Source organism: Embiotoca jacksoni, unplaced genomic scaffold (assembly GCF_022577435.1).
Source record: "Embiotoca jacksoni isolate LCO1_2020_lvr unplaced genomic scaffold, fEmbJac1.0.p SCAF_2, whole genome shotgun sequence".
Taxonomy (NCBI): Eukaryota; Metazoa; Chordata; class Actinopteri; family Embiotocidae; genus Embiotoca; species Embiotoca jacksoni.
Window position 1 is genome coordinate 20085250 of NW_027185340.1, and position 284617 is coordinate 20369866.

The window sequence follows — 284617 nt, forward strand, 5'->3', positions numbered from 1 at the left end:
TACTCCTACTATAGTTTCATTTTTGAAAAATGCTAAGTGATTCTCTGCCATATTTGTAGTTTTGTCAACAAATGGTACTCAAACAGGAGTAAATAGTGCATTTGTTGGAGACTGTTATCAGCAGAGAATTACCACACATACAGTATTGTTCCCCTGTGAGTATTCTGGCAGCAGTAGGTGTGATCAGTGCCTTCTATATACATGATGTTTACTGTAAGGGATTACACAACTCATGCAAATGTGATTTTCACATTAAATTCAAGCCAAAACGTGTTATGATGTGACCTCGCTGAGTGGACTTTTCGAATTAGATTGAGGTGTCTGCAGAGTAAAACAAATACCTGTGTTAATCTGTCGCAGTAGAAATAAGAACGGACGATCTGCCTTGAAAACGGGAGCCCGGGATCGTTTGAGTAGCACCATAGCTGCAAAGGATGAGAAGTTATTTTTTAACAACCTCAAAATGAACTTGTCACTCTGCTCTGTTTGCACCAGACATTTCTCACCAGTAGCAGCAGCTGCCTTGGAGCCGTCCTCTGTGACTTCTATTCTCACTTCATGGAAGGCATCAGACACATACAGACCCTCCTCCACTGCAGGAAGTTAAAAACACAGTCAGCTACCAGCAGAGATGCAGCAATGGTTTGACCTGCAGTTTAAATAAATGTTTTGAATGTATTTTGTAATGAACTGATGAACTGACCTGATATTCCAGTGAAGTCTGCTGCTGTCGGGTTAAAAGCGTCGCTGATGCCCAGAGCAGGCAGCACTGACCTCAGGTTGAACTTGTTCTGCATCCTGAATCTGTAAGTAACAGATATAATTTTGTTTGTTACTGCCTCTCCATCTTTTCTAAACAAAACCTGCAGATGCTTTTTAAAAGTCTTAATCTGTACTCTACATGCATGATCCTCACCTGGGGAGGAAAATGTCCATTTTGGTCCTGCGCAGGCCGGTGTCCCAGGACGCCAGCTGCCGTGCGGTGAGCAGGGACTCGAGGGAGGACAGCGGAGTCTTCCTCTCGCTGGGCAGGACCACCTGCAGGCTCAGGGATCGGCCCAGGAACGGCAGCTCCAGCACGGTGTAGCGCTGGTCCGATGCTGTCCTGAACTGACCTGCGGGGAGATTAATACAGTCAAAGGGAGAAATGAAGTGTTTCTGTTTAACAACTTTCAGCAGTCGCCTATTGCCACCTAATTTTACACACATTTATTTAAGGCTCATTAACCTGTAAACACCACAGAATCCTGGTTAACAGCTTAAACTGAACAAACCCTTTTTTTTTTTTTTTTTTTACAGCTTATTTATGTGCATTAGATTCAAAGTCTAAAGCCTAAACATGAAATGGATGGATTCAGGCATTTCTAAGCAACTTGTGCAACACAAGTTGCTTAGAAATACAGCACAAAAATGACACGTAAACAATTTGGGGCGATGCAGTGAGGGGTTAATCAATTATTTAGAAAGCTGTCAAAATAGAGTATAAAGTGAAAGGAAATCCAGTAATTCCTCACGTGAACACAAAACACGGATGATAATCAAAACTGTCACTCATAAAATTCCATTTTTTTGTGTTACAAAGCTTCAGAATTAGCGTGGTAATTTTTTGTCAACCTCTTGTAGTAGGGAAGCATCTGCTTCACATAAAGTCACATAAAATTACTGTTAAATGCTCTGCTATGTTCTTCAGTTAGTTCCTAATGGTTCGTGGGCTCTGCTGAATGCAGACCTGATACATCCGGAAATGAGCAGTATGAGAGTGCTGAAACATTGAGTGGTAAACTGAAGCTACTGTAAAAACGTCCAGAGCTGAACACAGCTACTGAAGGGGTCCCTTAATGGTAGTTAATGGCAACAATACACATATCCATATGACTTATTAGTTCAAATACAATTATTGATTATAGCAGCTTGAAAAATTATTTTTAATGGCGGGCGGGCAGATGGATTGATGGATTGATGGATTGATGGACTGATGGACTGATGGATTGATGGACTGATGGACTGAAGGACTGATGGATTGATGGATTGATGGACTGATGGACTGAAGGACTGATGGATTGATGGATTGATGGATTGATGGGTTGAAGGACTGATGGATTGATGGATTGATGGATTGATGGGTTGAAGGACTGATGGATTGATGGATTGATGGATTGATGGATTGAAGGACTGATGGATTGATGGATTGATGGATTGATGGATTGAAGGACTGATGGATTGATGGATTGATGGATTGATGGATTGAAGGACTGATGGATTGATGGATTGATGGATTGATGGATTGATGGATTGATGGACTCTTACCAAAGCTGACCTCTGCAGCCTGGTACATCATGGGCACCTTGATAGCGCTGCCGTCAGAGAGGATGAAGGGCAGGTTCTGGGTGTTGGTGAACAGAAACTGTTTCTGCCAGATGCCCCTGAAGGCCACAGTGTTGACCAGGGCCACCTGCAGCCGGTGTCCCCACCATAGGGCCTCTGCCTGGGCCTCGCCTGAGCCCGACAGCTCGCCACTGCTGCTTCCTGACTGAGGGGACCACGAATCATCTATGAGGTAACAAGGGATGGTCAAAGTTTATTATAAAGGGCATGGGTTGTAAATACAATGGATGACAGTAACATATCTTCGAAAACAACTGTAATTGATAGCATAAAATTGTTGTTATAAGTATAGATGATCATAATCTGGAAGTTGCAAATTCATTTATCATCGTCGAAGGGCTCAGAAGAAAAACAATCGTAAACCACTGCTCTGATATTTAGATTTAGGGAAATTAAAGGTGCATAAAGTTTTTTTTTCATCAATAGGGGGCAGAGGAACTCGATAACAAGCTATGTTACCACTCTATTTGTTTTTATGGCTGACATGTTAGGAACCCCCTTACTTAGCTACACATGCAGAAGAAACAGAGCCATCATCATCGTCACACTGGAGTCAAATTTTAGCTCAATCTGTCTAAATATTCATTTATTCTCAGACTTGTTTGCAATTTGATGATGGGTTTATCTGGTGTTTGGTTACACACACAAAAACTGCTGTAGACTAAATTACAGTAAATGTGCATAAAACCAAAACAAGGTGCTTAAAGATGCTGAAAGGCACCACAGAATTGATAACAATGATGATCATTCTCTGTCAATTCACTAAAGGCAGGTTAACTTGATGAATTTCAATATAAGAATAATGATAATTTGAGCTGTAACTGCTTTATGAAGCTGTCTGGATTACCGTGGTCATGTCCTGCTCCCTCTGGTTGGCTGCGAGTGCGGCTGGGTTGGCTGAAGTTGGCTCGGACCACGCTGGTGTTGGCCCAGGCTGCTGCATGCTGTGTGAACTCCGACAGGAGCTGGACACCACTCTGGATGTATAATGTGCAGGTCTGCCGCAGCCACATCCCCTGGCTGGTGTTGCTCATGTTGCCCTGCGAGTGCAACAGGAAGTCTTGTACCGGGGCGTCTGCAGGACAGAACCACACAGAGCGGCAGGTCAGACCGGCTGGTGCGTTACACGGTGTAGGAAAATGATCTGTTCATCTAGTTCACCTTGTTTAACAGGAGTTTCATTATATATCAACAATTAGCTCTGTTTTAACACCTGATCATCGGCTCTCTTACTTAAATACAATTCACATCAAGTTTGAAACTTGCGAAAAAAAAACTTTATTGTGAAATTCCTGCAACATTTGTTATTCCCCTCTAACTTGTTTCAGCAACAATTTACCTAAATTCACACCACGTCTCTGCAGGATCGTACACACAAAATGCTTGTTTGACTCAATCTGAGTTTTGCTTCTCTCAGCCTGGTGAGCGCTGCAGACCACGTGAATCTTCTCATCTGATGAGCTACAAGCATTTGTACAAAACATGATCCAAACACCGATTCTCTCATGGCTGCAACATCTGCAGGAGTCCACATCAGGTAATATGAAAAGAAGCAGTAAATTGAAGGTTGGTCCCCTGCCATACTTGAATTCCAATTTCTATTCTTTGTCTTGCTTTGTTTTGACAAGGGAGTAGATGTTATTTTTTATTATTATTATTTTCTATAACCTTCCTTTTTAATCTTTTTTTTCTTGTATCTTTCTCTATATCTGAGATTCTCGTCTTTCTTTATGCTTAAGATTCAGCAGTAAAATGTTCAGAGGTGCAGCCAAGAACATAGAACTGACTCAAGTTTTAATCTTGTGCTGATAAAATGTTATTAATATTAAAAAGATGCTGATTTTCTTCCAAAATTCTTATGTTTTTGATGTTTTGTTACTCTTCTTTTAAGTATTTCTTCATTTTGTGAGTTACCTACCACCACGAGCCTCTGCATATAGTGTTTTTGTAAATGCACGTCATTTGTCTTATAATAAATGTGAGAAAAGCAGGCACTGTATGAGACAAACGAGGATACCCTATAAGAAGTCGCAGGGGGATTTCTACCGTAGAGTGGCCTCTGTCCTCTGCAGCAGTGTTGAACATAACAAAAACAGACTGACCCTCAGTCCTCAGCCAATTATTTTGATAATTGATTCATCATTTAAGTCATTTATGAAGCAAAAATTACAAATAGTTTCAGTTTTTTGCTGTTTTATATCATCACAGATTGAGTAGCTTTGAGTTTTGGGCTCAGAGAAATGGTGCTTGGCATTAACCAAAACACTTGATAATTTATGAAGTTTTAGTTGCAAACATGTGTGATTTTGATGTTAAAGCTGAGGTTAGTTGAAAATGGAAGTCACACTGAATCATTTTTACTTCACGGTTGAGGTATCCCGTTAAAATAGAGCCTAAAGTAATCAGTTTCCATCCCTGCCTGACAAGTGAGGTCACATCTCGGAGATGAATGGAAACAGCAACTCCAACTCTCATTTGGTTTGTAATTAAACACACTGACCTCCCGACCCTCAAGGCCGAGCTGCAGAAGTGGTTAATGAGATTAGAGCTGGTGTGAAGGCAGGTATTATGGCTCCAGACACCACTGAGCTCTGCTGGGCCAGCAGCAGTAGCAGCACCGCTCCACACCACCTGGTACCAACAGCACTGAGGGCCACCAACAACCTCTCCAGCCTCACTCGCACAGCATAAGGAACTACTAATGCTACCTGAATGCAAACCCCTGCCCCCCTCATTCATCCTGATATTTGTAAAAAAAAACAACGAGATGACTCCTACCATTCACGTTGTATCCCAGTGTTCCCTCCAGCTGAGCCAGCGTGTTGCCCCTGGCACCCAGCTGCAGCAGCGCCAGAGACAGGGACACGCTCACTGGTGACATGATCAGGTTGGAGTTGTTCTCCGTCTCGGTGAGGGTGTGGTAGAGGCTGACGGCAAACCTGGTGTGCAGCTCTCTCATGCTGTCCTGCAGGCTGCCGTTACAGTGGCTCCTCTCCACCAACCAGAAGCACATGAATAGCGAAGCCACTGGCAGACGACGCATGTCCTCAGCGCTGCAGGAGGAGAGGGAAGTGTCCACAGGGTGCGACAGGTGGCCCGAAGAACAAAAACCTGTCAGACCAGAGGAGAAAGCCAATAAGCAACTCAGGTCAATGAGGTCAACCAGCAGGCAACTGACACTTACTCTGGCCATTTGTCTGCACAAATACGTCTTTCTTCTTTGACACTTTGTATTAACAGGCTTAACAAATGAAAGCTTTAAACTTTCCTTGTAGTAGAACATACAATTGAGTTGTTGAATTACTTTCACTTAGGGTGCAGGATGAGAGGATGCAAATTATAGATCTTAAGTGAAAACAATGACACCAGAAGTCTCAGCTGATGAATCAAGTTTGAGTTTAGATAGGCTATATGTAAATATACATGATGTAATGGTCTATTTTCGTTAATTAATCGTAAACTGATGACATAATAAGTCGTGCAGGTGATGAGTCGTACCTGCGTACCAGCTGTTCTCTCTGACTGTCACCAACCATTCAGCCCGAGCAGGGGAGCTGTGTCCTGTCTGTCCCCGTCCGCCACTCGCTTGTCCCGGGCTTCTTGTCACTGAGGTCGGTGCTGTGCGGTGCCCCGGCAGTCAGCCTCTGCTTCCTGTCGTTTCTCTCACTGGAAGCAGCCCGCAGTCATAAGACCGTGTTTAAAGGGGAAACACTCCTCTCCGTGTTTGCGGTCTCCGTCGGCGATGTCCGTACCACTCGTCCGGGATTCCTGCCTCCGCGTGGCTATAAGGAGCCAGGCGGAGGGAGGCATGTCACCGACCAGCAAATCCCAAACCGGGCAGAGAGGAAAAAACACCCACAACCGCGCGCATAGCGCAGCAAGGCAGGCATGCATGCACATTCCCTGGACATTTTATTATATGCTCTTTGCGAACTTTTAATAGCTCTTTTGACACTTTATAACCACATTTTAGCCAGCCTTTTTTAAAATGATGGTAAAGTGCCAGTGAGGTCAAATTGTCCCAACAGCCTACCTGACTTTAAAGGAGCAATATACAAGATTTTTTTTAGTTTAAAACTTATACACAAAATCAGACGGAATAAGTGTTGAAGTTAGGTCAAAGTTGTCTGTGTTGCACAGATGTTTGCTAAAGTTGGCTATCTTAATACCACCCCAGGTGTCAGTTGTCCTGTCCTGTTTGCCTTCAGTCCAACAGAAGAGGAAGAAGTAGCCTCACCTCTCCTTTGATTTATAGACTTTAAATGAAATTGGATTTAGCCAATTATGCAAAAGTTCCATAGAGTGCAATACCACCAAGGGCCGCAAGGGGTTCGCTCCAAAAAGCTTCTGGCGCCAAAGACTCTCCTTGAACTTCTCATGAAATACAAAGTAGGCAACATTTTATTTTTCACTACTCACTACTTCACTACTTACTTCACAATTCACTCTTTCTGATTAGTGTTCTAGTGGGCCATCTGAAAATAATCCCATAGTTGATGAAATAGTAGGCTTCAAAAAGTGGTAGGCCATTTAGGGGTTTGTCCGATTGTTTGATTGACAGGCTTTGGGGGCACTCAGGTTTCTGCTATAGGTCAACCGATGTCTTCAGGTTCCCAGTCAGATCAAGTCAGATCCATCACTTGCTCCTCTCCAGTTTGTCCAAAACACCAAGATAACCTCAGCCAAAATGCCAAACTAGAGGCTTCAAAACATCAGTTCATGCAGTCATGGGTGTCATCGAGGTTGGTTGCCACTTCCCACAAAAGCAGGACCTCCCCTTAATGGGATGCAGAAATCATTAATACACCTGTGCTTTCCCTACAACGACAAGTCAAAATATCTGCTATATAATTGGTCTCTCTTATAACAACAGTGGTGCACTCGCCATCAGGCATACTGGGACAAATCCCAATGGGCTGCCAATGGTAGTCTCCATGCAGTCTAGTTTTCCACTTTGTAATACTTTTGGACTCGAAAGACAGTAAAGTGTTTGACTACCTGCAGCAGTTGAGCAATACAGCAACACCACTTGGACAAATCACAAGCACAAGAACCACAAGCCTGCTGAAATTTCCTCTCGTGACCAGGTTCACTCTGACAAACACATACCATGGCTTAACTATCACCAGTGCAGCTAAAGGTAGGGTGGTGGGGGCTTATTTATGATTTAGGGACAGCTATATTATGAACTGACTAATGCTATTCTGTTTATTCTGCCTTCCTGTTTAATATTTCTTTGTGCACTGTGACTGTGATTGGTATATATACCACCATCCCACGTTGTGCACCAATGGTTTGAGTCCCAGCCTATTTTAAGTAGGCTATCTTTACTAGCCTCTACTTAAATGTTCCAAAACTGCATGTAAAACTAGAACCGGCAGTTTGTTCGTACTTGTAATTAGATTTGTTAATAATTCTTTCGGATGGTTGCCTGTTGTGCCATTGCAAAAAAATATTATATGTAGTTTTCATACCAATATATTTGGGGTAAGTGAGGCATTTTGTGCATATTTCAATATGGGGGATGCACCCTCTCCACCCCCACCCCCAAAATATATTATAATTATGGCCTTGAAACGCAGACACAAACACCAAGACATCCATTCTATTACACAAGTCATTTGTCCTTTTGTTGTGATGATCAAAAGACATTTTCTGCTCTGGGCATCAATGCTGCGTCAGCGTTTCTAATTGGTATCATTCTGTGGAATGTGCACTCACTCCTCATGGACGTGTTGCTGCTCCAACATGGGATGAATAACAGATTCTCAGTCATCGGGAAATATTGTGTCAGTACTGCGTGCAGACATGATCAGTGTCCTTAAATTTAGATACATCGGCACTGAGCTCAAGCATATTTAGAGAGAATTAAAACAACAAAAGATTGTACACTCCTGCATAAACAATAAATAAATCTGTTAATGACCATACATGTTCAAATGTTGAACAAGATCACGATAAAAGGCTTTCCTGAAAGCAATTCAGATTTCTTCATTTTGAAACAAGAATCTTTGCGAGCAGCTCTGTGAAGCTGAAAGCAGGCACAGCAGTGCATTGAGCCCAATGCTAAAAGCAGTACTCAGTAGAGTAGTAGATGATACAAAGTAAAGAACATGGGAAATGTCGAGCAGTTTAGCATGTATTTAACTATAAACCAAAGTATAGGTCAAATTAAATGACCTGATGATGGTTCACCCTAAAGGAAACACACATATCTACCACATTTCACAACAATCTGAACAATACTTCAAGATTTTTCTTTCAAATCTGCAAATGTGAAGTTCATTGTGGTGCCAAAGGGAAAGTCAGAGGATACACTCAGATATGTGTTTTAGAGTGGCTATAAACAGAACAGTTCTTATCATTTGCCAAACCCCAGAAAAAATTAGAATATAATACATAAGTAGGGAAATATAGTTGGAGTGAATGAATTAGGTCTTTAAAGACAAAAGCTTTTACATAGATAAAGCTCGACTGAGTCTGCCACAAAATCTGTCTTAACTGCTCTTTTGATGGAGTGATTTTGCAGTGAGAGGAAGCAGATTAAATCACGGAACTTTCCTCTAATTCACTTTTTACTTTAAAGTAAAAAAATACTTGATTATGAGACATAAACTCTGCAGTAAAGAGACAAATTTACCAAAATATGCTAATGTGGGTGTCCTACTAACATTTAACATGGAATAATTTTAGCACAACATACAACATGTTCATCTCTAAAAATAACAAAACATGAAGAGTTGTCAATAATTGATTATGGCCTTTATTATGGCCTTTATTTCACCTAAAATCAATCTGCTGTGGAGTGATCTGCCCCTCAACTGTTCCTCTTAATTGGGGACATGACAGTCAGCAAAATAAATTGCGGGTATTTTTCCCATGAAGGAGAGAGCATGATTGGTAGCCATCAGGTATTTGGCTGCTTTGTCTAACAGGGGATTCCAGCCATTACTGGACTTGACTAATTAGTGCAGCCGTGGCTTGGCTTCATTAAACGGAGTCGCCACATTCTTTAAAACCCAACGCTCCGACTCTGAAGGCAGGAATTTGGATTTTTTTTTTTTTTTTTCCCTCTGTCGGAGGAGATGAGACGCCACGGTAACTGACCAAAGACAATCATTTGAAAAGATGCCACCATAAACAGCAGTTTTCATCTTGGCGCTCGTGGGGCCATCCGAGGAAGAATGTTAGAGGTTCGCATTTGTGAAGTAGAAATAATGATTTGTGCTCTCTGTGTCTGATCCCTGGACAGACTGCAAAGCAAGCGGCCGCTGCACAGAGTGGTCAGGACGGAGGGCAGCGTGGTGTCACTCAGCAGTGTGGAGTGCCGCTCACTGAAGGGCCTCAGCCTGACAGGACCAACATAATAATCGCTCACTTATCTGTGCAGGTAATTATGTTGTCAATAATTCATTAGGACAGCCTGGCAGCCTGAAGTGGTATCCTCACATGACACAGTTTGTACCAGACTACAGGACAATACTTCTGTTCTACATGTCAAAGCTGTTCTGTCCTTTCATGTCCAGTCTCGAGTCTTTTAAAGCAAATGACAAATCAAGATCTGAGTGTTTCACAGTGCTAACCATTAAAGTAACACATAATTTGAATATTTTCCTGCCCAGCTGAAGCATAGAAGACTTAATAAGTAGCTATACAATACCTGCAAGCCATAAGTGTGGTGGCGATGGAGCGCACCAGAAACCACAGTTCTCTTGATCCAGTTGAAATTTATTTACATTTTTCAAGTGCTGGAAGGCCCAATCATCTCTAAAGCAAATGTCATTAAATAGAACCAATAGAAACAAATTCAGAAATAACAGAACCAGATAGATTAGCATAAGCTTAATGGTTCCCAGACCATGTATTCTAATGAGCTGGGTGATCCACTGACTTTTCACCGTGCACCACCAAATATATTTTTTTCACCAGGACAAAATTTGATTCTTGAATGTAAGTTATGTCTCAGAGCAGTCAAGTCTTTGTTTTGTATATGTCAGAGTTCAGTCTCAGTCTCAGCTCTGTTACATGGTAAGAACAAAAAGAGACTGTGATGCTGTCCACTTGTAGGAGCTCGTTAAACACTGGCACACTCACACGCATTGATGGCATGTGCTATTAAGCAAAGCACATCAGGACCATCTGCTCAAGGACACTTTGAAATGTGGCAGGAAGAACTGGACACCATAACACAAACCGTGCAATAAATTGAAAAATTTTCCACATGTAACCATTATTGGCTCTAATATTACTGTTAGAAAAATTACTCGGAGGCTTGGTTCAAAATCAAACATATCGGACATTTATTCTTGCAAGAAGGAGCAAATACATGTACACTCAAAGAAGGATGTCCAGCATTGCTCAACGTCACTCCTCCGTAGGGCAGCTTTTATAAAGTGTGACAAACAATTGACAGTCACCCCCATTTCCTTTGTATCTGCTTTCGTATGGTAATACTGAGTTGGTTGTAGGTCACAAGATAAGGACACAGAGGAGTTGTAAATTTGATGCCGAAAAGGAAACAAAAGAAACTTTCCGGAGCCACTTGCAAAATAAAATGACACAATCTTATTTTCTTTCCATCAATTACCAGTATTAACAGTTTGAAATTATTTTTGAATGTTCTTTAAACTCAAGATACCACTTATAATTATCACGGGTTTTTTTTAACTCCTCCTCCTCGGCAGTCATTTTTTGTCTGTTTGTAGTTGTTTAATGTCTCTTTGTTTTCTTTGTCTTTTTGTGTTTCTTTTTCTTTTTGTGGTTGTTTTATTTCAACCAGTTTGTATCTCTTTCTGGTCCTTTTGAGTCTTTTCCAAAACATTTTGCAGGTGAAGCAGAATTTCCAGATGATGTTGGTTGAAAAACTGCAGCTGAATTTCCTCCTGTGGTTCACACAGGGGATGAGGAGAGGTTGCCTCTCACGGTGAAACGTCCACTGACACTAACACCCAACATGTTCACGTGCATGTCAGCTTGTGTTTCCAGGAGCTTATCATTTTTCCATGAGAGTTTTTCCGTCCATATCCAAATATGTTAACTGATGAGTGTCTGTGAGACTCTGCAATGCCTCCGCCTTTCTCCACGTAGCAGCAACTTAAGCCCTAACTAGTGGAGACTATCCCCAGGCTCTCCATTTAGACCCCTCACCGCAGTCCCCTCTCCAGCCAATGACCTTTGACCCTGCAGGGAAAATTAAAATGAACTGAGGTCATGGTGCAGAATATCCACAAAACACAAGAGAACAAGAAAAACAATGACAACAAATAATCAACAAACAAGTCATAGAACAGAAGAAGAGGGAAATCAGCGAGTAAGACGTCAAGAAGAACAAAACAACAGCAACAACAACAACCAGAGAATAAGTTAAAATGAACAAAACAAACAGAAGAATAAGTTAAAAGTTAGAATAAGGAAGAAAAAGAAGATTAAAGGAACAAGAAAATACATGCAAGACAGTTGTAAAAGAGATGCAGAGATGCAGTTTGCTGTGACTGACTGACTCAATCTGCTTCACCTCCTGTGCCCTACTTCCCTTCAGGCTCCGGGGCCTTTGGGCAGTTCAGCCGGGGAAGGATTAGAGGGGATGCTGGTGTGCGGGGCCGGGCCAGGCTGCAACAACGCCGGTGTCGCCAGAGCGATCTGCCAGGTACGCCACGGCGGATTAGAGCCACTAGTGCTGGCACTGGGAGAGAGGCGACGTGAGGGGACGTGTCCCACGTAGGCATCACCTCACGGGGACATGAGCATGGCTTTGGAGAACTATGGGAAAAATGTTGGTGCTCTGTTATTTTGCGCACAAGAAGGTGGAGGGGAGTGACGATAACACCAGATAAGATGTAGGAAACTTAAAGTGCAGATACATTTTAAAGAAATGTCTGAAATGTTCTCTGGTGTAACAAAGAAACAAAACTTCCATAATATACTGTGAATATTTTGAATAACTTCATTTGTGGTTTTACTTTGGGAGACTAAAGATTCAGATTAGTAAACTGAGCTTTAGTAGCTGTACTCTTTTCAGACAGTTTCTGTTGCACTATGGCACCATCTGCTGCCATTTGTTACGACTGTATTCTGCCTTTAAGGTACAGTATAGATCTATGAGGACCTACAAGTCATAGGGGCCCACTTTAGAAACCTACAACAGAAAAGAAGGAAAAGCTCTTTTAACAGGAAGACAACCTCCGACAGAGGGAGGGACAAGCTCTCTTTTAACTGTAAAAAGTTCTTCAAGAGCAGAAAGGAAAAAATTCCTTTCTAACAGGAAGAAAACATCTGACAGCAGAAAGGAAAAACTCCATTAATGCAGGAAAAACAAACCTTTGACAGTAGGAAAGAAAAACTCCCTTTTAACAGGAAGAAAACCTTTGAAACCTCCTTTTAACATGAAGAACATTTGTGTGTTTTTCCTCCTAAACACAAACATGTGCATAGATTATCTTTTTTACTGGTGACGTGTCCAGGGTGTGGCCTGCCTTCCCTCAAAGGTCAGCTGGGATAAGCTCCAGCCCCCCGTGGGTGGATAGATGGATGGATTAGCGTCTTTCTTTAAAAAAATTTTTAAATCAGAATATCTACGTTTAAAAGCCAAGATAGCTAACCGCTAAACCTTTTCTTTTACCCTCTGGTAGCTGCAGAAGCACCCCCTGTTGTACAAGTAGCCCTGGAAGTGTAGAGGAGTCCTTGCTGTAAGTCACATCATACCCTGTTAAAAATTTTCTATAAGTACTGTATGATAATGTGGAAAATGTTGCCCTATAAAGGACCTGCTTTACTTAATAGATAAATAAATATATGAATATCAATGAGCATCTCAGATGGATATACATCTGAATGAAGTGATTATGACTGCTGGAGCTTAATTTCATTCTAATAAGCACTGACAAGCCTTAGGCTCATCAATTTGTGTTACTGTAGAAAAATTCAGATCAATACTCAAGATTTTTTGTTTCAAAAACAAGTGTTTTCATTAAATTCTGACTGCTGAACAACAACAAAAAAAGGTTTTCAGGGATGTCAGAGCTTCAACCACCAGAGTGATCTGTTTTCCAGACTTCTCGATGTGAAACCAAAGAACTGTAGAGGCAATATATTATACTGCTCTCGATTGGTGGATGATGACATCTCCTCTGAAAGACTGCAAGGAGACTTTGCCATGACAACCACTATTATTGGGTTTCCCTCTCCAGACTGTATGGAGACCACACAGGCCGACTCACACCTGTTTAAGCGCTTACAGTGTGCAGAGACGCAGGTTTGACTGAGCTGAAACAAGAGGTCGTTAAAACAGAAACACAGAGGAGAGTTACAGACCTCAGTGAAACTGCTCTGACACACACTGATACCGTTTCAGAGCCCTGAAAAACCTATGATGGATTATCTGAAATTATTCACAAGTTTAAAACCAAGATGATAAAATCACTGGATGTGAAAATCCTGTTCAAATGACATCTTTAGCCTCCAAGTTAAGCACAAGAGGGCAGCATTGTGTTGCATTAACAGACTTTACTGTAGCCTGACAGGTTATTCCAAAAACATTTCACATTAGAAACAATCATATCCTATGAAGTGGTCTTGTTGGGTCTTAAGTTAATTTTAAAGTTCATCAAGACCATTTTTCAAAATAAATTAAAGACTCGGCAATTAAAAGAACCTTAAGGCATATATAAAACTAAACACATTTACAGGATCCAGAAATTAGAAAGAAATTAATTATATGGTGTGAAAAATGTTTAAGGAACTCAAGATTAAGGTATTTATTTTAGGCTGTTTAAAGGCATGTTTTTCTTCAGAGCTAATGACATCTTATATAGCTTGTGCTGCTAGATTATTGAATCAGTTCATCTGACTGTATTGTGGTCTGACTTTTAGTATTTTCCGCACATTAAAGGTCAAAGGGTTTGTTCCGATAAGAACATCATCACCAACTTTGCAGGTCTCATCACGATTGCCGTTTTATCTCATACTGTAGCTCTTGTCTTAAAGGGACATTTACTGTTTACTTCACTCTCAGCATCCTCATCGGCCTCGTGTCCAGCAGCAGCAGGTGGCTCCTCACATCTAAACAACACTGATAAACCCACTGTAGTCCACCTGTTTAGCGCCGAACAGCATGCGGACAGAGTTTGCAGCTAAAGCTTATGTGTAAGTCGAACATCTCACAACCAGACATTTTTCTTGTTGGCGAGAACCGAACCTGAGAGAGACTGGAGTACACATTTTAAACATTACATTCATCAGGGAGCCAGAAACACAACTCCAAGCAAATTATATCGTGGCTCTATTTCTACTGGATCTGAGAGCAGGCAAGTGTTTGCTAACATAAGGCTGCACCAAAATGGCCAAAAAAAAAAAGAACAAATAAAGAGGGAATTGCAATGTTTGGTTGTCTTTCTTTTTTTACTGTTAGACTCAATATGGAAGGTTTTTTGTTGTTGTTGTTTTTTGGCAGTTAGTATGTGGACATCTGCACTCCAAGCCACTAGAGGGAAGCAACATAGTTTTGGTGTCATCCCCCACCATTTGCCAACTGTTTAAGTTGGTGTGTTGGGATGGGATCACAACGCACAACAACTCAAACAAGCCCGCAAGATAAATAAAGCCCATGAACTGCAGACACATCAAGGCATCTGATTCAGGTGAGAGATTTCATCAACTCCTTTACTTCCCTTCATTAATATAGTTTTCTTTATAGTATCTGGACGTATTTAGCTACTTTTTCTATCTGTTTACTAAATTAATCCTGTATGATAAGTCTGAAATTTCCTATTCACATTCATATTGCCCATATTGAGAGAGGTGCCATAAACTCCTTGTACTGTGTGAATATGATTACATTTTTAAAGTTAAAACTACTGATTTAATGAAAACTAAGAGTAAATCAAATTGAGACTAAAGCTCAGTACATTCCCTTTATGTGGTGGCATGTCACACACCTGAAAGGGAAATAACTTTATTGAAGAGTGTTTCTGTACACAGTTATGTGACTGGTCCATTAAATGTAAAATATATAACCTGGCATTTACAAAGCTTAAATCTACATGCAAGAAAACAACATTCACAAATACTATAGAAACGTGATCAACTTTGTGCCATCTTCAGTTTGTACTGCAGCTTTTACGATCAGACACCAGGGTGCAGAGTAGCGCTGTGTTCAGTGTCTCAGCACTGAAGTCAGTCATTACTGGCCACAGTGAGTCCTCCCAGCACTTAATCGATAAATTAGATGTAAAATTCTTGGCCTTCTTCTTCTTCTTCTTCTTCTTCTTCTTCTACTTCTTCTACTTCTTCTACTTCTTCTTCTGCCTTGTCTGCCTCATCACCTGCGGCACTAATGATGCTGCAGCTGTCTGAGTGGTTGATGGAAAGGTCGCTCAAAGATGGAGTAGCGCTTGTGTTCACACTGGTGCTTTGAGGTCGAGACCCCAGCAAGGTAGAGGGATTGCTGTTCATGGAGAGGCTATATGGAGTCCGGCCCAGTGTGGCTGACCTGCAAGGGTTCCCTGGGATTAGCAGAGAGAGGGAGGGTCCGATGTCTTCTGGTGGGGCCGATAATGGCCGAGAAGTCTGTGGCAGGCTTGCTTTGATGTACGCGGACACCACAGTGAGGTCCCCACTGCTGCCTGGATTTACTATGTGCCCCGTGTCCACGTCCGTCTCCTCTGCCCCGACCAGAGCATCCACATTGAGGCGGAAGGGAGGAACGAGGGAGGACCTCCGGTGGAGGGAGTGGGTCCTGTGATGAGGGCTGGGAGGAGGCCCGGGAGAGGAGCAGGTGGAGCGGGAGCTGGCTGAGCCCAGGTTGGGAAGAGAGAAGAGTGAGCTGGACCGGTGGCCCCTCCACTGGGACCTCCAGCTGTCAGGGTGGTGCCGGTCAGGCCACTGCTCTGGCTCGTCTGGCTCCTCGCAGGCCTGAGAGAGCGAGCTGTGGGAGGTCTGGTGGACTCTGGGACGGGACGTCACCCGCTGGTGATAACGGCGGTTCCTGTAGGAGGTGGAGGTCCGAGTGAAGGTGGACGGAGCTGAGGCTGATTCAGGGACGCTGGATGATATGTGGCAGAGATCCTGTCTGTGTTTGAAGTGTGTTCCTTGGACCTGAGCAGGAAGGAAAAAAAACCCAGTAAAAATATGTTCTGTTATGTATTTTACTGTTAATATCAGACAGTCTGCACTGCAAAAAAGGCAGATGAAGAAGCAGTGAAAATCTAATTAGTCCAATTTTTTTTGCAAAGGAACCATTTGCAAAACCATCAAATCTATTTCAGTTAAAAAAACTGAATATTAGAATACTTTTAGAGCTGACAGCCTGACAATCAAACTGCATTTCCATTTTGTTTTCCCTTGATGCCTCAATCTGCCTCAGGTCTGTCCCCAAACTCTATTCGGTCTATGTCCCCAAACTCTATTCGGTCTATGTCCCCAAACTTTACTCGGTCTATGTCCCCAATCTCTCTCAGGTCTGTTTAGTTTCAAACTCTTTATCTTGAAAATCTGAAGTTTCCTTTCTGTATCTGGTTTTTTTTTCTGTGCTAGTTTTAAGGTCCAGTCACTGCCAAATCCAGATTTTTGATGATCCTAACGGCAGATTTGTGATACATTTTTGAGGTTCACACAATATTTGCTTTAATCATCATTTTTGACCTCTGAAATGGCAGTTTGAGAGATTTTTCACTTGTTTGTACCAAGAGATTTGTTGGACTCTGTTCTATGTTCAATACATGTGGTGAATTATGTGGTGACAGGGGACACAAAGGAACGAGGTGCATATTCAAAACCATTAACCTCCTTCTGTCGATTCTCATGCAACGAGGTGCTCCTCACACGAAGTGGACGCGACACAGTGAAGGAGGAAGGGATACAACAAGGGAACAACCCCGGGCTTTACCAAAGCCCCCACACGCCCCCTTGTTCTCAGCACTGCCACTTTATGAATCACACCAGCAGCTGGAGAAGTCATCAGCATCCAGAGGAGCCCCGCGGGTATCACACCTCCATTTATGAACCAAAGTATCTCAAAACACAGAGACTGCTGTTCAGAGAATCTGTGTTTTACCACAAATCTACAGTCAATTATCATCCACAAGGTAGCAGGTCTGGAAACGTATGAAGCGATGTTCTTGTGTTTAACATGGAGTACAGCTGCAGCAGTATTCATTTCATTACTCTGTCAGTTCAGCTTCTCGTCTGTGATTTCCTCCTCTCTGCATATTGAAATGCTCCGTCCTCATCTCGCTGCTGATAGTTTCTCCATGTTTCTGTTCCCGTGTTTGCTCCGTCATCTGCCTTTCCAACCAGACAATACAGGCCACAGCAATAACTTTCCCCAAACCAGCTCTCAAGACAATTATTTCTAAGCGCAGAGGGAGGGAGGGCAGTTTGCAGATTTCCATATGTTTAAGTTCAACAACGATAAATATCTTTAAAGCGAATGTTAAACTTTGCTGAGAATGAGAGCAGAGTTGAACCGTGATTTACCACGTCCTCACGACAGGCTGAGGAAACAACTGACTCTGACAACATTAATAAATAATTCTTCTTCATGGCTTGAATCCAACACTTACACAGTGCAGTCATCACATGTATTATCCTGAATGGGGCTGACATGATCAGTTGATTTATCAGCTGACAGAAAACGATTATGGATTCATCATTTAAGGATTTTATTTAACATTTAATGGTTCAATATGAGAGTACCCCTTTTTTTCTGCATGAAAAAAAAATATATTAACCATATTATCATTGTTGATAACAGTTTGATCAAACAAAACAAATTATCTGCAGATGTCACCTTAATCTTGAGGAAATTTTCCTTGAAATTTTCACTTCCAGTAATACGTATTACAAAAGATGGCATTCTCCACAATAATTACTGTACACAGTGTGTATATGACAAATACACCACACTGTACGCTGCATATGCAACATTCTATCATTTACACTCAGTTATATAGTACACCTTGTTTTAATTTATAAAACATATTTAGTTTGACTTTAGGCTTTTTAGTTTAAACCACAGTGCAGGACTTTTCTATGTTAATGAATGTCTGTTATATTCCAGTAGTTGCCAAATTAGTTCACGTAATGATGACTAAACCAATCACTGCCAGATAAATACAGTTTTAAGTCTGGTGTCTGGTGAGACGTTCTGGCTGGATAAATACAAACTGAGCACGCTCTCTATGCAGAGCATGCTAACTGAAGATCTCCACCGGTTGATACAGCAAGCTTCCGGTTGAGCTGTATGCTAACTTGAATGGGGATGCATTCATTTCATCATACGGTTTCTTTCCACTTTCCACATGTTATCATAGCAAATCAATTAAATTCTGATTGTGAAATGAGTTCAGTTTGTGACGCTACAAACAATCTGTCCACCGTTTCATAGTACGGTAGCGAGTGGGCTACAGTGGAGCCTTTGACATAAGCACCTGTGGACAGTTTTTTGTAAGAACTCTCACTGGTGAAAGGAGGAGACAAAACTGATCGGCTGGTTTATGTCAAAAAAACCAAAATTAACCTCTCCCACACAGTAAAGAAGAAGGCCGTACATGCTGCCATCTATGTATTGTATGTTGTGATTCCAAAGATGCTGCAGATCAACTTCAGTTATTTACTGAAACTATTTCTGCGCCTGCTTGGGTGGAAGCATGCGTGCCTCACATCTCCTAATATGACCTGACAGGATGTGTCCAGTTTTCCGTGAGGACATGCTACAATGCTGATTGAGGAGTTGCAGCAGGGGGTGCTGGATAATGAGGTTGTTGACATGGCGATGACCAGACCCTTACTTTTGAAAGCTTTAGTTATCTAAGGATCTGCCGGGTCAGTCGGAGAGCTGACCTTAGCGAGCCAAAAACATGAACATAACTGAACACTAATCCTTGACTACTGCAGCAGCAAGAAAATGTCGTTAAATTTCAGCTAATAAACACAATTCTTCATCTGCTCAGAAGTTAGGTTGTGGCTGTTGGACTTCAACTGTTTTTACAATTAATTAATTGTTGCTGTTTAATTTTTCAACAAAAATGCCCGTCTCCATTCTCCAGTCCCCAGTCAACTCCACTGAGTTTGCTTTTGTAATATGTGGAGCCATATCAGACCTTTTGGAGCCAGAAGTGACCATATTTGGATGAACTTGTGAGGAGCGAGCAGTGGATCTGACTCGATTTGATTGGGAACCTAAGGACACTACGCCTGCCCACCTGTAGCAGAAACCTGACTGGACAGCATATGTCAATAAAACCAGAGTTGCCCCTAAACATACCACTTTTTGAGGCCTAATAAGTAATTCATGATGGAATTATTTTCAGATGAACTGCCAGAACACTAATAAGAAGGACTGTCCTTCGCCAAAGACACCATAATGACTGGTGACAATTTTTTTTATTGATTGTGTATTTCATGAGAGAAGTTGAATGGGAGTCTATGGAGCCAGATGCTTTTTGGAGCCGACCTCGAGTGGCCTTCAGTGGTATTGCACTTTGCGGCAGTTCCACATTGGATTCACTACCACTACCCCTCATAATTGGCTGCAGTTTCATACTGCAATTTCTGTCTGTTTCCAGTCTTTATGCTAAGATAAGCTAATCAGCTGTGGCTTCACATCGAGCCTACCATACAGACGCGAGACGGTTTACTACAGAAGCTGATGAGAAACTATTTTCAAACGGACACGAGACACAAAGTCAAGTGTATCATGCTGTACGTGTTACTTTGTGGAGGATCACATGACTTCAGTCCAGGTGGCAGCTAAGCATCATGCATATGGTCCATTGTCATGAGAGATTAGTTCATTGTTTCTCTCAGCGCTGTTCCAATCCCAGTAATGGACGGCAGCTTAATCGGCTTGAACTTTCAAAGCCACTTATCTCCCTCTGCCTGGACACACATCCCCTCTGAAACTGACACCCTTTTGACAACAAGCTTTTGACAACATCGGTCTTAATGCGTGTGTGTGTTTGTTGACACACAAGCTTTCTTCGCAGCAGTCATTGATGTGTAATCAAAATGAAGCAGTTACAGTATACAAGGCAAACTTCTAGTCAATGCATGAGTGAATCGATGGATGGGTGAATGGATTAATTCAAATTTGGGGCCTCCATTAAAACGACTAAATTCTTCTTTGTCTGCGATCGACATTAAAAACATTGTGGAGAGCATCAAAACAAACAGATTTTCCCATGTGTATAAATATTGTATGTATATTGTACTTGTTCCCCCAGCGGACTTCTTTAGCAAGATTTGTCTTTAAACTTTTTGGGTATTAGTTATAATCTGCTCTAATCTGCATGCAAATAAGTCTTCCACAAAATTAAGGCAAACGCTGTAGAGTTACGAGATAACACCTATTTTATTGACAGAAATATCATACTTTTCATACTGACAGATTTGTTGTGGAAATCCAGGAAAAAGGTCACATGGTACCAAAAGCAAATCACTTTTCCATTTTAATTAGTTTTAATTGAAATCGATTACATAGTTTTTTGGGGTATCCTGATGAGTAACTGCAGATATTAGGTAAATGTACACTAGTTTCTGCGACCAACCCCTCAATGCAATGAGTCACACTATTTTTGCTAGTATTATAGTCAATTATAATGAATGAGCGATTGAGAGAGTAATTTCAGATGCAGAGAAGGATACAAAATTTTGCACACGAGAAAACTAAAACCAAAAAAGTCTTACCTGAAGCAAGATCTTATTTCCATCGTAGTCCTCCGTCTGCCAGCGGACCTCACTGATCGGGCTGCAGGGGTTTGGCAGCAGGGGCACCAGGATTCCAACATCCCGTACCCTGACCTCCATCACCGCAGACTCCAGCACCAATGGACTCTGACCCCGTGGGAGCCTCTTAAATGACAACTGGATCTCCATGTCAGGGTTGGAGTATATCACAAAGAAGCAGAAGTCCTCCTTCTTCTGAGCTATCCTTCGCTGAAGCAGCAGCTTGTACAGTCGCACCATGTCCACATAATTTTCATGGCGACAATAAACTGTAAATCGTACGATTTCCTTCCCGTAGTGGACCTGGCGCACGGCCCAGAGAGGCGTGCCGGTAGACAGAGTGAAGAAGTCCTGACTGCACGGAGTCAGCGGCGACATCCGCCGGCCATTGCTGACTTTTTCGGTGTGGTGGTAGCGCCAGGGCGGCCTCTGCAGGGCGCGGTGCAGCATCAGTATCTGCTCCTCACCGCCGTACGCCTCTTGGAGGAAGAGGATGACCGCCATAGCTGGCTGGCAGGCCGTGGCAGCCCCGCCATTCTGATGGCGCTTCGGCCGGGGCCGCTGGCAGGTGGAGGCCCGCTCAGAGACTCTGAAGAGCTGCAGCTCGGGGTGAACCCACGCCAGCACAGCATCGGCTGCATGCTGCAGGTACTTGCCGTGGCCCGGGTCGGCGATGAGATGGACACTGACGAGGAAGGGATCCTGGAACTCGCCCATTGATAGCTCACCTCCACCAGCAGACATGGAAGAGACGAGAAGAGAGATTTAGGAACAGGTAGAAGGAGAAAGGAAACAAACTGTGAGGAGGAAGAAGTGGGGAAAAGGAGATAAAAGTGCAATCAATGTTTTTGAACATTGACATTGTTACAGGCATGCAAAGCAGAAAGCTAAAAGACCCTGAATGAGACAATACTAAGGTTTGCATTGTTTTGTAAAGCTCAGTTTTCCAGACTTTTTTAAAACCCTGTTGCCTGAAAACAAAACTCCATATTAGGCTCAATTACAGTTTAGTTTTTAGTTTTTTTTAAATGGTTTCTTTCCATATCTACAAGTGACAACACAGTATGGGTCACGGTTGGGTCAAAGAAATTATGGTTTTAAGTAAGAATGGGGTAAAGCAACTAAAACGGTTGAAAGATTGTGATCAAAATCAAACATAAATTGTAGGAGTACGACAGAACCACCTCCGTCTTTTGACTTTATAATTGCTTGGAATACTTGGGGCTGTTTTTCCTCCAACATTTCTCTTTCCTTCTATCAACCTTCCACCTCCACTTTCCTCTGTTTACATCTTTGTCCAAGGTTTCCCATCCTTTCCCTCTTCATCTCTCGCTCCCAACCGTCTCCATTTCACTTCTCCACATCTAGCTCCATTTTACATCTAATTTCGATGTTTACCTTCCCCCCACCCCCCTCAACCCCCCGTCCCTCTTTTATTCCAGACCCATGTGGAGCAGAGCCCCTCTGTGGAGGCTCATTAGTGCCATTAGGAGTCATTATTGAAGCCCGGAGGAATGTTCCGGACCACAGCAGGAGCGGTGCATTCAGGTGGAACCTCTCGGTGCACCCCTGATCCGGAAAAGCACAACGCCGTGACACAGGTGCTGCAAAACCACCACAGACATGTTTCTAAACTCTACAGTCATATTTCAGCAGTTTTTTCATTCTTGCCTGTTGCGTGTTACAACGCTCACACTATCTCCTCTTATCTGCATGTCCGCTCACTCTCTCTTTTAGGAGAACTTTTCCAACAGTCTTTATCTGATTTCTCGGGGGACTTGTCCCATTTCATTTGTGCTTTGGGAAAGGACACACAGACTCCTTGTCCCTGGCACAGCAGACTGTTTGGCTGTTGCCAGAATCCCTCCGTTAAACAGAGAGGCCAAACAGGGACGGCCTCTGTCTCATGAGTCCCACTGGCCTTTTGCAAAAGGACACTTTCTGCTTGACCAGAGGTGACATTTTCAAAATGTTAAGATCAGGTGACAATGACACATTCCTAACAGGTATCTGTTGAAGGTGATAAGTGTGATGACAAGTATAAAATGTGAAAAAATGGTAATCACATTGTTTCTTATAAATTTGTGTAAAATTAAAATTTGAGAATTTTTAGTTGATTTTTAGTTCTAAGTTGATTTCTTTTTATGAGCTCAGTAGAAACTAATCTGAAGAATGAAAACATTACATAACTTAAAAAACTTGCTATGCCAACATATTCAGGCTGCAGTTGAGACCATTGAGAGTTCACAGTGGTTGTGAATTCATGATATTTCATTACTTCCTTTGACTTTTTTGTATGTAAGGGGAAAATATGAAATTATTTTGTTCGTTGTCTTTTTTTGTTGTTGTAGTGGCTATTTTATAAATTGGCAGTTAGGACATTAGAAATGTTTTGACCTTTACCATCTTTTAAAAATTGTATTGTAATGGTATTATTTTGACATGTCACCAAAAAAAGCGCACAACGTTATACTGATGTTGCCGGCTTGGTGGAATTAGCTACGATTCAATCCGCATCAGATGAAATCTTGCCTCAGTCACCCAATTGGTCAGGAAAATATGGCGGGTTGATATAAACTGGAATTATCCTCTGGGGGATTTGAAAGGAGTCAGATTCAATGAGCAGTTTTGATATTAAATTCTGATTTGATGAGATGCAATCAAAGCCAACACATAGTGTCCTTGTGTGACTCAGTTTGTCTGAAGAGATAAAAACCACAGGATCAAGAGAGATCCACTGCAAGTTTAAGCTGGATGCCAGGACACACACACGCACGCACGCACACACACACACACACACACACACACTCACACACACACACACACACACACACACACACACACACACACACACACACACACACACACACACACACACACACACACACAGCACCACCCTCATTTACATCTGCCTGATCCCATTAGAATCATTGTCTGTCTGCCTCACATGCAGCCGGCATCGAGACACCAAACACAGGGATAATAGGGATCTTAAGGGTATTTACTGCACAACACTTTGTCCTGTCACACAGAGTAATAGCAACTCCTGCTGCTGTATACACAACTCTCACTGAATCCTCCAGGAATAGAGATCTTTGTCCTGAATTGTCACATTTCTTCCTTATTAGACAAATACAGGAAGCAGAGAAACAAATAAAGAGGTATTATCAAAAGATCTTTCATCCAAACTCTTCCTAAACATCTTTGTTTCTTGTTTCTTGCTGATACATTTTTTGTAATGTCTAATCATTAATCGAAAGTTCTTCAGAGTCCATAACCGCAATGAAGTAGGGATTAAGGGCGAATCTAAGTTTGTGTTTGAGGCCACGAAATGTCTCCCACACGCACTGAAGGCCACACACCGTTCTTATTTCTGTCTCATCGCATTAGAATCGGTGTCTGTCCCCTTGGCATCTGACTGACACCTAGAAACAAACCACTGTTTGAAACACATGGATGACTGGGACATATCAAATATGAAATTAGTTCATCCCTCTTTCTGTTTAACGTTTAAAGGCACACATGAATTTGTCATGTTGTGTACCAGCTGACTTGTGTCTGTAGCCCTGATTGGTCAAAATCAAAAGGCCCAAATTTTGTCATTGGTTTTGGTTTGATAGTAAAGGCCACAATGCAGCTTTTTCATTGATTTCAGTTATAACACCATATCAGTGCATTCGGGCCGCTGCCACAGAGGACTGCAGACAAAAGTCATACGTCTGTCATCGCATACTTAGAAACTTGATCTTTATGTCCTGTGTTCCTGTTACTTTTGCAACTATAGCTAACATGTGTAATATTAGATTAGTATCACTTCAACATTGTTTTTGTCACTCCTTCTTCCTCTTAAAATATATTTTTGATTTAATTATATCACATTAAATGCATGCAGAAAAAGGAAATATACAGCATATAACAGCAGTTCAGGTAAATTTGAACATTTAAAAATCTCGATTAAAGCTGACGCTTTCCTCTGGCAATATGTGTTAGTGGGGAGCTGTCACAGAGAAGAATAAATTCAAGATTAAGTCATCCCGATCCTGTGAAGAGAACCAGGGGGGGTTTGTGTGGAAAGCTCTGGATGAGTGTGTCGCTAAGCTCTTAATCCACTTGAGTCTTTGAGCTAAAACTGATGTTCTGACTCCACTGACCACATTCACACTCATGCATGTGTCCGACCATCCTCAACACACACACACACACACACACACACACACACACACACACACACAAACAATAAATGTGCTCATTTACAGACAGACCTATCTTTTCTAATTCTCAGAGACTTTCACCTTGGTTATGTGTTCAAGTGTTAACCGGCAACACATGCTCGCAGCCGAACCCACAGATGACGACGTGACATAAAACAACAGGCCTTCCAGTGGCCCCTCCACATATGAGAGTGATTAGCAGCGAAAACTCAACCTCGCCTTTGTGTGTGTGTGTGTGTGTGTGGGTGCGTGCATGTGTGTCTGTGTGTGTGTGTGTGTGTGTGTGTGTGTGCACAAGTACTGCAGTCGGCGCTTTAGCTAGTTTGGCCCTCAGTTTAAGTCAAAACAACTGAAGGGGGAAATTCAAGATGGGGGCCCGTTTGTCGTCTGGTAATACATTTTTTTTTTAAAAAGTTCCAATAATTGTACATCGTTTTGACTGATTGGTGCCAAGAAAATTAAGTCTTCAGTGTAATATGAATTTCTGTACGTTAACTGCACACTTTAAGTTTCGTCAAAGGTCTCTGATTCAGCTTGTAGCACTTTTTCTTTTTCAAAGTTTCCTCTGTAAAACGTCAGGTATTGTTGTATAATTTTCTTATAGCCTAAAAATCCGATTGGAAAAGCCAAAACAATGAACTGATCCTACCAACAATTATTTCATGTGACTCCAAAGCCTGATATGTCACGACGCTGCAGACCAGTTCTGGGCTTTGAGACGTTTGCTAATGAGCTGCAAGGAGATGATATGATTGTACTTGGTGTTAGCGTGTAATACACCTGCCAGTCCACTACAGGTCACCCCGGGTTACCTGGGTGAAAATTCACGGTTTTCTCCAGCAAACCACGCTCAACCTAACTTCTGACAATAGCCTCCGTCCAATGACCTGTTTCATGTGACGTGTATCTACCCATCACGACGAGGTGATGTCAACCTTCACACTAACACATTATCCTCTAGTGGACTGGTGGGTGTATTTAGTGGTATCCCACTTTATGTGGGACTGCACAGTATTTTTATACCTATGGTCACACATATTGAGACCATGTCCAACATTTTGATTGGTTGTAGTTACTGATGAAACTGATTATCTTTTATACATCAAGTAACTGAAAGCACACACAAACACACACACACACACACACACACACACACACACACACACACACACACACACACACACACATTGGTATCTAGAGCTACCATGTGAGGCCCTCGTCTGCTCATCTTTTAAGGTTCAGAATTTCACACAATGAAACTTTGACGTGTTGTGGACAGGAGGAGATGGAGATGGAGCCACAGCCACCCAACTGTCCAAACACGTGCAGGGTGGATTCAATGAGGCCTGTAGGTGTAAATGTGAGCATGGAGGGTTGTATGTCTCCACTTGTCTCAGTGTTTACCATACGGTAATACCATATTGTAAACCACAGTGAAGTGCACAAAATCAGTTGTGTTATTCAAGCGCTGGGAGAAACACTTCTTAAAGAGCCGCCTCTGAAACATTAAGTAGTAGAGTGGTCTTCTGAGGTTCAAGGAAGAGAATGTGATGATGTCACAGAAGAGAATGTGGTGATGTCACAGAAGAACAGTAGAAGTAGGCTTTATCAGTGTCAGGAAACATTTACAACTGGTCTGAACAACATGTCACAACAGCAAGGTTCATGGTCAAGACAGCGTGGAGGAGCAACGCAACCAAACACGCGGCAAACAACTGCATCTAAGAAAAGACACCTGCAGTTTGTGGTCACTGCACAGAAATTCAGCAGCTGGGACTCGATTTGTAACTGGGTGAAGATGGTAGAATGCGAGTCTCCAAGTTTTTTTCCTTTTTTTTGATAGAGTTATGTCTCAAATTCACGTTGTGAAGCGACACAGTACAAGTGAGTCTCACTATGAATGTGTGGTGCAAAAAGAGAAGAATGAAACTGTGGGTACATCGATACCCAAAGATGATTCCCAGAAAGATAAGGAAACAGTAGCTGAAATAACTCATGCTTACCACACTGTGCAGCATCCCAACCATACAGGTCAGCAGATTGTCGTAGTATTTTGGCACCACATAAAACCATTTACTGTGAAACTTCATGTTCCCTTTATTCTTACTGTATTTAGTTTGCGTTAGTTAATTCCAAGTTGGATACACATATCAAAACTTAAGATTACCTCTCAGCATTGGTAACATGTCCCACTCTGTCTCACACAAACATACTCTTTACCCCACATCTGGTTTGTTGAGATTTGGTCACCCTCGGTGTATTACATGCGTTGGTGTGACACTGGGCTGTATGACGAGGGAAAATGAAGCACATCATTAAACTGTAAATGTTGCTTTTAAGCAGCTTTTATGCTTATTACTCTGAAATTGGTGCTGCATTTTTCCATCAATCTCTGTCATGCCCACATCAGCGATATAAAGATTTTTAAGTACATCCTCAATAAGTTTGTGACATTAATGTGAGACCTCTACCTCAGTGTGGCTGAGAACTCTATCTATTTTTGTTTTGTTTTATTATTTTACCATGTAACTACATTTAAAAAATGACCAAACACATGCAAATTTCAGTCTCTCTTTGGGTACATTTTTCACCTCCATCTCCTTTCATCTCCATCTATCAACAGCAGCACTGTTTACTTGTGCTCATGTTTCCTAGAAACTACAGCTTTTTCAGGAAGTCGTTGGAAAATTGTGAATACACATATGTGAGCGGGTTTTTTTTCACGTGACTTATTGTCAGTTACCAGAAAAATATAAACTAACTCCAACCATATCATTTAAGCAGTTCTCACACAAAGATAGCGTTAAAGTGCCAACTAATATATAACTGTCTTCTGAGGCAAGAGCTGAAATTGAAAGCTTCTGTTGCGCTCTCTGCTCGTCAGCTGCATTTCCCAGCTCAGTCCAACATGCATGAGCAAAAGTGCAAGTCTGCATTTCTGCACATAATTAAACTGGAGTGCACAAGTTGACACCATGAGAAGTAACAAGCCTTTTCACTCTGTCGTGTAGAAGACACTAACATGGCTTTTCATTCTTGATATGACTTCTAAAGAGCAACATAAGCAGGACCTGGAAATAAAGGGAATTGCTGACTTCCTTTCCCAGAGTAAAATATACAAAGGGCTCTGTATGTGTAAGCCGCCGGCCCGAACGTTTCACAGAAGATAAAAGCAATCAGACTAAAATGTGGAGCCACTCGTCTTGGCTTAAGACCGCTGTTAGTTTCAAACTTAAGAAGCAGATAGATTAGACTGTTGTGGGGAAAGATTAGAAGAGGAGGCTTAGTGAGCAGACCGAAGCCAGCCAGGGCTCGTCCAAGTTCATGGATGTCACGTGACCTTCAGTGACCGAGCAGATGAGGGACAAGGCAGCTCGGCTGAGGAGAGGGACAAAAGGTCCAAGAGGTGACGAGGCTGTGACACAGTTGCTTGATCTTTGAGATCACGCAACACGTTAGATCAAGGCTGAATGTCATCACCTCAACTTCAGGTCTTCATGGGTTCAACATTTTAGACCTGATCCAGAAGCAGGTCCATGGAAAACCAGCTCAAAAAAGTTGGAAAAGACCTGAGGATAATTAGACCTGATCCAAAACAAGGCCGACCTGAACAGATGCAAAACAGAGAACACTGGCAGCAGCAGCCGCGGCTGAAAAGAGGAGAAACAGGGCATCTTGATGATGATAATGAAAATGATGATGATGATGATGCACCAATTGATCAGAACTAATAGTTCACTTGGAGGTACACAGGAAATAAATTGACACTGACTTTAGATCAGCAGTAATACAATGAAGCGCAGACCTCATTTGGTTGTTCCCACATTAGATCTCAATATCACTCCTAGTTCATAATCATTGTTCCATTTCACTGTGAACTCAATGAGCCCTCACTCACTCACTGATTACCAAGAAGGGCCAAGAACAAGGCTGACAGACGGAGCTGCTTCAATTAAACCATTAACAAACAGCCGACTGCAGCATATTTAACAGCTGCGATCTCAACCTCATGGTTCAAATCTCTTTTTGGAAGATGCACATTTGGTAACACTTAATCGAAGCTGCCTTATAGGCGAGAATGCAGCTCATACGTTCAGCTGGGGGTAAACCACCTTGAGTTGGTGTGTGTGTGTGTGTGTGTGTGTGTGTGTGTGTGTGTGTGTGTGTGCTGAGCTGTTACGGGTGGTCCTTGATCCATCAGGTCCAATTCAAACTGACTGTGCTGAAAGTGCTTTGGCTGACATCACTGCCAGTGGTTTGCCATGTAAAGGGATACTCTGCTGTCCTTTTTTACACAGACCTGTGCGTCATCCTCCTCAGTGTCTGAGCGTGAATGCAAGTCTGTGCAGATGAAAAGCAAAGAAGTAGTGAATGATCTGAACTCCCCTTAACCGTAAAAGGTGGAATATACACCACAATCTCCGTTAAGCACAATTAAAGTGTGACGCAGAGTTTACCTGGGATTTTTAAAGCTGATATTGACATTCAAATTTGAGTGAAAAGATATATACTAAAGCTGAATTTCAGATAGTGTGTTAATGGGTTACACTTCAGAGTCCATGCACGTAGCTGACGTGCACCTCTGTAAATATGTAAATACAAGCTGGGACTACAAACAAAGCAGGTGCAGACCGCAGAAACTGTGATACACTGTTTGTGTTTTCTCCTCCAAGTTTATTGCTCAGGATGAGAATGAACACGTGGAAGCTGAAGACTGTAGTCTTCTCATTTTAAGTAACACAGCTACTGTAAGTCAGTCTTCTCCACAGTCAAACTTTATCTGCTCATCTCATAGCCCATTCTTTAAATATCTACATGACTCCACTGGTGATTTAACTCCAGCTTTATAAGAACTGCCACGATTACACAGACTGGGAATTAAACCAGGACATGTTTAGATTATGTAAGTATGCCATGGTGACACCTGACAGTGAAATCTATAACTCTAAAACTTTACCAAAACACACACACACACACACACACACACTAGACATTGTGTAATTCCAATGCCAATTCCAGAGCAAAAACACAAACAGAAGCACAAGAAAATAATTTAAAATTAAACTTGAGATAATATAATTAAACAGGTCTTTTCAACCGTTTTCTTGTTCTTTTTTTTTTTTTTATCATCGCAACAGTCTCTACACTGTCAGATCAGAGTGCATTGGGGTTCAGGTAATTAGGAAACGTAAAGATTTTTTTTTTAAATCTTAAAAATGTTAAACTTAAAAACCTTAATCACCTTGATGCATTCTAGTTTCTATTTATTAATCTGTCTTCCTGCTCATATGCGACTTTTACACATCTAAATGATGTTCAGAAGCTCTAACTGACACTCAAAACCACATCAGTATCGTGATAATAACTTTTATGATACTGTACTGATTCTCAAAAACGCTGCATTGATTTTTAATTAATAATTTACATGCAAAGATTTGTAGCAATTTTTTCAGACTACAGAAAAAGTAAAGATCTGATGTTGGATATCACTGTGATAAATGCAAAAGTAGATCTCACTGTTTGGACTGCATAAAAAAACAGATTTTACTCAGACTTAATGCATATGGTGGTGTGTTCTTCATACTACGATAGTTTTCCTAAAAGCTCACATTATATTGAAGTGTAACCACTGTGTCGTGAAATGTATCGTATTGTCAGATTCCTGCCAACACACAGCTCTGGTCACATCTTCAGTTATTGTTGGGAAGGGAGTAAAACTTTACAGGCTACGGCACTTTGAGCAGTAAATATTTAATTCAACAGCTGGAATACAGCAGTGAGGGTCATGTAGACATTTTGGAGAGTGGACTTGGAGTAACTTTAATGCACATGTGTTTCTGCTGATCTGCTGCCTGTCTGAGCAGAAATAACACAACTGGTCCTCAGGCATTAGTGGCTACACAGGCCGCCTGGACGAGCCAAGAGTTTAATTTTGTGGAAAAGAGTCATCGTTTTACCGCTTGCGAAAAGAACACAGCACGGTGAGCATGATTGACATGACCTGAGATACAGACACATGACAAACGCTCAGTAGACATACACAGAGGGGCTGCTTATGCTGGGCTTGCTGCCCCAAGTGGTCAGTATACGTGTCATTCAGAAGTCTCTATTTTCTAAATTCACTTATGGATGCTACAAGTCACTACATGGGTCACCAAGACCCGACTATAGATGTTATCTCCTGTAATTTTACATTTTAGTGACATTCCTGAAATTTTCCTTATATATAATTTAAAATATTCAAATTAAATCAGGAAATGAAGCTAATGCAGAAGTTCAATAAGAAAGATCTGTTGCCTCACGTTTGAGTTAAATTCCACTTAAGTACTAATCCTTCTATGCTATCTTGTCGGTCACTTCCACTTTTCCACGCTGTCAAAATCACCTGTTCTCTGTCCTGACATCTTTGTCCAATGATTTTTCCGCCTGCATTTTTCGGGAGACTTAATCGAAGTCTCATCAGCCATTCACCTTCTTCGCTCCACCATCACCACCAGCGTCGAGGCTCCGGACGGTCCGGACCTCTCATCCCTATACTTTACCTGAGTCATCGCCCCTTTGACGCAGCCTCACCGTGGAGTCTAATTTCAAAAATTTCGAATATCAACCCATCATATCAAAAAACTGTTATTCACCTACAAATGATCTCTTATTGAAATATCGTATGATTATTCTGAACAAGCATTTGGTACTGACTTATAGTATCAGAAAGTTTTTGAAATTTCATGCCACCAACTCAAATCGATCGGGACTTTTATACGATTTTATACTCAAGTGGGAATGACATAAAGGATGCATGCATCATGATATACGTTTACTCACTTCATCACAGCAAGCAAACATCTTCTGGTGACAGACTGATCCCCTCCCTCCCCCCCATCATTCTGCGACTCCCAGCCTTTAGTCAGACTACTATCAATCCTGTCTCGCCGTCTGTGCCATAAAAGACTCACTGAACTGTTCAATATGCTGATGCATGATTTCACTTCCACTCACTGTTTTTAAATGTTCTTTTTATTCTTGATTTCTCTCCAAGGCCAGAAATATTCTCACAATCTTGTATTTGCTTCCAATTACCTGCGAAAGTTGGATGTTCTGAATGCATCTCGAGTTTTCGTTTCATCTTTCATCCAAGTTTTTCTCTTTTGGATGTCGAGTGCGGTTTAAATTTTCCGGACTAAACGTCTGCATGTAATAAATAAGTCTGCAGAATATTGTTTGGATCAAGTGTGACAAATCATGCATGTCCCCTCTCTATCTGTTTACATCTCTATTAGTATATTTGTGTCTCTGCTTGGCATCTTTCTGTTGTTATAGTCCCCACATTTGGCCCAAAACCATTCATTACTCTGACAGCCGACCCCCTCAGCATCACATACATGCACACACACACACGCACATGCTGAAAACCATAGGGGGCAGGGTCACAGGTCACTCAGGCTGAATGGACACTCATCTGCTTCGACCAATAGAGAGTGAGGTCATGTGATTAAGTGTTTGGGGTGGGACTCCACACTTTGAAGCCTCTTGAATCAAAACCTTTTTATCTTCAATTGAACACTGGAAGATGCAGCACGCAGCAGCTGCACAACACATAAAAAGACAGAATACAACCGGCCTTTTTTTTTTTTTTTTTCACACATATCACGTTACTGTCGTTGCAACTACAATTTCCACTCCTCAACTTTAACTGTAAGTGATAAAATACTGCACAATCCAAATTCAAGACTCCATAGAGGATTTACATATTTTTTTCCTAATGCAGAAGTGGCAGAATTGCAGTAGTGAAGTTAGAAATCGTATCACTTGATCCATTTTCCAGACTGGCTATACTAAATTTTGAATTTAACTGCTAGCTGCCTTTCTAGGACTTTTTACTTGATGTAATATCTGATAAAACCCCTCCTCAAAGCTACACACAAAAAAAACTACTGCATCTTAAAAAGTAATTATGTTAGAGTCCTGGAGGATGTTTTTATTCATTAACTTGTGGTCTGTTTTGTAGAACAAGATAAATTAGGACAAATGGCACTATAAAATTCTTATTTTAAAAGGCCTATATTTTACATTTTCCTTGTGTTCTTTTTTTATTTTACAGTTTTGATATCCATAGGAGGATATTTTTGTGGTTGAAGTCACGATTACCATCTAAATATAGTTTCACGTCTTGTACTTAAGCTCCAATAAGAACAGGCTGTTTTCTGTCTGTCTTTAAAGAGCATTGATATCAATGACCCTCTCTTCTCTCTTCTGAGTGACACACCGCCAGGCCAACCCCGTGTCTTCTTCTGTCTTGCTAGCTCTGCAACAGAGGGATTGCACAGTGTTTTCTTACAAAAGGTTGGTCAGTGAGGATAACATGAGCGCAAGTTTGTGACATCACAAACTCACGACAGTCTAAACAGCACAGTTGCTGAATACAGGCTCTGTGCATTTGTTTCTGTAGACTGAGAGCTTTGACACTTTCATAGAATTTATGTAGTTCCTAGACCAACTTTATAATAAATAGTCGGTCCCAAATCAACTATGTACTGTGTTCGCATGAGTCCTTTTTTCCATTTTTAAGGACAGTGACACTAAATACTTGCAACATATTTTTTAAGATTTGCATCTTAAGCACATGAGTGTACATCAAGCGGAGAGCCAAAGACGAGAGATAAACACAGTGTTGGTTTGGGTTTTCATTGGTACTTTTCATGTGATTTACTTACAATGAGAAAAGATTAGAAGAACCTTTTTCTTTAAACTCAGATGTTATTTTATGGTAACTTCATTATCATCATTTATTACAGCTTCAACTAACTTTCGCAAGAATATTTGAAATCTTTTTATTTAAGTTGTTAGCGGTATGACTGAGCTTACAAAAGCTTCAAATGAGAGACAAACTATGTTTCAAAGTAACATAGCTTCACGCTCAGCTGCACCAGAGGAGGTGCTCGGTATTTAACAGTAACACCCTCACTGTCCTTGACAACTGGCATTTTAATGATCATCAAATTTAGATTCCAAAATATTTTTAAAAGCTTCCATTTCAAGACTGCGCCAGCTGGATTCCTACAGTTTCCATTACCCAGGACCTCCAGTAGAGAATAGACAGTCAGATTGATGGTTTAACATGATATCAGTGTGTGTCCAGGGGGCTTATGGCTGCTCTGAGCTGAGGTCAAAGTTCAGGGGTTAAGACCACCTGTATAAACATGACAACACTCTATACCCAAACCTAAATATACTTCAGTAGAAACTGATGCTACATGCACCTCTGCAAAATGAACACATTACTGCGCGCAGACATGCATAAGACACACTGAGGACAAAGACGAGCTGCCACACACAGCGCTCAGACAAATGAACATTTTCCCCTTTCGCATCTTTAGAAAGTCTGTCGCCACCGTAGTTTGTGTCCATCTGTCCAGTCCTTTCAGCTGAGACCATCTGTATGAACGTCAGTTTGACTAATGCACCAATGGGGCTCTTTTCACTTTATGTCTGTCTGTTCATAACACATGAACACATCCCACAGAAAGACTGTTTTCATACTGAGACACAGAACTACTATTAGACAAAGAGCTAGTACTACCTGAAGACCTCCAGTGATATTAAACCATTTAAGAGGTGATAACTGTTGAGAACTCCAACATGTCTTTAACACTAACTTGAATGAACTCTGTGAAGAACAGGTATGCAAGACATGTTCTCTGAAAGGCAATCAAGGTTTAAAATATAGTATAAGTCACAACTTGTGTCTCCTCATTGTTTTCGTTTTCTTTTTCACATTAAAATTACAGACGCTGAAGCAGAAGTTGTTTGATTAAAGCTCTGATTGCATTTTAGGCAGATTCAGGTTCATCCAGCTACCAGACCCATCTCAAGAAGGAGCAAAATCCTCCTCCAATCAATCCACCTCGATTGTTTTAGGGCGATAACAAAAATATCAGCGACCGATATATCTTAAAATCTGGAATCTGGAATATTACAATCTCTGTGCCTTTATACCATTGGAGGGGGATGAAAAATAAACAGTATACTTTTTGTAATTAGTGCAAAACAGCCCTTTAAACCATGGTTACAAATAAGGTACAGTTGTTGTCCATTCAGTCAATTTATGGGCAAATTAATTTTACCTGTTGCAGCTAAATGCCAATGTGGCATCACTCTAAAGTGATATTGCTATGGTTACCACCGGTTAAAGGGAAGTGTCCTATTAGACAAAAGTAAACTATCACCTGCCAGCCAATCAGAAATAAATATCTTCCAGGACAAATGGTAGGAATCATATTGCATTTAAAAATGCTTTCAGTCTGTAAATATGAGAAAGTTAAACACAGGCAGGATGTACAGTCACTGTGTACAGTAGTTGTTATCCTGCAGTGTCTTTGTGAACGTGGTCACACTCTCCTGCAGCGTGTATTTAAAGTTCTTGTGTGCTGCTGCACATTTTGTTCCTGCTCTGCCTTCCAGTAGTGACAATAGGGGGCAGGAGCTCATCAGATACAGCGATGACACAGGAAACGTGAGGGGGAAAAAAACACACCAGACACTCACTACTGGATCAACGTGTGTGTGTGTGTGTGTGTGTGTGCGTGTGTGTGTGTGTGTGTGTGTGTATGTGTGTGTGTGTGTGTGTGTGTGTGTGTGTGTGTTGCTATACTTCCTGACTTCTGGGTGGGATAGCACAGTTTCCTGTGGACCAGATTAATGGGCTACCATTAGATATAATCCTGGCATTGTGAAAGGCCTTAGAGACCTGGCAACCAGACTGAAGAGGAGTCGTGACCTCTGCATACACAAATCCTTACAATCACACACATTCACATAAAAGTGCACAAACACACAAGATGAGTAACTCAGCAGCAAGCGATGACTTCATATTTCACCACAACTGCCAGCTATGACCGATTGAGGAAGACACACCATTGGTCGGCTGAATGCTGCAACTTCCTGTATCTGTTTCAAATTAAAAGCTCTCTTGCATTTCGTACATGTTCCAGACATATCCTTAGTTTTGACCCGTCTTGTGTTTTCAGCACACCAAGACATGTTCTTTCATGTGAAATTTACATCCTTTCCAAACCGTACATTTTTTTAAGCATTTTTTTTTCTCTTTTAGTTGCCCGATCAATACAGATGTTGTTTTTTTCCTGTGATATCCAACCATTCACTAAATCCAATGTGCAAAATGTTATGCATGCCAAGAAGAAAATATTATATATATTATTATATAATGAAGCAGCTTTCTATTAACCCAAAGACAGACTCCTCCCTTAAATCTACTGTAGGCCTTACAGACTGCACAAACACAAACACAATCCTGGATTTATTTTGTCGGTATGTATTAGGGAGATATGGTCTGATCTGTGTGTGTGTGTGTCACTGTTGGCATTCCTTCATGTCGCCATTGTTTTTACTTACTGCTCGTTGAGGACAAGGGACTGTAATCAGACCTGCAGAGGACAGGAGAGGAGAGACAAAAAGAGGTGGACAGAGAACGAGAGGACAAGAAACAGAGAGGGGAGAAAGGAGTTTATGTTACAGTGTGAAGTGCAGTCCACATGATTTACAGGATGACACACTCCTATTTCAAATAAAGTGCTGACATCTGGCTAAAGAGTCGGAGAAGTCCAGCTGGAAAGGTCACCAAAAATGCAAACGGACATTTCAGAGTGGTTTCTATCTGAAGGGATCAAACACAGGACATCTACTCAGGTACTACTTACACTATCCTCAAGTTCAGTTTTTAGCTACTTTTACGACTCATTTTACCTAAATACATCTATGTCATGCAACTGTATGTCTATGACATAATTCCACTATATGTCAAAGGGAAAGCTAATCGTTTGTACTTTATAATATTTATTTTGACAGCTGTGTCACTGATTAGTTTGCAGATTACGTAAAACTCCCTTTCTTCTTCCTCTTCTTCAATGGACTCGTCCAAATTTCCACATAAACTCTCACTCAGAGAAGAGACGTGCCTAATCTGATTAAATACAATTTCTGCTAATATAATCTCCAAAGATTAGAGACAAATTCTGTCATTTTAAGTAATTTCCCACACAAGACACGTGTGCTCCCATACAACAGGACAGATTGAGGAGCTAACCTGCCTCCTGCATCTTTATAATCCCTGAACCGTCCATGGAACCTCAGCTCACATGTAAACCACACAACCTGAGAATATTAGTCCCGCAGGAGTCAGCTGACAGCCGGAGAACACGGCTCCTCCACACACACACAGACACACACACTCTCTGTGACTCTATCTCTAAACTAATAAGGCCCCTGCAGCTGCAGGAAACAGAGGAGCAAGTCTTGTTTCCTGCAGCAGGAGGTTATCAATCTAACTAACGGGCATTAGCGGTGTGTAGAAAGCAGTGTGGGAAGAGGCAGAGGTGAGGACAGAAAGATAGAAGATGATGGGGTACAAACGGGGGGAAATGCTGGCACGGGGAGTGAAAGAAAAGACATATATACAATACAGAGCAGATTATTAACTACCGAAAGGTTCCAGGAAAGGAACGGAGAATGAAAGGCACAGACTCATCCTTGCGTGCATAGAGGAAAAGACGTTCTTTTTTAGGTTTATGACTCTTCGTAGAGGAGCTGGAGGTCGTAGTGTGTGCACTTTCTGGTCTGTTATGATGACTCTCTTGGGTGTGAGTATTTGGCAGGACTCCCCCAGCAGTGTCGGTTAGCATCTCGCCTGCCCTTCTCAGTCTGGCCGCGCTGCCTCGCTTCATCTGCGTCCAAAGTCAATAAACACAGGGCGAAGCGAAGACAGGCAGCAGCCCGGTCAGGCACACACGGTCTGACTTCACAGTGACCTGACGGGCTCTAAAATCTTGTTTGATTAGGGTGGAGATGCAGGGAGCGAGCGATGAGAAGAGGAGGGACAGAGGAAGATGACAGAAGGATGAAGATGGACAGAAACTAACCGTAAATCCTCTATGACTGTTCCAAACAATGACGCATGTGAGCATTTTATGATCTACCACCTCTACAGTGAGCCTCTAGTTATGTTCAGGAAGGATCACTGTCATGCTTAAAATGATCCAATGTTGACTGGCTGTAGATGGAAAAAAAATCAACCATGATTTTCTATGTTTAAATCACAGCCTTGAACTTGACCTCTGTTCTCCAGAACACGACTTCCACCAGGACAGTCATTATTTAAACGTCTGCAAGATGTTTACTGGCAGCTAAACTTGCATCGCTGCATCAATAGATTGATTAAATTACTAGCCTATTTTTCTTTTGCCAATCAGTTTTATTGAGCTTCAATGTGATGTCATCAAATGCCTTATATTCAAAACCCAAATTTATTCAGTTTACTTAAATGGAAAAAAATCAAAATGCAGAAAAGCTTCATTCTTCAATCATTTCTCTCAGCCTGTTTAAAAATATGTATCAATTAACTGTAAGTGATAAAAATATAAAGAAAAAAGGCTCTCAAAAATGACATTGTTTTTACAATAGTACACTGTGAAGGCAGTGATGTGTGACTCAGGGACAGCAGAGACAGTGTGAGGTGAATGAGGACTAAATACGGTGGATGTGTGAGCTTAGCAGGAAGTGGAGTGAGGCAGAGGAGGTGGAGGGTGCGATATGGTGAAGAGGCAGCTCTCTGGTTTAGCAGCTGGATGTCCCTGCCTTTCCTTTTTACATCAGCAATTTCCACGGGGGTGCTGTGCTGCTTCTCTCCTCGTGAACAGATGCTCTCTCTCACACACACTTTAAGATGTTTGGTTCCAGTTCACGGCCAGTGAGATCCCACAGTCCCAGGTGGCTCTGACAACAGGGGCCATTGATGGACGGAAGTCAGATTACATTTCCCAGTTTAATAACTTTCAATCTAAAAGTAAAGAGTCTAATTTACCTGATGTGTTCCTGATAATTTGTTGTCTTTTTAAATGTTAGTCTATTCTGTTTTATGAAATTGCTATATAACATTTTACTAAGGTTGTTTGCTTAATCCTGATATGTTCTTGTGTGCTTTTATTGTTGTTTATCTGCCTCTTGAGTCTATTTTGTTTCATTTTTAACTTTTAAAGTGTTAAAAATCCAAGAAAAATTTGCTTGTTGGCTGCAATCTGACACTGATATATTAAACCTGTCACTTAATGAGCAATGTGTCCTTAAGAATAAACAACACTTTATGTAGTATAAGACTTACAGATGCCTTCAAACGCTTCCATTTTAAGCCTGAAAAATGTAGTAAAACCAAAAGTCAATGATGTATTGCACGTTATGATGTTTAGGCTACTATTAAGTACTCTCAATAACACACTTAAGAGAGCAACTTGCGTTATGCCAGTCTGTAAAACAGTAAGTTTGGCAGTCACTGGTGGTCCTATCATTTAAAGAAATTATACTATAAATGTTTGATATGGTTCACTTGATGGATCTGAGTCTTTTAAACTTCTCTTTATTCCACAGTGAGCCTTCAAGGAGTAATGTGGACACAGGTAGGCATCTAAGAAAACAAAAAGAAACACAAACTGGCCTAAATATGGGCCACTGTGAACAACAATCCATACATGAAATGTGGGTAAACAGTCACAGTTCATTTACTTATTGTCTGTCCTTTGGCTAATTACACAAATCACAACACAAGCCTCCAGTTTTGATAATGTCTTTAAAGGATAGGTTCACAATTTGCCGAGTTTGTCTTGATACAGTTTACTCACATGTGCAATGAAAGAGCCTCTCTGTGCTCATTCATCCTGCTGGCTACTAAGAGTTTCATTTCTTAAGTAATTGCAGCGGAAGTGATGATGGACAAGGTGAAATCATTATTTGTGTGCCATCACAAAGTTAAACCAATGTATTTTGAGATGAATTGGATGAATCCAGTTGGTATGGTTCATAGTTAGTTATACACCTGCTACAGTACTGAAACTCTGGAAGAGAACTATGTGATGTATTGCCTGCAAAGTTACACCTGTAGTGTTTTAATATAGACCTCAAAAATGTGAAACTGTCCTTTAATTCATTAGCTCAAACACAAACACACTTCCTTCACTTCAACATTACATCCAACAGTCACATACCACAGGAGAAACCGAGGCACATCTTTGTTTAAAGGCTGAAACAGATGGAACACGATTCATTTACTCTCCTTACTGTCCAAACAATCTTCTATTGGCAGATTATTTCAGGAAATGAGGCGATTAACTTTCCACCAAACGATTAGGATTATCAACCGTATGCCCTCATCAGATATTACATGTTGGCACAAGGAGGAAATCCAAGAAGAGCATAACACTTCAAAATAAAACTTATTTTATGACTTTAGTCTGTCTTGTTCTAGCCCCAGTTTCTATGTAATAAACAAGGGGCACAAATTCAGTTACGTCATGTATCTCTGAGATAAACCAAACTTCATCTAAAATATTGCTAATTTAATGAGGTCTTGCTTAAAGCACAATTTCAAGGCCACTCAATTTGATTTAAAACATCGTTACACACAAATGTTTGTAAGACCAAAAAAAAGACGACTCCTAGGATAAAAAAAAAATGTGTACGATGTGGGATTTTCACAATAAAATAAAATTAGACAACCTATTTATTTTTTGAAATTAGTTTCTTCCTCAGTGAAAAGATGGTATGCACGTCTTAACTTTTAAAAGGTTTAACATTATAAAAAGTATTTAGCTTTGAGGAAAAGCCATTTAAGGGGATTTGTTATTATTTCTGCTTCACTCACCCTGCAGTCTCGGCTCCTGAGTCCACGCAGTCATCTTCTGGGAAGGTTCTTTCCATCTCACAGTGTCGGCTGCGCAGCGCTCAGCTGCATTGTTTTGAACTGCCGGTGAAACGAGTAAAAAAACACGGCGTTCAAAAACAGGAGGATCAGTTAAATGTTAAATGGAGGAGCAGAGTTTCTGAATCCAGCGGTCTCTGACTCCACACACGAGCTGCGGGGTTTTAACTGGTTGAAGCAACAGGCGACCGACTGAAGGTTTCTCTACGTCAGCTGAGCTCTGACGTGATGCGTTCTGTGACTGTCGGAAATCTGACAACTAAAAATGTAGCGCACATGAACGAGACTGAATGTGAGTTTTTACAGTGGACCAAAAAAAAAAATTGTTTGAGACAAAATGCTGTTTACATGTTGATTCATAGGGAATTAACATCAGGTATTTTTTCATTTTAAAGATGTTTATTAATCATCGTTGTTTATGATGAATACATAACACTTTGATTATTAAGTATAAGAATAATTGTGGCCTAAAACTGCACAGCCACTCATTTAAAGCCTGGAAAATGTCACAATAAGAGATGTATTGGGAATGCTGACCAAGTTAATTTCACAAGATTAGAGCATTTAATGATAAATTAATTGTGTGTTATAATATTACTATCACGTATCAGAGCTAAATTCCACGATGGAATTGATTACAATCCTAATCTCAGTCAAAAATGAAAAATTGTAATACGGCCAGTAGACCCTCTGAGCCAAACTTTTGATTTCAAAAGTCACAATTTTGAAAGATTAATTAAAAAATAGGAAGTAATCAAAATTATGAGATGTCAATATTTCGATTCATTTATTTTGTGACTAACTTAGTCAGGACTTTGGAATATTTTGCTACAAACATAACTTTAATAATTCTGAAATTTTACTGTAACTTTGAGTCCAATTTATTAAATTTTGTAATCAAAGTTTTGACTAGATGAGTAATTGTCTTGATCTTTCTGTCTTTAAAGGACTATCTGGTAACTTTCACTGTTAGCCTTTTCGAACTTTTAACAATCCTCAATTTCCCCCCATGGGAGGATCTATGTATTGGAGGTGGTAATTGGGCGACTTTTCGGAGTATGGTGTAACTTTTATCCGAGCAGAACTTAAAGGGAACATTAGCAAATGTACTGCTTTGGCTCCATCAACAGATTTAACGAGGTAATGCAACATGTCTTTCAACAAGAATAAACTCAGGCAGGCCAAAGGAGAGTCATCAAATTTCTGACTTACAAACAAAAGCGTTTCTGTTCATGAATTAAACCACATACCAACTCGACCAGCTGTGGATTCCCGTTGAGAGGTAGCCTACCTGTAGTTTATTTAAAAGAAAAACGATCAACAAATACTAATCTCTGTTAATGAATCAATAAACTAACTAAAGCTATTACAATAAAACAGTCCTTGAAAACAGTCTTTGTTTGTAATTAGTGTAAATTCACTATGATTTGTTTGTTTAATGTTGTACTATAGAAATTCGGTCTCCTTCCTGTTCACCTTATACACAACTGACTTCCAGTACAACTCAGAGTCCTGCCATCTGCAGAAGTTCTCTGATGACTCTGTAGTGGTCGGGTGTATAAGGGATGGACGGGAGGACGAGTACAGGGCAGTAGTGGAGGACTTTGTGGAGTGGACGGGAAGAAATCACCTGCTCCTGAACGTGGCCAAGACCAGAGAGATGGTGGTCGACTTCAGGAGGAAGACGACGGCTCCACAACCGCTGAGAGTTCTGGGAGAGGAGGTGGACATGGTGGAGGAGTACAAGTACCTGGTGTCTCCATCGACAACAGACTGAACTGGAAGACCAACATCAACGCCGTCTACAAGAAGGTGATGAGTCGACTCTTTTTCTTGAGGAAACTTCGATCCTTCAATGTGTGCAGCGAGATGTTGGAGATGTTCTACCATCTGTTGTGGCCAGTGCTTTGTACTTCGCTGTGGTCTGCTGGGGGAGCAGCATTGGAGCCGGAGACACCAACAGACTTAACAAACTGGTTAAGAAGGCCGGCTCCATCATCGGCTACAAACTGGACAGCCTGGAAAAGGTGGTGGAGAGGAGGACGCTGAACAAACTATTGTCCATATTGGATAATCCTGTCCACCCTCTCCACCACCTGCTGCAGGGACAGAGGAGCGCTTTCTCTAAAAGATTCCTCCAGCTCCGCTGTCACAAGGACAGATACAGGAGATCATTCCTGATCCAGGAGATCATTCCTGATATAGGAGATCGTTCCTGCCTGCTGCCATAAGACTGTACAATAACTCACCTCTGGCCAAATCGATCTCACAACTATAACACCATTGCACTGTTGTTTGTTTGTTTAAATCTTTGCACTATAGTTTAGTTAGATTAATTTAATATTATTCTATTTTTATTGTATATATTGTGCATTTTTATATTCAATATTTTTTTTTACTGTTATTTGTATTGCTTTACCTGTAACTATACATGCTGCAGTAGCGAAAACACTTCCCCTTGCGGGATTAATAAAGTATCTATCTATCTATCTATCTGTCTATCTGTCTATCTATCTATCTATCTATCTATCTATCTATCTATCTACGATGACGTCGACAATTATGACCTCATCTCCACGCGCCTGCGGAAGGCGGAGCGGACGGACTCGTGCACATTGCTGTGTTAATGAATTAGCTGCCGACGGCTCTTCATCGATATCCACCGCACAGTTAGACTCAGAGCAGAAATGTCTGTGACCGAGATGTTCAGCTACATCCAGGGCTTCCTGAGCGCTGACCAGGACGTCAGAGAGGTAAGACGGAGAGCAGCCCTCCAGCCCGCTGCTCACATTAGCTCCCACACACCATTTAGCTGCCAGCTAACCGGAGCCGAAGGCTCGTCGTCGTCTCCGTTAACTGGACCTCAAGTTCACGACGGAAGTCCCGCTCATTGTCCGACCTCACCATGTCCTGGTTGATAAGACTCCATTACGGACGTGTCACTTGTCCTCCAATATAAAGTACATTCCTCCAACGCGCGTTAAGTGAAGCTCACTCGTCGTCGAACCAAACTCCGTTTTAAAACGCGCCCGTTTAACGCCGTCTCGCTTTAATCTGGTGAAGTGCAGCTCTTGAATGGTGCCATTGTTAGTTTTTGTGAAAGTACACGACGCTGTCTTTAATTCGGCATATTGCAGGACGAACGCACTTCTTGAAGATTCGCTTCACACGTGTTTTAAGACGGGAAAAAAACAAACATATTCTGAGAGCAAAATAACTCAAACCCCATCGTAATAGTGTTGAACTGCGCGCACACACATCAGTCTGCTTAGTGAAGCTCAAACATCCAAGTGACAACAAGCGAAGGGCGTTTTTGTTTGGAGGGGTGCTTCAACACCTGTACACCATCAGCAGGTCTACTGACTTCATTTTACACTGTTTCCTACAATCCATTACAAAGGTGAGGAAATACTTTGTGCGCTTATTTGCAGGATATCCGTAAGGTGGTCCAGACCTTGGAGCAGACTGCCAGGGAAATACTGACCGTACTTCAAAGTGTCCACCAACCGTCCGGATTTAAAGAAAGTGAGTGTTTGACAGTACGCTCTGTTTTGACTTGTACAAAGTAAATGTTTTGCCATTTCATCTTTGAAACTGCTGTTTCTTCCCTTTTCAGTTCCCGGAAAATGTGCGAGGGCACGGGAGTTGTTCTGCACAGTCAGGACGCAAATCTCAGACCTCAAAACAAAATTTCCTGTGGAGCAGTATTACAGGTAAGGACGTGGCAGTTTGCGGCCATCCTGACCATTCAGTGCTGACGTGATTGGAGAGATTGTCAACGGAGCGTTTGTGGTACATCGCATGCAAGAAAATACAGTCTGCGGAAACACGCCGATAACGCAGAGCAAATGTATCTATAAAGATTTATTAAATCTTAATCCGGTTGTGTCTGCATTCCCGTGACACTCTTCTGCTCATTTTAGCCGATGGCTCATTTTATTCAGACGTCACCTGATCAACAGACTGTTACTTAAGTTTTACTTCAGACAGGGTTGACACCGAGTGGATAATCCTGGTGAAATGAAGGGTTTTACGTCCGTTTCTTTGATCTCATTTTAGGTTCCATGAACACTGGCGGTTCGTCCTGCAGCGTTTGGCTTTCTTAGCAGCGTTTGTTGTCTACCTGGAGAGTGAAGCTCTTGTGACTCGGGAGGTGGTGGCTCAGATACTCGGGAGTAGGTACCAGCTCATACGATTAAAGTGCGACTCTCACTGAGGAAATCCGCCTGACTGTCCCTCCTCTGCTCTCTCCACCCTGCAGTTGAGGTGGTGCGAGAAAAAGGCTTTCACCTGGATGTAGAGGACTACCTGGCCGGTGTGCTGATCATGGCCAGCGAACTGGTGAGTCCACTGTTGATCAATATGCTGTTACATTCACAATATATATCCATCAGGGTTCCCACGTGTCCCGGATTTCTTTTAAGGGCTCTCAAAAAGGTCCAAGACTGCCTCTGTTGTTCGTGAACAGAGTGCAACACCGTGACATGCACGGGACAGGGGGAAGATATTACCATCGTGAGTGAGTTAAATTGCTCGTTTAACATCAGCACCTGAGTGACACACGCATTTGTGACCACTAATACGTGAACATTTGCGATTTCATCGTGGGCCTGAAACTTGAGCAGAGAGTGCGCGTCACGTTTTGCGTCAGCCTCAGGAAATCATCAACGCAGACCTTTGAAATGCTTCAGAAAGCCTGCGACAATGAAGCGATGATCCAGCTGAGGTGTATTGAAAGGCATTTGGGTTTCAAGAGGGGCAGAACGTCACTGTTCAAAACAGAAAAAGGTCAGGAGCGCAACGAGGTGGGTTTTGTTTGACCGCCACAGGGCTGAGCATTGTGAATCCTTCTCCAGGGTCAGACAACACCCAGTTCTACTGTGACGCTCTGAGGGGAAAACTCTAGGTTCAAATTACCTGAACTGTGGCACTCGGGATCAACCAAACCCAATCACAGCTCCCCACCGCCCCGACTCATAGGATTTGCAACTTCTGTCTTTTACCCCAAAATGTTTACATTTTCTGCTCAGGTCCACGGTGAAATCGCAAACGCACACAAAAACGCATGTAACTCAGCTGCTGATGTAGATAAGGTGATGAAACGTGGAATACTTGCTGATAAAGGTTACAGATTCCCCCTGCTCCGTGTGTCACTGTGCCGAGCTCAGTTCATCTGCAACAGGAGCTGTCTCCGAACTCTCAAGAGGGGGAAGATTGGCTTCTTCTCTGTTTTCATCTTTGTAAATTGAATGTCTTTTGAGTTTTAGACTGTTGATCAGAGAATTAAAAACTGATAGATTAAACGGGAATGAAAACACCTGGTGGCATTTGTCAGGTTCTCACCCTCCCACCTAATTTCCAGAAGCTTAAATGCCCTGAAACAAGTCGGTAAGTAGATGCTTGAAAAATGAAATCACAGTTGATTGATGCATTCTAATGTGTTTAAGTCACAAATGTTGCTATTTACATCATTCAAAACCTTTTGAAAAGTAATGAAGCCTTCACATGTATGTTGGGTAACGTTTTGTGTAATTCTCGCTGTCGTTTGTTCGTCCAGTCACGGTTGGCGGTGAACAGCGTCACCTCAGGAGACTACAACCGGCCGATCCGCATCTCCAACTTCATCAACGAGCTGGACTCGGGCTTCCGCCTGCTCAACCTGAAGAACGACCCGCTGAGGAAGCGCTACGACGGCCTCAAGTACGACGTGAAGAAGATCGAGGAGGTGGTGTACGACCTGTCCATCCGCGGCCTGGCCAAGGAGCCCGAGTCCATCGGGGACAAGTAGAGCGGGGAGGACGTGGTCGGCTGTGGGAGAAGGAGGACGTCTCCACCCACGGCTGCTGCAGATCTGAAACCTTACTCCACCTGGAAGGCGAGACCCAGGGATCTGCCTGAAGCCCCAGCAGCCAAGGACAGACTGTGTCTGTGTGCGTCTGTCTGTCTCTGTGTCTGTCTGTCTGTCTCTGTGTGTGTGTGTGTGTCTGTCTGTCTCTGTGTGTCTGGGCAAGTGTGTATTGGAACGAATGCATGCATGACCAGTGCTTTAGATGAATGGCAGTCTGTCAGAAGGGTGGCAGAGACGGTGAAGGATGTTGACACCTCGTTCAGAGGCTGAAGATGGAAAGTTGGGTTTTGAAATGTGTTTTCAGCTTCATCTGATTCCTGTGTTACTGTTTCACTGAGCTGCTCAGCTGTTTAATCTCATTTGCAACAGTCACAACTTCTTATTACGTAATTTCTGTGTATTGATGTTTAATTTGTTAAAGACGGTCAGATAACTGAGTGAAGTGTTACAGTTTTAGTTTTTTCTTGTGGTTGGTTGGTTGTGTTTTTTTGTTTTTGTTTTTTTTTACAGAAAATGAGCAATGTGTTTGTGTTTTTTTTACCAGATGACTTTGTGCCTGGTGGCATCTCTTCAGTCTCTGAATTATTGTTAAAAAAAAAGAAAAAGAAAAAAAAAAAGGATGCATCCAAACAAGAGATCCAGTAGCCTCATTTATGAGGAAAATATTTGATGCAACAGTCAAATGATTAAATGTAAACAACATTTTACAGTTTTGAACCACAGTTTGATCATTTCTTACTTTCATAAAGAAGCCTTGGTTTTGTATTTGAATCATTATCACCTACATTTTTTTAATTTTTTTTTTAAATAAATGAGGCTCAAGGAGAGTTAGAGCCAAAGAAATGACAAAGATGCACTTAACATGATATAAAGCTACTGTGATTAGTTAAGATTCCTGTTTGTCTTTTTTTTCCCCAGCAGTAATGAACAGTGCCAATAAAACTGTCCGGAGCCATTTCAATATTTGGGTGGTCAGGTGATGAAGCTTTGTTTGGTGCAAAAACAAAATAGCCAGAATGTCATGTACTGCATGTTATATGGTTATTGATTTTCTTTTTTTCACCTAAGAAAATGTCTTGAAGGTTGGTTTTAGTTGTGGGCATCGATGCTTCTGTCTGCTTCAACCCTGTTGTGGAGCCGGACTGTTTCTTTAAAAGATAATTCACGTCTACTCTCTTTGTTCTTGTGTTTTTGTTTCCTGGAGTGCATTCCACCCGAACCGTCTGCATTCCTTATGCTTACAATCACTTAAAAATATATTTCTACTTGCATCCGACGTCACACAATCGAGACAGTGTTTAAAATCTTTTAATAGAATTCACAATATATTACATTGGGGAAATAATACAGCAGGTCTTTCAAACGCAAAGGAGGAAAATAAACCAGATGCAACTCGGCAGGCTTTGTTTTTTGTTTTTTTTACAGTTTGAAAATGATTCATCTGGAACAGCGTCCTCCAGCAGCACAGGAGTGTTGCTGTGGAGCTGAGCAGCCCTGCCCTCCAAAACACAGTGATTCCTCTTCTAATGCTACTTCATAACAAACACAACAGCATCGGTCTTGGAAGAAGGGTTTTGGTTTGATGACGGGGTCGAGTGTAGTCGACCAGGTTGCTTCTAATATGTAGTACCAGTAGTCGTACTGGAGACTGTTTTGTTTCTTAATTATGATAAAGTGCAACAAACAAAATAAAGCTTTCATAAATAAAGACACGCCATGAGTAGTAAAAACAAACTAACATAAGAGAGAGGACCAGGTGATCACATGAGCAGTCAGGGACTGTCAGGGATAATTATATTGCCTGTAAGCTGCTCTCAGTCCAGTGCAGACGCAGAGGGGACGAGTCATTATTTCAGAGTTTAATGCTACTGTGACAGATTGCAATTATTTCAGTCAGTTTTAGCTAAACAGTAATAAAGTACCAAGGCACAACAGCTCTTCGCTAGGTCACATAACAGGTGGAACTCGTCACAACACGGTCAGGATGATGTTTTTTTTTTAAGGAAAGTTTGACCAGCGTTTTTCAACCTCTACGGCAAAACTTCAAAATAAAACGCTCTTTTGGGGTCATGGGAAGAGGGCAGGAATATGTCCAAAGAATGACATATTTCAAACCTATATTATTTAGCTCTTTATAATGTGTATGGCACTGATAGTCGGCAGATTAGTTGACCGACACAAAGTCAACAATTTTAAGTGTTTAAGTTGCCTCATTCATTTAAAACTTCCAAACCTTTCCTGCTTCTAATTTGTCAAATGTTGTTACTTTTCCCTTTTTATATATATCTATAGATATATATATCTATAGATATATCTATAGATATATAGATAGATAGATATATATAGATATATATAATACTTTGTAGACCAAAATGATTGGTTGGTAAAATAAACAGCATATTGTTGGGTAATGAAAACAACTGCTTATTGCTATCTTCTTAATAGATCAAACAAATATTTGTGCAATTGTTGGTCTGTGCAACCTAATGAGGTCCAGAACTCAAGGTTGAAAAACTCTGCACTAAACACACAGTGAAGGAGACTGTAGTGTTTGACGGTACCTATTTAGCCCCTTTTCCACTGCCAGGACAGACGTTGCTTGACTACTCACTTTTTGTGGTTTTTCATTGGTCAAAAGTTGTGGATAGTGTCTGCTACCTGGTATTGTTTTTGGTACCACCTCTGCCAAGGAAGCTGAAATTATCCTAAAAGGTGACCTGGAAACACCGCAGAACACCGATTAGTCAGAGAGAATAGCTACTGCATGCGTGACGTGAAACATCGTGTAGAAACCAGCCATGTTTAAATAGCCAGGCTACTATGACAACACTTTAAAAAAAAAAAAAAAGTATTATTATGTTGGACTACTTGATCAATGGCTTTGGGAAAACCACGCCGTGGTCGATGGCGGTGCCTTCTGGTTGCCGACGACAGGACAGTGTCGTCGACGGTGTGCGTGTCACACAGCTTCCCTGTAGTGTCAACACTGCACTGAAATGGTGAAATCTGCAGTGGAAAAGCAGATCCAGAAAAGTACCTGGTACCAAAACGGAGTAGAGCCGAGCTGGTACCGGCTGTGGGGAAGGAGCTGTAGACACGATGTTCACACAAAGCTACCAAATTGCTTTCGTGGCACTAAGCTCTTCTTAATTCTCATGACGGGAACATACACTTCCTTGATGTTGGGATGATGAGGAAGCGTTAATCAGGTTGACAAACATAATCAGGTTTCAGACTTGAATCTGCCACATAAAACTGTGTGACACTGTGCTCACTGGAGTAAGATTAACACCTGAACGCCAACGGAAATCTTGGGAAAATAAATGCATATACAGTAAGCTACTTTTATTTTGAAACTGGCTGAGATTATTGCTGTTACGTGAATTCCCATTTTAAACACAGTGACACTGGAGGTCTGTTGGGCCTGTTGAAGAGGCGCTGCTCAACTGCATCTCTGGCAGTGACAGTTGTAGGTCTACCGCCATCATACAACAGAGGGCGGTACACAGAAGGGATCGGGCAGTGATGACAAACATAAACCACGGAACCAAGCTCGTCTGGACGACGTTTCACCCTTCTCACACCGGAAACAAATGCTCTTAGCCCCCACTGTCTCGTATAAAAGAATGACATTACAATTTTTGTTTTCGCAATCAGTCATGTTCAGCCATGCTTTTCAACAGACACACCTTATTTACTAAAATCACAGCTCTGTTTCTCCAAGAGCAAACAGTCTTTACAATCAAGGCTTGACAAGCACAGCCCAAGTTTTTTGGTCGTCCAAGAATCTGATATTTCTTTTTCGAATGTAACGGCTTAAAATTAAATCTACATAGTTTTATGACAGCATGGCGCACTTACAGCTTTGTAAGAAAAAAAGTGCTTCATCTCTTACCCTCGCGAGGCTTAGAGAAAGGTTCTTCTGCACGGAAGTCGAACAAGTTAGAACAGTGGTGTCACTCAGGAATGCTTTCTGTTGATTTTTGCCGAAGAAGGATTGAGATTATTTACAGTGTAAGAAAGGAGGGTGATGGCTAGTCTCAGGAGCGCGCCTGGTTTGTGTTGATCATGATGTTGGGCAAAGCATTGCGTCTTTTCCTCCAGGTGCCCAGGTCTCGAGCGTATCTCTTAATCTGATGGAACCACTGCTGGGTGCGGGATTTGTCCGAAGCGCGGAAAACGAAAGACTCCCGCCGGATATCGAGCACTTCGAACGTGTCCTCGCATTCCGGATCAGTCGACACCACGCAGTTGCCCAGACGGATGGGCTCTCTGAGCACCGCGAACTTCCCGCTGCTTTTGTCCTTGATTAGAACCAGCACACCATCTCGAATGCTATCCAGACCACCACCTTCTGGCTGATCTCCCCGAGCCCCAACGTCGGTGCCTTGTCCCGGGGTCTCACCTGCCCGCTGCGTCCTCACCATGAGCAGACTCTGGACATTCTGGAACTTGAGGCCCTTGCTGCCCTTCTTCAACCATTGACCGTCCGCCGGCTGGGACAACTGAAGCTGCCCTTCCATGACGAATCGTGTGTTTTCTCTCGCCCAGCCCACCGTCTTCATCGACACCTCCCGCATCTCGATGTTGATCACCTCCCGGTTCTTGCGGCTGTCGCGACGGAACGAGCGCAGAGACCAAGTGACGCCGTTGCCCTCCTGCTTGGTCTTCATGTTGATGTGCTCCAGGTGGGATTCAACCCGACTCTTGGCCTCACGGAGACGAGAATAGTCGGGGTGGCATTCGGGAGTGACCTTAATGATGCGGCTTAGTAGAAGCGGGTATTTCGTCACGCGCTGGAGGGGCGCCATGAGGAAGGAGCGCAAGTTCATACGACGCAGAGCTGTGTTGTCATTCTGGGAAACATCCAGGAAGATTCTGAAACGAGAGGAAATTAAGATGAAAATGAAGAGATTCTCGCTGCTGTGCATGTCTTGGGAAAACTCTTCAGACTTGATTAATGGGAATCATAGGACAGCCTGAATCACGGGGGAGTTGCGGTTCTGTCTAAAAATATGAATTGTAGCAGCTCCGCTCTCAAAATAGAACTTCTTCTGAATAAGTGATAACTCGCTGTCTTTTCCATTATGAATTACACTGAGCAGCCGGGGCAGGAACACAAGAAAGCTGCCTGGGCAACTTTTCCATCACACAGACCAACAGGAAGAAGAGTGTACGTACCTGAGCAGCTCTTTCTCTTTCTCCAGCGTGTTGAGCATGTTGACCGAGGTGGACTGCTGCAGGCAGTAGGTCTGGAAGGCGGGCAGCATGTTGACGAACTCCAGAAAGATCTCTCCGATGTACACTGTCAGCAGATCTTCATCGCCCTAAAATCAAACCACATGAGAAAAACAGTCTTAACAAGCCATCGTCCACAGCTGTGCCTGAAGACCTGCCAGAAGAGTAAAGTTAGTGCAGTGATGATATTTACCGATTATATTTAACCAAGTTCATATTTTTTCAAGTCTGATTTAAACAAATGTCAACCCACCATGACATCACTCACTGGTTTTGTAAACTGCAGTTTCAAGTCTGGCATTTTGGCCGTTAACATCTTGGGTTTTTTGGAGCTGGAGGTGACCATATTTGGACATACTAGGGAGGACTGTGAGCTTGAGGACACTATGACCTGCCCACCTATACTGGAAACCTGACTGCACCCCTGGTGTGCCAATCAAACTGAATACCCCCCCAAAATTACCATCTTTTTCAGGCCTTTTATCTCATTATTATTATAATTTATTTTCAGAACGACCACCAGAAAACCGATCAGAAGGAATTAATTAAGCGAATGACATCATAACGACTTGTGGAAGAAATTGAATTACTTTGTATTTTATGAGAAGTTGACGCTTTTTGAATGAGAGTCTGTTAGAGTCGGAGGTTTTTTTGGAGCCAGCCCTCAGTGGCAGCGTACTTCAAGGCACTTCATTGGCTTCAATTCACAGACCTGAAGACTACGTCAAATATTGTTCTTAAAATAATAGGTGTATAAAACACTTTAACGGGGTTTTCTTTGTGATACCTCTTATTCATACTGGTTATTAAGAGACTTTCCTAATACCCTCCAGTACAGAATCAAATCTTTGTTGACTGCATATATTAACCTAATATGACAGTTTAACCATCCAGGTTACACAAGTTAAGTGGCTTTCTTTATTACAAGTTACAGACTTTTTAGGACAAAACCTTTCCCCAAAAACTCCCAATATTGTGAGTTTTGTCTCCCATTTCTCTCACAGGAAGCACAATGGCGGAGGGTCACAATTTCTCAGATGAACAAGAGGAACGACCACAGCAAGTAAAACCTGCTTTGTTGTTAATATTGTCAAATGACTATTGTTATAAAGATATGGTTGAAAAATTGCAAACCTATCCTTTAATGCTCGGTGGAGCTTATGAAATGCTTCATAATCAACAGTAACAGCAGCAGCATTAAGTAACTGCAGTAGTTACAGCAGACGGGGGCTTTTAGGTGACGAGCAAAGCAGCTGCTGTGGCAAAGTATTGTTGTGCATCATGAAGATGAAAGTGGAGAAACCAGTGAAAAACGACAGAAGACTCTCAGTACAAGACTTTCGTTCCTAACAGACAGTTTCTAATGGAATTGTGTGTATTTTTTCAGAGCAAATAAAATAAATCGTTGTCCATGTAGATCTCAGAAGCTCACTGTCAGCATTGGAGATCATGGTAGTTGGCAAAAATAATCTCACCATAAGGCCTAGTTTGGAGTGAGATTGTTTAGTTAAATACCGTCTACAAGGTGAAAAACCAACTTTAATTCAGTTCAAGCCAGAAGTCGTCTGAGGACACTTAACACAGAACCACGGTCGAGATCTTACAACATTACAGAGGAACCCAACAATTTAACAATTCCTACGAGAGACAGGGGGAGACAAAATCTTCCTTTCAATCACATAAAAAATGTCTCTTGCCATTAAAATGAATATAAACAAGCTAATTTATTAATATAACATCTGACACACATCAGCCATCAAGAGCTTTAAAACAAAATGTGCCCCAAATTTTTGTATCTACTGCAGATGCTGAAATTCTTCTACATGTTTTCTACAACATCCAATAAAGATTATTGAAGCACACTTTTCTCTTCGCTATCCATGACACAGTCTAAAGGTCTTAACTGGGGTCAAACTAAATACCAGGGCAGCTTTCACAACCTTTCCTCAGTGCTCCTATCCTTAAATGCACTGACTCTGCCCTTTGTCTGCAATGTTATTACTCTGCGTCCTTCAGCACGACTGAAAATAATTTATTGTTTTGAAAACCAAAACACTGAGTTTAGAAAAGATGAAAATGCCCCTTGTTGCTGACTGGGTAAAACAATTCACAACAATCGAACCCTTTCACACCACACATACACTGTCATTCATTGTGGATGTAAACATACTGATAAGAGAAGCTTTAACGGTCCCTTCCAGTTTCACTGTGTGGGTACATGACAATTAGTGACCTTAACTGTATCATCGTTGTTCAGCATTTTTACCTCCAACCTACCTACACTGTAGGTGTGTGAGTACGTGAGTGAACTTGTGGGTCTGATGAGTATATTTAATTAATTTGTCTATAAATAATGAGTGCAGAGACACTCTTTGAGAGATGCTGCACAATAAATAAAGTTGACTTTTATGGACCTTGCATTACCATTATGCTTGCAGGCAGCTGCACTCAGAAGAAACCATTTAACGCTTTAATAAATGTGGCCCTGAAGGGGACTTATGTAATACCAGTGCTCAAAGCTGATGGAATAAAAGCAGCAGAAGAGGATCGAGTTGTTTAGGCTCAGATGGTTTGGATGTGTTGGTGAGAGAGAGTGGGTCACCTGATCGAAGGCCTGGTCTATGCTGTCCTGCAGGTGTTCGGTGAAGCGGTCGTTGACGTCTATCAGCTCCTGCACGTTACCGAACACCACAGCGAGCTGCTCGGCTGTCAGCAGCCCGGCGCTCTGCATGGGGCAGTAGAACTCCTCCTTGATGATGCGCAGGTCTTCGCCGTAGCTCGACTCCGTGTTCAGAAACTCCAGGATGGCCTCCTTGCGCTCGGTGCGCAGCTTGGAGCATCGTTCACACATGCGCTCCCCTCGCTCCTTGCAGGCGCCGTCCCTCAGTCCACAGTCCGGACACGGCCTCTGGGCCTCCCAGGCTCTGAGCGAGGCCGACGGTCTCTTCCAGGTGCGGGACAGACCCGGACCGATGCCGCTGTCCACTCGCTCTACCTCGGCACCCCGGTTTCTGCGGTACCGGCGAGGCTCGCTGTCCTCCTCCTCCCGCTCATCACTGAGGCCCACCACTCCGCTGTCCGCACTCAGGCTGCTGATGGTGCTCCAGCGATGCTGCCCGGACCGAGTCACGCCCAGAACCGCCTGCCGCTCCTCACCGGGGGGCTCCGAGCGGCCCCGGATTGCTGCTGGTGCTGAGGAGAGTGTGTGTGTGTGGGGGGGGGGGGGGGTTGGAGACGGTCATTAGTGCTTCTGATGTTTATGGATTTACTCTATATAGTATTTGTTACTCACACTGAGTGGAGACACATTGTTCACCAGCCTCCCTGATGAATGCACATTTAATTTGGACCACTCATTACCGCTCATGTCAAGATGAAGAAACTATTAGAGATATATCATCTTTCTCCAATAATGAGATCTCAAACCTTCCAGGCAAGGAATTAACCTTTGTCCACATGCATGCATTAATGCATGTCAATACTGCTGTGTGTATTCAAACTGAGACTGAATGATTGTGACTGAATAAGGTTATAAATGCTTGATGCAAACATATTCCTCATAACGTAGGTGTTATATGAAAAATATTATGATGTTTAAATCATTGGATAATGATATTTTCAGCAGCTTTCAAGATCCTTTGTGTTTTCTGGAGAGAACAACGAGGTCATCATTAGCATATGACATATTGACTGACAGTCTGCAGGGGGAGCTGTGTGTGTGTGTGTGTGTGTGTGTGTGTGTGTGTGTGTGTGTGTGTGTGTGTGTGTGTGTGTGTGTGTGTGTGTGTGTGCGTGTATGTGTGTGTTTGTGTGTGTGTGTGTGTATGTTTGTGTGTGTGTGTATGTTTGTGAATGTTTGTGTGTGTGTGTGTATGTTTGTGTGTGTTTGTGTGTGTGTGTGTGTGTGTGTGTGTGTGTGTGTGTGGGGGGGGGGGGGGGGGGGGGTTAGGTGAGGTGAGAACTGCACTTGAAGGCCAAAATATTCTGGGACTGAGTTGCGCAAGAGATTTTAAAACAGAACAAATGCAGATCTTAACTTATCTTAACCTAAAACTTAAGAGTTTTAATCTTTACAAAAAAAAAGAGGGACAGATTATAAAAAACAGGTTTAAATTGGAGGTTCATTCACAGTTTAGGGTGATTCAGACTTCCCTGATGAGGTGACAGAGATGTAATGTGGACACAAAAGTCCAGGGATTCGTGAACACAGGAAGGAACCATTAAGTCAAAGCTCTGATCCAAAGATGTTCATCAAGGCCTGTTTCTGGACAAATTTGATGATGTCATCAGGGTTATCTCGGCTTGGGTTTGGAGACTTTATTTTTTATAAAACGCATAGAAGTGTGAAGCTGGCTGTTTGCTTGGTATCCAACAAAAACAAGTGGCATTATGGTCAGTGTGGAAACCAGTGGGTATGACCTCTGCAGTTCTTTCCGTTTTAATTTTGAGCACTGTTCAAGCAAGAGCCCAATTAAAGAAAATACAAAAAAGCTTTAATACGGATTTAGTTTGGTGAAAAGTTAGATGAAAGAATCAAGGACTGATTGATGATAAAACCATTTATAAAACCTTACATTTTTAGTGCTCAGCTTCTATGCTATGAAGTGAAGAAATGAAACAAATATTTCAGCATATCTTAATATTTAATGCACACTCATTTACACATAACTTTGAATCACTCCTCCTGTAAACCAACTATCAGGGGTTTTTGTATTTGGGTATTTATCCACATTCTCTTTGTAAACACACGTAATAAAAACCTACAATGCAATTGCTGCCAAATTTGACACGTTCACATGCTCAGATGGTGTTTCAGTTACAATGACTCTGAAATTTATAAATGCAGCCTGGACATGATTTAAGTACGTTTAGCCATCAGCCAATCAGCATAACTGTATATCACTACATGGAGTTTGATGCAGATTTGAATCCACATGGAAACTAAAATCCTGTGAATATTTTCTATTTCTCCATGTAAATCTTCAGGGACATGTGGCCTTGAATTATGCTCCTGGGAGTATTTTGTCACTGAATGCTTCAGGTTTATCATCATTTGGCCCAAAGTGGCTTAATTGTAGTTAAAAATGCAGAAAACAGCTCCAACCCTGTGACAAGAGCAAAGTGGCACAGTCCTTACACGTGTGCTGCGTACTTACCACTGTCTCTGTCTCTGTCCCTGTCCCTGTCTCGGTCTCGGTCTCGGCGGTGGTTGTGGAGCCGGGCGGCGGCAGCGATCTTCATCTCCAGCTGTTTGCGCTTGGAGGCGTCGGCTGGCATGGGGTCGCTGTAGTGGGGCCGGAGGCGGCACTCGCGCTGCGCTCTCACCGTCTCCGCCAGCTCATAGGCTGCGTCCGAGCTGGAGCGCCTGCAGCCCAGACCGGCGTGCTGCCAGTCGGAGAGACACGCGTGTCAATCAAAACGGTCACGTTGCTATAGCAACAGGTGAAAAAGGGCAGAACTCGCAGAGGAGATGAGGTGAGAAGGATGATCACACAGAAATCCCAGCTTGTGTGTCTGTGAGACTTTCATGACCGTCATGACATAACTAATCTCTCTGATCTCTACTTGGGAGGACTGACGCAAATCTAAATTTCAGATGCAGCACTAAAGGTCCGCCAAATGGAGCAACAGACTGTAAACACAACAAGGCCACAAAAATCTGCTCTTATCACAACTTTAAAATAACCTGGCCTTGAAGATGAGACACATCCTCTAAGTGACAATTCAAAGCATCTCCTGGAGGTGAAGCAGAGAATTCTCCAAAACACTGCAGCTCTGTGCACGGACAAACACTCCTCACGTGGCTTTTAAAATCCTCTTAGGGTCCATCAGGCCCCTGAGAGTTGACCTGAGGTGCAAAGTTCAAAGGTCATCGCTATTACACGTGGCTCCTCACTGACATCCAATGCACGTGAGATGGATGATATCGGCTTTAGGTCAACGATTGCATCCCTGAATGGTGACAGCTCTCTGACAACTACCAGCTACACGCAAGAAGCTTTTCATCGCTTTTTTTTTTTTTTTTAATGCCAGACAACAGCAGGATATGCAGCTTGCAGCAATCAGGTAAAATGAAGGAGAATAATTCATGTTCTGCTGAATTATCCAATTGCAGCCCTGACTTTGGGAATGCAGAGGCAGACTGCATTGTAAATTTGAAGCCAAAAAACACGCAGACAGGCGAGAAGCGAACGCACCTCGACATCTGTTCTCTACTCTACCTACCAGCCTTGCAGCAATGCAAGAAAGATGTCAGTCCAGCATCCTCTCTTCTGCAGATGCAGAGAGGAGGGAATGAAGCGCCGGGTTACCAGCGGCAGCCCGCTGCTGGAGGGGGGCTTAATCCTCTTTTTGCTGCATCCTCAGACGTTGAGCTGTTGCTGGAAGACAGAGCGCTGCATGCTTGTTCTTGTCTCAACAAATACCTCTGCATCAGGATGTGTGAATGATGTGCATGTGTGTATGTGTGTGTGTGTGTGTATATGTGTGTCGCAGTCCCCTTGCTTGTCCCAATCATCCTTGAATACCATTAGATCTACGTGTTTCTGTACCAAAGCAACGATGAAAATCGGCGATCTAAGACGACGCGGACGACACTTTTGCAGTATAAAAAAAACAAAAAAAAACAAGGAGAATTTAAAAGATTTCTTACGCATTCCCCTGCTTCCTCTCTTCCGCCGCCTTCTCCTCCTGCAGGCGCCTCGTCGCCAGCCTCGGCTCCGCAGGCCGTTGCCGACGTTGCCATGGCAACGGAGGGCTGACAGTCGGCTGAGGGGGCGGTGATGTCACAGCCTCCGTCCCGGTCACCTGACAGCCTGACGGGGGCCTCGCCAGAGATCTCTGCACTGCAGCTGGTGGAGAGAGGAGGAGACGGAGGTAGAGAGGAAGAGGGGAGGAGGGGGGGATGCACAAGAGGAGGAAGAGTAGAGGGTGAGGAGAGGGAGAGTGAAAGGATGGGAGGAAGAAAAGGAGGAGGAAGATGACAAGAGGGAAAGTCAGAGGAGGGAGGACCAAGAGGCAGAAAACGTCGAGAACAGAAGGGAGAGAAGGGTTGAAATTATCATTCTGGCAGAGCTCTCCTCTGCTTACAGCATCCCTGTCATTCATTCCTCCTCATTCTTCTCTCTCCAACTCACATGTCTCTCTGCTTCCTGCTGTGTCTTCTTCTTCTATCACCACCACCCACCCACCCTCCTCCTCCCCTCCTTCTCCTCCTCCTCCTCTTCCATCGTCCTCCTACCTCCCCTCCCAAACACCCAAAATCAATGCCTCGCCTCTCTTCCTACCTCCGACCCTCACCTCCTCCTCAGGAGGACAGCAATTAGACACATCAGCGGACATTAACACCTGAACCCCGGGACCGCAGGGACACTGCAGCATGCAGCCACACATGCAAACACACACAGAGGCACTTCTCCTTCCGGTCCTTTGTCTGATAACTGGGGATCCATTTTTTTTGAAGCACACAGCCGACGCTTGAGCTGAGACAGACCAGAATGCTCACAGACAGACACACAGTGCTGCACTCAAGTTCACATATCAGTGAACACAAATACATTCCTGCAGGCGCTCACACATGAATTTGTAGATAGCAGCAGATAACTAAGGAGTTTTTGAAATGCTGGCCATGAACTCCAACATGCCCATCATGCATCTTTGTTGCAATTCATTCCTCCACCTCTCTGTCTACACTCATTTACTTTCATTTGATCATGTTTCTATCTGCAATATAAGTTCAGTATTCTCTCCCTTGCAGATGTGGTTTAGTCTCATCCAGATCTTGAACATGTTTCACTTTCTCCACCAGCTAGATGCTGAGTAGCAGGTAGTGTACAGTCAGTTTATTAGACCTTGCTTGCTGAGCCTAAAAGCTAATACTTCCTTTCACATAATGAGAAACCACTTAAATACAATGTAAATATATAAAATATCAATTTGTAGAGCTTTAAAATAATGCACACATCTTAAAATTTTGCTTATCAGGAACTACCAACTATATACAGTATTGATTTTTGCTTTTCAAACACCGGTGAGCTTCACAGTCCAGCAGCCACGAGTTTGAAAAATAAAATCACTGCAAGAAATAAAACGTTGCTATAGCAATTTTAGAAATTATTATAGTTTTACTCAAATTACAGGTGCTTGTGGTTCTTTATCGGCTCAGCAAGTTTAAACAGGCCCAGAGGTCACAGCCCATAATGGAGTCTCAACCATGTCTGGCTCTCAGACAAGAAGACAGGCTGTAAATTCCTCAAATATTGACCTTCTTTAAAGTGGTGGATGTAACTAGAGCGTGTGCGTGTTCGTGTGTGTTGGTGGGGTAGTTGTGGTTTATATCCAGTAGCAGCTACTGGTGACACACCGGCTCCTGAGCTTTGATGTAACATAATGCTGGCTGTAATGTCCTCTTTTTTCCATCAGCTTTGTGTTGTGTGACGACAATATAACACCAACGTATCATTAGTTATCATTGTTTTTTCTTCCCAGATATGCAACTATTGATTGTTTCATCATTATTTTTTTTTTTTTACTTATTTTACTGGAAAGTCCCATTGAGGTTAGAAATCTCTTTTACCAGGGACTCCTAGCCAAGGTAGCAGCTGTACAAACAAACAAACATATTAAAATGCAGCTTACACAACATTTTATACAGTGACTCTATCTATCAACTACTTTTATAATTAATTAATACATTGTTGAGTCTATGAAATGTTAGAAATTAGCAATAAATACCCATCGTGATGTCTTCAATTTGTGTGTTTTGTCTGAACAACAGTCCATAACTCACAGATAGAAAATTTTACGATGATATAAAACCGAGAAAATCACCAAATACTCACATTTGAGAACCAGAGTGTGTTTGCATATTTACGAGTATATTTCATCATACATTTAGCATTTTGCATATGCACGCTGGCAACCTGCACTTTTCTTTTGCATTACACGTGTAATAAACAAAGCCAACACAGCAGATAAAAGGTGTCCACATGTCTGAATTAAAGTGGTGCCAGTGTGGCAGAAAAGGCAAATGTAATTAATTCAGCTTTGAGGATGCAGCTCTGAAGCGTCCAATCGGTTTCCTCATGGACAAACTGTCATTAAAAAGGCCTTCCTCTGCCAGCATTAGCTGTCACACCCTGGATGATGCATGGGAAGTAATAACCTGTAGCTTAATTTATCAGGAAACCGCCAAGTGTGATAGATCACTGCTCAAAAGGGCAAAATGCGATACTGAAATTAGCCTGGCTGTCATTCTTACTGATGCATGTGTCACTTAAATGAAGTCGATGTATTTTTCTTTGGGCAAGTGCATCTAATAGAGACAAACAAATGGAAAATATATACAAAATATATATAAACACACCATCCTATACATGCTGTAGGTAACTGATGCATCTTTATTGCACAGTGTAATTTACCCAGAGGGGCCGCTTTAATGCTTCACTCGATTTCACGGCTATAAAACCCCTCCCAGGTGTAATAATGTGAATATTACTGTAAGACCGCAGTTTGTGCTGTATTGTGCTCGGTATGCAGAATGCGCCGCATGATGCACTTAAACAAAGAGACTTATTGGTGGAAGTCAAATACCTCAGGGTGCTGAGATCACACAGAATATTGTCATGTTTAATGAATAAATCTTCAAGTATTAAAACATTCAAAAGAGCCTCAGGTCGGATTTAAATCTCGGGGGAGTGGGACGAGTGTTGCATAGTGGGTGCTTTTTGAACATAAAAGATGAATCCACGTGGGGTAAATAATGTTGAATGTGAGCTGCTGGAGATACAGATGGGCTTTTTCTGTATTCGAGGGTTATAATGGCGCTGAAGTTGAAGAGTGTTTTGGGAGGCAATGAAGTGACTCAATAACTACAGGATGGATTGTCATGAAATTATGCACAGACATTGATCAGAGACTTTTCTTGAATTACTATCATGCCATTTATATTTGTGGATTTATTCAAATGTTTCAGTAAAGTTTGGTTGAGTTGCCATGAAATTTGATGTGCACATTCATGTCCCTCTCAAAATGAACTGTAGTTACTTTCCTGATTCCACACCTTTTGAAACGCCAAAGCATGTAATACCCCCATCAGTTCACTAGCGGATACCGTGTCAGTGTCACATTTTGATTTGACTAAGCGTGAAAAGTATGGTGCCTCAGGTTTAGGCACCAAAAACTCCCCGGTCAGGGTTAAAATAAGTAATTTAACATAATTAACTTTACATATATCACGTACATTATTTAAAAGAAAACCACATACCAGATAGTGCCCTCAATGGTAAAATACCAATGTTTATTTTATCTAACTATCCCCAGTCTACTTCCTATGTAGACTTCAGTGGCCAGATCCCAACAAACCAAATTAACTTTAATATGCAGGTGACAGGTTAGACTGTTAGCAGGTATTAACAAATGTATATATATATATATATATATATTCAACAGACCTTTTTGAACTTCCACACTAAGTAAATACAGTAAATATAAAAGGAAGCTTAAGTTACACAGGAAATGGCCTGATGCAGTGCCAGCTTACTACCGCTGATTGGAAGTGCTGCACAGTGTGGTTAATTATTTCAGCCACTTCAGTCTGGCAGTCCTCTTTGGGTTTCAGAGGGAATATCTTGGTTTTAGATGCATCTCCAGATTTTAGAAAAGCATCAGTCCGACAGTTTTACCATTTGTGAACTAGAGCCAATCAAACCGTGGGACATCAATTCAATGTGGGCCTCCGCCACCTCCCTCTTCGACCCTGGTTATACACGTGTGTACTTTTCACGCCTGGGCGAGGCTAAACAGCACACTAGCACGTAATCCTCCCGTGTACTGATGGGTGTATTACACGCTTTGGTGTATTACCGGGCCGCACTTTTCATATCGCATCATCATCAAGTCAATATTACAGTTTGTCCCATTATTCACGAGCAAACACCTGCATATTGTCTTCATCCTAACAAACGCTGTACTTGTGTGCAGCCTCACAGACTTGTTGTAGTGATAATTGGAAAGAACAAGCATTTTGAAGACATCACCTTGTGCATTTTTTCATTGTTTGATAGACCCTACAGATTGATGGTGAAAATAACCTTTAGTTGCAGCTCTGCACTCTCACATATTCTGTATGTACACAATCACACACACAGCAGTTCTTTTTCTGCTGCCTTCGTGCAGTACAGCTTCAGACATCCATCATTCCTTCCAGCAGTGCAGACAAAGGAGCGACAGTCAGTGGAGAGTCCTGACAGGCAGGGAGAGACACCGTCTTTCTCCCATCTATTTATGCCTCCAGCCTGTGTGTGTGTGGAGGGGGTGGAGTTTATATCCTTCAACTGGCCTTATCAAGCAGCTCCTCTGTGGTCAGGCTCTAATATTTACATTGCACGGAGGCCTAAATGGCACTACAGTGGTGTAAAACACACCCCAGTCTTGTTTGCCCTTGATCAAGAATGAGCCACACTGGAGAGAAGCCTGCATTTATTTAGCAAACAGTTGACACCGAGAGAAGAGAGACAGCCAGTCAGTGGGGACAGTGGCAGTCCTCCAGTCTGCCATGGCTCATGCCAGCCTCACGCCCACCGTCTCGTCTGCAGAGCCAACGCTGTTAGCTTCGACAGCTGTTATCACAATAACCGAGATAAATCAATAACACAACACTCAAACAGATGGACTCGCACACACCGGCACGACGCTCTGCCACCGCAAAACACACACGTGGAAGTGTACTTGCATCCACTTCGCTGATAAAGACACACTTCTGCTGCTCTGAGCTGCTAAAGGCCTCCGATAATGTGTGCCATGAGATCCAAAATCACCATCAAGAAGATTAACTGCATTTAAAAACGATATGCTGACTGGTAACACTCAGGTGTCACAGAGAGAAAGTGAAATTATATTATTTCTGTGTTTCTGCCTGGAGCTGGTCAGCCAAAAACTGGCCAGTCAAAAATTGGAGATTTTCACAACTCTGCTTTGATCTTGGCTGTAATAGGAGAAGTATTCAGATGCTTAGAAGCAACGATGCCAATACTAAAATGAAATAATAGTCGATAACAAGTACATAAATCCTGCATTATGCTGAATACTATCTTCATTGGATATTAAAAATGTCTCTGTTGTAGTATAGATATCAGAACTGGCCTCAAACATCCAGTGTTGGCTGGGCTGTAATTAAAGTACATAAGTATTATTGGGAGTATAATTGTATTTAAAGTGCCTATAATCAATATCGTTTTTTTAAATAATCATGTAAAAATAACAAAAAACAGAAATATGAGAAAATATTGGACCTGCAATAACCAGGTAGACACCAACTTAGCTTTAAATGAATGGCAATGTAGCTCCGTAGGTGCTGGATGTGTAAATAAACAATACAGTGAACCCTCGCTATAACGCGGTTCACCTTTCACGGTCTCGCTGCTTCACGGATTTGCATCGTGCATTGTGTTCTGCATTCTGATTGGCTAAACCGCGGGCTTTAGAAGAAAAAAACACTCCAGAGCGGAGTCAGGATGCAGCAGCTCAGTCAGAAGAGCAGTGAAATACACGTGAGTCACTATTTGTCCTATTGTACTTTGTATTTTTTTTCATAATCATATTTCATTTTCTCCCGTTCTAATCCAATGACTCGGGTCGCAGTGGGGCGGTGCTGATCTCAGCAATTTGAAGCCTTCAGTTCGTACTGATGATTAAAATTATTATTTTACAGTACAGTAGTTATTTGTAAAAAAAACATTTATACAGTACTTTTATTTGTTAAACAAATGCTTGGGCCTGTAAAAAGGTTTTGTTCTTTGGTTTCAATGTATTATGGAGTATTTCATTGTATAATAATTGTAAAAAAAATAAAGCTTACTACTTCACGGATTTCGCCTATCACGGTTTCTATTTGGAACGTAACCCCCCCGAAAAATGAGGGTTCACTGTACATACTAATATTTACTAATCATGTTTACTATATGCACTAAAAAGACAATGAGAGTGAGGTTCAATGTTGGTTATTGCAGGCTAGGTATTCAAAATAAAAGTGCTGTTTATGTCAAGAGGTTCCCTTTCCTGTGTGGTCACTCGTTTTATACATATTATATCAGTGGTTATGTTGACGCCAATATGTCTTTTTTATCAATTAATGAAGATGCAGTAGCACATCAGGCCAGGAGGGGGCAACAACATTTACTATCATTGAATATAATGTTAAGTCATTTAAATACATACTCTATATACATAAGTGGTCTTTTACCAATTAAGCACAACAAGACCAGTATCACTGATGGGTTATTGTGTTAACAACATTTACATGTTGTATCTGATGAAGATGGAGGTGATTTTTACTGCTTTATTAACAGTTAGAGGGTGCTGTATCCTCTGAATCGTAGTTTATATGATATACAAAATTAGAGTATGTTCAGCAAACTGTACGTACATAAAAATTTTTTTATTGCAAGACCCTATGTAAATAGAATCTTTTAACACATAGCTGTATTTTGGTTTAACTTAAGTAAATCATCTGAATACTTCTGACAGCAATTAACACACTCATCACTCTCCTCCCGGCACGCCCCCCCAAACTAACCTCTTCTTGATGAGGTCCAGCGCGGAGCCGATGAGTCCATCCTTCATCTTATAGATCTTGGCTCCGTAGCTGGACAGGTCCGTCCCCTCCAGAAGGAGCGCCGGGCAGCAGCTGGAGGGTCGTTCCCAGTTCTCCCTGCCAGGTGGGAAGGGAACCGACCCAGCTGGTTCCAGACTGCTCCTCCGGCGCCTGGCGCACCCGTCCTCTCCTCCCACAACGGCGGCTTTGTCCTGGGCATCGCTGGCCAGGGGCTGCAGGGGTGAACGTGGAGACGGGCCGGTGCGGATGGGAGAGTATGTGCTGGTACCGGATGTGGTGGAAGAAGATGGTTCTGCAGTGTTGTTGATGCTCACAGTGTGAAAAGCAAGTTTCTCTGAGGAGGTCTGCAGGCCTTCATCACTACATCCTCTCCTTTTACTCTTACTCTCGTCTCCCTCCACCTCCTGTGGATCTCCTCTCTGCTCTCCACTAGAACCTAATGGAGGTCCAGTCCGATCAGATGCGAGTATCTTTCTGTCTGGTGCTCCTGCATCCTGTGGCAGGTCAGCTTCAGGTTTTCCAGACACTCCAGAACCCGTTGCGGACTCCAGGCTCTGCTTCCCCTCCCTCTGCCTCATCCTCTTAAACTCCTCAAACGTAGGGATATGTAGGCGTCCCACGGGAGGTCTGCGACGCTCAGGTGCAGAATCTGACCCACTCCTGCACCCTGAAATGTTCTCTGTTGTGTAGGATGTCTTGACTGCTTTCGGGCTGGACGGGGAGCTGTGGAGAGCCAGGTTGGGGCTACTGTTCTGCCGCCGGAGCTGCAAGCGCCTCAATACCTCCTGTTTGATCTCCTCGGGGCTGGTGATGCGCATTGCGCACAGCGGCCTGCACCACGTTGAATTCCCGTGATGCACAGTCTCCCGATCCGTGGGCGCAGCACTTGGGGTCACCTGAGGCCGCAGTGGGAGGGGCTTCAGAGGCTCGACGGCTGACCTCGCACTCTGGAGGCGAAGCTTCTCCCTCAGGCCCTTCCTCGCATCCCATTCGTCAACACCGCCTGGAAACAGCAACTGAGGGAAGAGTGGTAGGTCCTTCCTGGGCAGCCCATGTCGAGGGTAGAACGCCAGGCTCTCTGGGTTGGGTACCAGCCCATGGGCCCCCATCATGGATCCATCAGGAGGCCCATCATACCAGTGGCTAGTGGAGGTGTAGCGTAAAATGAACTCGCTGTCCAGGCTCCTGTAGGGAGCAGCACTGAGTGAGCACAGGCCCGAATCTGCCACAGTGTTCCAGTTCAAGTTCTCCATACTCCTGTAAGGTCTGCTGCCGCTGCTTCCAGTGGGAATGTAGGAGCCCGGTGCCACCCCTTGACCCAGATCCACCCCGAGAGGACCCTGCCGGCTGGAGCAGTACCTCAGCCCCAAATTAGTCAGCAAGGTGCTGCTGTTACACCTGGCCATGAGCGGGAAGGGAGGTCCGTGAAAGCCCGGGTGGTGCGGACAGTGCGGGACGCCGGGTCTGTGCCGGGGGAAGGGGGACAAGGGGTCCGGGGACAGCGGGAGGTTGGCGATGCAGGGCTCCATGTCCATGACCAGGTCGAGATGAGAGGCGCAGCCGGGGGGAGAGCCGGCAGAAGCGGCGGCGGAGGAGGTGGAGGGGTAGTCACATGGTGGGGGGAGCTTCACGTCTGGCATGGCTGCAGGCAGAGTGAGCGGCCCTCGGACACACAGTCAGAAGGTATGCAGGTCTGCAGCCTACAGGGACAAGGACAGACGAGGACAGATGTTTAGAGCCGTCTAAAATGATGCTCCCAAGACAATTGCCGCAAAGTTCACTGCAACAAGCATCAAGTTGAGTATTTTATAAGCAATTTCTTGACTTAGATTCAATCTCAACACCATTATCAAAGAATTTCAAAACCACTTTGACTGCCAGACTCTATTTAAAAGCCTGTGTAAACGCTTTATAACCCAGCTCTGCTCAGTTCAGACTTCCTGCATTGGTTTTGGTCATGTGATAGAGATTTGTTCCTCGGCCACGGAGACGACAAACACTACAGTCCACGCACATACTGGAATATTGGATAACCGCAGCTCTGGACACAGAAACGCTGCCTCTGAAGCGCGGTTCCTCCACCAGAATAATCACATTCATTTCTATATAAATGCCGCGCTCTCTATCTCCTCGGGCTTCTTTTCCTTTTTCTTCCTCTGCAGCAAGAATAATAATAGAGGGATTATTGCCCTGCTTGTCAGGCTATTAAAACATGAGATTGAGAGCGAGATACAGAGAGACAGACAGTGCAGGATAGTATAAAAAAATAAAAGCTGCTAAAAGAGACAGCGAGGAGGCAGAGAAAGAGGAAATGAGTGTGACGTTAAGAGAAAGCAGTAGGCTGAGGGGATGGTAATGAAGATAACTGCTCAGTTGTCCGCTGGCGGGCGGCCAGCTCGGCTCGGCTCTTTCCTTCTGACTAATCAGACAGTAGTTCCAGATTAGCAGAGGAGACGAGAGAGCTGGAAAGACGGTACTGGGTGTACTGTGTCTCTTTCCCTGTCTCTCTGTAATGAGACCGCCCGACCCAAACACCCATCATCCGTGTCTCCGAGTCTGTAGCGCGGGGTTATGGCTGCGATTATGACTACGATTATGAAACGCCGACTCAGAGGGCTCATCCCTGATGCATAATGTGAATAATAAAACCCAAAACATCTTTAGACTCAAACGCTCCCTCATGCCAAAGCACGAACAGCCCGCCATGCTTCTCCTGCAGCTCCGCAGTAATAGATAAATCTCCATTCCTCACATGGCTGGAAGTAAGCGAGGCTGCGATCAGAGTTAACCGGTAACTTCCGACCAAACAAGCCCACGCGGCTTCCCGCAAATCTGATTTGCCGGCTGCTTATTAAATGAAAGATGCTCAAAAAAAAAAAAAAAAAAAAAAAACAAAGACAGGAATATCAATCCTTTTAACAGAGACTGAAAATCATACCTCACTCACAGACACACGAGGTAATATCTGTTTCACAAACAACATTCTTCAAGGAAACAGCAGATGCTATATTTTGTAAAAAAAAAAAAAAAAAAAAAAAAAACATGAAACCAACAGTGAATTGATTGTACTAACAGGTATTGTGTGTGTATCCAAAACAGGATAGACTTTAGTTGTAGTCTTATATCATATGACATATCTGTCACTCATAACTCGTAAACGAGTAATGTATGCAAAGAAGATTTTAAAGAATCCTTACATGTGTTTACATGCTTGCCTAATAAAGCTAATTTACAGCACATACGTTAAATATGGACGTTGCTGCAAAGAAGCTACAAATTTGAAATCGTGGATGCTTCTCACACATTTTCAACCTGACAGCACAAGAGATGTAAACAATCACTACAGTTTCAAGGTGGACACCCAAGATTAGTGTCGCCTATGCAGAATCTGACAAAGTGTGAAATATGGTCACATTATCTGTTCTTCTGTTCCTAATTTATATTTCTGTGCATAACAGACAAGAAAGTGTTTCTGCAGAGCATTTATGATGTTACACTGAAGATGACCTTTGACCTTTGGGATCTAAAACATCATCCTTTCACCATGATATTATATTCGAAATGTTGGCCACAAACATATTTTGCAAGGTCACAGTGACCCTTGACCTTTAAAATCTAATCCGTTCATAATTGAGTGGACCTTTGTGCCACATCTGAAGAGAAGTAATTCCTTCAAGGCGTTCCAGCGACATCACATTCACAAAAGGGGATGGACCTCACGTCGCAGTGACTTTCACCCTTTGACCTCCAACCAGCAAAATCCAATCTGTTCATCTTAAGGATCAAATTTGAGCCACATTTGAAGAAAATTCCCTCAAGGTGTTCTTGCAATTTCTTGTCACCCTCTCTCACCATTATCATATCGGTGATGATAAAAGTCTGGTGAAGTCAAAGCCGGTCATCATTTAACTTCGTACATGGCCAACTAAATAATGGATTTTAAATGTTTTTTTCCCCCTTTTTGCTCTGTTTTATTTCTCCAGTCAGTTTTTCATCTTTAAGAGCATCTTCAGGTTTCCTGTAAAATGTCTTTGACAGGTTTCTCTGTTATTCTGTTGGTAGACTCAAATATGTGTTTGCATTGTCCAGATTTGAGAATTTGGTTGCTGATATGTGGAGTTTGGTTTAATTAGCAGGAGTGTGTGCGTTTGAACAGTAGCAGGCAGCATGCTGCTCAGCATGCTGCTCAGCATGCCTGCATCTCTCTCTTTCTCTCTCTCTCTCTCTCTCTCTCTCTCTCTGCCTCTCTCTCTCTGCCTCTCTGTTTGAATTACTCCCAGAATAAATGCTCTCTGGAGGTCTGCGCTCTCTCTGCCTCCCTCTGTCACCGAGCTAACTGAGGAATAACTCATCCCTACCGGCAGGACAGTAAATCAGCCACCATGTCCCAGCATGCACAGGGGCTGATTTCTGCAGATATGATGGCACGGTGCGTAAAGAGGACAGCATCAAATGGAGGAAATAAATCATTTATTGTCAGAGTGGCTGCATTATTGAGAACACTGACAAAAATCACCATCTTAACAAGTCACTTTGTATATTATTGAGTCCATGAATGTGAAATGATATGACCAAAAGTATGTGGACACTCCTTACATTCAGTGAAGGGAAATATTAATGCTACAACATACGAAAATAGTTCAGACAATAGTGTGCCTGTTTTATTATATTGTGCTTTCTCTGTTTCAACGTGACAGTCTCTCTGTGCACAAAGCCAGGTCAGTAAGCAAATGTTTGTCACAGTCTGGGGTGGAAGAACTTGACTGGTCAAGAAATAAACCTCATCCGGCTGCAGGAGAGGCCTGATCACCCATCATCAGTGTTGGTTTACTGTGCCTGTGACTGAATGGGAGCAAATCTCTGCAGCTTTCTAAATCTGGTGAAAAGCCTCAAAACCAGTAGAGTGGAAGCTGTTTGCAGATTGGAAAGAAGTCTGTGTGTCCACATATCTAGTTCAGGTATCTGCATAGATTTGACAAGTGGCAATTTTTTAGACAAGTGAAACTGATTATATCACTTTTCAATTTCAAGAAGCTCCTAGAATCAAATTTATCCTTTCCTGATTGGAAGATAGTGATGGCACTTCTGCATCTTTCAAAGCTGGTGGTCCATCTGAAAATAATCACGTTATTAATTAGAAAACAAGCCTCAAAAAAGCTGTGTCTTTGGGGGCGTGTCTGTTTGATTGACAGGCGTGTGGTGCAGTCAGGTTAGAGCTAGCGGTGGGCGGAACGTAGTATCGCCGGGTTTCCAGTCAAATCGAGTCAGATCCACTGCTCACTCACAATCAGCTCGTCCAAATATGGTCACTTCTGGCTCCAAACCGCTTTGAACTAGCAAGATGGCGACGGGCAATATCCGAACTCGAGGTTTCATAACAGCTGTTCACAAACCAATGGGTGACATCACTGTTGGTTGCAGTTTGGTCTGTAGCCACGAATGACAACTTTTGTGACACTCCTCCCCAACAACACGGGAACACGAACATGAACGAGGATCAGTTCGGGTCGTATTTGTAGTGTTTCCAGTCTCCCACCGAAGGTTAATGGCACAAACTTGCCATCATGAAAGACAAATTCATTGTAAAGTCTGATCCCGGCATTAGAGTGTTTTTATCTTCTCTGGCTCATCTATTAAGTATAGACTCTAATATCCCATTCTCTCACTTTTTATTAAATGTCATCATATAAATTCCATTTCATTGTGGCATGAAAACATTCAGAAAAGTCCTGACAGGGGGGGAATCTTTTAATAAGCATTAAGTACTGTATATGGCAGCCAAATCTGCCATAAGGCTTAGTTGCAGTATCTGCATCTCTGTGGCTCCTGCAGTGTGTATTTCTGCTTGTGTGCGGACACATCAGTGTGTTAGATGTGAGTCAGAGTCTGTATTTTGCTATCAGCACATCTGCCCTCGTCTCTGACTGCGCAGGGGTTACCTAACAGTCAGCATCATGTTGCAGGGATCAGGTTTGGAGACAAATCCTCCTGTTGCAGCCAGCAGTTCCTGCAGCTGATCTTCTAAACTTACCCCATTTTAATCAAGCCTCTACGCTGCTTCTCTCCTCCTACAGGTCATTGGCTCGGGTCCCAGAATGCCCAGCTTCCTCTCATCAGTACAGAAATCCGTCTGGAGCTTCCACCGAGCCAGACAGACGTGGCCCTGAGCTGCAAGGAGTTAGAAAAAGAAGAAGAAGAAAAAAGAACATCAATCAACAACCTGCCATTTCTAAATATAACAACAAACTATAGCGGTGGAGATGATCGCCCTGCCAAGCGCTGCTGCCTTCAACCAGACAAGGACACACACACAGTGAGCAACAGAGACTCCAGGCTTGAATAGCAGATGTATCCTGATACTGTAAAACAAACCGTGTCCTCCTTTTTCAGATTGAATTAAATGTTGAGTCAATTACATAATTAGTGTTCCTCTGTCAGGAGAGAGCAGCATACTGTATTACAAACATCACATCCAGTATGTGCGAGTGCTGAATCAGCTGGAGGATGTGTAGTAGTTTTAAGCACAAATTCACATAAACAGCTCAGTTTACTATTAAATAAAGTATAATCTTTAAGCGCATCAACAGTTCTGGGAACAAATACCTCATCAATCAAAATTGAGGAAAACTTGGCTTTTAAAGCAAACACTGCAATAACACCAGTTCAATTATTCTTGTTAAAAATAATAATAATAATAATAATAATAATAATAATACAATTCAGTTGAATTAAATATTTGATTGTAAAATACACAATGACCAACAGGATAAAGAAATCTGGAGCAATATATGTATTGAGCTTTGTTCTTTTCAAATAGCCCTTCAAAATAAAACAAATCAAAGAAATCAAAGAAAAGCTTTTTTTTTGCTAAATATAAAATTTTAAAAGGACAAATTAAATTACATTTTTTGCACGGAGAGTACTGAACTTTGTCCCTTCCAATTAAAATAGAATGAAATAGATTAGATAGATACAAAAATCCATACACCTGCTGCAGAAACGTCTCTTCTGAATAATCCAACAAATATAAAGTAGCTGCATTAAAGTTACCACACGTACAGTTACTATAAACTTCAAATATTTTCTTGAAAATATAAATAATAAAAACAGTAAGGATTCACTGACCTCAGCACATTAAAACTCAACACCAAGAGAAAAGAACAACATGAATTCCAGACATAACTACACAGCAGACATGAATGTAATGTAGGACAGCAGGCCTCAAACAAAAGAGACCGAACTGTGCATTACAGAAGCAAAGACAACAACTCGGACTGGGAAACAGACTTCTGCAGGAATGATAAATAATCAGTTCACAAAAAACAACCTCATCTGACCTCGTCTCAAACTCCTCCTCCTCCTCCAAACTCTGCATCCACCACTTCAGCATTTTCAGCCACACGATGAGAAAAGAAACCAAACGTTGTCTCTCTGAGCTGCAGGTCACATGATTTCTAACGTCCCCCCCCACCCCCTTCCCCTTCCACCCACGGGACACTGAGATGGAGAGTGCTGTGGCTGCATCATCCAAAGCTTTGACAAGTGTCTGTCACTTATAAATGAACCCCCAACCTCCCCACTCCCTCCTCCATCCCAGGAGTGCTGCCGTAACTGACAGGAGCCTCTTATTTATTTCCCATGCAGGCTCCTGCTCCTCCCCTGCCAAAAATAACACCTCTTACTTCATTCACATTTTGCTTGACCTCAGATCTGTTGATTTAAAACAAACTTAGAAGACGTAGAATTAGCTCCTTTCTGTATTTTTTAGCTTTGCACGCTGGGAGACGCTCCGTCTCTCAGGCCCTTTTGCTCACTGAATAACCTCGCTCCCACAATCCCACTGAAACTGATCGGCTTTACAGAGAGGGGAATGAGAAATTGTTTGTAGCCACACACTGAAGTGACCCATTTATTTATTTTTTATTTTTACTTTTATCCGGCAAGCGTTTAAATCACTGAGCCAATTCCCTGCCGTTCCAGCCCGTTTCATTCATCCTCTCCTCACAGGCGCGTCTGAACCTCCTAAACTATGCAGAAGTGTTTCTGAGCAGCCTGTCTTATTACTGATCTCTCTCTCTGTGTCTGTGTGTGTGTGTGTGTGTGTGTGTGTGTGTGTGTGTGTGTGTGTGTGTGAGAGGATGTCTTTCAGATCCTTGGTAGGAGAGGTGATAATAATGTGCTCCATGTTAATAATGTGCTCCATGTTTTTTTGACACCTCCACTGTTCCCTACAGACGTGCAGATTCACGTGTTCGTCTGCCTGGTCCAGCTGTGTGTGTGTGTGTGTGTGTGTGTGTGTGTGTGTGTGTGTGTGTGTGTGTGTGTGTTGTGTGAGCCGGTCTGGCAGTCTCTCAGCCTCACACACTCTCACACACTTTAATCCTTGTATTTCCTCTCAATCTCATCACTATTTTCATAAATGTTTTTTAGACTGAGAGTCCACCAAATCAGATATATTAAAACATGTAAAAATAATATTGTTTCTCTCCTGCATTCACAACCGTCCCGATCCAAAAGGGAAATCAATGCTGTTTTGAGCAATGAAAAACATACAATACATCCACTAATATAAACTTAGTTTGGAGTGTTTATGTCATGCAATCCAATATAAAATCACCAAACACGAGACAGCCCTCAGAAATTTTAATCAACACCTGTTTGACACATTGTCAACAAAAACTGAACACTGGAAAGCTAAAGTTGTAGCGCTGCTGTTGCTGTAGATTGTAATGCCTAACCTTGTAGCTCAGGGTCATTCAGCACTTGAACAACTTAAATTTACAACAAGATCCTGGTGCCTACAAAAAAACTGTTAAAAGCGTCAGCATCATATGAGGTACTTGGGTGGATTGGAATAGCAACACCCTGAAAACCACCATGGCATGAATATGTACACCTCCCACCACAGTGTGCTGCGGCTCAGCAGGTGTCTGAGTCTGAAGCTTTGAAGTGAGCTAGTAAAAGACAGCCTAATGTTAGCACAGCTGGACACTAAAGCAGGAGTGCCTGTACAAAATGGTATTACAAGACAAGACTTAATTTCTATATACTGCACCTTTAAGAAGACAACTTTCATAGACAATTTAATCTCTATGTGTTTGTTTTGTTGTCCTACTTTTCTACACAACATTTTACGAGGTGTGGCACTGATTCAGACACTGCATAGCTGTTAAGAGTGCAATCAAAATGAAAAAATAAATAGTTACCGGTGTAGACAACGTGTGTCCTTAAAGGACATTACTGATTAGTGAAGCTTTAAGTTTATTTGAATGTTTTGTAAGTCACGCCAAAGATGTGTCTCACGGTAGCACTACAAATTTAAGAGTGTGCGCATGTGCTTGAGTGCTTGCCACTCAGCAAGTGGCATAAAATGGCAGGCTGTTGTCCACACGCTGTGTGCCGGCATGCAGCCTCGACTCAAACACGATTCCAACACCGGTGGCTGCTATGATGTTTCACTTTGCACGACCACGAGTCCGAGGATGCCGGCCGCCAGCGGACACTGAAATACGGCCGACTTATTCTCTTTTATGAGTCCCTGAAGCCACAATAACAACCACCGCCTGCAATAACAATGATTACACTGTGACTGGGGGAGCAGAGACTGTAAATGTGAGGCAGTCAGGTGAAGGGAGATGGCTCGACAAGTGTTGAAAGCACTCAGAAGTCATGAATGCATGATAACTGAAAAATGCCAAATATAGTTTATCGCTGTGTTTAAATCTCACATTTAAATGTTCCCGCTTGTCATCAGACTAATTAACACATCAAAATGTCCCTCCAGGTTTACAACCCTGTTTCCAAAAAAGTCTGGATGCTACAACAGGGTTGTAAGTGATACTCCACTTCAGCCTGATTTTTGGGTGTCAAACATTTATCCCTGTAGAGCTGGAGAGAAACCTTTTTTTGGCTGCTTCAAAAATCAGTCGGCTTGAATTAAATTGGCAAAAATGCACCACAGACGGTTTTAAACCACTTTTGCAGCTTATTCCACTTTTCAGTACGTTTAATATCCATCTTCCTCACAGTAGGTTTGGCAAAGTAAATACACTGATAGCAGCCGAGCTGCAGAGCTTGCAGACAGCCTCATACAGAAGCAGTTTATTTAGACATTATATCTCTTACAGTGCAGATTAAGATAAAACCAAACACACCTCCTACACATCTCGAGTTTTTGTCATACGTATCCCTCAATTTTGCATAAGCAACCTGCCTGCCTGATGGCTTACCTGTTTCTTTCTCTCTTTCAATCATCTGTTAATCCAACAGTTTTTGCATCTGTATTCCTGAGAAAGTCTCTTCACATAAAGCCCCGCTCCTCCCTGCTCAATCTGGACTCAGTCTATTGATCGAGGGGCTTTCCGCCCGCAGTCTCTTACATAAGAAAGACCTGAGCGTCATTACAGTTGTAGATTAATGCATACGAGCAATTTCTATAATGAGGGAAAATTCTTCTGGGAAGGCACAACTGAACTCCATACAAGGATATTTTTCATTTCGCTGATGCTTTTATCCAAAGCGACTTACAACACACTGATGGTACACCATCGGGAGAAATTTTAGGGTTCAGTGTCTTGCTCAAGGACACTTGGGCATGTGGACAGGAGGAGCAGGGGATTGAACGATCAACCTTCTGATTAGTGTGAAACCCACTCGACCAACTGAGCTACAGCCTCCCTCCCATAATATAATTGAAATAACGCATGACGACTGAAAAGATGTGCAAAGGACCAAGGGCATACAGTGTAGCATAAGTAGTACTTTATATTAAAAGATGTATTAAAGTAAATTTTCCATTACTCAAATGATTTACGCTCGCAGGTCAGGTAGGAAGGCCTCTTAGCAGAATTCTGCACAGGGTCCAGGGAGGTCAGGACGAGCCTGGGAGTACCAGCCTCAAATGTAGTGCAGGAATGAATGGATCTGATCACGCTTAATTTTAGACCGTTTTCAGTTGTTGCATCCTAATGGGCGCAGACCTCGAGTTAATTTTGAAAATATTAGAGAAACCTTTAACAAATCAGTATTGAACACCATATACCCTATGCTGTGTGCTAAAACTCGACCACTGCTGCCAATGTTAGAAGTGCGATTCGAAACAAATGCTTGACTTTAATGTCATCACAGCCAATACTGAAGATTACCACGAGCCAAGCTAGGTAAAGATCGGTTATAGCCATAATGATCGGGACGATGGTTCTTAGGATGGGAGATCAAGTTTGTAGTGTCGAAGGAATGTGATAAGACTCTTTCTTGCATAATCAATACGAAGCAATCCTGGCAAAAAGCATCTTTCCTATCCATTTCAGACACTTTTAAAATCCTCGACACTGCAGGCATATTGTTACACCCTCTTTTATGCTCGATGAAAGAGCACAATTGTGCTGGGGAAAATCCTTCTAGAATGTACGCATAATTAAAGCATAATTATATCTGTCTGTCATATCAGCAGAAACGTTCATTTTGAGCAGATTCAGGTTTTTTTAAATTGTAAAGCCGATATTGGTGCCGTGCCAATATCATTGTGTTTCTCCAGTGAGAAGTCAAATTTGTTACTACATCCCACATCTTCCCAACTGAACTCACACTCAACAATACTGGAAATTAAGTCTTCCCCATTTAAAAGTTCCAGCTTCCACCCATAAATGAATAAAACATTCGAAGTGCATTAACCTGACAATGACGGTAAACTAAAAAGAAATGATTGTAAAAGTGAAAAAAATAAGAGCTTCCAGCTTCTTGCATACGAATGCTGAAGAGTTTCCTCAAAGGCAACATTCCCCTTTTTCCCTCTCAGATACATTCCTACAAGCAGACACACAACCCCCCCTCTCCACCCACCACTCACTGTTTCCCATCAGCCAGTGAAATGTGGGTTAATGAGGCACCACCCAGGGGCACTGTCAGCAACACCTACAGTACTAGTCTCATCAGAGGGACGGGAGGCCAAGGAATGGGCGGGGGGCTGCGAGACACTCAGCACATGTTGGCAACATCAAAGGTGGACGTGTGGAAGAGTGCAGTTAATTAGGCTGAATGACTGTGGTATGTGCTTGGACTACAAGTCTCAAGTGGAAATACATATAGTTGTACAGTAGAGACTGTTTACTACAGCAGCTAAAGTGCTCGGCTCTGCCGGAATCTGAAAATAGTTACTCTGAGCTACAGAGGTAAAAATAAAATGACCTTGTTGTTATACATATAAGCTGGCTGTGTGCTGAGTGGCAGCACAAAGCTGTCTTACAAAACTAATTCAGCACTGGGTGGAAAAATGAATCTTACCCATCCAGAGTCAAAAGCTCCAAAAAAAAAAAAAGGGTGAAACAAGGCTCATTTTTCACATATTGCAACTGCATTGGTAATGCAGTGCAGCCGACCAAATATGTACATTCTTGGTCCATGGAAATTGCTTTCAATGAATTGGTTATCTGGCCAATAATCAGACTGAGAGGATAACATCACTGCTGCTGTGAGAATTTTTCCAAGTTGTAAAATTCTGTTGTCTATAAGCCACTGTACGGCACGTGGTATCCATTAAGTCTTAAACCTCATTAATTAAAACTAGTCTTGGATCATATTTTAGTTTCTCACTGGAAGCTAAAGAAACAGGTTGCTAACAACACAGCCTACAAACGTTTTTGTAATGCAGAACAATGGCATCAGAGATTTGTAGCAGAGAACATATTCTGCTCAAGTTCATCAATCACAGTTCAGGTCATTCTTATGTTCTCCATCTCATTATCATACATAGGATCCTGAAAGAGAAGTTTAGCAGCTTTGTATTTGGTTAAATGGAAGAGGGCTATTAGGTTATGGTTGAACTGGAGAACGTAGGACCTGGAAACATGGGAACATGGGACATTGCCCTTTTGGGACCTTGAGAATTTAGATTCCTGGGCACATTATGGACCTTGGGAACGTAGAACCCTGGGACTGTAGGACCATAGCCTTTTGGGAATTTGGGCACCTTGGAGTATAGGACCTTGTGAACATAGGACCCTGTGAACATAGGACCCTGTGAACATAGGACTCTGGGAACATAGGACCCTGTGAACATATTTCCCTGGGAACATAGGACTCTGGGAACATAGGACTCTGGGAACATAGGACCCTGGGAACATAGGACCCTGGGAACATAGGACTCTGGGAACATAGGGCCCTGGGAACATAGGGCCCTGGGAACATAGGACCCTGGGAACATAGGACTCTGGGAACATAGGACCTTGGGAACATAGGACCCTGGGAACGTATGATTTTGAAGACAAAAGAGTGATATCAATCATCACATCTCACAGTCTGCTAAAAATAACAAAATCAATAAATAAATAAACATTTCCTAAAATGTCAAACTACTTATTGAATGCAAGGCTATAAATCCTTTGTGTGCAAGTGGTTGTGTATTCCAGTTGTTAATAGAGGATATTGTATTCAAAATGTAATGAAATAAAAAGAGTGGTCTTCAAATTTACAGTCCAAATCAATTATTAGAAAAAAATAAATAAATCGACTGTGTCTCAATTAAGTATTCACTTGATTAGAAAAGTTTAGAGAAGTACTAAAGGTTAAAAACAGTAGTTACTCAGCGTGCCATTCAAGAGCACCTACAAATCAACCTGCACTGTTGTGTCCTTCTTCTTCTGTGGTTCCAGGTCATCCCGGGCTCATTCATATTTCATGTGTTGGGAGGTGGAAATGTTGCAAATGAATAATAGAGGAAAGCAGATGACCTCAGGAGCAAACACTTTGCTTCTTTTGCATGAGGTTTTCCATGAGCAGCACAGCAGATGTGCGCACATTCAAAAGAGAACAAAAGAGGGAGTCTTTTCCGCTAAGGAGAGACAGTTCAAAGGAGCCAATTCATGCAAATGATGACCAGAGCTATTAATGGGATACGAGGCCTTGTAATACAGATAAAATGCTTTGGAAAGACTGGCGCTTTGAAGCGATACAAAGAGGATCTGATATCCAGGAGGAAATATGGGTTATTATACTCAATGTGGTTGTCATTTTAAATCAAGTGTTCTTCGGGTTTACTTTATTATTCAATTATTTTATTGAACTTTCTGTCTGTTGTTCGGTCTTTACCTCCTCTTTCCTTCAAGGGGTACTTTGACTTGTTTGCCAGTTGTGCCAGATAAATCGCTTTCATTTCAACTTCCGATACTGGGAAAACAAGATTTCTTTTAGTGCAGTGCCATGCAACCGCTGTGTCTTCATTATATGTATCAAATCGGACACTTTTTGTAACAAGTACTGGTCTTCATTTCAAAACTATTGAGACTAATAAGGCCGATTTGAGCTCTTGAAAATCGCGGGAGTGTTCCACATTTGAGGCTAGTCCGAACAAGTTATCTGCTCAAATGATCCTGTGAGGTGAAAGGTTTACAGACATAATCTTAATGTTATTTACAGGATCAGACTCACTCTGGTTTTGAATCATAACGATGGGATTTTGAGCAGAAACCCAAAATAGCCAATCAGAGCAAGCTGACCGACCACACAAGCCCACAGCTCTGTAATATTGATATGGATCTGCATCTCCATGGCAGTGGAAGATCAGAGAATGTATATTAATGAGGTTCCACTCTCCATTCCACCGGTGTGCAACTGACAACAACATTAGCTTGTAGCAGTAGCTTGCATTTGTCCTGTGTGAAACTAACAATACAACTTTTTTTTGGTGCGAAACAAAGCACACACAAGTGAAACCAGCTGGCGCCGATGACGATGCTGTGAAGTGATCCCGGGTGTTTCTGTGAGTCCCTAGAATCACCACTCTGATCTTATTTAATATTGACAACAACTGTGTGGCCCTGCTTCCTAACTGAATCATCTGGTGTGTGCGTTCTTATGATTTCAGTATTAAAAATAAGCTAAATCTGTCTATATGTCTGTGGCCACCCACATTTTTATTATTATTATTATTTTTTTTTAAATCGGTTAAGATTTTAAAATCTTGCGTGCACCAGGCATTTGTTTTGGCATTTAATCATAACTGTTCTACTTTATTCAGCTTTTCATTTTAGAAATGTTCTCCTGCACATATTTGCACACTCTTTGACATTTGAGGCCCGTTAAAAAGCCAACCCGACCGAAAAGCTTTCTGTAAAGGTCACTTCTTTGTAGAAGAGCTAAAATGATTTGTCTATTTTAAATGATTATTTGTCTGACAGGAAAATAGTCTGCAGCTATTTTGATGAATCATTTAAGTAATGTTGCTGTATCAAAATATCTATGGTCAACATGAGACAGTCAAAGTCTGCATGTCAGAGGCTCATGTTTAATTGATGAAGCAGCAAGCCATGTAATTACCCAGTGATCACAGAGGAAAACAAGCCGTGATAAAAATAAGTGTAATCTCAGTAACTGTGTGTGTGTGTGTGTGTGTGTGTGTGTGTGTGTGTGTGTGAGTGAGTGAGTGAGAGTGACCCAATCAGCAGAATGGTTTTCTGTCCTGCCCAGCCAGCCTCACCTATCAACTGATGGACGGTTACAGATCTCACTCAGTTTGGTGGCTGCACCCATAACGGCTACAAAGAGGTATCGTTTAGCGCAACAGATGCAGGTGACACACACACACACACTGCAGATACCACATCAAACTACAGTGTGTCTCTTTGAAAGCAGCAATATAAACACTGCACGGCAGTGATTACAATCCCATGTGACAGTTTAATTTTCTGATCTTCACACTGGATGCAGGATGAACACTTTTAAGAAGCTCCGACTGTGTGATGCATCTTTCCCTGTGAAGATGGAGGAATGAAGCACTCCCATTATCACTGCTCATCTGTGCTGCGTGATGGATGCATTAATGAATGAATGAATGAGAGTCTCATCCCAGCAGAAAGAGTTAGAGACATAGCGACCAACAGAGACAGAGTGTGATATAATGAGTAATCTTTGTGAGATGCTGGGAGGACAGCTAAAGCACACTGCAGGCATTTAAGTGACACAGAGAAATAACGAGCGGGTGGTTTTAGGATGAGACCGCTCGCCTGAGGCTGAGTGCTCTGATTCACCGTTTCAAATCGGAGAACATCCTCCATATTCTTTGTTTCTTAAAGCCTTTTAAAACACTCTCAGATCTGCAACAGCCCACAAACCGTGAGACACCAGCAGCCGCCATTCATCATCCATTCAACATCTTCTTTAGCAACTCATTTATTTTGAGTGGGACACGCAGAGAGCTAGAGACTATCCCAGCATGCACTGGGTGGAAGCCAAGGATGTACTGCACAGTGCAATGTGGATAGAAATCACCCAATCAAACATCTAATTTTGAGTCATCAACCAGCAGAATAGAATCACACGATGTATAATTTGAATTACAATGTTCATTCAACATAGCTGACGGAAACAAGCTCATATCAGAGCAGGAGCAAATTTAACGGACAATGTCCTTCAAAGTGGGACATATATGGTCCAGTACAACAAAATATTATCCAAACCTGAAAATATCTGAAGCTGAGCTGCTTTAAACTGATGAAGGTTTAATGAGGCTTAAGGTGCAAATCTTTAGTTTCAACTTGCTGTTCGCGCACAGAGAATATTACACTCTGTGATTGGATGTTTAGAGTCTATTTGACTTCTATCCTTTTTTTTACATTTTTTTTTTATTCACACAAGCTTATCCCTTGAACTTTTTTTTTTTTTTTTTTTTTTATCAAAGAACTGGATATTTACAATCACAGTTGTTCATCTTTTTACTGATGATTTAGCGCAGAAAAGTTCATGTCCAACCTAGCCACACAACTATCGGCCATCGAACATTTTACTTCAGAAACTGTTGATGTCAAAATAACTCCTCCCACTTTTATGTAATTTGATTTTGGTGTCTTCTCAGTGCTTCTTTGTCAAACTACAAATATTATTCACAGAATTAAACTTCCAGTTGGAAACTGACTGATATTTCATGTAGAGTACAAACTACAACTACTTATAAATTAGTAACATGTATAAATGTTAGGAATAATTTTGGTTGTGGTTCTGTTTCATATCTTGCCGTGTTTTTGATGTTGACCCAAATATTAAGGACCAACCTATCAAATAATAAAATATATCATATTAAGAAATTCTTTGTTTTCCAAGAAAGGAGAAAAAACTGTCACTCTCATTGTGGTGTGAGATTGTCTGAGTTTTAATTTTCTCCAAAATAATACGACCCGGAACAGCAAAACACACCAGCCCAAACAGATCGAACAGCTGAAACTGTGTATGCTACAGTAAAACTGCTCTCTAATGACAACCCACGGCCAGTAACGGTGCTAAAAGCGCAGTAAAAAGTAGAGAAAACAAACAAAAAACAACAGTTATCGTGGGCAGATATGGTCTCCATAGAGATGCAGTACGACAGTAGTCGGGTTCAACAAAAGGTCTACGCACTCAGGCACTCAGGCACGCACACACACACACACACACGCACGCACGCACGCACGCACGCACGCACGCACGCACGCACACACACACACACACACACACACACACACACACACACACACACACACACACGCCCCCAGGGTGTTTTTTCTGTGTCTGTTGTCATTTCTGCAGGGGATCATAATGACATCAGCAACAGCAACACCTACATAAACAAAATATCAACAGTCTGCTCACATTCATATCCATATGCCACACACACACACACACACACACACACACACACACACACACACACACACACACACACACACACACACACACACACACACACACAGTGTCTGACCTCATTCCTACAATCTGTCTCCTGGGAGAAAAGGGTAGCGTAGACATTGAGGAGAGGAACAAATGATATCAGGTGAAATGAAGGAAAGCAACACTTTCAGAGATGAATTCAGCTAAGGAGGTGAAAAAGAGTGTAAGAGGAATATCTATATGAAGCACCCTGAGAGGAGGTTTAGGTGATCGGAGGGAGAGATAAGCACAGATAGATGGGGGGAGATAGATGTACTGAGGAGTGGTGTTAATAAACAAAATAAGGGCAATAACGCAGGAGAGGATTCGCTGGGCAGCAGATGGCTGCGCGAGTCACTCCCTTCACTGGGAATGAAGTGAGACAGCGCGATAAGAGAAGGGGAAGGTGTGTGGAAGAAAAGACAAATCATGATTGATGATGAAAGTAAAGAGAAAAAAAGAAAAAATATTCTTGTATCCCATCAAAGCACTTTTGTCTCTCCTTAACCAGCCCGTCACTCAAAAAGAGATCAACAGAATCCTCTGTGTTTTATTTACCAACCAGGTCGCCAGCAGATACCTCTGAAAAAAATCCTCCCCGTTAGGAATAAAAGTGAGTAAAAGAGGAAAATGTTTCATTGAACCGCTGCTGCTCTGAGAAACTGGAACAGACTACTCTCAAAGATTGGAAACTTCTGAGCTGGCAAAAAGCAGAGGATTCAATTAAATAGGAGGTTTTGTAAAGGAGATTGCTCAATGCACAACAGATAGATGTCTGGTTCTGGTCCAAACTATTCGATCAATGGATGATTAAAGAAATAAAGTTACAGTCACGTCAGCCCGAATAAGAAGACATGGCTGGTCAAAAAATAATAAATCACAGAGTGTCTGTAAAAGTGATGGTGCAGATTAAGCTTAAGGGTGTAGTGCCATTTGCTATTTGTTATTTGTACTGAGAAAACACTGTGAAACACTCATGCTGTCAGTGTTTCACAGGTTCTATAACCACTATGGTAGCAAGTTCACATATTTAGTCAATTATGTATATTTACATCAATTTATTTAATAGTTAACAATGTTGTTCTGGATCCTATTTCAGTCACAACACATTCCTGCAAATGTTTTAGAATAGAAGCCATTTTTATAAATGAAGGGTTTCTGTATAGTAAAAAGGGCTTTTAATTTGTAACAGATTCAGGAAGCATTGAGTTTGTGTTAAAGCATACTGGATAAATATTTTTAAATGTTTCATATCCATGTATTTTTCCTTTAAAATCATTTAGGGCAAACGATGGAGGATCAAAAACGAGGCTTCGAGTTGACTGTCAAATGTCAACATGACAACGCTGACCATTACATTTCTTCTTATTGGCTCTATTTTGTGACATATGCTTTAAAGATGATTGTATCTTCAGGCTCCTAAAAAAAATATTTTATTTAAACTGGATCAAGAGAGAATTGAACATTTTATTTCCTTACTTGGAGAAAAAAAAAAGTGGCAGAGTCTGACATTAGAAGCCAAATAGTCAAAGAAAACATCTGATGGAAAAATAATGAACTCATTATGTTTGTCTATCTGTTGCTCAACATGTTCCTATTGTCTCAGACAAGATGTACTCATTTATCCGTTGCACAACATGGTTCTATAGTCTCTGTTACGTCTCTGTACCTTTATCTTGTGACCTACAACCTCACTCAGGACTATCTACAAAATCAGATATACAGAGGAAGTGGGGGTGACTGTCAACTGTTTGTCACACTGTATAAAAGCTGAACTACGGAGGAAGGACTTCGAGCAATGCTGGACACCTTTCTTTGAGTGTACATGTATTTGCTCCTTCTTGCAAGAATAAATGTCCGATATGTTTGATTTTGAATCCAGCCTCTGAGTAATTTTTCTAACAACATATAATATACATATGTGGTCAAATTACTGAGAAAAGATTCTATGAGACTATAAAATAAAAGTGACTGCCATAATAAAAACCAACTGTTTTTAAAATTCAGCCATGTGTTCTTGGAGTCACCGCCTTCCTCTGGATCAATGCTGAACCTTGACCCCGCTGAGGGGGTGTGAATGTTTTCCAAAAGCCTTTCTTGTCAGCTCATTGTCGGCTTTAACAAGAGCGCATCAGAGATACATCAGGGCCTGATTATCGACCCACATTGCTCCTACAGGCGCCTATACGGATCTGTATCTTCTGAAGCCCTTCTGGATGTCATTGCATGACTCATGCCTTCTTTACAGAGAGGGAGAGTATGAGGAGGGAGTGAAATAAAAGAGGAGAGAGGAGAGCAGGAAAAGCCCCTCTTCTTTCTCCTCCAGAAACCAAGGACACGCTTGTAATTGGCTTGGAGAGGAGAGGAGAGGAGAGGAGAGGAGAGGAGAGGAGAGGAGAGGAGAGGAGAGGAGAGGAGAGGAAAGGAAAGGAAAGGAAAGGAAAGGAAAGGAAAGGAAAGGAAAGGAAAGGAAAGGAAAGGAAAGGAAAGGAAAGGAAAGGAAAGGAAAGGAGTATCGTGGGAGAGCAGGAGATGGGAGAAGAAGGGATGGGAGTGATGAAAGGGTGAAGAGCTGGAGGGATGTGATGATTAGCAGCATGTATGAAGGGGTGGGGGTTGGGATTGAAAATGAAAATGAAAAGGGATGGAGAGCCATTGATCAGCTGTCACCTCAGTTTACAGGGACCTGACTAACAAGCATCAACCCTCAAAGCTGTATGAACTGTGTATGTGTGTGCATTTACATGCATGCGAGTGAAAGATACTGTGGCTGCATGTTCTTTAGGGCGGGGCATTTTTTTTTCAGGTTTTCATGTGTTTGCTGATATGTAACCAAAGTTTGGTATGACTTTAACCTTTCTATTTTCAAATGTTGGATGTCTTCCTGCATCGGACAAATTATAACCGACGCCAGCATCCCATGCCAGTAGTGTGCCTGTGCTGTATAAATGAAAATGAGAGTGTGGGGTTCATTGTGTAGTTCATACATCACACCAGAGACAAGAGTTGCAATTACAGAACTGTGATTAATGATCACTGATGATTTTAAACTGTTTCCACAATCTTACCTGGAGACAGGTACCAAACTTTGACAATTTAATGGCACTGACGGTAGGAAACCACCTTGGTTACGTCTCCCCCTCTAATCTGCATGAAAACTAAAGATTTATACCTATAATACAGATTTGATCAAATTGGTATCAGAAAAAGTATCGTCCAGGAACTTATATCGATGTCAAGGTATCAGCATTTGCACCAGTATTATTTTTTTTTTTTACCGATACGCAGACCTTATCTTTCACTAAGCATGTTTTACCCACCTAGTTCCCAGATTTGGATAAAACATTTCCACTTAATGTAATTAAGGTTTTAGAGAAACTTCCAGTGTACGTTCTTGTTGTTGTCAACAACAGAAGTCAATCTTACCAAATCTATGCCTCAAATAACGATACATTTTCTTATTTAAATCTGGAACTATGCAATCAAACTATAAGTAAAAAGCTTGACAATAATAATAGTTTCAGTACTTAAAAAGTTTTTGATACTTGGTCAAAACCATCAAAACACACAGTATTTCCAACTGTGACGAGTTTAAAGCCACAAATAGAAACCCGTCTGCCTGCAAAATCTCCAAACTCTCCCAACCACACAGAAAGGAGCACAGGGAAGAAAGATAAACAAAGCACAAAGGAGAGATTAAGAAGAAACACTTTCTCTCATTTCAGAGAGGTGTCACATTATTCACACACTGTCTGTCTGCTCTGAGCCATCAAAACACTCACAGCTCTGCAAACCAAACTTGACATCCCACACTGGACGCCTCTATACTATCACCAAACACACGATACTTCCACCAGATGCTTCAATAACAGCTGCATCTCTTCTTCCGGTGGGATCAAAAGAATTGTTTCCAGAAGAATTCCTCATTTTGACTAAAATATTCCAAAAGACGAACTGAAGTGCCATTTAATTAGCACAAAGGCTGCCGACAGCGGCTGCTGACGAGCCAACCACACCGGACTGTATCTTTTTATCAATGGCAGATGGAAATTGCTAATTATCAACCCCGGAAGCTTTTTGGACGTCCTAACTGGTGGGTACAGAGATTATTAGCCTCGCGTGAACCTCCAAAGCCCCGAGTCCAAACCTCTCGCCTCCCACTCCCCAGCATCAATATCTCTATGCAAACCTGCCTATGTCAACTCAATTTATTTTCCAATTTCCCACAGGGTGAAAGAGTGCCTCTAACTCTCTCTCCCTATCTGCCATCCATCACTCTGCAACTCTCTATTTTCTACTCCTCCTCCTTTTTTCTCTCTGTCCCTCCATTAGTCCCATCATCGTGTCTTTCATTTGTTGCCCCCCCCAACAGTTAAAATTTTAGCTGGTGTGATGTGTGTTCAGCAGCATGTTGTCATCCTCCTACAGGTGGCAGACGACAGCCAGGTGACTGACAGGAAGCACATGAGCAAATTGTGGTCGTTTATGAGTGATGAAACAAGTCATTGAATACAGGACAATAATTTAATAACTGAAGCAGACAAATGTAACTTACTCTCAGCCTTTTTTTTTTAGCCTCTTTTAGCCCATAGTTTTGGTTTTACGATTTCGGTTCAGTCTCGGCTCTCATCTGCCTCATTTTCAGGAGCAGCAGACACCTAATTAACTCAGTGCACTCGACCAGCCCAGCACCACACAGCAGACAAAGTTAGCGACTCGCTGGGGAAGAAAACTAAACATCTGGAGCTAAAGCAGCAGATATCCAGCTCCTGCTGAAGCTATTCATCAGAAGGCCACAGACACAACTCGAAATGATCACGTTGCTCCATATAGATGTGCAAATAGACAACTGTCTTCTAACACATTAGCTGAACTGTATAAGGAGCATATGTGGCCAAATAATTCATTTAAAGATCTTTGAGTAACACAAAATACCAAATATACTTTCTGTGTTTATTAATGTAAGTATACATTTCCATTTTTTTGAGTTTGGGACTGAGTAGAAAAAAAACTATCAATTTCAGGACATCACTAAGGAATTTAAATAACTACAAGCTGCAGGGCTTTTGGTTGAAATGTAAGTGTTACCTGTTGTTTAAAAAATAAAAAAAAATAAAAAAAAAATTAAATTAAGGAGTTCAAGCAAATTATAGTTTAAGTAAGTAAAACATGTTACTTTTTATACAAACAGTTTTGTCTAATGTCATGAATAACAGTAAAATATACTTTATTGCAACATTCAAATTGCAACATTTCTTAGATGTTATCCCTACATTTGCTATATAGTCATAAAATAAGATGAAAATATAGATTTTAATATCGACTTAAATATCACCGCATGCATTCCAACGACATCCCCCATCCATGCACTTCTAGTTTGCATACGAGTCCACAGACAAGGCCGGTTGATATTCATGCTGCTCAAAGCACAAAGCACAAACACAAGGGGCCGGCCGGCTGCAGAGGAATACACTATCGACCGAGCAGGAATTTATCAGCCACAATAATTAATCTTGCGGGAGGCGGGTCGTGTTTCTGTGTCTGTGTGTGTGTGTGTGTGTGTGTGTGTGTGTGTGTGTGTGTGTGTGTGTGTGTCTGATAATCTCTAAGCGTGCTTCGGAGAGCGAAATGGGGCGAGACTACAGAATAATATTGGAGATGCTGACCGCCTCTGCTACGCGCTCGCACACAGGCAGACAGACCACACACACATGCAGACACACAAGATTTCAGAGGATCAGCTAGACATGAGGAGAAGCTCCTCACATTCCCTCTAGGTGTAGATCATGTAACATTTCCAGAGACGGCTGAGCATTTACACCAGCCTCGCTCTGTTTATCCAGCTTTTCCTCAATTTCACCTTTTGAGGTCTTTCGACAGGTCAAGCGAACATTCAAAGAGCAGACTTGAAAATGCAGTAAGACGGTCTGAATACGCAAAGAGCGGGTTGTAAAATTGAGCTATACTATCAAAAGAGCCTAAAACAGCTATCCGTGTCCATGCAAAGCATCACATTACACCTGCTGTCATCCCCTGACTTCCCTCCATATAGGGCTTCATGAATTATTGAGTGATTGCTGCTTTGTCAACTACTACACCTCCGACTGTGCAGAAATATCAAACCCGCCTTCACCATTCATAAAATGACGAGATACCTGGATGCAAAAGATTCTTCCAAAGCTCAACCATGAGGACATTTAAGTATAATGATGCCATGATACAAAACAGTTATCAAAAAAAAAGGAAACTAGATGCAATCCTGTCACTCACAAAGCAGAGCACATGCTTCCTCTTTATCTCCACTGGCAACAACTGTCTCCACAGATCTTCCCTTCACGGAGGCGAAGCTACAGATGCCACAAACTCTTTACCGCAACAAAATAAAAGCCAGGAAATTCAGAGGAAGATTTGCTGGTTTGGGTGCTCACCTTTGTTAAGGACGAGTGCGTGCGTCTGCCGGTCCGTGTGTGTTATGATCTGCGTAGCGCAGCAGGCAGCCTCTCCTCACCGTCTCGCTCCCACTGCGAGCTGGAGTAGAGTGTGTGAGAGTGTGAGCCCTCTCACTGGCTATTGTTACAGGGAAGGGAGCCAAACTGAGCATGCTCCAACATGAACAGTCCTCGCGGTTGGTATGGAAACCGGGAAGCCGCCGTCTTGCTCAAGTTGTGTGGTGCTTTCCCCCCACACACACACACACACACAAACACACAAACACACACACAAAGCAAAGTGCAGGCAGGTGCTGCTGCTGTGTCATCATCCTGGCCACATTTCTACAGTTGATTAATCCTCAATTCTCCATGGTTTCATTCTCTCCAGTCAAAATGAAGTGACAGGTGCTGTCAGACAATGACCTGGATCACATATACAGAAGTTCACATAGTGTCCTGGATAAAACTAATCCACCACAGTCTGGAGTTCTCAGTACAACACATGACTTTTAACCTGGAAAAACCCCAAATGTGACATAAAAGAAGTACAGGAGCTGTCCTGCAAGTCACATGATACATCACAACAAAGCCTTTATGGTCAGTCCGTTAAAGTAACATTATGCATGCTAGGTCTAGGGTATCTTACCCCATAATAACATTTTGATAGTACCATAGGGGGAATGGTGCCTCTTTTATTCCCACTCCATGCTGTGAACATCTGGGTTAACTGGGTACGATCACCCACAACAAGTGCGAACTATGGATCTACAGCTAGCTGTAAGAAGACATCATGGCGGAGGTGACGACAAAGAGAAGGTTGTCAGAGGCAGCGAGAAGGAGACCAAACAAGAGTAGAGAGACTTTTAGTCATTGGCAAAAACTTACTGCGACAATAGATTGTATAAAGTGGACGTAGCTTCCGGGTCTGAAAAATGAGGCCGATGTGGAAGAGCCTTAAACTGCAATACCACCGAGTGCCACTAGAGGTCGGCTCAAAAACATTCCATGTTTTTGGGGGCGTGTCTGTTTGATTGACAGGTCTGTGGTGCATTCAGGTTACGGCTATCGGTAGCATCGACAGGTTTCCAATCAGATTGATTCAGATTGACCGCTCCCCCAGCTCGTCTAAATATGGTCACTTCTGGATCCAAACTGCTCCGAACTAGTGAAATGGCGCCGGCCAAAATCCAAACTTGAGGCTTCATGACGGCTGCTCAGAAATCAAATTTACATGAACCTTGCCAAATCGGCTTTGTACTTAAATCTAACCCGACAGGAAATAAAATAGAATCCTAAAGATAGAGACGTAACACATAAGAAAACAGTGATTTGTGTCGCTCTGGAAAGCATGGACCAATCAATGTATTTTTTTGTTTTGTTGTAATTAGGATTACTCAGTGACTATAACGACAAATCAATATTTGGATAATACTACAATAATTGCAAAAATTACACAAAACACCATATTGCACTACCTGTCCTTATCTATATGAGCGCTATGACCTTTACTCACAGTAAAGGAGAGGATTATACATCATGACTCACAGAGTAGAATGTTATTAGAGGGAAAAGAAAATTATAGACGCCAATCAATATGATTCCTGATAGGTCAAGATCATGAATTATGAAAATTAATAGATTATTAGGCATTTCTAATATCACCATACAACACTTCTCTTCACATAAAACTGGGGTGGTTTCAATAGGAAGTGTGCATCTCGATAAAACCCAATTTTTCTCATTAATATGCACATTTATTTACCCAGCAGGATGCTCAAAACCTAATCAGATCTTCTGCTCGGTCGGAGGAACATGTGTCGTAAGAGTGAACAATTTTAATGCGCATTAAACATCGTGCATAAATGTTGCGTAACTGTTTCACAGAATGAAGCTGAGGCTCTGCTGTCACAGACCCTTAATGCAGTGTGCTGTAATGACAACGTGATGGAGTGTGTCTGTCTTTGCCTTTTTTCCGGGCGTACGGAGAGAGACTCCAGGGGCATCTCCTACAACCCCGACATCATGTGGGTATAACGGTCATGAAAGGCCCCATGCAGGCATCAGCCAAACCCAGCTCTGAGTGTGTTTGTGAGCAGATGGGACTGACAAATAGAGACACAGCTACACACTAAGGAATTCAGCTTTTTTTGAGCGTACTGTAATTACACATACTTGTCACTTTAAGTGTGCTCTTAGTGTCGAATTTTACTCCAACTCCACCATTAACTACAAAAACTAATTCAAGTGACAACAGCCAAAGAGAGGCGAGATAAATCAGGTGTTGGTGAAACCACTATGAGCAGCCCACTCACCACAGGAGGTGTCTTCACTGAACACCTGCTGTTCTGCATTTCAAGGCTGCTTGCCATCAACAGAAACACACTAAAACATTGAAGGCTGTTAAAACTGGTTCTCCGATATTTAGCAGCTCCACCACACGTTAAACAATCAATATGCTGACTGCAGGGAGAATTAATCACAGGATGGACCTGGGCCTGTGTGTTTATGGTGCAGTACATGAATATACAGTATGTAATCGCTGCCAAAATGGCCATGTTGAAATGTACTTTTACATTAATTAATGACTGGTCAGGATAACAGGACAGGCCGTTAACATCAAAATACTGAGCAAGGGTTTCCATGTAGCTGGAGTGGTGTACTGTAAATGTATAGATAATCAACTTTTGTGTGTCAGTCATTTTTCAAACAAAAATGGCAAACATTTGCTGAATTCTTTTGGTTTCGAACAGTTGGTCGGAAAAAATAAGCTTCATAAGCACACTTGGAAATTATCATGGTAATTTTTTCACTATTTTACATAAATAAAGCTAAAATAAAGAATAAATAGAGCATTAATCATTGTATCAAGAAATGAATTGTCAGATTAATTACATTAAAAGGGTTTTGTTACTCGCAGCCCTCGAGCAGAAGTTCAGAAGAGCAGGTCAGTGTTTCCAGTTGAGAGCTTTGACAAATCTTGAATTACCTCAAATTAAACATTGACCATTAAAATGTCCTGAACTCAGCGAGGTTCGTCTGCTGGCATACTGGCAGAGCAGAGGTTGCATTTTAATGTTGCCAAGTCTGGCTTCAAGGAACAGCAGTATTAAAAGGTTAATTCTGTATAACCCTTAGCTGTGTAATATAAACAATACAAAGATCTGTAGGAGTACACATGACTGTTTTCCTATTGTACACTGTAATACAAATATATTTTTAGCTGAATAAACAGTTTGAGAATACCTTCTGGTCTTATTTTCTTTTCTTAGATCAGAAGATTAATACTAGGCTTATGTTTGTGCATTAAATATGAAGATACCCCCAGTGCCTGGTTAGCTTAGTTTAGCATAAAGACTGGGGGAAATTGTTCAAGCCTCGTCTATTGCTGACAGCTTCAGTTTTCTTCTCTGTGATTACAGTCTGGAAAGTTAAAATTTTACATTAGCATTTGCTCAGCCTCTCTAAGTTGATGACGTTGAAGTCAATAATTTTTTTCTAAATGTAGTTTCAGCAGTGGTAGTCTCAATGCACATGATGATCATCACTGATTTGTTAAATCAGGCTGCTCCAATAGTTTCAAAATCAACCTGTTCACACCCAGTAGGATGCAACACCCAGACCCAAATATTCATGCAGTGAATTTGGGACTGGTAACAACAGGCTAAAGTTGCTTTATTGCTGTACAAAATACACCTATTAATAGCTCTAAATCTGACTAATTACCACGTTAAATGTACTTTTTATGCCAAATCAATATAAAAACCAAAGTAGAAAAACAGGTTGCAGTTTGTGGAGTCTTGAAGCTACCAGCTTTCACCAAAGACTCCAGAGAGTCACAAGGCAAAATGCTTTGAATGAGGTTAACGCTGCATTCACTTATTCTTATAGCCACTATTTTAGCCGCATTCTCAATACATTCAGCAAACACAGAGCACCACGATCACAACAATGCTTCAGTTCATTTAATAAATGTAATGTCTCCTTCAAGCTATATTTTGGTCTCGCTGACTCCACTCTTTAGCCGGTAGGTGCCCCACTTTCTTTTACCAACTAGACTCCGACTTTGTCAGTCTGCTGCTTATGGCAGAGCAGCGAGTGTAGAGCGAATTTAATAGCGCTAGTTTTTTTTGAGGAAACTGAACAGAGAGCCAAAACAACGAGCTTAAAGAAGCTCCAAAGCTCCATGATGCCGCACAGATAGACATTTTCTGTGGGTTGATAACTACAACTGTAACACCTCTGAAGGTGTTTTCAGTCGACACATTAGTGGAGTATAACTATTTTATGTTGACTTTTTACAGGTAGTTGTCCTGATGTTATGCTCTTCGAGTTGTGCTCCATTTTGCGGGTTGTCATTTCTAATTTGAAAGCCCAGTCCGACATGTTCTTGTCGAAGCCAATGAGACGACATCTTTACTGCAGATCATACAATGTTGAGTCTGCATCTGTGTGTGTGTGTGTGTATGGGTCCAGGTTTCCCCGTTTTCGGACCCAGGTCTAGGTGCTGCTGACACCGAGGGTCGAGATGAGATGTATCCACTGAACTGCCCCGCTCGCCCGGCGACACGCGTTTAGATAATTTATGAGGGCTTCACCATTGGTTCAATAATTCATAGGGCACCTCTCTGCTGCGGGTGAGTCACAGACAAACCTTTTACCGAGAAAATAGGGAGCAAAACTCAACTTGAGAGAGAGCGAGCGAGGGACACATTTGTGGGGTGAAAACTCAATAAGAACTTGCCACACCATTACTTTTTGAGGTCTGCTAAATTTAGCACGGCTTCCATGACTCAGGGGAGGAGTGGCACGAGGAGGAGAAGGAGAGTGAGCCAGCTTTTAGTGTTGAGTAAGTAACCCTGGAAGCCCGGAAAGCATGCAGCATCCTGAGACAAAAAAAAAGAGGGTTTCCCTGAACCAGCAAACAGAGCACGAAGCAAAGACACAACAGGCTTCAGTCTTGTCGTTTGTCCATGCGCGCGCGTGCGCGCACACACACACACACACACACACACACACACACACACACACACACACACACACACACACACACACATATAGAGAAGAAGACTGATAAGACTTTGGTGTTTACCAAAGCAGTGTTCACATAATGCAGAGTTCTCAATGGCTGTGACTGTTAGCTCTCCCGGAGAGTAATAATGCATTGTTGTTGACCCTGTTGGCTCTATGGAAATGTTTACATTTCGAGAGGGGGGGTTGGGGGGGTCGCGTTAATACAGGATGTTGTAAAAATGTCCTTTGCCAGTTTATCTGGAGCTTGATTGCTTGGCAACCACAATGGCATTGTGTGGCACAGTGCGCTCCTTTGATGCCTGACAATCAACTGAACGATGGGTGACTGGGCCGAGGTTGATCAAGGTCACAATGCACAATGGAACACAGTGACACACATACTGAGAAATAGCCACGGGCTCGACAGACTTTACTTTAGCTACACCATTAACTAGGTCCGTGTTCACGGATATGAAAGTTGACCTGTTAGGTCAGTTAGAATGAGTTAAATGTTCTTCAAAGTTATTTTCTTCTATATATCAGCTGTGGTGTAGAAGTATGAAAACTTATTTAGCCCTAACCCAAACAATAATCAGTGTAACTGATCTTTGCAATCATACAAAGGCTTATTTATGAAATTATAAGCTTTAACATTGTCCACATAATGTTAAAAAGCACCAAATCATCTACAAACCAAGAGGCATCTTCAACATGTTTGCCATTAGAAAAGAGTTTAGGACAATTATCTGTTCAAAATGGGTGGATTTTTGGAGGAATTTGAAAGGTGCAGTGCAAATCGAAGAAAAAAACAATTTGCCTAGTCTGTACTGCTCATTAAGTCTGTAAATTTCATATTGTGATCGGGGCAGTTGTAACAGTTTAGTTTGTTGAATAAGTTTACAACAGGAACAATGAACAAAGTACACAAATCTCAAACAGAGGAAGGATGCTTTGTACCAGATTTAGCTATTATCTCATTTGACTCTGCAGTTCCTGGGCAGGTGAAAGGAAATAATAATACAGTGCAAAAACACACTGCAAAACCAACTATATCTACTGCAAATGGACTAAGTAATAAAGTATAACTTGATCCTCAGTACGTCTCAGTAATATCTGCATTTGTTTGGGCTTCCTATTTTGTGGTTGTCTGAACACTTTGGTTCATTTTAGTATTTCCATCCATTCATTATCTATAACTGCTTAATCCTGATCAGGATCACAGAGGTGCTGAAGCCTATCCCAGCTGACTTGGGGCGAAGCCAGGGTATACCATGTACAGTTTGCCAGAAACAGACATGCATGCTCTCATTCACACCTACGGGAAATTTGGAATCACAACTTCACCTAACATGCATGGTTTTTAGATGGTGGATGGAAACCGGAGTACCTGGCATGGCAAGAGCAAGCAAACTCCACACAGAAAGGCCCCAGCCGAGGTTCGAACTCAGAACCTTTTTGATGTCAAGCGATAGTGGTAACCACTGCACCACCATGATTGTTTTATCCTAATGAGCCTAAAGACCAATATCAAGATTAGCTCTATTAACTGATGTGCAGGTGACTGGAAATCGGTTATTTATTCTCATATGCATACCTGTAGCGATGGCAATGTTGATCCGATGTCCATCACTTCTGTCAAGACTGAATAAAGGAGAAACTATTGGATGCCCTGCCATGATATCATTCATGAGGTTGAAATTAGAGGGAAATATCTCGACAGCTCTTGGACTTATTGCTCTCATGATGAATTATAATAACTTTGCTTATCATCTTACCTAGCACCCTCATGAGTTGTATGAAAGTGCATCTTCATATTGTCACTATGTAAATCCGTTTAGGATGAACAGCTGCTCCAATGCAAAGGCTAACAAGGAACTAATTAAACAAGCAAACAAACCACCTGTTCCAAACTTTAATTTTTCCAATACTCTGGTGTGTGATGGATACATACCTGCTAAACTATTTCCCATCATACTTGGCTATATTTTGTATACTTAACTAGAAGCTAGATGCTAATATAACACTGTATTTAGCACTGCTGTGCTTAAGAACAATATCAAAGACACTTTTGTCAAAGACTGTTTTCTGACTCTACTGGATATAACACACTAACCATTCTTAAAGTGGGATAGTCAGGTGAGCATATTACAACCTGCAGTGCTGAGGAGATGGGAGGCAGCAGGGATGTACATACTTCATACCTCAGCAAAAATTACGGCTTCATTCACTCGTAATGTGTGTGTATGTGTACAACCCCCATCTCTGGGCAAACAGCATGCTACATATCACCTTGAGATGGGTAGGGTTCATTTTTAATTAAGTTATCAATTACTCTACAAATTTGTTTTACAATTAATGGTTTAATTCATAAAATTCCAGATATAGTAAAATCAAATTGCTTTTTGCATTTTCCCAGGTGCCATGTTTTTTTTTTTTTCTCCAAGCAACAATCACAACCCAAAGATATTAAATTTACAGTGATAGAAAACAGAATGCTTAGTGACTTCAATAACTAATTAGTCAATTAACTGGTTCCAACACCACTTATACAAATACCAGTATTCACACCAGGACCACGGCTTCCCACTGTAGGTAAGGTAAAAAAAGGTTTTGGGCTAAAAGATGTCCATGTTGTGTATTTGGGTGATGATCTCTGCTCAGCAACCTCTAATGATGCTGTTAGTGTATGCACGTTTTTATTGATTGGACCGGGCAGCGCACTAGAACAGGTGACCTGCCTGGAAAATGAGAAATAAATAGAAAACATGTAACCATTGTGACCCATTTACCTAATTTATTATTTTTTCCATCGGCTCTCTGCGGCTCTGTTCGGAAACAGAGCCAGAACTCCATTAAACTGACATTTACATGTCAGCTGTTACATAAAGGAAACTCCATGACCTATATTCACGGATGTGTTCGTGAATGAATGTGCGAGCGTGCAATATGTGTGCCGCGTACACATCACTCTCCCCCTTGATTTGTTTAAAGCCCGAAGTGCAGAGGAGAGCGCGCTATCATAATCAGCGCGCCTGCAGCCGCATAGTACACTGAATGAACCCCGCCCTCCCGATGGGAAGCCATGAAATCCAATTTTACTGTCAATCTATCCTTTTCTGTTGTGTACCATACAGGTTCTTGAAGCTGCACCATCTACATGCCTCTTCCATCAGCCTCTCTTCCAGATGATGCCAAAGATCTGGATCATTCACCGCGGGAAATAAAAAAGCCGCGGCGATGCTAAAGTGGTCTGCTTCATCTGATAGGGCCGCATAGCAGAACAGAGTGCAAAGACGAACCAGCATGCGTCTGAATAAATATCATCCAAACAAGAAATTGCTAAACACATGAAGAAACACGACTGAGCTTCGTTCATCTGGGAAATAGACGCCTCTATTAATATTCAACCTAAATTAATCACTCCAGCAGATACAGTAAACACATAGTTGTTGATGCCTCTGTGAAATATATCTGCAGATGGTGCAGTGGGCTGAATTTATTCACTGGAACTGAAAAGAAACCAGAAGCTATGTTGGCTGCTTCACCTTCAGTGAAGAGAAAATTAGCCTCTGAGATAAGTGTTATTCCTCTTTTCCTAAGAAACAACTTCTCGTAAAGAAATGAGCTGCGTGGGAGTCAGGAATAAAACACATTAGCCCTTAAAATTCAGCTGCAGCAGTCTTCATGGTAATAGTAGGAAGATTGGGCGTTCTTCAGAAACATTAGCATTTACACATCAATGGAGGGGGCTGGCTGAAACGTATTATAATGCAGAATATTCAGACAGTGGGCACGGCTTTTTGAATCTCAATGGCACGGTACTTGGGCAGAATGAAGATAAGCAATGGCTGTGAACTGTTCGAAGCAATTATTCTGCATGAAGTCTATGTCTGCATCAAACAGGGTTGTGCTGCGGAGTGTAACATTATTCAATGACAGGGACATGAACGGAGGTCCAAGGAGCAAGCGAGAAACAAACAAGGTTGGTGCACTTTAAAAGGCGGCACAAAGAAAAGCCATTAGAGGAGCCCTTGGGATATCGGCTCACGTGGCATGGCCACCAGTGAAGATGTGGCCATGAAAAGGAGGTCTCTACTGTTAACCATGGACAGAAACAAGTAAAGACACTGAAAACGACACTACAGTAGAACACAGGAAAAAACGACTTGGAGCATAAATATAAACTTTGTCTAACGTTTATAGGCAAAAAGTGCGAGTATGTAAAAATAAAAATAGTCACTGGGTCTGAAAACTTAAGCCAATGCGGAAGTGCCTCATTGTGAAATACTACTGAGGGCCAGTAGGGGCTGGTTCCAAAAAAACTTCTGTCTCCAAGAGACTTTCATTCAAAAAGCCTAAACGTGCCTAAACTAAGCAGGTTACATGACAAAAGCCAGGTAATAAACATCAGGCAACGAGAGGAGGTGCAAAAGCCTCTGAAGTCCATTTCAGGAAGTAGAAGGGGTCACTAGGTAGCACAAGTCACACTTACACCAGTGGGAGCAGGGTTTAAATCTGGGAAGTGCAAACCAAGGTTTGTTTTTCCTAACCATAACCACGTGAGTTTCCACTTGTTTTTTTCCCCCGAAAGAATGTAATACATCTAATGAGGCAAAGATGCATTATTGATAAGCCTCTCTCTAGTGGACAGCCATGTGTAGTACGAAATCAATAATTTTTTTCCACAAGTAATTTTGGTGTTGTTACCTTAATTCACTCCTGAAAATAATTCTCTCATCAAATTCAATATCAGGCCTCAAACAGAGATATCTTGGGCCCGTGCTGTTTTTTATTCACATGCCTGGGATGCAGTCAGGTTGCCTGTACATGTGGGCAGGTATGGTGTCCTCAGGTTCTCAGTCAGATCCACCTCTCACTCCTCCAAATATAGTCAATTCTGACTCCAAAAGAAACAAGATGGCAACGGCCATGAAATACCAGACTAGAGGCTTCAAAATGACAGTTCACAAACCAATGGGTTGATCGCTACATGAGTAAAACCTGAGCCTTGATGCAGCCCATGTATACAGCTGTGAAAATACACAGCAAGCCCTGGCAAAGAAGCCCCGAGTCTATTGTCTGACTCTGGGACACACACAAATCTGACAAGTATCAAAGCCTCCAAGGGGTACATTTGGCATATGTGAAACATATTGGGCATGTTATAATAATAACAATAATGATTTGTATTTATACAGCCCCCATTGTAATAAGTAACTAACTAAACATAAGGAAGTAGCATAAAATGCAGCTCAATTGTTGATGGCAGGGAGCTGGTATCACCTTATCTCCAGTGTGGTTGAGTACACTGAACAATCTCAACACTTGGATCTCACCGTTTCTTCAAAGACAAGGTCAGCACAATTTTTTTTTTTTTTTTTTTAAATCACCTGCTATGAAGAACTGTTGGGCACACGGAGATCATGCCCAACAGCAAGAAAATGCTGACTTGATAGTTTACAAGGTCCAACAGGTCAAGAACCAAGAGGAGCTTTTATAGGCAGGTAAATCTTTTGTTGTCTTATGTGGCTTTTACAATATATGATACTTCCCTTCACCCATCTTCGGACTATTTTATTATGGGTCCACACAAAACATTTAACAGGAAAATTCAGCACTTAACAGACGATCGAGACAGACAGAGGGAATAAAAGAGGAGGCAGCATGTGCAGAGCAGCAGTTTAATCCATATTCTACCAGCTAAATTGCTAAAGGCAAAGCAGATAGACTGAAAGTCAGCGCGGGGTCTTCAGCCTCTTGAACCCGACACTTTCCTCCGAGACCCTGCTGATCAGCTAACCAACCTCTTTGCTGAACACAGGCAATTCAGCTGCTTTCAGGATAATCCTTCATACTGGTGAAAAAAAAAAAAAAAAAAAAAATCCTCTCTGACCTGAATCCTAATAGTCCAGCGGTACGTTTCTGGACATAAACACATGCAGTATAAACACAAGAGCAGAAGCTGTCTTCAAGCTGTCAGGTAGCACACAGGCTTCCAGTCTCATTAACATTCTGCATCTGGCTTCTCATCTCTGTCTCTCTCTCACACACACACACACACACACACACACACACACACACACACACACACACACACACACACACACACACACACACACACACACACACACAACAGGGAGGAATCTCCCAAGACAAATTTATTTTGCTGCTAAAATGCCACTGTCTTCACAGTATGGATGGAGAATCAGAGAGAACAATACCTCACTAAGAAAAATGCTCTCGGGCAAAACTCCACTCAGTCCGGATGCTATTTCTGTCTTTTTTGTTTTGTGGAACAGTCACTAATGGTTCATTACTTCAGGGCTTGCCATTGGGAGGGAGATGATGAATGATTCTTGAATCCATTTAAAAAAAATAAAATGCTGAAGTCTGTTGTGGTTTTAAAGCAGAGATCAGATCAGGTGATAAAACAGACCTCAACTAGAAGTAAGGTTTTGAAGAACTTTCACCGAAGCTGTATTTTATTGTCGTCAAACACCTGCCGGGTAATTTCTCATAGTTTAGTCATGCCTGTTGTGGTTATCTCGTATTTTGTCAGCAGAGAAGTGATCAACTCTGACATACAGTAACGGGGGATTAAAGTGTAAAGACAAAGTATAAATTTTACCTTAAAAGCACTCGCAGTCTGTCAAACTGATGGATCAGTCCTGTTTCAACATGCTGTTGCTCGAATCTTGATTTCTGAAAAAAAAAAAGATACAACAGAAAGAAAGTAATTTTATTAGTCAGGATTACATCGATGTCATGAAGTTTTTCTTTGCTATTCTTTACGTGAAAAAAATTCTGTCAATTTATAACAAGTGCCAAATCATAATAATCATATGACAATATTTTTTATATTTTTACAGTGAAATAATCCCCCTCAATTCAGAAAACCCTCAACAATGTAAGGTTGTAGGTTTTGTTAACCAAAGGTATAAATGTGTAGCAGACACCAAACCCATAACGAGTTGACAGGGAAAAATAGAATCTGTTTTTCACAATTTTTTTCTCCTTTGATAACTCAAGTAGACAGGGTGCGTGATATAAAAATGTATTTTATTTGTAATTTGACATAGTAACTTTTCTGGGAACTTCATTCAGAAGTAGTTTATAGACACATAGATTAACCAATACATTAAAAACTTGCTGCGGCACTTTTCAGCAGCGTCCCGGTAACATCTCAGCGCTCCGCTTCCCTCAAAACATGCAGGTTTATCTTTGACGGAGACCGGACACAAGCCGTGTCGAACTGCATAGAGCACGTCAGCCCAAGCACCATTCTTGATGGAAATAGTAGAATATGTTGAGTTTAACACGGGTGTTAATAGAAAGTCTGATCCCATTGTTAAATTTTTTCTTCAGTTCGGAATAAAAGAAAGAAAAATGTAATGGTAGCTCGGTGAATTAAATTTGGGACAGAGGTAGAACTTGACAGATGCATTAAAGCATGCAGCGAAGAGAAAGAAGACAGAAAAGAGGAGCAGAAAATGAGAGTGGGTTTACCAATGCCTGTCAGCAAAGGAAAAGGAAAAAGGTTGGATGTGGACGGAGAGTGAGCACAGCTGGAGCCTTGTCTGCAGCCTTACTCCTGGTTGCACCAGATGATGGGTGGAGAGGGCACGCACTAAGGGAGCTTTTACCGTGCCACAGGCTGTCAGCGAGGTTATGCTTTTAAATAATGACTGCACTGAAAGGACGCTGCTGCTGCTGCTGCTGCTGCTCGCTGAGGTAACTTTAAAGTAACCAACTCAATCTCTGGTCTGATTTACTGTTGTAGAAACCTTCCTTATAATCACTTAAACCAGGTGATACTACAGACATGAGTGATTTAGGGAGTGGTAAATATGTCAGGTAAAATTAGCAACATCTTTTGTGGCGACATAAAGACGCAATATGAGACACTTAAAATGTAACCTTTATGTTTATTTTGGTCTTCTGATTTGCTCAAATGATGAAACATTTTTATACCGGCCTTTTTATTTATCACTACGTCAGGGATTATGAACCACCAGAGCAGGTTTTGTCCCACTGTATGTTAATACTACCAGCCTAATAAACCTGAATGGATTATGCAGGCTGATCCAGATAATAATATTATGGAATGAAGGCCACATTAGATAAGCTTATACCTCTCAGGGCGCACACAGACATTAGAAATTAATGATGTGAGCAACTAGACCTTCAAAAATTGTGTTTCTCATGTGAAATGGTAAAATATTTGGTTTTAGACAATCAAATGCCGCACAGAAGGCAGCAAACAACCTAAACAGAGACAATCAGTGTGTACAGTGAAAATGTTTTCTTAGCATTTTTATAGCCCATGATCCCCATTTTATGTTTTGGATGGACCACAACCTAGTGGAAACCTCCAGGGCTGAAAAATGAAGACAACACAGAAGTGTCAAAAACGGTAGTTCCTTGAATGACCACTGGCTCCAAATCAGAGTCTATTTGTCTCTAGGGCTCATTTCAAGACAACTCTACGGGGAGAGAGTTTTTATATTAGTCCACCATGTAAACTGTATTAATGCTCAAAGTTAGAAATAATTAAGGACAGGGATGCTTTGAGTGATGGGTAGGTACCATCACAGTTGGCTTGTTGTTATCAGTTTTTTAGCCCTTACTGCCCGCTATAGAGCTATACAGACACAGACTCTCCACATCACCGGTTTTAGCAATAAGGCTTCGTTTGGCCCGCCTCAGCTCCACCCATGCACCACCTCTGCTTTTCTTTTTAGAAAAGCCAGGAGTTAGGTGGAGTCAGGCACTGCGAAGATGGAGTCATCCACACTGAGCTTCAAAACCCCTCTTCAGGAAGCCTATGGGCTATTACCACAACAACTGGGGACGGACCTATAAACGCAAACATCTATCACTGTCTGTCTGTTTCAAATTAAAAGCCCTGTAGCATTTTATTATTATTTAATTATAATCATAATACATTTGCAGAGTAACATTATTACACATTGTAGTATTGGATTCTTACAACCAATACATTTACTGTTGTACAGTAGCTGCTAATCTCACCTGCTTATTGTATCTCAATATTTTGCCTGTAAAAGTATGCAATGGAGTTAAAAGTAAATTATATTCCTCTGAGATGGAGTGGGGTGGAGCTATAAAGAACCAGAAAATGGGAGGACTGCACTATGAATACCATACAGTTGTATTTAGCAACCATACTTGAATAAATACCCCACAAGGCATCTCATGCCCAAGGCTGAGCATCTCATGGTTGGATTCCATATTTGTTACTGGATAAAAAAAAGACTGATAAACTGTCCATGTCCTTCACAGCACTTGTCTTTTTTAACTGCAGCGTGTGCTCCCTGTGTGTTTTGCTGAAGAGATCTGAGCCAACCATCCCAGCCAGCCTTGTCAGACTGACAGCGCATGAACTTGTATTAGCATTTTATCAAGTGACCTTCGTGCTCTCCAGTCTGCTGCTTAAAAACAGTTTTCTTTTTTGCTCTAGCCTTCATTTTTTCCACTCAGTAAATACACAATAAGCAGCTCAACCTGAACCACGTCACTCAAAACTGCTCAAGTGGGACAGATTACTGACTTTGAACGGTGAGCGCTGCGTCTCCGAGATTATGGAGACATATTTTGAGCGTAAACGGGAATAATCAACCATTTCACCTCCAGCAGCGGTTCATTGCTGCATCAACTGCCTGATTGTTAATTACTCCGCTGGTAATTAGTGGTTGTTCACAATTGGGATAAGGACTCCAGACTGTCATCCACCCACAATGCATTTTTCTGAATGTGTGCAGTGGTAAAAGAAGGGAGGATGGGTGACAAACATTAACCAATACCAACACACACAGAGTCGGTCCTGCTGCCTTCATGTGGCTGTGCATGCAGCTGTGACTGATGTTCTAACAGGACACGGGGGGATGTGTTATAGTTCATCCTGCAGGCAGGATACAAGAACAAAGGAGGTCCTCGGGGGACAACAGAGTTCAGTGTGTAAGGGTTTGATGCTGTTTGGCTGCCTCCAACACACTCCCATTATCATTTATATTTAACTTACTTTATTGTTTTGGCCTTGATATCCCAAATAGAAATCGCTAAATGAGCTCCCATCAGCCTTAATATGAGAGTGGCCTTCTGCAGTGCAGCATTCGGGCCAGATATTTTAAATTTTACTGTGTATTTTATGCAGGTGAAATCACTGTGTTCTAGAATTGAGAGCATTCCTCCAACCAAGGCTGAGTGCCTTTTGAATGATATCAACAACAAAGAGGAGGGTTTTTACAGTAAGTACATTCATCTAGACTCTGGTGTGTTTGGTGCTATTTAAAAAAGAAATGTATTTCCCAAAATGTAAAAAAAGTACATCTATACATTTCTGAGAAGTCTGAGGTACAACTTATTCAAACCATGTGAATGTTTGCGCCCTTACAAGACTCAAGTCAATAGAAACTGCTGGTACTGGCTGTACAGTACATGATGGGGCTGGATGATCCGGTTGAAATCCTCCATCCATTATCTACACTCACTTATACAGTGGAGCGTCATGGGCGCTGTGGAGCCTATCACACCTTTCATTGGGTGAGATGTGGGGAATAGCCTGGGCAAATAACCAGTCTATCATACGACTGACAGAAAACCATTCACACTCAGTCACTCCTCTGAATGCTCACACGAGCTTAAACAGTGTAAACTCAAGGTCTACTTGCTTTATCAGAGCTTTAAGCTGACTTTCACAGCCTTTCTCAGTTGATGACCATATATTACTATACAATGCAATAATACAAATGTGAACTAATCAAATTGATGTTTCGTGAAATGATCTAATCTATGATGACCAAAAACTAATTTTGTTAAATACATGTTGCATGAAATCCTTAATTTGGATAATAATAATAATAATCACAGTATGACATTATATTTGCTATATTTATCAACTTAAAGTTTAAGTTAATAAACCTTAAGTTAATAAATTTAGATTTGCATTTTCTTTTTAATCATAAAGAAGGTCTAGGTGTGATATAAATACTGTGAAATTGTCAAAACAATGAGTAAACGGATAAATGGACAGCCTGTAATCAGCAATTGAGCCGTTTGAACATCCGTAAGAGTGTGATGTCACAAACTCACTCCTGTCATATGTTCGCACTCTGCACAGTTCACTGTCCAACCTTTAAGTGCAAGAAAACACCAAGTGGGCAGTCTGTCGTAGAGATACCAAACTTCAGGACTGAAGAAAACCTGTGGTTGGCCTGGTAAAGACACAAACACAAAACAGCCTGTACTTAGTCGAGCTCCGGAGAGAAGGTGAAGAAAGGAGATATAAAACTGTACTGAGATGGTTTTTGGTACTTAAAACTTGAAAAATATCTTCTTATGGATATCGAGACTGCACATAAAACACTGGAAACATTTAAAAAGTGACCTTTAAAGAGACAGTTTGTTAGCTGAAAATGGATGATACAAACAAGACAAAAACTTGTTTGATTTTGAGTGCAGTTCCTGACTCTGTCCACCAACATGGTATCATAGCAGATTATCATTCGTAGTTTTATGCTCCGTTTGTCTGACAACATACTGTTTGCTACTATCTTCATATTTAGCATTTAAAGAAATTCATATCACTGATCTTATGGAAATTAAAACTGTAGTCGTAAAAGATGGTGTCATTTCTGAGTTAGTTGTACAGTAGTACAAGATACACTTCACAACATGGAACCGTAATCCTTTAATGACCCGAGTAATGAACATGATTTAAGACCAATGTAATTCGAAGTCAGTGGACTAAAAGAAGCACCCGATCTCAGCCGATAAGTTAATGGAAGGTAATTATACTCTGTCCAACCGAGCTGATCTTTCTCCATAGCAAAACCAGTATATTACAATGGCTGTCACAAGTGTAAACATTAGCATTTGAGGGCTCCAGGGCCCTGAGTATACCTGCCACGCATTTCTGCTGGCTTAGCCTGACAGACCGACCCGTCTCATTAAATCCAGTGCAATTGACTCCCATTTAACTATGTGTGTATGTGTGTGTGTCTGTGTGTGTGTATGCATGTGTGTGTGCGTGCGTGTGTTTGAAGCCCACAGGAAGCTGTGAGAGTCTGCAGGTTCACTGCTTGACCTTTTATCACATCCCCGCGCTGACTGAGTCCATGTAGAGATCAGATCAGGAGCAACAAAGCCACACTCTGTGCAGGGAAATTTATGAGACTCTACAGTGTGGGTTCTGTCACGGAGCTAAACATTAGACTTTCTGTAACTTCAAAGCTGATTTTAAATTTGCTGAAAAGCTCAAATTTAACTTAAACTTAAAAATGATTTAAAGGCCGCTCTGAAGCCTTCAAGACGTGGAATCTAATTCTACATCTTTCTGGTGAAGAAATATAACTCTGGATTTTAATTTGAATCATTTTTACCTTAAGCAAACACCTACTAACTTCTATACAGAATCACATGACAATAATAACATTAATTTGCAAATACAGGACCCATTTACAGTGAGGTAAATGCAGTTCAATGATGATGTAAACTGGGAAGGTTTTAACTGATAATTCTGAAACTGACGGCCTTCATAATGCTAGTTTATGCAAATATTCTCCTCTCATCCAAAATGAAGAGTACTCACTCTGACATAAATGTCTCCATCTTTGCACGTATAAATATACCAAAGTCAAACCCATATTTACAGTTAAGTTCATTATGACTACCAAACTAACTAATCCATCAAATTCCAGTCTACTGATAAGTTCATTTAAAATAGCTGAGACTCAGGAAAAGGCCTTGGTAAAATTCCTCCAAGCATGATGGACAACAGAAGAGATCGTCACAGTTAGTGTTCACTAGCAAAACTAATCCATTAGTCAATAATGTGATTTCTCTTAATGAGCAAATCGTTTCTGCTTAAAAACATGGCGAACGCTGTGCAAGCTAAGCAGTAAAACGTTTCAAGGTGCAGTAATTCCTCTGCTGCAGGCCTTTGTGAGAGCGCCTGTGACTATTCAGATGGTTTTCCAGTCATGTGACCATCATCTTGGAAAAAAAAAAAGACTCCAACTAAGTCCTTTTTCATTAAAAATGTATGCACAGCAAGCCTGAGGTCCCACTATACAGTATTTTCCATTCCTAGAAGAAAACAAAGAATCTGCTGCTGTCGTGCAAATAGCACTATTTTACCGTATTCATTAACATTATCTGATTGCAGCCTGGATGTCTGCCAGGATTCCCATCAGCCCTAGAGGCATTTCCAGTCATGGCTTGGATGCACCTGCCTGCCTGCAGTATCCCAGCCATCCAGAAAAATGTTGTACTGAAGGAGTCCCAGGTGGATCTGATAGACTCCATGGACTCATAACGGGAAATAAGGACTGACTGCGCTGCTTTTCTTATTCCATTTACTAAATGGTAGCACAAAGAGAGAGCAGAAAATCTAAACAAATGCAGACATTATTCCACTCCTGCACTCTCCCATCTTATTGGACACTGCAGGTAAAATCCTCCTCCATGTGAGGCTGCAGGACTGTTTGAGGACAGTGTCCAGCTGTCGAGACAGTTCCCAAAGGTGAAGGGAGTCCAACCTGCCAGCTGCTGCTCTCCTTTGATTGAAGTAATGACATTTAGTTATTTAGTGTGAGTCCGATCATCATGTGTTGTGTAGCCTGAGTTCTGATTAGTAGTAGTCTATTATTTGATCAGTTAAAGGTCAATTTAACAATGAGATCATTATTTATGGAATTTAATAAAGACTGAAATAAAAACTATTTGAAGGTCATTGTTTCTGAAATGTAAAAATGTCCAGATGCTTTTGTTTTACTGTAAATTAAATATCTTGCTCCCAACTGTTTTAAAATGATGGAGCATGAACTGTAAATGTCCAAATTTCCCTTTTGATTTGAGGACTTGAAACAGATTACTGAGCTTCAAAACAGTGGCTGATTAAAAATCTCTCCAAAAAAAAAAATCACAATAATAGTAGCAATACATGTCAATATATTATCTTCTGTGACCATTATTGCAATATATTTGAGGCCACTGGCTTGTTCATTAGACAGAAAAAGGACTGAAGATGCCACTTTTGGGTTCCCTCAAGTTGTGATGAGCAATTTTACCTACAGTGAAAGTATGAATATATTACTCTCTCAAGATGATATTTGCAGCTAATTTACACCACACAGATAAATATTTCATTATTGAAAGACCAGAAGCAAAAACACAAAGTGATACTATGACAGAATAAGAGAGATGAAATGCAAAATATATCATCAAGCCCTATAAAACAAGGTAATATAGGTTATGTGCCTCAAACTGGGCTCTGTGTATAAAGAGTGCTATAGTAATTATGGGAGAAGCGTTAAGTACATTAAGATCAGTGTAACATTTTAACTGAGGACCACAAACCCCCACAGGGACTTCAGGTGAATTGCAACATTGACTGTTGAGGCAACGTGCTTGTTGCATTAATCACTGTTATATCTGTGTTTTCATATCTGGACAAAATCCCTGTTAAATCATCCGTTCTTCAGCAGGCTACTTACTCAAAGTTACTTTCAAGACGCCTTCCCATCGGAGAGAAGAAGTCGCGCTCGTGTCCGGGTTCAGATTCAGGGTGCAGGTTGAATCCTCGCAGCTCCTCACAATTAAGGATCTGATGACAGTTGCAGACCGGAGTCCGTGCACGCTGCACGGTAACGGCAGTGACAGAAAACCACGCTCAGCTCGGTTCATCCGTTCATCCCCCGTTCTTCCCTCGTGGTGTTTCGGGGTATTTTACGGGAGGATCTCGGATACGCGACCTCTTTCATTTGCGGCTTTCTCCTTGGGAACTGCTGCCTCCAGGCTCGGCTCGTAAATCAAAAACTCCCAATTTTGAAATCAGGATTAGCTGAATATGACTTCACTTTAGAGACTGACGACAACGTGGTAGTGGAGTGATTTAAATTGTAACAAATACGGAAGATAATGTTAGAAAAGCAGGTTTTTGGTGGCTTCTTTTATTATTTGTTGTTTACTACTTTTTGGCAAGGCAGTCGATCAATAAAACTAATAAATGCACCATTGGTAAAAAAAAAAAAAAAAAAAATGAGAAAAAAATGTCTCACGGGTTTCAATTACATCCTATGACAAAGGCTATCTTTAGTGGCTTTTTTATTTTGAAAATAAATCAAAAGACCTAGGGCCACATTAGGTAAACAGGGCAAATTGATGTTTTAAAAGTGGTTTTTTTTCATTATTATTATTATTATTATTATTATTAAAAATTGCAGTTAAATTATTTGTATAGAATGCTGGGGAAAAAAAACACAATAGACACCAAAACATTTTCCATATCGGCAAGAAAAGCAAGTGTAGGATAAAATTTTGACTTTTGCAAGATTATTTAAGATTTATTGTATTTGACTACATGTGCATAATAGCCAAGCATCACAATATTGTTGGTAAAGGCTACATATTATAGCCTAGAAACAGATTAAATGACTCATATCATGCTATAGATGTCTACATATAGTGTAAGATTGTGGGCAGATGTCTCGTAGTGGCAGACGAAGTTGAGGTGGTGGAAATCCACGGTTAATTTTTGTCCCCGTTGGGTTGTTCTGGGACATTAAAGTTTCCGGTTGCCAGTGAAGGCAGCACTAGCCTAACGCTCTCAACTCTGCTCCTGATTGGCCCAGATTAAAAAAAAAAGCTGCTACGCTCAGCCCATATGTCCGGCTAATCAGCCCCCGTGACAACAAAATAAGAGCTGAACACAAAAATCACGTGTCTTTCCTAACACATGCATCGGCATAAATGAGCTGACTTTTTTTTTTTTTAATTTGGTTCCTTTATTATTATCCAGGTAAATATTTTATTGAGATTAACAGTGTATTATCAAGAGAGATGTGGCCAAGAAGGTGGAGTAAAGGCTTTGCCACAACAATATGTAAAACACAAACGACAAAATATAGGCCAAACAAAGCAGTGACATGTTACAAAAGTGCATGGGTTTCAAACTATATCCATGTAAAAAAAAAAAAAAAACAACAAATGAAAACTTTGACCAAGAGTACTATTTCCCTGAAGGATACAGGTGAATTATAGACCATGCTTTATGTTGTGTATTTATAGATTTCTACACGTTGTCATGCTAATTCCATTGAGAGGAAGCTGTTAATTATATTCTCAAGAAATAGAATATGTTGTCAAAAACAAAATCAAGGACATATTTTCATAATAAAAGCTTAAATCACACATCACACCTTCCTTATCTCACAGCTAAAGTTTGTTAGAAGTGCTATCCTCAGACTGCAAAATCTTGAGGGAGCAAACAGAATAAGTGAGCTGTGTGCTTTGAGGAGAAGCAGAGCATGAGTCTCATTTTCTTTTCTACACACAATACAGATTTATAGCATTAATGCACTGATACATGACAACAAAAAAACCTACACTTTGAATGGTTGCTGAGGTTTGGTGTGTTTAAGTTTGTCAAACGTGTTTCAAAAGTTTCTTAAAGAGCGATTCAGTCTCATTCGTTCAGCTATAGGATTTATCAGTGATCTATACATTTTGTTGAAGGTATACGACATTCTTAAAGTCTGATTATTCAAGTTTTGATTTTCTGAATTTATTTTAATAGATTTTCCTTATTTCTTGACAGTATTATTTGCAGATGTAGCCACAGCTCTATGGATTGCTCTTACATCATGCTGTGGTTTCTTGTAAACCCATGCAGGCTGGGTAATACAAATTAAGTCATTTACTGTGGGACATTCTAGGCCCTGACTCTAAATACTGTGACAGGTTTGTCCCATTATCAAGTGAACATTTACTGGGCTGCCTATAGTGTGCCTTACTCTCCCCCCTGCAGACTGGGGCTGTCAGCTCTTTCACCACCAGCTTACAACCTGGGATTTCTCTATTGTGGCTTCGCCAGCATTGTGAACTTGTGGATAGTTGCTTGGAAACAACAAATCTTACCTCCCACGGTCCAGCGGCAACCCCTAAAGTCACTGATATCACCAGAGGGCAGCTACTGTTCACCTGCATGGAAACAGACCCTTGCTGGTTTCCTTTCACATGGGATACAGACACAGTGAAACAAGATTCCTGTTCTTTTAAAATCCATCTTGGTTGATTTTTTTTAATTCAATTCAATTCAATTTTATTTAATGGCGCCAAATCCCAACAGAGGTTATTTTATGGCACTTGACACATCAAAGTTGTTACAGCAAGATTTTACAATATTATACAGAGAAACTCAACAATTCAAGAATTCCCACATAAGCCAGGAGGGAAAAAAAACCTCCTCTTTAAGGGAGAAAAACCTCCAACAGAGGGAAGAAAAAACTCCCTCTTAACAGGAAGAAACCTCCGACAGAACCAGGCTCAGGGGTGGGCGGCCATCTGCCTCAACCGGTTGGGGTGAGAGGAGAGCAGAGAGAGAAAAGGACAGCATAGAGATAGAAGAGAAGAACTGTTGGTTGGAGACGACAAGCGCAGGGCAGAGACATGCAGCTCCATGATGGGACATCTGCAAAAGAAAGAACAGAAACTGTGCGAGCGAAGGAACTGAATGGAGACAACAGACAATAAGAAAAAGATATAGGAGAGAAAAAGATAGTGAGGTATGAGTCAGTTAAAGAGTAGGAGGAAAGAAAAGAAGCTCAGTGTGTAACGAGGTTGCCCAGCAGCGTTGGCCTATAACAGCATAACTAAGGGTTGGTTCAGGTCTACCTGAGCCAGCCCTAACTATAGGCTTCATCAAAAAGGAACGTTTTGAGTCTAATCTTAAAGCTAGAGAGGGTTTCTGCCTCTCGAACACAAACTGGGAGCTGGTTCCACAGGAGAGGAGCCTGAAAACTGAAGGCTCTACCTCCCATTTTACTTCTGTAAACTCTGGGAACCACAAGTAGACCAGCGTACTGAGAGCGAAGTGCTCTGCTTGGATTATATGGTTCTATAAGATCTCTAAGATATGATGGAGCCTGGTCATGTAGAGTTTTGTAAGTCATCAAGAGAATTAAAAATTATATTCTTGATTTCACAGGAAGCCAGTGAAGAGAAGCTAAAACTGGAGAAATATGATCTCTCTTGCTAAATCCTGTCAGGACTCTTGCTGCAGCATTTTGGATCAGCTGCAGGGTTTTTAATGAGTAATTTGGACATCCTAACAACAAGGGATTACAATAATCTAGCCTAGAAGTAACAAATGATGAATGAGTTTTTCTGCATCACGCTGAGGAAGGATTTTAATTATTTTATTAATATTACGTAGATGAAAGAAGGCAGTTCTGGAGATTTGCTTTATATGGTGTCTAAAGGACAAATCCTCATCAGAGATGACTCCAAGGTTCCTCACAGATTTGCTGGAGGCCAAGACAATGTCATCTAGAGTAACTAAGTGATTACAGACAGAGTTTCTGAGGTGTTTAGGACCAAGTACAATAACTTCCCTTTTTGGTCATCCAGGCCTTTATGTCTTTTACACAGGCTTCAAGTTTTACTAATTGATTAGTTTCATCTGGTTTTATAGAAAGATATAGCTGAGTGTTATCTGTATAACAATGGAAGTTAATGCAGTGCTTCCTGATGATATAACAGAAGCATGTACAGAGTAAAAAGTATTGGGCCTAACACTGAGCCTTGTGGAACTCCATAACTAACTCTTGTTTGTCTGGAAGACTCATTGTTGACATGGACAAACTGGAATCTATCTGATAAGTAGGATTTGAACCAGTCTAATGCAGTTCCTTTAATCCTCATAACATTTTCTAATCTCTGTAATAAGATCGTATGATCAATCGTATCAAAAGCAGCACTGAGGTCCAGAAGAACAAGTGCAGAGACGAGTCCATTATCTGAGGCTAATAAAAGGTCGTTAGTAACTTTCACCAGAGCTGTTTCTGTGCTACGATGAACTGTAAAGCCTGATTGAAAATCTTCAAACAGATCATTCCTTTGTAAATAATCACAAAATTGATTTGTAACAACTTTTTCAAGGATTTTAGAAATAAACGTCAGGTTGGAAATTGGTCTGTAGTTTACTAAAACAGCTGATCAAGAGTCGGCTTTTTAAGTAAAGGTTTAATTACAGGCACTTTAAAAGCCTGTGGTACATAGCCGGTTACAATAGATAGGTTGATCTGATCTGATCTAATATGGAAGTACTAATTAAAGAGAAGAGAGAATAGTTTAGCTGGGATGAGATCTAACAGACAGCTAGAGGATCCAGATGAATAAATAATTCTAGTTAACTCAGAGAGCTCAACAGAAGAGACATTTTCCAAGTATACATCTGGTCCTACAGTTGCTTTCATGGCTGCTGTGCTTAACATCACATCAGTGACGGTGGCAGGAAGGGTCGGCCCGATTCTCTCCCTAATAGTGAGAATTTTATTAGTAAAGAAGTTGATGAAGTCATTACTGCTGAGAGCTGAAGGAATAGAGGGCTCAACAGAACTGTGACTCTTTGTCAGCCTGCTACAGTGCTGAAAATAAACCTGGGGTTGTTCTTGTTGTCCTCTATTAATGATGAATAATATAAAGTTCTGGCCTTACAAAGAGCTTTCTTATATAATATTAGACTATCCTTCCAGGCCAGGTGAAATTCTTCTAAATTAGTGGAACGAAATTTCCTTTCCAGCTTTCTAGTCGCTGTCTAGCAGAGCGTAATTGTGAGTTGTACCACGGAGACAACTTCCTCTGGTTCATTACTCTCTTCTTCAGAGGCGTGACATCATCTAGAGTTGTAGCAGAGATACTGCAGTGTTTTCTACCAGATGATCCACTTGTGTGGGACTAAGATCAACGTAGATGTCTTCCACTGCTTTAACACACGGCATCGAAGAGGATTAGCATGTAACTGCTTCCTTAAACTTGGCCACGGCATTATCTGTCAGACATCTACTGTAGTGGGATTTATTCCCACATGCTGTGTAGTCCATTATTGTAACTTCAAATGTTAATAAGAAGTGGTCCGACAAAACAGGGTTTTGAGGAAATACAATTAAATTTTCAATTTCCATGCCATACGACAGAACCACGTCGAGGGTGTGGTTACCACGGTGACGGGTTTATTTACATTGAGAAAAGCCTATTGAATCTAATAATGAGCTAAAAGTAGAACTGAGGCTGTCGTTGTCCACGTCAACATGAATGTTAAAGTCTCCCAGTATCATCACTTTATCTGAACTCAGCACTAAATCTGATAAAAAGTCAGAGAATTCAGTTAGAAACTCTGAATAAGGACCAGGTGGGCGATAAACAACAACAAATAGAATCTGTTTCTGTGTTTTCCAATTTGGGTGTGAGAGACTAAAAGTCAGACTCAAATGAATTATAACCAAGTTTCGGTCTCGGATTAATTGATGAACTTGAGTGGGAGATTGCTGCCACTCCTCCTCCTTGGCCTGAATCTCTAGGAATATGATAATTAATATGACTGGGAGGAGTTGCTTCATTAATACTAACATATTCTTCCTGTTGTAGCCAGGTCTCTGAGACAGAATAAATCAATTTGATGATCAGTTATCAAGTCATTTACTAGCAGAGATTTAGACGAGAGATCTGATGTTTAATAGTTCACATTTAATTGTAAAAAATTTTGGATCCATTAATTTGGTAGGATCAACTTTTATTGATACATCTTTTCTTGAGTTTTTTAAATATAGGTGGTCTGGGTACAGACACAACCTCTATAGGATGTTGAATGTTTTGAGTGAGTGACAGCTCTAAAGAAGCTGCAGAGGAGCGTGTAAGACTGCAACTCTGCGTCCTGACCTCAACCCTGGGATGTCAGGTTTTAGGAGTGTTAAGAGACATGGCCATATTTCTAGAAAGAAGAGCTGCACCATCCAAAGTAGGATGAATACTGTCGCTCCAGATCAGACCAGGTTTTCCCCAGAAACTATTTCAATTGTCAATTAAGCCCACATGTTAGGTTAGTGGGGCACCACCTTCAGAGCCCTGTCAACTTTAAAGGGGGATTTTAATTGCAGAAAATGAAAAAAGAATAAATTAAAGGAACGAAGACTGCCTAAAATAACCTGACCATGTTCAGGTAACATTTCTGTTACCGTCTGACAAAATTCATCATATCAAACTGACTTGTAACTGATCAATTTTACACCTAATCTAAATTCATTGTCTAATTTGAAGCCTTTCAATACCACTTTGCTTTCTGTTGTCTCCTAGTCCAGATTATTTCCTCCATCTCCCACACCAGTATAATTCCCCTCTCGACCACTCACCTGCACATCTACACCATTGCCTTGAGTGGACCGGAAGACTGGGTTGTGACCAGTCTGTGATAATACGCTTGTGTAACCTGGACATTACACTTGTCTTAGACGTTGATCCTTTAATGTTTGAAGGCAGCAGAGCATATGGCTTCAGTAAAGTGCAGGCAGGATGGGAATTTAAGGTTTAGGGATCATTAACAGTTTAAAGAAAGGAAAAGAGACTATTTTCAGATATACATCTCCTGCACAAACGTTTAGCAAAGATTGTTTTCCTTGTGAAATCAAAATGTCAATTGACATGGCTTGACTGCTTGGGCCCGAAATAATATAATCTCTAATAAACTGACAAACGTGATCCCAGGTATTTCTAATCTAGCTACGTGCGTTTACACAAAAGTGGCTGGGTTTGCAGCATCTGACCAATCACAGACATGGACAAGTGTACTGAGGCCTGTACTGCGAACCAAGTTCAACATACCCAGGATATCTATGTTATCTGGCTTAACTAAACCTAACAAATGAGATCGTGCTAAGCAGCTAGTTAACTCGCTAAAACAACCCAGGGTTTCCCAAACCTGCTATGAGCATGTCACAGAAGGAGAGGCATTTGTAGCATCTGTCCAGTCATAAACATTGACAGGTGTACTGCCAGCAGAGCAACATTTATAATTACAAACCATTAAGTAAATGTGCTTATTAGATGAACCAGAATTGTATTTAGTGTCAAGTACATTTTTACATACAAGAAATTTGTCTAGGTGTTGTGGTACAAAACAATCACAAATTTAAAAAAAAGTAGCCTATATAGGAGAAAACTCCAGTATACAAATATTACAGGGGAGAGTACTAAAACTAGCCTAATTCACCTAGTGCAAATATACACAGTATAAACTAACGTGCAGTGTAATACTACAATTGGCCTGTGAATAATTGCATTGTTAGATGTAATGCAGTCTCAGATGTGCAAAATCCAATTTTAATGTGTATTCTGAAAGTGTTTGACAATTTCAGTCTCATTTTCTTGGCTTTTAGTATGTAAAAGACTGAGGAAATATATTTTACTTCAATGCAGTTTTCCCAAACAGTAAATAAAATTAGCAAAAAAATAAACTTTTACAGTAAATCCAAAAAGTGTAAATGGAGAAAATGTTGAAACCGTTTAGTATCTGCAAATATGTAGGCTTGACTAGTTTGTATTAGAGTCTGTGTGTGGTAAAATGTCAACAATCCTGTGAAACAGTTGTACTGGGACAGTATAATCAAAATGTCAAACTGAGAATAAAAACCCAAATGCAGCAGTGTCATCATTTGTGTTTTGAACTAATGTCTCAAAAAAAAAAATTTCCAACCACAACTTGTCCTTAACTAGTTACCTGTACTCTGTCACTAGCCATTAAATCTGGATTAAACAGAACAAAATGTAAACCGAGTGAATCACAATTCTGTCAGTTGAAAGACAGACTGCTGGTTCCAAACATGTTTCCCAAAACAAAAAACATTAATTGAAATTCCCCTTGGTGGTCAAACTTAATGTAGACTTAACCTTCACATTAATCTAACCATTTAAATTTCAAAAGAACCCCAAAACAACCAAATTTTTCTGATATAAATGATTTGTTTATTTCAACAAGACAGGGGACAAGGGTATAGGTGATTTGGAGAAAGTATAACAACAGCATTAATCACCACCGCCTCTGCGGTCATCATCGGCATCTCTATGGCGGTTGTGTAGGTTGTCATCATGGTGGTGGCCACAGTCATGGTTGTCATCATCTCCGTGATGGTCATTGGCATCATCATGGTGGACACCGTTGTTATCTCCATCGTCGTCATTGCCTTTATGTAGGTGTCGCCGTGGTGACCGAATCATTACCTCCACTGGTAGTTGTATCCAGACTACTGTATGGCGTTGTCGCTGTGGTGGTAGTGGTTGCCGAATCATTGCCTCCACTGGTAGTTGTGGCCAGACTACTGTATAGAGTTGTTGCTGTGGCGGTAGACGAATCATTGCCTACACTGGTAGTTGTGTCCAGACTACTGTTTGGAGTTGTCGCAGTGGTGGCCGAATCGTTGCCGCCGCTGGTAGTTGTGTCCATACTATTGTATGGCGTTGTTGTGGCGGTGGTAGCTGAATCATTATCTCCACTCCTGGTAGTCGTTTCCAGACTACTGTATGGAGTTGTTGCAGTGGTGACCAAATCATTGCCTCCGCTGGTAGTTGTGACAAGACTACTGTATGGAGTTGTCACAGTGGTGGCCGAATCATTGCCTCCGCTGGTAGTTGCGTCCAGACTACTGTATGGCATTGTGGTGGTAGTAGTTGCCGAATCATTGCCTCTACTGGTAGTTGTGTCCAGACTACTGTATGGAGTTGTTGCCGAATCATTGCCTACACTGGTAGTTGTGCCCAGACTACTGTATGGAGTTGTCACGGTGGTGGTAGTGGTTGCCGGATCATTGCCTCCACTGGTAGTTGTATCAAGACCATGGCATGGGGTTGTCGCAGTGGTGGTAATGGCTGGACCATGGCATGGGGTGGTTGTTGTGGCAGTAATGGCTGGACCATGGCATGGTGTTGTAGCAGTGGCTGGACCATGGCATGGTGTTGTCGCAGTGGCGGTAGTGGCTGGACCATGGCATGGGGTGGTTGTTGTTGTGGCGGTAGTGGCTGGACCATGGCATGCATGGTGTTGTTGTGGTGGTAGGGGCTGGACCATGGCATGCGTGGTGTTGTTGGTGGTGTTGTTGTGGTGGTAGGGGCTGGACCATGGCATGGGGTGGTTGTTGTGGCGGTAGGGGCTGGACCGTGGCATGGGGTGGTTGTTGTGGCGGTAGGGGCTGGACCATGGCATGCATGGTGTTGTGGCGGTAGGGGCTGGACCATGGCATGGTGGTGTTGTTGGTGTTGTGGTCGTAGTGGCTGGACCATGGCATGGGGTGTTTGTTGTCGTGGTAGGGGCTGAACCATGGCATGAGGTGGTTGTTGTGGTGGTAGGGGCTGAACCATGGCATGAGGTGGTTGTTGTGGTGGTAGGGGCTGAACCATGGCATGGGGTGGTTGTTGTGGCGGTAGTGGCTGGAACATGGCATGGTGTTGTGGTGGTAGTGGCTGGACCAAGGCATGGTGTTGTTGTTGGTGTTGTTGTCGTCGTTGGTGTTGTTGTTGTTGTTGTTGGTGTGGTGGTAGTGGCTGGACCATGGCATGGGGTGGTTGTTGTGGTGGTAGTGGCTGGACCATGGCATGGGGTGGTTGTTGTGGTGGTAGGGGCTGGACCATGGCATGGGGTGGTTGTTGTGGTGGTAGGGGCTGGACCATGGCATGGGGTGGTAGATGGAACATTGCATTTGGTGGTGGTTGGACGATTGTAATCAGTGGGGAAAATGTCATCACCTTCATATGGCCCATTAGGAATAGTGACCAACCCCCATATATCAAAGATTTGTTGGTCAGCATATGCCATCTGATTAGTTTCAGTCACTGCACTTTCTTCATCACATGGAATCTCCTCTGTGGGTTCTGGAGTGTATGGATGTAGAGGAACCACACCAATGTCCCAATACAGGAGGTCAGCTTCATCCAGACCTCTTGGGTGACGATGCTGCCCACTTCCAATTACTGCATTGAAACAAGCTGCCAGCACCGTGGACATTTCCCCAGTGGAGTCAATATAAATCATTTTGAAGATGAAATCCTGCAACACATTAGAGTTGTTAGCTCTGCCCACAAATTTTTACAACCTGTCATGTTTGTGACCATCCTTACCATTTCCACTAATGTGTCTATATGCACAAACACTGCACCTGAAGTTGTTGTCGTTAGTCTGCTCCCAACCACAGTATCTTTACCAAGAGCTTTTACCATAAGCAGTTTGGTTCCTAGAGGCAATTTCACAGTGACACCTGTGCTTCTGCAGTTCACCAACGGTGGTGCCAGAGTCAGCAATGTTGCAGGATTCTCACATGCAGCTAAAGCCATCATGTTTGTCTGCAGCAGGTGGTCAAAGTAATGCAGTTCCAACAGGCGAAACCACGTTTCATTTGAAACCTGCAAAGAGACAAATGTCACCGGGCAACAAAGATTTAGGTTCTCTTTTCAGGCTAGCCATTTGTTTTATGGTTCGGTCAGCATTTACTCTGAACAAAAGCATTGAAAAGCAATGTCTATGCAACTTTGTTCACAGATGACCAAATGTTTTGTTCCAAATCCCTTAATATACATGTATATATTTACACAAACATGCATATCTATAGACACACTTCACCAAACAAGTAAAAGCAGCCAACAGTCATAACTGACTAAGTGGAACTAATAATTACTGGCCTTTGTGCTTCAAGACTCATTGATTCAGTAGCAAAATGTTTTAAAACTTTCAAATTAGCCTGATTGTTTCAGCACCTGTTAAACTTTCTACCTTTAAAAAGACTGACATTTGAGAATTACGACAGACAAGTTCTTCATGGAAAACCATCATCTGGATCAAATCTCATTTCAGCCTTTGGTCAATAAAATGTCAAAATATTGCAAATATAAAAAAAATTCCTTACTGATGTTTTTAAATATCTTTTTGCCCAAAAAAAGTTATTGAACTATTTTGATGATTGATCTTTCTTCTGACAAAAATCAATCAAACTAAAAAAAAATGTGTTCTAATTGTAGGTGCCAAAGGTTTAACATGATTAATGATGTCAATAGCATCACTATAGGAACCCTGCTTTGATTTATTCAACCCCATTTAGCCCTGCAAAAATGTAGTAAACTATTTAATTGTTCTAGTTCATGCTTGGAGGAGAAACCAAAAAAATTCAAATTGCTTCTGGTCTCTATATCAAGAAATTATATCCCTACCAGGAGTTTTTCCATTGTTGCTTGGACAGAGAATACTTCAAAATTTGTGTTGTGTGCTGTTAACAAAGGGGAAAATAAAGACCAATAGTTAAAACAGTTACCTGTAATGTCATGGGACAGCTGGTGTAAGGGAGATTCAGCAGCAGCCATGGCCCAAAGGTATGAACGGAACCACCACATCTGACTGGCAGCGACAATAACCTGCTCCCGTCTGCGGTGACACATTTAGGAAACAGATTTAGCTTTGTGATTTCAGACATTACAGAGGACATGTCACTGATGAAATATGGACTCTAAGGCTTACGTGCTCTGAAACTAACAACATTCAACTTTGCGACCGCTGTAGTTTGAGTGACTATTCATTTTTGAATTCAGGTCACAGGTAGTGACAGTGTAAAACCGCTAGATAAGACAACCTGAAGGAGTATGGCTAATATGGTTCACAGTTCTGGCCTTGTGTTGAGATAAAAGAAAACTTTCTGCTCTGATATTAACTTGCAGAATGAGTCAAATTTAGTAAAAACTGCTTGTCCTTCGATTTTGGAAAGGCAACAAGTCTAAAATCAGGTGAAGTTGGTGAATGAATCAAACTCACCTTGCAGACGGAGGTTAGAGTGTCGAATATGTGAAAAACGAACAGAGAGTGACGTGTTGCTGCAGCGAAACAGCGGCCGGCCATAATCTGATTCATCGGCGGCATCATCTGAAACAAACATCAGAAGAAGAAAAAAAAAAAAAAATCTGAGTTTACAAGGACAAATTTTACTAGTGCATTTTATATTTTAACTGCTATTTTATTGCTTTCTATTGTTCTATTATTATCTTGTTGCTTCTGTAGTGAAAAAAATTTCCCCTCGGGGATTAATAAAGTAACTACCTAACCTAAACTTCACGTCATAAACAGGTTAATTGACCTTTTCATGGAGACTGACCCCTTTAACCACAGACAGTATACAGAGATGGCTGGCATGTCACCGCTTTCTCAATAAAATGTGGTTCTAGAAACATGTTTAATGTTACAAAATGAATGGCTCTGACTTTAGTCCGTCTTTGAGCAGTTGACAAACTCATGCTTATTCTTAGTCTTGAGTGCTGTAAAATCTTAACCACAAATCCTAAATTTTGTGCAGCAAAAGGGTACACAGTTTTATATAATGTAATTTCACAGAAAAGAGCAACGGATTACTGGTCCACAGCTCTTACTATTCAGCTTTGTTGTTGGCTATAGTATATTTAAATGCATTGAAAGGGTGGTGAACTGCAGGGTGTGGTCAACCAATGGTTTTGGGCTGCCTGGACCTTAAATGCCAGGAGCAATTTTTGCATTTGTCAAGCCCTGCTACAGAGTTTGATGATATAAAATATTGAATTCATTTGAAATGACTTTGGCAGAGTTTAAGTTAAGCTAAAAAGTGAATTAGTTGTTTGAACGTTGCAGCTCTTAGGGTCAAAATTTATAAACCTGGTGTTTACATTTTTAAGCCGTTTGTTTTAAGCCAAGTTTGAAAATAAGTTAGGAATTACTTTGGTTAAATGTCACTGGTTTGACAGACGGCAATTATATATATATATATATATATATAAAAACTTAACAGAACATTTTAAAATCAAATGTTTGTACCGAGACAAGTTGTTAGCAATATCTTGATACATAAAAAAAAATTAAAAGGGAGTTTGAATTCTCCATGGTCTTTATAATCACTTTCAAACCATAAAAATGTTTCTAGAACCACACTTTATTGAGCCTAGCAAAAATTTAACTTGACTCAGAAAAATGCTCAATCACAATTGGTTGTAGCAGGTTTAAATGAACTGCAGAATTATCTCAATCAAGTTTAATGTTTGCAGAATTTATTCTTATCTAATTCAAGTTTTATGGCTCAACACCAACTTAAAAAAAGACACTTTATACCAAAATGTATTTTTAATTCCTTGTTCTAACTGTAAAGTCTAATCATGAAATCAGGAGAGATTAATCAATAGTTTATAAACAAAACATGTCTTCAGGTAGAATTAATGTAATAAAGTTAAATTTGAAAATGAAACCCTAAAGTAACCAGCTGATTGAAGTGTAGGCGTAATTGCCAATTAGTTTGTCAGCCCGTTCAGAGTTACTTTGATGAACTTTGTTTATACATTTGAACCTGCTGTTTGTAGCAACGTAAGTTACCTGAACGGATTCTCAACCAGGTGTGTTTTTACCTTTTAAAAACTTCCACACGGGCCCCGTTATGAAGCTTTCCGCGCTGCGGTTCAACACCAGTGGGTAAGAGTCCGAGAACAGCCGCTCCTGGCCGGACATATCCACGTCTGCATCCCGGCGAGGCTCAGCGAGCGTGTTGAACCGGGCAAAAGTCACCACCGTGACCCAAACCCAGGCCGCCGCCGCCGCCATCATCATCATCCATCCGGGATCCGCCGACATGGTCCGATCAGTGGCACTTCGCTCCAGAAAAAAAAAAATTAAAAAAAAAAAAATGCTGAAATGAGCTAAAGCTCACCACCGTACCCGGGGTTTAAAAGGAGCTCCTGGACGCTGCAGCCGCCTGCTGATTGGATAATTAGAACCGGAAATTGAACCACTGCTTTGCGCATGGAGACTGAAGGACATGCTGAAGCAGCAGGTGTTGATGAATGATTTAGGGTTGGACATACTAGGCTTAACAAAACCATTCACCTCATAAATTAACACCCAACAGGGTTATCTGAGTACTGCAAAATACTCCGATAAATAAAATTAAATCTAAGTATGTTTAATAGAAACAAGCTGTTTTTATAGCTTTCTTGCTGGATGTAAAACTACAGTTTGTCTGTGTCTAGATGTAAAACCTGAGCTGCAGAAGGAGAAGATCAATAGATTAGGAGTGATAACTACAGGAGATAACTGCTCTGAAGGTCACATCATGTCTGTGAAACGTTGAACCTGTCAGGATAAAGTAATGTCGTCACAGAGGAGGTTCTCTGTCTTTGCAGCTGGAGGAGAGCAGCTGCAGCGCCTGACTCAAACAATTGCAGCCGCCTCGCTCCCTCCAGGTTTTAATATCACGTCACATCGTGACGCTTTGCAGTGCCAGCTAAAGTCAGTCAAAATTTCTAACCATCATGCATTGTTGCAAGTCCAGCATGCATCACTTTAAGTCAGCGCTGCGCGAAGCCGCATAAAGTCGAATGCACCCAATGCTTCAAATAGACTTCTGTTCCTTCAAAGAAGCTATAAATTCAATGCTTCCCACACATCTTCAACTCAACAGCACAGAAGATATATCAGCACAGTTTCAAGGTGGACAGGACACTGAAGACTATTATCACCAATTCAATGTCTGACCTCATGTGAAATACTGTCACACTTTCTCCTTCTGTTTCTGAGTTATAGCATCGCTCTCTGTTCGAGCCAGCGTTCCCCCTGTACTGGTGGTACTGGACCAGCTCTCTGTTTAAAGGGTCCGGTCCTCTGGCCTGTAGACTATCACCCAAATCAGGATTCACAAGGGAGTGTTTAAGATGGTGGCGACCCTGCTTCCTCCATACACCCGGCTGAGTAGCCCCCGAGTCGGATACTAAGACCAGCAATGCCTGTTAACGGCTGTGCACTTTGTATGGTGCCAGTTAATATTTTAGTGGCTCAGACATAAGCCCCAAGGGTACTGTCGGTTTAGTTGGCTAGAGGAACCATTAAGAGATTTTAAGATATTAAACACATTTCTACCTAACTTTTTATTATCATTAGAGAATCATAGACTCAATGACCACAACTAAAACAATGGTGTATATGTTTATTGCAAAGCGATTAGCACGGGGCAAAGCAGCTCAATCTCATTTTAACATCATTAATCAAAATAAAAGTTAAATCTTGTGAAATCACTGATTAATAATTAATACCAATTATTCTAGAGCTGAGGCTTTTGGGGTTAATTTATCCTTGTTAGAGAGAGAGAGGGAGAGACGGGTCCTCCGGCCAGTATGACATTTCCTTTCTATCTGGAATCCTTGTAGAAAACTCACGGCTCCGTCCAAGGTCCACAAGTCCTCTCAAAGTCCCAACTCCGTATCAGCCGAGTGAGCAAAAGAACTCCAAGGATCCACATTTTAATCCCCAGTCCATATGGAAAGTGGTTAATTCTCATGTGCTCTTATTCCTTGGGTTAGACGAAGAAAGTCCTTGAAGTCCTCTTCTGCGATGTCAGGCTGCTCACATACCTCATGTGATAATCCGAGAAAGAAGAACATTCTTCTCCACTTTGCTCTAACTTTTATACTTTTCTGTCCTTTCATTGTACACATACACGTTGCTCTCTGTACACATACACATTTTCCACACTAAACTACACAAATGTGTGTGTGTTAGGTACTTCTCTATCTTCAGACATGCCTTGACTTGCCTCAGAACATCAACTTTATACCCTTTTATAGCAATTTTTCTTATAGGCCTGTCAAGATTACTCAATTATTACCACATTCTGCCTCAGCTCAAAGGATTGAACCATAACAAATTACTTTTACTTCAACTCTTTCTTATTTCTGAATTTCTATTGGTCAATACTTTATTCTGATCGTCATCAGTAACTAATCATATTTAGACATTGACACAGCAAATCATTTAACAGAACTCCTGTGTAGAACTTGACCATATTAGGTTTAGGTAAAAGGTTTTTTACATGCTGTATATGCATAGCAGGAATTAAGGGACCTCAACTCTTTTAACGGTTCACAAGAATAGGATGAACATGTGGCCAAAGTGACCTTTGAGAACCACAATCTAATCAGTACATCCTTGAGTCCAAGCGGATGATTGTGCCAAATTTTAAGATATTCCCTAAAGATAATTGTGTTTAAAAGAATCAGATGTACGGATATATGAGCAGACAGAAAACATAATTCCCCCAGCAGTGGCTATAGCCATCGTGGAAGCATAAAAAACACATATTTGCCACACAGGCTGAATAATAAGGTAGCTTTATTTTACATTTAAGTATCAAGGCAATATTTTGAGAAAAGTTATAAAATGTTACTGGGAGTTAGTGTACAAAATTTTAACTTTTTACATAATCTAACAAACCATGTTTAGTTACAGGACCCCCTAGTTGTCTATTTGTATCGAACAAAGATTTGTAAAAAGACGAACTGTTGCAGAACTTTGCATCAGTGTGAATGGTAAATGGTCTTCCCTCATACAGCTCCCCTTTACCTTTGTGGTCTTCAAAGTGCTCTACAATTTTGGGGTTCGGTTTGTTGCCCAAGGATACTTCGGTGCGTGGACAGCAGGAACCGAGGACTGAACTGTCCTGATGGTATCGCCGACTCAAGTCTCCTGTGGGCAGTTTTAGAAGCAATCATGAGATCTTAAAAATGATGGCCTCCCAACACTGAATCGCCAACATTTGGAATAGTAACTGCAATTTAAATGCTTTTTTTTTTTTCATCAGTAACTGTAACTGATTACAATTACATTAATTTTGTAATTTAGTTACATGTAACTACTTCCTCCCCAACATGAGCCACAGTTCATGGAGCTCAGCGAGCCTGTAGCCTGTGGAGCCTGAGACTGCAGCCGGGAAGTGTTACTGCAGCAGTTCGTTAGTCTCTTATTGCCAGACCTTCAGGACCTCCACACTGCCTTTGAGCGATTCTGGCTAATTCAGTAATTCGGTTCACAGCTCAGCCCTGTGATGCTGCTAATTTAGAGTATAAAGTAAGTGTGCCAGTGTTGGGACCTGTGGGTTGAGCACAGATATTAATTTATAATTTATTCTATTATTATTTAAATAGGTTTAACGGTCAAGAAAAACAACAACAAACAAACAAAAAAAAACATATTTCTGTACAGAGACACCTTCATAAGAAAGTACAAAGAGAAAATAACAAACGTTGGAAACAACAATCACAACTGCAACTGATAAGCACCTTAAAAAAAAAATTACAATACATAAAATAAAAACATCACCAAATTAAATATGGGCTATAAAAATAGGATAACGCAAAACATTCAAAATATACCACAAAAGAGTATATTGTCTAATACAAATCTCAAGACAGACCAGTGCACATACACTAATAAATACTTCCACATTAAAACCTACATTGTATTGATGTCCATTAATGTTGATTAGCTTTTAAAAAAAACTCATACCACCCTGAATCCTGCAACATTTTTAGTATTACTTCGTCACACATGTAAATATTATTAATTGTAATAAATTATATAGAATCGATTTTTGTATATCGTCTGTCCAGCCTGTTGGTAACACTGTGCAACAAGCTGTGTACATATTTATTATTTTCCTTTTTTTCTTAAGTATACAAAAAGTAAGAATTGCTTCATATTAATAATATAAACTGACCATTGAGCAGGTCACATGTCTCTAAATACTGATTATTGCCAAGAAACCATGTGACATTTGCATCGAAACAGCCCTGTGACAAGACCGTGATTGACACACGTCGAACCAATCAGAGATAAGACCGTCCGCTTCACCAATCACAGCGGAAAGAAAACCGAGAGGAGGCGGGACTTACCAGTACCATACATGGTCATCGGATAAAAAAGACCAGCGGAAACTAAAGTTTACACTTCATGAAACTCCCAGAATGAATGGGACAGCTTACTCCAACTTTGACAACCAAGAACATGTCCTGAAATTGGGAGACACGTTTGAGAAGCACCCTAAAAGCGCCTACCACACAGTGAGATGTAAGTGGGGTTTTCACTTGGTCGCGTCTGGCTTTTACACGAGCTAACGGTAGCATGCTAGTTAGCTTATCAGCTAAAACTCCCGACATGTCCGGCAGCTTCTTTAGCCGCTTTTGCCGGTTCATTTGTAATCCGCCTGCTGCTGGCGTGTGTGAGTAATGTGACCGTTGTTGAAGTTTGTAAGTTTGTAAAACGCTGAACTAATTACCAGCCATTGATGCCTCAAGCTGTCAAACGTATGAGCTAATGTTAGCGCCGCGTCCGTGTGTCCTCCACCACCCCCTGGTGGCGGCGGTGGAGAACTGCAACACTAAAACACCACACATAATAATTGATGGTTACAAATTGAGCAATGTCGTCACCTAAATTGGTTGTTTAATATGTTGACATGTCTATGATATGAACAAACAATTCATTCTCTTGCTTTATTTGTTACAGATGACTTCAAACCAGCATCCATTGATACAACATGTGAAGGGGACCTCGAAGTGGGCAAAGGAGAACAAGTCACTATTACTTTACCCAATTTAGAGGTTCGTGTTTAGTAATCCAGTTTCTCTCTGACAGAAATATGTGTGGATTTAAGGGATTTGCAAAGTCATTAATGAGGGTTATCAAGCCATGTGTAAGTCATGTTTTGACTTGGTGGTTTATATTTGACCAATTTTGACTCATTAGAGTATTTTTTTCCCCACTTTTTTTTTAGTGTATAGATAAATAAATAAGTTCTTGAATATTTTCACCACCATAATTGTATTTCCAGTTTGAGAAGGACTGTTTTCAGTTCACCTTTAGAACCTTTTGGTCAAAATCTCTTTGGGGAAAAGCATTTAAAAATCCTGCCTGTTTCCTCTTTTTTTTTAATTTAGGGTTCAAGTGCTCCGGTAACTGTCTTTAAAGGATCCAAGAGGCCTTATATGAAGGAGTGCATCCTCATTGTGAACCATGATACTGGAGAGTACAGACTGGAAAAACTCAACAGCAATATAGCTGTGAAGAAGACCAGGTAGGCCAAAATGTTGCATACAAATGAAGTGGGTATTATGTTCTTTTAAAATGCAAACGTATTCAACAACTTTGATCAATTGTGATTTTGCATGTAAACTAGTTAAAATGTAAATATCCTCAATTTAGTCCACAATTTTGCCTTAAAAACCTTAATTAAAATGCCATAACTTAAAAGAGCAAAGCAAAATTACAGTTAAAAACATGAATTCACTGAGGTGGAGAACTATGTCAACATTTCACAAAAGATAAAGAGAGGCAGCAATCCGGTAAGTTAAATAACTATGACCTGGTTTACATTTTGCCATGCTGAAATGTCAGAAAATGGTTTGAAACTTGTGCCGAATTTGAACAAAAGCATTCAACATGTGTTTGCTGGTCATGTTCACGTTTCTTTCCAGGGCTGAGGGCAGCAGTAAGATTCATTCTCGCCTGGAGCAACAGACCAGTCGCCTCAGCCAGCAGATGAGGAGTAACAACAGCAGCAGCAGCAGCAGCAGCAAGACTGCAGCCAGCTCCAAGAGTCCTCCTCCCAAAGAGAAAACGTCCCCGCCGTCCCCCATGGACGACATTGAGAGAGGTAGCGTGTCAAACAAAATGTCTTTATCTTTATTGATTTTTAAGTACATCTAAATCTTTTTAAAAAAAATTTTATTTACACGTTGGCGTCTGAATGAAATCCGGCTGAGATCGGCGATTGAGTTTGTCTGCTTGGTTTCATTTAATGCCAACGCCCCTTTACACGGGAATTATTGTCACGCGTTCCTTCATCTCGGGTGTCTGGACCACCGTGTACAGAGCTGATGGCGGAGGCACGGGTCATGGATCAGCTGAGCAGCGGCGATAGCTCTTCAGACTCCAACAGCTCGTCGTCCTCCAGCAGCGACGACAGCTCCAGCAGCGATTCGGAAGACGAACGGACTTCGGTGCCGCCCTCGGCACCGGTCAACCCCAGCATGCCAATCATCAACACCAGCACCAACACCAACAGTCACCACCAGGAGACCGGCGGAGGACTCATGAACACACTCAGTGAGTAGCTCACTCGGCTGCGTCTGCCTACGTAAGGGAGTTCACCGTCTGCATTTCCCTGTTTTCACATCGAGGTTGATACCAGCTGGTTGTTCTGAATTCAAAGATGTCAGCATAACTATGAAAACAACAGTCTCAGTTTCACTCTCAAGTACTCCTACTACTCAAGTAGACACTCTCGTCCTTATTATACCGAAGGTTTTACTACATCTATGTCCAGTCGGATCTTCACGTATTAACTTCTGGGGAAAACAAAGTCCAAGAAAACATATTTAAAACTATTAAACAAATTTTAGTATGAGCGGTGATCAAAATGTTTTCAAGACTTTTCCTGTTGTGCAGGAACAGAGCGCAGCACAGAGCAGGGAGAGCAACAGGAAACCGCAAACCAGTTGCATGTGTTTTTGTGACCGCTAATTCGTGTACATTTTGTGTCAAACTTTTGGGGAGCAGAGAACGGTCCCCGGCAGCCGAGTGCTGACTCACCTGTCGGGCTCCTAACGTGAAGCATTTTCATTGGTTTTGGACTCCTTTTGAAATGCAAATGAAATGATAATTGCTCCGTTGTCAGTGGCTCTCGGAAACATTTGAAGGGTTTCTGCTGCCGATTTCCCGTGTTGGAAGTAAAACTGGATGTGCGCGCTCTGCTGAAGCCCGTGGTGAGATCGCAAATGCGCACTACTGTGCTTTACTCCGTTCGAGCAGAACAGGAAGTCTTGAAACTTTTTGATTGCACTTCGTTTGACATTTGAATAACATTTAAAAGTTTGTGGTCTTCAACACCAGCAAGCTGAGGTACTCACATTCTTGCTTTGTGATCATTTTAGATTTGATTAAAGTGTGTTGAAGTGATTCCTCAGTCGAAGGACACATCGTGTGTCCACTTCTTCTTCCAATTGATCAACTTCCTCTTGATAATTGCATCACAGGAACCGCAGGATCAACGACGACGAACTGTACAAATCGAATCTTTCACGTTATCCTGTGTTGTCACATCTTTGGTTTAATTTGAACTTCTAACTCTGAAACTCAGAGCCGCTGTCACAGTGTGTCCTGAAACTTTAGGGTTAGTGAGTCTTCTGCGGCGTGCCTGAAAATGAAAAGACAACCTAGAAAACATTTGAAATGAATGAAACGGTACAAGTGTCGCGAGCTTTCTGGACGCGTGTACGTTCAGCCGGTAAAAGTAACGACGTGCTTGTGTTGCAGAGAACGACCTGCAGTTGAGCGAGTCAGGAAGTGAAAGTGACGACTGAACGATACGAGGCCGTCCGGCTGGCAGAGGACACCCGGAGGGTTTTCAGTGAGGAGTGAAGGAACCCGTCACACACCCGTCAGCACTTCGCTTCTTTTGATGTGGGACTGTCTTCTCTACATATCCACAATTCTGCTAGTAAATATAACCCGTTGCTTCGCTGCCAACAAACTTCGAATTTGATGTCGCAGTTATTGCTTTTTGTGTGTGAAGAGATGCCTTAGTTCAGAGAACAGTTTGCCACCGGGTGCCTTGGTGTGGTTAACGTGACCGAAAAACTACGACAGGCAGAAGGAGATGGTGGTTTCTGTCCATCAATCAGTCAACTTAAACCACCACCTTAGTTTCTGCTTTCATCTTAGCGACATTAAGTTTTACCAGGTCAGATATCAGCCAACAGCTTCGGTTCACTGGTGAGTCTCCGCCGCATTCATTTCTAATCGGATATGAAACACCGATACGACCGAGTTTTGTCTCATTAGAGAGGAAAAAAAAACAGAAAAAAAAAGAAAAATAGTTATTGTTAAATTGGGTTATTAAGCCTTTTGCTTTGAATTACTGAATCTCATTTAAAGCTGCATTAATGACATTTTAGTTTTGGCTCCTCTGGGGTCAGCTGAAAACATTTGATAGTATCACCTTAGAAACGACAGAAGTGGTAAGCAAGCTGTTGCTAAGTTACATGTCCAGAAGTCACAGATCAAAATTCAGTTAGTTTTGCGTCTTGCAGCTCCAATATCCACTCTCCTCTCTGCTCTGTTTTGGTCTTCGCCGGCTCCTGTCATATATATTTGGCCCTGTAGCTGCTAGATGCCCACTATAGTCTGCCAGATAGTTGCTAACTTTTTCTTTCTGCTGTTTTGTGGCAGAGACCTGCCGCCTGCTGTGAGTAGACGCGGGGTCCATGAGAGCGGTAGTTTGTTAGCGAGAAAACCAAAACAATGAGCTGAACGATGCGGAAAAAAAAAAAAGCTCCGTGCAGCTTAAGTGAAAAGGTGAGAATTATCTGTCGCGTCATAACTACCACAGACTCCATCGGATTGCATCTAGTCATTTATGCATTGTTAATAGAAAAATGTTGATTTATTGCTGCTTTAAGATGTCTCCAAACTTGCGTCTCATAATAATTTAAATCATAAGTGGGTCTGATTTCTGGCGAAGTAGTGCACTAGTACTCAGTTGACTCAGTGAGGATCATGCTTTGTAGCTTTAAACCTGCAATACTTGAATCTAATTATTTATATTTCAAATTCTACTTGACCAACTTTGAAGTGCTTCTATTTTATGTATATTTTAAAAACCAAGCAATCGGAAGTGAACGTATGGACGAGCTGCAACGCAGAACAAGTCAGATGCATCGATGCTGAACTTCATTGTGAGTCTTAAAGAACTTCATGTGCCTTTTGTTATTTGCCTCAGCCAATCAAAACATGGGCCTTCCTGTTGTTTTGTCACAAGACCCATGTCACTGCTGAGCTGTAGTAACATACAGGAAGCTGCTATTTATGTCCCAGCATTTCTTTGGCATCCCTACTGACTGATACAGGGAGACTGAGATGAGTACGTGTTGAGCCTTAAGGAGGAAGGAGACCCCACAGAATCATTTGTAAACTCTTTGAGAGTAATTTCTTTGTAGAAAAATAAAGATTTTAATTGTTTCTGGTGCTTTCGTATTCATTATTATTTATATTTATATTTTGGGGATTAACATCTTTCAAATGATGACACGCAACTAAACTGATCCCGTCCAGATTCAGGTGAAAATGACCGCGTGCCAATGACGGAGTCGATGAGGTGAAAAATCTCCTGCATTTATTGGCTTTAAAAGGGAATCCATTGCCATCATTGGACACGTTGGTCACACGGACAATGTGTCGGGTTACAGCAGGATATCCAGCAGAAAAAAGGAAGAGTCCCTCATTTGGTTGTTTAATCACCGTTAACATCTAAGACAAAGCAAATATGTCAAACGTAGTTCACAGTAGTTCAAATAACTCCTACTCAGAAATTCCCTCCCTGGTTGAACTGATCACATTTACAGGACAAACCCTGTGACGGAGTTTCAAGTTGAAACTGCTGTGTTTTGAATTTTTAGTTTTAAGGCTTGCCCCCCCACCAATCACACACACACGTTAGGTGATGCAATAAAACACCATCATGTGGTTCAAAATTATGGAGGAATTTCACAAGATTTTTTTTAAGGTTCATGTGGGGAAAAAAAAAAAATCTGTTGAATATCTGCATGTGGAAACCTGCACGGTATTATTTGGCAGTGAATCTGTCATCTAGAGAGTGAATTTATTGTATTGTAATTCATGGTATTACATTTAGTTTACCTGCATCACAACACATTCTTTATTCAGATTACCAACCTTGGGGATAGATTTAAGTTGTAGGAACAAAAGCGAATGTAAATACCTGTTATAGTGAAGTACGGGCTTGCAAGTAGTGTTTAGTGCAGTATTTCTACTTTAAAGGGTTAGTTCGTTCAAATCACAAAACAACAAGCAAAATCTGAAGTCAGAGATTCGCCACTAATATGTGTAATCTGGGTTTTGAGAAAATGTTAACATATCTGAAGTTGTGTTTGTTGCTTCCAGATGTTTATAGGAGCCTTTCTTTTGAGTTTATTAAATAGAAGGTGTGAATCACAGGAAGAACCCGAGGAGAAGAAACCATAATATCCAGGCTGTTTTAGTCGCACAGGATTAAAAAAGTTCATTTAAAATAAGAAAACACAATATAGGAAGGTGCAACTTTTGTAATCAGGAAGAAACTATACAACGTTCTGCTTCACCGACCAAGATATGACGATTAAAGGCAGAACTCGTACTGAACTGAATAAATGCAGTCAAGATTATATTCATGTGACATTTACAAAAAAAGTCATGAGAAGTGTGATCTATTTTTGTTTCAGTATTTTGCTTGTTAGCAAGAATATAATTCTCATGACATTTTTCTTAATAAATGTATTTTTAAAGTTAGTGAAGGTACAATTAGATGACCTATTCACACTCATTCCAGCTGGTGGCGCTAATGCGTCCTGACGTGGTTTGCCATCCGCCAGTGAAGCCGAAAAGAAGAAGAGGACCTGCAGCTACATTTCTTTACCTCAGACAGGTGGGACAGGATTGCTGTCAACTTTTTTTTTTTAAACAACTCCCATGAATGACAAATGTGCAAAGGTTGTTTTTTTTCCCTGAATATTTTAAATTGCACCACAACAGAACAAAGAGGCACGACTGAAAGAGTAAAACCAAAAACGGAGGTTTGAAATTTGATCTTTAAATTTAATCCTGTGCACCTGCTGCGGTTTTATTCCTTCCCCTCATTACGTGTCTATATTGGTTTTTTATATTTGAGTATTTTTTTTTGCTGTATTTGTTTGTGCTAGATGTCAACAAACTAAACGGGCTAGCTGCAGTTTATGACAGTATCAAAGTCCACAGTTGTCAGTGGGAGATAGTGGGAGATAAATTGGTCTGCTGCGCTGCTCGACTTCAAACAAAGAGCCATTATTTCCAGCCGCCTCACAGCAGACGCACATCGGGACCGAGACGCCTGTAAGGACTCGGAGCTTTGCAGAAAACTACGCAGTTAAAATGTTGAGGAAATCTCTGATAAACGTGGGATTGAGAGCGAGCCGCCAGCAGCAGCAGCAGCAGCAGCGGGAGGGTCTCCAGAGAGTGACCGCGGGACTGACTCCGGGGAGGCATGGGGGCATCCACCGCCGCGACGCAGCCTCCACCAGCACCACCGTGATGGGTGACAGCAAGCTGAAGACCATCGAGGAGTTGGGAGGGCCGAGTTTCATGACCACCTTGTACTGGCTCTTTGTGAAGGGATATTTTCAAACGTCGCAACAATTGCAGGTACGTGGACCTGGACGTCTCCGCGGTTGGAGGAGGGCTGAAGTCTGGGATCTGTTTGGTTTTCCTTTGAACCGTAGTGCTCCCTCCCGGCAGCCCCTCTCCGCTCACCCTGAATCCTGCTGAACTTGGACCAGTGTCAGTGATCACTTCACCCAGATTACACTGTGGTAGGCTTTCTCCCCACGCAAACAGTTCAGGGTTTACAGGATGACATTTTTTTTTATTAATTGCTCTAGGGGCATTTGGATTTTACAGCAGCAGTAAGACGGGGGAAGATCAAATACAGATAAAGATACAATACAATAAAATGCCCATAATGTCAGATAAAATGAACAATAGGAATGTGATAATACTACTTGTAAACAAACAAATGTACATGTTGTGGGGTCTCGGTCTGGTGACTGTTTGCACAAAATAGCGCCTGAAATCCTTCGTCTTGCACCTGAAGGGATGAACTCAGCAGCTCTCCCCCATCTCCAGGAGTGACCTATTTTTTTTAGTCCCTCATCATCCTCGTTTCCACCACGGCCTCCAAACTGTCCAGTCTAAGTCCAACAACAAATGCTGGTCTTCCTCACCGGCTTGTTACGAACCTTGTTTTTAAAAAAAAATTTTTTATCTGAGATTCTACAAAGGAGAGTAAAATGATTTTTAATGGCAGCACTGAAAATAAACTGTCGTGTAACTAATGAAGCCACTCTAAACAGAGCTTCCTGTTTACAGTTAGCCTTCAGTAGAAAGTACTTCTGATGAGAAGCAGTTGGAGGAGATTTAAAAAGGCAAGACGCTGTGGAATATTTGACTACTTTTCTCACTCAGTCACAGATATGACAGTTGGATATTCAGTACATCCGACTAGATGTCAGTGGTGATTTTCAAAGGTGTTCATTTAATCAACAACAAGGACACTGATAAACATTTGTGACCACAGTGCAGCATTATGAAATAGGCAGAGGAGTTAAAGTCCTGCATTTAAAAATCCTACTTAAGTAAAAGTATAGATGTGTTAGCAGCTAAATGTAGTTATTGTTTTAAAGTAAAAGTTCTGCTTTGGTCCCTCTGACTGATATTATTATTATTATTATTATTATTATTATTATTATTATTATTATTATATATGACAATATAAGATCTTTAAAAGTGAAGCATCAGTGTGTCAGCAGCATGTCAGTGTTCTTAGTGATCTTCATATGAAAAGTAACTGAAGCTGTCAGATAAATGTAGTGGAGTAGAAAATCCATTATTTCCCTCTGAACTGTGTACTTCCCACCACCGGAAAACCGGAAAAGTCTTTTATATCCTGCTAAGTGCAGGGGAGTTTGTAGAACGTTTGTCAGTGAAAATGCTCAGCTTGTTTGCAATTTGCCATTTTAGCAAAAAGATAAGATTAAAGTAGATACAGTAGTCTTTTTTTTGTTTGTTTAATCTAGCCTGTCTGGAGAGAAGACATTACACTGATTGTCCTCATGGCTGCACAGACTACAAGCATTCATTAAACTTTTAGTCAGTGCATTGCTGTTTTTTTGGCATGTTTTGGCCCCCCCAAAAAAATTTAATTTTAACGTTGGAATAAGGCAGCGATCCAAACTGCACTTCTTTCATAGAGCTTCAGCGAGCAGTGCCACCAGTATCGCCTAAACATTGCAAACACAGCCCGTGTTTGTTCATGTTAAATATATTGTAGCCCTCTAGTTGTGCAATTATATATACTATTTATGCAGGTGAAAAGTGCACAGTTCTACTAATGACGCTTGTTATTGTTATTCATAGTGGACTAAACCCTTTAAGCATGTATTCTTATGTGAATTGATGTTACACATAGAAATTTAAGCACGGTTGTGCTCATAAGCATCACGTTCTCCTCTTGAGCTTATTGAACGTCAAACAGTCCAGTAACTAACTCACAGTTTTCTTGCTCTCAGATTGAACACAGCAAGATCTACGGTTCCCTGTGGAAGTCCAAATACGGCCCTCTGGTTGTGGTGAACGTGGCCAGCGCCGAGCTGATAGAGCAGGTTCTGAGGCAGGAGGGGAGACACCCGGTCCGGACAGACATGCCCCACTGGAGGAGCTACAGAGAGCTCAGGAACCAGGCCCACGGACCACTGACGGAGTGAGTGAAACATCCCTAAAAAGTACTTATTGTGTTCACATTGAAAAGTATCCTGTATATTTTGCTTGTGTGTTTGGTCACATTATCACTAACGGCTGCATTGAGGGTCAAAGGATAAAGACTTTTTTTTGCTGTGCAGAGTGAGATGAAATTATGATTTGTAATATCAGGGATACATGAATAAAACTGACTTGACTTGAGTCGTCGCACAGAAAACCAGGGGACGGGTGCGGAAATAATCAGTTCGGTGTTTTAACATTCAAATAAATGACTCTTTTCAGCCTTTTTCCCATCAAACACAAAATTTGTGGATGCAGCAGACAATATTGTCAAAAATCACGTAAATCTAAAATTAATACATAATAGACTCAATAAACAGTATATGTATAAGACATGTATACCTTAAAATGAGGCACTCATTTTCTTTCAAGTCTGACTTAAAACAATACTCACTACACTGATATGAACACTGAAATATTTAGTGATCACTGTAACTGTTCCTCCTATCCAGCAGGCAGCGAACTGATCCCCTTCCTCTAATGTAAGAAATGAAGGGAAAAAAAATATACAGCACAAAAAAGCATCAAGATGAATCAAATTCAACAGTCAGACTTGAACAAACTCCCCTTTTCGTGTTATCGTCCTTGATGCGCCTCAGTGAGGAAATAATGTTCCGGGGAACCACGGGGGGAACTTGATACGGAGAAACCTGCAGCTGGCTCGTCCCAGTGGCCTCATTTCTAAAGCGCATGCCACAAAGTCCACAGTTCAGCTCCCAGCTGAGGAGGTCATACCTTTCTCGCTCCTCACGTTTTCTGTTACGTTTGAAAGACACACATACACACACACACACACACACACACACACACACACACACACACACACACACACACACACACGTGATTAGACTGCTGCAGCTTTAAAAAAAAAAAAAAACTTTAAAAAGAAATGTGAATCTGCATTTTAAAGCACTGGTGAATGCCAAAAACATCCCAAGCAATCCGATAATGAGTCATTTATCAGAGTGTCTGTGAAACTGCTGTACCATCAAGTTACTGTTCACTTTGTACTTGCAATGCATAGGACTGCTAACGGCTGCCAGGGTTCATTAACAACACAGAGGGGGAGGGACGAGGACTGAGTCTGGACCTGCAGCTCATTCTTGCCTTTGGCTCACTACAGATATTATCAACAGCTGCATAACAAATCTGAAGGAGCGTACGAGGCAGCGTCTGTGAACCATCGTGTTGAGTAATAGCGGCTTTCCTTCGCTTGTCTTCAGTTCTTGCTGTCAGACTTGTTGCAGCAGCACTCGCCACTGCTGCCAAGCGGTTCCAGAGTGTCTCAGATACTCTCTTTCATACGCATTCAGACATATTTAACATCCGTTAAACAGAAGAAAGAGTACTTCAGGTGTCTGCTCAAGTATTTGTTCTGTCCTGTTTTTTTGGGTGGGATATTTCAATAAACTTCCATTTAAAAAAAAAAAAAGAAAAGAAAAACAACAACAACGTACATTTCTGACTTCCCTACACTGTGATGACCCCTCCTGCCCCCCCAAGGCTGCGTAGGGGAAACTCGGAGGGGGGTAAAATGACTTCCTGTCTAAAAGCTAATGTCCCTTTATTAATCTGGGTTTGCAGGATGGGGGCAAATTGGCAGCGCATCCGCAGAATCTTGAACCCTCGGATGTTGAAGCCCAAACACGTCTCGTCCTACACCAACACCATCAACGAGGTGGTGACGGACTTCATCCACAGAGTGGCCTGGCTGAGGGAGACCAATGGGCAGGGCGTTATGGTCAACGACCTGACTGCAGAACTCTACAAATTTGCTTTTGAAGGTCAGCAGAGAACAAACAAATGGCACGTTTTCATTTAATCGGCTTTGGAAACTTTTAGATACAACATATTCATATATGCATATTACCAAGTAGTCACGGTTTAAGTTTAATGAAAAAAAATAAAGTGCCCACTGTTATACTTCAACAGAACTGGAGTTGAAAATGTTTTGCACTCGGAGCCTGTATATCTGAAGTGTTTTTAGTCCTGTCTATTGTCACAGATGAGATTTGTCAGGCATTCCTTTTTCAAAAGACAAAAAACTTAAGAACAAACCATTAGACATGAATAACAGGCACAAGTTAAGATCATAAAATTTAGACGAGGGGTGTTATTATTACAAGTTTTTGAATTAAAAACTGTAAACCGCAATGCGTCAGCACAGTCAACTTCAGATTTATATTACGTTTGATTGCAACTTTTAATTCCTTTTAAACCTTTTTCTTTATTACGCTCCATTTTGAATGTAAATTACAGGCACGGTAGGTGACACAGAGGAATGCTGTCAGCCTGGTTGCTCTCGTCCACTACTGCAGAGCTCGTTTTGTGGGTGGAGCAGAGAATTAGAGGGCCGTTTGCACATACACCTTTCAGTGTGTGTGTGTGCGTGTGCGTGTGCGTGTGCGTGTGTGTGTGTGTGTGTGTGTGTGTGCTGTCATGCAGGGTGTTGACTTTGAAACAGCCACCGAGTCTTTTGGCCTTGACGGCGGATTAGATACTGATATAAACTCTCGGGCCGATCATTGTACCTTTATGTGATCGAGGAGGAGGTTTAGGCACCTTTGATCGAGGTCATTCCCTGCGTGTGCACTTCTAAAGACACACTGCACGAGCTCTTCGTTCATGTCAGTATTACGAATATGAAGCTACAAGTAGCAGCTAGCTGCAACCCAGAGGTAACAAAATCCACCTGCCAGAACCCCTTTTCTCACTAACATGTTATCTTGGTTGTTTAATCAGCACCCAAAGTGAACTGCAAAAACAACAATGTGTGGGTGTTCCAGACAAGAGGCCTTTTAGCTGGCACCCATTATTCCCAGTCTTTGCACCAAACTATTCTAACATGCCCGTCTTGATGGGCTAATGCTTGTCTCATCAAACCTTTCCAAAACTTCAATCTGTGAGCATATCAAATAACTCATTTACTCTCGGTCTGTTGCTCTTTTACATTGAGAAACTGGTGTCACACGTGAAGAATGAAACCCAGAGGCCCTGTTCAGACCTGGCTTTGACATGTGTCCCGGGTGATCCGATCACACTTCCCTGATCTACATGCAAAAAAAACACGCAGATCCTGTAAATATACACATTAGGATGTACAGAAAAAGAGAGGAGGGGAGTCGACAGGTATTGAACACAATGAGACATCCTTGCTCACTCCAACTTCATGTTAATCCTCCATCAATTACACATTTATTATTTATTTCACGTTTGTAAATGTCTGAACCCTAGAGTTTATAATTCACAACCTGAACCGTGTGGGACTTGACCCAATCATGTTGGTTTAGGCTGAGATTGTGTAATTATTCCAGGGAGTTTGAGAGGGTCAGGCTCTGCGCTACAGTGGATAAATGAACTGTGTGAGGGGGCGGAGCTCTCACAACAGCTGTGGGTCTGATTTGTGTCAAAAATTACACACGAGGTAAAGTTAAAAAAAAAAAAAACCAAAAAACCAGAAGGCTTTGATGAAACAAACGTCAGGTTGATGGAGAGTGTTTTTAGTCAGTTTGCAGGAAATCTCAGATTTTCTGTACAGTTCACTTCTAATTTTTTTCCATTGAAAGTTATCTTTGTTGCTTATTTCGAGGCCGTCAGATGAGTAGTTGGTCCTTCAGTGTGAGCGAGGACTTGTCCGTATGCGTCCCACCCCCGTCTGAATGTGGTCAGATCAGATCTCAATGTGTCCTCAATGCGTCCTGGATGTGTTCACATCTGCACTTTAATCTCACCACTTGTGATTGGATCGCCCAGGATGCATGTTGCCTGATGTGAACACGCTCATTCCCACATTTGTCTGCATACTTTTAACCTGGTTTGATCTCATTCCTTAATATCAGTGAAGAATAATACGGAACACCCTCTCCTGCGTCAATATTAGAAATGGTTTTTCCGGTTTGGTGTAGAGCTGCATGTTAGGTTTTGTCACCTAACAATCACTGTCGACTGTCTCCGGGGATTTTGTGGCAGAATGGGACAAATTCCTGCAGCCAGGATCAGAACAGCCTCCAGGATTTTATAGCAGCAGATGAATGGCCGTGGGTTTCGAATATGATGTTCAGCTTTCACTTGTGGGTGCAATATTAAGGTGTCCACATGGTTATAAAGGGTTCAGTTTCAATTCAATTTTAATATATTCATTTCTCAAGGGAATAATTTAAGCAGCTCTGCTAAACTGATCAACGTGTCTGGGGAAAAAAAATAACTCCCCTGTCTTCTTGAAATTTTCATCATTTTGTATTTTAAAGCTGTAAAAGTTTCGATATTATACTAACAGCATAATCATTTTGTTTTCAAATGCAGGGATCTGCTCAGTGTTGTTTGAGACCCGGATGGGCTGCATGAACGAGGTGGTGCCCGAGGAAACCCAGAAGTTCATCACCTCTGTCGGGGAAATGTTCCGACTCTCCCCGATCGTCATCCTCCTCCCCAGGTCCCTGTGGCCCTACGTGCCTTTCTGGAAACAGTTTGTCGCAACCTGGGATCATCTCTTCAAAGTCGGTGAGCGACATTCATCTTAAGCGGTGAATAAAAGTGTTGCATGTTTCAGGTCATTTTCTTACAGAAAGAAGGAAGCTCATTTGGCCATGTTCATTGTTTTCAGTAAAGTTTTTAATTTACTTTTAAAATGTACCCCCTTTTCTTTCCCCTTTTATAAAATCTCTGAAGTCATTTGAAGAATGACAGAACATATTGTTTTACACTGTAAGACAAGCTCACAGTCTATATGTCTCAGGCATTTTTTTTTAAATATTGGATACATATTTTGAAACTTAAAAAAACCTGAAAATATTCATCATTCACGCTTTTTTAACGTAAACTTGTTTAGTGACTGCCTGAGACAACACAGCAGAATTATATAAAAAAAGGAAAATATCTGCTCTTCAACTGCATTTCCATTGAAAAATAATGAAATCATTAATTACCATCTGTTTGTTCACAAAATTCATTAAAGTTTCAAGAGTCTGATTATTAATTTTTATTCTTGTAAATAAAATCAAAGAAAACCAATTTACAAATATCAAAATTGAACTGAATTTGTTGTTAAGGAGCTAAAAATTTGCAAATATACTCCAAATGGAAAAGTAAATAAATAATATATAAACAAAATCCTAGAAACATATGGAAACATCAAACATGGTTTAATATTCAGTTTTAAGATTAGTTGAAGCTGACTGTTTGCTCTTAATGTACAGATATTTAGAGATAATCCTGCTTCATAAATAAAGGAAGCTTTAATTAGCTGTAAGACATGAATATACCTTTGTTATTGTCTTTCTTCTGGAAGGTTTTTAAACTTGCATCAGAAAATGAGGACCTTGTTAGTGACAGAGTTGGAACAATGTTACTAGAGCTCAGGCTTCACTATCAAATCATTCACGGTCAACAGAGTCTGCTGACTCTCTCACAGGACAAAGTCCATTGTTTGGGTCCTGCTGCCCTCACGTCCATGTCAGTGTCTGAACAGGATCCCTCACAGAGGCTCTCTTCCTCCATCTAGCGGGCAAAAGGGTGAAATGTGTCTCCTCCCATTTGAAACAAATAAGATGAAATGAATGTTCTCTTGTGTCTCACAGCTGAGGAGTTGGTGAAGAAGAAAGTGGAGGAGATCCAGGCGAACGTGCACCAGGGCCAGAGCGTGGAGGGAGCGTACCTCACTCACCTGCTGCTCAGCGATCAGATGACCGTCACAGAGATCCTGGGCAGCATCACCGAACTCCTGCTGGCGGGAGTCGACACCGTGAGTGTTTACACACTTTTTATTTTCTGTCAGTAACACAAGCACACGGCCTCAGTGTAGTTTACTAGGCCAGACAACTCAAGTTGTCAAAGATGTAGACAAGACAAAGATGAGATCAGGACATGATTTTGAATTACTAAACCAACTGTGCTTAACCACAAGAAGGCCGATCTGCTCTGCATATAACATGAGCCTGTCATTAAGTACAATACAGGTAATAGACTGTGCTCGCTAGACTGATCTCTGTAATTTCCCAGTCATTTAGTCACAGTAGTTTAGGGGATTATAATATCTCATTCTGTTTGTTTTCAAATTTTGCTGACTTTTTTTTAATTTTTAAATAAAGTATTGCTCTGGAATTTTACTGCTTTTTAGAATTAGAGTCATTACATTTGCCAATTTTACTAATTGATTTAGTGGTAATACTTTAATGGAGTCACATGGTATATAAATACTTATCCCATCACACACACGGCTTTAATTATCAGTCAGAAGGCAGATCCTTCAATTAACATCTCTTCTTTAAAAAGTTTCATCATTGATTAGACATGCTTGTTAACAGAGTTATCAACAAATTAGTCTCTCCTACTTCCTCTCCAATATACATTACTTCAACTCATCAGCACAAATAAATTTCATTTAAAGATGATTAAAAACACATGATGCATTCCTGCCCAGTAACGAGTGAAAACCACAAACTTTTAGCCTGATCTCAAATACAAAAATCTCAAATTCTGGATGATATGATCAAAGAATTTGTATCAGTATTTTGTGATATTCTGACATCTTCAATGTATTCATAGTATTTTCTTTTTTGCATGACTAAGCCTTTTTATAGGTTTATAAAGGTGTATTCTGCTGTCAGGAGTACGTAGAATATAATTACATTTTAATGTCATCAATGTCACTCAAATCCATCAGTTCCAGCAGATTATTTTTTAACAACAAAACCAACACCCACTCTGAATCTTTAGGGTTATTAAAATATGCCTTCATCAAACAAATGTGTTCATTTAGTAAAATAATGTCCAGTGTCAAGCAATAATCTACAGTTTCCTGCTGTCTATTCAACTTAACTTTCCAGTGAGTTACAGCAACAGACTCCTAATGATGGACAGTTCATCTTCAATCATCTCAAACATTGCGGGGACCATCATCTTAATTCACAACGCATCTTTTTCCGTCACCAAAATGTCTTTCCCGGCGAGATATCAAAATAAGATTTGTATCGTTCATCATGTAGTGTAGGTCTACATTGACATATAGCTTTTCAAATGTAATAAATCAAACACAAAGCTTCAACTCCAGCCCCGTTTGAGCCTTCACATGTTAGGGTGAGGAGAGTTTGAAGTGGGTGCAGACGCTGAAACATGAACGTTACAGTTTGCGTTCCTCTCTGTGATGCAGACCTCCAACACGATCTCGTGGTCTCTGTACCACCTGGCGAAGGAGCCAGAGATCCAAGAGCAGCTATACCAGGAGGTGATCGGTGTTTGCCCCGGAGACAAGGTGCCGACCAGCAGCGACATCGCTCAGATGCCGTACCTGAAGGCCATCATCAGAGAGACGCTGCGGTGAGAGGAACTCTTCTGTGCCCTTCTACCTTTGATCAGCAACACATCTTAAGTCATCGGCTGCATGAAAGTGTGACGAGATTCACTTAAAGGAATACTTTATACATTTATTTACATTCTAACTGACAGATGAGAACATTAATACTACAAAGCTGAAGATAGCTGATGGTTGGCTCAGCACACAGCAGAGACTTGGCTCTGTGCAGCTATCAAGAAAACTAGATGTAATTAATAAAATCCTTTAATAAGAAGTGCAAAAGTCCACAAGTTAAAGGCCTTTTGTAGCTTACTACACTGGGAGACAACTACTGAACGTAGGCTGGCTAAATAAATGAAAACCTCACATGAAACCAAATGAAAAAAATATATAAATTGGTATCTGCTGCTGCCCTGCACACTGGGACACTTTTCAGTAAACGTTTAAGGGGTGCATTTGTCTGTTTTTATGTTTGTGTAATGCAATTGCCAAGTATTTACAATGGAAAGGAGTTAAAACCTGCTTAAAAAGTTGCTAAATGTTGCCAGATGATGTCATGTGCTAGTGCTGTCTGTGCTCACAAGTACTGTATTTTGATACAGCCGAATTCCCAATGAAGCTGTTCTTAGTTATATATTTTTCTATTTCTGTTGTCAGACAACGAGACGCGTATAAAATGGTGACAGAAACGTGGCCCATTAAGACTTCATGTTGACCAGAACTCACTTCCAAGCTGCTGCTCTGCACTGCTTAAATTCAGATTTTATAACTACAGCGTCATCTGAAGAAAAAAAACAACAACAACATATTTTAAAGGCAACAATCGTGCTGTTTTCAGCTACATTTACATGTACAATGATCTCTGTGAAAGTTAGAGGGGACAGAATATCTTTCTTTTTTTGTTCCCTCACACGGCCTCTCTGCTTTCCCTGAACAGGGTAGACGCAGAGAAACATTAACAAGTGGTTCAGTTGTCCTTGGTTTCAAGTTGAGCTCATTGTGCCCACTTTGCATAAGTGTTTTGCAGAGGGGGACATTCAAGATAGTACATCTATTTTTATGTCATTGAAAAATTCATGTTTCGAAGCTGAACAGACTCTGATGAATGGCTGCTTTTGCTGAACAAACAGATGAACGTTGTGTTGACACCTTACTGTGTTTTGTGGTCACCAGGCTGTATCCAGTGGTGCCAGGAAACGCCCGCCTCACTGTTGAAAATGAGATTGTGGTGGGAGATCATCTCTTTCCAAAGAAGGTGAGACTCGTGTCAGGCTGGTGGCACAATTCTCAGAAAATTCTTAGTTGTGACGTTTCCTAAGAATCTCCCCTTAAAGTTAGTAGAATCTTGTGAAGATAAAAGTTATTCATAAACCATCTTAACCCTTAAAAGAGCTCCGAAGATGAAAAACTGTTGGGAGCAGGGAGGAGGACTTTTAAGAGGCTTAAGAATTTCTTACGCAGCGGAGAAAATTGCAGAAGTACAGCGATGTCAGAGAAATATTCTTCAAACACTGAATGACGGCACGATAATAAAACACCACAAATGATATCGTGCAGGGGTGATGTTTGTGGTCGATTGAGACGCTCATTTCTCCCACTTAACACAATAACAGCAGAAATGAAAGTGATCGCAGCGTGAAGACATTTGATGACTGAAAAAATATCTGGAGTCTGTTTCAACCTTCGTCAGCAGCGATCACACGAAGAAAAAGGGTTTTCATTGGCACGCAGCTCATTTTGTTTCCACTGGATGTCACTGTCCATTCTCTGCCCTTTCTCACCAAGGGATTTTGTTTTTTGTTTTTGGATCGACCAATCACATCTTTTAAAACTCGGTCGACGGACCACACCTCCTCACTAAGATAAGGGATTCTTTTCCCTGCTCGGAGTTGCTCTGAGAAGTTTCCTAAATCACTCCTTAGCTAAGAGTCCTGGCTGAAACCTTTTTAATCCAGGTTAGGAGCTCTTAGATTAGGGGGAGTTCAACGCGGCCCCTGGACTCTTAATACTAAGGGTTGTGCTGTTTATACGGCACACTTTTAGGTCCGACACCACAAAGTCCTTCACAATAAAAGACAGAAGCACGACATATAATACAGACACAGTATACAGTGGGGCAAAAAAGTATTTAGTCAGCCACCAATTGTGCAAGTTCTCCCACTTAAAAAGATGAGAGATGCCTGTAATTTTCATCATAGGTACACTTCAACTATGAGAGACAAAATGAGAAAAAAAATTCCTGAAAATCACATTGTCTGATTTTTAAAGAATATATTTGCAAATTATGGTGGAAAATAAGTATTTGGTCAATAACAAAAGTTCATCTCAATACTTTGTTATATACCCTTTGTTGGCAATGACAGAGGTCAAACGTTTTCTGTAAGTCTTCACAAGTTTTTCACACCCTGTTGCTGGTATTTTGGCCCATTCCTCCATGCAGATCTCCTCTAGAGCAGTGATGTTTTGGGGCTGTCGCTGGGCAACACGGACTTTCAACTCCCTCCACAGATTTTCTATGGGGTTGGGATCTGGAGACTGGCTAGGCCACTCCAGGACCTTGAAATGCTTCTTACGAAGCCACTCCTTCGTTGCCCGGGCGGTGTGTTTGGGATCATTGTCATGCTGAAAGACCCAGCCACGTTTCATCTTCAATGCCCTTGCTGATGGAAGGAGGTTTTCACTCAAAATCTCACGATACATGGCCCCATTCATTCTTTCCTTTACACGGATCAGTCGTCCTGGTCCCCTTGCAGAAAAACAGCCCCAAAGCATGATGTTTCCACCCCCATGCTTCACAGTAGGTATGGTGTTCTTCGGATGCAACTCGGCATTCTTTCTCCTCCAAACACGACGAGTTGAGTTTTTACCAAAAAGTTCTATTTTGGTTTCATCTGACCATATGACATTCTCCCAATCCTCTTCTGGATCATCCAAATGCTCTCTGGCAAACTTCAGACGGGCCTGGACATGTACTGGCTTAAGCAGGGGGACACGTCTGGCACTGCAGGATTTGAGTCCCTGGCGGCGTAGTGTGTTACTGATGGTAGCCTTTGTTACTTTGGCCCCAGCTCTCTGCAGGTCATTCACCAGATCCCCCCGTGTGGTTCTGGGATTTTTGTTCACCGTTCTTGTGATCATTTTGGCCCCACGGGGTGAGATCTTGCGTGGAGCCCCAGATTGAGGGAGATTATCAGTGGTCTTGTATGTCTTCCATTTTCTAATAATTGCTCCCACAGTTGATTTCTTCACACCAAGCTGCTTACCTATTGCAGATTCAGTCTTCCCAGCCTGGTGCAGGTCTACAATTTTGTTTCTGGTGTCCTTTGACAGCTCTTTGGTCTTGGCCATAGTGGAGTTTGGAGTGTGACTGTTTGAGGTTGTGGACAGGTGTCTTTTATACTGATAACAAGTTCAAACAGGTGCCATTAATACAGGTAACGAGTGGAGGACAGAGGAGCCTCTTAAAGAAGAAGTTACAGGTCTGTGAGAGCCAGAAATCTTGCTTGTTTGTAGGTGGCCAAATACTTATTTTACCAAGGAATTTACCAATTAATTCATTAAAAATCCTACAATGTGATTTCCTGGATTCTTTCCCCCCATTCTGTCTCTCATAGTTGAAGTGTACCGATGATGAAAATTACAGGCGTCTCTCATCTTTTTAAGTGGGAGAACTTTCACAATTGGTGGCTGACTAAATACTTTTTGCCCCACTGTAAGAGTTATGAAGACATTTCCACTGATGGTCATCATCGAGGTAAAGTGCAGCTGTTCTCTGTCTTTCTCTCAGACGCTGTTCCACCTGTGCCACTACGCTGTGTCCTACGATGAGAACATCTTCCCCGACCCCCACACCTTCCTGCCGCAGCGCTGGCTGCGAGGAGTCGAGGATAAGTCCAAGCAGCACCCGTTCGGGTCCGTGCCGTTCGGTTTTGGGATCCGGGCGTGTCTCGGTCGGCGGGTGGCCGAGCTTGAGATGTACCTCCTCCTGTCCAGGGTAAGAACGTCTGATCCTGGTGCTGATGTTGCTCTGTGTCTGCTGCACGCCGTTGCTGTGGCTGCCAATGCGTTTCCTGCTAAGACTCACCGGGCACAGCTTCCATGCTCACACGAGCCATTAGAAGAGGGTTGATTTGGACAGAAAGCGTTTTTCTGTAATCGTCACACCTCAGCAATATGAGTTCAACCGAAGAAAAACTAGTTTTCCATCATGGAACTTGTTTCTTTCCACTGTGTTTCTGTTGGTAATGCCAGTCATAAGCCCAAAGTTATTATTCAGCAGTGGATCTTAACTTAATGCTAAACAGTTTCAGCCCTTAGTTCTGGCAGCCATTGTCTTTTTTTCTCCTTTCACATCTCACTAAACATTCACATTGTTCTGGGCAGCACCGGTTGTTTCAGATCTTCTCATTTTCATATTTGAGGTAGTCAAAGTGTCACGGTTTAAAAAGTTGTCGTGATTCTCAGCATGTTTTACGTTAAGTATGTGACCATGATTGTTTTGAAGGTTAATTCCGTTGGTAAAGAAAAGGGGTGACATGGTGCAGTATATATGTTTGATTCTGCTGCAGCACAACTGTCACAATCAACGGCACTATCTCGTGCGAGCGTGGACGCTGACCAATCGTGTCGCTTGAACGCTACAGTGTCTCTTAGGAAGAAAATCGGTGGGATCCATGACAACACTGCTGGATGTGTAAATAAGAAACTTATCTACTGACACAACGGTATACTGTAAATCATTTTATATCACATGCAATTGGGTAATTAGGTTCTATAATGCACAAACGTATTTTTATAAGCTTATGTTTTTTTGATGTGTTTTAGAAGGTACACTGTTGTTGTGTTCATATGTTGGTCTTTTCTGTTTTTCTTCATTACTTTTCTTCACTTTGTTCACATTTTAAATCATTGTAATTATTGACTCCTGAAGCAGCCAGAGCAGCAGCTTTCACCCCTGTGGACTGAACAAGGCAAACACCTTCCTCTGTTTTCACTTCCAGGAAATCACTTTTTTTTTCTTTTTTTTTTTTTTAGCTGCCTTTAGAGAGCAGTGTTGAACTGTCCAACCAGTTTGCAGCGCTCTGTCCCTTTTTCTTTTGTTCAGTCTCGTCATGTGGATGGATCCAAACAGCCATATTACTTTGGGCTTGAGTCATCTCAGCCAAACCCTCACAGTCATAAAACGGTCAGCTGGTGAGCAGTTCGGAGTCGACTTGCATAAATAGATATAATTCTTGTTGAACGTTATTCTTTCTCCTTCCTGTTGAAGTTGATAAAGGGCTACGAGGTGAGGCCGGATCCAGCAGGAGTCACAGTGAAGCCCATCACCAGAACGCTGCTGTGCCCCGCCACACCGATCAACCTCCAGTTCCTGGACAGAAGAGCTGAGGAGGAGGCGCCGCCAGCGACGGCCGGACTTTCTCTGTGAGCTGTTTTTGGTATTCACACGGTGTTACCGTCCTGTCACCAAGCACTTGTTGACACAGCGTTCACATCACGAGCACTGGCAGGAATGCACCCAAACTGTGATGCAGACTACAAACTGTAGGCGGAGGTGGTAGGTTGCAAAGTATAGTGCAATGTAACAGATGTAGAATAATAGCAGCCTTCACTTTTATGTCATTTAAACAAATCCATACTTGTAGTGTTGAACTAACTTGTATATTAATATGAAGTCATACCATTGTGTTTTTGTACATACAGAAAAAAAAGATTTTAAGTTTTTATAACTGATTTTTTTTTATAATTTAGATTACACTGTGTAATTATTATAGAGAAATAACATAATATCTGAGATGTTTGAACAGACTGTAACAACACAAGCTCATTAAAGAGGTTTGAGACTCGTTCCAACATTAAAAGTTACATCCTGGGTTTGAATCTTCACCAAATGTCAGCCTCATTTCTCCTGATGTTTTATCTAATAAACGTAGAAATATTAAGTGCACGGCTAATTCTCTGATTTCATTTGTGAGATGAAAATCTGTGTTCCATCCAAATGACTAATTCTTACCAGGTTTTGATTAAATAGTGATAAATATAAACTCAGTCACTATGCAGACCAGGATTCACCTCATTTTTCAGCGCCACGTTCATCAATGAGGACCTTCCAGCAAATTCAGCCCGAGAGCAGAAAGTCTTCAAGAACCCCGAAGTTTCATCACAGGTTCTGCAGGTGACTCTTGAAACTGTTGGTGTCGACGTTTTATGTGCCTACAATCAGAAGGAGGCGTGTCAGGGAAAAGCCTCTGCTGTCCAAAACGGAACATTAAAGCACAACCACAGTTTGCCTATGAACATAAAGACAAAGACGAGGCTTTTTAGGATAACATGCTGCTGACAGACAAATCAAAGGCCAAAGTAACGGGACATGATTGGTGCAGACCAGTCAACCTCAAACCAGCTTCCTTTGGGCTCCATACAAGGTCATTTCACTCCCGTTGTGTTGTTATTGTCAGTGTTTGGTACATTAGTAGACTAATGCTGCTCTCTTGTGGACTCTTAAAGCATTATATAATTTTCCATTATGCTAATTTAAACCTTATACATTTGTTTATTTTCTTCATTATGGACAATTCACATGAACTAAAACAATACTTTTAGAGACCATGGATAAATCCTATAGTCACCCTGAAATGACCAGACAAGCGTTTACTTCCTGCGTCAGGACTCTGAGGTTGAAGTGTTGATGACTCATTAACATAACTCTGTGATAGTTATTACCACCTCCAGTAGCTGCTCTAAAAATGTCAAATGCTAAACCTTCAATTCATGACACAAAGTCATGACTAAATCACTAAATGTCACAGGACCATGACTGCTTGGACTTGTTTTTGTGATCTACAACAGATAATATCAGATTGTACAACTAGCCTTTTTGCTTTCCCCAAGAAACTTCATTTATGAGCCACAACACGAGAGTTTAGTTTGTACAATCTGTGCTTCTGTTTCCGGGCATGAAAGTCCTCAATAAATGTCTCCAAACCCACCGTGTAATTAGGATAAATGTAACAAAGTGGATCAGGAAGTTCTCAAATTCATCTCATCACATGACCTCATAGTAGGAATGAAGATCATTTAACTAAAAAATAAATAAATATATATAAATAAATATATATAAATAAATATATATAAATAAATTATAAATTATATTTATATGAATATATATATATATATATATATATATATATATTCCGGTTCATAGTTTGCATAACTGAGCTGTTGCCTGTCCCACATATTTCTGTTGATTTTAGGGGAAAGTATTTACATTTGAAAGTGATTTGCTTCACGTTGTCAGCTTTGTAAAGCTGTCGGGGTTTTTGGTGGTGTAAACTGATAACTAGTGACCAGATCAGCAGCTGTTGGTGTTTGTTTCTGTCACGTAGAGCCCAGAGGACACTTGGGGCTCACTTGAGTAAACGTCACTTCTCATCAGTCGCAGCAGATGAGTCTGACCACAGTCACAGTCGTGACAAAGAGAATGAGCAGGAGAACCTACACGTACAAAAATATTACATCTAAAAATGTAATTTTATTGTGTTTTTCTGGTATGATGTCTTGGTAGTTTACAGAAAGCAACAGAAATGACAGGTCTGTAGTGTGTGTTCAGGCTGCCAGGTGAATTTTTCTTTGCTTCAAAAAACGTCATATTATCTATTTACACACGAATTAGACAGGTGGGTTGGCACTGAGATTTGAACTCGTGACCTTAATATGGTTGAAATCTGGGTTACAACCCTTTCTTATTGTTTTTAACCAGTTGACTGTTGGTCAGGGACCTTTGAACCCTTCATTGTAGATGCAGTGAACGTTTTTGTGGAGGTGCTCACAGACAGCTGGAGCGGACAACTGATGTTGCGTTGCCTGTAGGTGTCCAGTTTTCTGTTGAAGCCATCAAACGGGGGTCAGTGGACAGCCAGAGAAAGATCAAAGACAACATCCCCACACACACACACACACACACACACACACACATTTATGACCACTGGTGCCCTGGAGCCATTGCCATGACAACTGAGAAAGTAGGAGGAGGTGGGGGGGGGGGGGGTGCAGTTGAAAGCTGAAGTGGAGCTTGAGATCTGATTGTTTTGTCGAACAATTGGAGGTTTTCTGAATTGTTTTTTGGTTTGCTGCTTTTGACCGAATGTCAAACAGTTTCCAACATTGACAAGAGAGATGTAGGTAAAATGAGAAAATAATGTGAAAAAAAAACCCCACTTAAATATTGGCAGTTGCCCACATTTAATATTTCTAAATCAGAAAAAACAAATAATCTATACTTACAGGGGAAAAAAATGTCACTGTTTGTATTGTCACGTCAAATGTCACATTTGTTACAAAAAGTAAGTGAGTATTTTCCTTGTTTGCTTCTTATGTTTCTGTCCCACTATAACATTGTATTTTTTACTCAACTATTGTCACAGTAGCTGACATCTAAATTCAAGTTGGATTAGTTGGGATTTCACCTTGAAAAAATTACCAGTTTATAAAACATAACGAAAGTGAAAACTATGTGTAAACTATAAAGCCATACATAGACTAGTCCTGGGCTACATGTCCCTATTTCATCAGATCATGATGAGACTACATTTCATCTATTATTTTGGAAAACGGTAATATCGTTATATGACATAAGTGTCTTTTCTTGGTTTTAAACGCTGCGTTACAGTAAAATTATGTAATTTTGTCAATTTACCAAACTTTTCTAGTTGTTCTATTATTTGTCTTTACCCACTCACTTATTATATCTACATTATTAATGATTATTTATCAAATCTCATTATGTAAACCTTTTGTGAAAGCACCAATAGTCCATACAATCCCTACAATACTGCAATATCAAGTTTTAAATTTTAAAAAAATATATTTTTTAATCAGTAATAGTGATATTAGATTTAGTCTGTATCACCCAGCCTTGTGTCAACCAAATACAGGCATCTGTAAAAAAAAAAAAAAGAAAAAAAAAAAAGGCAGTAACATGTAGGGCTATCTATAATTTATACAATGAATGGGCCATTTTTATTTTTGAGAGTTTGAATGCAGGGTTTATACTTGTAACACAGGTAATGTTTCAACACTGTCATATTTACATCTATCTGAAGACCATTTTCATGATTAATAACTCAACTGATTTGAAATGAATGTCAAAATACACAAAAAGTCTCTGTTCCAAGCTAAGTTATTGGGGAATTAAAGCACTTAAACAATTTATATTTTCTGGAAGTGGAAGGGGGTGAGAGAAAAGTATTCATTTGTTTTTTGTACAAAAACGATTCAATTCAATTCAATTCAATTTTATTTATATAGCGCTAAATCACAACAGAGGTTATTTCATGGCACTTAACACATCAAAGTCCTTACAGCAGAACTTTACAATATTATACAGAGAAGTATTAATTTGTTTTTTGTACAAAAACAATCTGATAATCAACACTGGTGAAGACCGAGTATAATCTACTATATGTATTTTTTTTTTTATAGATTTCTCTGCAGTCTAATTGCTCATCAGATCCAACAATGTTGAACACGTGACGACGACTAAAGGCAATAATCTTTTTTCAGAACGTGAAGTGTCCGACTTCACGGACACATCCTGTTTTTATCACTTCAGAGGACATTTCTTGGAGATATGTGACTGTAAACGGATTCATTGTCTCACATGACTTGTAGACCCCAGCCACACACACACACACGCGCGCACACACGCACACACACACACACACATAGTGGGCGTGCCTGTTGCACGAGGTCAATTAAAAAGGAAAAGGATGATGTGCTTAAACTCATGTGAGCCCAGAAAAGCGGCAGCTCCTCCAACAGTTCCCTTCCAAGTCATTTTGAGCCTCCATCCCACAGTCAGGTCCGCAGCTGAGTCCAACAACGGCACTATTGTACACGCAAAGGGGCTGCTGCTGCTGCTGATCCCCGCTTCACCACAACCAGCGGACCTCCTGCTCCAGAGAAAGTGAGTTAAATGCCAACTTTATAGATGCATTACAAAAAAAAAAAGCACTCCTTTGGATGATCTGTTTGGGATCATTTAAATAAGAACTCAACTCTGCGGAGGCCCGGTGTGTTTCCTGAGGTAATAAGTCCAAGTTTCTTGGTGGAATATTAACTTTGAAGTCGGTTTTAAGAGCTGAATGATCGAGGCTTTACGCTGGTGCCCCCAGAGCGGAGCAGAGTGGGACGGACTTGGATGTCAGTCAGGAGCTTCCCGATGCGCCAGTAAAGATCCAAACTTTCCGCAGCAAATAACGCAACATGACGAAGGTAAATACGAATCCGGCTCTGTGCACCACGCGCTCACTCGCTCATTGTGTTTTCTTGTGTGTTTTGATGTTTGGAAAGTTCTCCAAATTTCATGCACGGTGGAAAAAGTTCCATCGAGTTGTGGCAGGAACAGATCAGGGACACATGGATCGAAGGGTGCTCCAGAGGTCTGCACATGAAGTGGACATGTGGTTTTTTTGGGGGGGCTCATAAGTAGACGTGTAGATGTGGTTCAGAGGGACAGGGAGCTTTTTGCTCTCTTTGCCAGCTCTAACTGAACCGTTACGTTAGATTATTGGTGCGATGATGCAACAGGCACACCCTCCTCTCCTCACAGGCTGGGACTGTTTGGAGACTATTGGTGGCACACGGACTTCTCATTATCTTCTGTGGAAACGGACTGTGATAGAACATCTTTTCAAGAGTCATTTTACTGAATTATACTACAAACATTTTATCACACTTAGAGTGGGTGGTGGAATGTAAAAAAAAAAGTAGGCCTACATTTAAGTACTGTACAAAGATACTTGTACTTTGCTGAAGTATTTCCATTTCATGTAACTTTATACACTGCTCAAAAAAATAAAGGGAACACTTAAGCAACACATCCTGGATCTCAATGAATGAAATATTCCAGGTCATTTTGTAGGGCTCTGGCAGCGCTCCTCCTGTTCTTCCTTGCACAAAGGAGCAGATAGCAGTCCCGCTGCTGGGTTGTTGTCCTCCTACGGCCCCCTCCACGTCTCCTGGTGGACCGGCCTGTCTCCTGGTATGTCCTCCATGCTCTTGACACTGTGCTGACAGACACAGCAAACCTTCTTGCCACACCGTGCATTGATGTGTCATCCTGGATGAGCTGCACTACCTGAGCAACTTCTGTGGGTTGTAGACACCTCATGCTCCCTCTAGTGGTGAGGACACTGGCAAAATGCAAAAGTGACCAAAAATCAGCCAGAACGGACGAGGACAGAGAAATGGTCTGTGGTCACCACCTGCAGAACCGTTCCTTTATAGTGATGATTCTGAATCCAGACCTCCGTGGGATAATGATTTTGATTTCCATTGATCATTCTTATGTTATTTTGTTCTCAACACATTCCACTATGTAATGAATAAAGATGTTCAACTGGAATATTTCATTCATTGAGATCTAGGATGTGTTGTTTCAGTGTTCCCTTTATTTGTTTGAGCAGTTTACTTTTACTCCACTGAATCTCAGAGGTAAATATCGTACTTTTTAAACCACTACATTTGTCTGAGAGCTTTAGTTATTCAATACTTTTAAGTTTTTCCATTCATTTCCATCCCTTTTCTATCCAGTAAAAACCATGTATTTTCAAATTTGGTGACTTCGAATTAGAATTTTTCTGATAAACTGAAGGATTGGATGTTCCTTCATGGGTTCAGAAAATCCTCCTACTTTTTAAGCAAATTAATCTATTTTAAAACCATCTAGGATCAGCTGGAAAATACATTCTCTCAAAGCTGAAAACAAGTGTTTTGCAAAGTTTTTTTTAGAGATATGTGGCTCTTACAGAACAGAAATGATACAAATATTTTATGATCATGTGCAATATGATGGATTACTGTAGTTTAAACAAACCAACGGCACATAAAGTAGTTAAAATCAGCACAACTTTAAATAACTGGCAATAAAATGATGTATAGACATTAATGCATCATAAATATGAATCCAAAAACAAAATAAAACACTGACAGGGAGCGTTCTTATTGTGTGATGAGTGCTTTCACTTTTGATACTTTATGTACATTTTGCTGATATTTACATACTTTTACCTCCGTACGTTTTTGAATGCAAGATTCTTACTTGTAGTGGATTTGTTTTTAAAGTGTGGTATTTGTACTTTTGCTTAAGTAAAACACTTCTTCCAGTTCCATTGCTTATAAGTGTCTATGCAGAATATGCAGTAGGTGGCCTCTTTATTTGACCCGGCTTTAAGAACTCTTTCTTTGTTGTCATTATTTTTCACTAAAGTCCCCTCAGTCGAAGAAACAGTCCCTTTTAAGAACTGCCGACAGAGACTAATTAGAGATAAGAGACTAATTCAAAGTGAGAGTGTCTTTGACAAAACAAGGTCCATGCAGAAGCTGTTAATGTCACATGATTCTTAAGGCAAATTCAATTTACACTGTTCCCCATTTAAATTACGTTTCCATGGCATCAGGTCTGTAAAAACAAAGTGACATTTGCCTCTAATGTAGCAGAAATCTCAGACCAATACGACCAAAACGTCTGCATTTAAATTTGACAGACAGGAAAAGGATGTTTTCAATAATTTTGGGTGAACTGACCCTTAAATTAACCTTAGTCTTAGAAATATCAAATCAAGTCATCACAAGTATGGATGCACCAGTCTCTCCCAGTATACTACAGTTATCTGCTGATATGGATAGATGGAAAATGATCTGCATTTTCATAACTTTTCACTGCGCTTTTTAATTGACCTCCCATTCACACACACATTCACACACCAACTGTGACAGAGCTGCTAAACAAGATGCTGGCCTGCCATCAGGACCAACCTCATGATTAAAGGGCAAATCGCTCTACCATCTGAGCCACAGTCGCCATCAGAGTGTGACTGACTCAGTAAAAAAAAGTATTATTTTCATGTAAGGCAGCATGAGGTCAGGGATTACTGTGGCTCAATGAACAAATGATGGAGAAAACACTGAATTTTATAAAAACCTTAGCAAATAAAACTATATTTAATGTGAGTTGGCTGTTGGCACTAACATCGGTCTAAATTGTACTAAAATACAGAACATGCAGAAATAATCTCCGATGTTTTAATCGGTTGCATGTGCACGGTTTAATTTAAGTTATTACTAATCCAGGCAATGTCGAGTCCAACTACTGTAACTACTAACTGCTGCAACTCATGATTATTTCCATTAATGACTCATCTTTTAGTAATTTATTTAGATTGCAGTAGCTGATGAATAGCTTAGTTGACCAGTCATAAATAATACATTTGTAAAAAGATGCAAATCTTCACCTCTGAGTAGCTGGAACTAGATCATGTTGATTATGTGTGACATTTGGAGCTGGACTAAACACCTGTCACTACAGCTCTTATTTCAACAGTTTATGTCATCTCTAACAATACATTGCATACGTTTGATTTATAAAATGCCCATAAAATAACTTTCAAATGTATCCAAGCAACTGAAATTCATCCCATAACTGTTGGAGATGGAGAAACTATTGATTGGATCTGCAAGGTTTTGTTTATATCTGACAAAGATAAAAGAGATTATAATAAAAGAAGTGGATTATTGTTTGAATCATGTCTCATAATGTATGTATAAAAGTGATAAATCTCATTCAGTCAATATGTTTTTCCTCTTTTAGAAACTATGTGGGACCAATTACCCAGTAAGCATCTGCTTCATAGTGGTGAACGAGTTCTGCGAACGCTTCTCCTACTATGGCATGAAAGGTATGTAAAAACGATGTCTGGACAACACGTGGTAGTGTATGTAGTATGAGTGTAGTAGTATTAGAGTACAGATAACCTGAAGAATAATTCTGCATCTACAGAGTAGCTTTATGGTCTTCTGAATAAAGCTGTAAAAACTCTCAGACTGGTTAAAGTAGTTAAAAGATATCGAGGGGACAATATTGACATAAGAATCTTTCTTTCACATGACCTCACTGATACTCGCATGTCAGTCTGTCACGTTACATCAGTACACGCACACACGCACATGCACACGCACGCACACACACACACACACACACACACACACACACACACACACACACACACACACACACACACGCACACACACACACACACACACACACACGCATGCACACGCACACACAAACAATGCCTGATTTCCTTCTGCTGGTTAATGGCAGGACAGTGAATGTTGACTCGAACATTTGACAACACTTCTTGCACTTATTATGCATGTTGTTAAAGCCACTATTTATTATTTATTTCATTATCACTGAATCAATACATGTTATTTTCTATAAAATTGCAGAAAATAGCAAAACATGCCCATCAGTTGTTCCTAGAGGCCGAAGTAATGTCCTTGTTTTGTTTGGCACTTGAAAACACACGGGGAAATTCAGAGTCCAGAAAACCAAGTCTATTTCCATACATCAGCTTACACACAAGGAAACAGACTTTATAATCTGTGCGACTAAAGGGGAGTATTTGTACTGACTGTGTGATTGCAAAGTGTGTGCAGCTGAGGCTGATTGCAGAACAGGGTGCAGGTGGATGAAGCAGGCGGGAGAGAGACAGAAAAAGTTGTTCTTCCTAACGGCTTCATCTCTTCTGTTTGTGCCTTTGCGTTTCCTGCATTATGTTACCCCCGTGTTAGCTTGCTAAATTGTTAACCTCGCTGGCTTCTAGACGCCGTCCGTGTTGCCGTTGCTTAGCAACAGTGTTTTAATGACTTAACCACTTGAACGTCAAGCCTACGGTGCACACGATTTAGGGATTGCCCCCTCGCGCTTTCAGTAACTCTGGGTCTTTTGGATCCTGTTTAGGTGGTGGAAGGTCAAATCATGTTATTTCTGACTGTAAATTCTGGAGGATTGACTGAGGGCAAAGGATTATGGGATTCTTTATACTGCTCTTGGTCAGTCAGACAGTTTGGATTAGAATATAACTTGTTTCCATGTTATGCTGTGTTTCAGTCTTTTAATGTGGGTTTGGACTCGTCCATCCCCCGAGTCCGTTCACATCCTAACGCTTGCTTGTGTGTGTGACCACAGCGGTGCTGACGCTCTACTTCCTCACCTACCTGCACTGGGACAAGGACCTGTCCACCGCCGTCTACCATGCCTTCAGCAGCCTCTGCTACTTCACCCCCATACTGGGAGCTCTCATCGCTGACTCCTGGCTTGGAAAATTCAAGTGAGTGTCGGTACCCTTCAGCTATATGGTCAGCTCACCCACAAAAAAACTGTCAAGTCGTGCAATTTTCATGTGCAGAAGCTTTGAGATTATGAGTTTCTGTCACCTCAGTGTAGTGGATGTGTTTAAAAGTTACTCACTAAGTCTTTCCAGAAACAGTGTCCCAGTCAGAAACAATCCTGCAGTTAATAGATGTGTCCATCATGCATGTGTAGTTTCATCATCATCAGTGGTGCGGGATCTCAGTTTGCAGTACACCATGTAATATTTTATCCTGTCAACCCGGGAGCTTTGACCAACACTACCTGTTAGTGGAGATGAGTCACCCTGACCACACACAGAGATTATGAATAATGATGTGGGGTGAAACTTTGAATGTACATAATTACACTTTGCTCCCAACAGGACCATCATCTACCTGTCTGTCGTGTATGTGATCGGCCATGTGGTCAAGTCGGTGGGAGCCATTCCCACTGTGGGAAGCAGCGACGTGCACATGTAAGTCATCTGGAAAGGGTTCCTTTTTGCAAACACAGTCACAGCACAGAGCTATTAGACAGAACACTACATCATACCATGTGTATCATCCCACAGATGCCCGAAGGAGCCCAATTTGGGCTTTTAACAGCCTTTGACGAGCAGTTACAGATTCTCCTTATTCCTAAAAGTGTTTTGTTAAATTCTAACCAGAATGATTATGAACTGTAAAGTTTGTGCAGCTAAAAGGTACATAATAAGTTTCCTTATTAAATTACATTGGCATACGTCTTATCTCTCTCGTAATGCTTGTGTTGTTAGTGTGTCCTTTGTCACTGTCTTTGGGCTGCCAGTCAAGATGAGAGATTGAGGAAGCTGCACAAGCTGACAAGGCGAAACTTGCATTAAAATTAACTTCCGGGTCCCTCTAGGATGCCTTAATACTGAATAGGACGAAAAGATGTCCAGTTTGAAGTTAGACAGAGAAAAACAAATTCTTGGAACCATGAAATGTTTTGCATTTATGTGTGATAAATGATTTGTGTAACCTGATCAGCACTAAACTCTAGTTAATATACACTCTATGTCCATCATAAATCACTTGCATCAGCAGTTAGCTTGTGTTTGTGTCTGTGTGTGTGTGTGTGTGTGTGTGTGTGTGTGTCCTAGCGCTCTGTCCATGTTGGGTCTGATACTCATAGCGTTCGGCACCGGAGGAATCAAACCCTGCGTTGCTGCATTCGGAGGAGACCAGTTTGATGAAGAGCATGTAAGACTCTGAATGTCTTCTGTTTAGTAGAAATCAACGTAGATGTCGACGAGTTTTCAGATTCTTTCCAAAGGGGCCATCTATTGGTAATAGAAGTTTTTCCAAGAGGGTTTTTCAAGAGGGTTTCTTCAGTAAAAGAAGGTTGTGACATCTGTAAATGCTGCATACATGTAGACTCATAAAAATTCATGCAGTGTTACAGAAATATGTGACCAAACTGAGCTTTAAATTTCTATGCATGGAAATCTCTGAGTCTGCTCGACTTTTTATCTTCATAAAGCTTACGAGATCCTGTCTTGTGTATGTAAATGTCAATTTGAATATCAAAAGTGGATCTAAAAAGACTTATTTTTGAGTTCAGAGTGACAAAATTATTTAATCTTGACTTCTTCAGCGTTAAGAATTTGAACCTCTTTTTACTTATTGTTATGGTTTGTTGGTACTCTGTGCTTTAGTTTTATCACCGCCATCAATCTTGTTTCCAAAAGCAGCAAGCAGCCGCCCTCATCAAACAAGCTCTAATAAACTCAAGAGTCCAGCAACAAACAGCAGTTAAACAAAGTGAACCATTTAGCTGATAAAGAGCCAGACACGTTTCTCAGGGGTTTTCAGATGGACATATAAACTGTTGTTGTGTAAAAATGTGGTCAAATCTAAGTTTATATTATTCAGTGCTACAACTGCTTGATACAGTCATTGCGATAGATAATATTTTTTAAACTAATCTGAAACCTTACCGCTCTTAAGATAAAGTAAGTAGTGAGGAGCTAGCGTGTCGACAGTTTGTCAACAGTCAGATTAAAAAGTCAAAGTAACCTGTGATTGTTTTATCGATCTCCTCCAGATCAGCGAGAGGCAGAAATTCTTCTCCATTTTCTACATGTCAATCAACGCCGGGAGCCTCTTGTCCACTGTGATTACACCCATACTGAGAGGTGAGCGTTCACGATCGTCATTTTCAACATGTGTTAGTGAGGTCCGCTGTGTGAGTAACGTCCCTCCACTCCTGCAGGTGATGTGCAGTGTTTCGGTGGTGACTGCTACGCTCTGGCCTTCGGGGTTCCTGCAGTTTTAATGATTTTGGCTCTAGGTGAGTTTCCACTGGAGCATCATCCACGCAGATGTACTTCATTGGAGCAGGGAAAGTTCAAACAGTAACTGTGTAACACTGTCCGTCAAGAGCTTAAGCAATATGGAGTTTACAAAATATATATATATATAAAAAAAAAGGATAATGATAAAGCCGTGGCTTTAAGAACGGCGATGTCCAGAGATATTGTCTATTTTAATTCGCATGTTTCTCTTCCAAATCTGGCACCTACATTACCCACAATGCAAGTCACAACTCGCCAATAGTTCAGTTATAGATTAGAGTGATTCATGCAACCTCATACCTTGCTAGCCTCATGTAGACATGATGAACGGGCTGCAGAGGTCTGGTGAGCTTTCGTTCTTTAACTTGTCGTCTTCAGCTCAAACTGACTCGTGAAGTCATCTGAGGCAATTTATTAAACATTTCTCAGCTCCATCTGGAATCAAAGTCACAAATCTAGATCAAAGTCGCAGTAAATACTGTTTTAAGTTGGCTGAATTTTTAACTAGTGGAAATTACTACGTCTTAGAGACTTTATCTAAAGCAAAAAATGAAGGTAAACATGTTTAAAGTTAATTTTTGACCCTGAAAGTGTTTGTCACAGAGATGTACCTCAATAACTTCTTACGCCTATAATACACACCCTTTTGTTCGGATTCAAACCTAAGATGCGGTGGTTTCTACAAATGTGTTATTTATGTAAATAGATGTCTTATGCATTATTTTAAACACATTTTACCAACATATTTGGTATCTTTTAGGAAACAAATTCACTTGATGAATATATGGGTGTGGCTACACTCCATTGGGGATTGTTTTCAGTCGTTGCATCCGAATGAGCGACCTTGAGTTAATTTAGAGACTATTGGAGAAGCTTTTAACTAATTGCTATTGAACGCCATATAATGTATGTTGTGCACCAAAACTCACCAGGTGTAAACAACCAAGACCCTCCCCCAATGTGAGCAGAGTGCAAAGCTACGTCGGCAAATGACCATTGCTTCCTTTTTTTCTTTTTATGTTAGGAAGTCTTGCTCCGGCTTCTAATATTTGCTAGCGTTGCTTCTTCTAGCTCTGCCATTGTTGGAACTACATTTTTAAACAAATACTTGAATTTGTATTCATCCCCCTTAGCCACACCCACTGGTGTCTGATTGGTCGGCCCTTCAGAGGGACTGAGCAAACCTTATTGTGAACAGGGTTTCCAGACTATTATCACAGTTTATGTTGGATAACGACATAGAGTAGCTGCAATAAGCTCATATCAGCTAATAATATCGACCCATTCTGTATCAGCTTCCAAAAAAAGCGTCACATTTGAGGATCTGCGCTTTAGTTCAGGCTGCGATCTGGATGCTGAGGATATGTTTTTACTGGCTGGGCTTCCTCTTGATCAAGGCCCATCCATATACATCCTGACAGTCCGTTATCTCTGCCTCTGCGTACCCGTCACCCCCTGATCCTTGTGGTATTCATGCTTGGCCGCCCCGTCCACTGTGAAAACAAAGTGTGATTTAATACTAGAGAGGCTACAGACAGCCGCAGTGAGGGCGAGACAAAGTCTGGGCTTTAATGTCAAAGGCCTAAAGTGTGTTTACAGCATGTTCAGATTTATTACCCTGAAGCATCTCATAATCCACTGAGAGGACAGCACATCTTTAAAAGATAAACCACTGAGACTTTTGCTTCTTCCTGTCTTCTTGTCTTGTTTAAAAGTAAGGTCATATTATAATGTTGCTTCTTCTGATACCAGCCGAGGGCAGAATTTGTTTGCAATTGTTTGTCACACAAACTGTTTTCTCCACTCCTCTTCATCTGTCCTCTGTGCAGTTGTGTTCATTTCTGGCAGCAGTCTGTACAAGAGGACTCCTCCCCAGGGAAACATCCTGTTGGAAGTCTGCAATTGCATCGGGGTGAGTCATCTCCCACTTCTCCCCCGTCGTATCTGAGCACTATATTAAGTGCACGCACGGATTCAGTGCTATTTATCATTATTATGTGCTGTAATAAAGGCATGAATTTGACTCTTTTCCTCTGTCTGTGCCATCCACTCTGCATTTTCACCCGTTATTGACTTTGTGTTTTACAGTTTGCCATCAAAAACCGATGGAACAGATCGAAGTACGACCCTCAGAGGAAGCACTGGCTGGACTGGGCTGAGGGGAAGTACTCGGTAACAACACCGGACTCCTACTATCAACTCTGCTGTAGAGATTTGTATCTGTGTTTTATGAGGGCACTTGAGAAAGTCAAAATCGTGTTTGTACCTTGGTTGCAGCAATGATTCGTCCACTCTTTGTGTTTGTGCCTGAACAGAAGCGTCTGATCCAGGAGATTAAGATGGTTCTGCGGGTTCTGGTGCTCTACATCCCTCTGCCAATGTTCTGGGCTCTGTTTGATCAGCAGGTATGGGAAGACAAAACACTTGGGAAGTGTCATAACAATGTGACCACAATGAATACACCAAATATCTCAAGTTGAATGCAGTAAAAGTGTTGGAAGAGACTTTCAGGTTGGTAATTAATGCCTCAACCACTACTTTAATTCAGGCTGAAACATTTCAACAAGAATAAATACAATTTGGTCCAGACATTCATGTTTCCCTCAGGATGAATCTTGAAAAGTCTGATTATCCTTCAAGCACGTTCAACAAGTCAAAATTCTTTTAAGATGTAGCAATGGCCAAAGGTCATTTCAGAATTGTTCAGATACTGAACTGGTGACACTAATCTTAAATGTTCACCTTGAAATGGTGCTGATAGTGTATATCCTCTGTACTGTCGGGTTGCAGTGTGTTTCTTTGCAACAACATATCGAAAGTATCGTCTGCTGTCAGTCAGCTTTATTGGCCAAGCATGTGAACGCATGCAAGGATTCCTTCAAAGTCTTCTTTACATACAGCATATGATTTTGGAAAGACATGGATGTAAACTGTGACCTGACTGGTTGACGGAGGCATGCAACTGCGAGGTGGTAATTCTTCTTTTTTGGTTTGTTTTATGATAAAGCACTTGCAAAAAACGAATGATATCTTCAACAGCTTCTTGCGTAGTTGCCAGGCAACCAGTGGACACACCAGGAACTTACTGGTCCCAGTCAGAAATGTCAGACACATAACTCTGTAAAACATGAAATGGCAGTTCTTACACCAATGTTACATTCTCATCAAAATTCAAGACATAAGTATATTTGGGTATAAATACTTTTTTATTAAACAGTTCATCGTGCAGCTGGGACACAGACAAATAAGTCTGTAATTTGGATAAATTGAAATAGCGTATAGTTTTTAATTTGGCTACCTCTTAAATCCATCTGGACCTGCATATCAGGCATTTAATCCAAGTTCAAGTGATATTATGGCAGTAGCTTCACAGTAACTAAGAGCGGCGTTATTGAGTTTTAGCTCAAGCACCATCCTTCAGAAAAGACTGAGCTGCCTTCTCCGTCAGAATGTGGTCAAGGTTTTGCAGCACAGCTCTCTTATGAAATCTGATAACTATCTGTTATCTTCTCCTCTGGTCAACATTCAACACAACCATCTGATTATGGACAACCTCAAAGCCACATTCAAAATTCCTGAATTTCATTCCTCCTCAACTCATTCTTCATTTGAATTCGACTGATTAAAAAAACTTCCAAAAAATGCAGACAAACCCACAAAAATCCCTCCGACTGCATGTGAAAATGTTTCCAGGTTTTTATCATTATGCTCTGCGGGAAAACAAAGAAAGATAATCTGCTATGGTTGAAGGGTCGTTTAACAAAGTTAATAGTGGAGCTGTGGCCTTAAACTAATCTGACAGTAACAGTCTGGTTTTTTTTTTATTGCAGGGATCCCGCTGGACACTTCAAGCCACAAGGATGAACATGGCTTTTGTAAGCGTTTCCTCACATAAAGATATGATTTTACAAACCTGATAAGATAGTTGCACTTTGATATCAGTGGGAGGGTTTTGATTTTCATCTGATTACTTTTTATTCAGTATAATAGTACATTGTTGATGGCTGACCTGCCCTTGTCTTGTTTTTATTACAGGGAGATTCCTTCACTATAAAGCCTGACCAAATGCAGGTATGTGCAGCTCATTCTGCTCTCAGTGTTTGGGTTCAGTGTCCATTAATCATCCGCGTCAGCAATAATGTTTGGCAGGATATCCAGATAAAAGAAAATAATGAATAAGTTGGAAAACCAGTTTTCGCTGTCAACCTGCTAACCGCGCGAAAGTGCGTAGTACACCCACCAGTCCATTAACGATTAACATGTCAGTGTCACATTTTGACCCACCTAGGTATGAAAAGTAAGGTGCCTTCGGTTTAGGCAAAAAAAAAAAAAAAAAAAAGTGGTTAGGTTGAGGGAGAGATCATGGCTTGGGTTTAAATACAGCAAATAAAAAGTAATATTACATAGTTATCCTTACGTACGTTACTTACCATATGTCACATACGTTTAATACATTATATTGTGCAAGTAACTTAACTTTTCCTTTTCAACCGACTCGAACACCGGTCTCCCGGGTGAAAGTCCGTCCAGATACCTGCGTGTACTTTTCACGCCTAGTTGAGCCAAAACGTGACACTGACACGTGTCCTTTCGTGGACTGATGAGTGAATTACACACATACAGTTTATGATGTATGTATATTTTTTAGTGAAGCATCACAATGAAGTTCAAAGTTTCTTTTTGACTTTGAAAATGGGGATTGACTTTATGTTTTGTATCTTTTCTGTCTTATCATATAAGAATCACAGTGTCCTTTTTTTATTTGGTATCATCAGGAATAGTAGATACATTTCTTTCTGAGCACTGTAAGGATTCAAAAAAAACAAAAACCTTCACCTAAGTTTTAATTATGGTCAGTTAAACTAAACGTTTTATAACTTTGGAAGAGTTATTCAACAATCGACCATAACTGCATTGTAGTATATACGTATATGGACAGTGACTTTTAAAATCCAAAGTCCTGGAGTACAGAGTTAAAAATGTAATAGCTCTCTAGAAAGTAAATCTTGATCAGAAACCAACAGTGGGTATCCACTATTTATAAACATTTTAAGTCTCACCAAAGGTCTGTATTTTTCAGACTGCTCTTTAAGGAAAGATTTTGACTTGTTTATTAGACACTTTTTTTTTTTTTTTTTTTTTTAAATACATGAATTTGTTTCTTCCAATATATGGGTCTGTGCATGTTTGAAAAAAGTAGCTACCAGGTTAAAGCCTCACTTTCATTCACACCTAAATAAGACCAAAATAATCCAGGTAAATTAGAATCACATTAAAAAAGGTGACAGGTGCAACTGTTGCTGTCACTTCCTTCAAGTGAAGGTTAGGAAGGCTGCCGCTGCAGCCGGATTATTGTCAGTTAGACTGAGATCATGTGACTGACCAGTCAAGAACATTACACTCCTTGACCATAACATGTTCATAGTTGTCTTCTCTGTAACATTAAGATGAGTGTTGTCATAAAATTGGAGGACTACACGTGCATAAGTTGTCCCACGTTGCTCTGTCATGGATGTAAACATCCTGAAAGTTGAAAGACAACTCTTTTAATTTCAAATACAGAGCACAGTTAAAATGTGCTGCTGTCCAAATACTCACAGATGTTACTGTATAACTGATATACAACCAGGAACATGAATCAGTTCATGTTTTTTATTTCCAATAAAAACACTCACCAGTATGTCACATTAGCACTTCTCACACAGCACAGACTACTGCTTAACTAGACTAAGTGATGGTGTCTCAACAAAACACTTTTATAGCTGTATAATTGTTGCTATCTTCCATCTCATTACAGGCAACATTGAATCAGAATCTCTTTATTCATGCACACACCAAACCTTTATTATGTTATGAGTCCTTTATAGAGTCATTTAAAGGAGACTTTTTCCTCCCCTTGCTGTCTAGATGCTGAACGCTCTGCTGATTCTTCTGTTTGTACCCATCTTTGACCTCATCATATATCCGCTCATTGGCCTTTGCAGAGTCAACATCACGTGAGTAGAAGCCTGTTGTTTTGGATACTCCTGTTTTTATTGCCGTTTTGAACATTCGAGAAGCCTCTTAAACTGGAAAAATGAGCCATGTTTATATCCCAGGGAAACGCCTCAGTCGACAAACAGGTTAACTAGTGAGTGAAATGTCTTTGTATACTTACATATACTGTGCAGTTAGACAGGTAAATCTGATGAGCAAGTGTTTCATGTATGTAGCACATTCATAACTACAAAACATGTTAAAAATAAATGTTCATTTCAGTACCTAGAACTACTACTACAAGTGTGAATAATCTAATTTCAGGCACACAAATAGAAACAAAACTCTTTCATAAACAGTGATTTGTTTTTTTCTTTGTGTTTTAGAGACTAGCTCAGGTTGTAAAGGACACTTTTGCTGCAGATGACATTATGTCTAAACAAGTGATGAGATCAGCGAGGACACTGATGTAGAAATCATCTCTCTGAATTATAAAGTGATGATGCCTGACTTTCAGAACAGTAAAAAAAAAACACTATGGACTTGCAGTAATGAAAAATGTATGAAAGGTATTGATTCTCTGTTTGTCCCTGCCTCTGTCTGCCTCCAGGCCTCTGAGGAAAATGGCCACAGGGATGATTTTTGCAGCGCTGGCCTTCGGAGCGGCCACGATGGTGGAGGTGAACGTTGTGGTACGTTCGAGCAGTAATCATGCTTCTTGTTACATAAAGACACTCACCAAAACCCTTACTTACTCATACACACAGTATTACTTGCACATAAACTTAAAAGTTGCCATGTTTTCTGGAAAACCTGGACTTCTGTAATGCAGGTGTAACTGGCAGTGTTAATAACACACTGAGCTGTCTGGACAGTTGGTATGGGGCTGGGTGATATGGACAAAATGAAATATAGCACTATTTTTTAATCCATTAACCTTACTATCAGTATCGCACATAGACTGTATACAAGTGGATGTAGCCTCTGGGTCTGAAAAGTGAGGCCAATACAGAAGTCCCAGAAAGTGCAATACCATGAGAAGTCCACTAGGGGTTGGCTCCAAAAAGATTTGATTGAAATCATGTGTGTAGCTTGCAGTTATGTTTTAGAGCTTGTGTGCCAGAATAGAAACTATAATTGTGTTGGCAAAATTTGTACTGTAAATCATTATAGTGTAATAACAATATCTTGAAAGGCTGGAATATTCATCAGTATCATACTGTCATGTCCTTTGTTTGCTAGAAAACGGTGGTGGATCCCGCTCCTGCAGGGAGTTGTCTCCTGCAGGTTTATAACCTGGCAGGAGGAGAAGTCATTGTGAAGGTCCCACACAGCAATCTGTTTCCAGACCCCATCCAAAACCTGCAGGTAACCAGACAACCTATTTATAATATTCACTGTTGATAGAAAGAAAATCAAAAAATTCTGTGACCACGTTTTCCTCAAATTCACCTCTTTGCTGGTTCTTTTTGAGTTCTTTAAATACAAGTCAGGGTTAGACTCTATTCCCCAGAGGTCTGAGCATGTGTGAGACAGTGTTTGCCTTTTGTGAAAGTGCAGAGTTTATCACTCTTCGTTCAGTCATAATTACTTTATTTAAGCAGGAAATGCATCAGTGAGATTGGACGTATGTCTTGCAGGAGTGAGTCCCGGCAGAGACAGCAGCAGTAAAAAGAGGTTATAAAACACATGAAATAGATTTGTAGCAGAAATAAAATATGTGAAGAATAAACAGGGATCAACTGCTACAAGTCCGATAAAAAGGATAATCCAGTCTACAATAACATCAACAACACGAAAAGGCACAATGACACTAAATCAGGCAAATGTGTCACACAATGTTCAGTTTAGTGAATAATATCAACAAATGCCTCTTTAAAGACTGAGACTAGATCAAGAATGACAAGAGCTTCTATCTTTTGATCCCAAGTGATGTGTTTTATTGTCATGTTTTGTCAGAGGTGTTTTAATGTGATTTAATGTGAATATTTTGGTCAGAACCTGAACATTAACCCTCTGGTCTCTCTGTGTTTAGCACCCTCCAAAATATGAGACGCTTCATCTGGGGATGCCCAGCAAAGATCTGGGAATTGTTGTCACCTTCGGTGGATCAACGTCAGAGTGCAACCAGCTGTTTGAACAACACAAGGCCTACAGTCTCATCTTGTACTCTGAAAGTACTGGAATCCAGTGCAGATTTGTGAGTGAATCTAAAAACTGGTTCAACATCTTTTTTCAGTAGCGTTAAATATTCAGGACTAAATAAGCAAGTTAAAGTTTTGAATAAAGCATCCTCAGGTATTACTATTTAGGAGTTTAATTTAAGCGATCAGCTAAATTTAACATAAACCACATAAGTGGCATCATTGTGAGTTGGCACTCATGTATTGAGGGCCATCCTCTCTTCCTACTGGTTGGCAGGTGTTGGGTCGCCAGACGTCATGTTCACAGTTGGACCCGTTTCAGATTGTGCGGTTGTAGCTTGCTCGCATTAGATTAACAACATAACTGTGACTACATTTTGATTTCAGTGTTGCTAAGACCTGATTTATAAAACTTTGTAGTATCACCTTGTTTGAACCGGGGCCAACCCAAGATTTTTAAATCAATGTGTATAAAGAACTGCCCTCTGAAAATGAGAAGAATTTCACAAATGAGTTAAGAAGAAAACAGAAATGGATGGTGTTGCAGAAACATTCTTGCCATGGCTGTTTTTCCAATAACTTAGGTGGAGGACTACACAGAGAAAAGCGGAGACGGGAATCCTTTTGTCCGGTAAAATATGTTTATTCTCAAAACATTCAAAGCTAAGTCACCTGCCTTAAAATGTATGTTAGGTTTGCTCACGAGTTCTCCCGATTAACAGGTTCCTCAACACACAGCCGGAGGCCATGAACCTAACAGTTGGAGATGTGTCTTTCTACGTGCCCGCCGGCTACAGAACGTCTGTAAACAAGACTGTGGACCGGGGAGAGTGAGTAGACCAGCAGGATGAAGGGATATTAAGAAGTATAAAGAGCCACAATCCTGAAGTCACTTCTATTCAGTATAATACTACAGTATAAATCAACACAAACCCCCCCAGATTAAAGAGTTAGTAGACACATGTTTGCTCACCACCATATCAATTTAATAGGTGATATTGCAGGTTGGAATAAATAAATATACAACTTTATTTTAAACGAACATTCCTCCATTGTACACAGATTGAATGAAATGTTAAGTGAGATTGAGGGCTGAGTTTTCTAACTTCTGAAACAGAACCTGGAAGTTCTGGTTTCACTTGCAAAATTACTCCTTACACTTTACACCTCCTGTAATTTATTGTCAAATTTAGCCATACTTTTATGAATGCGTGATCTCACTTCCTAATTTGAATTATACTAATTCTTAGTTTGTCAAATAATGCTGTGTTTTCTGTTCCCCTGTAATCATCTCACCCTTCATGTCCCTCCTGTCGCTGGGTAGATACCCAGCAGTCAGCTGCAGCCAACAGTCAGAGAGGTGCTCCGGTCTTGACCTAGACCTGCTGGACTTTGGAGCTTTTTACACCGTCATACTCTTGGAGGTCAGGATCCCATACAAGTATCATGTTATTTTATGAATTAAAGAGTTTACCAGCTAGGTGACAGAACTCTCTCTGTCAGGAATCAGGTAAAATTGTGGCTCACAAGATGGAGGATGTGAAAGCCAACAACGTGAACATTGCCTGGCAGATCCCCCAGTACGTCCTCATAACTGTTGGAGAGGTCATGTTCTCCATCACGGGCCTGGAGTTCTCCTACTCACAGGTTTGTCCACTTCTTTTTAAGTATCAAACGCTTACAATTTACAGGATTAAAGGAAGAAGTTTGTAGCTTCTTTTGTTAAGGAGGAAAGTTGTCTTGGGTTCATTAGTAGGACTTCTGTAGTCCTGACCTAGATTGAAGGCAGTTTTCTTAGTGGCATATGTGGCACCAAAAAACAGAATAAGATGATTTTGATATAATTATGATTATTATGGGCCACTCTTATGATGTTCATTCATCCATCAGATACATTTTTCTATTCACAGAACACCTTTTGAAGATTTCATTACATTTGGCGGAAATGTTCACTTGGACTGACTAGATTCTGGTGGTCAAAGGTCAAAGGTCGCAGTGACCTTACAAAACACGCTCATGGCCATACCTCAAGAATTCATACACAAATAATGACAGAATTTCACAGAAATGTCCAATAGGATAAAATAGTGAAGACGTTTTATATCCAACAGTGAAGTTGACCTTTAAACTCTTTTTCACTGATCATAATGTTCTGCAAAAAACTCTATTCTTCTTCTTATTCAACGCTATAACTCTTGAACAAAGGGAGAGATTGTGATCATATTTCACACTTTCACACATACCGAAGTGGTGACACTAATCTTCATTGATCATTGTCTGTCATCAGTCAGCTTTATATGCATAGCACGTGAACACGTGTAAGACAATTGCTTCAAAGTCACCACATATATTATATGAGTCTGGACAGATATGGATGTAAACTGCAACTTGACTGGTTCGTGGAGGCAAATAACAGTGAGGTGGTTATTCTAGTTTCTCAGCATTCGTAGAAGCATCATACATGCAAGTGAAGTGGTGCTGAGCAGCTCTACATCAGAGCAGCAAACTTTGCAGAAACAAATGTAAAATGTATGAAGTGTTTTATTTTTAAAACATACATTTTCAAAGACACCACGACATTTGTATTCAAAGCTTCTGTGAAACTGCGAGTTCTTACAAAATAGTGTATCCACTGTCGTTAACTTAAGTTCAACAATGTAAAAGTCATGACAAAATATTTGTTAATGATCCTGCCTTTCTGCATTCTCTCTTTTTTAACATCCCATCCCATCGTTTTACTCTCAACTTCGTCTGGTCTCTTGTTCATAACTAACTTTCCATCATGTTCAGGAACATATGACCCCATTTTATGGAACCTTTAAATATTTGTACGAGCCCAGGGCTGCTTGTTGTCTCTGTATTTCACAAACACTGGATCTCTTCTCCCTCCAGGCTCCAACCAACATGAAGTCAGTCCTGCAGGCCGGCTGGCTGCTCACGGTGGCCTTTGGGAACGTGATAGTGCTGGTTGTGGCTGAGGGGGCGGGGCTAGAACAGGTACGGCTTCCTGGGAAACTTTAAAACAAAACATGTTTTAGAGGCTGAATAATATCTTGATGTTGTTTAATTTATGTAATAATAAACTCAAAGTGTCACTTCCTCTAAATTACAAAAGACTCATTTCTCTCTTAGCTCCCAGCTGTGCGAGATGATCTCAGAAGGCAGAAGTTACAAAGAAAGAAATGTCTCTCAAAGCTAAAAAAAGAAAAGCCCCTTTAAGACTGAAATTATGTGGATAGTAAACAAATGATCACTTACAGTTTTATTAGTATTGGTCACAGACTGCAGAATTTTGCTTATGAAGCCTCATTAGTGTATCAGAAAAAGTTTTCATTGTGAATCAGTCCACCATGGTTGAGTCAAAAGCTTTTGGATTCACAATATGACGACACACACAATCAGCTGACCTGGAACTCTGCTGACCACAGACTGCTGCACTGACCGGCTGCAGATATTAAACAGACTGAGGACAGGCACACACACACGCACGCGCACACACACACACACACACACACACACACTCAATCTGTAACAGAATAAAAAGGCTTAATATTTTTGGAAATCCAGATTTTATTGAGCTCATATTTTTTCCTTCCGAACTTAATATTTGATTGCAGTATAAGAAATGACTGCCTATAGTTACCATGTGTAAAAGTGTTATATGCATTATATTTCTTTTGTAGAGAGCAGATGACCTCAGCAACAAGTGAACTGACTCTCTCCACCCTTCTAACTCTTCTAACTCTTCTAACTTCTAACACTTCTAACTCGACCCTGTGTTTGTTTGTTGTCCCAGTGGAAAGAGTTCCTGCTGTTTGCCGGCCTGCTGCTCGGTGTCTGCGTCATCTTCTCCATCATGGCCTACTTCTACACCTACGTTGACCCTGAACAGCTCGAGAAGATGTACCTGAAGGATTCAGGGAAGGAGGAAGATGATGAAGACAACATGAAGAAGAAAAATAGTGACACACACCTGAATAAAATGGGGAAGAGCACCAAATTGTAACTGTGCAGGTACGTAGGTACGCAGGTACTCGTGTCTTTTTGGCTGGTTTATGTTTTTTTTTTAAGGTTTTATTTTCGCGAAAATGAAGCACTCAAATATGATTGTTGTTTAATATTTTCTGTGAAACCTTTCTGAACCCTCAGGTCAATTCAAAGTCTATGACTGTACAACAGAGGTTCCCAAACTTTTCAGACTATGTATCATATGTGCCAAACATAATTTTCCAAGTACCACCTCCAGATACCAATTAAAATTCACTAATTTAACCGTGCAATAGCTTCAAACAAAGCTAAACAAAAAACAAAACAAAACAAAAAAATGCTGTAAGGCTGTTTCAAAATCAAGACGTTTACATGTCTAGCTAATAGTGGTGCGGTTTGCCTGCTAAATCCTCTTCGGCATCCGAGTTGTCAGGTCTGGTGTTTCCACTTGCTTCTCAACTGTTTTTTTTGGACCTTATAGCCATTTTTTAATTCCACTCACTCTGCTTGAAATCAATGGACCATGTCAAGACTCAACTGTGTCAAGCTAATGCTAATTGACCCTACATGGCCATGTGGTACACATACCACAGTTTGGGAATCACTGCTATACAGGGATGGATTTTCTGAATGAGACTGAACACATGAAAGAGTGTTTTTAAAGTGACATAATAATTCTCCATACCATGATCAATAGTGCTATTGATATGTTAAAGATTGTATGCTGTATATATATTTGCTGCTTATTAACTCCATGTCAAAATGTGAATCACAATGTTGTGTTTTCTATGATGCCACATAATAATCATAACCTGTGACTTTGTTGACAGAACACATTGGTGAAATTATTGCTTACATTGTGTGCCTATAACAGTGATATCAAAAGATGGGAAATCTAAAACTGTATAGAAATAACCGGCATGGTTTTGTATACTTGCCGCTTTCCTTTTTCACGGAAGACATGTTGAAATCACAGGTGAATCAAATAAAAGCAATGAAAGCTGAAATCCATTTAGCTGCTTCAGTTTCAGGATGTCCGTCATGGTTTACTGGAACACTTGAATGGGGCCATTGTCAATGTTATTAACAACAGCTGTGATTTTCCTACTATGTCAAGATGTCTGCTGTGAAAAGGGATTATTCAAAGTATTGTATGTGTGATTTGTTGTATGTGCTCAAACATTCAACCCCAGTGAGATGCTCTGGTCTGTGATGTGTTTAATGACAATATTTGATGTTGTTTGTCAGGAAAAAAGTGTAAATTATGCTCCTCTATATAGAGCTGTGTAAATAAACTGTTGACAGTGATGCCAAAACGTTGTTTTGTGCTTTATGAAACTTTTAAACTGGCCCTAGTTCAGATGTGTAAAATGACATCCATGTGGTGGAAGACAAGTAGAAGAAATGAAGTTTATCAAAGAAACTTTCACATTTATTATCGCCCTGCATGTAGATGCCCATCCCTCCTTTGTCTCCTTGGAGTTGGAGTGTCCTATTGAAACAGACCCATTTCATTCATCGCTCCTTATACAGCTTTCATCAATCACAAAACCATTACGATCCGCCCTCTGTGGCTGTTCAGTGACAATTCCCCTCACTAAATGACAGAGAAACATCACGCAGACAACAAATGTCCGTATCCCTGGAGTATCGTCGTGAATTATGTGGCTTATTAGCATTCTAAATTGATTGAAGTGGTCATTTTTCCTGCTCTGCGAGAACCAAACAGGATTAGCGTGAGCAGGACAACAACAACAAGGCAACGTTAAGAGCCACTTGATGGCGTCACTCATCGCATTACAATTAGTTTTGGTTGTGATTCCTCGCATCCGGGAGGTTTGTGTCAGGCGGACCTTGACGGATGAGAGCAGATATAAAAGTAAGGTGCTTCCCGACTGACAGCAGAACATTACCGGTGGCTGGGAGGATGGATTTCTCCAGGCAGAAAGTTGTTTCACAGCTCTAAATCACTGCAAACTCCCCTGAGACTGAATATATATCAGCGATGACAGGTGGATATTAAAGCTAAAACGGTGTGGCGGTCCTTTGGCTTCCTGTGTGCCTTTCCAGTAGAAGCTCAGTGACACGGCTGATGATGTCAGGATGCAGCAGGCAGGCTAACAGGTCATTAGTGGTTATTGTTGTACTCTTTGATTCCTTATGATCCCCTGCAGAGTGCTCTGATGTCCCGTCTGCACAATCACATGGCGTACGAGACGTTAAACCGGGGCTACGTTCATGTTTTCCCTGCAGGAATCCGACAGCCGACGCACACTCGTCTCTCTGTGCTGCATCAGAGCTGATGCTGCAGTCCTCCTCAGCTGTGACCGCACAGCTCCTACTTGAGTTAACCTCGGCATCTTTTGGGGTCACCTTCCTCGGTTCCTCCTGCTGACACGGTACAGGGATGAGATGTGGTCCAAAGGGAACACTGAAGGGTGCAGAATTCCCAACCCGGTCTGTGCTTTTCCTGATTTGTCCACTTGAGTCCCGCTTGACTGGACGGGCGTCTCTGGGGTCCTGAATCAGTTTGCTGTGCCGGAGGCCCCTCGGTCTGTCAGCACACGTCCTCACCGCCAGGTTCAAGTACTGCATGTTCTCATCATGGGATGCTTCTCCTTCCTGCAAATACACACGAGAGACAAAAGTTGAAGACAGTTACAAAAAGTTCTGCAACATTTAAAGGAGCAGTGTGTAGAATTTAGTGGAAGAAAGTGTAGGAAATGGAATATAAAATCTGTTATTGTGATAATTATGTATAATCACCTAAAACTATCATCGTGGTGTTCTTTCTTTAGAAAAATACTTTAATATTTACATAGAGAGCAGGTCCTCTTCCAAGGAGCTCTCCATGTTTCTACAGTCGCTCAGAGGGAACAAACCCAACGCTGGCTCTGGAGAGAGGCTTTCACAAGTGCTGTTCAGTTGGTTGTAGTCTGCGATCTCACCTTTATTTGCCTTTTTCACTACTAAATCAAATTCACTTCTCCTTTGAAATCATATTCACTTCTCCTTTGAACCCTTCTAGATTTTAAGGGGAAGAGGTACGCTTCCTCTGTTCTGAATTTCAATTGGTTGCTTTGCCTCAAAAAAACGGACTGCGATGTGTTCGTTTCCCTTAAACGATTTCAGGAAAAGTGATAAACAAAAGACAAAAATCAATACATGTCTTGAATGATATTAAAAACTAATGGTCAACAAAAAAAAAGCATTCAATTATTCTGTGCAGGTTGTGAAAACTAATGTGAGCACAAGTTTCAAGTAGTTTTATATAAAGTTTTCTCATTTTTCTAAAAATAAAAAATAGCCATGAGAATAATTTGACACATCAGAGTTTAAGAGCTCTTTAAATACAAGCAGAAAAAGGATGTTTCGCAGGAGCAGCTGATTGCTAAATGTTAATGGGAAACCTCTGTGCTTACCATGAAGATTTTATTAATGTTATTATTTTATTAAAGTTTACATGGTTACAAGCTGAAATGACATACACTACGAACTTTTTATATCTGTGAAATTCTCTTTCATCCAGGTCACGGTCAAGCTAAGTTTCACTTCTCCTCTGAACGGCTTCTTCCGTTCTGAACGACCAGAGAGGGTTCAAGCCCGCGACTTAGCATCGTCATCGGTCGTCGAGGTTACATGTTAGACACACTTGACTATTTTGTGAATCGTTTAGGGCCGTTTAGTCCTGGTGTGAATGGGAGTTGTTGCGGTCCAGGTGTAAATGGGGGTTGAGCTTCCGGGGAAGGGATCTCAGGACGGCAATGTCTTGTTCCAGTTTGACACAGATTGCTGCTTTCACTCTTCTTTCAAACCACCTGTCTTCCCCCTGCCAAAATGTTGATATTGTTTTCCTCAAGTGAATGCACCTTGTCCTTCAGATGTAGATGGACTTTTGAGTCCTGTCCTGAAACGTTGTCTCCTTGTGTTGTGTCATGTGCTTGTGAAGTGGTAGTTTTATTTCTCCAATGTAGAGGTGTGTGCCCTTCTCGTGTACGTTCAACTGTGCAGCAAACTGCAGTGTAGTGCAGCGGTGTTGTAGACCACCTCCTCTTTTTAGAGGAGGTCCATGACAACACTGTAGCATACTACGGCACCACCTCCTCCTGGACCACCTCGGCCCACGGCACCACCTCCTCCTAGACCACCTCGGCCCACGGCACCACCTCCTCCTAGACCACCTCGGTCTACGGCACCACCTCCTCCTTGACCACCTCGGTCTACGGCACCACCTCCTCCTAGACCACCTCGGTCTACGGCACCACCTCCTCCTAAACCACCTCCTCTAAGGTGTACGACAGCACTTATCAGCCACTTACAATGGAGTCCTGAGGTCCCTTCGCCGGAAGCTCGACACCCATTTACACAAGGACCATAACGTCTCACATTCACACCAGGACTACTGTGACTCGAAATGACCAACATCTCACAAGATGGTCGCGTGTCTAACGTGACCTCAACGACTCTTTCGGTAGAAACGACCCCATCAATACGTCAAAGCCTGGGACCCCCCCCCCCCCCCCCCCCCCTTCAGTCGTTTAGAACTCAAAAAAACTTTCAAGAAGGCAGTTCTAGTGGCCTGTGGGTAACATTTAGATTCTTCAGGACCCTCATTACAAAACATATGGAGGGACCACAGTGAAAGAAATGACTCTCTGAACTCCTCAACTTCAGTATAGCAGAATGAACAGCTCCTAACACAGAGAAACTATTTGTAAGGGAGGTTTAATATCAATGCCTCGGCTCTGTTTGTATTGACAGGAAGCAGTGGTCTCTCCCTGCCATCTGTGTTTATATACTGCAGCTCACACTGTGACCACGCAGTAAACGACCTCCTCTGGGTGGGATGAATGTGTTCTCTGAGTGTTGGAAGCTGCCGGGCTGCAACCAGCTGATACGCAGAGAAAGAAGGCGGTGTGGGGGGTCAGTGATCTATCAAAGGCACACCAGAGTCTCATCAAGCTCCTGGAGGTCTGGATGAATTTTAAAGCACAAAAGTCAGTCCTACTTCACACCGGTGAGGCTGCTTAATGGAGGACTTTTTGTACCTGACAAAATAACAGCTGTCCATGGGAGACCTTCACAGACACTTGGGCTGCGTTTAAAATGACTCCCTTGTCACTGTGCGGTATATTCCACTACAAAAGGATGGTTGCCATTTAGGAAAGTGACAAATTATACCCTATATAGAATGGTCACGAACCACCAGCTAAACACCATCATAGAGTAAAGACAAAGATGACACAATGACATTTAATTAGAGCGTCTACATGACAGAACTGGGCAGGATATGTCAGAACTTATTTTTTTGATTTTATACACTTTATTAATCCCCGAGGGGAAATGTCTTCACTACAGCAGGGGGGCTCTCAGGGGGGAGCTGCTGCAGCAGGCTGCCACTAGCGCGGCGCCAGGTAACCTGACCTGAGGTGCATGTTTTTAATGAAACTTAGTTTTTAATGAAAACTTATCATATCATCCAGATGTAGTACCAGTGAAAGACGGTGAATCGCCACTCAGCCTGAGTTTAAACCATTACTGGATGAAAGGACGAACATGAGCAGTGACCAGTAGTGCTCTGATTTTGCCCTTATTATTCCTCTATAGAATTACCTCGATAAGCCACAAGTGAACAGTGGACCAGTTCAGACATGACCCTGAGTTGTTCAATGTGAAAAAGTAACAGAACTCTTTTGATCTTTTTTTTTTTTTCTTTTTTTTTTAAGAAAATGCAGTTTTTTCAGAGTAAAATACCAACAGGTAACATAAACAAGCCAGAAGCAGGACACCTAATGATCCTGTGTTTGGAATAAAAACGATGGTTATTTTTCAGATAAACAATCTCAGTATTTCTACTTTGAATGGACTTATGATTGACAGGGTCACAGGATATTAATTTCTTGTCATCTGGATTGATGAAAAAGTCACATTCAAACTTCACACCGATAATCTTGTGTGCTGAATCAGGCAAAAGGTTGGAAAGGCAGAAATAAAATCATGCTTCCCATATTTTGAAGGAAAACTATTGTTGAGGCAGTTTTTCTGTCAGTCTTAGACTACAATGATGTGATTTATAGGCACTCATCCTCAACTTTTAAATCTGTGGACTGTGTCTATCACTTTGCCTTAAGATTCATTACCAGTGATGCCTATGGTACAGATCATTGTATCTTATATGCTAGGGTTGGATGGTCCTCGCTCTCCAAGAGAGCCGAGATACTCACTGGTATCTTTTTCATAATTAAAGCCCTTACTGGAAAATGACCTTTAAAGTTATCTTTCTTAATTGCTTCAACACTCAGATGGGCTTCATCAGAGCCGCTCTACTGACTGACTCCTGCTCAATGTTCCATGAGTTTGGTCTCAACTTGCAAAGACTGCTTGGAATTTTAGTGCACCTGACTTCTGGAAAAAAAAAAAAAAAATCACAACACTTTCTTAAAACCAATACATGTATCATATTGAGACATTTTCGAAATTTGATCTTTTTTTTTAATTCGCCCTCAATGATTTCTGGAGTATAAATAATGAATGATTTAACAGAACAATTCATATCAGAGAGAGATTCTTTGCTACCTCTGTGGGGTTGAGCCAGTTGTCAGCGTTGTCATCACTCCGAGCGCTTTTAATTGCGCTGACGACCGTCTTGGTCACAGCTTCACTCACTCTGGCCACATCATCCACTTCCTGCGCAGGAACAGAGACCCATTCGTCAACGTAATCACATTCATGATAAAGACTCTGTTTGTTGTGTCTGTGACCTTGCAGGGAAAGCTGGAGAGGGACCCATCCTTTGAATAAACATTTATCTGGCAGCAAGCAGGGAGATTTTTTTTTTTTTTTCATGCAGCACACACTTCTCCTTGTGCACGCACACACTCATCATAATGACAGGGGAGTCTGTTACTGCCAGGACTGTTCATTACTCAAAAAACGAGAGGGGGGGCCGTAATCTGGGAGCGCTGTTAGAATCAATGTGAGCAGAAGTTCTTCAGCACGATGACGTGCTGCCTCCTCTCAAATGTCATTTTATGTTTGGACTGTGTACACAACAGTGTTTCAAGTTTGGAGCTGAAGAGGATGAAAGAAAGACACTGCTTACCAGCTCAATCCAGGAGTTGACACTGACGGTGATGGGGTCCACCGACTCCACGTAGTGCCACCAGTGTCTGGGCACATAAAGCACCTGTGCAGAGAAGATTTTAAAACAAAGTCCTCAGAAGCTTGACAACTCCCACCTTGCTTCCCTTCTGTCTCTCCAAACCTGTAAAACAGAGGGACTACGACACTGCAGTGATCATCCACTAGATGGCAGCATAAACCTTCCACGTGTCCACCACCAGAGGTTCGTCCATTCATAAAGTGCCTATTAATAAAAGGAGAAGGCTTATTGATTTCAGGGCTCTGCTGATTCATTCGAAGCCTGTGGTCTGATGAGACAAGACGGATGAGCTATCCTTTGATTTGCTTTGTAGACGTGGAGTCATCTTGAAGGAGATCGCTGTGGATACCAAAAGCTATCCGTTCTGTGTTAACAGCAGAAGTGTTTCCAAGTGTACAGTGAAGCAAGTCTGAGCGCAAGAGTTCCATTTGTAGCTGTCGGCTGTATGTATAAACATACACAACAAAGGCAGACGCAGTGCTGACCAGAGCGGTTCAGGGTCTTTTATTTGAGCAGCAGGAAAAGACTCAAAAGGAGGCCAATGACATCACGTGTCAAAGGTCATGATTTACCTCCCACATACTTGCTATTGTGATTGAAGGACCAGATGAGGGTCATGTTATAGCCTGAGCCAACTCCATTTGCTAAATGATGACAGTGAGAGCAGAGAAACTGACCTTCCTTCTTTGTGATCAACATATACACTTCTCAAAGTGCTACAAGTCTTTAGAGCAGCGGCCTCCAACCGTTTTTCCTCAGAGCTACTTTGACAAAATGAAACTGTCCGAGAGCTACTCATGTCTGTAGCTGAGCTCCACACAAACCAGCTGAATAAGCTTCTTTTATGTGAACAATAACACATTGATACACACACATTTTTACTAAATGCATAGTGCAGTGCAGCAACTCTTGCGTGGCCAAACTGATTTGAAAAGCTTCAAATGAGGCTTTCAAATATAAGTGGTTCATCTTCGATTGGGACCCCCTTCCTTGAACTACTCAGAAATGGGAGGTGAGCTACAGGTTGGAGACCCCTGATTTAGATCATGGGACTGATCAGGACTTAGTTACACCAAAACTACACTGATAATAAAGATCCAGTATATTTTTGCCACCACCTGAGTGATATAATACTGAATATCTGCCGATACCGAGTACCGATACCCCTGATATCTAGTTGCACAGCGCACCCTTCAAGCTCGTCGAATTTAATATCTTATGCATTATACTTGACAACTAAATAACTAAACAGCTCTGTAAAGCATTAAGAAACATTCCCTGAATTAAAACTGTACTTTCATGTTTTTTTTTTACTTAAATAAAAAAGCAAAAATATCAATATTTTTTCACAATGCCACTCAGCACTGGTTTTCTTGGTTTTTTTTTGTGGGTAAACAAAATGAGTTAAACAAAAAAACTTATCTTTATATATAACTCGTACGAATTCCACTTTGAGCAGCATTGCAGCAAGAACATACTATCATAAATAGTATAATCACAATTCCATGGTGAATTGGTATAACAACTTAACTTTAACATTCACTGTCACTGTCACAACAAATAAAAATCACAATTACAGTTTCTCCCAGTTACCTCAGTGACCTCGCTGGATTTCTGTGAGTTAATTTTTTTAGGTGCCGTATCAAATTAGTAGTATTGAACGCAGCTCTGTCACTACTGCATTGCAAAATGCTCGCATTGCAGACATTACAACTGGATTTTGTGTTGCTGTTTGTGTTTTGATTTTGAAATATTTTCACGCTGCACACCGTTCAGCTGAACGTATGCCATATGTCAGAGTTTGAGTTCACTTCTGCATCTGGTCACAAAATTATGCTCCCTATTTATGACACGACAGTTGATGTAAAACAAAGAATCAGAACTAAATATAGGTCTGTACAGACAGCACTGATCAGTTTCAAAATGATTGAATTGACCCCAATACCAATCTGTTACATCCCTATTGATAATACTGCAGTAATAAGAGAAAAGGGAATTTGTTGGAAACGGAGTGAGAGCATTTTACTTAAAAAAAAAAAAAAAGGTTGCTTTTTGACTTTCCCCATTAAAAACAAATAAAGCTGAAGGGTCAGCAGGGAGCCTGACCTATAAATCACTTCTCACCCAGCCAGCAGAGTTCCTTGACATCTGGGTTTAGTGGTGCTGATAGGAAGGTATTTAGTATGCTACAGGGGCTCCAGTAAAAGCAGATAGTGAAAAGAGACAGATGGTTAATTGCTTTGCTGCCATTCTGACACTTGAAAAACAAAACGGTGCAGCTGGAATATGAAGCAAGGTGAAGACGGACGAACGAACACACGCAGGAAGACCTTCGCGGTGAATCTCGATGGAAGGAGGACACGTGAAGATCATCACAAGGCAAATTTCACACCATCTCAGTCGTAACTTTGAGCTCACCTCCTTCTGAAGAAGCAGAGCAGAGCAGGAGACGGGAACTTGACTGATTTGACAGCTGGCCTTCTGACCTGGATTTGACCCAGTTACTTCTCTCCTGACACGACATCAAGAGTGATGATGCAGCTCGCTTTAATGCATCTACACTTTCTACTTTCCTCAATGTAAAAAAAACACCTAAATGTGCTGAAGGTGGCGCCGTGTAACTGAGGAGGCCGGGCTTTAATTGAAACACAAGTCATGACCGTTGCCTTGCTTCACTCTTTTATGGAGGACACCATGACAAATAAACCTCCCTGTTGCGTCTACTTTTACATGTTCACTGCTTAAGGACCAATAAAGTTATATTTTATGGTTATTGGTTGTATGTCATGAGCAGTTCATCACATAAATGTGGAGCCACAGTGTTGCATAACATCAAACTTCAGTAAATGACTCTTTGTTTTTTTCTTGGTTCTCTTACAACTGATTTAACAAAACAAAGAGGTGACAGCTTACTGTTCAGTATGATACATGATACAGGACCGATACTTAGACAACACTATGATAAAGTTTGACTGAGGACAAACTAACACTACAACATTGGTTATTTAATCTTCCTTCAAATGTGTATAAAGGCACTCTCACAGTTGACTTTTTAATAGATTTTTTTTTATGGTTTTATGTTGCCAGTAATGTGTCCTTTGAGGTGCATTATATTTTGTATGATATAATACTGTGTGAAGTGTCCCGACCTGTCCGGGCTGCAGAGTGACGATGTGGGCTCTGGCTCTTTTAAAGGCAGGGAATCTCCTCAGGTCTGGATGGACAACATCCACCTGGCTGAAGACGCTGGACTCCTCGTAGGGGATCCTGGTCGGGTAAAGGTTAGCGGTGTCATCTGGAGGAAAGAGGTGCCAGCGCTTCCTACAGATAGGGAACATCACGGTTAAACAGGACTTCAGAGCAGGCAGAGATTATTGTTAGAAATAAATTCAGTTGTTTGATAAAACACAGCGGTGTTGATTGTAGAAGTTTGAATCTTCACTGGCCTCATGATTCAAATACAATTCAGCTGCCAGTGATTCAATTGCACCATGCAGTTTAGAGGGGGAGAGTGTAACACAGATTATTTTCTCTAGCTACAATTTACAGGTGTCCCCTAAACACCTCACATGCAGGTAAGACTAAGCAGTATATCAAAATTACATCCATGTTGTGATAATAGACTAAATAACATTTTGATGATACAGCATTAGTGGTGTCTACATAATAGTATTAAGTTAGCGTTATACATAGCATCCTGTGAATTAATGAGGGGGTTTGATTGGTGATGATAGGTAGTAACATTGAGTCAGTCAACCTTTGAAGTTTTGTTCTGCAATATGATGCCACTTTGTGTGTACTTTAAAACCTGGAATAGTTTTATATACAATCCCTGTGCTGCTATTGTTTTCTGTTCTTCGGACCCATCATTTCCAAAGATGTCATGTTATCAATCAACACTATTGCATTTTCATAGGTCAGCAGTCCAATTTCTGCTTGGTCTAGATTTAATTTCTTTTGAGATCAATACTAAATGAAAGACTCATTCACAAGGAGTGAGATACGACTGTTGCTCCCTGGTAGAGCAGTAGAGCGAGATAAAGGAGACCTCTTCCCTATTATTTCTTGACTCGCGTTGCCCCGTACAGCATCTCACCCTCTGTCTCCATTTCCTCCCTGCCTGCCGAGCCCTGCGACAAATGAATTCCTCTTCAGAGGGCAGAGGACAAATCACACGCTCTGTGTCAGCAGTTACAGCTCTCCGCTCCCTCAGTGTCGCAGGAGAGCTGTGTGTTTAACGGGCAGGAAACTTCCACCAGAGTGGTGAAACACAGATACGGTGGTGCGGAGTTCCTCTCTGCTCAGGTACAACTCCTCTGTTCAATGCACAGATATGACAGCTCCGACACGGCCATGTCCCGTTTTATTTTACACCTCGGGGGAGTAGCTCTCTTTTTTTTATACTATATTATTTTTTTTACACCTCTTTTGAAAAGGAAAATTTTAGGTTTGTCAGAGGAAATACAAACAAATAAAAAATAAAAATCAGAGTTACCCAGTACAACAGATCACCCACCAGTGTTAAACCTTTTTTTTTTTCAAATTGCCTGTTGGCATTTCTCCCTCTTGCATTGTTTCATATTTCTGAATTAGTATTTTGTGGTCAGTACAGTAAAATATAGCATGAATGAACAGGAAACAATAAATCACAAACGACCATTTAAAACATCAATTAAGTAACTTTTGTTTATGTGACCATTAAGCCAAATGTTTTACTCTACAGCAAACCACATAAAGTATATCAGTCTAACTTTCTTCTCTCTTCATGACCTGTAAACATACTCAAACAATAAGGAGAAATCTACCTGCGTTTCCTTTAACCTGAGAAACAAAATATAAACAACAAACCTCTCTTGTTAATGTGTCATTTTAGAATCTGGATTATAATTTAAAATCTGGTTATTCTGGTGCACATGAAGCAGCAAACACAGGTGACTATCCCACTTACCGTCCCTGCACCTGCAGCACCAGGTTACAGCCGTACGAGTCCAGGTGGCACGGCGTGTTGGCCCTCTCTGTGCCGATCCATAAGGTGCTTTCTCTACCATTACGTCCCTCGAAACCAAACTCAGACCACTTTACATCCTGCGCCACCCGCACACGCGCACACACACACACACACACACACACACACACACACACACACGTCATTCAAATGACAAACATCAATACAACATTGAATGGACACAATAAAAAAAAAAAAAAAAGTTTTTAAATTACAGTCTCTGTTCTTTTTGTCCATGATCATGACAGGACATGACCTGGAAGCAAGATTCACATTTTCCCAGTTCTGCTATTAGCTCACAGATGTAACCCCACCTCATCAGCTACTTTGACAGGGCCTATTACAGGTGACCAGTGGAGGTGCAGAGAAACAGAGCCACGGTATTTGTCATCTTTCAAGCAAAACTACTCTGTCAATCATGCGCTGTCAGAACACAAAGGTGTAGCAATCACACCAGCGCCCTGAATAATGAAGTCATTACCATATATGCAGGCAGCTGCAAGTGACAGACTGGTCAATCTAGACTTCAGGCAGCGTTTCTCCCTGAGCACCATTTATCCTGCGAAAAGCCTGTGTCTGCCTGTCTCAAAGGCGTGAATGTCAGCAGGTAATAATTGCAGGTGAATGCCCAAATTTTGTTTTTATCACTGAGATAAAAATGAAATAAATTTGTGGCAGTGGCTCCAAAAAAAAATAGGATGGCACTTTTATGTCTTTACCTACCGGAGGACATGAATAGCAGCTAATATAAAGTCGCTGCGGGCGAAAGCTTAACATTTTAATTGAAAATGTCAAAACAAGGAAAAAAAACCCACAAGAATATAAATGAGAATTGGAGAGGAATATTTTGGCTCTTTTAAGTTGTTTTTTTCTTCTTTCTTTTTAAATTGTTGGTCATTTGAATCTCTTGCAACCAGATTAAAAGTTAATAGTATGTAAATTATATTTTTAAATTAAGAGACCATCTTTTAAATGTTAATTACCACTGCAAATAGAATTTGGACTGTGACTCCTAAGACTGTATGTGATGTCATAAAGTTTGGTCATGTATAGACTATAAAAAGTCAAACATGCCCAGGTCACCTATGTGATAAAGACCTAATGACACTGCAGGACGTTGATGTATTTGTGCATGGGAACAATAACCATGCTTACATATGGACCTATTATTACAATGAAAGCACAAATAAAACAGGCTTTTAAATGATCCCGTATTATGTTTTATTGGCTTTTTATTTGTTGTGCTGGTCTCGTTAAATCCACCTCTTTGTTCCGGGAGTGAAAAAAAGAATTGCTTGAATAATTGCTTGAAAAATAATTAGAGCCCCACTGATACAACAGCTGGCCCGTTTTATTGGACGATATTGGCCTATCACGGATATGCCAGTATCAGTGTATACGTTGGCAGCAATATAAAAACCTTTTTTCACAGAACACAATGTAGGAAAAGATTTGTGAGGTGTTTTTTCTTTTTATAATTATCAATAATTATTAAATTCACAGTGAAGTTTACTGTTTCATTGCAATGATGTCAGTGTGAAAAACAAAGTATTTTGACTCTATTAAATATCTTTGTAACAAGTGTCTGATGTGTTTGACACCACATTAGAGGGATAATTGCAAAAAAATGTGTGTTTATATATACTGTATGACCAGTATATAAAGTAATATAGATCTATCAATATATAAAAAAAAGAAGCTTTTTTTAATGGAAGTCTAATGGAGCCTGAGGTTTTTTGGGCCCAGCCCCTAGTGGCCCCCATTGGTATTGCACTTTAAAGCACTTAGATTAGATTTGACTTTATTAATCCCACAGTGGGGAAATTTGGAATTTCTGCATTGGCTTCACGTTTTAGACCTGGAGACTACATCCTTTTTTATATAGTGTGTGGTCGGAGCGGGACTCTACTGTTACAGTGTCCAGTTAATTTTAGTCATATGTTTTATCTTCATCCTAATCAAGAATCTTTATGGTGTGAAAAAAGCACTACTTTTAACTTATTCACACAGCTGTCAAAACTTTCCTCATTACATTTCAGTTTGGTGAGCTTTTAAGTTGAAGCTGGCTATGGATCCTGACAGAATAATTTATAACCCAAAAAGATGACCTAAATCTGTAATTATTCTGTCCTCAAATTACCCATAAAAGTTGTTTGCTTTTCCCCAAAATTCCTCTGCTTGCAGTGCCATTTAAATATCTAAGGTTTCCATTGCCACCATCACCGAGCTAAAACTAGATCTCTTATTGTTCAAACACGGCTGTCAGGTTTTATTTGGATTGGTTTGCCAGGAGACACTGTAAAACTGACCTGATGTGTTAACATTTACACAGCAGCAGCATGATTACCTCAAACATGAAAGGCTGATCTTGAAACAGCATGGCGATGTATTTGTAGTCAGCGTAGGCCCAGTGCTCTGATATTGGGTATTCAGAAAAAGGGCCCACATGAGTCCCAGACTGACCCTGAGTCCAGCTGAGAAACTCGGCCAGTTTGGCCTCCACATAGGAACACTGGGTCTCAAACAGAGGAGCTGGAGATCAGGAAGAAACAGAAAACATTGGGATGAAGATTAGGTGAAATACTTCAATGGAACTATGTTAAAAGATATACAATACAATTAATTAACCAGAATCCCAGCACTACACCGCATCATCACAGACAAAGATTTTTTTGAAGACAAAAATAAATCACAGTTGTAGCGATTTACTGTTTCTTTAGTTTCAGTAAACAAAGGGTGTCCACGGTTGAGTGATGACATTTCTAATCCCTGGTGAGAAATGCCCTCCTGTCAGCTGCTGCAGCTCGAAACGATGATTTAAAAATCTAATTAGCTGGCTTTTATCAGAGGGCACGCTCCCTATCATTCAGCTGACAAAGAGTCGTTACTGTGGCTGTTTTAGAGCCACATGGAGGACAAAATACAACAGATGCTCAAAGACAAAACCCTCTGTTTTGTTTTTTTAATTTTATCTACGTGACATCATAAATCATCTGATTAAACAGCCTCCAATAGTTAGTTAAATAATCCATAAAATATCACTTGTCTGAGGACAAACTACTCATGACTGCAGGCAATTATGATGTAGTCATTGAAGATAATGTGAAAGCAGAGAACTGCCATATAAGGCTCTGAACGTTGATGTAATAGGGAACACAAAAACAGAAAAACCTTATTGATTTAATTTATATGGAAATTGAAAAATCATCAATTATGGGTGCTTTCCAAGCGGCACCCAATAGTGACGTCAACCATTGGTTTGTTAACAGCCGTTATGAAGCCTCAACTTCGGATTTTGTCCGTCGCCATCTTGCTATAGTTTAGTTCTGCTCTTACTGTTTGTCTCCCCTTTTCTGCCCAGTCTGAATCGGACAAGTCTGTCACCGAAGCAACCAGCCAGATGCTCTGCAGTCCAGCGGAGAACAGGCCAGCCACAGGTCATGTCCAGGAAGATTGCAGGCTGCTGCAAATGATGCACAATCCTCCGGGTCTCCTCTGGGCTGAAGGGCTTAATGGGGGTGGTGGCAGCCATAGTTTGTGGTGCACACTGATAGGAGGTTGTAACACAAAATGAAGATACAGATTAGCTGATTAACAACTGGTGTTTAAATTGCAGTCATTCACAGAGGTTACACCGACCTACTGGCTGAGGGGTGCCTTATCTGTCCAGTTATTTATGCAAGCTGAACAAAAAACCCTGTTGTGTTTATGTGTGTATCTCTACTGTATTTGTAGCTCCTTCTGTGCCACCAGTAAAAAAAAAAAACACGCAGTTATGCTGCTATCACTGAAAGCTATGACTCAGGAACCTGAGGAGAATCTGGGAAGAGGGAAAAAAATGTAGCTTCCTTATTTTTGAGCCTGTTTGTACTCTACCTAAAGAATACACTTGCAATCTATACAGGCATCTCAGGCTGTAAGGGAGGTAATCAATCATCACTTTGGGCCGATATTTATCGACTTGACAGAATAAGGTACCTTGAGTCAATATATGTGTCTAGAGGTCTGTTTTTAAACTTACTTTAAACCCAATATGCAGCGATAAGACATCTTACATTTGTTCCTGTTCATTGGCAAAAGCATTATTGATGGGGTTGAGGTCAGGGTTCTGTGAAAGCCAATTACATTTGTCCTCTTCCCCTTAAACTTAAACTACATTCATTATTTTGTTTTCTTTAAAGCTTTTTAGTCCTAGATTAAAGTTTCAAAAACTAGTCTGCAATTTGAATAAAGAGAATCCCCTGAAATTTTAAGAGTATGTTTTATCAGCGTTTTCATAATATAAATATGTCCATGTATGCCAACATCTTCATTGCTTCTATACTCACTATTCCCATTAATGAATTCCTCTTCAGTCAGTCTGTGTCATATGTGAAAATGGTCATGTATGACTGGATTTTTACGTGACACAAAAGTCACCACACAACAAAATGAATGTACTTATGTTCATATGGTGTGTTTGACACTTGACAAAATGAGTACAGAATTTGTATATGTCTTTTTGTAAGCTCGTACTCCTTTCCAACATATATTGGTAAACTGACATCAGCAAATAAAGGCATGTCATGGATGTCATACATATGTTGGCAGATAAGAAAGAGGAAATTGCAATACATGCTAAAGATATGATTAGAATTCAGAAACAGCATCACCATCGTATACTTTATCTACCAGTAACACTATAAAACTTGTGTGCAGCATACATCTTAGAATGACATGGATAATTTTAGGTGATAATGTCATATGTTCATGTTAAAAAAAAAAGAATATTGGCTGATTTATTTTACCCTATCGATACTGATATAGATTTGATAGATAATTGGTTCTTTTTTTTTTTTTTAACATTAACCTGTACCCAGCCTTATCTCTGACCCCAATCAGTTTTCCTCTAAATTGCATAACCTGACTTCAATCAGTTATAGTCTGAGATTCATAACCTGACCTCAATCAGTTACCTCTGCAACGCCATCCCCACAATTTACCCTGAGCCTCAACCACAACTGTGGAGAGGTTACCACGTAACTCTGATACGTATCGCCCACCTATTTAACCAACACATTTCTGTAACGCTATTAGTAACTCGTGGTCCATCCAGATAATGGGGCTATCTATCTTATCATGACAGAATAAGCAACCTGTTTACGTTGCATTGACTACCAAAGACTCAGAGCACAACATTAACCCTAAAATAGTAATCGGCGTAAATCAGCCCGCGAGGCAGTGTTTATTTCAGCAAATAACAAGGCGATGCTGTCAGCTGGGATCTGTTTGTGAACACCGACGTAACTCCCACTTAACAGCCAATACATCCCAGGAAAGCTAACGTCAGCTCCGCAGAAATAGGGGGATCTGTGGAGGGAAAACAAAGGACTCACCTTTCACTACACGTGTAGGGGAAGCTCGGGCGGAAGTAAACAAATCTCACATGACATTGTACGCGCTCATTTACATCTGGAACGCGTCATTCGGAGTCTGCTCCATTTCGGCTCTCCGGCTGCGAGAAACCCCCACTCCAGCTGATTCGCTAAAGGAGCCAAAATGGCGACGCGACAACAACAGTTTCCAAATCGCGAACTATTTCTGTTCGGGCATGCGCAATGAAGCCAAACAATAGAAATCAGAAGCTGTCGGGCTGTTTTGTTTGTGCGGTCGACTGAAGTGAAGTGAAGTGAAGTGCCACGCTCATTTAGTCGCTGCCGTACAACCGTGTAAGACCGGAATTTGATCTGAACGGACGAACGGACATCTCACTATGGGTGCCAGTTCGAGCACCGAGGCCGAAACAGAGCCGCTTATCGCCAATTCTCGTGTGGAGAGAACCGGACAGCCGGTGAACGGCAGGGTGTACAGGGTAAGATGGCTGGTCCTGACCCTGTTCTCCCTGCTGGCACTGATGCAGGGGATGGTGTGGAACTTCTGGGGGCCCATCCAGAACTCGGCCGCTCAAGCATACGGCTTCACCAAGGCCGATATCGCAGTTTTGGTGATGTGGGGCCCGGTGGGTTTCATTCCCTGGCTGCTGTTCATGTGGCTCATGGATAAAAAAGGTGAGTCGTCCCCCTCTCTGGGACACTGTGTCCCCCTCTCTGGTACACTGTGTCCCCCTCTCTGGTACACTGTGTCCCGGCTCGACGTCTGGTTTTTTGACCCCCGCCGCTCTCCTACAGCAATATAAAGGATCAATAAGTCTTCTTGTTATCCACTTGTTAGAAATGTGTTTCATATTTAACAAGATTTTTTTTTTTTTTTTTTTTTTTTTTCCCCGGGTAACATAAAGTATTTTATAGCTTTTAAAATAAATGTTGAGAACTTTTTTTTATTTTTTATTTTTTTAATACATGTGACAGTAGAAACTGCCTGCCAGTTGTTTATAGGTGTGTCTGTGTCTGTCAGTGTCTCAAACCAGTCAACCTAGTAGCAGTAACAACCAGAAAGTTGTAGTTTAAAGAGAGCAACTGATCCAGAGCTGCAGCTATTAGGTAATTCATGATTAGTTAATTGGCAGAAAATTTACTCACTACCAACTATTTTGGTAATCAGTTAATCATTTCAAGTAATTTTTTTTAAATTTTTTAAATTTAAAACGGTTAAAATTCTCAAATTCCAGCCTCTTAAATGTGAATTATTTTCTCTAGATAGCTAGATAAATACTATATTGTTCTTTACAGGGAATTACTTTGATACCACGTCTACTAGGGTGACCTGGTCTCCCATATTTTTTTTCCATTGTCCTGCGTTCCACATATTGAGATGATGTCCCACATTTTTATTCAGTCTAGTTTTCAAAAGTCAACACTGCAGGATAGATGTATTTTTAACATCTGGAGATGCAGCTACAGACATTCCCACTGAAACCCAGAGATGGCTGCCAGATTGATAAGGAAACAGTAGATGAAATAACTCCCAGTCATACATGTCAGCAGACTGCTGGCATCACACAAGATCAAAATCACCTTTGTTAAGTCCATCACATGGTAAAGGCCTAACTTTTAACCTGCATGAGTATATTGTGTGCTTTTATGTTATTAGTTGGATACACATGAAAATATTTGACTACCTCTCCGTGTTGGTAATGTGTCCCACACCAATGTACTCTTTGCACCACATTATGTTTGTTGTCAACAGAACAACATTGAACATACACATCTAAAAACTAACCACAAGAAGTTAGAATAAACTTACTAAAGAACCAAAATTGCATTGATTAAGCAATATAAAATGTGCAAAATATAAATATATGTACACGCATATAGGCCTATACACAATATAATGGTATGCAATGCATACATGACGGGAGTTTATTTGTGTTCATCAAACGGTGTGATGGTGTCTGGCAAGAAGGACTTCTTGCAGCTTTCAATCCTGCACTATGGCTGGATAAGTCTGAGGCTGAAGATGCTCTGCCAAACTACATCCAGGGCATTTGGTTTAAACACCAAACAACTAAACAATTCATCCCAAAAAATAATCAACAGATTGACGAAAATAAACATAAGCTGCCATCCTATTCTGATCCAACTCTACTTTTTAAACTGCTTGATGTAATTCTCTGATAGTTCTCGAAGTGGACCAGGCAATACTGAGAATTCGAGAGCTCCAAGTAGATCTGACTTAACTTGACATGGCCATGTTAGTGGTGAAAAGGATCTATATACTCGCTCGGCACAAAAACAAGTCACTTCATGGTTATGGTCCTACTACAGCAGGGTGTTCAACAACACCAATTACTATATTAACAGACAACGACAAGTGGTAACAGCCCTCCCACGCGGCCGCTACTTCGTTAGTTTGCTGGCTGTTTTCGACGTTATCTGCTAAAGCCGACATGTAGAAATGTAGTGTACAAATAACAATGACTCCATTTTGTCCCTGTGATGGTCTACGTGGCTCATGACAAGGTTCTGCTTGTTAACTTCTGTAAAAGATAAACTGATTGTCAGAATATTTTACTTTCAGTTTTAGTTTTAGTTTTATATGGTTTTTGAATTACAGCTTCATCAATTAGTGGAAAAGGATTGTCTGTGTCCTGCATCGTATGTGAACCATGTGAGGACTGAAAAGTGCTGATGTGGAATAAGCAACTTTTGAATGGCTTTTAAAACCTCTCATCCAAGTGGCTTCAGATTGAAAAGACAACAGAATATTTTTGTCAAGTGCTTTTAAAGTAAATGCTAAAGAAGTCTGAAGGAGCCGTCTTGACTTGAGCTGCTTGCCGAGTCGGAGTGTTCTTCACTAGAACAAGTTCCTCCGCGTCACCTGACTGACACACATTATTCAGTGTTGTCAGATGACATAAACAGTAACAACATAACAGCAACCGGACTGCTGAACACACACAAGCCAAATAGTGCCCGGGAGTTGCATAACTCATCATGCGATGCTGATTCATCAGCAATCAGGGATTTTAGCAGTTTTGTTTGCCATATCAAATCTGTGTCTTTCAGTTAATAATTGAGAATTGTGTGTAAGTAAAAATAAAGCAGCTTTGTATTTCCCCTCAGACCTTCAAAATTAAAGCTCTGCTTATTCTCAGCTAAGTCTGCCGAGTCATGTATCGAATTATGGCAGCTCATTCACTAGCCATAAATTGCATTAAGCCATGGTGTGACCTTTATTAAAACCACATATGACTTCCTGAGGTTGCAACGGGCTCAAACTGAGTCTGTGTCTGATACAAACTCTCACAATGGCTCTGCTCCAATTTGTCGGTTGGGAAATTGCTTGGCTTCCCTTTGGGAGCTCCTCCTCCCCCCGGAGGTATAAACTGTTGATGATCAACAACACAGCAGTTTCCATCCAAGGGAGTCTTAAAATCATCGTATATAAAGCAGTCATGAGGTAGTAAGTTCACATGATGTGCTCAGTGAATGATGCATATATACAGCATGTGCTGATGTTGCAGAATATGTGGTGGAGGGCTGATCCACCCGTGTTAAGTATGAGGTTGGAAAATTTGCAAGTCCTGCTTGCAGCCGCTGGCCTCCAGGGCCTCTGAAATACAGGCTACTGACTTTTCGTGTCGCTTCATACAAATGCAGCACACTGTAAAATATATTGTATGTAAAATAATGTTATGCTCTTTAATTTTTTTCTTGATAAATGACTTAAGGACACGTTCAATTACCAAAATCACGGTCTCCTACCTGATTAACAGACTTATTGCTTCAGGCCTGGTTAGGTATGCAGAGCAACAACTCCCTCACCCAATAACACTCACATTCATTATCAAGAGCTGCAAAGAAACAACTAAAGTCTTCTCTACTGGAGCCCATTTGGGTGTTTTGTGCTTCACTCAGACGTACACAAACACCAGTGAAAAAGGAGGAGGCAGGCGCTACTCATTTACTCCCACCACGTAGGTATAGATCTGGTATCGAACTGGCAGGTGAAAGTGTGCTCCTTGAGCCGTTTAGGCCTTTGCAGACATTTTTTTTAAGAGGAATACTCAACGGATTTAGAAATCCTTTTATTCTAATCATGGCTGCATTTAACAACTATTTTCTATATGGATTCGTCTGCAGAGTATTTTTTGAATGAATGGTTTTGTCCATAATTTTAGGAGAATGGTGAGAAATGCACATTTAGCTGAAGGGGATCTACTCAAACTGCCTGTTTTTTATTTTTTATTTTTGACCAATAGTCCAACACCTAAAAATATTCAGTTCATTATCATGTAGGACAAAAAGGTCAAATTCTCACATCAGAGAAGTAACAGATCTTTGGCATTTTTTGCTTGAAATGAAACTATAAAATATAATTTATAAAATATTAAAACAATTATTCAGATAAGTTTGTTGTTAATGAACTAATGGGTTATTTGTTTCATTGCTGCAGCTCCCTGTGACTGTTTAACCCTAATGAAGCAGCACAGCTAACTCCTTGCTGTCTTTGACAGTGTTCGTATAGAAGGAATTGACATGAGATTCATCTCCAAATCAAATGAACATGATTTTTTTTCATGGTTTTATTTATAAATTAAAAAAGAAAAAAAAGCACAGCTTAAGGTCTTGATGGAAAACTAATATTGACTGAGAAAATCAATGATAATGTCCTGTCAGCACTTGTAGCTTGTACTTATTTGATGCTGCAGAGCACAGCAGAGAGACTAATGGCCGACTTCCTTCAGGCTCAGTTGACATTTAAACAACGCAGCTCATATTAGACTATATTGGCATCTTATGATGTGTATTTTCCATCAGGTGCTGATAAAGTACAATTCCAACCCATCATTACTTGACTGGAGTTGATATTGTACTCTATAGCTGCTCTCCACAGTCATAAGCGTCTACAAATGACAAGTCACACAGAAAGAGAAGAACAGGGAAGTGGAGAAAATTTCCTGAAATCGGCGTCATGTGTGTGAAAGTGAGAATAGAGACTTCCAGGTTTGCAGAGGAAGCCTCTGTGTTCGTACTATTGCTGTCACACAGGCGATATTACACAAGGAACTCTGGGAGTCCTGTCACCCTTTTGCAGGGGGCGTCTTACTGGCCACAGATGCTCAGTTGCCGGTTTATTATGTACACCCAGCCAAAACCAATGCGATCTAATACAACAGCCCTGTATGAAATCCTTCATAATAAGGCATCATTTTCAGTGTTTATTAAAACTGTTGTGTTCATGGAACTGCATGGTCATTTTATAGGCTGCAGTTAGTGGAGCTGTTTGACTGCATCGTGTTAAACTGACAGATGTTACTTCGTCCACCCCGTTTATATCAGTAACGCAGCTGAATCCCTAAATACAACCTCTCTCTCTGATGCAACAACCAACATTTCAACAGTACCACATACTTCACCAAAACGAGCGTGAGAGCTATATTATTAGAGCCTTACTAATACTCGATTTGTGGGGCCGATACTGATATTAGGAAGTAAAAAAAAAAAAAATCCCATTTCTGCTGAAATGCGGTTCTCAAACTAGTTCTCTTGATGAAAATATGAAGTAGAGGCAGGATTTTTTTTTACAGTTTAACAATGAACTTTTTTGCCCAAAGTAACATCAGTGCAAATCGATGTTAAAGATGTGGGAAAATATTAACCCCAACATCTTTTTCTGCAGTGTGACAACAAAAACGTTGATACAGATGTATCTATCATAGACCAGTTATTGTTTATTCAAAAACAACCAATCTATACATCAATTGTGTACCTAATAAGCTGGCAACTAAATGAAATGCTATGAAATAGTGCCAAAATGGTTATTCAGTCAACAGTTAATAGTCAACAATTTAGGCTGTTAATTCATAGTTTAGATAATTTATAATGTTGCTTGAGATTATCATCATTGTCATTTTTATATAGCAATTTAAATACTTCATTTTGAGCTCTGTAAACCTGCTACATATTCCCTGAAAAACTACACATTAATTGATTATGAAAATAATCATTAGCAGTCGCAATACCAGATTTCTTGGCTGTAAACATGGAGGAGTGACCTCAACCATGGTCACTCTGTTCGTGCCATTTTCTATTTGCTCCACTTCCATGACCATTTCTCGTGTTTTCCAGGTTTGCGGTCATCCCTGCTCCTCTCTGCGTTCTTCATGCTGTTAGGATCGGCTCTACGAAGCATCCCACTGACAGACGAGCCTCTCAGACGATGGTAAGACTCTATAAATATTATGATGGCAGATGGTCCGAGGGGCCAAGTGTGGTAGAGATCCTCTGTAAGGTTTTGAAAAGGAGGCAGAGGGATGCTCGAGCCACAGTGCTGTCATAAACCTTCCATATTTTCCATAACTTGATTTATTTTATTTGGCGAACTTTTCTAACCGACTGCCACAGCCAGTGTTGGACCAGCTTGGACATCAGTTTATTGACAGAGAAAGCTGCCTGCCAAAGTTGGGGCCTCTTTTTGTCTGATGAGTTGGCAGTGATGTGGGATGTTGTTGACAAGATTAGAGGATAAAACAATAATTCAATCCACTGGAAATTCATCAGCAACTTTTTTAATAAATTATTAAATGTTTAAACCCCCTTTTTTTTTTTTTAACCACTGTGTGTTTTTGTGTTAAAATTGCAGGAAGTGGTCAAAATTGCAAGTTAAATAAATGTTTTTTTTATTTTATTTTCAAAGTAATTACTTCCTATAAAGAGATCTGCACATAACAGAATTAATTGGAAATATTTTGGTTCCTTGTTTTTTTCTGCACAAAAAAAACCAGCGCGGTCTCTTAAAACTATAAGAGTGTATAAAACTTGTTTGGCCTTATTCTTATGATCTGATTACATTCCCCGTAAACCGTGTCACTTTTGGGTTTTCTATTCTTATAGGCTTACTTAGGCTTTCGTAATACCTTTCGAAAATCTTCTGTTAAATACATGTAATGCAGAGAAATTGCAAAATCGCACATGTCTGCAAATACTGCGGAATCTGGTTGAATTATCATTACTTATTGACATCACAAGACTGAGATTTCCTGGTGGGACTTATTTATTGTTTACTGGGTCAGCTTTTGGTGGGAATTTGAGGATTGGAAGCCTTTCTTTTTCATATTGTGATACTCAATGTAATATTATTGGATAGTGAAACTATTCAAACTGGATAAAATACAGAATTGGGACATGAACATGTCACCTCAGGCTCTGAGAAATTATAGTGAGACCTTTTGTACCATTTTATGACATTTTACAGACAAAACAATTAATTGATTAAGTAAAACTTTGTCAGCAGATTAATCAATGTTAAAAATAATTGTTACACATTCCTTATGTCTAGACCTATAATGTTATACATGTTAATCATCTTAGCTTAGCATGCTAGTATTTGTTAATTTGCACCAAATAGCTAAGATTTGGTGAAAATATTTTTTTAGTTTTGCAGGTATTTGGTCATAAATCTGTCATCCTGAAAAGGTAGATGAATATCATTCAAAATCACAGATGTCAACGTCATGGTGCCACGAGAATAAAAGTCAGAGGACTAAAAAAGTCTGTATGGTTCACCACTATAGATTTACTAGGATGAACATAAGCACAGCAACTGTGACTATGATTGTGGCTTCCAAAGATCTTGTGCCATATTCAGCTTTACTGATTCAAGCCAAGGTCCCTCAGTGTTTCTCTGTGGAGTAGAAACCTGTAGCTGGATAGTTGGACAGTCAGAAAGCATCTGGCTGCCAGAGAACCGGACTCTGAAAGACAGCTTGATACTGTGCGGATCCTTTACTTCTTTTTTTGTGTCCTTCCTGTCAGTTTCCTTCCTTATCAGACAGCCCTTTGACAGGCCATCACTGGAAAAGATTTAAAAAAAAAAAAAAAGAATCCAATTATTCTTTCTCAGTATTACTTATGAGCTCAGTGTTCTCTTTTGGAAAGTTCAAGAGCTCAAAGGAGGTCGTTTCAATTATAATGTGCCTTTTAAAAATGTAATTTCATTGAATATTTCAGAGTGGTAATCTGTCTAATGATTCCTATTGGGCTCCACTATGAGGCACTATATCATAAAATATCAATGCATAGAGGAAATTGTATTTCCATGGAATGAGTTGCAGATCACTTTCACTCCATGGAGTTGAGGATTTAAAAAATAATTTTGGCTTTCAAAGAGCGGTCTAATCAATTTAGTTTCTCAATCTCTTTCACTGTGTCTCATGAGGCTGCAGTAAGGGAGCCATTAGTGGAGTGAATAGCTGATATTATTGTGATACAGGCCAAATGTAAGTAAAATTTAAAACTGCTGGTAATATATAAGGAAGAAACAGTGATTTGATCACGAGTTCACATCTACATGCTCATACTATCATACAGACTAAACATGTTTGGTACATGTGCAGACTTCTTATCTCAGGCTGCTGACCTTTGTATTGATTCCCGTCTTACCTAATACGGTGCTGTTTTGTTTTCAGCGGCAACTTAGTCAGGCTGCATGAGGCAGAAGTGTGAACCAACTATCTTGTCAGGAAATCTGTACTTCAGAAGAAATACAGAGACTTTTCTAATGGCTGAAATGTAGCTTTAAATAAACTCAAACTCCGGAATTTGCCATTGCTTCTGAAAGAGTGACGATAACTTTAAATCTTCACAGCTGTAATTTATTTGGGCAGCATAGTAAACCACAGATTTATGGGGCTGATTTTTTGGTACTCTGGAGAACCTCAATACTTGAATTACTTTTTTGGCATTTACCAAATTGCTTTGATACCGTCTAGTTTTTGCTGCGCATCGGCATCAGTGAGCCAGTACAGCGTTTATCATATGCAGCCTCTTCTTGTGCAGCCCACCCGGGTAGATTCAACCACTTTCTGTTAAACTTGAGTCAATTTTGCATCAGGACTTCGTATTTCGCAGCTACAAACCTTTGGACACATATCTGTGTGAGTCGTGTGCACTGCAGTCGTTGCAGACCGGGCTTCTCTGCACGCAGCCAGCTAGCTAGCGTCTTATCGTTAGTTGCATGTGAGGCGTTTAGGGGATATATGTAAATTGTAGCTCCAGAAAAAAACCTTGATTACACTCTCCCTCTCTGATCTGCAAGAAAAGTAGAGATTTGTAACATAATGTTTAATATAATTGGATTCCATCAATTGTTTTTTGGAAAAGTTTCATTCAGGAACTGGTATCGAAGGTATCTGAACCAGTATGGAACATATTTGAAAGTTACGCAGCCTTATAGAGCTCATGGAAAGAAGCTGAAGTCTTAATTTGATCATTAAATGTCAGTGGGCAAAAAAAATATTCTGGATTCTTCACCTCCCACATTGTTTTCTCTAGATGTGTCACTTTCAGTTAAAGGTTAACTTCTCCTTTTCCAGTGCAGACTTTCAGTTACAATTACTGCTGGGATTTAACAAACCACCGAAACTGTAATAATAATCTCCCTCTAGAGGTTAAGTAATGTTACACACAGCAAGTAAACTAATCCAGATTAATGATAGCCTGTAGATCATTGATGAGTGTGGCTCTGTGTCTTTACTACAGTGCTTGGAGCTGGTAGCCCTTAGTCCTAAGACATCTGTTAACCTGTGAATTAAAATAACTTCAGAAAGCTCCTTAAATTGTATCTTTGCCAACCTACCTCTTGACCTTGGGTGAACAACAATCTCCTATTGTGTAAGAGAGTGGACGGTTAAGGTAAATGCAGCTTTTGTCAAAAGCACCAAACACACCTTTAACATGCTGCTTCCAACTGCCAAAGGCTTTTACTTTAAAAGGGAAATAGAATTGAATAGAAACAAGGCTGCAAAAACTCAAATAGACCTCTTCCTCTTCTTATTTTAGATGCGCTCAGGGCAGAATTGTTGGTAGCTTAAACAGACAAACTCGCATCCCAGCGTCACTGGAGTGTCATCGCTGTTCTTATCTGAACCCGTCCGTACACAGCTGGACAAATCAATCAAGGTGTCTTCAGAGCTGAAGCTAAAAAGTGCAAGAGTTCACCAGGGTCAGCGCTGCCTGCTGTTTCCGCGTTGCATGATGAGAGTAACACAGCGCAGCCGTGACCTTCAGCTCTTTAGATTCGCTTTTCAAAGTGGCAAACAAGATGGCACGGGGAAAGCCAAGATAACACAGATCACACAGCAAATGTTAGTGTGACACAGTTCACTTTGATTTGCATATTAAATGTAATAGGTCATGGCTTTTGAAGCTGTTTTAATGGATGACAGACAGAAAAGTACTGGCTGAAAATACAAGGTGGCACCAGTAGATGTCACTCTTTGCTTTGCAGTAGCGAGGACCACTGGATCAGACTGCAAGTGCTTTGTTTGGGGACATGTGTTGTTGCTGAGCGAGTGTGCCGCCTCTCTAGATTGGATACCTTTGTCATATCAGATATACAGTGTCGATTACGTGAGAGAAAGAAAGGCCACAAGACATAATAGTTAAGAACTAACTGGCTCCAGGATTTTGAATGTGTGAAGTTCAAAGGCATCAGCAAGAGCGATCAAACGCAGCATCTGAGACCAGTGGCGACGGTCTTCCAGGTTTAAAAACACTGAAGATCCCTCGACAACCCCCCGCAGATTTGGGTTTGTTCCATGTGCCGTTTCATGTTTGAAAGGCGATTCCTTTTTCTATCCCTTTCATGATAACCTCTTGGAGAAATAAACTGACTCTTTGTTTTAAGTTCCCTTTTCGGAAATCAAAGGGAGCTGTGGCCGTGTGAACGCCAGACAGTGGAACTTCCTCTCTTTTATGAGCTTCAGTGTAGAAAGAAAAAAAAGAACCGTGTTTGTTTTGTGAAGTTCAGACAAGGAGAGAAAAGGCAGTATTGCATCAATGGTCACTGATTAGACCTCGCTGTGATTAGGTCTGCTCTCAAATCAACTTTTCGCCCTCCTCCATTTGTGGCATTTTCATACAATCGCTCTGTTCTATCAGTCTGTCTCTCCATCTGTCTCTTATGTATTTAAATACAGACCAGCTGTATGATTAGTAAGTGTCTATCGGTTAGATTTCAGACTCACTCAGACACCGTCTGATTGGCCATCAGGACACATTGTGGATACCGCAGCAGGCTGTCATATTACCGGGACGATTGCTGTGGTGCCATTTTATAGATAGAATTGTCTCGACCTCTTGATGGCACAACCCTGGTCTGTCAGCTCCCGGCGGACCAGAAGCAGTCGGATGATTTCGCCACACTGCGGGCTTTCTTTGCCTCCTCTTCAGTCAGATTCACTCTGACAGGGTTCATCGATAGTGATTCATCATCTCTCGATGAAAAAGCAGTTCTATTCCCTCTCTTTCCTTCGCCAGCCACAGAGCTGCTTCCTTATGTGACCGCTCATCCTCATGTTAATCACCATCTGTCCTCATCACCTGTCATATTAAAGCCAGTGTTTTCAGATCTATCCTGTGATCTGATAGACAGTGAGGCCGGGCACTGACCTAACTTTGAAGAGCAAAGAAAGAGTTGTGAAAGACTGAAAACTGATATCAATGGTTCAAGTTATTACTTTTTCTTTTTAAATGAAGCCATATAGCATGTTTCAGCTGTAACTTGTTTTTAGTTTTATATTGAAGTTTTACTCAAAGTTGTCGTTTAGCTGTTGCTGTCTACTGTTGGAGAAATGTGTTTAAACATGAAGACAAGTATCATTTAGGTTCTACTACTAAAACATAGGTTTCAGATTGACCCTGCTATAAAAGAGTAAAATGATATCCAGTATTAATATGAGGTCATTCTAGGTCACAGTTATTGTTATAAATTATACTAAGTATCTTTGTTTCTTTAAAAATCTGTATTTAAACTGGATTGGAGTGTTGTGTGTTGAATAATCATTGTGTCTAATGAGAAGATATATATATATCGCTGCTCCAGGCACAGCTGATTTGCTGGATCAGATGTCTTTGTGTTCAGCCGAGAGATAATGATTTTGATGTCAACTGTTTGGTGCGCGTGTCTAGTGTTATAAATATATCATCCACAGATGCTGAAAACAGATGCATTTTTTGACTATAATTTGTCATGTAACTCTGAAAGAATTTTTTTTATGCCAATTCATAGCCAAAAACAAATCTATGGCATTTTATTATGGTAGCCACACTTCTATGCACTCTAATGTTCCTGCTCTTGATTTGGTTTCACTGGTTTGAACTCTTTGCACATACAAATCGGTGAATATCATATTTTGGAGTCCTGCATTAGAGCTTTTCCAGGTTTTCAGAGATGTGGATGGTTTACTCTTGTTTGAGACCTGCATACGGCGGCATGTAAACGAATGCGCCACGTGTCACGTCCAATCACACGGGGATAAGTCATTAAAAAAATATCAACAACAAATGATGTAATAATGACCTCCAAGCCATGTGACACGGATAACGTGGAAGATAGATTTGATCGCGTTACTCTCATCTTTCAAACCGCATAATAAGACGGAAAAGAAAATCGCAGGAATGCAGCAGTGTATCGACATCGGGTTCATCCATCCGGCCCAATTAACTCGCTTTGGGAGGAAATGAGGAGGCAGAGACATGCCTGCGCCAACGCAGACGACCAGATCAGAAAGCTCCATACTGTTAGAATCATGTATGCAAGGGAGTCGAAGAAGCAGGTTATACTGTTTTTACATTTTGTGTCAAATGTTGAAAACACTCACAGTTAAGTTGGCAGTAAAGGCCGAGACGCATCCAAAGAACGAAGGAGTGGGAGCTGCAGAGTATTTTAGGAGGTGCCGGTGTGTAGGCAGGGATGTTAGCAGGTCTGAGATGTGGGAAGGAGATACAGGGTGAACAAGTTATTCTCCAATCAGTCTGTCCCTGACCGCGGCACTTTGTATTCTGCCGTGGCACATTTATCTGTGAACCCCAGAGGTAGCGGACAGCAAAGGAAGAAGGAGTTCGAGGGCAGAGAAGTGTAACCACAACTGAGGACTTTATTATGCCTGCTTTGTGTCTGAACATCTTTCAAAAGTAAAGCTCGGTATTGAAGCTCATTTGGTGCCTAATGACGTGTGTCCAAAGTATCAAAACGGTACGTCCGGTCGGACTCCTGACTGTTTACCAGCAGGGTTCCTATGCAGTATGGAAAAGTCTAGAAAATATGGTATTTTGAAATGGAAGATTTGTAATAAGACATTTGCCAACACATTATTTTAATTACGGAACGTTCATGTATGCCTGCTTGTGTTCAGACAATATGTAACATTTAAATTAACAAACAGGTTTTGTGGAAAAACATGTCTATAATTCTAGGTATTGATTTTGTACAGTGATGATGTCAAACTTGGCCATTAAATCATAGTTACATGTTGTTGTCGTCTTCTTTACACAGGTGAATTTTCTAAATGATGATATCGATGGTTTCACAATGAAAGTCTGAAAGAATCTCTTAAACTTTGTGTTTAAAGTAAGGTCTTGAATATTATTATATAACCATAAATATGAATAATATTAATAGTCTAAACACTTCATAAAATGTGGAGGGGTTGCCATACATCTTTGTCAAACACTATTAAAGCTAAACTTCTTATTTTCAAATGTATTTACCTAGTGGGTGATATGCAAATCGGAAATAACAAGATCTTAAAAGGTGTTAAAGTTGATAAAGCTGTACTTCCAGTCGGCACTCACTTACGTTGAATGAGGATCCGCAGGGAATCTTAGCTGTCAAATTTTGAATCTGATGGAAAATATAACGGAATATTTTTGAATACCATAAGCTCAGAATTAACCCTGGATCTCCCCTCGTCCCTTCGCTTATCATTTTCTCTCTCCTCTCTCCGTCTCTTCCCCCGCTGAGCCGGCTCAGATGGCTCTGAATGAACGGTGTCTTTACCGAGCTTACGGACAATCAATCAGCCGCGAGCTGTCTGCGGTGGCTGGCTGTCTCCGTCAGACGGTTTTGGAGAGGGCCGAGAGCTCTGGTGGCATCTGGGGACAGCTCGGGGATACGTCCCTCTCACATGGCTCATTCTGAAGGTGCACGAGTGAGACGGAGAGTTTGACTCTGAGGGGCAGGTTGTTAACTTGAATCCCCAGAGATAATTACTCCTTATTTTCATTCCCTCTCCTGTCACTCTGCCATCAGATGCTTCTAACACATATTTCATCACGTCGTGTCTTTATTTGTTCAATTTGAATTTAGTAAATACACTGATGGGATGCACACTGCTGCAGCCATGTTTGTCATTGTTGTTTATCAGTGGTGTATCACATACAGAGTGTTATAGATATGACTCACACAAAAGAATGGTTCATAGGGATTCTGTAAGGTACGTCCTGACATGAAACACAAAATTATTCTCCTTTTACTCCACTCAGATACGTGTCCTAAGCAATGATAAAATGTCCAGTAAATGTCCCTGCACCAGCTGGCAGCTGAAATCTCACATCTGCTCGGGGACAATGAAAAGTCTGAACATTGAATGGGACCAGATTTTTGTGAATTAACTGATACTTTTGATGCTTTTCAGGATCATTGCGGACCCACACGATGCAGACTCAACCTTCATTATGGCAACTTAAAGCAGTGGGGCTGATTAATGAATTTGCCACAAATGAAGTTGGACTTTATTGAGCTGGACATTCTAGATATTCTTTTACACGACACGTGAGGAGCAGATGTTTGTTAGCCTGGCGCCACCCTGGCTTCAATTTTTGCCGCGATGTATAGTCTGAAAACCCGGTTGGCAGTGAGGTTTGCTCAGCCCCTCTGAAGGGTGGACCAATCAGTGACCAGTGGGTGTGGCTAAGTGTGACGACCTTGAATTCTAAGGTTTGCTTTGAAACGTAGTTCCAACAATGGCGGCGGCGGTGGTAGAGTTCGACGAAGGGTTCTGAACAGGTGTAGCAACGGTAGCAAATATCCAGGAATTGAAGCCGGAGCGAGAACAATTCATAATACAAAAATACAAAACAAATCCACAATAGTCATTGATCAACATAGCGTTGCCCTCCGCTCACGCTACAAGATGGTTTCTGTTGTTACATCTTAGTGAGTTTCGGCAGACCAAACAATGCCGATTGGTTAAAGCTGATTCAATAGTTTCAAAATGAACCCGATGTCTACGCTCATTTGGATGCACCAACTGAAAACAATCCGAATGGAGCGTAGCCCGACCCTGTCTGTCTATATCGGTCTAGTAATACCAGAATATTTATTTATGCCAACTCTCACTTAATCTCAATCTGTCTTGTTATTGGTTGTTTTTTTTGCTGAAGATTTAAACCCCTTCTTCCTGCTGTTTCTGTTCCAGGTTGATACACGGAGGTCACTTTATAAACGGTTTGGCCGGCCCAACCACAATAAGTGCTGGCCCCTTCCTCTCCACCACGTGGTTTGCTCCCGATCAGAGAGCCACCGCGACAGCAGTGGCCTCACTCTTCTGCTACCTGGGAAGCGCTGCTGCGTTTGTCGTCGGGCCTCTGGTAGTCCCAGCCTCCAACGACACCCAGGCAGGAACCACCTTGACTTATTCCAACGACTCCATACGGGACCGGATCCAGCTCATTATGTATGCAGGTACTAGCAGAAAGCGAGAACCTCCGAGGGCAGGGCGGATCGATAGCACATCATTTCGACATCATGTCAGCCCTGTCAAGGGACAGAAATACAATCAGGCGAGGGGATCCAAGAGTTTTGCACAAAAACCAAAAACTTCAATTATAATCTTCATAACCGTGCCTCTGAAAAATAGCTTGCTGGGCCTGTTATGCTTAACTGATTCAGAAAATTAAAAGCACACTGAAAAGAGAAACAAGTATGCTGTAATAAATTGAGGCAGCGGCTTTTGTTTAACCTGAGGTAGTACTGTTACTCATTTTTGAAGGACAAAAGCAGACACCTTTTGTGAATGAAAAGTTCTGAAGGTCATTAAAAGAAAGAAGGAAGCGCATATGAGGCAATTTTTATCAATCAATATATAAAGTGACATAGATTGACTACATTGGTGAGTTTTGGGAATAACTAAGACTGTAAAAGGCGTCACGTCATCAAGAGAAATATACGGTATCAACCAGTGCTACATGCAGATTGCATGATCGTGTTGGACAGACTTATTCTACAGTCCAGGCCATTATGTTCATCCCGGCGATGGCTTTAGAGGACTTTCAGATGTCACGGTGACCTTTTTTTTAAAAATGTCACATTGGTCTGACTGTCTTATCTTTGATAATAACCTGTATGTCTCTCTTTATCCGTGTCTCTGTGCTCCGGCAGAGTTGGCTGTGATCGCCGTGCTTTTTGCAGCAATCCTGTTCTATTTCCCGACACGCCCACCGATGCCTCCCAGCGTGGCCGCCGCGAGCGAGAGACTCAGTTACAGGAGCAGCATCTGCAGACTTGTCAGGTACAAACACAGACACGCGTGCAGTACAGAATATCTTCCGAAAGATCAACACCATTGGAAATCTATCAGTTCTTTCAATGCATTATTCAGTATTTCTCACTTGATGCGTGCATTATCTAAATCAGTAGCTGTGTATTTGAAATTGGTTTCAGGTGCTGTCACATTTTATGACCTCATATTTCTAGCAGTTGTCGACAAATCCATTCAGTCTACTTCTTATTTGCTGATGCAATGTGCGCCTCTCGTCTTGGGGAGTTACAGTGACAGTCGTACACTGCAGAAGGACATGGAATTTTAATGAAGGGGTCTGCCACTCACCATCTGCTTGGGGTTGTTAGCAAAGAAACCCCAGCCTTCCCTCTAGATTAATTATTAAGCTATAATATACTGATCACTTTCTGAAAACATCATCCCCTGCATTAACACTATCGAGGTCAGCCATAAGTTCACTCTCAAGAGAAACCTCATGCTTGTGGTTACAGAGAGAGAAAGATGGTCTATCATGACGGGGTGGTGGATGTCAGTGGAATCTATTTGTTGTTTGTCTATTTCCTCCTGGGGGAAAGGCGTGAGGGCAGAGCTAAGAGGAAATCCAGAGACAATGATTGAGTCCCACTTTTTTTTTTTTTTTTTTTATAACACTGAAACACCCAGGAGCGAGCGCTCCGGAGCGAGTGCTCTGCCTTTTGCCCGGCTTGCAAAGGAATGAAGCCTGTAGCAGTGAGCAGGAAATAAAGGCTGGAGAAAGGAGATGAAAAACTGGGCAATGATGGCCGGGGAATTGGCCGAGCGTTGTTGGCTCCACTCGGTCCCCTGCAGTAAGAAATTGCTTCACTACAGCGCTGGGCTGACCACAGGCCTCCGACCGGCACAGAGAGGCTTAACTCCGGTAAGAGTTCCCTCAGATAGATGACAGGGACCAAGCTGATATCAACCTAATGCTTAGTGTTGGACAAATGCACACACACGCACACGCACACACGCAAATACGCAAATGGCCCGGCCAACTTAACTAGGGCATCCAGCTGAGAGGGGTTTCTGTTCCACTTGTGATAGGCAGTCGTCCAGTGACCTGTTTGGGTAGCCGCGTTGTATCTCAGTCCAGCAGCATTCAGCCTTAGAGTCCTCCTGCAGGGACTGGACACCGATCCCGAGAAGTCTTTGTGGCCATTTGGACTCACAGGGGTTAGACACAATAATGGAAACACTTTAGGAAAAGGAATTCTACTTTAAACCTCCACTAATTGATATTTTATGTGAATCTCTATTGTGTGAAAAGTGTTGCTTGTGATGACAAACCCACGGCAGTTCCATGGTTTGGTTCTCAGTAACAATCAATAAAATGCCCTCTAAACCCACTTAACTCTACTTGTTTAACCCAAACATCAGAGTAACTGATTAGCTGGTGAAGAAGTGGAAACTCTAAAAACTCGAGAGACAGATGTTTCCCTCAGGATTTGGTGAAGACTGAACCAGAGCTTAAAGAGGAGTGAGAATAAGATTCTCAAGAAGTGTTGATGATTCTACTGAATGTTCAAACAGCCAACTTTACATGGAAGACATGTTTGGATAATTTTAGGTTTTACTTCTGACTTTCTTGAGCCTTTTCGTCATAGTGTCTATAATACAAAATATTTAATGAAAAACATTTTTGTTTGCTGGGGATTGCTGTGGGACATATAACTAAGTTTGATATGTAAAACAAGCATCAATTTACTGTGACGTAACCAATTGGTTGGTGAGCTGCCGTTTTAATCTTGAATCTAGTATTTTGGTCGGCGCCATCTTGGGGTTTTGTAGCCAAAAGTGAACATATTTGGACAAGCTGGAATGGATCTTACCATGAACCCAAGGACACCACGCCCGCCCACCTATACTGGCAACCTGGCTGCACCCCAGCCATGTCAACCAAACCAGGCACGCCCCTCAACATACCTCTCTCTGCCTGATATCTAATTCATGATGCAATCATTTTGAGAAGGAACTCTGATCAGAAAGAGTGAATTTAGCAAATGATACCATGATGACGTGGAAAAAAAGGTATTGACCTAATTTATTTGAGAAGTTGATGCTTTTTGAATGAGAGGTTTTGAATGAGAGCCAGCCCCTAATGGCCCTCAGTGGTATTGCACTTTAAAGCACCTCTGCTTTAATTTCCCTTTTCAGACTTGGAGACGACATGCACTTTTCAGTCTATGGTCTGAATAAATTCACAACAGTAACACAAAGTGGATTGGCCATGTCTAATCTGCTTAATGTGATCAATATTAGCCCTGATGGTGGATTTTATTGGTGCATCCCTGGTAAAATAGTAGGACAACACAACATAGTAACATTTTGTCTGCTCCACAATGACGGCAGGTGCCAGCCAACTAGTCCGTTACTATGCCTGATGCCTATTCATGGTTGTATCTGTTCATCCATTTAGCCTGTCAGGGTCTGAGCACTGGCTAATGATCTTCAGCTTGATGAGTGCTTCCAGCTGCTCACATCTGCTTCCACAGCAGCGGTTTAATTAGAAGCTTGAATGTCTCCACACATGGAGCGAAGGTATCATTGTATTCTGATCACCCTGTGAGTTAACACTAAACAGCCCGAAGCCTGAGTATTGTTGATCCCTCCCTCCCCAGTCATAGTCACTTTAGCTTTAGAAGTTGTCATCTTGATGCATTGCTCTCGAGTCGGGTCTGCCAAGGACAAATGGCACTTAGCTGATGACACCGCCAGCTTTGAGACTTCTTCGGAAATATTTCATCACTAGCAAGAAGTGAAGGGGAGGGGAAAAAAAAAATGTCCCCTGTCTTACTCACTAGCTAGCGGCTGCTTGCTTGCATTTGGTTGTCTAAATAAGGTTCTGGATGAGGAAAAGGTGGATGGATATTGATTTCCTGCTGTTGTGGCAAGGTTAATGAAAGGGGTGCTGGGAGAAAAGCAGTGAGAGTGTTCCATCGCGGGGCTTTTATGACTGTCCCTCCATCCTCTCTCCAAGGCCAAGTGACTTCGTACTGCTTAGGATAAGACAGGCGGCCCGCAGCAGGGACACGGACTGTCTTTATTTTTCTGTGGCGTCAAAGCATTCTGCAAATAAAAGTGATTCATTGTCTAAAGTGTGGAAGCGTTCTAGGAAAGGGAAGGGTGTGCGAATGTTTACGGCAACAATGCTTTTGCTGCACAGGTCATGTGTCTCGGGAAGTTCCCTCCCTAGTTTGTGTGAAGTCATCTGTCTGTGTGTTGAGCATTTAAAGTCGTACAAGGTATTCGGGGCACCGGCGTGTTCTCCAGATGTCCCTGCATGATGCTGCTCAGGATGCTGCCTGCATTATAATAAAGCCCAGGAAGAATAAATGGAAGAGTGAAACCGTGTCCGTACACAAAAAGGAGGAGAGCAGGAAAACAAAACAATCTATGAATCTGCTGCCTGCTCTGCCAGCCCTACCTCATTTGTCAGACACCCAGTGATTCTAATCACATTGTTCGGGTTGAAGAGGTGGCACTGATTTTAAATCAGCATGCCGTCTCTTTGGGCGAAGGTGATTAGGGTGGGTGTTTGTGTTCCAAGTGCTTGAATTTGATTGGAGGGGTGCCATTTACCCTAAAAGTGGCAAGCTCTTTGTGGCTATAAGGGAAGAATACACAACTAGACATATAATGGTGTCTTTCTTACACCTGCTTTACATGGTTCACAGTGAGGTGAGATAGATAGACACTTATGGTGGTCCATCAAATGGGTCTGAGACTGCTCCCGTTGCGTGCGAACAGTGAGTAGAACCTGGATACGCATGGTGCAAGGTGAAGCTATAACATTTGTGAGTACGCAATCTTAGTTAGGTCATTTGATCATCATCATCATCATCAGCACTGGAGTTCCACACGTTTTTTTGACCACTGGTCTGATGCAGTGTTAGGTGCATGTTGTCCTCTGTGATATCCTCAGCTTTACTCTGGGAGCTCTTTCCCTCTACGTTCAGGTAGCTGCTTATCTCTCTGTCTCTACCTGCAGCACAAGGATCTCCTGCTATGACAGGTGCAGGGAGATGAGCCAGAGCTCTGCCTGTGTGTGCGGGTGTGTGTGTGTGTGTGTGTGTGTGTGTGTGTGTGTGTGTGTGTGTGTGTGTGTGTGTGTGTGTGTGTGTGTGTGTGTGTGTGTGTGTGTGTGTGTGTGTGTGCGTGCGTGCGTGTGCGTGTGTTAGAGTGCTGAGATTCTTTCCGGCACAAATTCAATGAACTATAGGACTTGGGTTTAGGGTACAGCCAGAACGAGGTTCAGGCGTTGTGATGCGATGGTCAAGGTTAGACAAGAGGGGGCTAGGGAATGCATGATGTCAGCGAGTGCGAGTGTGTTGTGACAGCTGATGGCAGACCTCCAAACACTAGTGAAGAAGAGGGGCAGGATAGACTTTGCTATGCTGCTTTCATTGTTTTTTTCTCAGGCCAATGCTGTTTGGATACAGGTTGTAGTAACTTTTATTCTAAATATGAAACTATCTGATTATGTGGAGGGCATCCTCTAGATTGACCTGACCAGTCTCACATACTTTAGATGCACATCAATAAATATCATAAAATCAGCAGTTGTTATAATAATGGAAGATGTAAAGAGCAGATCAGTAAATTTGAGGTCAGTATGAGAAGAAACAAACTTTTTTTTTTTTTTTTTTTTTATCTTGAAGACATTGAATGGACCAGCCTTAAAAATGATTTAAACTCTCAATTCTTAATGGAACATTAGGAAGTTGGTGCATCACCGTAATGAATAAAGTAGAAGCTAACGTAATAACCCACTGTCTTTTCACAGAACAATATTTTGTCCAACATCCTATGAAAGATTTAACGAAACTTTATGCATATAATCGTTTCGACACTGCTCATCCATATTCAAATAGCTGGGAGAATCAGTACACAATCAATTTAGGCTGTAAGACTTTTTTGGGAGTGCAGTCTTGAATGGCTAATGTATCTTTGTCCCCTTTTTTAGCAACGTGCGGTTTGTGATGATAGCGCTGGCCTTTGCAGTCCCGACAGGAGTGATTTCCGGTTGGTCGGGAGTCCTCGACATGGTCCTTTCACCTGCCAATGTCAGCCAGGTAAGCTGCAAATACACACACCTTTAATCTTGTTCATGCATTAGATTTGAAAGAAGAAAACATCAGTTAAGTCACTAACAACACAGGATAATGACTGTAGGCGAGAAAACAAGTTCTTGGACCGTACTGCTGTATTGACTGCCTTGTGTGAAAGTGTGCGGACAAGTTGACTACTCATACTGGTCAACAGTTCGACTGGGCTACTATTTAGGTGGGTAATGTGCAACCCAACCGAATATAACGCCAAAGCACGTAATGGATCAATCCGTCCACCTGAGGTTACCGTGTCAGTGTCACCTCGGTGTGAAAAGTAAGGTGCCTTTGATTTCTCACGGACTCAAACACGTTCAGTGTTCGTTCCGTCCAACTATAAGACTCCTTATTCCTAATCCTACGTAGACTTTATCACTCTTTGTACTTCATCGTGTAACTTTTGCCATGTGACTTCCTTCTTCAACCCTGGTCATACATGCGTGTACATTTCACGCCCAGACGAGGCAAAATGTGACACTGACACAGAATCCTCCATTGGACCGACGAGCGTACCGAGCTGTGCAACCATGTATGAACAAGGGATGGATCAGACATCGAATTATATATACGACTGTCATCCCTCCTTTTTTTTTTTTTTTTTTTCTGGCTGCCTGATTTGTATTTTGTTTTTACCGCCAGAAGGTGGTGATAATGCACCTAAAAGCTGTCTGCCAACCGCCATTAAACACATTGCTAACAGGCTCCAGAGCTTTGTCGGGTAAAACTAAGCTAATAGTCGACTAATTGTCAAGTATTTCTGAAAAGGAATAGAGACTAGTATTTTTTCCCGAAATGCCCATCCCTACTATAAACAGAAATTCATATTGTATTTCAGTGTAAAAGCAAGGCTGCTTTTCCAAGTGGATTTTTCCCCTTTTTAAAACCTCCACCTGAGCCAGAAATTTGCAGCCCACTCAGATTATCAATCTTGAAAACCTCGCAGGTTTTCTCTTTAGTCAGGTGATTGCACTTGGAATTTTTTTTCCAAAACCCTTCATGCCTTCATAGTGAAGCCTGTTGTTGTCGTCCCGTTGATGCTCTTAAACGTCACGGCACCAAAGCACGCATTACATTTTAAAGCAGATCTGACATGCTGGAGATGTTGAGGAATAATTAATCCCAAGGCTCCCGCGTACCAATACAAGAAGTGTATTTCAGTGTTGAAGGGCCTGCTGACAGCTGAACTTTTCCGCAATGGTTTATTAACGAACCCTTACCCTCCTGTGAATATACTGTTCAAATACCCCGTCCCTCACTACACAAAAATATATTTCTAGGCTTATTCATAATTCTAGGAAGTACAAAATAAGAGGAAAGATTGATCTTGGTGCGTTGTTGTTCTCCCGCTTATTAAACCTACTCCAAGCTTCTGTCCATCTTTTTTTTGAAGGACACAATCAATTGCAGTTCCCCATTCTCATGTCTGCTTCCCACCTTCAGTCTGAGGCAGATAAAAAAAAAAAAAAAAAGAAAGAAAGAAAGAAAGAAAAGTTCAGTGGGTGCTTGTGCAGTGCAGGTTAGAGAAAAAGCTCTGGGTAGTTTACATCTTCCAGGTCTCGACACAGCAGTATGTCAAAAGACAAAGGGAGGATCTTTTCAAGGTTATCATCAGCAGCTGCGCAGGAGATCACACACAGGAGAGACGAGGATGAGACGTTCCTTGTCACACGTCTACTTTATGCCTCTGTCAAGAGGCAGCAGAGCGCATACTGAATTGTTCTTAGATTTCATTTGTTCTCAAAAGATCTTTTTCTCCCACAAATTTCCTTTCATCATTGCTAGTTAAGAACATAAAACGTGCGGTAGCAATAAGAAGTGTGTTGCACCAAGGTGAGCTACGTTATGGGACGCCCCTCGGGTACAAAACTTGAGCTTAAAACAAACCAAACAGTGAAACAGTGTAGTGGTGCATGTGAATCATGCTGAGGTGGAATACTAATTCAACCGAAGATTTCTGAAGTGTTTCTTCTGTTCTCTGGGTGTGGAGATGTTTGTTCTTGAATTCAAGTTGAACTGAGGAAAAACAAATACTGCATCTTCTTTTTTTTTTTCAGCTCACTAAGCGCCCACAGATCTCAAACACATCTTTAACTTGTCCTGTTTCTCCATCAGCTGTAAGCTATGTTGATTCTGTTGGATCTCTAAACACTGGAGACAGATGCTGTTCAGGGAGGGAAATGCGTATTTTATTAAAGCACAAGATGAGATCTATGTAGAGCTATTATCCTTTTTCTATCCCTGAACCTCACATGCATTTGCATTGGAAATGTTTTTTTGTTTTTTTGTTATGTTATGTTCCCTTGCTCTGTCTCACTGTTCTCTTTCTGGTAATTTAAAATATACATTAAGAGCTGCAGGCCACTGCACTAAGCATTAACAGATAGATTAAAGAGAGCAATTTCATTCTTCCTATTAATTTCCTCATGCTTTCCAATAATTTGTACATTTTAATGCAAATGGGAGGTGTACTCACAAACAGGCTTGAGCACGGTATTCCTTTCATTTGCTGATAATTGCTATATTGTACTGGAGCCAATTATCATTCCCTGTGTTCAGCCTGTGTCGGTCCAACACGGTGTCACAGCAAAGCGTGTCGTAAACCCGTCAGTCCACTGCTTTTACTTACGTAACCTACTTTAAGTAACTTACTGGACGTATGTGATGTAAAATTACCTATTTTTAAGCCAAACCTCGATCTTTTCCCTAAACCTAACCAAACATGTTTTGTGCCTAAATCTAACCACATGGTCTGTGGTGCCTATACCAAAGCCACCATACTTTTTACACGTAGCAAAAATACATACATAGTATGCCGAGAATACCAGGATGCAGGCTAGCATGCTTCTCTGGCTGTTCTGACCCACGATCCCCTGCGCAGAAGACAAAAAGGAATTAAAAGGAAGCGTACTCGTTCTAAATTGCATCCTTTTTTCTTTTTTTACATGTAATGTTGCGCGACTGATATGACCATGAGGGTCAAAGTTCAAGGCACATTTTTAGGAAGTAGTGTTTACCAATTGTATCCATACTGCATGCAACAGTACATGCTTTGTAAGGGTAGGTGCAGTACATAATAAAAAGAAAAAGTATTTGACTGGGAACGCAGCTCAAATGTCATACTATCACAGTATCATCTATTGGACTCGCAGATAAATTACATGCTTTGGCGTGATACCGGGTACCTCCAGTTAGTGGTATTAATGCAGACCAGATCCTGTTCCAAATGGACAGGTTTCAAGTATGTTCATTCCACTTTGATCCTCTTGCACTCCCTTCTTTTATACTCACATCAGGACCTGATGTAATGTTTCCCACCTACGCACCAATTTCCAGCCATCCTAGTTTATTCCTACTGTCTGCCCTAGCTGCAGGTTTTCACCTGCTATCGGAGATCCGTCTTTCTTATCCATCACCTCTCGTTCTCACAGCAGCAGATGTGGTGCTGCATGCTCGCATACTCATTCCCAGTTTGATCTCTGTAGTGTAGATATCAAAGGATCTCTTCAGTCTTATAAAGCACACACGCTTGGCAACTTTATTCTACCTCGGCTTCATGCAGTCATTTATCCCTAGTCTGTTTCCAGCTCTCACTTCAACCCTCCTCTCTTCTCCACCCTCCCTCCATCTTTGTCTTTCACATGCTTCTTCAGGGTTTGTCTTCCAAAATGTGGATGCTTCAATCATCTGTATTCCTCAGCTAGCCAGCCAGTCTGATTGAGAGCTGACCATGACTGCTGTGAGGCAGCAGGGAGCGATCACTTCTCATGACAAATATGTTGCAGTCTTTTTTTCTTTTTTTTGGATTGCCAAGAAATACTCCAAAAACATTTGTTCTTATTCCCCAGCAGAGAGCCTGCAAACTATTATAGATGTTAAACATCCAGACTGACATCAAGGCAAATGAATGATGCTTTACAGATGACAAAAGTACAGTACCAATCCACCTTCTGTGTTGTCAGCCGTCCTGCTGAGATTGCAGGACTTGACTAAACATTACCTGGAAATGCACCCGGGGTGTTTTAACCACTTGCAATGATTGATTCAGTAATTCTCTAGCGGAGGGGCGGAATCACATGGGTATCAGCGAGCTGGCAAACGGCACAGCAGGAAGTGATGTGGTGATTTGACTGAAGCTAGATGAGGAAACAGAGGATGAACATAGATTTTCAACTCGTTTACGTGCTTGTCGTATATGAACATCAGTGGATTTTCAGCAACTGTCTGAACGATACTGAGATACGACACGGACTCCAAACTCAGCAGTAGGTAGAAGGAGAAACCGCAGCTACGAATCCAAGGCCACGGTACTCTGCCAGGTGGATCTGGAGCTGCTGTGGGAGTGAGTTGCTGCCCCAAGTGAAGAAGTTTGCTTCAGTCAAGTTCAGTGTTTCCCAGTGTGTGGTAATCATTAAGAGTACTGCCTCCCAATGTGTTTCCACATTAACTTGAGCCCTGCAGACACAATAGCTGCTGCTTGGCCCAAAAAAGGAAAATAAAGAAATAACAACAGAATTAGGCAGTTTTCTTTGAAGGAAACACATTTCAGTGGTTGTATTGCTGTCTTTCTTTCAATTTTGCACCTGAATGTTATTTGGCAATTTCTTCCGCTACAATATTTTGACAGCATGTCTTCCACTGCAATTGTATTAGGGAGGAAGTAGGAGTTGGGATGAGGCTAGGACAAGAGCCACTGAAACATAAAAGGATGTTGAAATTAAAAGTGGACAGACGAAGGATCCAGTAAACACACCGCTCTCTGGGGCTTGAATGCCTGCTGTGTGAGTTCTGCAGTGCAGTGGGAAATATGTTAAACCAGTGGACGGCAGGATTGAGCGCAGGGCTCAGCACCATTATAAAGAGTATATCTCAGGAAACGGGTGCTTTGTTGAGCTCATCGGTCACATACGGTTGCTTAGAATGCGTAGATCCAGTGTGTCCTGCTTCTTTTAGCACAATTACACTTTTTTGATACAATATAAAACTACTGGAGCACTCATCTTAAACTGTGTTTTTGTGTACTGACACTCACTATTTCGAGTATTTTAAGTGCATTCACATGGTCAGTACAGAAACATGCAGTGCCGGACACTTTCCACCCCAAACGGTCGCCATCTTGGCGACGTAAAGTAAGTATTTTCAAATGAAGGCGTCTGAGGAAGCTGCTGCTGTTCCTGAACACCACACGGTGTTTCTTTTTCACTACTGCTGCTGGACAGAATGTTAAGTGTTAAACAGAGGACACAAAAACACACACATTTTTGGGTAAAATAATTAAAGCTGCAGGTATTTTATCGGGTGATGTGTTCACATGCGGAGGTCATTTCCGGTCAGTGCAGAACAGCAGTGTGCGATTTAAAACAACACTAACCTGTCAAAATTCCAGCACTGCACAAGTAAGAGTCCTTGAGTCATTTGAAACACAGCATTAGTTTACACAAACACCTGCTCTGCCTTTAGATCGTACACTTCCTGCTATAAAAACTGCTTTGTGGATTTTCAGGATTACTTGGAGTGACTTTAGAAAAAGGAATACCATGTCGAACTGAAGCAAAGGATAAGACTTTTGACTGTTAGCGTAAAATGGCTTACAGCAAGAGATTGAGAGAGAAAATCGAGGTAAAACAAGCACATTGACATGTCTAGAGCCTGGAGTTGTGACTTTCCCCTATCCTAACTCCAGTCATCGCCAGCTTATTGGCGCTATCACAATGCAGCAGACATGATTAAGCTTCAAATCCAGCCTTTTTAAGGACTGCGGGGCACTTTGAATACTGCAGTTAATTACCTCTCCACCCTCACATTAAAGATTCTCCGAGTCGACTAATAGTTGTTAGTTCAAGCCAATAGTTAACTAGTTATCACACGTTTATGTGAATTACAATATTTCAGTATATACACGTCTCAGGGCATCAGAAAATGGTTTAATCGCCAGTAACTGTAGTGACATTGTTAACACTGCGACCTTACAGAATACAACACAAGCTTTTGAAATCTGACTTTTACAAGAACACACATGAAGCGAACTGCCTGTTAACGCTAACGGCAAAAGTGGTGACGATTCTGGATGTCGGAACAACCAGCAAGCAGACCGACTTCATTGACAGTCGCGTGCGTGCGTATGTGGTTGTGTGTGCGGTTGTGTGCGTGGTTGTGTGTGCGTGGTTGTGTGCATGTGCGGTTGTGTGTGTGGCACAGAGAGGAAAGTTGCAAGCAAATCAGAAAGGACTCACCGTGAGGATTTGGAGGGGGATCTCCGTTTATTTGAGGCAACGTCTGGTGACAACACATCAAAACAGAATAAGTTACCTGTTAGACTCAAACTTGGTTACAGTAACTTCATCAGCACTTTCGGCATGCACTTCACGGTGCTGCTAATTGTCATACATTAAGAGTCGCTCACTCCCCCCCAGCATATGTCACACCCAGGTTACCCACAAGGCCACGTTTCTAAAGGGAAAGCCTCGCTCACAAACAAATATTTCTGCAAGTTATCAGTAACGTCTCTGAAAAGTCACAGTTTGAGTTGTTTTTCTTTCTACGACTGAACGACCGATGAAAATATGGTTGACTTTTCTCATCTCAACTATTTGCGGGTCAGCCCTCGCAATTTGTCTTAGAATTAAACAAGCTCGGCAAGCGTTGTCTGTTTAGCTTCCTGAATGGGCGCACAAACTGATTTGTTCGAGAGTAAGCACAAATTATTGGTGTCATAGGGTCGTGGATGTTTAACATGTTTTTGATCCTAATTATCTGCTTGGAGACGGGGGTGCAGTTCACTTTTCCGTGCTGGCTCAGGCTGTGAAAACAAGAGATGGGTGCCTTTCCGCTGAGCTTTTACTGTCATCCACAGGGCTGGCCCACACAAACACTCAGAGGAGCATAATTTAGATCAAATATAATGGCATTTTGGCATTCATCACTTACTAAGCCAGAATGCATTTTACATTTAATAAGTTTGATAGTCCACTTTTCTTCATTATAGACTTTCCTGACAGCTCGCCACAGAGTATGATTAAGCAAAAAGCATCACATCCTGCTTTAGATTCTGCTCCTTCGCTGTATTGTCTTCCATCTGCTTGGATTTGGTCGAATGTGAGTTATTGCCTCAGGAAGATTAATGGGAACCAAACACGTTCATTGGCGCTTGGAGACGTTTTCAACTGGGTGACACACACTGTGTGTGTGTGTGTGTGTGTGTGTGTGTGTGTGTGTGTGTGTGTGTGTGTGTGTGTGAGACTGACAGGAGCTACACTTTACCTCATATTGATTCTGCAACGGTCCCTTGGCCATCTTTACTCCTGAATTTAAGGCCAAGTGTATGCGTTTGCTTCCATCCGTGTAAATAAGAAAGGACAATAAGCTTACACGCATGCAACACTGCCAGACCTGGCAATTCACCAGACGTAGTGATTGACAGGCCTTGGTAGACTTCAGACACTTAGTACCTGCCCTCTGTCGAGCTCTGTCCTCACAGCCATGGACTGCATGTTGAACACAGAATAACCTTTTCTCTTTGCCCTTACCATTTTTAATAACCCACTGTCCCATTTTGTTTTTTGTTTTTTCATATAGGTGGATGCAGGCTGGATTGGTTTCTGGTCCAGTGTTGGCGGATGTGTCTTTGGAGTGGCAATGGCTAGGTAGGTTATACACTCCCTCGCCTTTTTATCATGTGTCTGTCTCTTTTGGTGGCTGTTGGGTTTGGTTTTAAGCAGAAGATGAAGTTGTACAGTAAAACTGCCCAAACACATCCAGACCGCTGATGTGTAACAGGTCTTCCCTATAATACCAGAGCTACTAATTAACATCTCCTACAAACAAACTACACAGACTTCTCATCCATGTTATTGTGTGTATATTGCATCTCGTGACAATTGAATATGGTTTGAATTAACTTAAAAAGCCAGCATAGCGTGTTCAGTGTTTCCCTGTTCTGGTTCCAGACCTTTGAAGTTGCATTGCATCTCTGGTTTTAAATGGTGATTCGGTCTATTCATCAAGCTAACAGCAGCCAGCTTAGTGAAAACTCAATGAACGCAGTGATGCATCAAATTAGAAAATAAGCATCTACTGTAACCTTTCATTTACAGGCCTTCTTCTCAGCTGAGTCTGACATACAGTATTAACTTCAATAGAATGTTGTGTCTAAGAGGGAACAGAAAAAGTTGCACACACAGTGACCACAATATAAAGACAAGTTCAAACCTCCCCGACTACATCATATTTTTCTAATTTCAAAATGTACTTCTGTAGTAAGGGAAATTATTTGTTAAAAACTATAAAGAAGCTTTTGCTCTATAAGATATGTATTATAAAAAAACTAAAAAAAAAACTAGTGTAGGCTATTAATCTGTGGGTTAGGGCACTCAGAAAGGTTGCAACATAAATATGAGGCATCAGGAGATGGTTAATGGATATGAGATAAGAAAATATACATTTCTGCCACACTGACTTTTTCTTGACTTTGGATAGTTTTAAATCTTCAGATCTGTAAAAATGTTTTAATAAATCCCATATCTGAACGGTTTACAAGTCAAATTCATGCAACCTATGGTCACAAGTCAGTAGACAAACTATTTAACCCAAAGAAGTTGGGAACCACTGGACTAGAACATGAAGTAGGTGCACTGACTTAAATAGTTTTTCAACTTTAACTTTTTTTGCAGTTAAAAGCAAAAATACAGAAAATTGGAGCATATGCATACATGTAGAGAGATGGCGACAATACACAAACTGATCACGTCTAAAACTGTCATAAAAATCATGATATGGTCACTTGGTCAGCGCATGCATTCATAGTGCAGTGCATCCACCGGGCACGACAAAAAGCTCCACTGTTTATAAAACTATTAATAACTAATACATCCCGCGTAAAGAGCAGTGGAGGGTTGAATTGAGATTAAACAAAGGGGTGTTGTCTCTCTTGCTCCCCTCATCTCATCTGCTCTCTTTTAATATACGATCCGATCCAGGGACACTGCAATAGAGCGAGGGGAATTGATGCTAATGCAACCACCACTTCACCTCCGCTGATGGATAGAGAGCCACGCTGCGAAGACAAAGTGTGGAGTCTGCAAAAGCGAGGGATTCATTTCTGCTCTGATAGATTTGTTGCAGGCCGAGGCCCAATCAGCAGTTCATGGCAGGCACGGTGTTTTCTTTAAGTTGTAATCAGGGAAATGAGCCCATAACTCCCGCTGTTAGTCAATGAAGCTGTTTGCAGCACGAGATGAAAGTATATGTAAACAGAGCTGCTGAATTATTGGTGTTGATTATAGACTCTGAGTCATTGGAGGGATTGATTAGTCTTTCTTTGGTGCAACAGTTGATAGTTATGAAATTCAGCTTTAACAACAGTCTCTGTGTCACTCACTCTCTTTGCAGCTGTTGAAATGTGCTAAACTTGATTGGTGGCGTTTGGGTTTGTCTTGGTTTCATATTGCAACTTTGGAAATACTCCCATAGTGGATTTTCCCCTTTAGTTTCCATTTGAACGGGAGGGTACACAAGTAATGCATCTTCGATTTTTATATCAGGGATTGTCAACTCTTTTAGGGATTTATGCAAAGCATATGTAAAGTTGGTTGTGAAAAACTCGAGACAATTCATTTTTCTGTAGGATAAATAAAGACTGCCTACTTTGCAAACATTGCAGTGATGCAGGGTGGTATCAATTTTATCATTGCAGAATTATTTGCAGTGAAAGTCAAAGGCCATAAAGAATAAGTCCCCAAATCTGTTTTAGCAGCCACACTTCACAGCTTTTTTTTCAGCCCAGTTTCTCTCCCCTATTGTTAAAATGATTGGCCAGCTTTTCAGAATCATTGACTTTGAAGACTGGTTGTTAAAATCCCCGATTTTTGGGTCTGAAAAAAGCCACCCAAGGTGGAAAACTTTGAGTATGGACAGGTCCGTTTTGACCCGGACAGAGAACTGAACTTCCCCGACTGAGGTGATTCGCTAATATCTAGTATCAAACAATGCTTTGTTGTTCGGTACCAAAGCTTGATACCGAGGCTGCATCCACACAAACTCATTTTTATTTTAAAACGCATCAAACACATTCTGAGAAGTTAAGCGGAAGTAATTCTCTTCATCGTCAGTAATTTTCTTCAGTCATATTGTAAATACCACAGCATTTACAATATGTAGAGTATCACATCATTTACAATATGTAGAGTACCACAGCATTTACAATATGTAGAGTATCACATCATTTACAATATGTAGAGTATCACATCATTTACAATATGTAGAGTATCACATCATTTACAATATGTAGAGTACCACAGCATTTACAATATGTAGAGTACCACAGCATTTACAATATGTAGAGTATCACATCATTTACAATATGTAGAGTACCACAGCATTTACAATATGTAGAGTACCACAGCATTTACAATATATAGAGTACCACAGCATTTACAATATGTAGAGTACCACAGCATTTACAATATGTAGAGTATCACAGCATTTACAATATGTAGAGTACCACAGCATTTATAATATGTAGAGTATCACATCATTTACAATATGTAGAGTACCACAGCATTTACAATATGTAGAGTATCACAGCATTTACAATATGTAGAGTATCACATCATTTACAATATGTAGAGTATCACATCATTTACAATATGTAGAGTACCACAGCATTTACAATATGTAGAGTATCACAGCATTTACAATATGTAGAGTATCACAGCATTTACAATATGTAGAGTACCACAGCATTTACAATATGTAGAGTATCACATCATTTACAATATGTAGAGTACCACATCATTTACAATATGTAGAGTATCACATCATTTACAATATGTAGAGTATCACAGCATTTACAATATGTAGAGTATCACATCATTTACAATATGTAGAGTATCACATCATTTACAATATGTAGAGTACCACAGCATTTACAATATGTAGAGTACCACAGCATTTACAATATGTAGAGTATCACATCATTTACAATATGTAGAGTACCACAGCATTTACAATATGTAGAGTATCACAGCATTTACAATATGTAGAGTACCACATCATTTACAATATGTAGAGTATCACAGCATTTACAATATGTAGAGTATCACAGCATTTACAATATGTAGAGTATCACAGCATTTACAATATGTAGAGTACCACAGCATTTACAATATATAGAGTATCACAGCATTTACAATATGTAGAGTACCACAGCATTTACAATATGTAGAGTACCACATCATTTACAATATGTAGAGTATCACAGCATTTACAATATGTAGAGTATCACAGCATTTACAATATGTAGAGTACCACAGCATTTACAATATGTAGAGTATCACATCATTTACAATATGTAGAGTACCACAGCATTTACAATATGTAGAGTACCACAGCATTTACAATATGTAGAGTACCACAGCATTTACAATATGTAGAGTATCACATCATTTACAATATGTAGAGTATCACAGCATTTACAATATGTAGAGTACCACAGCATTTACAATATGTAGAGTATCACAGCATTTACAATATGTAGAGTATCACAGCATTTACAATATGTAGAGAATCACAGCATTTACAATATGTAGAGTATCACAGCATTTACAATATGTAGAGTATCACAGCATTTACAATATGTAGAGTACCACATCATTTACAATATGTAGAGTACCACAGCATTTACAATATGTAGAGTATCACAGCATTTACAATATGTAGAGTATCACAGCATTTACAATATGTAGAGTATCACAGCATTTACAATATGTAGAGTATCACAGCATTTACAATATGTAGAGTATCACAGCATTTACAATATGTAGAGTACCACAGCATTTACAATATGTAGAGTATCACAGCATTTACAATATGTAGAGTATCACAGCATTTACAATATGTAGAGTATCACAGCATTTACAATATGTAGAGTATCACAGCATTTACAATATGTAGAGTATCACAGCATTTACAATATGTAGAGTATCACAGCATTTACAATATGTAGAGTACCACAGCATTTACAATATGTAGAGTATCACATCATTTACAATATGTAGAGTATCACAGCATTTACAATATGTAGAGTATCACAGCATTTACAATATGTAGAGTATCACAGCATTTCCAATATGTAGAGTATCACAGCATTTACAATATGTAGAGTATCACAGCATTTACAATATGTAGAGTACCACAGCATTTACAATATGTAGAGTACCACAGCATTTACAATATGTAGAGTATCACAGCATTTACAATATGTAGAGTACCACAGCATTTACAATATGTAGAGTACCACAGCATTTACAATATGTAGAGTACCACAGCATTTACAATATGTAGAGTATCACAGCATTTACAATATGTAGAGTACCACAGCATTTACAATATGTAGAGTATCACAGCATTTACAATATGTAGAGTATCACAGCATTTACAATATGTAGAGTATCACAGCATTTACAATATGTAGAGAATCACAGCATTTACAATATGTAGAGTACCACAGCATTTACAATATGTAGAGTACCACAGCATTTACAATATGTAGAGTCACCTGGCCGGCCCGCCCTTGTAGATAAAATCACTCGGTTTCAGTATAAGTAAATCTCATATTAGAACGCCTTATATCAATCCTTTAAAAAAAAACATGTATCTGAGTTGTGTGCACTGCAGGAAATGAGGACCGGAGACATCTCTCACCCACCTAGCATCATCCTGATAGCATGTGGAGGATTTCGGGAACATTTGTAAATTGTAGCATCTAGCAATAGGTGGTATGTGCAATGTTTAGGAGACATCCGTTAATTGTAGCTACAGAAAACTACCAGAGTTATACTCTCCCCCTCTAAACTACATGAGGCAAGGTATTGGTACCAGTATCAGAAACCTTGATCAATCTCCAGCTCCATTATACAGATACACAAAATACACAGCGTTATACTTTATATATAAATCAGTATCTAAGTAGTTTAAAGTCAGATTTGTTAGTTACTATGTAACCATACACATATATTAGATACTCACATATTTGTAATAATGTAATGAAAGAACCTGATTGGAGTGGTGACCTGCTGTGATTTCACTGCTGCTGCTGGGTCTTACATCACAGGAAGCTGGTATTCCCAGTCACCATAGTGATTGTAACGTCCTTTGGGAGTTGAGCCCCGAGATGCAACACGGCAGATTAAAAAAAAGAAATGTTTTACAACAGCTTAAACACAGGAAATTAAACTGTATCTTTAATTAACTTTTTTTCTCTATCTCCTTAAAACTAAATGCCTCTCTGCTTTTCCCCTCTTCTTTATCAACTTGCTGCAACATGGCATCATTAGATACATTCCCAGGAAAGCCTGTGGTAATGACCTGAGCAGAGAGCAATCTTTGTCCCTTGTCTCACCCAGCAGCAGCCCTTAAGATGTTAATGTTGCGATGTAACTTATTATATGCCACTAGCTGTCCCTCTCACTCCAGCAAGCGCAGTACTGTGCCAATGCTGAGCACGGTTCTCCACAGGGATCAGAAAATGCTCTCCTTTAAGTGCCTTTTGTGCTGCAGGTGTTGCAGATTCTCATTTTTTTAGTGGCTCAAACTCTTGCAAAGCTAAATATCTTGGGGGGATTAACTCTAGCCCTTTTGCCAAAAAAAACTCGCAGGCAATAAAAATGTTTGCAAGCAGCCAGTGTCTCACCAGTGGATAGTTGAATGGCAGGATGTTGATGCAGCAGCTTCAATTAGTGGTGCTAGATGCTGCAAAGCGTGCCACCCATCGTGAAAACATTCGACAAACAATCTGGAATCTGTTTAATTGTGTGGCTTAGACAGAAACTGATTGGATGACAGTGACATGCTGCATGTTTTTTTGTTTGGGTGGAAAGAATAACTAATAAGCCTCACTTGTTATCTTCCCATTACATGCTCTGGGAAAAGAGGAAGGGGGACTGTAAGGAGGTGGTGAAAACAGAACTAGGTTATTCGCCTTCACATCACGGAGGTCTGAGCTACACAATACTCCAGGTTAATGAGATGAGATGGAGCAAACACAAATGAGGGTCAGCTCCTACCTAATTTGTTTTGCCTGCAAAAGGGGACAGTCTGTGATTGCATGTTGGTCGTCAAATTATTCTGTTGGTTTATTTGCTGCATGTCCCTCACTTAAAACGAAGACAGGACCAAATGATAATATTATACTAATGATGATATTTCATCATTCCCTGCCGGCGCTGCAGAGCAGAAAATGGAATCTGATGCTACATGGCTTGAACGATGCCATCTTTATGGCCAATAAATCCTGTTAGACGATTGTGAAAGATAGGCTTTTAATTCTGACTTTACCTCGAGATGACATGACCCTCTTTACTCAATGACTAGTGTAAGAGAGCTCTGAATTTTATTAAAGGAGACATACGAACCTTTACGGCTAAGTGTTTTCTTCAGTTATTTTCAGATTTTTTTTTTTTTTTTTGTCTTTGTCACAAATATCATAAAACAACAAACGTGATCCTTGTTTGTGGCAACATGACACAGGTGTTTAGAAAAGGTGACATGTAGTTCAGTTTTTACCAAACATGCAGGAATTTCTTTTATCAGTTGGCCACTGTAGTTTTTAACAAATGCTGCTAGAATAGGAGTAAATGGCACTAATGTTGGGGACTATTTTCAGACAGAGACTACTTCATATTTGTGTGTTTTCACATGTATGTGTGGTAGCAGGATGATGTACTGCACTGCTGTTGAACTTCAATAGCGAGTTGGTCAGATAGGGGCATTATTTGGTGCTCCAGAGTCATACAGAATACTTTGTTTGGCTACAAATGAGTCCTACGACTCCTAATGGAACCAATGTATAACTTGTTGTGTCTGGAAAAGTAGATAAATACCTGTCAGGCTATTTACACTCAACTGTATGTCTCTTTAGCTCCCAGAGAGATATTTTAAAGCCTGTGTTAGCTCAACAAACATGAGTTTTAACATGAGGCTTGACTGAGTGAATGGCAGGTGCAAAGCGGGTGTAATCCTGTTGCAGCCAATAACAACACATGCTGTCTCCACCACACACATCTGATCCTCCCCGTCCCCACTGTATCCTGTCGCCAAGGTTACCCGCACAGATCATCTAAGCCACACACTCCTACTTACTTACGTCCTTATAAGTCTACAGTTCAGATGTCGTAAAGATATATAGATTTCTATTGCAGGCAGCCTCCTGTGGCCTATAATAAATCCAAAATGGGCCGTAGCCACTGGCCACTGGTTGAATAGACATGATGTATCGCATGTGGAATTTACTCAAAAATACCTAGACTAGCCATACTCATGGTAATGAAGGAACACTGTAGGCTTACTGTTGTGTTTTTAATTGAATTCTGTGGCACAGAGGAATAAGGTACCGTATGTCAGGTTTTTACTACACAGGCAGTGTTGGTGGATAGAGTCTAGTGAATTTTGGTCTTCATAATATTTTAGACAGCGAAGAAACCCAGAATACTGCTGACTTTACCCTTTTAAAACAAAGATTATAATGATGAGATATTCGTATTTCTCTTGGGTAACTGTAAGTTTGTGGTTTCCAAAACCGTAAAGCTTCTCGCATACATAAATTCAGTTGAAAATGTGTCTCACACGTGTGACGTAGTTTGCCAATTATTGACCAAGCTCTTTATTGAGTGGACTCAGGGCCCAGAGGTGGCGTGTAGGCAATAAGCTACTTATGGCATTTCTGACAGGAGGATCAGATTGGAAATAATACAGGGGAGTAGCCCGTGATCCTCTCCGTAAAGAGACGAGGACTTGGCTGGGTGCAGGCTGAGGATTTGGTCCTTCTTGGGCACCGGGAGCGGTTGAAGGGTTGTGGATGTGAGCCAGTCACTGGCAGATGGGTGATGCAGATTTCAGGGGTGTAGCTTTGGGCAGGAAAATAAGATCCCTGTGTTGTTGCAAGCGCTCGGCTCTCTTGATTAGTTTGCCTTTTCCAGCGCGCCCAGCTCATTTCTGTAAACAGAAAAATGAGCGGCTTTGGTTCTGTTCATCAGAAGTGATCAATGCAATTTATCAGGATATTTCTCCGACCCTCTGACAGTGATCTGAAGTCCAAAGTTAGGAATCCAGAATGTGATTTCCTGTGAACTGAGGAAATGTGTCGAGGCTGTGAATGACAGCTCGTGAAATCCCGAGACGTTAATGTCATCTAAAAATGTCACCCTGGAACACTCTGAGTGAAGCGGTTCTCATTATCCGTCCACAGGATGACGTCCCTCAGCGCACAGACTCAACTTCACAGCCCGAGCTGAACTAATCAACCATTTCCAGCGTGCCTTTTTATTCTTGCAAGTTCATTGTCAAGTTCTGCCCTCTTTTCTCAAGCATCTTGTCTGCGAGCAACAAAACAAAAGTAATTAGTGTTTGCCTTTGATACAGGCTTCTATAGCTTCATCTAATCTCTCCCAAGCATACATATGAACACCCAGGGGAGAAGAGAGGAGCTAATCAACTATGTGAGTTTAGAAAAGGGCTACAAAGAGAAACCACAGAGTTCAAGAGGGTTGGGTAATGGCCCAATGGCTTGTCTTCCACAATATAATACAATGTGCATCTCAAACTGCCTGCTTAGCTGGTGAGACAAATTGAATCAACTCGTGGAATAGTGACTCCTTGTGTAATGGCAAGTCTAAGGGAAGCACTCAGAAACACGTGAGAGAAGGAAATGATCTGGCCTCTCTGTGAAACAATGCATGTCTCCAGTAATAGATTGTGACACAAGTCACAGAAAGAAACAGACATTGAGAAATTGCATAGCTGCTCATTGTGTTTATGAATGATGCTTCTTGTTTCCGAAGCAGCTGTCTGTACTCACTTCAGTAATCTTGTCTACTGTTTGTCCCCGTTGTCTTTTTGGATCAGTATCTTTAATAAATTGTATTTTTCATTGTTGTTTTTTTTCATATACTTTTCCTTTCTCCTCCTCCTCCTCCTCCTCCATCTCTCACTCGGTCAGATTTGCAGACTCCGTCCGCGGGATGCTGAAGCTCATCCTGGTGCTGATGCTGGCAGGAGCCTCACTGTCCTCCACCTGGTTCACGCTCACCTGTCTGAGCAGAGTTACCCACCTCCCCTCCACTGCAGGTAGGTGCACAGCAAGCAGCACTGTCAAGGTTGTAACCGTGTGTTTAAAAGATGTCACACACTTTTCGCCTACAGTGGCTGTAAACCCCTCAAACACACTGAAACCCTAAAGTCACTACCAAAATACAAATAGTTACTGTTTCAAAAAAATGAAAAATACTGCACTGTATATTTGGTGCATGTTCAGCAGAACCAGTCCAACAGTTTGATGTCAGTGATCATCCCATTTGGGACATTAGCTGCCTTTTTTCCTTTAGCCAAACCAATAATGCGAGCATGTCATTCAAAGCCACTGGTTTCTAATCATCATCATCATCCATCATCATTCTGCGAGCCCGGGAACTGCTCTTCTTTCCAGCTCACATCCTCTGATGCCAAACACTGTCTGCAGTCTGCAGCAGCCAGGGCTGAACCCATTTCATCCACCTGGCACCTCATACAAGAGGGCAGCGAGATACTGCAATGAAATCTGCCAAAAAAAAAACCTCATTATCCCAGTGTGGGATGGTCTGTAGCAATTACACACACTGATGAGAGTTAATCTGTGGGTACGACGAACAAATGACAAAAAACAACAACCAAAAAACTTAAAATAATTTACACAGAAGTTTTCACTTAACCCTCGGACTGTTAGACTTCGGTGTGTGTTTGTGTGATGCATCCTTGACATCCTTCAGTCAACTCCAACATTGAAAGCAGCAAGTTGTGTTTAGAGACAAAAAAAACCACCTTTTTTGAAAACCTATTCTGGATTGTCAATCTTTTAAAAACATAAATCTAATTTAATAGAACAATGTACACATATATACCAGACAAACTAGAGTTTATAGATGTATTTGTAACATTTAAATACAAATGCCGTAGAGAAAGAAAGAGTTGGGAAGTAACGGGACGTGTGCAGATCGAGAGCTTCGGTCTACCCCTTAGTCAAAATATAACTCACAACATAGAGGAATTAAAAACAACAACAATTGTCTTCCCTTCAGACCCCTGAGGTGTGTTCAATGTTCCTCTGCTGCTTCCTTCAAGAGATCTCCTCCTACCTTTTGGGACCTGGCAGCATATACAATTTATAAATGTATAACACAAGGGAAAGATGTAGCGGTTGAGACGTTTGCTATGAGTGCTTTATTAGAATTGAATAAAGACAAGCAGGGGAGACGGCTGCCTTTGATGGCTGCTGTGTGGCGCCTGGATTCCCCGTCGCAGGCAGGCAGGCAGGCAGGCACGTGAGGGTCCTCAGAGGCACTGTGATTAAAGGGACGTGCAGGCTAATGGGCAGCTCATTTGGACCAATCTGCTGTGATAAGGGAGATGGAGAGTGTCGTGAGGTGATTGCATAATCTCTGCGCACATCCACTCTAACACACATTCGCACTTTTGACTTTTAAGTCCAGCCAAAGACTGCAGCTGACACAAGACCACGAGATGGTCAGACATGTTGGGAATCTTCTGTTTGCCCTGCAAACACGAGGACACACATTTTGCTGTATGTAGAAGCAAGAAGCTACAGTATTACACAAACCTTTGCAAAAGATTGCCTCTTAGCATGGTCCATTGTGGGAAATAGATTAAGCCAGCTAGTACATTGGGATTTTAAATTAAAAATGTACTATCCAGAATTATGTTTTTCTTCCAGTTCAACCCAGAGGTGCACTCAAATTAGGCCAGCCGCAGCCAGTGTGGACACTAATATTCTCATCATGCGAGAGTCTGAAATGAGACAAGCTATTCACTATGTGGACACCTGTGCTTGTTGGCAAAAAAAGAATAGGAAAATTGATTTAAAAATACTGATGAATCCATGAAATGAGTTGCATCTTAATATAGTGTGCAAGTAAACTAAAAGGTAACGTAACGCAGAAGAAATGACAAAATCTAAATAGAATTGGTGGAGCAGTAGCAATCGAATCCTTGATGTGAAGCTCCATGTCAGACTGGGCCGAACAGGAATGGAGTCAAACCCGTCAGCTTCATCAGTGATGATAACTTGTGTTGATTAAGTCATTTGAATCCTATCAAACTTGGAAGATAAGATCCATCTCCGGAGGTAAATATACTTCTTGGTTGGTGAGTAGAACTCGGCATAACACGGATCCTTTATCAGGCACCATTAGATTTAGTTTTTTAGTTTTCTTCTGTATCAGGTAAATGAGTTCATTAAGCATTTATTTTGAAAGAAGGAGGTGAGAAAGGATTATGATTTGAATTCTAAGCAAATAAATCATGGTTCTCATTTTTTTCCTGGATTGAGTAGCCTTAAGTAAAGATGATGGAGGAATTGGGGGAGATCTGTTGTTTGGGCTGCAAACTGGCCATTTTCCATCAATAGACCTCTGGTATTTTGGTTTTGTTTCTGGTAAATTGCCACCTCAAGGGACGGCGTTCTAAATGAAACGTTGTTTCAGGATGAGGGTCTCGTCATAAATCTCAGCACTGCTGGGAACAAATGGTGGAGCAGGAAGCCGTGGAAGGTGGAACAAATCAACACTGCTGCTCCATAAACTTGCCCAGTATGCCATCTTTTTAAAAGAATTGCTCGGATGGGATGTGATATCATATTACATCAAAGTTCTCGAAGTAACTTATATAGCTCCACGGTTTTTTTTTTCTCCCCCCCCAGCAATCCTGTACACTTCCTGCATCCTGGTTGGCATTTTTATTAACAGCAGTGTGCCAATATTCTTCGAGCTCTTCATCGAGACTGTGTACCCGGTCCCTGAAGGCATCACCTGTGGAGTCGTCACTTTCTTGTCGAATCTGGTCACCGGCCTGCTCCTCTTCTTCCTCACCTTTTACTGTACAGGTAAGACAGCATACCACCAATATACAATGTATATAAATGCGTGGAAAGAGTAGGTGACGAAATCTGTACTTTTTTGGAGCGTGAATGCATTCCTTCATTCAATTCAGCTCCCATTTTCTGCATTTATCCAGTTTCTGTGCCAGTTTAGTGACGTGGGGTTAGGATGACACCACTTAAATATCTCTTTTGTATTTCCTTTTCTCAGTGAACAAGTCTGAATGAGCTGAAGTTTTTACTCCATTCAGAAGCTCTCCGTCCCCCTGCAGGTTTCTCTCCCCTCGCAAAAGCTACAGGCTCCATTGTTTTCAAAAATCCATTCCAAACCCTGCAGATGCTGCCGAGTAAAAGGCAGACGGTGGGAAAATTAGGTTTCAATGCAATTGACATATTCTGCACAAAGACAGTAAAAACTTCCTGTTGTAATTTAGCCTCCGCTTTATCTTTGAGCTGGTGGTGTGACAGAGTTTGATATAATAATTTAGGCCCCCAGCAGAGAGGACAGCATGTCATCTGTTCCTCTCCTGCCTCTGCAGCTTTCACAAGAGGGAAAGAAATCAAAATCATGTAAGCAAGTACATGCGTGTTTGTGTTTGAGAGTACATGTGATTGTTACTCAGGAACATGTTCTATGTGTCCTTTCCCTTCCCCTCTTTACTTCCCTGTGAGTTTTGTCTTACAAAGCTTCAATCAGATGCAATTATGGATCCATCTCAGACACACTCTTCTTCTGCCCTCTTTGTCAGAGTGAATAAGAGATATATTTCCAGACCCTCATACATATGCATGAGCTTAATATTCAGCCAAGTCCTTCCAATTGCCACAAGGCTACTGGCAGCTGCTGCCTGACAACGGTATCTTTATCCTGCCCTCTGGGTTGTTTTACCGGTGCAGGTGGATATGAATGTTTGTTTGACCTGAACAGCCGTGGGGCCCCGGAGATCCCTCGGGACCAACTAACGAGTACGACAGCCCGACCACGAAACCGGCTTGTGTTGTTGGAAAAGCAAAAACGGCATGATGCATACTAGAGCCTGACCAATATATCTGAATTATAGATATATCATTATTACCGGAGATGTTCGTTAATATGTATCAAAATGAAAAGTTTTTTTTACAGAACATATTATAGAAAAATATGCTTGGGATAAATTCTGAAATTCCCATTGGATTTGACTGTTTCAGTGCACTGATGCCAGTGTGGACAGTAAACTTTAAAATATCCATCGCATATCTTTGATAACTATTATATATAACTACTGTTCGACAACTACTTTTGAGGGATAACTGGAAAATGGGTGTTATATATACATAATATACAGTATATATAAATAATATTGGATGGTACATTGGTATTATCATTTTTTTACTCTCTAATATTGGTATCAGCTACACTACTTCCATTTGTATATACTTTCTATGTTAAGATACAAGAAGAGACTTAAGGATAGATGGTTTTGTTGTTACACTACTTAGCAGAGACTTAACTTATATAATAAGGAGACCAATTATATTTAAGTTGCCAGACAAACACAACACTGAAAACACTGTTCTGCAAATGTAGAGGCACAAGAAGGGAGATATTCTTTAGATTTGACTCGATGTGCTTTAACAGGTGGAGTTTAAAGGGCTGAGGGATGCTGAGTAGACTGGGGTTATTTAGATTTCATTTTTTCTGCAGCAAAACGAAGAGCAGTTAAAGGATGACTCAAACAGAGATGAAGCTGTTTAAAAATTGGGATCCAGATGACAAGAGATGTATTTTGAATTCTTTGAAGCGGTAGCATGTCAGTGTGGTGATAAATCATAGATTAAACGGCAATATAGTGGGTGTGGATAGACGGGGCTTTGAGTAGACAGTGCAGCTGGAGGCCCCCCCCCCCCCCCCCCCCCCCCCACACACACACACACACACACACACACACACACACACACACACTGGAGTAAGACTTATAAAGAATACATGATGTACCCTCTCCTCAACACCTCTCTGCAGTGCTCAATGATCGACTGCTTAGTGTGTGTGTGTGTGTGTGTGTGTGTGTGTGTGTGTGTGTGTGTGTGTGTGTGTGTGTGCGCGCGCGCGCGCGCGCGTGTGTGAGCCAAAGGGCGTCTGGTGTGCTGAGATGGATCCTGACAACTTCCCTGCGACAGCCGGGGAGAAGATCAAGCCGAGATGATGGAGGCTTCTGCCTATTTTTTTTTTCTTTTTGTTTTTTTCTTCTCTTCCCACCCTGAAGTTGTATAAGAGTTTTAGAGAATGATGCATCGGCGCTTTCTTGTCAGAGACTTCTGGTAGTGTGAGCTTGCAGATAACTACCTCAGTGGTAGATTGCCACCTACTACGCACTTGCACAAAGTGTGTGTAGGTAGCAATTTGTTGAAGAGTGTTGCACCTTCCACATGTAAGCAACTATTATCTGTAGGTCAGAGCTGTTGGAGCGGAGACATAGATCAGTGTAATATGCACGTTATGATACAAACACTATCCTTTGGTAGTGAGATATATATATATATATTAGATATCAGGCTGCTAGTTTTTGATATTTTTCTTATTACTGTCTGCAAGTCCCATGAAAAGACCACTACCAACAGAGGGGGTGTTGGGGACTATTTTAGTTGATATTTAATACAGATTTGGTGCTCTGTTACATATTTTCAACAGCGGGACGGTGTATGTAGTGTTGAATTAAAATAAACTACATGGTCATGAAGGAACATGGAGCTCTGTGGCACAGAGGAGAAGGAAGGCTTTGTGTAAACAGATCAGTTTATAGTTAGTCTTTTTATAGGATTTGGTGGTAATAAAAATGAAGAATAACACCGGTCTTGTCTTTTATAGCTCTTCAGAGCTGTGTTGTCGTTATATTAGAATGATCTGGGCTGAGTTTACTGTTCTCAGTAGAGTGAAAAGCAAATTGCAATTCTGTGCTCATCATGCTCTCAATGTGTTTAAGAGCCAATAGTGATCCTTGTCAGAGCCCGACTGATCAATGACATTGATTAAGTGATAATCAGCTAGTTTCAGCTTCCATACGGGATGTTAAAACACTTTAAATCATTAATTCACTGTAACCAGTGATCTTTTTGTTCTTTTATGAAAGTGCGTGTTTCTTGTTCTGTCTGTGAATTAGCAGCATTCTGTTCTCCTCAAAAAAAAATCACTCCTACAAAGATTAATTTGATTATTATGTAAATTCCCTTTGGAAGTATTCGAGTGGGCCGTCTCATTACTCTTAATTTCCTCTGTAGTCTCATAATGAATGAGGCAAATAATCTCCAGACTTCAAAACTGATGAATTCTGCATGAGGCCCAATCTTTTCAAAACCATCTCACTTCCTGATATCGAAAATGGGCAACTTCAGCCTTTTAAGAATTTCCATCTATTTCCAGTTTGCAGTTCGTTTTAGAGTTTTCCTTTTGGCTGACTCGTTATGCATTCTGAATTATGGCTCCTTTTACCCTGAGAGCGCGAAGGCGTTTATGAATTTACGTCCTTGTCCATTTTAATATCCGTGAGAGGCTGGTCTTGGATCAGTGAGCTCTAACTGTCCTCTTGACTCTGTTGCGTGTTCAAAATCCCCAAAGTCTCCGAAGCGTGTGACTCGGAAACATGAATGGAGCCTCCGGGCCACATATCTGCATGTCGTCGCTCTTTTTCGATTTCATCTGCTGTGTGTTTGTGTCATTTAGCAGCGAGCACGGGGTGGAATACAAAGCAGCAGAGAGGTATTGTGGAGCAAAACTGCCTGTGGAGGAAGAAGAGAGGGAAGGGAAGATGAGGAGGTAGAAGGGTTGGGTGGCGTTGACTTTCCACTGAGCTGTGAGTTGTTACTCTCCTGCATCGTGGGAATTATTCAGCACTGAGAAATAATTGCCGCGGTTCTTTAGTCCCAAGATTTTTTTTTTTTTTTACACCCCTTTCTGCTAAACTTTGCGTTCTCCTCTGAAGTGAAAGTGCCTTTGCAGAATAACTTTTTCAACCCCCCGTAAAGACTGTGGAGGTGTTAAAAAAAAACAGAAACAAACAGCCTCTCTTTGCAGAGCTCAATCATTCCTGAGAGAATAAAAGCCCTTCTTATTTGCTGCTTTTTTATCTTTTGGGAGAGTTTGGAATCACGAGTGAGTGAGTAAATGAACAGCACAATATTTACACTCAAAGAAAGTACACACACACACACACACACACACACACACTGCTGCAGTCATTATCAATAATCTGGATATTACAGCACACCAACCTGTTGATCTACAGTAGATATTTCTTATCAAACTTTCAAATAATTTTGCTCTTCACCCCAAGCTGAGTATCTTCAGCTGTGACTCCCGGTGCTCTCAGACCACGGCCACAGCCATAAAGGAGAAGTGAGCTTCATTAATTATAACGCTACATTGACCTCAATTAAGACTGATTAAGGCCATAAGATGCCTGTCGGCGCACGTCTCCGTTCTTCATCTGTGGTGCCATCCTGCTGACGGTCACAGCTGCAGTAATGGGCTGTTAACGTGATGAACTGTCTGATGTTCACACTGATGTCCTCCGAGTGTGATCATACTGTCCCAGTGAACCTGCTGCAGTTCATGGCATCGCTGATCTGTCGGGTTGTGGATTGTGGCTGAGGTCTAGTTTAAAACTTTGGTTTGAATCACTCAATCCGTCAACAGCTCCCGTCTGCACGTTTTTAAATACACTTTTTGGAATCAGGAAATTGGTTAATAAAACTTTTATAGATTTGAGTAGACCAAAATAAATATAAATTGAAAATCGGCACAAATAGATGATTAATTGACTTAATTTTCTTTGTGCAGTAAATTGTTTGCCGTCGGTACACAAAGGTAATTTATTTCAATCAGTAAATGACTGAAAAATTCTGCAGAATAAAACTAAATTTAAAAAAATTCAATAAAGTAGGAAAAACTTTCCCAGGGCGTTCAACACCTGAGAGTCTGAGCAAAAGTCCGTACTAATATTCATAATTTTGTAACTTGTAAACTGAACTTTCGGGACTTGTTATTGATTGGTGTGTAATTGGTCAGAAAGTCTGAACCGCGGTTCGGAGGCACATTTCCCACCTGCTATTTCAATTTGAACCAAAGTGGAATTTTGAAGTTGGGGATCAAACGATGTTGGCGTGAAAGCAGCATAAGTGAGAGGCGTCTTTCTGAACCTCTCCAGGACTGACAATGAAACCCCTCCGAATATGAGTTGCGTTGTCCCTGTTCATTGGTTTCTGCGTGTGATTCACAAAAACAGACGAACCATAAGAACAAATAATGTTGTACCTGCTCTGCATGATGATGCGTGTAGGAGATTATTACATCTGTTCCTTGACGCCAAGATTATTAATGGAAACAAAATCAAAGCTGTGCTCGGCACGTCATGTAAATTGTCAGACCAGCATGCGGACGTTCGTTCCTCAGCGTTTGCTGATGAGCAGGCTGCATGCCAGTTTGAACGAAGAGTGACACAGGTGATGTCATACACTTTGTTTTTCTTCCAGCGGGTCTTTACTGTAAAGATGATGCAACAGATGCCTTTCTATGAACCGGAATAAACTTTACGATTCTGTACACTTTAGTTAAAGGGTTACAGTAGGTCATATAAAAAGAGATGTCTGAAATGTCTGCTCTGATAGCTGCTAATTAACTTTCACGATCTTGACCTTAAGCTGGTTGCCATAGCACCACTTACAGGACCACTGCGCAGAAATTGTCAGAGACGGGGAGGATGAAAAAGAGAACAAAGACAATTCTGTGAAGAATAATAATAACCTGCTCTATGGGGACTGTTCCCTGAAATATTCACCATCATCCCCTCCTTCTTATTAAGCAACCTCATTATCAATGATTTAAATAACTCCGCAAAGTGCTTCAGTATAAAATCCTAATCATCTATTGAATTAAAACAAGTAAAAACACAAGGATGCAGCAGGCAAACTTAATTTCTCACGAATAAAAATTTAAAAAAAAAAGTTAGATCAAATTGTTCCGGAGGGATTTAAAAGATTCAAAAGCTGTTTTTTAAAAGCAGCCAACAGTCCTCACCTTAAGTGCTCAGCCTTGATTGTAGAACATGAATTTATGCCTTCTCGCTGTGTTTCAAGGAAACTTCACAGGCATGCAGCACATCTGGACCCAAATTAGCCCGTCATCTATACTGTGATCATCCTACAGTCAGCTTTAAAGCAAACCGGTGATCTGAGAGATTCAAGAATCAGAGCAGTCGGGTTTTTTTTTTCTTCTTCACCTCCTCTTCACGCAGTTCAGCACTTCCCTTCCTGTTTACTTTTTAATTCCTGCAAACTTTCCTCAGAGATCAGAAAGGTCCAAATGTCTGTTTTTGCTACATCACCGATGTGAATTACTCTAATTATGTAGCTCCACATCAACATGTCAGGCTGGAGGCTCAAACACACACACAGACACGCACACACGCACACACACACGCACACACAGACACACACACATGCACGCACACACACACGCGCACGCACGCACACACAGACACACACACACGCACGCACACACACACACACACACACACACACACACACACTCACTGGCAGACTGCGTCTGCGGTCTTTGTTGTGCAAACATGTGGGAAAGCGAGACGGAGTAAGACGGAGACTGCAGGTCAGATAAACACAACTCCATTAACCCGCCTCCACGCCGGGTCTCCTGCTGTCCAGCTCACACGCTACTGATTAATGAGGCTGCTTCAGGAGTCTCGGCTCGTCTCTGCGAACACCCTCGCCCAAACCCTCACCTCCCTCTCCTCTCCAGCCCACCTCCCACCTCCCACCTCCCTTTTGCCCCAGTTTATCCTTTGATGTCATCGTCACACCTACCTCAGCCCACATTCTCTTTCCTCGTGGAAGAGGTGAAGCATCAAGCACACAAAGGTGTATGCCTTACAGCCCCGAGCCATCATTTAGCACGAAGAGGCTGCAGTCCGAGCACCGGTCCCCGAGCGCGTCGAGCGCGTCGGCTGATTGATGACATTAGAGAAAGCGTGCCGATTGGAGACGGGCCGGTGTGATTTGCGACACATTGTCCCGCCGTGTCCCTCCGGGCTCGGCTACGTGATACGACCCGATTCCTCTATATTTAGTCGGGCTCGTTATCAGGAGCCGAGCAGCTGTCCTCGCCGAGACGCCGGCCCTCACCGAGCAGATTCAGTCCAACATCTCTGTCACAACAAACACCTTCGACTCGCCGTGAAGCCGGCCGTCTCACGGCGAGGGCCGCTTACTGCATTTGAAAGAAGGAGTTTATTGATTGGCGTTTCGTCCGGACCAGACGCTCCTGTTTCGGTGTGACCGCGTGTTCGTGCAAGCGGGAGAATCTGAGCGCTCGCATCACGAAGGCGGAGCGAGACGAGCTTTATGTGTCTTGAGCGCCGATGAATTCGGCGCTTCTCATCCGCCCTCCACATTCAGCATTGTTGCAGACAGCCAGAGCACCTTCCCTGTGGTTAATGGAGCTCGAACCGAGCCGAGGAAATAGAACACCTCATTCTGCACCATGTTTAGGTTCAAGTGGAGGTCAATGATGATCGGGAACACTGCCAATATCATTGAATTATTCAGAATCATTATGGAAGGCAGCATGGGAAGCTGTTCTTATTACCTCTCTGGTATGTCAGGACTTCCTATCAATTAGCCGTTAGTCCTGCAGATACTCGAATCCATCAATGTCATCTTCACACCAACTCTCATGTAATATCTTTATATGTATGTGGATATATATGTTATTTCATTCAGAAGGAACACGGTTACATGTTGTGGTCTGTTGCTCACCACCGGAGCAGCATTCAACTCGCTGGTTGTTTATCTGTGCAGATTTTTTTGCGATGGTGTCTGCAAACACAAGTACTTGCATGTATCCAGCGGTTCAAAGTTGCAATCACAAAGTTACGAGAAGTATTCAAAATGACGTTGGTTGATCAGCATCAACACCGGAGTTCCACTGCTTTTTCTGACCACCGGTACGTGCGTGTTTGTAATTTTGCCCTGAACGTGAGCAGAGGGCCTGCACACAAATGTTGTATCGGTCTCGGGGAAAATGTCAATAAAGAGCCTTGAAATGCTTAAGAAAGCCTGCGACAATAAAGCAATGAGGCAAGCGAGGGGTTTTAAGTGTTTCAAGATGGGCAGAACTTAACTAACCAAGAAGGAGGAAGTTTCCTCAAGTCAGGAGTGAAACCAGCCGGGTTTTCTTTTGACGTCCACCTGGTTGCGCAACCATGAATTCATCCCCCCAGAGTCAGACTGTCAACACCGAGTTCTACTGTGATGTTCCGGGGAGTCCGAGGGAAAACATTTAGTGCAAACGACCTGAACTGTTTCTCACCCATTCGTTTCAGGTCCCTGGTGACATCACAAATACTCACATAACCGGAGGGCACAAAAATGTGCGTAACACAAAGTCCTGATGTTGACCGAGCGATGAAACCTGGAATAGTCTTCCCTCTGCTGCGCTCCGTTACTCTCTTAACAGGATCAGACTTTTGCAGCTTTTTGATTGCACCTTTGATATGTTCATTTCATTTGGAAAACAAATGATGAAAAGGGTCCAAAAATTGGCAAACAAATGTACAGGTCAATACAAATTGCGGAGTGAAAGAAGAGCCCGACCTGCTGAAGTGTGTTTGAGCAGGACGCTGAGTCATCGACCTGCCCGCCCGGTCTACCAACAAACCTAACCCACCTGTTTCTCTTCCTTTCTCTTTTATCCAGAGCTGTCGTGGCTGAACTGGTGTCTAACCGGCTCCTGTCTCTTCAGCCTCATCCTCATCCTCTTCTTCAGGGAGTCCTACGACCGTCTCTACCTGGACGTCTTCGTCTCCGTGTGACGCTGCTGAGGACAAAAAACAAACAAAGGACCAAGTAATTATTCTTGCACAAAGAAAAGGAAAAAGGGAGAGGAAGGGCAAGTGAGAAGCCTGTTCTCTTAAGATGTAATGTTTTAGGATATAGATGTATATATATATATATACTGGTAACCGTGGTGATGGATATCCGTGTATGGCTGCTGAGAAGAAGGAAGAGCGAATCTACATTAATGTTTACTCTTTTTACGCGATCGACTCGGATGCCACACGACTGTTTAACCCGTCGTGACCGCTTTGTATTTGTCGATCTATGTTTGTATGTTGACAAACTTTAGTGGACGGTTTGATTTCTCTTAACCAGGCACAGCATGATAGACTGTTATTTGTTGTTTACTGACAATGTAATACTGATGATGTAACATTTGAAGTCGATCTCGGTGCCCCCCCCCCTCCCCCGTGCAGCTGCTTGCTTTCCCTTGTCTGATCCTGTTTTGAGAATCTGGACATGGTCTCAGCATCCAGCGTGGGCCCCTGGCGAGGACGTAGAGGTTGACAAACGGGACAGCTTCAGCAGGCCTGGCTGCGCTGGGGCCTGCTGGTGTTTTTTTTAGTGCTGCTCCAAACTGGCAGGCCGGGACTCACTGGGGAGCGTTAACTGGCCCGACACTGTTAAGTGACCTGTGATATTGCCTGTCGTCGAGAGGCAGGTACTTATATTATGTTTTACAGCCCTCTCAAGATGAATATTATGCAAAAATGATCTCGCAGATTGCTGATTGGACCCCGGCCAGAGACACGGGCTGGGACCGGACACACCTGCGGGTTTTTTTTTTTTTTTTTTCCACCTGTGAGTGAGCCGAGTCACTGAAAATGTTCTTCTGCCTATTTATAGCTAATTATGTCCATTTCAAGGAGACTTGTTTTTTTTTAATCGAGTAAGGTTTTTTGTTTTTTTTTCGTTTTTAAGAATCTGTTTTCCTCAGCAGTCTGCTCGTATTTATTGTAAGTGTCTCAACACTAACACGGTTAACACACAGTTTCACAGGAAAACAGGACGTTTGGTGACAATTTTGACCACAGCCGAGACGCACTGAAACCGTTTCCTAAGACGGACTTGAGGATTACGTCCTGGTGTTGTTTGCCAAGCTGCTCCTCCTCCGAAGCGTTCGTGCCAACGGAGAGTCTCCTGACAGAAAAACCTTAAAGGAAATGGAAAAGAAATGTCCATATCTCAAGGATTCCTCAAATGATAAAACTGAAGCTTTTACAATAATAAAAAAAAGAAAGAAAAAGAAGCTACGGAACAATAAAGGAACACATCAAGCGAATGACAAATATGTCGAACTCTAACCTGTTCATCTTGTTTGCGATGTGTCTTCCAACTGCGAAATGAGGCGTTTTAATGCGATTCCTTTGGACTTTGTAATGTGTTTCCAAGTGATTTATTTTTATGTTTTGTTGTTGTTTTTGTTTTGTTTTTTACTCTCAGATAAAGGTTGTCTCTTACCTTTTGGAACGTGTTGCCTTAATTGCCCGGTGCAGTGCGTTCGGCCTCCCTCTCCTCCACACTGTGACTGTTTTATGTATAGATTTTGTAAAAAAAAAAAATGTCATGTTCTTCTGTCCTGTGGCAACACGCTCCGGTCACACTGTGGTGTCCCGGGTTACAAATGTTCTCGTTCCATGGAAAATAACAAACACGGCTGACAAATATTTCCAGCACCTTATTAAAATGAACATTTTACAAATAACACTGCTGCTCCAGAGTTGTTGTTGTTTTTTTTTATGCCCACTGACCTTCAACTTGTTTTTCTACTTATTCTTACACCAGCAGTCACCTTAGTGAGTAACAAGTCGCATCATTTGGGAACGGAAATAAGTAACAGAGGGGGCTTAATACGACGAGTAGTAGCGGGGAGCGACGATTGTGTTGCTGTTGGCGAGAAACTTGTGCGTCTTCAGTGCGCTGCGAAACGGACGTGTTGTCATGTTGGAAAACACAAGCGCGCACTCGCCGCAGTTCGGTCATTTGCGGAGAATCTTTTTCCCTCGGACGCCTCAGATCGTCACGGCAGAGCTCCGTGTTGACAGTCTGACTTTGGCGGGGGGGGGGGGGGATGAATTGACAGCGCAACAACCCCCCGTGAAGGTGAAAAGAGCCCACGTGGTTGTGCTCCTGACCCGACGGCGCTCCTTCGGTTTTGGACCGCGGCGTTCTGCCCCTCTGCAAATGTCACTCGCACCACGTCTCCGGGCTCATTGCTTCGTTGCCGTAGGCTCCCTGAAGCGTTTTCAGGGTCCGCATCGCCGATATTCAGGGTTTGACACACGATGAACGCTCGCGAAGGTTTACAGCCTCTCCGTGCTCCACGCACATCACGGCAACGCGCTCCGCTCGCGCGCTGCAGCAGCAGTCTCTGAACTTATTTGATCCACCCTCGTGTCCCGTGTTGTTCCCCCAGTACAGATGTGATCATCTCAAACGCTCAGAAAACTACTGGCCTCGTAGTTGTGGTTTCAATTTTACGTCCAGCGAGCTAAATGTCACTGTTTTGCTTCCTTTATCACAAGCCGAGTTCCTCTCTCAAAACTCTGGCCTCCCTCTGGCTGCAGCACATTTCGGTCCATTATTTGCTTCCTGTGGAGGCTACAGAGTGACCACTAAATACATGTTGGAGTCTGAAAAGAGGCCTTTGCTCTGTTATTACGTTGTTAATGCACTGGGTATGTTTTCTGTGTGGTTTGTGTTGTTAAGTTTGTTTGCTTGTCTGTCTCAGGAGAATTACAGAAAATCATCCAATCTGATTCTCGTGGAACTTGGTGGAAGAGAGTGGGAGGAGCCAGAGAGGAATACATTCAAATTTGGAGTGGATCTTGAGTCACTGGTTGGATCCACGATTTATTTTTCTCTTTCATTAACATAGCGAGACGGGGCATTTGGACGACTAGACGTGTTGAACCTAAATCCTGTGACTCACGTCTGACATCTCGTTAATCGTATTGTGTCACTTCCTGCTGCTATCGCAACGTGCGGTGCAGCTGTTCGTGGATTTATCTTCGCTCCAATACATTCCCATTTTATCTTTAGCACTAAGAACACATAATGCTGCATTTCCCGTAATGCAACCTTTACCATACTCCCCCTTCCCCCCCCCATCCTCCCTCCTTCCTCCTTCAAACTCACATGGGCTTCATATTAGAGATCTCAGACATGGAAACGGCTCCACCAGAGCTGCTAGTGACATCATCCTCATGAACTGATTGCACCGACTGAACAGATCTCGCCATGACAAGTAAACTGATCTTGACGAGCGGCGTTCCGCTTTATGGCTGCAGCAAGTAATTTGTTTGACACCAGCTTTACATACCGTGTTTCATAATCTACTGCTGAAGAGTCTGACTCATATTGTTGTTGTGGGTTTTTTTTTAAAAAACCTCTTAGCCTACTGATTATAACTGAAAGCATAGGGCCAATATTATTATGGAATTCTTCAAGAACATCACAAAAGATAGATTAGTCATTTTCACGTCGCTGGGTGGTTCCAGTCTTGAGTTGTGGAGTTTGTTTGTTTACATTTGGATCACAGACTGTGCCTTTTAAGGAGCAGATTACATCATGCTCTGGTGGGGCCTGAACTCATCTGCCGTCTTAGTTTTGCAGCACCATAACGCTCATCGTCCTGAGGCGGAAGTAGAGAAAGCTCTCAGAGAACACCTGCGATCTAGGAAATCTTTTACTTATCCTGCCTCTCTCTCTGGATGGAAATCCTGATGCTTGACCCCGAGGCGTGACCCGGCTGTTTTAAAACCCCTCCATTACGTCTGTACAGTCCCCTCCCCCTGCTGGCCCAGCTGGGGTTGAGCTCATGCTCTGTTGCTGGCGGAGAACAAAGGTCTCTGGGGTGAATCTGCACGCAACAGTCCTCAGTCTGCTTCCAATTAGTATCAGCGGCTGTGTGAACTGAAAAGATGCCGCGATTCATTTCACCTTCTCTATAATATCATTCTGTTCCTAATCTGACGCTTTGAACCGGTGCCAGTCGAGCTGGCGGGACTGACCCGAGCCAAGACTTTTGTCACGATTCGAATTCACAACTGACGTGAAAAATAACTGAGAAATGAGTCTGGCCCCGAGTTAAGATCAGATTGGACGGTTCGAGGTCGGGTGTGCCTCGAATTACTGCCTGGCATGTAAAACCGAGCTTGTGGGGATGTCGAATTAATCCACAGTTGGTTTATGGTGAACTGTTTGTTTTTAGAGGAGCTGTCAAATGCGTGCGCCACAAATCCTGCAGTAAAATCAAAATGTGCTTTGTTTTAGCTTTTGAGTTTATTGGCAGTTTATTGACACCGTTTCAGATTTGTCCTCCTCTCTCTCCCACCCTGTGTCCCCTGTCCTCTCTGTACACCACGATGCACGCGAAATCCCAGAAATATACGTAACATAACACAACAAAGGCTGATTCTCCTCATAAATGTACAAAGTTAACCTTCCGAAAGAGTAAACGGGACAGTTATTAATTGATGTGTGTTTATCATGGGTGGTTTTGTTTATTTGCGGTGTTGAATTCCAAGATGAGGTCCCAAGGAAAGGTTGCCGAGTTGCTTCAAATGGTTATGAGCCAAACACTCAAAGCTGTTTATATGAAAGTTATTGTTTTTCAATGAAGCTGTAATGAAATTAGAATGCTTGCAGTGATCAAACAGCCTTTATTGTGGCCTTATTCTAAAGTAGTCCTGGAGGATCAGGCCATCAGCATGAAGAGGATTTCAAAGATAAATCAACCTTGTCGTCATGCAAGAAAAATGTATCGACATTCGGTTATTCTGTTCCTTCCACGGGAGACCAATAGATGGAGAAACCTACATGGGACAACATTTCACTTTCAAAACTCCAGCAACTGGTCTCCTCAGTTACCAGATGTTTACAGAGTGTTGTTAAAAGACGAAGTGATGCAAAACAGTGGTAAACATACCTCTATCCCGACGTTTTGCTGTCATCAAACTCAAAATAAGCCTATATTTTTCATAAAATAATCAAATTCTGTCAGTGTCCTATCCTTCCATTATCTATACCTGCTTTATCCTGAACAGGGTCACAGGAGGACTCGAGCCCATCCCAGCTGACTTTGAGCAAGCGGGTCGCCAGTCCATGACGGGGCCAACGCGGAAAGACAGAAACAGTTTAGAATCACCAATTAAACTAACATGCATGTTTTTGGATGGTTGGAACCATGTTGCTCTGAGGCGACAGCTCCAACCACAGCGCGGCCATGCTGCTCTTGTCATTGGTCTGTTTACAATTAAATATGGGTTTACATGATTTGCAAATGACCGCGTTCTGTTTTTATTTACATTTTACACGACGTCCCAACGGGGTTGTACTGGAAACATTTAAATCAGAGCAAACCTTCACTTGCTGAAGTTTTAGAGTCGAGTTAGAAACAAAGAACAGTTTGCGCCGCTCATGGTAGAAAATTTCATTAAATCCATTTTTATATAATGCAGAAATTACCCACAAAAAAAGAGGAGGCATATTTACTCCCACAGAGGGATGTCATTAAGGATATACGACTTTTCTTTTTACAATGAGACCCGGGAATAAGCAAATACACTCAGCTCCTCTGACGAGCACGGGAGAGAAGAGGTGGTTATGTTTTCTTGTCAGAGAGAGATAAGGTAATGATGCATATATTTCCCGCTGTTCCCGCATGCAACACTAACTCTTTATTAACAGTGTTTCAGCAGGAGTTCTATTCCAATTTCTTCCTCTGGCTTGCTGTCAGCACAGGATATGGTATCGGAGCTCAGTGGTTCTCTTTGGAGTCGATGGGGCCACACAGCGAGCAACAATACTCTGCTTTTACCCACAAGCAATTTGGGTATTTTGGCTTTTGTGGCTGTGCCTGTCAAATACTATGAAAGCAGCTGGCTGCCTGACAAAAACGGGTGTCACTGTCGCTGCGCCTGACATTTTATACCCGCTCTTTTGTTTTCTCTTTTTAGACACCGCTGCTTTCATTTCCCCCGTTGTGTTTCCATTGAGATTTTTCTTGTTTTCTGTCCTCTTGTGACTGCAGCTCACTTGTGTCTCTTTTCTAGCATTGCACCTTAATGTCTCCTTGGGCCTCCCTGAGCTCCACAAGTCCCTTAATTGACTTCTCCAGGATTATGAAAAATGAGCTGTGCTTTTGAATGGCTCATTTAGCAGCACCGCTATCACAGTGCCTGCTACTTTATCTTCAACATATTAAAAAGGGCTAGGTGCTCTTGATTAGGAGCGATGGGCTGCAAAAGCCCGAGCTATCGGCATTTGACAGCTGGCCACTAATTTGCCAATTCATCACCGGCAAAGTTGAGGTATTTGGGCGCTCTTAGGGGAAAAAAACAACATATATTAAGACATAAATATACCACCAGTATCTCTAAAAACGCTAGGGACAGAGATATGAGAGAGACGCATGCCTGCAAACACACTCGGCACGTTGATTTAGTGCTTACGGGGTGTTTTGGTCACAGGTTTACGGGACATGACAGTCAATGTGCGACAGCCATGTATCCCGAGTAACATATTAAAACTCACACAAGCTCATTAATCGCAGCTTCCTGAATGACAGCATCAGCTAAGAGCACACGCACAATACAATACATAGACAGCAAGCAAGCTAAGCACTCTCCCACACATGACAACAGGTGTGAAGTGATGTCACTCTAAGTGATGGCAGACATTATCTCTCCCGGTGCTCTGTGCACAAATGCATTCAACACTTTATCTAATATGAGGCGTCAGCTGTCTGAGTGAGACGAATGAAGTGGGTATCTTCCAAAGTTACAACCTTTATTTTTAGGACAAAATATTCTTGTTATTCTTGTTCCTGTCTGTCCACTGCAGCGCAACAGGAAACACCGTCCAAGAAAACACTCGCACCAAAACATCTCTTTGGACAGGCCTGGGAAAAGCTCCTTTTACAAAGAGGACAGCCATGACCTCAAAAGCTGATGGATTCCACTGGTGAAACGTTGAAAGATGACTTTTTGTGCCTCCGCGCCGGTGATATCCACAGCCAGAGGCATTATGTGTTCCACTTGTCTGTCCAACTGTCTCCTTCTCGTTAACGCAATACTGAGGACATTTTCTTTAAATTTGACATAAATCTTTACCATATGCCTGAATAATGAACTGATTGGACTTTTGTAGTTCAAGGTCACTATGACCTCACGTCTTTCCCGTTCTTGTGAAAATGATTTTTTTTTTTTACACCTGGCACAGAGATTTATTTGGAATCGAGGATAAACTGATACGATTTTGCTGGTTTAAATGTCATGGTCACGATGACCTTGCATCCAGTTTCCATTGTGAAAATGATCATCTAAGGAATGCATTTCTGAGGAGTTTCAAATTTTGTAAAAATGTTCTCTTGGACTCTAGAGTTAACTGAATAGATTTTGGTGATCACAGGTCAATCCATCTTTCCCGTTCTTATCTCAGGAATGCTTTGAGGGAATTTCTAAAGATATGGCACAAATATTCAATTGGACTCAATAAGGAACTGATTAAAATTTGGTGGTCAAAGGTTACTATGACCTCACAAAACAGTAATTCATAAACTGACATTATTAGTTTATATATAAAGTTATAAATATATATATATATTTAGGATTTTTAGAAGTAGTTTTACAAGTTCTTGTGAACATTTTGTTTCTTTCCAACTGTGAGAACTTGACATTGGAATTGTTTGATTAATGGCTGCACAGTCCAGTGGAGAACAACATTTTATCTTTATTGACAACTTTTGTAACAAACATAATTCAAGCTGTTCACCACCATTGTTCTTGATTTTGCGGGGGGGTTTTTTTTCAGCCAACAGAGGGCTCGTTTAACATTTGATAGATCGATTTTGGGCGTAGTTTCACCGAAGAGGAGAAAGTAAAAGTTTAATGAAAATAATACTGTACTTTAGAAGGTCAAGTTAAAACAGCTGACTGAAGCCGATGGGTTGTGATGCTGTCACTGATGAAGTATCCTTTTATCAGCCTTAAAACTATCTGTATCAAAGTTCCTGAGATGCTCCTCTGAGGAGAGAAAAGAAAGTGTCTACCTGCAAAGCCAGGTGCTGCTTGGCTGAAGCTCCTCAGCTCTAATGCAGGAAGACACGGCCCTGACGGAAGCAGCATGTCCTCTGAGCAAGAGCAATTATGATAACCATGCAAGTGGAAAGGCTGTAGCCAGAAGAACAGCGTGGAAGGCTTTGATCCGGCAGGCTGCCTATTTAAATCACAGCTCACCTCCGTTAAAGGCGCCACCCTTAGCTAATGTAGGTAGTCTCCAAAAGAGAAAGCCCGAGCCCCAGGCAGGCTCCTGTGGGCTCCTTTGCCATGATGCTGTTTTACTCCTTAAAACATCATTTGCTTCCCTTGCCCTTCCTCCTCATCAAAGGTGGTGGAGGGTGCTTTTACCCGGTGAGTGATTTTTTTCCCTTTCATTGCCACAGAGATTCTCGGTCGCACAGCGTGTGGAGGCATCCTGAAGCACCACGAGGGCTCTGAGGGAACACTCAGCTCAAAACTTTAAAGCTTTGGATGCATAAAAGGGTTTTTTAACAGAAAAGGACTTAATAAAGAGGGATTACAGCCTGTTTGACCTGCGTCTCCAGACACCAAAGTGTCACGCTGATTACAGGAATTAATGAAATGTGACACATTGTCAGATGACAGTAAATCCCCATCTTTGTTGCAGAAATTGAATTCGAGCTGCTTGCAAGCTTCACAGTTCTCTTGATCTCGTTGAAATTAATTTACAGTTTTGAAGTGCTTGAAGCTCCAGTTATCTCAAAAGTGTATCTCACGCAAGATAAAAACAAGCGGAGTGGTCAGAGTTGTCATAATGACGTTTAAGGTTATTGATTGATTGACGGCTTCAACTCGAAGCCTTGTTTTGATCCGCTGCCATTCGCCCCGCTAAAGTTACTGCATTACACGCTCATGCAAACCCAGCACTTCCTGTGTGCATTTCAAATCAGAAGCCCTCTTGTGTTTCAATAGACTGCGGAGGAGTTCAATTAATTTTGTTCCAAATAAAGATAAGGGAGAACAGAAGATAAGAGACAAAATGTTCAAGTTTGTTTAGTTTGTAGCATACAAAGTATATATAGGAAAGCGGCGGAGTACGGCCTATTCCTTCAGTCTTCACTCCGTAATTTGATTGGTTGATAAAGGAGACCTAATTGGTTCACCTGTGGTAATTGGCTGAGAAGGGGAAGTGATAACAACAGAGAGCAGAGAGAGAAGGAGGCTAGCTGCTAGTTGGTTAGCTAACAAGAGGGAACTGTATTTACAAGCTGTACTGCGTGTTTTGAAGTCATCTCAGCGGATTAGGGTGAATGTCCGTGCACACGTGTCTGTGTAAAGTCAAGTGAACTTCATGTGAGACGACTGTATCGCTGACAACAGATGACTTTGGGTACTATCCAACAAATAATTCACTCTTGGTTACGTTCAGGAGGCAGATTGGCCGGAATTGACCAATGTCGGACGCATCTTTCTCTTTTGGTATTAGCACACTGCCAGCCCTTCTCCATGCCTTGGGTAGTATTTGTTACCCTGACCTTATGAGCCTCCAAAGAAAGCGTAGGACGTCCGGTGCATCCTTGCAGCGCTTGTATGGTACTCCACCAGGCCCGGGAGCGGATGCTGCTCTTGCTCGCCGGACTGCGTTCTCTACTTCTTTCCATGTTGGAGGGCTCGTGTCCAGATTGACAGCTGGAGGTTTAATACGGGATGACTGTCTGCTCATGCCTTCTCCTGTCACGGTGGACCTTTTCTAGACGCTCTTCTAGTTCCTGCTTAGATGTTTTCAAAGTTCCGCTTTTTTCCTTTGCGAAGAGGTCTTTGACAAACTTGAAAGGATCTTTGGAGAACAGTGTTCTTGTTTTTTCCCCTCGTCCTTCGGAGTTTCCTCAAGTTCTCTGCTCTTCGCAGAGTTGCCAGCCGAGTCTTGATGTCTGCTTGAAGTTGTCCGAGGCCTTCTCTTTCAGCGTCAGAGGCGTTCTTCCACAGCTTTTTCATCTGTCTCCTTTGTCTGACTAGCCTGTCCAGTCAGTGTGATACAACATGTTTTGCAAGGGTCATTGATTATGGAAATCCACGAAACAAATACTGCACTGAACATTTTGATTATCAAAACACTCACAGTCCGTAGGCTTTAGATAATCTATTCTTGTCTTATTGTGATATCTTATAAGAAAGCTTCATAATGAACCACATCAATGAGTATTCTCATCAGTGTGATGCCACGTTCTTCCATTACCATGAAAACACACACACACACACACACACACACACACACACACACACACACACACACACACACACACACACACACACACACTGTAGTTTATTTTTAGTCTGTCCCTCATGCACCATGCTGCCGCTGTAAATAAAGAACAAATGTGTGTCAATCTCAGGCTGCAAAAAGTTGTCAGCAAACACATTTACTCCTGCTGCAGGGAAATTATTATTTGCTAGAAAAATACAAATTATTATTACACCTTCGGGCTACTGCCAGAGTATAGCAGGGCAGGGATGTCACACACACACACACACACACCATTTAAACTGTTTTGTAATTGTCACTCTCTAGTGTCATTGTTCAGTTTCCCACAAGTTTCTGTTACTACTGGTGCCTTGTTCACCAGTCGGTCAGTCAGCCACGTATAGTAAAGCTTTTCAGCCTTCTTTTGACTAGTTTGTATTCCTTGTTTGGGCTTTTGCCTGCTCCAGGAGGGAGAATCAAACAAGATGGTGTTTTCTTGGAATTTCAAACCTGTTGTAAGGGTCCCTGACTTTTTGTCAGGTGAGCAGCCTGCCTTAACTCCATGTGATTGTACACATACAACCAATTTTGGAGACTTTAGCTGCTTTCTTGAAAGTTTTTTTTTGTTTGTTGTTGTTGGACCTTAATTTGACAGTCGACGATGTAAGACAGGAAGCAAATCAGAGACAGGAAACAGAGGAGAGACATACAGGGATGATGCGGGAATCAGCAGTTAAAGCATGCAGTATGTGTCTTCACCGTTTGGCCATGAAAACCTCAGAAGGCGGGATTATTCTGACATAATTATTACTTCCAACATTTTTTTTTTGACATTATTAAATGAATTGTACAAAAGTAAATTATTGGTTCAAAGAGTGTTGAGCTCCAGAAATCTGCTGTATGAGCAGTCCCATGATGAACATGTTGGTTTTGATAGTCTCATTCTGTTTGGGAGGCTCGTTGTTTTTCCATCCGGGTAAACATCCATTAAAATAATCAACCCTCTGCTGTCCATTTGCGTGCTCTGCATTTTTAAAACACATCCTTTCTGTCAAAATAAGCTTTAATAAAGGAAACTCATCATTCACTGCAACCACTGAGACAAGACAGAACAAACCTGCCACAGGACCAAGCAGCACTGCCAAAATAATTTTCCACACCTCCTCCACAAACCTGTGTGCCAGCTGAAATAATAACTAAAAGCAATTGGTAACCTCATCACAACTGACCTACAGCCATTTTCTGTAGTCTTCAGGAAGTTGTTTGCAGTGATGGAGCAGAAATACCGAGTTCCATCCAGAAAACATGAGTGTACTCGTACAACATCTCTACACTGACGCACGGTTTGCTCTCAGAGGTCTATGCTGCAGTCAGAAAAATATTGAATGTAATTTATTTTCCTTAAAAAAAATGGCTGGGAATTAAATGGCTATTGACATCTTTCTTAATTGTCTGGACTTTGAACACTGAAGTAAGTCAATGTGTTGAATTCACTCTATCGGCCCTGCAATGTAAACAGCCTTACTTGTCAGTTTTTTTTTGTTTTTTTTTTTAATTAAAAATGGATCTCTAGATCAGTTTATATATGTGCTAATAATTGATAGCTATATCTGAGAGTGAAGATGATACTTTTTTTTTTTAAGTTTACAGATTATCCTTTGGCCTAATGTATTTCCCCTCTGTTAAATTTGTATTATGAGATAATGGTGATAATATGCTTTGTGCATTTTGTTGCACACATGATATATATATTTTTTTTACATATCTGATCAAACCGTGAGGAATAAAGCATAATGGAAACATCCAAATAGTTTTGCCATGATTGTATTGATACTCTAACCACATATCACGTATCAAAGCACATTACGTCATCCCATCGATCCTTATTCAGGGCGAATTTAACCGATTCATATGTTTGAAAGAACAACGTGAAGTGATTAGAGGATCCTCGCCCTGAATAGATACAGTGCTGCATATTCTCGAGAGAAAGGTCCGGTCAGTGTTGAGACATCAACAATAGTCGATCAACATTTAAGTCCCTTCCACATGAGTTCACAGACTGAATTATCATTATCAACAGGAAAATAAAACCAAAGTCACCGTGATGTTGGGCTCCTGTGCTTGTCTTGAATCATGTGGGTTTTTCCTGAGTGACCCCACTGACCAAAAAAAAAAACCCAAGGTGCAACATGTCAGCGAGTGTACAGGCTGGTGTCAGCGCTTTCGTTAACCCTTCCCTGTTTCTGTGGGGCAGTGAAAAGGGAACCAGATTTGACAGCTGCAGTTAGCAGTCAGCAGGCCGATGTTGACGTCAGAGAGCTGAAGTAACATCCCGAACAGGCGTCTTAGACACAGCCAGTGGATGTGTGGTGTGTTTGTAAGAAACAGGAAAAGTGCGTGTGTGGGTGATAAATACTGAAGGGAAACAAAAGAAAATTGAGCTTCATTTTAGAGCCCAAATGACCCACACAAACAACACTCCATCGGCTCCTAAATCCTCTGCTGGCGAGAACAAAATTACGACATGAAATTGCCTTTCATTTCCTCAGTTGGTTCTTTTGGTAACAGCACAGCAGTGAATGAAATAAAATTCCTCTCCCGGCATTTAATAAACCGTTATGAAATCATTTATTTTCATCAAAACTGTGTATTTCGAATTTTCTAGGAATCCCACCCCCCTAAATTTGACTATGCAAATATTCCCTGCCTCTATTTCCACCCACCTTTCAGATGCTTTCCTGCCATTTAAACTGGCGTCTTAATGAGGCCTGGTTAAAAGGATGAGACCGGTTAAAAGGATGAGACCGGACACCGAGATACATTTATTTTTTTTATGCGGGTTCTTTTATTTCCCCCGACTGGACTCCTTGGAGCACAGCGTTAATTCTGCACATTTTGAAGGTACAGAACAATTGACAGCAAAATGAAACAATTGCTTTTCACTCAATTAGGATTCCAATTACTTCAACAGCAGTGGCTTCCTCCTGTCAAGCAGAAACAAAGAACCTCCGCATCTGTCTCACGCTGTTTAACTCTCCGACGTATGCAGGTAGCATCCATTTCTACAGGAACACAAACATTTTCAAGGAAAATAATGAACTCACTCGTATCCCAGTGCCTGGCCTCCGTGCTCGGACTCACGCCTGGAAACTCAGGCAGCGTCCGTCTTCCCTCTGAACGAGGCGGACGCATGCAACTCAACGCAATGTTTCAAAACGGTTAACAAACTGGCGATTCGGCGTTCACCAGCGACTTCTCCCGCTGCTTACGCTGACCCGTCCTTCAAGTCGTTCCCTTCAAGCGCAGTCTGGATGCTAAATGCTAAATTCTGATGCTCGGTCCTCAGCAGCCTCTAACTCCCGGGCGTTGCAGCTCTGTATCTCCACATCTCAGGTGAACTCAGTGCTCTGGGCATCTCGCGCTTCGCTGATCTTAAAGTGACAGCACGACCAAAATAAAAGCAACAACTTCCACTAACCAAAGTACCAAAAACCTTCCTGCCCCCACCTCGCCTGGCTACACTAACATCCATAGAAAGCACCACCCACTCACGCGTGTGTGTCGTAGACTGTCTATAAAAGCCGAAGTAGCTTCTGTTAAGTGAGGCAAATTCGGAAGTGCCACAAAGTGCAATCCTACCGAGGTTCACCGGGGCCGGAGCTAAGGGCTCCACAAAGGCTCAATAGACTCCCATGCAACTTCTGTCATGAAACACAAAGTCAACACATAAAACATAATGGCGTCATTCGCTGAAGTCGCCCTCTCTTATTAGTTTTCCGGTGGCCCATCTGTAAATAATCCCATGATTAATTGGATATGAGGCCTCAAAAAGTAGTATGATTTGGGGGGGGGGTGTCTCTTTGATTGACAGGCCTGTAGAGTCGTCAGGTGTCCGCTACAGGTGGGCGGGCGTAATGTCCTCTGATGTCGAGTCAGATGCTCTGCTCGCTCTTCCCCTCCCTGCCTGTCCAAATATGGTCTCTTTGGGCTCCGAAATAAGAAGACGGCGACTGTCGAAATGACGTAACGGCCGTTCACAAACCAACGGGTGGCGCCACGTTTGGTTTGCGGCTTCGTGTGTCTGCTGCTGCCAGTCCTATGTTTTCACAAAGAGAGTTTCCCTTGGATAATGGCCATCAGGAATGGGAGGTTCGAGGTCCGACAAGTGAAGAGTTGTAACAAGTTGTAAAAAGTAGTGTAACCGAGCGTCCCGGGTTCGTGTACCGGGGCACTTAGAAGATGATAATAAGTGGAGTCGGGAGGCAAGACATCACATTCAGCCCACGGCTTCTCTTTAGTTTTCGTACTCGCTCTCTTAACCGGAGGCGGGAGTTGCCCTGCTTCTACGGCAACCCTGAGGGGACACATCATCTCTGATGCAAACAGTAAACATGAGACAGTCTGCTACAGTCGAGGAGAGAGAGATAGAGGGAGAGTGGACCAAAAAAACTCTTTGCTTCACCTTTAAAAAAAAGTACTGATTTAATATGATTAGAGCCTACACTGGGTTTCTGCTTCGATTCTGTAGTACAAATGTGATCACAGATCTTTTCTCTGTCTATTTTTGATGGAAATTGTGCGCGTCACGTGAAAAATAGGCTTTTGGTCTAATCTCTATGTGACTCACCGCAGCTGCAAGGTATGACTCGGGCGAGGTGTGCGTCTCACGTGGGCTGTGTGGGAGCACTGACCTGTTGAAACAAGTACGGGAATGAAAATAAAGACGTTCCGTGACCGGACGCAGACCGTCACTGCAGTTCCAAAGCAGAAATGGTTAAACGCAGAATTTGCTGCTTATTTTAATCATTGTGTTTTTGTAGAATATAACAAATATCACATGAACATGTTAACAAGGTTTAGGACTTGATTGTTACTGCAGGGGGTGTTTAAAGGAAAAGTATTAGATAAAGTAGGCTGGACAAAATGATTAAAACACGTGTGTGATGCTTAACCCTCATTATACATGACTTTGACTGTTATGTCACTTTAAATGAAGGCATCAATGATCAGCTTTATCATGACATTGTGTCACATGACTTGATTCGACAAGGTTTTTCTGATTATAGAGTATTTCCCAGTTGTAAATGTTGATGGTGACACAAAATTAAAAGCTTTTGATTTACAGTAAACAACATCTCAACCACAGCTGTAGAATTTAGACTTGGACTCGAGTCTGGTATCAGAGACTGTTTTTAGACATGATTGTAAAAACCTGAAGAGATTTGGCCTGGTGACCCATTTATGGTGACCCATTTATATGTATAAAGCAATATTGTGCATAGTTTTGCCTTTTGGAGCACTGACAAGCTGTCTTGAATACCGAATACCAACATGCTCCTAATACCTCTGTAACCTAATGCACACTTTCAGTTGCAGCTGGTGGCACCAAAATGAAATGGAGCAAAGTCTAAATTCAGATGAGAAATAGTTCTACACCAATAAAATGACTAGTCCTGATATGAGTAGCTCTAAAATTGTTCCTCTTATCCAATGTTGCAGACCTGGAAATCATTTGGAGGCACAAGTAATTTATTCCTGTGATAGTTCCTGTTTTCAGTTATTAAAAGAGCTCATTTTAATACTAGCATTGAGTGCTTCTAAGAAAAAACTTGTGACTTGCACCACTTGAACCTTTACTTGGGCTTGTTCTAAAGCACCAAAACCAGTTTTGATTCTAACCTTTTGGAATCAAATTTACCAGTCAAAGCATCAATCTATCATACTGTTCTGGAGTGGAACGAATGACACATCACAACGCAAAAACAACGTAAAAAAATGACAAAGATGGAATCTTAAGGACAACATGTGGAGTAGCATTCCCTAAAAACTAGGCTGTCAAGCTAGTGAGTAGTTTATAGTTTACTTTTGGATGTAGAGTTGGTAGGAAACAGGCGGCAGTGTCACAGCAGGTTTGGCTGACATACCAAAATCTCCTCCTTTAGTTGAGTTAAAGAAAGAGCTGATTTATTCAAACCTTTTTTGATCTAATGTCAAACATTTTCAACAGTTGCAGTCTGAGTAGTTTGATGCAAAATATTTGCTGGTGCGTATTTTGTATTTTCCTGTCGTTAATTCGTTATGCGGGGGCCTGTTTCAAGAATAAATATGAGGCCCTACCTCCCATTAGAAATTATCTAAGAGAAAAAAAATGGCGAGGATTGATGGGATGCTCAGCACAGAAATAATCCTAGCAATTGCCTTGAATTAAAACTGAAACAATACCATTTTAACTTTGGATTTCAATTCAATTCAATTTTTTTTATATCGCGCCAAATCCCAACAGAGGTTATTTTATGGCACTTAACACATCAAAGTCGTTACAGCAAGACTTTACAATATTATACAGAGAAACCCAACAATACAACAATTTACACATAAACTAGGAGGGGAAAAAAACTCCTCTTTAAGGGAGAAAAACCTCCAACAGAGGGAAGAAAAAACTCCCTCTTAACAGGAAGAAACCTCCGACAGGACCAGGATCAGGGGTGGGCGGTCATCTGCCTCAACCGGTTGGGGTGAGAGGAGAGCAGAGAGAGAAAAGGACAGCATAGAGATAGAAGAGAAGAACTGTTGGTTGGAGACGACAAGCGCAGGGCAGAGACATGCAGCTCCATGACGGGACATCTGCAAAAGAAAGAACAGAAACTACACGAGCGAAGGAACTGAATGGAGACGACAGATAATAAGAAAAAGATATAGGAGAGAAAAAGATAGTGAGGTATGAGTCAGTTAAAGAGTAGGAGGAAAGAAAAGAAGCTCAGTATGTAACGAGGTCGCCCAGCAGCCTCGGCCTATAACAGCATAACTAAGGGTTGGTTCAGGTCTACCTGAGCCAGCCCTAACTATAGGCTTCATCAAAAAGGAACGTTTTGAGTCTAATCTTAAAGCTAGAGAGGGTTTCTGCCCCTCAAACACAAACTGGGAGCTGGTTCCACAGGAGAGGAGCCTGAAAACTGAAGCTCTGCCTCCCATTCTACTTCTGGAAACTCTAGGAACCACAAGTAGACCAGCGTACTGAGAGCGAAGTGTTCTGCTAGGATTATATGGTTCTATAAGATCTCTAAGATATGATGGAGCCTGGTCATGTAGAGCTTTGTAAGTCATCAAGAGAATATTAAATTATATTCTTGATTTCACAGGAAGCCAGTGAAGAGAAGCTAAAACTGGAGAAATATGATCTCTCTTGCTAAATCCCATCAGTACTCTTGCTGCAGCATTTTGGATCAGCTGCAGGGTTTTTAATGAGTAATTTGGACATCATAACAACAAGGAATTACAATAATCTAGTCTAGAAGTAACAAACGCATGAATGAGTTTTTCTGAGTCACGCTGAGGAAGGATTTTCCTGATTTTATTAATATTACGTAGATGAAAGAAGGCAGTTCTGGAGATTTGCTTTATATGGTGTCTAAAGGACAAGTCCTCATCAAAGATGACTCCAAGGTTCCTCACAGTTTTGCTGGAGGCCAAGACAACATCATCTAGAGTAACTAAGTGATTAGAGAAAGAGTTTCTGAGGTGTTTAGGACCAAGTACAATAACTTCTGTTTTGTCTGAATTTAGAAGCAGGAAGTTTTTGGTCATCTAGGCCTTTATGTCTTTCAGACAGGCTTCAAGTTTTACTAACTGATTAGTTTCATCTGGTTTTATAGAAAGATGTAGCTGAGTGTCATCTGTATAACAATGGAAGTTAATGCAGTGCTTCCTGATTATATAACAGAAGCATGTACAAAGTAAAAAGTATTGTGCCTAACACTGAGCCTTGTGGAACTCCATAACTAACTCTTGTTTGTCTGGAAGACTCATTGTTGACATGGACAAACTGGAATCTATCTGATAAGTAGGATTTGAACCAGTCTAATGCAGTTTATTTAATCCTCCTAATGTCTTCTAATCTCTATAATAAGATCGTATGATCAATCGTATCAAAAGCAGCACTGAGGTCCAGAAGAACAAGTACAGAGACGAGTCCATTATCTGAGGCTAATAAAAGGTCGTTAGTAACTTTCACCAGAGCTGTTTCTGTGCTACGATGAACTGTAAAGCCTGACTGAAAATCTTCAAACAGATCATTCCTTTGTAAATAATCACAAAATTGATTTTGTAACAACTTTTTCAAGGATTTTAGAAATAAACGTCAGGTTGGAAATTGGTCTGTAGTTTACTAAAACAGCTGATCAAGAGTCGGCTTTTTAAGTAAAGGTTTAATTACAGGCACTTTAAAAGCCTGCGGTACATAGCCGGTTACAATAGATAGGTTGATCTGATCTGATCTAATATGGAAGTACTAATTAAAGAGAAGAGAGAATAGTTTAGCTGGGATGAGATCTAACAGACAGCTAGAGGATCCAGATGAATAAATAATTCTAGTTAACTCAGAGAGCTCAACAGAAGAGACATTTTCCAAGTATACATCTGGTCCTACAGTTGCTTTCATGGCTGCTGTGCTTAACATCACATCAGTGACGGTGGCAGGAAGGGTCGGCCCGGTTCTCTCCCTAATAGTAAGAATTTTATTAGTAAAGAAGTTGATGAAGTCATTACTGCTGAGAGCTGAAGGAATAGAGGGCTCAACAGAACTGTGACTCTTTGTCAGCCTGCTACAGTGATGAAAAGAAACCTGAGGTTGTTCTTGTTTTCCTCTATTAATGATGAATAATATAAAGTAAAATGAGGAGTAGCTTGTCTTTCTCTGCAACAATTATTCTGCAGTGAATAGCACCTATGTGTTATGTATTAGCTGACATGAAATCATCTTAAACAAACAGTGTGTTTTTTGAATGAAGCAATCACTGCAGCTCACGGTCAAAAGTGGGTATATTTTTATTCAAATGATTGCATGTCAGTTGGGGGCCCCTGAGCGCGGGGCCAGTTTCAGTTGAAGTGTACAACATAGCTAAGGCTGCCTATGTGGAAAGGCTTTTGATCCTCAAAAAGCTTCTTTGAAGAGATGAAAACTGGCAGAAACACCTCCACTTTTCAAATACCTTCCTTAAAACAGTAAAAGCCTTATTTAGCCTGCGAATAAATAACCCTGCGCAGTGTTGAGTCGGCTCCTGTAAACCTCCTGGTTTCTTCACCACCAGGCACCGAGAGCAGAGCAGAAACAAGGCAAGCGACCTTGTAATGATGAACCTGTTTGTAGTAAACACCTCGGAGCCCTGATTTGTCTGTGCCGTGAGCACCACATGCTCAGGGAGGGCTTTACCTGGGATGGAAGCAGGGGAGCAGAGATGAAAGTTGTAGCCAAATCTTCCTGTGATGCTCAAAACCCCCCAAAAGCTTGCAGCTATTTTCCGGATTGACTGATTTCACAACTGGGATGCAGAGCAAAACTGTGCACTGCCAGACTGTAATTCTACACATTCCTGGCTTCAACGCCCACGAGCAGCTCTGATCTCACCGGAGCGCTCATGAGCAAGATGGGGGGAAAAATAAATTTGGTTTCTTTTTGCTTTTTCTTGCCAAAACAGGCCAAGTTTTCACTGCAGCAGGTACAGAAATGCACCATGACTCATTCCAGCTGATTACTGTACAGAACATTTGAGTGATTGGTTTGGAGAGGCGGTGGAAGAGTGAGGCTAAATTAGAACTGGATGTAATGATGCCCCGAGGCTGGAAAGAAAAAGTGGTGCTGAAAAATTATCCTTGTAGTCCATTCATTACCTCATCTATCTCTGCAACGTTGTGTGGCAGTAAAAGAAGGCATCGGGAGCCAATACAAGTTCTGCTTTCTGTACTAGCACATTACTATGAAGCACACTTCTTTTTGCCCTTGTTGACTCTAAAATGTGCCTTGAATCTGTTGTCATCTGAGTTTAAAGGGCACAGAGGATATCAAACTTTCCAACTTTCTTCGAGCAGCTTTCCTTTTAAATAAATTGTCAGTCAATAGAACACAATGACTTTGATGCACATACATGTGTGCTTGTGTTTCAATGACATTGCAGGAAAAGGCATCAAACAAGCACAAGGACAGGGAAATTGCTTAAAAGCCTGTCAGAGCGCAAGACGAATGCTTGGTCTGAAACCGATTTGCAATTACTTTGTCAACCTCTCATTTTTTGAAATTTTAATACCCACGTTCTCTTTATTGTTGTTGTTGTTTAAGCGCTTTTAAATTCCCACGCTTCAGAGGCAGGCTGCACAGGCACAAGCTGACAAGACTGTATTGTAGAAAGCATGCCCTGGGCTGTATATCACTACCAGATATCTGCCCAGAAAGTGTGGGTGTAAATGTTGGATATGTGTTGGACGCATTTAGCCAGCTACAAGGAGAGCTGGGTTGTGTGTCTATGTTGCAGTGCAAACTTTGTGGATCAATACTGAAACATAGATACTTCCGATTCCAAATGTTTCTCTTCTAATATTGATTTTCATCTCAAAAGATTGATACTAAACTTAGTAATTTGGTGGAATTTTAATGTGTATTTTATCATCAACAGGGAAAAAAAATTACACTATCAACAAATCCGACACAGAGACAGGAACTACTTTTCCTTCCGCCTGTCAGAGTCATTCACAAACTAGTATCAAAATTGATGTTGGAATATTCCAAACCGTCACATGGGAATAAACAAGGGTGGATCAATAAGTTCTGAGGCTGCTCCTGTGGCGCGTGAACAAAGCGCAGCACCGTGACGTGCACGGAGCGCAGAGAAGGTGCAACCTTCGTGATTAAGTACTCAACGTTTCGTTTGCTTGATCCAAATCCGCATCTGAGTTACACATGCGTTTGTGAGGTGGGTCTGGGTGCGTATGCAATTTATTACGCACTTGGAACGTAAGGAGAGAGCGCATGTCAAAGTTTGTGACACAAGAAAGAGGTAGCAGGGAGTCAAATCCGGCGAGTAGGAGTGGTGGGAAGCATCAATTGTCTTGTTGTGGGTGAGAAACTTTTACCTTTTGAATGCGCTGTGAGCAGCCACATTAAAGTGTTGGAGAACCAAAGTGGCATCGTGCCACAGGTCGGGTCGTTTGCACCGAATGTTTTCCCTCACATGCCTCAGAATGTCACAGTGTTGACAGTCTGACCGTGGGAGGACGAATACATGGTGCGAAACCCCCTGAATCTCTAAGAAAACCCACCTGGTTGGGTGCCTGACATGATGTGCCTTGTTCCGTTTTGGACAGTGACGTTCTGCCCCTTCGCCAAGGGGCAAAAAAACCTCAGCTGACCCATTGCTTCATTTACCGTAGGCTTCCTGAAGCCTTTTAAGGGTCTCTGTTGCCGACTTTGACGCAACATTGTATATGCGCCTTCTGCTCATGTTCATAGAGATATGGCCATGCGCACGGACCAGGGCTCAGTAAAACGCGTGTAACTCAGGAGCAGATGATGATAAAGTGTTAAAATTTGCAATATTTACTCATTAAGGTTATAGCTTCCTCCTGCTCTGTGCACGTCCCAGTACTGCATGCTCTCTGTAACTGCAGCAGTCTCATAACTTCTAGTGCACACTACTGTTTCAGTTTGAAAACAGCAACGGTGTACGTAGTGTGTGTGGGAGGACTGTGATGTGCTGTGGCAGCACCACAAACCTTGTTAAGCGTCTGAACATTAATCACAACACAGACTACGATGAGGTTATGAAGCAGTGGTCTAAAGATGAGAAAAAAAAGGTGCTGCTATTAAATCACTGCTATTGACTGTGGAATTTCCGTTTATTTAGACTTCAAGTGTGTTGATGTTAAAACAACGGGAGTCCCCCCACAATATTGAAAACCTGGGGTGCCATTTCATTCATACTGATACAAATAAATGCCAGCTAGATAAATAAATATGATAAAGTATGTACTGAAATACATAAATGCCACAATAAATATCTAAATAAAGCTAAGGGCAGCAACTTCATGTAAATATTTCTTCGTGTATTATTGTTATTATTATTTTTTAGTCCAGATGATGAATATCCATTTTAAATGATTTATTCTATAAGCAACAAACCTTACCAACTAAATATACCAATGAACATCCAATGATGTTCACTGACCCAGTCTCACTTGTTCTGACTGACAGCTGAACGAATATTTCAAAAAATATGCGATTGACTGATTTATGTATTTATTATCGCATATTATTGATTTCATTCATATTTTAACATAACCTTCTATAATAGTAAGTCTTCATAACCTGTCAGTTCCTCTTCTTCTAGTTGCTATAGTGTATTTTGAAAGGCTGTGTACATAGCTTATTATTTCTCTTTTCTGAACACATAAAAGACGCGATACCAGCCCACATTTTACGTGGTATTGGATCGGAAATCAGTGGTGTCGCACATCACTGGTGCAAACCTGCTATTTCAGGGTGCCATATCAATCACATTTAATAAAGAAAGATACTACAGTTTTGTTTTTGAAGGACATGTGGCATGAAATGATCCCTGAGCATGTAGAGCATTCTGTATATGACCAAGCACACGGTGAATTGAATGTATTAGTGATGGAGTACATAGGAGGCGGTCTACCTCCTCACCAAGCTGCAGGAGAAGAGGCGAGATTACTCGCTTCACATTCAAAGGTACCCGTGTCCCCATCAATATTTCCGTGTCATCAGCAGTTTTATTTACGGCACTGTCATCAATATTGCTTCCACTGAATGTGGCTGCCAACCTTTACAACCTCTGTCAGCTGGTTAAGTAGATTGAATAAAACGCAAATGGCTCACTCAAGCTCTGTGCTGCGCAACTACCATAAACCCCAATGTTTGTCAAATGAGCTCCTTGGAAACAGGCCCCCAGCTCTGCAGCGGATGCTTTGACAGCCAAATGTGAAGGCTTTGGCTCTGTGTGAGAGGCAGGCGCTGGAGGTGATTTAACATTGTTTGGTTTCCCCTCTCTGCTTTATTAGGAGGAGGAGAGGACCCTCCATCACTGCCAGCTCCGTATCGCCCACTCATCTCTCTCTGTCGGCTGGGGTTAACTAGTGCCACCGTTAACCCATCCTGTCCTCTTTCAAGGAAATGCAAGGAGAGCACCCCAACTTCTCCTTCAACCACATGACCTTATGACCTTGAAAGGCTGGTTTCACAGACCTGGTAGACTTGTTTACCGAGTTGAGGAAGTCTAAGTTTTGCTCTTAGATCAGTCTAAAGATAGATCAAAATCCCCCTATAGAAAAAACAGAGTTTCCCATGTTTTCCACGTGATCACATGTATGACATATGTTTACCGCATATGATAACATAGAGTAAATATGTGAAAAATGTTCACATGGGAATCTACATGGGCTTCACACATAATACCATGAAAATGTTCCACAACCACGTTTCCCAAAATACATGTTTCACGTGCACAATCACGTGTATGTAGTCACATGTGAGCATACGAGTTTCTGCACGTGAAAATTCATGTGGTTTTTCTATAATGGTCTTCACCTTGTGCTGCAGTTTTCTTGCTGTCTTAGTTTTTTAATTTTTTTTACCAAAAACAGTAAACTGCTGACTGTACCATTGATCCTGGACTCCACGATGCCATCAATTCATTACGTTACAAAGTTGCGCATCATGTGCATTTACCAAAATAGTTTAGTTTCACTCACATTGTGTGGCCCACTGAAGCAGCAACCAAAGGTGACATCGCCCATTGGTTTGTGAACGGTAGCTATGAAACCTCGAGTTCAGATGTTGGCCATCTCCATCTTGCTATTTTGGAGCCAGAAGTGACCATATTTGGTCGAGGAGTGACAGTTGGATCTGACTCAGTCTAATTGGAAACCCAACGATATTACATCTGACCCACTAATAGTGGAAACCTGACTGCACCACAGGCCTGTCAATCAAACAGACACGCTTCCAAAGTATGGGTTTCTGAGGCTTATTTTCTAATTATTGTCTGGAATTTTTTTCAGATTGACTCCCAGAAAACTAATAAAGAGAGACTTTAGCTAGCAACACCCATAAATGTATTGACTTCATATTTCATTACAGAAGTTGAATAGGAGTCTATGGAGCCAGAGGCCTTTTGGGACCAACCTCTAGCGGCATTCGATGATATTGCAGTTCAAGGCATTTCTGCATCAGCCTCATTTCTCAGACCTGGAACCTACTTCCATTTTTATATACAGTCTACGAGCCCACTGCACATGCACATGAAGTACAACACACCCAGACTGCATCCAGTCATTTGCCAGAAACACACTTTGGACATGCCTCACAGACACAATTAGAAGTCAAAGTAAAGCAGCTCAGGAGGAATGTGATTGAAACTGTGGCTTTCCTGGCAGGTTGTGGCATATTCTGATGCCTGTCACATGCTGCCACACCTTTTTTCCATGTGTGTTTTTGTGTTTTGTCTTTGTGTTTTTGTGAACTCTGCCTTGTCTTCCCCGCTCTGTGTTGTTGAAGCTGTGCCAAACTTTTTGTACTTTTGTGGACAATCTTTGCCTGGCACACCAGGGGTGCACTCAGATGCAAGTTCAGATCAGAAAGAATACATTATCAAACATAACAGATGGGCATGTTAAAAGCTGTCCACTACAATCATTCCCTTTAAATCCAGAGTTCACTCCTTCATGGTGCAGTGGGAACCTTGTGGCGAGACTGCAGGGGAAACACAAAGGGATCTTATTGTTGTCAATATATTCAAGGTGAAGTATTCACATTTGAAATTCTACAGGTCCCAGACAGACGAGGTTCTGCCTCTTTTAAAGCAGAATTCACTTTTCTGGACACATTGAAGATCTGACAGTTACTGTATTTTCTCTGCGTACTAAGAGTGTGACTCTCCTGCAGTTAAATACCATTGTTGCATCATATTTCAAGTGAAAGTACAATTTAAAATGTGGTCTAGTTTTTTTATATGGTATTTTTTATTTCATTAAATTTTTTTACATTTTCAGATGGGTTTGACTGTTTTCATATAAATTGGTGAAAAAAAATGTGTGCACAATTTTCATATTGTGACAGAAACATGATTTAAAAAAAAAAGATCACTCTTTTGTTTCTGAGAAATTAAAATCCAGCAATATTTATCCCATGATGTTACAGCTACACATCTACATATAATGTTAAATTGTGGAGCTTAAGCTAAACTGCGTTCCGAATCAAATGCTTTTTCATTTTACGCTCAGTACGAACTGTAGCTACCCTTACAAATGATACTGTATACTGTTGCATGCAGCACGTACACAACTGGGACAGACCACTTTGTCAGAAAAGTGCACCTTGAACTTTGACCCTCTTGGTCATATCTGTCGTGATCCGACATTTTGAAGTAAAAGGAAAAAGGACGTGATTGGGAATAATTGCTACACTTAACATTACACTTCTTTTAATGCCTTTACTTCTTCGGCCTTTTGCTAATTGCAACCAGGCTGAGCATTTGCACCTCTCAGTCTTCTTGGCAGCTCAGTTTATGTGACGTATCATCCGCTGTGCCAGAGAAACATGCCGACCTTCATGCTTGTGTTTTGCAGTATGCAGGGATGCAGTAGGACATCCTTGTATTTTTGGCATACTGCATTTCACGTAATGTTTTGGAACATATTAAATCTTTTACTGGCATACTATATAGTATGATAGTATGGGCATTTGAAGGCACAGGTACCTACAGTTATGTCTGTGGGAAAATCTTTTCCAAAACAAGACAGAAAGTAAAGGTGCATGCTGGCAAAAGTAACATTGGCTTAAATTCATCAGCTGCTGAATCAGATTGCTGCTGATTAGAAAACTGCTTCAGCCAAAACTGTTCAGCCATCGAAGAGAAACTCACCAAAACTCCAACTCACTTGGCAAGTGCAGAGGCCTCACCTTTCTTGAGGACACAGCTAAGGCTGTCAATGCTGGTTCACCGAGCAGACAGTCACACAGATGGCACAAATGAGTCGAAAGAGAAACAAATGACAATACAAGGATTTCCCTGAATGCTCCAAGGGTGGAAATGCTGTTGCTTTTCTGTAGACCTTGAGGTGATTTCCTGAGAGAGCTTATTACTGAACGTCCACGCTGCGCTCCTGCCCCTCGTCAGGATGGACACTGACCAAAAGTCTTCATCGTGAAATTTCTGCTGGACTTTCAGCATTTGGCAAGGAAAAGAAAACATTTCCCAAACATAGCAAGGTGGATGAGAAAAAAATGTAGGCAGAGCCACAATTTTTCTGGATGTCTTGAGTAATAAAAGTTTGGACATGTATAAGCACATTTAATGAGGAAGACATGGTATTCCCCTTACTTATTTATTTCAATGGATTTTTTTTAAACATTTTCCCTAAAACCTACATTTGCAAACTCATCCTAGACCTTTGGGCCAATCGTTCCGAAACTTTGGCAGGATAATCTTTACACCTTCCTGATCTAAGGTTATTAAAATAAATTTGATATGTCAATCTGTTGATTAATTATACATTTTTAAACTTTTGGCTTTAACTTAAATTTTACATAAATGTTCATATATCAAAATTGACCTAAATGTAACCAAACTTGGTGAACATATTCAGATGCTCAATACTTTGTTAAGCAGTCTCAAGATGTTTTGATCCTAGGAGGCTCTACAAATACAAAAACTTTATACAGTATCTCGTTATCCGCTACATGGATTCGTAGAAAATTCCGGTCACACCATATAGTGTCATGTCTTAGTTTATGCCTAAAATTTGGCAATGATTGATTAAAGTAGGCATCGCTAATAATATCAAATCAAAATGTTTTGCCATTTCACATTCCAAACTTCAAAAAATTACAATCAATCATCCATACGTCCTGCAGAGCTGAATTTATTTCAGGACATCTGCTGCATATGGGCATGATGTGTCAAAACTTTGGCTCACTGCAACCTATAACTCCATAAATATTCATTCAAATGCTACCAAAATTGATACAGAAATGCTTTGGATACTAGATATCACATGTTTTTAAAGGGGGTCTGTTTGGTTAAACGGTGACTCCGCAGTGACATTCAATATCTTCCTGTAATTTGCACTGCAAGCACAGCATTTTCTATTTCCTCAAACTTCACCAAAATCCATCCACCAATTATCTATGGGCATTTTAAAATGATTGGCCTCCACCCCAGATAAGCTATATTTGAAAGCTATATTTACAATTCCAAATCAAGCCCCAGGCAGGGGTCCATCCCCAACATTCTTGGTGTGAAGCAGCAGCGCTATCCAATGCACCACCGTGCCGTCATCGTCTTCACAATACACCTGACATCATCAGAATGATGTGATTTTTTTTCACACATGTAATCGTTTTCTTTCAAGTTACTAGACGGTGGTACAAATTCATGACTCCCCGGTGGCGCAGTCTGTAAGTCACCTTCTCTGTAGACCTGACGATCCACGAATCAAATCCACTTGTGGACAAGTACAGCTGGTCAACAATGATGCAGTGTGTGCGTGTGGTTTCCTTTTGTGTGTCTTCTACTGCTTGCAATTTGCTTAGATCCCGATTATTGCTGTTTGCGGCTATATCACGTTTTATTTAGTATTTACACTTTTGTTGTATATGGTTCTGATACGATATCCAAGTTGTATTACCATGAAAGGACCTGTTCGTTGAGGATTTAGTTAGTGAAGGGTTTGTGTAAAAAGCAAATTTGAATTTTGCAGTGTCATCACATACTAACACCTTCCACTGGTACCTTTGAATGTGAGCAGCTATGGTAGTTAGAGGTTTACAGTCTTTTTTACTGTTTTATAATCCACAAAGGGATTCTTAATGAACCATTTATGTCTTTTGATTATTTTTGTCTTTGTTTTGTTTAAATTGTCTCTTGTTTTTAGCAAGTGCTTTAAGTTGTGTGTGGTTCAGAGAAAAGTCCACATTGAGCACTTTTAGCTTGATAATGAAAAGGGCAGACAAAAGAAAAATATGTTAGTAATCTTGATAGATGATAATTATGTCTTAGTCTCCCGTTTGCATTGCTAGAGTAGTGACGATCTGAGGCCTTGTGATGCGTCTTTTTTGGTTTTGGACAGTGATGTTGAAATGCAAATGTCACTCAAAATACCTCCGCCAGCTTGTTGCTTCACTGCCATAGGCTTTCTGAAACATTTTGATCATAAGAAATGTGACTGTGTGTTCTGCGGCCGGCTGAAGTGTTTCTACTGTTTGTTGTTGGTCAGTGACTGAATCATCAACAACATCAGATCACAATGTGGTTCTACAACAGATGGCACTTTGGTGCCATCTTGACTCCGTAAGTTACATTTCCAACTAATTCCCTCAGTGCTTCTACCAGGCAGGCTTTGCCCAGACCACACATACACACACACAGAAGAACCGGCCAGTGGATTAATGTGGAACTGATGAATCATATCAAACAATTAGCCTGTTTTCCCATGGAGGAGGATGCAGAGCCGTGATGGCGAAGGCGACAAAGTCTCAATCCCTGAAGACTACGACAGCATTTTCTGGCTCAAATTTCAGACGCCGTGTGATCTGCCCATCCTGTGTCGCTGCTGGAGAACACAGACACGTCTGTCTGCTGGCAGCCTCCCGGGACACTACACAGCACACATCAAAAACAGCCGGCTGTTCGCTCTGTAAACATGACAACACAGAATAAATATCAGATGGTTGTATTATGCAATGGCGATGATCTGTGATCATTACAGACAAGTACTGCAGTGCCCGGCAAACATTTAACACCAATATAAGTTTTTAGTCATGGATTTATTAATGGTTAATACATAATGTATTATTGCTTTAGATCGGGAATCTACAGCATCTAAACGAAATTCAAACTTTCAGGTTGCCAGGTTAGAGAAGCCATTTTGGCTGATATCTGTTCCCCATTTTCAAACAGTAATGTGATCTGTCTGTAACCCACTTTAGTTTTACCGGCAACTAAAGGGTTAACTCACACATGCAGTACCGACGTTCACCAGAGGGGCGCTGTGGTGCACGTCGGGAGATCAAAGCCTTCTCCCGGAAGAAGATCCTTTACGTCTCCAAGGAAACAGCGTCATGATCTCCATGAAGAATCTCATTTGGTTGATTTCTGCTCACTGCTGTTGAGGATGTTTATTTATTTGGTCGTTAACCAGACCGACTCCGAAGGAAGAAGTTGATTTAAGTCTGAGAAGAATCTCCGGTGAGTGACGGATGTGTTGCTCACAGTTAGCCGTAGCTACAAAGGAGGACAGTTGTTAGTTGGGCTAAAGATACCGATCAGGAGAGAAGAGAACAACAACCAGTCGGAGATAAATATGAATTTGTTGATGAATATTATTTTAAGTGGTTGATATCTGTGATTGTGGAGCTACATGTACGTGACGGGGCTATCTAAGCGCTATCTAAGCGCTGAGGGTTAATGCGTCGGGAGCTGTTGACCCGAGCGGGAACGATGACGTCATGTTCTTGTTTTAGCGCCAGAAGTAAACGGTCAGATTGAGAACAGCTGTTGAGTGTGTTGCTTAGTAACGGTGGACGTTTAAATAATATCTGTTAGGTATAAGTGACAGATGTCACTGAGACATGAGTACATGTGTGTGTGAAATATGTTAATATTGACCATAGTGAATATTATTATTATTATATATATATATATATATATATATATGTGTGTAATACTATTTTACTGGTCATTTACTGTTACACCAACAATAGAGTTTATAAATTACAGTACTGACATCATATTAAATTCTGCTGTATGCAGATTGTTTTTGTTTTTCTGGATGGATCTGTGATGGAGACAGCGATCCCCAGAAACCTCCACAGAGCGCTGGAGCTGAGTGACCCTGTGATCCCTGATCATCTTCTCCGTGGGTGAAGCTGCATTTGGTCGTCTTGGATTCTCCTGCTGGAGCACCGACGAGCAAAAGATTGAGATCAGAGTTAGTCTGAGAGCCTCCAGACGTACACTACCTGGTAGTAGACTGGAAGACAATAGACTGAAACTGACTGACTGTGGGAGAAATACCGGTATTGGGGTTATTACTTGAATTTGTTATTTTTCTTTTATGTTGTTCCCTTGATTTTCTGTGTTAATAACTAATAAATTGCAGTTCAGTTCCTTGTTTTAAACTGCAAACATTTGCCGTGTTTCATTCACTCCCAGAGCGACCTAAAGACAGTCCTAAACTTAACACAGGAAATCTAGTGTGTTACATAGATACTACATATGGCAGGCCAGCCAGGAGTGTTTTAGACACGGCTTATGTCAATAGATTAATATACTGAATGCTGAAGTTGAAATTGGACAGTGCAGCAAGCCACCGGTGTCCTGCAGCATCAAGCTTGGCAGATGTCAGCACATAAGTCAATGGGTTATTGTCTGTCATGACGGTGAACTCAACTCCATAATCAAAGAACTTCTCAGAGACGGCCCACTTGAGAGCGAGAAACTCGAGCTTATGGGTGGGATATCTTCGTTCACAGTTTGACAATCCTCTACTGGCATAAGCGATGACCTTCATTTGACCATCTTGCTCTTGATACAGACCTGCACCAAGTCCAAGTAAACTGGCATCAGTGTGTAAGATGGAAACCTAACACAGGTGCAGCTTTTCAATGAGCATTTTGAATGCCTCTTCACATGACGGTGTCCACCTTCCACCGAATGGCTGTTTCAGGGCAGTGCTGGAAACAGACTTTTGGTTTTTGGACTTCTTTGCAGGTACGTAACCTGCAGTCAGATCGTTTAGAGGCTTGGAGATTTTAGAGTAGTCCTTCACAAACCTCCTGTAGTACCCAGTGAACCCTAAGAATGACTTCAGCTCGCTGATGTTGGTTGGTCTCGGCCAAGTGGTCAATGCAGCTATCTTTTCAGGGTCAGTTTTTACACCATCCTCTGAGACAATATGTCCCAGGTATCTTACTGACTTGAAAAAAAAAAAAAAAAAAAAAGGCACTTTTCAGGTGACAACTTGAGACCAAATTCCTAAAGCCTGTTCAAAACTCGCATGAGTCGCTCCTCATGTTCCTCAACGGTGTCAGAGAACACAATAAGGTCATCGAGGAAAACAACGACTTCTGTTAGATTCAGTGAGCCCATACATTTCTCCATGACCCTCTGAAAAGTGCTTGGTGCATCGGTCACTCCTCGTGGCATTCGGTTGAATTCCCAAAATCCCATGGGCGTAACGAAGGCTGTCTTGTGTTTATCCTCTTCTTGTACCTCGACCTGATAGTAACCTGATTTCAAGTCCATGACCGAAAACCACTTGGATCCAGTCAGAACTGCAAAAAAGTCTCCTCGATGTTTGGCAAAGCATAAGCATCCTTGATAGTCTGGATATTTATCTTCCTGTTGTCCACACGCAGGCGGATCTGAGCATTTTTCTTTCTTACCACGACTATCGGCGAAGCGAACGGACTCTCCGACTCTCTGATGATGCTTGCGTCATACGGTTCTTCAAGGTGCAGACGCACAGCTTCATAGTCCGAAGGGTGGATGAAAGAGTGAGGCAGTTCATTTCTACGTTTGTGACAGAGGGCGACCCGGGAAAGGAAGGAGGGACAACTTTCCCCGAGGAAGCTGTCAAAGCCATACGTCAGAGACACCACTTCGACAAAACTCCCGAAACGGAGGCAGAAAACATCCTCGTGCCAGTTGCAGCTGAGAGTCTCACCACGGATGTGGATGCGATCCCAGCAGAGGTCCTTCAAGCTGACCTGCCCCCAGGAGCAAGCACTCTTCCCAGGATGTCACTGCAGGACTGGGCTGTAGAACAGAGAAATGATTCAGCGATCAGCAGAGTCGTAGACATTGTAAACGCCAGGAGACGTCTGTCTTACCGTGTTAGGCAGAACGAGGAGAGGGAAGTGCAGCTGATTCTCAGAGTCCAAAGACCAGCTCGGTCTAAATGATGGAGTCCTGTATAGGAAGCGGGTTCACCAAAGCGAGGCTTCCTTCCAGCTCGTGCTTCCCAAGAAATACAGAGAAATTGCTCTTCAAAGTCTCCACGATTCTGTAGGTCACAGGAGATTTGACAGAAGTATGGATCTGCATTTGGTCTTCTTGGATTCTCCTGCCGGAGCACCGAGGAGCAAAAGATTGAGATCAGAGTTAGTCTGAGAGCCTCCAGACATAAACTACCGGGTAGTAGACTGGAAGACAAGAGACTGAAACTGACTGACTGTGGGAGAAATACCGGTATTGAAGTTATTACTTGAATTTGTTATTTTTCTTTTATGTTGTTCCCTTGATTTTCTGTGTGTGTTAATAACTAATAAATTGCAGTTCAGTTCTTTGTTTTAAACTGCAAACATTTACCGTGTTTCATTCACTCCCAGAGCGACCTAAAGACAGTCCTAAACTGAACACAGGAAGTCCAGTGTGTTACATAGACTACATGTCCATGAAGATATTTTGAAACAATGAGTGTAAATCCCTGATGACATTTGTATTTTTCACTATGATTCAAATGACGACCTGTAATGCGTATGACAGGTCAGCAGTTAGCCTCATCGGCGGGCCAATGTTTTATGCCTCAACGCCGACGACAGTCATGATGTTTTTGGGTTGTCTGTCCGTTCAATTCTTGTCAACTCGATACCTCAGGGACACCTTGAGGGACTTTCTTTAAATCTGGCACAAACGCTCCCTGAGTAAAGGATGAACTGATTAGATTCTGGTGGCAAAGGTCAAAGGTCATTGTGACGTCACAAAACACACTAGTGTCTGGATTGCGGCAGAATTTATGCGCTAAGGACGACAAAATTTGCACACGTATGCCTTTATAAGATAAAATGGTTGAGTTGTGACATTTTATTTCCCAAAGGTCGAAGGTCAACTTCACTTGTCACATCACACTGTTCTTCCCCGGCCTAAATTATTCAAGGCCATAACTAAGGAACAGAAGGAGAACCCGTATTTCACATGTGGTCCACTAATCATGGCTGTTCACCTTGAAACTGTACTGGTTGTTCAGATCTTCTATGCTGCGGGTTGAAGACGTGTGACGCGACCATGGTATTAAATGTACAGCTGCTTTTCCAGCAACATCGACATTTGAAGCATTGTTCAGTGTTTTCACAGCTTCGTTCCTTCAGAATCAGTCATATTGACGAAGCAGCTGAACACATAAGGATCATCTGACTCAAATGCAACGTATCCCCATTGTGACTCGGTGTTTTGTTGTCGCACTGGATCCTTTACTGCCTCTGCCACATGTTATTGTCTAGTATCTCATACCTTCAGTATCTTTGGTACCTTCAGTGAAACCCCCACAAACATTTCAGCACATTTTTGAGGTTTTTTTTGTTACTAGTACCCATTAAATAAATTATTACAGCTTTAATGAAAACAATTTATTCAAGATGTTCTGCAGCAGTAGCCTTTGCAGCTCTTAACCAGTTAAAAAGAAAAGGTAATGTTCTTTAAAAGTAAAGTTCTTACTAATGGCTCTTCATTGTTTGAATAAACATTAATAGAAATTAACCACTAAAAGCCTCGAGTTACAGTTGATACTCAAACAATAAATGAACTATGCCTTTGTAAAAAATAGGCACCATCATTTCTTTTAAAGTGCATTTCTAATATTCATTATCACTTCAGTTGATAAGGTGTTGTTTCAGCATCTTTAATGTTAAAAAATGTGTAAACAATGGCTTTCAGGTCGTCAATAATTCCCTGGTTGCAGCCCTACACATTCATCGTGGACTGTTTGTAGAAGATGCTGACTCATTTTTCATGTGGCTGCTATCTCTGTTTAAACAAACCTCATCGTTAATATCAGTGAGCATCACAAAGCTGAGAGCTGGTATTTTCCTCCATGTTGTTCTCATTCCTCACTGTCATACAAGAGGGAGAATTATAAAGCCGAGTGTGCGTCCTTCCCTCTCCTTTGCCGCTGTGTCCTCCCTGACTCCTCTACCAGATTATCTGCACGGCCCCCCTCCATCCCACGGCCTCGTCCTGACGACCTCCCGGCTGGCAACCAGGACGCCGATCACTGCATCTGTCTGTCAGCAGAATACCAGCTGATTAATGCTTTCACTGTGACCATTAATGAAACTGCAGAGGAGCTGCTCTAATTGAGTGGTCGGGCCGCATTGAGCCAAATAATGTAAACAGTAAGGATATTTGAGATCGTGTGTGTGTGTGTGTTCGAGTATGAATAGCGGTTAGCTCTCCCTTCTGACAATCAGTGATATAGTTGCTCCAGTGTAAAATACAAACAGTCCTCCGAGTTATTTATGTGTTTATCAGTCTTTAGACTGAGTGTACACAGAATGTTTTATTTTGGATCTTCCCCTGTCCCGGGCGACAGTAGCTGTTCTCCGGTTTTGATCTTGATTTTCTGCTCAGCAGCAGAATCATTGTGGTGTCGTGATATAGTGCTGGTGTCTAGGCCACTGGCACCAGCAGTGATCCACGGGCACTCTGCTGGACACACCCTGACTACTTGACTCGTTTGTCTCATCCATCTCGCCCCTTCTCCCACAGCGAAAGGTTCCAGCACCGCAATCATTTGTTCTGGGGTTGAAGGGAAGAGGATGCACTTCTTAGACAACGCCTCTGACTCAAAATGTGGCTGCTGGCCTGGTGTGCAGTGTAGGATATACACAGCTATGGGCAGTGTGCCCATTTGATATCCTCTTCTGTTCTAATGGATACATACTGAAAAAAAATCTGGTTAATTTTGGTGCCACCACACTATTATTGTGTCGTTACTTTCTCCTGACTTGATATCTTCATCTGACCAAATTACAATGAAAATACTTTGTCTCCTCCCCTTTCCATTTGCTACCACACACATTTTTACTTCTCTTTCTGGTCTTTTTCATGCTCTATTGTTTAATCGGTGACGATCGCCTCCCTCAACGGTCCTGTTATTGGTCAGAAAGTTCAAACCATCCAGGACATTTTTTCACTCTGCAAACAACCTGACCAGGGTTTAGTTTAATCCGGACCGAGACCACCTCTTCTGGTCGGCCCGAATTGTGTGTCTCTGGGCCAGATTGTGGTCTGGGTCCCCTTTCATACCTGCTATTTTGGTCCGGACCAAACTGAAAAGTCAGAAAGTCTGGACAAAACAAAGTAGGTGTGAAAGCACCATTAAATGTATATTTTTGAAGATTTGTGCACCTGTTGGGATGTCCCACTCTGACCTACGGTCCATGTCGTTACAAACTTTGCTTTATTCCGAGGCAGACTGCAGACAGACGTGTGCTACCTCCAGTTTTTTTTAAATCACCTGCCACTGATGAGCTTCACCTGGAGAGTCGAACATGTTACCAACAATGTAGGTACAGAAAAAAGGGAAAGATCCCAAACTAGATTGTCAGATGTGCTTGTTGTGACACACAACCAAGCTGAAGATAAGATTTCTGGGAATCAATTTGTGAATATTTTTGGAAGAGGGATGAAGCTTTTTATGCTCAGCCACCATTTTTATCATTATCAATTTCAACTCCCCCCCAAAAAACTAACATCTCTATTGAATTTTCCTCTAAACAAGACCTACCAAGCAACAGTTTGATATAATGATCCACAATTCAACAGTATTATGTGCTTCACTGTGGGACAAAACTAGATTTCCTTGTGAGAGAGATGGCTTCTGTGCCAGTTGTTGTCCAGATACTTTTTTTTTTTAGCAAGATACATTTGTTGTGATCTCTCCTGGGCCAATACTGTTGAACACTAGCATTACCTTCAACCCTTAAGTGCTTTTGGTGCAAATAACTGCTACCAAACTGTCTCTTACTAGAGACATTGTTGGGATGAAGGTCCTCAATTTTGTCATAGCTCTATTTGAAAGGGATCTGGAGACAGGTCAGACTGGAGTAGCCTCAGCTCTCCATTTGGACCTGATCATATTATAAAGGGCAGCTGTGGCTCAGATGACAGAGCAGGTTGCCCACTAATCATAAAGTTGGCAGTTCAATGCTCAGGTCCTCCTGTCCATTGGTTAGATTGTGTGTGCGAATGGATGACTGGGAGGTAAATTGTAGAGTGCTTTGAGACCGTTAAGGTGCAAAGTGCTATATAAAGTGCAGACCATTTACAGAACCATAAAGCTCTGCCCTAAAAAAAAAAAATCAAAAAAAAAAATCAAAAAAAATCCTCTCCTTAACTGTAAGTCTAAAGAGCCCATTCCTTTGTGTTGGCATCAAGGTTTATTGTCCTTTATAATGTACAGTATACAAAAATATAGGGTACCAAAAAATTCACAGTGTCTAAAAGGCAGTGATTACAGTCTACATGACAGGTCTAACAGTACACCTGGTAAGTTGCATAGAAGGACACAGAGCCTCACATCGCAGGGGACAGAGCTCAGAACTGACCAATCAGATGAGAGGCTGTCAGACCAGATCAATCAAAGATTAGTTTAAATCAAAACAACATCTTTTGAACGCCCTAGCCGCATTATATGGGATTATTAGCAGTGTATAATAGTGTGTACTCATGTTATCAGTGCTGCACCGAGTTATTTTCATTCTGGGTTCATGAGTTTTCTGGAGATTTAATGTTTGAGCAGCTGGGAAAGGTCATAAGCCACAGGCGGTCGGTCACATTGCGGAGCTCTGTCCCCAAACAAACCTCATGGTTGGTGTGTACTTAGCTGCTGCACTTTTTTTTTTTTTTTTTTTAAAAACAACTATAAGGCTTTTTTTTTTTTTTTCTTTTTTTTTAAACAAACAGTGTTAGCTATACAATATACAGATACATTTACACGATCCTCTTCAGGGACATTAAATGGGCTGAAGGCTGTCGCTCCTATATACAGATAGAGCTCTCATCTCGTGCATGTACATTAGCTGAACTGAAAAGCATTGCTGGGTTAGCATTCATTGATCAGGCAATAATAATAAAATATAGCTGTGAAAATGCCCTTTATAAACCAAGCTTTGACTATAAATAATGTCCATTCTACCCCCAGCAGGAACCGGAGGCACGATGCTTTAACTTACAATGATTAACATCTCATACATGAAATATAGAAAAAACCAGCAGAATGCCTGGAGAGCGACAGAATGTGGAAAAATGCATACATACACACACACACACACAAAAAAATCATCATAGTCATATGTATGAAAGCATTTACATTGTACAAAATACAGTAACCCCCCTCTTTGCTCATTCAGGCATACACACAGTACATGTGTTTGCATGTACGCACATCCACACACGCATGCATTCAATTTGAGCTTCACGCTGGCAAACGTCTAAGCAAGCTGAACCTAGTTTTCAAGTGGGACCAAATTGATGCTTTGTTAGTCGTTCTTTGTAAAAACCAAATCGTTAAAAATTCACTGTTTTACCTTTAGTGTTAACATTTCAGGTACTGAAGATGCAAAGGTTATAAAGCTGCTAAATAATCAAAACAAAGGAATGTGTTCATTCAGTGAAGTGAAATTAGAGAAACAAGAATTAATCAGTTATCATTATCTTATTTAACAAAATATTTCCTCCTATGCTACGGCTCGTCTGAGCATAAAACAATTATTATCTTAAAAAAACGAACATTTAAAAAAAAAAAAAAGAACAAGTGCCAGTCTACTAGCTTATTCTACCGTCATAGAAAACCCCAATCCAGTTGTTCAGCGCACTGGCCATATTTGATATGACCACCGAGCTATTTAGCACTCAGTAGAATCGATGCATTCATTGGGGAACCGATTGGAGAATCAATCAATTCTCTTCCAGAAGTCTTTATTGTTCTTGGAAACAAAAACAAAAAAAGAAATCGAACAAGAAGAAGAAATAGAAATAAAACCAAATTCCGCCCCTGCCTTCTGTTGCATACAGGCACCCACGGCGTTCCCAAAGCTTTTACAGTTCAGGCTGCTTCCACGTTCTACTCCGTGCTTCGGCTTCACGAGCGGACGTCCTTTGTCCACAGCAGGCTCTGGACTCCTGATTATGAGCACATTTAGAGGGTGTATCTCTCCAGCTGAGGGGGGAAGTTGAGGGTTGTGATTCTTCCAAACAGGCGTCCAAAACCTCAATCAACTCCGGAGTTCTTATCTTTTCGGTGACGTGAAACACCATCAATGGAGGGCATGCAATTCCCCTCCGTTCAACCGAGCTGATATTGATCTCTAATTTATTCCATCATTGACTTCATTGAGTTTTCTCCTTTGTTGTTGCTCTCTTGCTCTGTGCTTTGTGGCAAGGACGTAAGCATGTTTGTTCTCTGTAACTGCTTTTGTTGTTGAGGGACGCAAAAGTTCATTCCAGGCCGAGAATGTAATGGAGAGGCATAAAATGGTGACCTTGATCCAGGAGAGATGTAATTTGTTTTCAGATGTTGTTGACGTTGGTCCGCGGAGTTGTGGATGCTCCAGCCAGCACCTGCACTGAGGTGGCGCGGTCACGACGATCTGTCTAAAGCAGGGACTCGTCCAGAGTTTTCCATGAGTTGACACTGCTTTATCAGTCAGGCCCTTACAATAACACCCCCGCAGCTGGTTACACAAGTTCATGACTGCACCAGGACACGGGCATTGCTGTCCAAACCCAGATCCATTGATGGAAAGTTCCAAAAAGCGCCCTTGAAAACACAAACCCTACCATGCAGAAGAGACTACAGGAGCAAGGAGAGGATCCCGTCCAAGCTCTGAGTAACGTTTCAGTTCACGTCGGTTCAGTTATGTCACCGTGGCATTGGGGCGGTGTCTGTTTGGGGCGGGGCAATTGAGAGGCGGTTGTGTGTGGGGGGGGGGGGGGCGTATCTCAGCTGTTGTTGCTGTGGTTGTAGGTCCTGCACGGTGAAGGGGACGAGTTGGGTTGGTAGTCGAACTTGCCGAGCGCTGTGGGGTAGTAGGTGGTGGTGTAGACATTCGTCTGCTGGAGCGGCGTTGGGTAGAAGTTGGATCTTTCATCTGGCAGCAGGTTGTTCTTGTTCAGTGTCTGGAATGAAACGGGAAGGAAGAATTAAACTTTTCCTCCTGTTGCCTGTAGAATCAGAGGTATATTTGATATGTTATGCCATAATATGCCACATATGTTGTCAAGATTCTGTTGTGAGGAACCTTACAACGTGAAGCGCCCTGAGATGACTTATGTTGTGATTTGGCGCTTTCTGTATAAAAATGATTCGAACTGAAATATTACAGAATATGTCAATAAATGGACTTAATTCTGACAGAGAGCACATAACTGCACTGCAAACATACAGTGTTCCCCAGACATAGACTTTATTTTGGTGTGCCGTCCAGGTATATTGACAGCTACCCATTTCAACACTTTTTGTCTGTGTTTTTATTATTTTTTTAATCTGTCAGAGAGAACAATGCCATCGACGCGAGCGGACAATCTCCTTCACCTGTGTCAGCTCCGCGCTGTGTGAGTGGAGCAAGGTTGGACATCCACCCTTCGTGAAACATAAGAGTTACAAAGAGAGAAACTAGCATGACCCTCAATACCTGCAGAATGCAGCAGAGACTCTTAGCTGGAAAGAAATGAGTAGAAATATTTTAGATACATAACAAAAATACAGTATTTTTGGCTGGACTGCAACAGCGGGGCCATAACTATAAAGCCAATATATGTCACTGAGTTAATGAGAGATGAAAGTTACACCATGGTTACTCCACCGGTCGGCTCAATGCAGGGACTTTTGTTTCAAATTAAAAGCCCTCTAGTTTCACGCAGTGTCCAGCCATAGACTACGTTTTTACCTACAAATGCTTTTTTTTCATCACCAATCGAAGGAGAAGATTTCAACTGAGTTAAATCTAATATTAGAAAGCTGTATTTGACACACCATTTTGGTGTGCGTGCACTGCAGAAGGCCTTTACAGAACATTTGTGTAATTGTAGATACAGAAATTAACTTGATACACTGACATATTTTTGTCTAATTTTGATTGAGGACATTTTTTTAATCATGAAGTTACCAGACAGCTGTCGGACAATCCAAGAACTCTCTGATCCCAGCAAAGAAAAAAAAAAAAAATACAGTAAACACACTTTGCTGTGTTTTTTACACTTCCATTCATGTATAATAAGCTTTAGAGATACTGGGTGACAGATTATTTTAAATTTAGAATAAAGCCAAGCTAGCTCTTTTCCCTGTTTACCATCTTTATGCAAAGATAAGGTAACTGTCTCATGGCTGTAGCTTCATATTTATTGTCCACACATAAGTGATCTTATCGTATGTATAAACTCAGCAAAAAAGTGAGTTTTCCTCAAAATGTTAAACTGTAAAAGTCATAAAACTCTTCTACCCCGTTTCCGGAAAGGTGTTTTCTGAAAAAAGTTATTTTATTAAAGTGCGCTTGATTCAGTGGCTGCTTATTGTATTTTAAGATATAGACACTCCTGGAAAATCTGTCAAACATGTAGTCTACACTGGAAAAAAAATGTTCAGCTATTTTCAGACGTCATGAGGACTCAAAAATAGAAAGAATTCTTATGATGGAGATCTTTTTCAGTGTGGACAATGTGATGGATATTTTCTGTACGAGGCACAGATAATAAACAGGGAATTCTTGCCTGCAGGTAAATAAAATACCTCCGGTAGCCTCGGGGTTATAACTTGCATGTAGATCTGCATTCACGACCGAGGAAAACCAGATTTAACAAATTTAATCTAGCTTTTGTCAAACATACTCAATACTCTAACATGAGATGGGGGGAATTCATTAGAGCTCTCTTAAATAAAAACAAGGATAAAACCCACATTTTATTCTCATGCAATTGCTGAGTCTCTGGTAAAAGCTGCACATAAGGTGAGACACTTTCCAGGGGAAGCATTAGACGAATGTAATCCATCTGAACAGCTCTGGGGACCAAGGCAGGAGGATAATCAGGTTAGAGTCAGTGAAATACACAACACTGGGCAACATAAATTTGCCTGGAGGAGAGGGAACCTACTGCATAAACAGCGCTGTCGTGGTACGCGGTGACATCGGCTGCGGATCCAGCAGAGTCTGGCCACCCCCTCTGGTCATTAAAGCTAATGAGTTCAGGCTCTCAGCACCGCGATGGCTGTCAGCACCGCGTCCGCGCAGCCACAACAATAACAGCGAGGACAACAAGTATCAGGAGGCTGACACGATCAAAAACACAGGGATTGGGGGATTGTGGTTCTGCTGTTTCTGTCATGCTTTTGGGAGGATCGAAGATTCTGTCAGTTGGATGGAAAAACTCTGCATGCACACATTGCTTCATGTCAGCCATAGTCTGGATCCAGACTGAAAATAGGTGTCAGTTAGCAGTTTATAAGACTATGAGATGGACTTTTACCGAAAAGTTAACGAGCACAGGGACAGTGATTTTGACCTCTGCCTTGACGATTGTGAGGTAGGCAGTAGTCTGCCAGAATTATGTTAAAGCTGAATGTAGACATTCAGTGGGACCTGGTAATAGGTTACAGCACACCATTTAAATGGTGATCTTGAATACGTGCTTATGTTGACTACAGGATAATGTAGAGGCACTCACAAGAAACAGATTTTCTTAAATGGATAGTCAAACTCTAACCATCAGAAACCAGGACTTTAACTTTTAGTCCCAACTATGAGTCAAGCTTCATAATGATGGAATCTGCAATTACCATGATGCAACTAAACAGCAACTTTTAGTAAAACCTTGCTGTCAGAAGTGTCTGTCATATTTCAAACTGCACATTTACAGTTTTTAACTCAGGTTTTGTGTCAAGGTCTCAAGCTCAATCGAAGATAATTTTATGATTGGTGAAGCAACTCACCCAGACAGTGTTTTCACGTACGAATCCCAAAATTCACCCAGCAAATTAGATCATGTGTAACCCCACAAACAATCTACATGTTGCAGTTGAACCTCCAGATGCTCTCAGAAACTTTGGGATTTGTATCAGTGAACTACTAAACTGTCTTTTAAGAGATTTTTTTTTAATTTTTTTTATCTATTCATACTTGTATGCATGTATTGGTATAGAGTAAGCTGCTAACTCTTCTACAATATGTAATGAGTTCACCGTGTCTGAAAGCACATATCATGTAATAATCTGAGCTGCTCTGTGGTCACTTAGAGAGACCTCCTGAATTTTCATTGTAACACAGATGCAGTTGTTGATTTATGAGTCAATGAATAGCATGAAATCAAATCACTGTGCTGCTTCTGAAACACAGAATGTTATATTTCAGGAACAAGTTAAGTTAAGGAGTAAGTAAGAAAATAACACGGACAAAAGTCAGCAGACAAAAAGTGCTTGGTGTCACATAAACTAGTTCTCATAAACGAGAATCAGTGTTTGGGTTGTGCCTTGAAAGCCTGTACTTAGAATATGTTGACGAAGCTCAATCTCCATCTCTTGGTTTATATGAATGAAGAACTTTAAACTCAGTTATCTACAGCTGTTTATCACAAGCATGTTTAAAGTCTACAAACAGATATCTGTCTTTGAATGCAGAGTGTTTGGGGGATGGTAAAAGATTTTGGTACCATAAGCATTCTGGTCAGCGGCTGTAGTCTGAGTAGTGTTGGCCAATCCGTGAGTTCAGGTTGCATGCAGATAAACAGTCCTTGTGTAGAGCAGAAGAGGTACAGGCCAAAACACGGTCGACTGTTGTCTGACAACAATTTAGCTTTTTTAGAAAATGTATCCGAATTATTGCAGTGATCTGTTCATGGAGATTAGTTTCTCGACTCCATTTTTAAGTCTCAAGTTGCTAATCAGGCTGTAAACAATGACCGGCACACGCAAGAGGAGACCTTGGCCTGGATGTCTTTTATCTGGATAGCTGCTTTAACTCAAGGACGGGTTCTGAAATTGCCCAGACTTTAACCAACCAACCGTTAGAGAGCTAAACACTATACGTTGTTGAGAATAGGACACAAAAGGTCT

General features: G+C 41.3%; 10 protein-coding genes across 19 annotated transcripts in view; 5 read left to right on the forward strand and 5 right to left on the reverse strand.

The window, feature by feature from the left end:
* Positions 1–5903, reverse strand: part of serpine3 (serpin peptidase inhibitor, clade E (nexin, plasminogen activator inhibitor type 1), member 3) — a 6913-nt gene extending 1010 nt beyond the window's left edge. The window contains exons 1-8 of the mRNA XM_069153655.1: positions 5892–5903; positions 5164–5496; positions 3233–3460; positions 2308–2550; positions 917–1115; positions 704–804; positions 507–593; positions 342–425 (exon numbers count right to left, since the gene is read on the reverse strand). Of these exons, the coding sequence (XP_069009756.1) occupies positions 342–425; positions 507–593; positions 704–804; positions 917–1115; positions 2308–2550; positions 3233–3460; positions 5164–5428 (1207 nt within the window). The 5' untranslated portion in view covers positions 5429–5496; positions 5892–5903. The remainder of the gene's footprint in view (positions 1–341; positions 426–506; positions 594–703; positions 805–916; positions 1116–2307; positions 2551–3232; positions 3461–5163; positions 5497–5891) is intronic.
* A 9376-nt stretch (positions 5904–15279) lies between these two features.
* LOC138201452 (protein FAM124A) lies at positions 15280–41189 on the reverse strand. Its single transcript, XM_069154970.1, has 4 exons — positions 41020–41189; positions 36726–36757; positions 21067–21833; positions 15280–16476 (listed from the first exon to the last, which is right to left on the reverse strand). Exons 1-4 carry the CDS (start codon positions 41073–41075, stop codon positions 15604–15606), a joined length of 1728 nt encoding a protein of 575 aa, XP_069011071.1. The 5' UTR covers positions 41076–41189; the 3' UTR covers positions 15280–15603.
* A 2475-nt stretch (positions 41190–43664) lies between these two features.
* On the forward strand, positions 43665–48095 carry tsn (translin). Its single transcript, XM_069154973.1, has 6 exons — positions 43665–43829; positions 44508–44601; positions 44693–44789; positions 45136–45251; positions 45338–45417; positions 46634–48095. Exons 1-6 carry the CDS (start codon positions 43764–43766, stop codon positions 46862–46864), a joined length of 684 nt encoding a protein of 227 aa, XP_069011074.1. The 5' UTR covers positions 43665–43763; the 3' UTR covers positions 46865–48095.
* Positions 48096–48216: 121 nt separating this feature from the next.
* On the reverse strand, positions 48217–109661 carry arhgef49 (Rho guanine nucleotide exchange factor 49). Of its 2 annotated transcripts, XM_069154971.1 has the most exons (9): positions 109402–109661; positions 101517–101590; positions 71806–71942; positions 65736–67474; positions 58815–59013; positions 57319–57547; positions 54765–55354; positions 52106–52251; positions 48217–51802 (listed from the first exon to the last, which is right to left on the reverse strand). In XM_069154971.1, the coding sequence occupies exons 4-9, from the start codon at positions 67412–67414 to the stop codon at positions 50965–50967; spliced, it is 3681 nt and encodes a 1226-aa protein (XP_069011072.1). In that variant the 5' UTR covers positions 67415–67474; positions 71806–71942; positions 101517–101590; positions 109402–109661; the 3' UTR covers positions 48217–50964. The 2 variants fall into 2 exon arrangements, with proteins under 2 accessions (XP_069011072.1, XP_069011073.1); XM_069154972.1 differs by lacking the exons at positions 101517–101590; positions 109402–109661 and adding an exon at positions 89876–89960.
* A 17791-nt stretch (positions 109662–127452) lies between these two features.
* Positions 127453–132569, forward strand: eaf2 (ELL associated factor 2). Its single transcript, XM_069154974.1, has 6 exons — positions 127453–127619; positions 128058–128152; positions 128489–128625; positions 129026–129204; positions 129423–129656; positions 130866–132569. The coding sequence occupies exons 1-6, from the start codon at positions 127517–127519 to the stop codon at positions 130910–130912; spliced, it is 795 nt and encodes a 264-aa protein (XP_069011075.1). The 5' UTR covers positions 127453–127516; the 3' UTR covers positions 130913–132569.
* Positions 132570–133986: 1417 nt separating this feature from the next.
* cyp27a3 (cytochrome P450 family 27 subfamily A member 3) lies at positions 133987–150188 on the forward strand. Of its 2 annotated transcripts, none has more exons than XM_069154976.1 (9): positions 133987–134031; positions 136706–136896; positions 138540–138739; positions 141258–141455; positions 142532–142695; positions 144103–144269; positions 145420–145501; positions 148034–148240; positions 149516–150188. In XM_069154976.1, the coding sequence occupies exons 2-9, from the start codon at positions 136838–136840 to the stop codon at positions 149672–149674; spliced, it is 1236 nt and encodes a 411-aa protein (XP_069011077.1). In that variant the 5' UTR covers positions 133987–134031; positions 136706–136837; the 3' UTR covers positions 149675–150188. The 2 variants fall into 2 exon arrangements, with proteins under 2 accessions (XP_069011077.1, XP_069011076.1); XM_069154975.1 differs by lacking the exon at positions 133987–134031 and adding an exon at positions 134038–134783.
* Positions 150189–154094: 3906 nt separating this feature from the next.
* slc15a2 (solute carrier family 15 member 2) lies at positions 154095–175176 on the forward strand. Of its 2 annotated transcripts, none has more exons than XM_069154977.1 (23): positions 154095–154210; positions 154419–154518; positions 157895–157982; positions 159278–159419; positions 159825–159917; positions 160566–160665; positions 161510–161600; positions 161678–161755; positions 163589–163671; positions 163848–163931; positions 164075–164164; positions 165590–165634; positions 165795–165830; positions 167667–167755; positions 168346–168427; positions 168978–169103; positions 169771–169935; positions 170464–170510; positions 170602–170709; positions 171204–171303; positions 171383–171526; positions 172772–172876; positions 173676–175176. In XM_069154977.1, the coding sequence occupies exons 2-23, from the start codon at positions 154510–154512 to the stop codon at positions 173883–173885; spliced, it is 2115 nt and encodes a 704-aa protein (XP_069011078.1). In that variant the 5' UTR covers positions 154095–154210; positions 154419–154509; the 3' UTR covers positions 173886–175176. The 2 variants fall into 2 exon arrangements, with proteins under 2 accessions (XP_069011078.1, XP_069011079.1); XM_069154978.1 differs by lacking the exon at positions 154095–154210 and adding an exon at positions 154291–154330.
* Positions 175177–175276: 100 nt separating this feature from the next.
* Positions 175277–191496, reverse strand: hspbap1 (hspb associated protein 1). Of its 2 annotated transcripts, none has more exons than XM_069154981.1 (8): positions 191409–191496; positions 189370–189580; positions 188381–188565; positions 185977–186113; positions 184178–184349; positions 180969–181052; positions 180443–180553; positions 175277–176488 (listed from the first exon to the last, which is right to left on the reverse strand). In XM_069154981.1, the coding sequence occupies exons 2-8, from the start codon at positions 189563–189565 to the stop codon at positions 175892–175894; spliced, it is 1482 nt and encodes a 493-aa protein (XP_069011082.1). In that variant the 5' UTR covers positions 189566–189580; positions 191409–191496; the 3' UTR covers positions 175277–175891. The 2 variants fall into 2 exon arrangements, with proteins under 2 accessions (XP_069011082.1, XP_069011081.1); XM_069154980.1 differs by lacking the exon at positions 191409–191496 and adding an exon at positions 190362–190440.
* Positions 191497–191628: 132 nt separating this feature from the next.
* slc49a4 (solute carrier family 49 member 4) lies at positions 191629–243388 on the forward strand. The gene is made up of 9 exons (XM_069154982.1): positions 191629–192080; positions 197544–197637; positions 206675–206940; positions 207637–207766; positions 212742–212850; positions 220456–220523; positions 229871–229998; positions 232622–232804; positions 241541–243388. The coding sequence occupies exons 1-9, from the start codon at positions 191786–191788 to the stop codon at positions 241654–241656; spliced, it is 1389 nt and encodes a 462-aa protein (XP_069011083.1). The 5' UTR covers positions 191629–191785; the 3' UTR covers positions 241657–243388.
* Positions 243389–277939: 34551 nt separating this feature from the next.
* The window catches only part of sema5ba (sema domain, seven thrombospondin repeats (type 1 and type 1-like), transmembrane domain (TM) and short cytoplasmic domain, (semaphorin) 5Ba), a 177008-nt gene continuing 170330 nt past the window's right edge, over positions 277940–284617 (reverse strand). For 5 of the 6 annotated variants that reach the window (XM_069155010.1, XM_069155012.1, XM_069155011.1 and 2 more), the window contains one exon: positions 277940–280692. In XM_069155010.1, coding sequence (XP_069011111.1) covers positions 280516–280692 — 177 coding nt within the window. In that variant the 3' untranslated portion in view covers positions 277940–280515. Of the gene's footprint in view, positions 280693–282663; positions 282778–284617 lie in introns of all 6 variants that reach the window. The other variant, XR_011178488.1, reaches the window with a different exon arrangement.

Coding starts and splice junctions, on each gene's coding strand:
- LOC138201452 (XM_069154970.1), bottom strand. CDS start 41,075: ATGGAAAGAACCTTCCCAGAAGATGACTGCGTGGACTCAGGAGCCGAG. Junction 21,834..36,725: donor TCCCTTGTCCTCAACGAGCA/GTAAGTAAAAAC, acceptor CTGCTGGTGGAG/GTGAGCTATCAATGGGCGAG. Junction 16,477..21,066: donor GAAATAAGATCTTGCTTCAG/GTAAGACTTTTT, acceptor CTTCCTGCTCAG/GTCCAAGGAACACACTTCAA.
- tsn (XM_069154973.1), top strand. CDS start 43,764: ATGTCTGTGACCGAGATGTTCAGCTACATCCAGGGCTTCCTGAGCGCT. Junction 43,830..44,507: donor CTGACCAGGACGTCAGAGAG/GTAAGACGGAGA, acceptor GCTTATTTGCAG/GATATCCGTAAGGTGGTCCA. Junction 44,602..44,692: donor ACCGTCCGGATTTAAAGAAA/GTGAGTGTTTGA, acceptor TTCCCTTTTCAG/TTCCCGGAAAATGTGCGAGG.
- arhgef49 (XM_069154971.1), bottom strand. CDS start 67,414: ATGCCAGACGTGAAGCTCCCCCCACCATGTGACTACCCCTCCACCTCC. Junction 59,014..65,735: donor CTGGACCTCATCAAGAAGAG/GTTAGTTTGGGG, acceptor TCTCTCCACCAG/CTGCAGTGCAGAGATCTCTG. Junction 52,252..54,764: donor TAGACCAGGCCTTCGATCAG/GTGACCCACTCT, acceptor GTTTGATTTTAG/GGCGATGAAGATCTGCTGAC.
- eaf2 (XM_069154974.1), top strand. CDS start 127,517: ATGAATGGGACAGCTTACTCCAACTTTGACAACCAAGAACATGTCCTG. Junction 129,205..129,422: donor CATGGACGACATTGAGAGAG/GTAGCGTGTCAA, acceptor CACCGTGTACAG/AGCTGATGGCGGAGGCACGG. Junction 129,657..130,865: donor AGGACTCATGAACACACTCA/GTGAGTAGCTCA, acceptor CTTGTGTTGCAG/AGAACGACCTGCAGTTGAGC.
- cyp27a3 (XM_069154975.1), top strand. CDS start 134,514: ATGTTGAGGAAATCTCTGATAAACGTGGGATTGAGAGCGAGCCGCCAG. Junction 138,740..141,257: donor CTACAAATTTGCTTTTGAAG/GTCAGCAGAGAA, acceptor TTTCAAATGCAG/GGATCTGCTCAGTGTTGTTT. Junction 148,241..149,515: donor TGTACCTCCTCCTGTCCAGG/GTAAGAACGTCT, acceptor TTCCTGTTGAAG/TTGATAAAGGGCTACGAGGT.
- slc15a2 (XM_069154977.1), top strand. Junction 165,831..167,666: donor TAAAGCCTGACCAAATGCAG/GTATGTGCAGCT, acceptor CTTGCTGTCTAG/ATGCTGAACGCTCTGCTGAT. Junction 170,710..171,203: donor AAGACTGTGGACCGGGGAGA/GTGAGTAGACCA, acceptor GTCGCTGGGTAG/ATACCCAGCAGTCAGCTGCA.
- hspbap1 (XM_069154980.1), bottom strand. Junction 186,114..188,380: donor ATCAGCCTTTCATGTTTGAG/GTAATCATGCTG, acceptor CGGGTGGCGCAG/GATGTAAAGTGGTCTGAGTT. Junction 176,489..180,442: donor ACTGGCTCAACCCCACAGAG/GTAGCAAAGAAT, acceptor GTGTATTTGCAG/GAAGGAGAAGCATCCCATGA.
- slc49a4 (XM_069154982.1), top strand. CDS start 191,786: ATGGGTGCCAGTTCGAGCACCGAGGCCGAAACAGAGCCGCTTATCGCC. Junction 229,999..232,621: donor CCACCTCCCCTCCACTGCAG/GTAGGTGCACAG, acceptor CTCCCCCCCCAG/CAATCCTGTACACTTCCTGC. Junction 232,805..241,540: donor CCTCACCTTTTACTGTACAG/GTAAGACAGCAT, acceptor TCTTTTATCCAG/AGCTGTCGTGGCTGAACTGG.